Here is a 288358-nt window from a genome sequence, read left to right as displayed (position 1 = left end):
ACCTTATTAGTAATCATTGAAATAAGAGTCAATGTTAATAAACTGAATAGTTGTTATTTGAACTGAGAACGAGCTGGTTGTTTTCCTCTATTGATACGCTACATATTGGCGACGAGAATAAAACGGAAAAAAATATAACAGAAGTTGTGTGCAACAAAAACAAATATATTTGTACATATATGTAAATACATATAAAATAAACTAAAACAAAAAAGAAAACAGTAAAATAAAGAAAATCACAACATGCCTCCTAAAGAAGAAAAGTCAGCGAATGACAGCAAGATGGTGACACCAGTGACAATGCTTCAAACGACGAATGTTCCAGAATTTAACCCGAATGTGGAGTCGTGGAATGTTTGGAAGGAACGTTTGGAGATACATTTCTGTGAAGTGAATTGCACAGATGATAATGTAAGGAAGTCGATTTTATTAAAATCAATTGGTGCCGTTCCATACAAAGTTCTACACAGTTTGTGCAGTCCAGCTACTCCCGTGTCAAAATCATTTAAAGAGTTGTGTGAAATATTGGACACACAATACACTCCACCTACTATTGTGTTTAGTGAGCGGAAAATATTTCATATTTCAACGAAGCAAGAAAGTGAATCTGTGGCGGAATGGTATGCTCGTGTAAAGATGTTGGCACTTAATTGTAAATTTGGGGTCAATTTAGATGCATTTGTGTTAAACCAATTCGTAATGGGTTTGCCAAATTTCATCTTTGAAAGGCTGTGTGAAGAAGATGAGAATCTCACAATTCAAAGTGCATTAAGAAAGGCGATGATATTAGAGACGAAATGCATAATAAAGGGAGGAAAAGAAGAAACTGCAGTGAATTTTGTCAAGAAGCAAAAACATCAGAAGCAGAACAACAGTAGTAGTGACAACAGAGGTAATGGTGGCAACAGCAACAGAGGCAAATGGGGAAGCAGCAACAGAGGCAGTGGTGATGGTGGCAGCAACAGAGATGGTGGCAGAGATAACAGAGGCGATGGTGAGAGAAAATTTCCTTGTTCTCACTGTGGTTGGCGAAATCATGCATCTCAGTCATGCAAATACAAAGATAGCAAGTGTCATTCTTGTGGAATAGTTGGTCATTTGGCGTCTGTTTGTTGCAATAAAAAGAGAAGTGTTAATTATGTATCTAATGATAATGATGATGAACACGATAATAATGATTTGTTTAATTATTCAATTTTTAGTGTGGCTGAGCGAAATTCGTTTGACGTGTATTCTCTTCCAGTCGTTATTGATGGAGTTAAATTAAATGCTGTTTGTGACACAGGTGCACCATGCACTTTGTTGCCTTTGTCGTTTTACGAGAATAATATTATGGAAAAGACTCTCCGACCATGCAATATTCCATATGTTGACTACATTGGTGATAGATTGAAGCTGGTTGGCGAATATGATGCGTCGATTACTTTTAAAGGTAATACAAAAACTGTTGTTGTTGTTGTTGTGGATTCTGCAAACCCTCCATTGCTTGGTCGTACGTTTTTACGTTCTTTTAATTTCGAATTATTGCAAATAAACAATATTAATTTCGAAAATAAGTATGCTGCGATCGTCGAACAATTGAAGATTGAGTTCGTCGAGGTTTTTGAAGATAAGTTGGGTGAATTTAAAAATTCGGAAATTTGTTTAAAGGTTGTTGAAAATGCAACACCAGTATTTTGCAAACCCAGACCTTTGCAATTAGCATGGAAGGCTAAAGTTGAGAAACAGTTGCGAGATTTAATCAGTTCAGGTGTTCTCGAACCTGTTGACAACTCTGATTGGGGTACACCTTTAGTACCAGTTTTGAAACCCAACGGTGATTTGCGGATATGCGGTGATTATAAAATCACAATTAACAAGTTTTTAGAGGATTTTAAATATCCTTTACCCAGGATAGATGAGATTTTTGCATCTTTAGAGGGTGGTGAAATTTTCACAAAGCTTGATTTGTCCAATGCGTACAATCAGCTAATTCTTGACGATGAGTCACAATTATTGTGTGCATGGAGTACGCACATAGGTACATTAAAAGTAAAAAGATTACCTTTTGGTGTTAAGACTGCGGCAGCGATTTTTCAAAAGACAATGGAAAGTTTGTTAAGAAACATACCGTTTGTCGTGGTGTATCAGGATGACATTACAGTCACTGGAAAGACTATGCAGAGTCACATTAAAACGTTGAGGCTAGTACTTCAAAAACTACAAAATGCTGGATTGAAACTAAATATCAAAAAGTCAGTTTTTTTTCAATCAAAGATTTCTTATTTGGGCTTCAATATTGATAAAAACGGATTGAGTAAGAATAACGATCGAATTTCGAGCATTCGTTCTGCGCCAATTCCAGATAATATTTCGGAAGTTAGAGCCTTTGTCGGTATGGCAAATTATTACTCAAAATTTATTAATAACTTTGCGAATATGATGTCTCCACTTTATAAATTATTGAGCAAAGATGAGCCGTTTTTATGGTCAAAGAATTGTCAAAAGGCATATGACGCCATCAAGAATGCTGTGACGTCAGACCAAGTTTTGGCTCATTTCAACCCAGATTTACCGTTGGTATTAACAACGGATGCTTCTAATACGGCGGTGGGAGGAATTTTGTCACATAAATTCTCTAGTGGATTGAAACCAATTGCTTTTATCTCCAGAGCATTAAGCAAGAGCGAGAAAAATTATAGTACTCTTGAAAAAGAAGCCTTGTCTATTGTGTTTTGTATTACAAAACTTAAACAATACTTATTGGGAAACACATTTATTTTGAAAACTGATCACCGTCCACTATTAACTATTTTTGGTAACAATAAAGGATTGCCTATCATGGCTTCAGCCCGAATGCAGCGCTGGGCATTAATTTTATGCGGGTTCAATTACACCATAGAATATGTGAAAGGAGTAAATAATGAAGCTGACTCAATTTCGCGTATGCCTCAACAAATGTTTGAAAACAAAATTACGGAGTTTTCATATGTCAACTTTCTTGAATCTCAAAAATATTTCAATATGAGTTTTAAGGACATCGCTCGTGAGACGAGACGAGACCCAATTTTATCTAAAGTTGCAGAATGCATTTTGGATGGAAACTTATGTAACTTAAAGGATAATAATTTCACTCCGTATCGTGAAAAGTATACTGAACTCGGTGTGGAGTATGGGTGTGTATTGTGGGGTTACAGAACCATTATCCCCGAAAAATTGCGAACAAAAATTTTAAATGAATTACATTCCTCGCATTTAGGAATAGTAAAAACAAAAGCGCTTGCCAGATCATATATATGGTGGCCATGTCTTGATAAAGATATTGAAAAATTAATTAAAAACTGTTTACCATGTCAAAAACTGCAGCCTAGCCCCGAGAAGAGCAGTTTAATGCCGTGGACGCCAAGTTGTAATGTATGGAGTCGAATTCATATTGACTTTGCTGGCCCTATAAGAAATTTTTATTTTCTAATTGTTATCGATTCATTTTCGAAATTCGTTGAAGTGTTCAAAACGAAGGAAATAACTACAATGTTCACAATTACGAAGTTAAGAGAAATGTTTTCGCGGTATGGATTGGTCGATACACTTGTAACCGACAATGGCCGTCAGTTCACATCGTATGAATTTCAACAATTTTTGTCTGTGAATGGAATAAAACACATATTGACTGCGCCGGGACACCCATCTACAAATGGTCAAGCAGAAAACTTCGTTAAAACGTTTAAAAAGTCTGTATTAGCCAATTTAGATCAAAACAATGATGCAAATTTGGATCAAATTTTATGCAGATTTTTAATGGACTACCGAAATATGACTCACTGTTCTACAGGCGAATCTCCAGCAAAAATATTTTTTGGGAGAAAACTAAAAACTCGCTTCAGCAATCTCAAACCTCCTACAACAAAAGAAAAAATTATTGAGTCTCAACACAACAACATAAATAATCACAAAGGAAATCGTCATGAAACTTTTCAAAAAGGCCAAAATGTAATGGTACGTGATTACCGTAACCCAAATAAGCCTAGTTGGACACAGGCAGTTGCAGAACAACAACTTGGACCTCAATCATATTCATGTACTTTGGCTCACAACAAACATAGTATCAAACGTCATTTGGATCAAATCAGAAACCAGCAAATTCAACAACATGTCGAAACCAACATGCAAATGTTATCAGACAACAACACAGCTTTGACTGTAGCCAATGAGATACCAACGATGGAAGATTTGTCACGCACTCGAAGAGAACTCAGACCACGTGAAGGAGGTAGAGTAGTTAAAAATTTAAAAATTTAAATTGTATTTGAAATTTGCAAACGCAGTTGTTTTTAATTTTACAATTTTATATGACACTAAATTGTTATTGTTAGCAACAGCTTTAGGATGAGCATATAGAGTATTGATATTTACAGTTAGCCTAAATAACATTGTATAAATGCATATCAATGTAAATAACATAATTTATCTATAACAATCACTCTCACTCTCTTTATATACATACATACATATTCACCTTATTAGTAATCATTGAAATAAGAGTCAATGTTAATAAACTGAATAGTTGTTATTTGAACTGAGAACGAGCTGGTTGTTTTCCTCTATTGATACACTACACTTACTGAGATCTTTAAAGCGGTCTGCATAGACATATACCATAAATCGCGTGCTACAGTAGGTATCCGCCTAGACGAATATTCGCTCGTAACGACAATTCCAATAATAACCCTTTCGATTGTCCTGCAAAGTGCTCTCAAATATTCATTTTCTTAGTAACTGATCAAATTTAACAATTACAAAACATGATATGTACGTATGTATGTTCAAAAACAAAAATTACAATGAAAACGCAATGCTCAACATCTGAAACCTGCTCAGCAACTCCTGCCTAATGCCAACAACTTATCCACGGATTACGCTCCACGATAAAAATAATAGATTAATATGTATGATTGTGACAACGCAACGTAGCAATGAATTAAGTCGACAACAGCCGCCAAACATGAAATATTCAGCAAATGAATTGCGGTTTGCATTGCGCAGGCGCGCCGTAAAGCACGTGATATCAACGCATTTTTGGCATGCGATGTTAACGTACGAGCCGTGCAAATATGCCCCACACGCGCACGCACACACACACTCGTTTTCCTAGTTTTGCATGAATATATGTATGTATGTATGCGGGGGGCATGCACTCCCAATGCGAATGCATCGATCACAGCTTGTAAATTCTACTCCGCTACTTACAGTAGGCGCGTATATGTGGATATGTATGCGTATGTGTACATATATGTATGTATAGGGTTTTTCAGTAACTTTTGAACTTTTTTGAATAAAACACAAACGGTTTGACTTTTTTAACTAATTTTTTTTTTATTATCGAGTTTGAACATATACATTAAAGTATGAAATTCTATTTCTTTTGCATGACCACCGCGTGCACGTTTTACGAAGTCCAATCGTTGAACCCAATTTTCGACCACTCTTTTGCATAAATCGGCCGAAATTCCAGCAATTTCGCGTTCAATATTGGCTCTGAGCTCACAAATCGTCGCCGCCTTGTTACTGTAGACCAATGACTTCACATAACCCCAAAACGGGACGGCTTGTTAAATGGCCCGTAAAATGGCCGTAATGCTCTTAAAGTAGCAGCAACAGAACGATTATTTTCATAAAAAATGTGCACGATTTGCAATCGTTGCTCAACTGTGTAGCGTTCCATGATGAAATGTATACTAATGAAGTTTACAAATGACAAGCGAAAAATAAAAAATATTGCGTCGTTCGCCCTCCCTATCGGAAAAGAGTTGAAGCGCACCTATTGAACAACCCTATATAAGTATATACACATATATACACAAATGCACGCAGTGACTTTGCAATGAAATTCCGTAGCTCTTTTTGGTATTTGACGCACGCGAATGCAGGCGTGATTGTGCTCGTAAATGGCTTGTTGCAAGGTTGCAAGATACCTCTGCACATATTGTCTCAAATTTGCTAAGGATAATAACCTACCGCTGCAAAAGGTTCAATTCAGTAAACATCGAAACCCACCCTGGCTACTTAAAGAGGCATCCTTTATTAACAATTTAGCACTAAAACGTAAAGCGAATACATCTCGTGAAGAATATAAATCCATTTTTTCTGAAATCGCAGCGAATTACAGAGCCATGGGCTGGAAACTGATCTATACCGACGGGTCTAAGACAGAACAGACTTCATATGCTGTCGTAAAGAGCAAAACAAAATAATAACTTATGGGCTCTTATTCCCATTCTGCTCTATCTTTACAGCAGAAGCAGTTGCAATTTTAAACGCTTTTTTGTATGCAATTCAAAACAAGGGCAAATTCACAGTGTGCACTGATAGCTTATCGTGCTTTTCGGCCATCCAGAACTACAACAACTCTAACTACATAATTGATTTTATAAGAGAGACACTAACTACCAAACCACAAAAAATCAAAATTATGTGGATTCCTGGCCACGCAGATATTAATGGTAATACACATGCTGACCAAATTGCAAAACAAATGAGAATCACCCCTACCATTACAACCAATATCGTCTTTAAACATGACATCTACAGTCTCATAAAACACCAAAGGCAAAGTGACCTCCTACGCGAGTGGAGTATTATAACCATCCCTACTCCTTAGTTAATCCTAAGCGTGTAAAACCAGGTTTTAGTGAGTCAATCCCAACGAATATGGTCACACCATACATACGCCTTCGACTAGGCCACACAATAATTACACACGCCCATATATATACTTCAAGGCATTCCACCCAATCTATGCCCGTTTTGCAACTCCACCCTGAGTATAAATCACATTCTGTCTTCATGCCCTAACCTTGCATCGACTAAACATCATTACTTTCGCAACATTGACCCTCTTGAAATATTAAAAAATCCAACCGAAGCCAACATATCTATATTATATAACTATCTCAAAGATACTGATCTATTTCGTCGGATTTAATTGAGCCATAATCAACCTGCCAGCCGAAAGCCTCCGATGCTAGCGCTGCACTACTTTTAGTTTGTAATATATAATAATTTTATTGTTATGTAAACCTTTATAAAATAAAATAAAATAAAATAAAATAAAATAAAAAAAATTTCTTTCCTCCTTCCCAGGAACCTCCTTCGCCAAATAGATGATTTGGAAAAGGCTTATAACTACCAGAATGCAGAACGTCAACGCCTTAGCTACCACAACCAGGCATTGCAATAGCAGCTCAAGCAGTGCTCAGAACAGTTGTATTTCGTAGAAACCAACGAAAGTATTCCGTCTAGTATTCACTCACTGAAACGTTCTCAGTTGAGGCCGCCGAGTGCTCATTGAAGACGCCATCGGGGACACGTCAAGATTAGATTGGAGTGAGCAATTAGATATGCAACCTCTACCCACCATGAACCTGCAGTTGAAGCTTTGGCCAGCTCCCGAGAAAATAATCTATTTATATTTACCCAAACTAATATTTGCATGCATTATTGATTTTACATTTCATTTAAATGACACCTTTGACAGAGTCTGTCACTGAAGGGAGTAGTCAATAATGACATATCAATGCTCAGGATCTATGTAGGAAAATTTACGAATTTAAGTACCACTTTGAGAGTTTCCTCATTGACAAGGGCTTGGAGGAGAAGTGCCGATTTTTCTGAGGGAGTCATTGAAATGTTTTGTGAGGTCCAAATCTAGCGTAGATTTATATGTTGAATATCTGTTTGTTGAAATTATTTGTAATAATTGTAAAGTTCTTGTTGGTAATATGTACCGTCCAAATAAAAATGATGACTGTGCCCCACTAGCGAATACCGTTGATAGACTGCAATTTGTTGGTTGAACACTGCTTAAATGTTAACTGACAAAATGAGCACTTTTGTAACACCAATGCACTTCACCAATAGTAGTGCATCTCTCATTCACCACTTTTACACGAATAACTTAAAACGAATTTTATTATATGGGCAAAGACAACGTCATAAGAAAATATTGATGTAATGGTTGCAATTTGCAAAACAAAATTTTAATTTTATTTGTTTGATAGATATTTTGTATGGATATAGAGGAGGAATAAATGGAATTGCAATGGAATAGGTCAAGTTACATTTACACAAACGTGAAAAATGACGAAACATTTATAGAATTCATGAAAGATATCTTCAATTTCGATTGTGCATCAGACGTTAATAAGTCAACAACACTAAGAGGCATCATCATCGATTTGACTTTCTCAAGACACATTACACTTGAAACACTCCCTTTCATTTCCTATTTTTCCTATCATCGTTTATTCTCAACAGAGAATTGGTTCATTACCATGCACACAGGAAGAAGGCATATGCAAATACAAGAATGTGAATTTATATGCAAATGCGCATATACATACATATACATACATACATATACATATATGCTCACTCAAGTAGGACAGAGCCAGATGTCGAACGTTGCCGAACGCGGGGGCCGATTGTGCTCTTTGTCGTTCGTTCCGCGCTCTCGCTTGCAGTTCAAGCACATTAGCTTACATTTGCTTGCGTACGGAATAGATTCGTATATTTGATATGTCCATATGATTTGTATGCATCTTTACATATATATTTGTTCTTTTTGAAAATTGCGCGAAATTGTATATGTATATGCATGTTTATATACATATATTGTAGTATATTAGTATACAACATATCTTATAAGGTATGTGGTAAATATTATTGTACCATACATTTTTTCCTTCATATATAATAAAAAAATTAATAATAATAACATTAAAACAACAGGTATTATTAACAAACTTGGTTTTATTTTAAATTCCTCAAGTGAATCAAATTAATAATAATCAATACGAAGGCATATGCAAATACAAATACGTGAATTTATATATGGACATATGCGCATATATGTACATATATATATACGCTCACTTAAGTAGGAGAGAGCAAGATGTCGAACGTTGCCGTTCGTTTGCTTTGTTTGCTTTGTCGTTCGTTCCGCGCTTTCGCTTGCAGTTCATTCAAGGTAACGGCAATGAGCAAGGTAACACTAATGAGCAAAGGTAACGGCACATTTTTTCGTGCGTGCAGCCTGTTAAATCGAATTATAAGACGTTATCACGTCAAAAACTCAGTTAAATATTCATTGTGACTTGAAAGTAAAAAAATTATTTTTCAGGGCTGGAATGTTCTTTGCAATCAGAAAACTAAAAAAGAACTGATTGAAAATGCCCACAAAAACAAAGGACATACAAACGGTAGTGTCCTAGACCACGGTGTAGAAACGACATACATACCATAAATGCCATGATCGGGCAAGTGTACTTTAAAATTATTTATAGTTGTTTAATATTATATAATTTTATCATTTATTATTTACATTCCATACTTTTCTAATGCCTTACTTATTTATTTTTCAGGTAGCCACATAAAATGGCTTTTAGATGCTTCAAAAACATTTTATAGGCCCTTTCTATGGCCGTAAAATACTATTAAATAGTAAGTAGTAAATAATAAATTTTGTTGGTTTTTGGAGGGTGAGTTTTAAAAAAGGCGAAATAAATTACTCATTTAATTGCTGACTAGACTTTCTAGAATTTTACTAAGCTCCTCACGGATCTCCTAATACTTTTGCTTATTATATACGAATGACAAGCTCCCGAACCGTGTTAAAGAACAATGTGTAAGTATTGCCGTACCTTATCAAGTGTCAGCAAGCATCAGGGGATAAAAGTGCATTTACATTTAGTCTTCATGGGGAATTCTGAAACACACAATGTTATAAAGTCGCCAATATTGGATTTTTTCACTACTTCCCTTATCTGGAACTCCTTTCTATATAGTCTGTGGTTGAACTCAACACCGTTTGTCTAAAATCTTTTGAAATACTACATGGCTGGGTCACATACATAGACCAATTGGAAAGGCAATCTTGATTCAGCCAATCTAGGGGCCAGTAGTAAGACATTCACATTTTGCTCTTGCATATGTGCCTCTTACCATATGTGTAACTCAAATATAACTAAATTTATTTTAAAACACACAACTCTTCACAATTGGCTAACGACGCAGCAGCACTCGCGCACCATTTCGCAGCTTTTCACGTTCGTACGAGTATTCGACGCATTCGTCGGCATATCTGTCAAATTCGCTCAGAGCCGAATGACGGTCTGCTAGGTAGTACACCTGTAAAAATCTTTTCACCATACCTTACCATCTATGATACATACAATAATTAAAAAGTAAATACCCGAATAATCGAATTCCTGCATATACATAAATGCATTTGCGTATGTACACTTGATGCTCTAGCCATATTTTTCTATACGGCACAACCAATCCAAATTCATTCACAAGTTCGAGCTCGTATTTCTAGGAGCAAAGTACTTTCATTCATAAAACGACTCTTAGACGCAATAAATTATGATAACTTTTGAGAAGACGAATAGCCCGCCTTAAATTTGTAGTTGATTGCTCCTATCCAAACTTCTTTATACCTTTGACACTCCTGCATGTCCATACATACATACATACATACATAGGGGTGTTTGTTCAAATGACCTTCCAAGGCAATGCTGAGCACTTTCGGCAAAAATTGCAACACATTTGCAAGTATTTTATAAGTTTCTTTTACGTGCCCATTAGCAGAATGGCCTATACAACATTTTTTAATGTGGAAATCAAATATTTGATTTCATATTCCGCACACATACATACATACCCAAAGACACATCCTTAATTTGAAACAGAAAATTTCATATATAGTATTTATATTTGTATATTTATTTATTGGTTTTTCAGCATTTGCTTTCCCTTCAATGATCAAGCCACAAATCATTAGCTTATCAGACATTCCATTCAATTGAAACTGAGTTTCGATGGCAAATGAAATTTTTTTATAATAATAACTGCCAAAGCTGGATTCGGGTACGGTTTGCCCTTTTCCAAACTACTCAAATGTTAGATTACAATTTCTGCTATTTCATCCATTTTGGATTGTTTTTTTTATTATTTTTTTTTTCAATTTACGGCAAATATGCATTTTTCAACTCTTTTAACTGTGACAACTTCAATTAATTTAATGAATTTTTCATTTTCGCTTTTACATTTCTGTTGCGTATTATTTACGACAGTTTTCCACTTCATTTCGAAAACAGAGAAGTTAAGAAAGGGTGAACAACTATGCTATTTGCAATTGTTTCTCATTACTTTGGGGGGGCGGGGGGCAATAGTTGTCGTATTTGTGGTATGTAATAAATACTAACACACATAAGTTCTTATACATATTTTTCTTCATGCATTCAAGTAAGCCTACACACCTATACATACACATATAAAACAAATGAACAATCAATATTAGTTATATTTTTTTCTTTGTAATTATAATGCACTTTCTTGGATATTTAATTCATCAATACAACTCAGCCCAACGCGACACAACCGCCTGCCTGACTGGCTGATTGGCTGATTGGCTGACTGACCGGCTGACTCCAACTTAAGGTAGTAAAGAAAGGTAGCTAAATACTACACAATAATATTCATAAGCTTAATGTTTAGGTACACACTTTTACTATAATTAAATAAATACAATTAACATGAAATAAACTGAAAGTACAGTGAAAATTATAATCGCTAAAGCTAAAATATTCCTTTACATTCACTTTCTTAAGCCTTGGACACACGTTTTTTGCAAGAGTGAAGTGTTTTCACACAGTGAAACACATTAATTATAAGTAAATCCAGTTATTCCTCCTCCTCCGCCTACACGCAAATATTTATTAAGGTGATACTCCTCAGGTTCCGTATCATTAATGGACTGCTTTGCGGGCGCTAAAGTTCCTAGTTAAGTTTGCATTAGACGGGCCGATTCCATTTCATTGCACACATACATACATTTGTTTTCATACCCCTTACAATATTCTTCGTTTGTGTTTATATTTTTTTCAAATCGTTCAAAACTTTTGCTTTATTAAAAATTTCTGCGCAGCCTGGTGACGCCATTAGTTAGCTTGCCGCTGCCACAAATATCGCATGGAACAATGGAACAATCAAAATAAATTTAAAAGCCGATATTTACATTTTCTCTCTGGTCATACAATTTTCTGGTCTTCAAATTTTCCTATAAATGCAGACGTAATTGGCGCTCATATTCGTCTAATAAATTTTGCTTCGAAAATTTTGTTGCTGGCTAGATGTCGCATTTTTAAATAGAAAGCTTAGCTAATAGTTTCATATGCATGGGTATGTGTTTCACGACACCATTTCATACTCAGAATAAGGCATATATGGGGGTTCCAGTATTTGAGTTGTTAATTGCGCGCGAAACTATTTTCAGCAAAATCAGTCAGAGATAACTAAAAACTCAAATACGTCAGACAACACTCCCGAACTTCTGATGCAGAATCTGCACATGATTAGTAGTGCTCCAGGGTGATGAAGCCCCGAATATTAACCAGAATGTTTCCTTCTTATGCATATTTTTAGCAACCAGTAAGTCCATTTGTATGGAAATGCATTCGCAACTTGCGAGCAAAAGCGGAACAGTTGCCATCCAAATTAGTTTCCTTCAGCATAAATATTTCAGTATTAAGATTTCACATCTCTTCGCTGAGCATTCATAACAATGCGAAAGTATTTTTTTTTTATTATTTTTTCTCTCTGTTGTACATGAAACCATCAAAATTACAAGTAATTCATTAACGCTTTCTCATTTTCTCTTCCTTCAAATAAATAAAATTAAATAAAGTTAAGTAGTTCGAGGCTACCCAAATAGCGCCAAATCCCAGCAAACTATATAATTTTGGCCAGTGTGTTCTGTCATGTTTTGCGCGCTCTTCTACCCTCAAAGCAATCACATTTCCAACGCCTTGAGGTGCTGAATTTGCGAAATGTCTGTGCTTTGCCAGTGGAAGAGACACAGTTTATTTAACCTCTTATTGGCTTAAGTTTTTTTTGCTTTTCTTTTTTAAAAAATAAATTACGTTTTTCTGTTGAACGCTTGCTAAATAGTTATTGCAATTAGATTCAGAAGCTATCCTCTTCCTCATCTTCTTCTGCTAATTCTAACGCTTCGTCTTGTCATACCGTTGAGCCGTTAGCAAATATTTCTGTATCATCGGACCAGCTAACTTCTATTGGCGTACCGTTGAGGCTGTTGATTTTGTCGAACAAGATAACATCGTCTTCCAGTGAAATGTGCGAGTTCTTTAGCGACGAGGTTGAACCTGTTGTTGCAGACGAGGTCGATGCTGAGCAAGCATCATCAGATGACGCCGAGCAGCTTTCGTCCTCTGAATTTGTGCCCAACACCATAGCTTCACCCGCGGATTCCTGTATCTCGTGGAATTTCTTTTTAAGATCATGCACGGAGGCGTGTGTGGGTAACGACTGCATATCCAATCGCTCACCCGAATTCAACTTGGATGTGTCGCAGGTGATGAGCTTTCGGGCGGCTGCGCTGGAGTTTGGAGTGTGTGGAAAAAACGAGTCATCGCGTCTGCCTGCCAATACCAGCTCCTCGTCTATTTCTGAACACAGCGTAGATGTTCGTGGATGTATCGCATTTTGATGCGGTGAACTCGAACTAACCGGTTCCTTCCAGTTGATCAACTCCAATTGATGCTGCTTCCATGCACTTGAGCTGGAGCTTTGACGCAATAGCCGTTTGCCGCTTTTGGTGCCCACCGAGCCGGTGCTGAGCGCACCTGCACTAGCGTTCACTGGTTCGGTGCCTTTAACACTCACCGATTTGGAGCGTGTGCGCGAGTGCGGACGTTTGCTGAACTCGGTTCGCACATCGCTGGAATGTCGTATCACTGTGGTAGCAGACATTGACTGCGAAAGTGGATTGGGTCCCCCACTGCTATTACCATTGCCATATGATGCACCGCTGCCGACACTACTCAAAGATGTATTCATGGCGCTGGCGCCTCCGGACAACTGCCGACGTGTCGAAGGACTGCGCTCAACTGAACGAAAAGAACCAGCGCGTTTCACCATTTTCGATGCGGCTGCTTCGGGTGTATCGTCGTCCATCTCTAGCACCCACGACACGGAATCAGGCTTTTCAATTACACCCTTGACCACAGGCGATGTGGGTGGCGAAAAATCGTCCATTTGTATGCTGGCCATTGATGAACCGTTCATCAGCTGAGAACGATTCAGTGAGTGAATACTAGATTGAGTGCTTGCGTTGTGCGATTCCATTGCGGAGAGCTCATGCAATTTGGTTTCCACGATATGCAATTGCTCTGAGCGCTGCTTGAGCTGCCATTGCAAGGCCTCGTTATCGTAGCTGAGACGCTTTCGTTTTACCATTTCGTGGTTATAAGCCTTTTGCATGTCGTCTATTTGGCGAAGGAAGTCCCTGCAAGGAAAGAAATTGAAACATTAATATATGATTTAAAAAAAATGTAATGAAAATAAAAAATTTATTTTCCATATTCAAATATTTCCCTCATACTTACTTCTCCTTCTCCGACTTGATGTCAAGCTCTGATTTTAGCATCTCCATCATCGACTCAAGCTTGGATATTTTGCCTGTTAGTACGGCGCGCTCTTCGGCATCTCGCATCAATTTCTCGTTTTGTTTGATCAGCTTCGAAATCTCTTTCTGCTTCAACTCCAACACACAGTGTAAGCTGTCCACCTCGCTTTCCAAGCGCGCAAACTCCGAAGTGCTAGAGTTACGTGGTGAGCTAATGCCGCTACTACGGTCCAAGCTCTCATTGAAACTGCGCTGAGATGACCGCAAAACCGAAATTTCCTCCTGCGATAAATTCAATTCAGCGTTTCCACTTCCTTCGTAATCATTTTTATGTGCTCATGACACTGCTCCTGACGTTCTGTGGCAACTTTTAAATGCGTAGCGTAGGAATTTTCCGTACTCTTCAGCTTTTCACGTAACTCTTGCTCAGAAATCTCCAACGCACTGAAACGTTCCTTCAATTTCGTTTCACGTTCGTCGGCTGCGCAGAGCTCTTGTTTTTTCTGAGAGAGTTCCAGGCGAAACGATTCTATTATACGTTTATGCTCCAAATTTTTTGCCTCCAATTGTGATTCGAGTACATTGAACTTCTCTTGTGCAAAAGCTTGATAATCGGCTAGATTGGCTTGTTCTATGGAACAGAGGAGGAGAGTTTAGTTAAATTATTTTCAGGATATCTTATGCAGAATTTACCTTTGTCCAATTCGCAGCGGTGAAATGCTTGCAGATTTTGCTCGCGCTGTAAATAATAGCCTTCTTTTTCACATAGTTGATCCTGTAGCTGAGCACAGTTGGTTTTCGCTTCATCCAGCAGCTTCAGTGTTGTGCTTAAACGTTCCTCAATTTTGTGTTTCTCGGTTTTTACTCTCGGACATGCGAATGCATCCAGCTGTGAAGTGAGATAATTAAAATGTTACGAAGCCTTTCTAGCATAAAATTCGATAAATCGGAAATCCGTTAAATACGTTTTTTATTTATCGAATATTTTCGTGTAAATTATTTTCTTCTTTCGGTTTTTGATATATTTTTAACAGAAATTTTAATAATTCTTTTTCTTAGTATTTAGTTCAGTTTTTTCTTTGTATTACTGAACGAAATATTAACAACTGTGACGTTTACTTTATAGTGCAATGTTTCTTGTAGTTCTTAGTCGTGAAGTCCGATACGCCTTGAGTCCGATATATCGAGCGCTATGCCTAGCAGGCTCTGAGCTGTTTGGTTTTGTGCTTTTTACAAATTGCCAGTAGATGAAATTTTGTCTCTTCTGGAGCGTGGCGATGAAAGTGCAGATGTTTGGAGAGATTCTTAGCCACCAATTGAACATGAAGGACAAGACTCAGATGAGAGCAGCGACAAATCGGACGAAGAAAATGATGCGAATCTGAACAACTTAGGGCCTAAATTATTACAGACTAAGTGCGAACTTCGGCGTTTACACACAAATATGATAGTTCATCTAGATACATAACAGGTATTCAGCCATAAATTCCTCAAGGTCCTGCATCACACGAGTCCTCATGGAGTAATGAAATGGCAGGTTAGGTTAGGTTAGCATGGTTGCCCAGAAAGTGGGCCCACTTGGACGAACAAATCAAATTCATCCTTTATGATACCATTGCAAGGGAAATAAGATGAAGGAAACCGATAGTACGAAAGAAGAGGGTAGGGGGATTACGAACGGTGACTGATTTGCCGTTGTGTTAGCCGCTTAATGATGCTTACGAAGTTCAACCGATTTTTGATATCAAGTGAGAGAAGTGAGAACCGAGATGCCGAAAACTTAGTCCCGCGGGAGCAATGCAGCTAATTAGAAGAAGATGCCGTGGTGCTGAGATGATTCCATCTCATCTTCAGGACTCGAAATAATTCGAAGTCCCACCACATGCTTACCTCGCGGATAGTGATCTGTGAGGATACCCACGAAATTTGAGAGCTGAGATTTTGTTATCCTCGGAAGATCCCTCGAACACTTCCGATTCACACGTGTTCAGAAGGATTTCAAAAACTTACAAGTTTGTGTACTTGCCTAGCGCTCACTGAGTAATGGAATGACAGATTATGAACCACTTTCGGATTAAAAAAACAAAGGAAAATTTTACTGCCAGCTAAGAAAAGAAAGCAGATTCCAAACTTTACTTGTACTGCAATACTTCAGCCCACAAACATCATCAGAAAAAAGTTATAATTGAAATGGTTGTAGCATTTTCATTAGACTGCGCAGAGAAAAAAAAACGCTGATGATGAAGACGGTGACCAGCTTGCTAAGGCAGGCACCCGCTTGCCTAAGATGAGTACGTCGCACATATGTCCGCACAGATGTACTCTGTGTTTCGAAGACGGAACTAGACGAGGAACTAACTCTGGAAGCACAGCCTATATGGCAAGCCTCGACCTACCAATGGCAAAAATGTTGCTACAAACTTGCAACACGAAAACAACCAACTTTATTTTATCACTCCCAAGGAAGGAATGTAAAATATTGGTTGAAGTACTGATGGGAAACTGTCTCACTCCATATCACGCAGCTAAGAAGAAAGGGGTACGTTAGAATACCTCCTTTGCCACTGTCCTGCTCTTAAGAGAACTCGTTGTAACTGCCTGGGATCGGTACACTTTTCATTTCACTTTGAAGCAAACTGTTTATTAAAACTCGCCAAGACATGAATCACGAACTATGCTTAATAGGACTCCAACAACTCCAGACACTTGAAGTCTATGTAAGATCTATTCAGATCAGCCAAATATACCTAACCTGACCTTCCAATGAATCTGGCCGTATGAAGTCAATGGTGGCTGAATATTGCAATAAACCGATTGTTAAGTGAAACAAAAATTTTGGAGACAAGAATCCAGCCAGCATGGCTCGTAGCGTTCGCCATTCACAGATGATGTCCCCAAATTGTGGAAATAGCGCTGTTCTCCATAATCGATTAATGTTGACTTGTCAAACTTTACTGAACAGAAATGTCAAAACAGTTTGCCGTTCTTAGCCATCAAATCATATTATCGATATCGAAAGTTCTCATACAGCTAAAAAACACCCGATATACCGGTTCTTTTTTCAATATTTTGAAAAATTTTGCTAAAATTTTAACCGACTTATGGCGCAGCTATGGTATGGGGCCAATGTGCATAGTTCATTATGAAGACACTATAATTAATGCATATATAATATAATTTTCTTACTATTGCTATTAAAGACTTCACGAGGTTATTTTCCAGATCGGCTCTGACTATAGCATACGCGGATGATATAGTCATTATAAAAAATGCAAGATTGGTAGGACTGTAATAAACACAAGCAAAACCAAATAAAGATGTTATTTTGAATAGGATTGCGCTATCGAGAGATGATTAATGATTTTTTATAACCGGAATTGGATGGTATTGATCTGGACAACGTTTATTTTCAACAAGACAGCGCTACGTTCCGCACAAGCAACGAAACTATTGATCTTTCACGGAAAAAGTTTCCGGACCGTGTTATCTCTAGAAGAGGTGATCACAATTAGCCACCGAGATCTTGTGATTTAACACCTTGTGACTTTTTTCTTTGGGCCCACGTGAAAGAGAAGGTCTACGCCAACAGCCTAGGGTCGACCTCAAAGATGGAATTCGCTATCGAGGACATAGGGCAGTCACTTTGCAATTCGGTTAAGGAAGTCCTGTAGACGTGGTCGTGGTGGTCATTTGCCTGATGTTATTTTCCACTATTAACGGCATACCTTCCTCTTTATAATGAAATAAACATCCGATCATTTATATTAAATAAATAATAGCATTTTTCTTTGAATATCAAAATAACACCTCTGTTTGGAAAACCCTATACTTATATTGTATAATGTAATATTTTATGATTTTTATTAAACCTTATAAGGCATCTTCTTTTCATTGCCAAGCCACTCCAAAAAAACTTAAAAAAATTTCCAAATACCATCGATCCACCTTAATGTATATACATACAGGTGTATATGCACATAGCCAAAAACAGTTTTAGCATCGCACAAAGCACTTGTCCTTGAAGTCCGCTGAATTCGCGTATCTGGTTAAATACAAACAGACAAAGGCATTTATTTGTACCTGTGAAAAGTATTCAAGCGAAATGTGGAAAATATTTGCGATGTGCGAATAGTTTTCGGTTTCCCAATTTTGTGTAAATTTGTACATAAGTACAAAAACTGATGAGGAAAAATTCTGATTTTTTTTTGTCAATGACCCTTAGACGCAATAAATTAAATTACTTTTGAAAAACCCGTTCCAAATCAATAGTTAATTGCTTCACTTCAAAGAAAGGTTACAAACTTCTTCTAACTTTCACAAAAGACACTCCTGCATACCCATACATACATACATACCTATGTATGGTTGTTTGTACAAATGAGATGCATCAAAATGTATAGAAGTGTTTTTGTATCCTGTACTTACATTGAACACCGCATACTGCAGCAAAACGCCCAAAGCCTCGATGCCTTTGTTGCGGTGCTCTTCCTGTAATTCCGTCTGCTCCAGGTGCCGCTCGATTGCCTCATAGTCCAGTCGACCGTTACACGAATGTCGATTCAAATGTTTCAAACGCTGCAGCTCCGTCGCATCCAGTCGCTCAGCGACTCCGGTCGCTGGCACAGGCGCTTCCTCAGCCGAGCGTTGTTGTTGATGGGATTTCGGTAGCAAAGCTTTGCCACGCACCGAGAGCAATTTCGATTGAGATTTCTGCGCAATAGAAAAAGTTTTTGATAAATAGAAACTCATGCATGTAGAAAATCAATACCGGGGCTCGTTACTCACTTTTTCCAGCAACGTTCCACCGAGCACTGTGGCACTAGAGCCGGTAGTTGTGGACGTTGCTGACTTCTTGCCATGATGTCCTAGGATGGGCGATGGGGTTTGTGAATTTGTGCGTGTTGTTGTGGTTGTTGTTGTACCATTAGTTACAGTTGTTGTTGTGATGCTATTATTGTTATTGTGATTGATTTCATGCAACTCTGTTGGTGCATCTGTGTGTTTGGCATTTTTATTCACCGCACTGCCGATACCACGATTTTGATCTGCAAGAGAAGACGAGAAAAAAGTTCAGTAACGGCGCAGATGCAGTATGAGGTCGAAGAGAATTGCTCACACTTAGGTTATGATTAGTTATTTTATTGTAAAAAAATGGTTTTATAAAAACAAAAATATAAAAAAACAAAAAATAGAAAAAAATAAAAAAAAAATTTAAAAAAATAAAAAAAAATTAAAATATTTTATAGCATCGCAGGGTTGGAAGAATTATTTTAGTAAAGTGGAACCAAATAAAATTGGAACTATCTAAGCTTTAATTATTAAGCAGAATAAATGCACATAGAACATGTACAAGGTGGCGCAAAATTAATCATCTCTCCGCAGATTTATAATTCTTGCAAATAGCGTCGTACGCCCATCATATTTGACACTTGTGAAGTAGGCAGCTACAGTATACAAGCAGACAAAGGAGGGCGTAAAGGTCAAAATAAAAATTTCCATTACTCAAAATATTTTGTTTACCATATATTTAGTAAAGAAGTTATTCAACAACAAAATTGGTGGATTAATTTTGCGCCCCCTTGTATAGGAAATAGAGTAGAATATGCTCGACAGTAATCTGGACCAAGTCACATGGGGAAATAATTCATTTTTAAAACCCAATTAAGCAGTCAACCTTAGGACTAAACCCACAAATTTGTATTAAGGTCGGCTTGAAACTATCGTAAGAGATCACTCCTGTACTTGAACTGTTGCCATTTCTGTGAATCCGGCCACGTGTGTGCTCAGCAATCGCTTTGCTAGATAGTCAAGTGTTTAAATTCATTAAAATCAGAATAAAAGTACGAAAGCTTACAGATCTCATTCAAAGTTGTAGTAGGAGCAAAATTTTAACACTGAAAATGAGTACATTCTGGGGTGATTGCTTAGAAATAATATTTTTCAAAACTCTTTTATTTACAAAAAACTCAATTTTCGAAAGTACATCCCAGTTGGTGTTGCTCACATAAATCTTAATATTTTCCCAAATATTTTACTGAAAGTCTTAAAATACATGCAATTCCGATGGAAATACAGTACTGAGTTTATTTCTAAGCGGTTATTTTTTATTACATATTTTATTAATGTGTGGAATATTAAAAAAGGCTCAAATTCCTTTATATTTAAAAAAAAATGTATTAAGCAGCATACGTACTTATAAATCTTCACGATGTCTTATGAGGACATTTTAAATTAGATGGTTGAACTTTTCAAATCGCTTCAATCTTGTTTAAGCAGATAATCTAACATTTGAAGTTGTTTTTGTTTTTCTGTTTTAAAATTGGTTTTGATTTTTTGATTTGATCTTTTTTTCTTTTGTTTTGCATTCGAAACAATTTTCCTTTTAGCAACGAACACACAAATAAATTCATAAAGAATTAAGAATAAAATTTCTGGGACAACCAACATCGAAGTGAGACATTTTCTTTTAACCTTGAAGTATTGTAATATGCACAGTGAAACCTTTCTTCGACGAACAAAAGCTGACTGACGGTGAGGTGTCCAAAAAAGGTGCCGCCGAAAAAACTTTGGTACAGAAAAAAAGGGAGATGCCCGGTTAATATAGATGTACGTTACGAGGTGTTACACTATATTTGATTTTATTGTTTTGATTTTATGCATTTCGCTGAATTTTATCGACGAAGTATCATAGTAAGTGCAAGTACGGAAGTGTAAGTACGGAAAAAATATAATTCCTAACAAGATGAACTACTTTGATATGAATAAATGTAAGTCGTCCAGGATTTTCATTGTAAAAAGGCAAAATGCACTTCCAAAACATAAATATTTTCATCCACACACGCATCCCCATACTTATAGGTACATATGTAGATATAATAATACAGCAGCATAAGCAATGAAATTTCCAACACATTGCGTGCGAGTTCAGAAAACCAGTTGGTGCACTATTTTGAAAATGAAAAGCGCAAGCCAAGCCAAGGAAGTCACAAACCTTTAGGCAACGGAAGGAAACTTAAAACTCCACCAAATATCTTCAAGCCTCAAGGTTTCTTTGGCAATTAAGAAACGTACACACGCATGCACATACAAAAGTGGACAAAAATCTATGAATGTACCTATGTGTGTATATGGGTGTACACATGTACGTGTGATAAGCGATGAGGTTCGACTTTAATTGGTGATAGCCACATAAGGCATTCAATGCCCAAAAACCAAATCAAAATTACCATAAAACTATGGAGAATTCCACATATGGACAGCAACATTACAACATTAAGATAGCAAAAGACTAGTGAAACCACCCAAATGCGTGGGCAATAAATTAATAAATAATTTCTATGATAATGAAAAACTTGAAGAGCTATTTTAGAAATGCAATTTTATGCAATTAAAAGTGAAAAATAGATGCAGTCATGAGGAAGTTAACTTTTCTTCCTGCTTGGCGAAGCTACACCATTTATGTGAAAATAGCTTTTAGTTGAGACTTCAGCCAAGTTCATTACGACTATAGAATTCGTAAGAGGAAGAAAAAATTAGTTTTAAATTAATTTACCACCTATGGCTTTATGCAGAAGTTTACAGCTCACTTTTACGTAATTTGATCGCAGTTAGATATAAAAATGTGCATGTGCAGATGTGTGTATGCTATAAGTTAACTGCATTCACGAGGGCCGTTCAATAAATCCTTAAAATAAGAGTTCGTTTGCTGGGTTTTGTTAGCAATTTTGGTTTTCTAGTTTTCACAGAATTTTTCCGCTTTTTTGCAAGGTATACGAAATTTATTTCACTATATTCAATATTTACAGATCGCCAAAATAATTATCTGTGTAGGAGGAGCATTAACTCGGAGTTCTGTTCTGTATTTTTGAGTCTGAAACTGAGAAAATCCCTTACAGAAAAATTTCTATTCATCACGAGATTGAATTTCTTCCTTTAAAACGTGCACAAGAGTTCATTATTTCTCCTTTCACGTTTAATACATTTTTCGATTAAGATTTGTTCGGTATTATAGAAAGTTTATTATTTTTGTAACCAAGTTTAGATTCTTAAATTACTCGATGTGGAAGTTGACAATTTCTAAGGCCAAATTGTGAAATTTTATTTAAAATATTTTCGCCCTGAAAAACTAAAACTAAAAAAAATTGAGTTTATCTTAATAAAAAAAATCAAAAAATATTCGAGCCCGGCTGCTTTGGAGGAAATCATTTTTTTTAATGTCTTAAAATTGAAAATTACTATTAATTTTAGAATCATTTGCTTAATAGAACAGTCGCAAACATAAAAGCAAATGTGGTGATGTGGTGTAGGTGGTGTAGGTGGCGTAGCAGCTGAAGTTGCTCGCATGATGAAAATAGGTGTGGTATTTAGCAGACCGTTATTCGGCTCTGGGCGAATTTGACAGAATCAGATGATAGGTTAACGTAACTTGGGATGTGTTAACCAAATTTAGCTTGTGTTACTGATATACGAACAAAATCAACCAACGACACTTCGCTGCCGTCTGAAAAACGACTTATTGGATGAGTGTGGGAATAGATATGAAATAATCGTGCAAAGTTCGGCTGCCAAATCTTTTGTTACGTACCAGCTCAAGTTCCCCTCACAATTTACTTCTTCACCTTAGTTAATGACCAAACCCTGTAAATCTATCATTCATGATCATCCTTGCGCAATTTTGTTTTTCACCATAGCAGATTGGCCAAACCTCATGATGAAAAGATCGCAATTTAATCGATCATCCTTGGTAATCTAACTTCCGTGTAGCTAAGAGATTTAATTCTTAGTTCTCCTGCTTAGGAGTCAATGGTGAAGAAGTTGTTATGAAATGTTTCTCCTTTTTATTATTGACAATAACTGAGTATTGCGGCCGCCGTAGCCGAATGGGTTGGTGCGTGATTACCATTCGGAATTCACAGAGAGAACGTTGGTTCGAATCTCGGTGAAACCGAAATTAATAAAAACATTTTTCTAATAGCGGTCGCCCCTCGGCAGGCAATGACAAACCTCCGAGTGTATTTCTGCCATGAAAAAGCTCCTCATAAAAAATATCTGCCGTTCGGAGTCGGCTTGAAACTGTAGGTCCCTCCATTTGCGGAACAACATCAAGACGCACACCACAAATAGGAGGAGGAGCTCGGCCAAACACCCAAAAAGGGTGTACGCGCCAATTATATATATATAACTGAGTATTAATTGAATTAAGTAAATGGTAGACGCGCACAAATCCACTTAGTAGAAGCGGCCGCAGTGAGTTAAGGGGTAACACCACTGTACACGCGTAAAATAAACACGATTTTTAAAGAATTTTTTTGTATAGAAGGAAAGGGAAAACAATCACTCTGATTTGGGAAGTTATTACTTATATACTAAAATACAAAACTACAAAGTTTGATCGAAAAATTTTACAAAATGGCGGCATTGGAGACATTTTTTTTAATGTGGTTTCTCTTGAAGGAGCTCCGCGGCACGCAGCACAGAGGGTGCAAATTTTAATCTGGAGCAAAGAAACATGTTTTTTCTTAATCTAAATAAAAATAGCTAGAGAAACACGTAGGGGATTTAAAAAATATTTATTTTTGTGGAATTAGCAAGCATTTGAAGGAAAAAACTCTATTTTGGTCTAAAAAAACCGGACCTTAAATAATTATAACAATCGTTTAAATAAATCTAACGAAAATCCCCTACGCTCTTCTCTTAAGAAGGTTATTATACAGACGTAGTGAAAAACCTGATTAAAAATATTTAAAATTGTTTGAGTTATGCTGCGTGCCAATTTCAGAAAACGTGTTTTGAGAAAAACGCGTTTAAAGTTTGGAAATTTGGAGAAGTCGTTAGGTAGCAGTCACTAACGCTTGGTAAAAAGCTTAAAATATTTATGAAATAAACTTCGGTAACGTATAAAACTTTTTGTTCTGTATTTTAAAAGGTTCAAAGAATTTTTTAAGCTTATAAAAAAAAAATCAATTTTTTGAAATTTCTACAGTGGTGTTACCCCAGGTTAAGGTAATCAAAAAAAATCTTTCTTTTACACAAACCACATATTTTGTTTCATATCAGAACTTGTTGAACTACCCTCATATTGCAAAATTTTCGCGCGGTTTCACTGATTCAGAAACACCATCAGTTGCAAATACCACCGTTTAAAAAAAGAAACGAATGAAGCGAGTAGTGAGATCCCACAATTTTATTATTATTTTTTATCATCAGTTGATATTTCATATAATTTCATATTTACCGATTTCATTCAAGAGTAGGACTTAAAATTGCGAGTCAGCATCGGCAAGAGTTGAAGCAGCACTTAAAAGATACTAAGTTGAAATTTACTTATAGTTACAGTCACAAAGAGTCAAATAATGTCTAACTATGGCGGTTACGCTTCTATTAGACAGACCTTCGGACTACTTTAAACTTGAATTCTGTTACCAAAAGGGTTAATTTGTTTTACTTGCTTTTTATATGAAAAATGTAGTGTGAACCATATTTTATGATAATCTCTTTTCTATTCTTTTCAAAATTATAGTATGTAGTATAAGGGTCGTTCAAAAGTGCCGCATATATGTCAGTAGTGAATAATTCCTAGACCTTTTTTATGTAATCTTTGACATTTTTCAAGCACACAGGTGTACAATACGCGATAGAACAACGCGTTAAAATTATTGAAGTTTTTTATGAAAATAATCGATCTTTAAAAGCAACATCAAATAATCGTCCGAAATAAATTCCAAGAAACTGGTTAGTGTCGAGTGTGGAAAAAATACTAACAGGCCAAAAACTGGGCGTTGTATTGAGAATACTCGTACTGCTGCTGTAGCGCAAAGTGTTGCTGAAGAACCTTCAACATGGACGTCTCGACGTTCTCCGCAATTAGGCATTCATAAATCGATTGTTTGGTGGATTTTCCTGTGGGCGTGAACAATTAAATTATGTTTTTTCGTATTTTGAATAAAAATAGTGACACGTGAAAGGATCTAAATAGTTTCATGTTTCGTTTTAAAGCAACATCTAAACGCGTATTTTATAAGCGTCCTTATACGAGTATTTATACTGAAGGAAACTAGGAAACTGTTTCTCTTTTGTTCGAATGTTGAGAATGCATTTCCCTACAAATGTTGTTACTGCTTTCTAAAAATATAAATAAGAAGGGAAAATTATATTTCTGGTTAATATTCGGGGTTTCATCAACATGCGAAACTACTAATCATATGCCGATTCTGAATCAGAAGTTTGGGAGTGTTGTCTGGCGTATTAGATTTTTAGTTATCTCTAACAGGTTTTGATGAAAATGTTTTCTCCCAATTAACAACTGAAATAGTGGAACCCATATATATGCAAATCTGTGCATATTAAATTATTAGCTAAGCTTTCTATTTAAAAATACGGCATCTGGTATTTCGTGCACTTTTACCCATGCGCCGGTTTGAAATTTGCAGTTTATAGTCAGAAACCATAAAATTGAAAATTTGTACACGAAAACGTTAGTTCATAAAGTACATTTTGATTCGTTCTGTTGGGCAATACAAATATTTTTAAACAAATCTCTTTCTACTTTCTGATAGTCTACAAAGAGCGATTAAAAACATCACTCCACCCTAGTATGCCTACATAAGTACATATACGTTGCATGTTCTTGTTCTAGCTGAACAATTGCCTTTCCAAACTTTGATTCACATAAAAATATTACTACAAATATTCCAAATTAATGAGAAATATCTAAAGATATTAGGATCGAAATTGGTGTGAGTACACCGATAGTTATAAAAGTTCACGGACAACAATTTTCGCCCAACTAAACCATCCCTCAATAAAGAAAATCGAAAAGCTGAATAAAACTAAATTTAGTCTAGAAACTTCTTACTCTAGACAAAATATTCGCGGTTCAATTGTCTTTGCTGCCCCTTTCGACTTAACAATTGCGTTATGAAGTGAGTTGCTGAGCGGCAGGATGCGACGGAGCTGCAGCTTTTGAAACATTCGAATCGACATTCGTATAACGGTCGATGTTCTATGAAGCGATCGAGCGGCACCTGAAGCAGACGCAACTGCAGGAAGAGCACCGCAACGAAGGTATCGAGGCCTTGGCCGTTTTGCTGCAGTATGCGGTGTGCGATCTAAGTACAGGATACAACAACACTTCTATACATGTTGATGCATCTCATTTCTACAAACAACCATGCATATGTATGTATGTAAGGATGTCTTTTGTGAATTCAGAAATAAGTTTCAAGGCTGCCTTTGACACGGATCAATTAACTACGAATTTAGGGCGGGTTATTCGTCAAGTAATTTATTTTATTGCGTTTACGGATCCTTGCAAAAAAAACTCTTATATTTATGGTTTTTCCAAATCCGTTTTGGCGACAAAAGCACGTGTCAACAACTGTTTCTACACAAAACAGACAAATGTCATTGTTTGTATGTAGCGGATACTCGAATCCAAAACACCCCAAGGACAAGTGCTCGCGCGTCAAGTGCTAATTAAGTAATACCAACTAAAACACAATAGCTGTGATAGTGGCTGGGCAAAATATGCGCGGCTCAGTTGTCCTTGCTACTCCTTTCGGCTTAATAGCTTAACAATTGCATTGTTTTTATGTGGTGACTACCGAAAAAACCTTTTTATTGAGGCAAAGGTGCAACTATAAAGGGTATAATCAGTAGAACAACTGATCTTTTGTTTTTTTCTTGGGAAGTTCTATTTTAAATGTACAAGTGATCTGTTTCTTTGTTTTTGTTTTATGTGTTTCTTTACCTCCTGTTTGCAACGGACTACCGTTTTGATTGTACTATTGCCATAATCTTACGCGGATTCATGGGACGGTGAAAATAACTTTGCATTACCTGCAGAACTATAGAGTATATAAAGCCAAGCCATTGCAATGGCAGCTCAATCAGCGCTCAGAAGAGTTGCATTTAAGTCGTTCTAAGTTAGTGAGTTTTTCATCGAGGGCCAACAAAGAAATGGACGATTTATTTTCACCCAAGTCACCTGCGGTTGAGGATTCAACCGAAAAAGAAGATGCCGTTTTGTGGGTGGACGAAGGCACTGGTTCTTCTCGCACAGTTGAGCGCAGTCCTTCGACACATCATCCGTCGTCTGGAGACGCCAACACCATGAATAGACTAAGATGTGTTCCAATAGACCGACTGCGTTCACCAGGAGACGAGGAACCTGCAGTGACTCAAATCTTTAGCACAGCTCGCGAAGTGCACATTGAAGACGCGATCTGGGACACGTCACAATTAGATTGGAGTGAGTTATCCACAAACTCAGAGGACGAAAGCAGCTCTGCGCCATCTGATGTTGGTTGGTTGGAAGAAGAGGGCATTTGGTTCTACACAGCCTACAGCCATAAATGGTACGCCGATCCGATTTAGAATGGAATGGCGGACCAAAACTGAACGATCTGTTGCGAATATTGCTGCTGTAGCGCAGTGTTGCTGTAAACTTCCTCATTTTTTTTTTTAGATTTATTTAATGGGCTATAAAACTGCATGCTCGGAATAGTTGTAAAGAATTTGATTAAGATTTAGAAAGATTTAAAATAATTTGTTAAATTTCTGTAAGTTTTGCATAAAGTTTGAAGCTTTGAATTGTAGTATATAGGATATTTTTGTAAAAAAAAAAAAAAAATAAATAAATAGGCAAAACTTTGCAATAGCTATGAAATGTTAGATACTGCTTTTTAATACGTTTAAATAAAAGAAAAAATGTCGCGCTGCTATTGTTGTGAACACAGCTGTATGATTATCTTCCACAAATTTATCTTTTTTGAAATTTGTTTAGTTCTCTCCCCTATTAAAATCCGCAGATATTTAATCAAAGTGATAATAAAAAGGAAAAGCTACTAAAGGAGTTCTTTAAGCGCGCCGCGGTTTACGCTTTCTGCCTGTAATCCTCGACACTGTTATGAAAATATTTATAGATAACCGACGTACAAAAAATTACAAGCAGCCAGTTTTAATTAAAATATTTTTTTTTAATTTTGTACAAAGTTTAAAACTTTAAAGTGATATGGGTATTTGTAGTTTCAACTGTATTCTTAAAGAAATAACAAAATAATAACTCCTTTATCGACGACTTAGCTTATTTACGGAAAGATAATACTCCAAACGCCGCTTATTGGGCTAATTTCTGCGAATCTATCGCAGACTATAAATTTAGCGGGTGGAAGTGGGTTTTACTGACGGGTCAAAAGGATTCCACACTTCTTACGCAGTGGTAAAGGAAAATCAGGAAGTTATCACGTACGGCCTTCTATTTTCATTCTGTTCGATTCTCACCGCTGAAGCAATGCTGCGCCAAAAGTAAGCGTAAACATATAATTTGCTCCAACAGTTTGTCCTGCTCCAAGCCATCCAAAACCACAAAAAGTCAAGCAAAATCATCGAGTGTATGAAAGACATACTAATTTCCCATCGGAGCAGCATCAAAATTATGTGAATACCTGGGCATTCCGGCATTCAGATTAACACACTGGCAGATATAATTGCCAAGGACATTTCCCTTACACCAACAATCACATCCGAAGTCTTCCTACCCAGCGACATATATCGACTTATTCATGAATAGAGGCAAACAAAGTTACTTCGTGAATGATTGTATTATAAACACCATTATTCGAACATTAAGCCCAAACATACAAAACCTGCCTATCCATCTTCGGTACCCACCAACCACATCAACCCCATACACACGGCTCCGTATTGGGCACACCATAGTAACTAGCGCACACCTATTACAGGGTAGTACATCCAACACCTGCCTCTTCTGCCAAGCCAGGGTCAGTGGGCATCACCTACTGGTGTCTTGCACAGAACTTGCTTCTCAAAGGCATCACCACTTCAGCGACACAGATCCTCTCAACTTTTAAAAGATGCCACTGAAGATAACACTAAAAACAATTTACACATTTCTAAAGGACACCGACCTACTCCATCGTATCTGATCCAACACACTACTGCTGGCGCTGCGTTTGCTTGAGATTACTTATAATTTTATTATCATAAAAATAAAAATAAAAAAATAAAAAATGTAAAAACTCAAATAAAAAAACCTAAATAAAAAACTATTGTAAAAAAAATGTTCTCAGAACTTGACAATATGTCGTGCTACTATTATTTTGACCGCAGCAGCAAAACTTAGTTCATTATTTCTCCTTTCACGTTTAATACATTTTTCGATTAAGATTTGTTCGGTATTATAGAAAGTTTATTATTTTTGTAACCAAGTTTAGATTCTTAAATTACTCGATGTGGAAGTTGACAATTTCTAAGGCCAAATTGTGAATATAATTGTATGTTGCAATAATTACAAATTTTATTTAAAATATTTTCGCCCTGAAAAACTAAAACTAAAAAAAATTGAGTTTATCTTAATAAAAAAAATCAAAAAATATTCGAGCCCGGCTGCTTTGGAGGAAATCATTTTTTTTAATGTCTTAAAATTGAAAATTACTATTAATTTTAGAATCATTTGCTTAATAGAACAGTCGCAAACATAAAAGCAAATGTGGTGATGTGGTGTAGGTGGTGTAGGTGGCGTAGCAGCTGAAGTTGCTCGCATGATGAAAATAGGTGTGGTATTTAGCAGACCGTTATTCGGCTCTGGGCGAATTTGACAGAATCAGATGATAGGTTAACGTAACTTGGGATGTGTTAACCAAATTTAGCTTGTGTTACTGATATACGAACAAAATCAACCAACGATACTTCGCTGCCGTCTGAAAAACGACTTATTGGATGAGTGTGGGAATAGATATGAAATAATCGTGCAAAGTTCGGCTGCCAAATCTTTTGTTACGTACCAGCTCAAGTTCCCCTCACAATTTACTTCTTCACCTTAGTTAATGACCAAACCCTGTAAATCTATCATTCATGATCATCCTTGCGCAATTTTGTTTTTCACCATAGCAGATTGGCCAAACCTCATGATGAAAAGATCGCAATTTAATCGATCATCCTTGGTAATCTAACTTCCGTGTAGCTAAGAGATTTAATTCTTAGTTCTCCTGCTTAGGAGTCAATGGTGAAGAAGTTGTTATGAAATGTTTCTCCTTTTTATTATTGACAATAACTGAGTATTGCGGCCGCCGTAGCCGAATGGGTTGGTGCGTGATTACCATTCGGAATTCACAGAGAGAACGTTGGTTCGAATCTCGGTGAAACCGAAATTAATAAAAACATTTTTCTAATAGCGGTCGCCTCTCGGCAGGCAATGGCAAACCTCCGAGTGTATTTCTGCCATTAAAAAGCTCCTCATAAAAAATATCTGCCGTTCGGAGTCGGCTTGAAACTGTAGGTCCCTCCATTTGCGGAACAACATCAAGACGCACACCACAAATAGGAGGAGGAGCTCGGCCAAACACCCAAAAAGGGTGTACGCGCCAATTATATATATATAACTGAGTATTAATTGAATTAAGTAAATGGTAGACGCGCACAAATCCACTTAGTAGAAGCGGCCGCAGTGAGTTAAGGGGTAACACCACTGTACACGCGTAAAATAAACACGATTTTTAAAGAATTTTTTTGTATAGAAGGAAAGGGAAAACAATCACTCTGATTTGGGAAGTTATTACTTATATACTAAAATACAAAACTACAAAGTTTGATCGAAAAATTTTACAAAATGGCGGCATTGGAGACATTTTTTTTAATGTGGTTTCTCTTGAAGGAGCTCCGCGGCACGCAGCACAGAGGGTGCAAATTTTAATCTGGAACAAAGAAACATGTTTTTTCTTAATCTAAATAAAAATAGCTAGAGAAACACGTAGGGGATTTAAAAAATATTTATTTTTGTGGAATTAGCAAGCATTTGAAGGAAAAAACTCTATTTTGGTCTAAAAAAACGGCACTTAAATAATTATAACAATCGTTTAAATAAATCTAACGAAAATCCCCTACGCTCTTCTCTTAAGAAGGTTATTATACAGACGTAGTGAAAAACCTGATTAAAAATATTTAAAATTGTTTGAGTTATGCTGCGTGCCAATTTCAGAAAACGTGTTTTGAGAAAAACGCGTTTAAAGTTTGGAAATTTGGAGAAGTCGTTAGGTAGCAGTCACTAACGCTTGGTAAAAAGCTTAAAATATTTATGAAATAAACTTCGGTAACGTATAAAACTTTTTGTTCTGTATTTTAAAAGGTTCAAAGAATTTTTTAAGCTTATAAAAAAAAAATCAATTTTTTGAAATTTCTACAGTGGTGTTACCCCAGGTTAAGGTAATCAAAAAAAATCTTTCTTTTACACAAACCACATATTTTGTTTCATATCAGAACTTGTTGAACTACCCTCATATTGCAAAATTTTCGCGCGGTTTCACTGATTCAGAAACACCATCAGTTGCAAATACCACCGTTTAAAAAAAGAAACGAATGAAGCGAGTAGTGAGATCCCACAATTTTATTATTATTTTTTATCATCAGTTGATATTTCATATAATTTCATATTTACCGATTTCATTCAAGAGTAGGACTTAAAATTGCGAGTCAGCATCGGCAAGAGTTGAAGCAGCACTTAAAAGATACTAAGTTGAAATTTACTTATAGTTACAGTCACAAAGAGTCAAATAATGTCTAACTATGGCGGTTACGCTTCTATTAGACAGACCTTCGGACTACTTTAAACTTGAATTCTGTTACCAAAAGGGTTAATTTGTTTTACTTGCTTTTTATATGAAAAATGTAGTGTGAACCATATTTTATGATAATCTCTTTTCTATTCTTTTCAAAATTATAGTATGTAAAGGGTCGTTCAAAAGTGCCGCATATATGTCAGTAGTGAATAATTCCTAGACCTTTTTTATGTAATCTTTGACATTTTTCAAGCACACAGGTGTACAATACGCGATAGAACAACGCGTTAAAATTATTGAAGTTTTTTATGAAAATAATCGATCTTTAAAAGCAACATCAAATAATCGTCCGAAATAAATTCCAAGAAACTGGTTAGTGTCGAGTGTGGAAAAAATACTAACAGGCCAAAAACTGGGCGTTGTATTGAGAATACTCGTACTGCTGCTGTAGCGCAAAGTGTTGCTGAAGAACCTTCAACATGGACGTCTCGACGTTCTCCGCAATTAGGCATTCATAAATCGATTGTTTGGTGGATTTTCCTGTGGGCGTGAACAATTAAATTATGTTTTTTCGTATTTTGAATAAAAATAGTGACACGTGAAAGGATCTAAATAGTTTCATGTTTCGTTTTAAAGCAACATCTAAACGCGTATTTTGTAAGCGTCCTTATACGAGTATTTATACTGAAGGAAACTAGGAAACTGTTTCTCTTTTGTTCGAAAGTTGAGAATGCATTTCCCTACAAATGTTGTTACTGCTTTCTAAAAATATAAATAAGAAGGGAAAATTATATTTCTGGTTAATATTCGGGGTTTCATCAACATGCGAAACTACTAATCATATGCCGATTCTGAATCAGAAGTTTGGGAGTGTTGTCTGGCGTATTAGATTTTTAGTTATCTCTAACAGGTTTTGATGAAAATGTTTTCTCCCAATTAACAACTGAAATAGTGGACCCCATATATATGCAAATCTGTGCATATTAAATTATTAGCTAAGCTTTCTATTTAAAAATACGGCATCTGGTATTTCGTGCACTTTTGCCCATGCGCCGGTTTGAAATTTGCAGTTTATAGTCAGAAACCATAAAATTGAAAATTTGTACACGAAAACGTTAGTTCATAAAGTACATTATGATTCGTTCTTTTGGGCAATACAAATATTTTTAAACAAATCTCTTTCTACTTTCTGATAGTCTACAAAGAGCGATTAAAAACATCACTCCACCCTAGTATGCCTACATAAGTACATATACGTTGCATGTTCTTGTTCTAGCTGAACAATTGCCTTTCCAAACTTTGATTCACATAAAAATATTACTACAAATATTCCAAATTAATGAGAAATATCTAAAGATATTAGGATCGAAATTGGTGTGAGTACACCGATAGTTATAAAAGTTCACGGACAACAATTTTCGCCCAACTAAACCATCCCTCAATAAAGAAAATCGAAAAGCTGAATAAAACTAAATTTAGTCTAGAAACTTCTTACTCTAGACAAAATATTCGCGGTTCAATTGTCTTTGCTGCCCCTTTCGACTTAACAATTGCGTTATGAAGTGAGTTGCTGAGCGGCAGGATGCGACGGAGCTGCAGCTTTTGAAACATTCGAATCGACATTCGTATAACGGTCGATGTTCTATGAAGCGATCGAGCGGCACCTGAAGCAGACGCAACTGCAGGAAGAGCACCGCAACGAAGGTATCGAGGCCTTGGCCGTTTTGCTGCAGTATGCGGTGTGCGATGTAAGTACAGGATACAACAACACTTCTATACATGTTGATGCATCTCATTTCTACAAACAACCATGCATATGTATGTATGTAAGGATGTCTTTTGTGAATTCAGAAATAAGTTTGAAGGCTGCCTTTGACACGGATCAATTAACTACGAATTTAGGGCGGGTTATTCGTCAAGTAATAATAATAATAATAATTTATTTTATTGCGTTTACGGATCCTTGCAAAAAAAACTCTTATATTTATGGTTTTTCCAAATCCGTTTTGGCGACAAAAGCACGTGTCAACAACTGTTTCTACACAAAACAGACAAATGTCATTGTTTGTATGTAGCGGATACTCGAATCCAAAACACCCCAAGGACAAGTGCTCGCGCGTCAAGTGCTAATTAAGTAATACCCACTAAAACACAATAGCTGTGCTAGTGGCTGGGCAAAATATGCGCGGCTCAGTTGTCCTTGCTACTCCTTTCGGCTTAATAGCTTAACAATTGCGTTGTTTTTATGTGGTGACTACCGAAAAAACCTTTTTATTGAGGCAAAGGTGCAACTATAAAGGGTATAATCAGTAGAACAACTGATCTTTTGTTTTTTTCTTGGGAAGTTCTATTTTAAATGTACAAGTGATCTGTTTCTTTGTTTTTGTTTTATGTGTTTCTTTACCTCCTGTTTGCAACGGACTACCGTTTTGATTGTACTATTGCCATAATCTTACGCGGATTCATGGGACGGTGAAAATAACTTTGCATTACCTGCAGAACTATAGAGTATATAAAGCCAAGCCATTGCAATGGCAGCTCAGTCAGCGCTCAGAAGAGTTGCATTTAAGTCGTTCTAAGTTAGTGAGTTTTTCATCGAGGGCCAACAAAGAAATGGACGATTTATTTTCACCCAAGTCACCTGCGGTTGAGGATTCAACCGAAAAAGAAGATGCCGTTTTGTGGGTGGACGAAGGCACTGGTTCTTCTCGCACAGTTGAGCGCAGTCCTTCGACACATCATCCGTCGTCTGGAGACGCCAACACCATGAATAGACTAAGATGTGTTCCAATAGACCGACTGCGTTCACCAGGAGACGAGGAACCTGCAGTGACTCAAATCTTTAGCACAGCTCGCGAAGTGCACATTGAAGACGCGATCTGGGACACGTCACAATTAGATTGGAGTGAGTTATCCACAAACTCAGAGGACGAAAGCAGCTCTGCGCCATCTGATGTTGGTTGGTTGGAAGAAGAGGGCATTTGGTTCTACACAGCCTACAGCCATAAATGGTACGCCGATCCGATTTAGAATGGAATGGCGGACCAAAACTGAACGATCTGTTGCGAATATTGCTGCTGTAGCGCAGTGTTGCTGTAAACTTCCTCATTTTTTTTTTTAGATTTATTTAATGGGCTATAAAACTGCATGCTCGGAATAGTTGTAAAGAATTTGATTAAGATTTAGAAAGATTTAAAATAATTTGTTAAATTTCTGTAAGTTTTGCATAAAGTTTGAAGCTTTGAATTGTAGTATATAGGATATTTTTGTAAAAAAAAAAAAAAAATAAATAAATAGGCAAAACTTTGCAATAGCTATGAAATGTTAGATACTGCTTTTTAATACGTTTAAATAAAAGAAAAAATGTCGCGCTGCTATTGTTGTGAACACAGCTGTATGATTATCTTCCACAAATTTATCTTTTTTGAAATTTGTTTAGTTCTCTCCCCTATTAAAATCCGCAGATATTTAATCAAAGTGATAATAAAAAGGAAAAGCTACTAAAGGAGTTCTTTAAGCGCGCCGCGGTTTACGCTTTCTGCCTGTAATCCTCGACACTGTTATGAAAATATTTATAGATAACCGACGTACAAAAAATTACAAGCAGCCAGTTTTAATTAAAATATTTTTTTTTAATTTTGTACAAAGTTTAAAACTTTAAAGTGATATGGGTATTTGTAGTTTCAACTGTATTCTTAAAGAAATAACAAAATAATAACTCCTTTATCGACGACTTAGCTTATTTACGGAAAGATAATACTCCAAACGCCGCTTATTGGGCTAATTTCTGCGAATCTATCGCAGACTATAAATTTAGCGGGTGGAAGTGGGTTTTACTGACGGGTCAAAAGGATTCCACACTTCTTACGCAGTGGTAAAGGAAAATCAGGAAGTTATCACGTACGGCCTTCTATTTTCATTCTGTTCGATTCTCACCGCTGAAGCAATGCTGCGCCAAAAGTAAGCGTAAACATATAATTTGCTCCAACAGTTTGTCCTGCTCCAAGCCATCCAAAACCACAAAAAGTCAAGCAAAATCATCGAGTGTATGAAAGACATACTAATTTCCCATCGGAGCAGCATCAAAATTATGTGAATACCTGGGCATTCCGGCATTCAGATTAACACACTGGCAGATATAATTGCCAAGGACATTTCCCTTACACCAACAATCACATCCGAAGTCTTCCTACCCAGCGACATATATCGACTTATTCATGAATAGAGGCAAACAAAGTTACTTCGTGAATGATTGTATTATAAACACCATTATTCGAACATTAAGCCCAAACATACAAAACCTGCCTATCCATCTTCGGTACCCACCAACCACATCAACCCCATACACACGGCTCCGTATTGGGCACACCATAGTAACTAGCGCACACCTATTACAGGGTAGTACATCCAACACCTGCCTCTTCTGCCAAGCCAGGGTCAGTGGGCATCACCTACTGGTGTCTTGCACAGAACTTGCTTCTCAAAGGCATCACCACTTCAGCGACACAGATCCTCTCAACTTTTAAAAGATGCCACTGAAGATAACACTAAAAACAATTTACACATTTCTAAAGGACACCGACCTACTCCATCGTATCTGATCCAACACACTACTGCTGGCGCTGCGTTTGCTTGAGATTACTTATAATTTTATTATCATAAAAATAAAAATAAAAAAATAAAAAATGTAAAAACTCAAATAAAAAAACCTAAATAAAAAACTATTGTAAAAAAAATGTTCTCAGAACTTGACAATATGTCGTGCTACTATTATTTTGACCGCAGCAGCAAAACTTAGTTCATTATTTCTCCTTTCACGTTTAATACATTTTTCGATTAAGATTTGTTCGGTATTATAGAAAGTTTATTATTTTTGTAACCAAGTTTAGATTCTTAAATTACTCGATGTGGAAGTTGACAATTTCTAAGGCCAAATTGTGAATATAATTGTATGTTGCAATAATTACAAATTTTATTTAAAATATTTTCGCCCTGAAAAACTAAAACTAAAAAAAATTGAGTTTATCTTAATAAAAAAAATCAAAAAATATTCGAGCCCGGCTGCTTTGGAGGAAATCATTTTTTTTAATGTCTTAAAATTGAAAATTACTATTAATTTTAGAATCATTTGCTTAATAGAACAGTCGCAAACATAAAAGCAAATGTGGTGATGTGGTGTAGGTGGCGTAGCAGCTGAAGTTGCTCGCATGATGAAAATAGGTGTGGTATTTAGCAGACCGTTATTCGGCTCTGGGCGAATTTGACAGAATCAGATGATAGGTTAACGTAACTTGGGATGTGTTAACCAAATTTAGCTTGTGTTACTGATATACGAACAAAATCAACCAACGATACTTCGCTGCCGTCTGAAAAACGACTTATTGGATGAGTGTGGGAATAGATATGAAATAATCGTGCAAAGTTCGGCTGCCAAATCTTTTGTTACGTACCAGCTCAAGTTCCCCTCACAATTTACTTCTTCACCTTAGTTAATGACCAAACCCTGTAAATCTATCATTCATGATCATCCTTGCGCAATTTTGTTTTTCACCATAGCAGATTGGCCAAACCTCATGATGAAAAGATCGCAATTTAATCGATCATCCTTGGTAATCTAACTTCCGTGTAGCTAAGAGATTTAATTCTTAGTTCTCCTGCTTAGGAGTCAATGGTGAAGAAGTTGTTATGAAATGTTTCTCCTTTTTATTATTGACAATAACTGAGTATTGCGGCCGCCGTAGCCGAATGGGTTGGTGCGTGATTACCATTCGGAATTCACAGAGAGAACGTTGGTTCGAATCTCGGTGAAACCGAAATTAATAAAAACATTTTTCTAATAGCGGTCGCCTCTCGGCAGGCAATGGCAAACCTCCGAGTGTATTTCTGCCATTAAAAAGCTCCTCATAAAAAATATCTGCCGTTCGGAGTCGGCTTGAAACTGTAGGTCCCTCCATTTGCGGAACAACATCAAGACGCACACCACAAATAGGAGGAGGAGCTCGGCCAAACACCTAAAAAGGGTGTACGCGCCAATTATATATATATAACTGAGTATTAATTGAATTAAGTAAATGGTAGACGCGCACAAATCCACTTAGTAGAAGCGGCCGCAGTGAGTTAAGGGGTAACACCACTGTACACGCGTAAAATAAACACGATTTTTAAAGAATTTTTTTGTATAGAAGGAAAGGGAAAACAATCACTCTGATTTGGGAAGTTATTACTTATATACTAAAATACAAAACTACAAAGTTTGATCGAAAAATTTTACAAAATGGCGGCATTGGAGACATTTTTTTTAATGTGGTTTCTCTTGAAGGAGCTCCGCGGCACGCAGCACAGAGGGTGCAAATTTTAATCTGGAACAAAGAAACATGTTTTTTCTTAATCTAAATAAAAATAGCTAGAGAAACACGTAGGGGATTTAAAAAATATTTATTTTTGTGGAATTAGCAAGCATTTGAAGGAAAAAACTCTATTTTGGTCTAAAAAAACGGCACTTAAATAATTATAACAATCGTTTAAATAAATCTAACGAAAATCCCCTACGCTCTTCTCTTAAGAAGGTTATTATACAGACGTAGTGAAAAACCTGATTAAAAATATTTAAAATTGTTTGAGTTATGCTGCGTGCCAATTTCAGAAAACGTGTTTTGAGAAAAACGCGTTTAAAGTTTGGAAATTTGGAGAAGTCGTTAGGTAGCAGTCACTAACGCTTGGTAAAAAGCTTAAAATATTTATGAAATAAACTTCGGTAACGTATAAAACTTTTTGTTCTGTATTTTAAAAGGTTCAAAGAATTTTTTAAGCTTATAAAAAAAAAATCAATTTTTTGAAATTTCTACAGTGGTGTTACCCCAGGTTAAGGTAATCAAAAAAAATCTTTCTTTTACACAAACCACATATTTTGTTTCATATCAGAACTTGTTGAACTACCCTCATATTGCAAAATTTTCGCGCGGTTTCACTGATTCAGAAACACCATCAGTTGCAAATACCACCGTTTAAAAAAAGAAACGAATGAAGCGAGTAGTGAGATCCCACAATTTTATTATTATTTTTTATCATCAGTTGATATTTCATATAATTTCATATTTACCGATTTCATTCAAGAGTAGGACTTAAAATTGCGAGTCAGCATCGGCAAGAGTTGAAGCAGCACTTAAAAGATACTAAGTTGAAATTTACTTATAGTTACAGTCACAAAGAGTCAAATAATGTCTAACTATGGCGGTTACGCTTCTATTAGACAGACCTTCGGACTACTTTAAACTTGAATTCTGTTACCAAAAGGGTTAATTTGTTTTACTTGCTTTTTATATGAAAAATGTAGTGTGAACCATATTTTATGATAATCTCTTTTCTATTCTTTTCAAAATTATAGTATGTAAAGGGTCGTTCAAAAGTGCCGCATATATGTCAGTAGTGAATAATTCCTAGACCTTTTTTATGTAATCTTTGACATTTTTCAAGCACACAGGTGTACAATACGCGATAGAACAACGCGTTAAAATTATTGAAGTTTTTTATGAAAATAATCGATCTTTAAAAGCAACATCAAATAATCGTCCGAAATAAATTCCAAGAAACTGGTTAGTGTCGAGTGTGGAAAAAATACTAACAGGCCAAAAACTGGGCGTTGTATTGAGAATACTCGTACTGCTGCTGTAGCGCAAAGTGTTGCTGAAGAACCTTCAACATGGACGTCTCGACGTTCTCCGCAATTAGGCATTCATAAATCGATTGTTTGGTGGATTTTCCTGTGGGCGTGAACAATTAAATTATGTTTTTTCGTATTTTGAATAAAAATAGTGACACGTGAAAGGATCTAAATAGTTTCATGTTTCGTTTTAAAGCAACATCTAAACGCGTATTTTGTAAGCGTCCTTATACGAGTATTTATACTGAAGGAAACTAGGAAACTGTTTCTCTTTTGTTCGAAAGTTGAGAATGCATTTCCCTACAAATGTTGTTACTGCTTTCTAAAAATATAAATAAGAAGGGAAAATTATATTTCTGGTTAATATTCGGGGTTTCATCAACATGCGAAACTACTAATCATATGCCGATTCTGAATCAGAAGTTTGGGAGTGTTGTCTGGCGTATTAGATTTTTAGTTATCTCTAACAGGTTTTGATGAAAATGTTTTCTCCCAATTAACAACTGAAATAGTGGACCCCATATATATGCAAATCTGTGCATATTAAATTATTAGCTAAGCTTTCTATTTAAAAATACGGCATCTGGTATTTCGTGCACTTTTGCCCATGCGCCGGTTTGAAATTTGCAGTTTATAGTCAGAAACCATAAAATTGAAAATTTGTACACGAAAACGTTAGTTCATAAAGTACATTATGATTCGTTCTTTTGGGCAATACAAATATTTTTAAACAAATCTCTTTCTACTTTCTGATAGTCTACAAAGAGCGATTAAAAACATCACTCCACCCTAGTATGCCTACATAAGTACATATACGTTGCATGTTCTTGTTCTAGCTGAACAATTGCCTTTCCAAACTTTGATTCACATAAAAATATTACTACAAATATTCCAAATTAATGAGAAATATCTAAAGATATTAGGATCGAAATTGGTGTGAGTACACCGATAGTTATAAAAGTTCACGGACAACAATTTTCGCCCAACTAAACCATCCCTCAATAAAGAAAATCGAAAAGCTGAATAAAACTAAATTTAGTCTAGAAACTTCTTACTCTAGACAAAATATTCGCGGTTCAATTGTCTTTGCTGCCCCTTTCGACTTAACAATTGCGTTATGAAGTGAGTTGCTGAGCGGCAGGATGCGACGGAGCTGCAGCTTTTGAAACATTCGAATCGACATTCGTATAACGGTCGATGTTCTATGAAGCGATCGAGCGGCACCTGAAGCAGACGCAACTGCAGGAAGAGCACCGCAACGAAGGTATCGAGGCCTTGGCCGTTTTGCTGCAGTATGCGGTGTGCGATGTAAGTACAGGATACAACAACACTTCTATACATGTTGATGCATCTCATTTCTACAAACAACCATGCATATGTATGTATGTAAGGATGTCTTTTGTGAATTCAGAAATAAGTTTGAAGGCTGCCTTTGACACGGATCAATTAACTACGAATTTAGGGCGGGTTATTCGTCAAGTAATTTATTTTATTGCGTTTACGGATCCTTGCAAAAAAAACTCTTATATTTATGGTTTTTCCAAATCCGTTTTGGCGACAAAAGCACGTGTCAACAACTGTTTCTACACAAAACAGACAAATGTCATTGTTTGTATGTAGCGGATACTCGAATCCAAAACACCCCAAGGACAAGTGCTCGCGCGTCAAGTGCTAATTAAGTAATACCAACTAAAACACAATAGATGTGCTAGTGGCTGGGCAAAATATGCGCGGCTCAGTTGTCCTTGCTACTCCTTTCGGCTTAATAGCTTAACAATTGCGTTGTTTTTATGTGGTGACTACCGAAAAAACCTTTTTATTGAGGCAAAGGTGCAACTATAAAGGGTATAATCAGTAGAACAACTGATCTTTTGTTTTTTTCTTGGGAAGTTCTATTTTAAATGTACAAGTGATCTGTTTCTTTGTTTTTGTTTTATGTGTTTCTTTACCTCCTGTTTGCAACGGACTACCGTTTTGATTGTACTATTGCCATAATCTTACGCGGATTCATGGGACGGTGAAAATAACTTTGCATTACCTGCAGAACTATAGAGTATATAAAGCCAAGCCATTGCAATGGCAGCTCAATCAGCGCTCAGAAGAGTTGCATTTAAGTCGTTCTAAGTTAGTGAGTTTTTCATCGAGGGCCAACAAAGAAATGGACGATTTATTTTCACCCAAGTCACCTGCGATTGAGGATTCAACCGAAAAAGAAGATGCCGTTTTGTGGGTGGACGAAGGCACTGGTTCTTCTCGCACAGTTGAGCGCAGTCCTTCGACACATCATCCGTCGTCTGGAGACGCCAACACCATGAATAGACTAAGATGTGTTCCAATAGACCGACTGCGTTCACCAGGAGACGAGGAACCTGCAGTGACTCAAATCTTTAGCACAGCTCGCGAAGTGCACATTGAAGACGCGATCTGGGACACGTCACAATTAGATTGGAGTGAGTTATCCACAAACTCAGAGGACGAAAGCAGCTCTGCGCCATCTGATGTTGGTTGGTTGGAAGAAGAGGGCATTTGGTTCTACACACCCTACAGCCATAAATGGTACGCCGATCCGATTTAGAATGGAATGGCGGACCAAAACTGAACGATCTGTTGCGAATATTGCTGCTGTAGCGCAGTGTTGCTGTAAACTTCCTCTTTTTTTTTTAGATTTATTTAATGGGCTATAAAACTGCATGCTCGGAATAGTTGTAAAGAATTTGATTAAGATTTAGAAAGATTTAAAATAATTTGTTAAATTTCTGTAAGTTTTGCATAAAGTTTGAAGCTTTGAATTGTAGTATATAGGATATTTTTGTAAAAAAAAAAAAAAATAAATAAATAGGCAAAACTTTGCAATAGCTATGAAATGTTAGATACTGCTTTTTAATACGTTTAAATAAAAGAAAAAATGTCGCGCTGCTATTGTTGTGAACACAGCTGTATGATTATCTTCCACAAATTTATCTTTTTTGAAATTTGTTTAGTTCTCTCCCCTATTAAAATCCGCAGATATTTAATCAAAGTGATAATAAAAAGGAAAAGCTACTAAAGGAGTTCTTTAAGCGCGCCGCGGTTTACGCTTTCTGCCTGTAATCCTCGACACTGTTATGAAAATATTTATAGATAACCGACGTACAAAAAATTACAAGCAGCCAGTTTTAATTAAAATATTTTTTTTTAATTTTGTACAAAGTTTAAAACTTTAAAGTGATATGGGTATTTGTAGTTTCAACTGTATTCTTAAAGAAATAACAAAATAATAACTCCTTTATCGACGACTTAGCTTATTTACGGAAAGATAATACTCCAAACGCCGCTTATTGGGCTGATTTCTGCGAATCTATCGCAGACTATAAATTTAGCGGGTGGAAGTGGGTTTTACTGACGGGTCAAAAGGATTCCACACTTCTTACGCAGTGGTAAAGGAAAATCAGGAAGTTATCACGTACGGCCTTCTATTTTCATTCTGTTCGATTCTCACCGCTGAAGCAATGCTGCGCCAAAAGTAAGCGTAAACATATAATTTGCTCCAACAGTTTGTCCTGCTCCAAGCCATCCAAAACCACAAAAAGTCAAGCAAAATCATCGAGTGTATGAAAGACATACTAATTTCTCATCGGAGCAGCATCAAAATTATGTGAATACCTGGGCATTCCGGCATTCAGATTAACACACAGTCACCTACTAGTTCTCTTACTGAGCAGACGTGCTTTTTCTAGTGAGTTTAGAACGCAACTTTCGGTGTCTTCCATTTTCTCGCTTTTCTTAATTGTTGTTCCGAACGGCATATCTTTTCCTTTTCATAAAAACAAAAACAAATAAGTGCATTACTGATTTGTGTGATTGGTGCAGCATGGCCCCGGGGCCACCAAACCTGGGGGATAACAGGTTCGCTCTGCTAGCCTCAGATCCCCAACCAAAACGTAAGAAAATTAAAAAAAGTGTTGAAACTTTCCCCCTTCTTCCTCAAATTGAAACAAATCCCAAATACGTGGTTATTTCTGCAGTAAATGAAGATAAGCCTTTAAAATCATATAGCTGCTTTGCAGTTCACGCCGCCTTGAAGTTAATTAGCAAAGAAATCGTTAAAATTACTGAATTTCGTGACGGCAACCTTTGCCTTTTACTTAAAGACAAACCAACAGCGGAAAAATTCATACGTACAAAATCTCTACATGGTGTTTGTGAGGTGAAAGCAAAATATCATGATAAACTAAACCATACAAAAGGTACCATTTACGCCCCATGTCTAAATGACCTCAGTGAAGATGAAATTGTAAAAGGTTTAGCTGACCAAGGTGTTGTAGAGGTTTATAAATTTTCCAAACTTCTTGACGGAAAACAAAAACACTCCGGAGTATGTCTCCTAACTTTCGACAAATTCCACCTTCCGAATAGAGTCGATATCACATGGCATTCAGTAATGGTTAAACCTTATTTCCCAAGCCCAATGCGGTGTAAGAATTGCGGTAAACTCAATCATACGATGAAACGATGCAATAACCCACAAATGTGCCAACAATGCAATCTCCCCTCTCATGACCCCCAAAAATGTACCCGAACAATGTGCACAAATTGTTCCGGAAATCATCCAGCATATGATAAGCTTTGCCCAAAATACCAACAATCTAAAGAGATTTTAAAAATCCAAGTTGAAAATAAATGTACAATGAAAGAAGCAATTACACTGTACAAAAACCAAATTCCTTCAATTATTGGTGGCCCCTCTTTCGCTTCTGTCACACAAAATTTTAACACACTTAATCAACAACAACAAAATGACTCATCACAATCTCAAAACAATTCAAAAACAAATAATTTACCTCCAGCTGAACCGCAACAACTAAATTCAAATTTACCAAATAATACCTCTCAACAAAACATAGAACAAAACATAAATCATGATAATCCTCTCAGTAATATTCTCACCCAATTAATTTCCAACCAACAACATACAGGCAACACAACCACTTACTTCACCCACGAAAATATTTACCAACAATTCAATGCATTGACAGCAAACAACTCAATCAACAACGATAACCCTTTTTCTCCTGCTGATCCTCTACCAACTCTCCCAATTGAGCAACAAGATGTTAATATGGAATCAAAAACAAATACAGAATTACCTCCCTAATTTTCTTTATAACCAACTACACCATTTTTGTCGCGCATAAAAACACTAGTCTACCTTCACAATGATCTCGGTACTTCAATGGAACATTAATGGATATTTCAATAATTACCACGAATTGCTATTACTAATAAAAGAACTCCACCCATCCCTTTTATGCTTACAAGAAACTCATATCCCTCACAATAAGAAAGCATACCCTCCAAGCGGATATGAAGCCCATTTTTTCAATTCACCCCAAAACCTATATGGTAAACAAGGTGTTGCCATTTTAGTTAAAAGAGGAATACCTCACAAAATTCTGTTTACTGACGATGATCTTCTGAGTATTGCTGTAGAAATCTCGCATAACCCAAAGCTCACTATCATTAATACATACATACCACCAAATAAACTATTTTCACATACACATATATTTGGAATTTTAAATAAGGCAACTGGGCCCAGGCTATGGTTAGGCGACGTAAATGCCTGGAGTCCTCTGTGGGGCTCATCATCTGTTAATGACAGAGGCGCTATTATTGAAGACTCTTTGTTATCGACTGATATGGTTGTACTAAACGATGGAAACCCCACTCACTTTTCAACTCATCATACTTTCACGCACGTCGATATAACGACATGTACACCAAATTTGGTACCTCTCAGTACATGGAAAATAATCAATGACCTTCACGGAAGTGACCATTTTCCTATTGTTATTGAAATAGTATCCAATAAGGAGCACAACAAAAACAAATATAATCCTAAATTTTTAACAGGCAAAGCAGATTGGGCTAAATATCAAGAAATGTGCACAAATATATCCACGAAGTACCCGGTTTCAACTAATATTAATAAAGAAGCAGCCTCAATAAAAAAAGTTATTTGTACTGCAGCTCACTTTTCTATTCCGCAGACAAAAAACTTCAGCCTAACACGATATACGCCATGGTGGAATAATGATTTGCAAAAACTACGAACTCTAAAGCAAAAGAGTTGGTACAAATATAAATGTACACGAGATTTTCACGATCTTTTAGTATACAAACGTAACAATGCCATTTTCAAACACGAAGCAAAAAAAGCAAAACGCAATGCTTTCGAAAACTTCACTTCTAACATTAACCCGCAAAGCAGCACAAAAAAAATTTGGCAGGACTTAGGGCGCCTATCGGGCATTAGGAGGTCAAACACCATAACCTGTATAAATACTCCAAACGGTACATATACCGACCCTAGTAATATAGCGAACGAATTTGCAAAATATTGGAGCTCCTACTCTAAAAATTCCAACTTTCCGTATGAGTTCATAGAAAAAAAGAATAACATTACTAACCGACTTTATAAACCTGAAGGAAAACTAAGTATCTCTGCAAAATATCTGGAATCTGATATCACTACTGACGAGTTTGAGAGAGCCGTCGCCAACTCTAAGGGAAAAACACCAGGCCTTGATAGGATATCATACCCTTTGTTGAAAAACTGTCCTCCTTTTTTTAAAAAAAGGATAGTAAACTTGTACAACGAAATTTATACGCAAGGTATTTACCCACAGAATTGGAAGGTAGCAGACGCAATACCAATAGCTAAACCTCTCAAACCGCAGTTGGAAATTAGCAGCTACCGTCCCATATCCTTATTACCCTGCTTAGGAAAGATATTAGAAAAAATATTAGCCAAAAGGATTATGTGGTTTTCAGAAAAAACTAAGTCAATTAGCGCCAACCAAGTAGCATTCAAAAAAGGGCATGGTACTTTAGACGCTCTACTACATTTCGAACACTCCGCGGCAACTGCAATCGCCAATAAGGGGCATTTAACAGCTCTAAGTCTAGATTTCGAGAAGGCATACGATCGTATCGGTGCACATAACGTCCTTCAAGAACTAGCCAACTGCAAAGTAGGCCCAAAAATTTACAACTTTGTTAAAACGTTTTTGAGCAATAGAAAATTCCGAGTTAAACTCAATAATAACTACTCACACTGCGTTCCGTTAGAAAATGGTATACCTCAAGGCTCTCCAATATCAGTCACAATATTCATGATCGCTTTTAATAAAATTAGCCAAATTATATCCCAGTTCCCAGTAGAACACTGTATTTATGCAGATGACGTTCTAATTTTTTCAAGAAGTTTCGATTTGACGCAAGTCAAAGATACTTTTACAGAAATCTTAAACAAAATTTCTGAATGGTCTCTCACATCGGGAGCCAACATATCATTTCAAAAATGTAACACTTTACATATTTGCCACAAAAAAACATGTGATGGATTTAATTTAAGATACAATACTCAAATACCAAATGTAAATAAACTTAAGATTTTAGGTATCATTTTTGACCCCAAATTTAACTTTAAGGAGCATTGCTTAGTTTTAAGAAAAAAGTTATTTGATAAACTAAGTATTATTAAATTCCTCTCTTCGCAAAAATCAAATATTCATCCGAATATCCTAATCAACACAACTAAGGCTCTACTCCTATCAGCCATTGATTACGGCCTTCCAATATATGGGCACCACGCTGGAAACTCACTTAAAAAACTTTACGCGCCATACCATTCGGCTATCAGACGCAGCATCAGAGCTTTTCCCACGACGAATACAAAGAATATACTTGCAGAAACTGGCATGCCACATATCCAAGAAAGACTGGAATTGAGCACATTACGACTGATACCTAAACTTTTTTATACCCATAATCCTATATTATGCAAGAAAGTAAAACAAGCGGTTACGCGAAAGCGGCATATAAAAAAGCAATCAGTTATCCATCGGGTTGTTCAAAAGACAGCGCATCTTGATCCTAACATAAAACCAAGGTGCTTAAAAATCAGCAAACATCCCCCATGGGCTCTACATTCCTCTTTTTTGGTAGACGAATTAATGTGCTTTCCAAAGCAAAACACCTGTGCAGATACTTTCAGACAAGTTTTTACGAGTCGAAAACGTCAACTTCACTCCAACGGTTGGGGTTTCGTATACACCGACGGATCAAAAGATTATGCTAATACCGCGTATGCAGTCGTTTCTGACGATTCTTGTATTATAAGCAAAGGGTTGCTATTACCCTACTGCTCCATTTTCTCAGCTGAAGCCTATGCTGTGAAATCAGCAGCAAAATGGGCGGTAACGTCAAAAGGAAAGTATACCATATGCACCGATAGCCTCTCAACAATAATGGCGATTCAGAACCCAAATAACGTAAGCCCGCTAATTGCATGTATTCGAGATACCCTGATTGCATATAAGACTAAAATAAAATTAATGTGGGTACCGAGCCACTGCGGTATCCACGGCAACGAAGTAGCCGATAAGGAAGCTAAACAGGTACCACATATGCCCTGCTACTACGTAGAGACAAACGAGAAAAATGATATATTGCGCTATATTTACAAAATGAAAGAAAATCAACAAAAAGAGTTATGGAGCACTTACAATAACCGGTATCGCCTTTTTAATCCTAACAAAACTAAAACAACCTACCCTACAACATGTAGTATTCCAGCGCTCAAAGTTTTCTCAAGACTACGCCTCGGACATTGTGCACTTTCACACCAACATCTTCTCAATAGAAGCGCCGATCCAGGTTGCGTTTATTGTAACAGCACATCAACATCTACGCTACACATTCTGGATACATGCCCAGCACTCAGCAAGATCAGGGGAGAAATATTTTCATCGAACACGCCATCAGAGCTTTTAAAAGCTCCGACTGCAGAAAATATTTCAATAATATACAAATATATCAGCAAAGCTAAATTAAGTAACAAAATTTAATGAACTTAAACTATCAAATTTAATTTTGGTTATACAAATTATATTTATACTAATATTAATATAGTAGCATCTATTATATGTGTGTTTACACTAAGCAGCTGAAGGCATTGTTGCTAGTGCTGCCACAAATATGTAATATATTTATTTATAAGTATATTTCATTATATTAAATAAATAAATAAAGATTAACACACTGGCAGATATAATTGCCAAGGACATTTCCCTTACACCAACAATCACATCCGAAGTCTTCCTACCCAGCGACATATATCGACTTATTCATGAATAGAGGCAAACAAAGTTACTTCGTGAATGGTTGTATTATAAACACCATTATTCGAACATTAAGCCCAAACATACAAAACCTGCCTATCCATCTTCGGTACCCACCAACCACATCAACCCCATACACACGGCTCCGTATTGGGCACACCATAGTAACTAGCGCACACCTATTACAGGGTAGTACATCCAACACCTGCCTCTTCTGCCAAGCCAGGGTCAGTGGGCATCACCTACTGGTGTCTTGCACAGAACTTGCTTCTCAAAGGCATCACCACTTCAGCGACACAGATCCTCTCAACTTTTAAAAGATGCCACTGAAGATAACACTAAAAAAAATTTACACATTTCTAAAGGACACCGACCTACTCCATCGTATCTGATCCAACACACTACTGCTGGCGCTGCGTTTGCTTGAGATTACTTATAATTTTATTATCATAAAAATAAAAATAAAAAAATAAAAAATGTAAAAACTCAAATAAAAAAACCTAAATAAAAAACTATTGTAAAAAAAATGTTCTCAGAACTTGACAATATGTCGTGCTACTATTATTTTGACCGCAGCAGCAAAACTTAGTTCATTATTTCTCCTTTCACGTTTAATACATTTTTCGATTAAGATTTGTTCGGTATTATAGAAAGTTTATTATTTTTGTAACCAAGTTTAGATTCTTAAATTACTCGATGTGGAAGTTGACAATTTCTAAGGCCAAATTGTGAATATAATTGTATGTTGCAATAATTACAAATTTTATTTAAAATATTTTCGCCCTGAAAAACTAAAACTAAAAAAAATTGAGTTTATCTTAATAAAAAAAATCAAAAAATATTCGAGCCCGGCTGCTTTGGAGGAAATCATTTTTTTTAATGTCTTAAAATTGAAAATTACTATTAATTTTAGAATCATTTGCTTAATAGAACAGTCGCAAACATAAAAGCAAATGTGGTGATGTGGTGTAGGTGGTGTAGGTGGCGTAGCAGCTGAAGTTGCTCGCATGATGAAAATAGGTGTGGTATTTAGCAGACCGTTATTCGGCTCTGGGCGAATTTGACAGAATCAGATGATAGGTTAACGTAACTTGGGATGTGTTAACCAAATTTAGCTTGTGTTACTGATATACGAACAAAATCAACCAACGACACTTCGCTGCCGTCTGAAAAACGACTTATTGGATGAGTGTGGGAATAGATATGAAATAATCGTGCAAAGTTCGGCTGCCAAATCTTTTGTTACGTACCAGCTCAAGTTCCCCTCACAATTTACTTCTTCACCTTAGTTAATGACCAAACCCTGTAAATCTATCATTCATGATCATCCTTGCGCAATTTTGTTTTTCACCATAGCAGATTGGCCAAACCTCATGATGAAAAGATCGCAATTTAATCGATCATCCTTGGTAATCTAACTTCCGTGTAGCTAAGAGATTTAATTCTTAGTTCTCCTGCTTAGGAGTCAATGGTGAAGAAGTTGTTATGAAATGTTTCTCCTTTTTATTATTGACAATAACTGAGTATTGCGGCCGCCGTAGCCGAATGGGTTGGTGCGTGATTACCATTCGGAATTCACAGAGAGAACGTTGGTTCGAATCTCGGTGAAACCGAAATTAATAAAAACATTTTTCTAATAGCGGTCGCCCCTCGGCAGGCAATGGCAAACCTTCGAGTGTATTTCTGCCATGAAAAAGCTCCTCATAAAAAATATCTGCCGTTCGGAGTCGGCTTGAAACTGTAGGTCCCTCCATTTGCGGAACAACATCAAGACGCACACCACAAATAGGAGGAGGAGCTCGGCCAAACACCCAAAAAGGGTGTACGCGCCAATTATATATATATAACTGAGTATTAATTGAATTAAGTAAATGGTAGACGCGCACAAATCCACTTAGTAGAAGCGGCCGCAGTGAGTTAAGGGGTAACACCACTGTACACGCGTAAAATAAACACGATTTTTAAAGAATTTTTTTGTATAGAAGGAAAGGGAAAACAATCACTCTGATTTGGGAAGTTATTACTTATATACTAAAATACAAAACTACAAAGTTTGATCGAAAAATTTTACAAAATGGCGGCATTGGAGACATTTTTTTTAATGTGGTTTCTCTTGAAGGAGCTCCGCGGCACGCAGCACAGAGGGTGCAAATTTTAATCTGGAACAAAGAAACATGTTTTTTCTTAATCTAAATAAAAATAGCTAGAGAAACACGTAGGGGATTTAAAAAATATTTATTTTTGTGGAATTAGCAAGCATTTGAAGGAAAAAACTCTATTTTGGTCTAAAAAAACGGCACTTAAATAATTATAACAATCGTTTAAATAAATCTAACGAAAATCCCCTACGCTCTTCTCTTAAGAAGGTTATTATACAGACGTAGTGAAAAACCTGATTAAAAATATTTAAAATTGTTTGAGTTATGCTGCGTGCCAATTTCAGAAAACGTGTTTTGAGAAAAACGCGTTTAAAGTTTGGAAATTTGGAGAAGTCGTTAGGTAGCAGTCACTAACGCTTGGTAAAAAGCTTAAAATATTTATGAAATAAACTTCGGTAACGTATAAAACTTTTTGTTCTGTATTTTAAAAGGTTCAAAGAATTTTTTAAGCTTATAAAAAAAAAATCAATTTTTTGAAATTTCTACAGTGGTGTTACCCCAGGTTAAGGTAATCAAAAAAAATCTTTCTTTTACACAAACCACATATTTTGTTTCATATCAGAACTTGTTGAACTACCCTCATATTGCAAAATTTTCGCGCGGTTTCACTGATTCAGAAACACCATCAGTTGCAAATACCACCGTTTAAAAAAAGAAACGAATGAAGCGAGTAGTGAGATCCCACAATTTTATTATTATTTTTTATCATCAGTTGATATTTCATATAATTTCATATTTACCGATTTCATTCAAGAGTAGGACTTAAAATTGCGAGTCAGCATCGGCAAGAGTTGAAGCAGCACTTAAAAGATACTAAGTTGAAATTTACTTATAGTTACAGTCACAAAGAGTCAAATAATGTCTAACTATGGCGGTTACGCTTCTATTAGACAGACCTTCGGACTACTTTAAACTTGAATTCTGTTGCCAAAAGGGTTAATTTGTTTTACTTGCTTTTTATATGAAAAATGTAGTGTGAACCATATTTTATGATAATCTCTTTTCTATTCTTTTCAAAATTATAGTATGTAAAGGGTCGTTCAAAAGTGCCGCATATATGTCAGTAGTGAATAATTCCTAGACCTTTTTTATGTAATCTTTGACATTTTTCAAGCACACAGGTGTACAATACGCGATAGAACAACGCGTTAAAATTATTGAAGTTTTTTATGAAAATAATCGATCTTTAAAAGCAACATCAAATAATCGTCCGAAATAAATTCCAAGAAACTGGTTAGTGTCGAGTGTGGAAAAAATACTAACAGGCCAAAAACTGGGCGTTGTATTGAGAATACTCGTACTGCTGCTGTAGCGCAAAGTGTTGCTGAAGAACCTTCAACATGGACGTCTCGACGTTCTCCGCAATTAGGCATTCATAAATCGATTGTTTGGTGGATTTTCCTGTGGGCGTGAACAATTAAATTATGTTTTTTCGTATTTTGAATAAAAATAGTGACACGTGAAAGGATCTAAATAGTTTCATGTTTCGTTTTAAAGCAACATCTAAACGCGTATTTTATAAGCGTCCTTATACGAGTATTTATACTGAAGGAAACTAATATAGGAAACTGTTTCTCTTTTGTTCGAATGTTGAGAATGCATTTCCCTACAAATGTTGTTACTGCTTTCTAAAAATATAAATAAGAAGGGAAAATTAATATATATTTCTGGTTAATATTCGGGGTTTCATCAACATGCGAAACTACTAATCATATGCCGATTCTGAATCAGAAGTTTGGGAGTGTTGTCTGGCGTATTAGATTTTTAGTTATCTCTAACAGGTTTTGATGAAAATGTTTTCTCCCAATTAACAACTGAAATAGTGGAACCCATATATATGCAAATCTGTGCATATTAAATTATTAGCTAAGCTTTCTATTTAAAAATACGGCATCTGGTATTTCGTGCACTTTTGCCCATGCGCCGGTTTGAAATTTGCAGTTTATAGTCAGAAACCATAAAATTGAAAATTTGTACACGAAAACGTTAGTTCATAAAGTACATTATGATTCGTTCTTTTGGGCAATACAAATATTTTTAAACAAATCTCTTTCTACTTTCTGATAGTCTACAAAGAGCGATTAAAAACATCACTCCACCCTAGTATGCCTACATAAGTACATATACGTTGCATGTTCTTGTTCTAGCTGAACAATTGCCTTTCCAAACTTTGATTCACATAAAAATATTACTACAAATATTCCAAATTAATGAGAAATATCTAAAGATATTAGGATCGAAATTGGTGTGAGTACACCGATAGTTATAAAAGTTCACGGACAACAATTTTCGCCCAACTAAACCATCCCTCAATAAAGAAAATCGAAAAGCTGAATAAAACTAAATTTAGTCTAGAAACTTCTTACTCTAGACAAAATATTCGCGGTTCAATTGTCTTTGCTGCCCCTTTCGACTTAACAATTGCGTTATGAAGTGAGTTGCTGAGCGGCAGGATGCGACGGAGCTGCAGCTTTTGAAACATTCGAATCGACATTCGTATAACGGTCGATGTTCTATGAAGCTATCAAGCGGCACCTGAAGCAGACGCAACTGCAGGAAGAGCACCGCAACGAAGGTATCGAGGCCTTGGCCGTTTTGCTGCAGTATGCGGTGTGCGATGTAAGTACAGGATACAACAACACTTCTATACATGTTGATGCATCTCATTTCTACAAACAACCATGCATATGTATGTATGTAAGGATGTCTTTTGTGAATTCAGAAATAAGTTTGAAGGCTGCCTTTGACACGGATCAATTAATTACGAATTTAGGGCGGGTTATTCGTCAAGTAATTTATTTTATTGCGTTTACGGATCCTTGCAAAAAAAACTCTTATATTTATGGTTTTTCCAAATCCGTTTTGGCGACAAAAGCACGTGTCAACAACTGTTTCTACACAAAACAGACAAATGTCATTGTTTGTATGTAGCGGATACTCGAATCCAAAACACCCCAAGGACAAGTGCTCGCGCGTCAAGTGCTAATTAAGTAATACCCACTAAAACACAATAGCTGTGCTAGTGGCTGGGCAAAATATGCGCGGCTCAGTTGTCCTTGCTACTCCTTTCGGCTTAATAGCTTAACAATTGCGTTGTTTTTATGTGGTGACTACCGAAAAAACCTTTTTATTGAGGCAAAGGTGCAACTATAAAGGGTATAATCAGTAGAACAACTGATCTTTTGTTTTTTTCTTGGGAAGTTCTATTTTAAATGTACAAGTGATCTGTTTCTTTGTTTTTGTTTTATGTGTTTCTTTACCTCCTGTTTGCAACGGACTACCGTTTTGATTGTACTATTGCCATAATCTTACGCGGATTCATGGGACGATGAAAATAACTTTGCATTACCTGCAGAACTATAGAGTATATAAAGCCAAGCCATTGCAATGGCAGCTCAATCAGCGCTCAGAAGAGTTGCATTTAAGTCGTTCTAAGTTAGTGAGTTTTTCATCGAGGGCCAACAAAGAAATGGACGATTTATTTCCACCCAAGTCACCTGCGGTTGAGGATTCAACCGAAAAAGAAGATGCCGTTTTGTGGGTGGACGAAGGCACTGGTTCTTCTCGCACAGTTGAGCGCAGTCCTTCGGCACATCATCCGTCGTCTGGAGACGCCAACACCATGAATAGACTAAGATGTGTTCCAATAGACCGACTGCGTTCACCAGGAGACGAGGAACCTGCAGTGACTCAAATCTTTAGCACAGCTCGCAAAGTGCACATTGAAGACGCGATCTGGGACACGTCACAATTAGATTGGAGTGAGTTATCCACAAACTCAGAGGACGAAAGCAGCTCTGCGCCATCTGATGTTGGTTGGTTGGAAGAAGAGGGCATTTGGTTCTACACACCCTACAGCCATAAATGGTACGCCGATCCGATTTAGAATGGAATGGCGGACCAAAACTGAACGATCTGTTGCGAATATTGCTGCTGTAGCGCAGTGTTGCTGTAAACTTCCTCTTTTTTTTTTAGATTTATTTAATGGGCTATAAAACTGCATGCTCGGAATAGTTGTAAAGAATTTGATTAAGATTTAGAAAGATTTAAAATAATTTGTTAAATTTCTGTAAGTTTTGCATAAAGTTTGAAGCTTTGAATTGTAGTATATAGGATATTTTTGTAAAAAAAAAAACAAAAAAAATAAATAGGCAAAACTTTGCAATAGCTATGAAATGTTAGATACTGCTTTTTAATACGTTTAAATAAAAGAAAAAATGTCGCGCTGCTATTGTTGTGAACACAGCTGTATGATTATCTCCCACAAATTTATCTTTTTTGAAATTTGTTTAGTTCTCTCCCCTATTAAAATCCGCAGATATTTAATCAAAGTGATAATAAAAAGGAAAAGCTACTAAAGGAGTTCTTTAAGCGCGCCGCGGTTTACGCTTTCTGCCTGTAATCCTCGACACTGTTATGAAAATATTTATAGATAACCGACGTACAAAAAATTACAAGCAGCCAGTTTTAATTAAAATATTTTTTTTTAATTTTGTACAAAGTTTAAAACTTTAAAGTGATATGGGTATTTGTAGTTTTAACTGTATTCTTAAAGAAATAACAAAATAATAACTCCTTTATCGACGACTTAGCTTATTTACGGAAAGATAATACTCCAAACGCCGCTTATTGGGCTAATTTCTGCGAATCTATCGCAGACTATAAATTTAGCGGGTGGAAGTGGGTTCTACTGACGGGTCAAAAGGATTCCACACTTCTTACGCAGTGGTAAAGGAAAATCAGGAAGTTATCACGTACGGCCTTCTATTTTCATTCTGTTCGATTCTCACCGCTGAAGCAATGCTGCGCCAAAAGTAAGCGTAAACATATAATTTGCTCCAACAGTTTGTCCTGCTCCAAGCCATCCAAAACCACAAAAAGTCAAGCAAAATCATCGAGTGTATGAAAGACATACTAATTTCCCATCGTAGCAGCATCAAAATTATGTGAATACCTGGGCATTCCGGCATTCAGATTAACACACTGGCAGATATAATTGCCAAGGACATTTCCCTTACACCAACAATCACATCCGAAGTCTTCCTACCCAGCGACATATATCGACTTATTCATGAATAGAGGCAAACAAAGTTACTTCGTGAATGGTTGTATTATAAACACCATTATTCGAACATTAAGCCCAAACATACAAAACCTGCCTATCCATCTTCGGTACCCACCAACCACATCAACCCCATACACACGGCTCCGTATTGGGCACACCATAGTAACTAGCGCACACCTATTACAGGGTAGTACATCCAACACCTGCCTCTTCTGCCAAGCCAGGGTCAGTGGGCATCACCTACTGGTGTCTTGCACAGAACTTGCTTCTCAAAGGCATCACCACTTCAGCGACACAGATCCTCTCAACTTTTAAAAGATGCCACTGAAGATAACACTAAAAAAAATTTACACATTTCTAAAGGACACCGACCTACTCCATCGTATCTGATCCAACACACTGCTGGCGCTGCGTTTGCTTGAGATTACTTATAATTTTATTATCATAAAAATAAAAATAAAAAAATGTAAAAACTCAAATAAAAAAACCTAAATAAAAAACTATTGTAAAAAAAATGTTCTCAGAACTTGACAATATGTCGTGCTACTATTATTTTGACCGCAGCAGCAAAACTTACTATAGAGTATTGATATTTAGAGTTAGCATAAATAACATTGTATAAATGCATATCAATGTAAATAACATAATTTATCTATAACATTCACTCTCACTCTCTTTATATACATACATACATATTCACCTTATTAGTAATCATTGAAATAAGAGTCAATGTTAATAAACTGAATAGTTGTTATTTGAACTGAGAACGAGCTGGTTGTTTTCCTCTATTGATACGCTACATATTGGCGACGAGGATAAAACGGAAAAAAATATAACAGAAGTTGTGTGCAACAAAAACAAATATATTTGTACATATATGTAAATACATATAAAATAAACTAAAACAAAAAAGAAAACAGTAAAATAAAGAAAATCACAACATGCCTCCTAAAGAAGAAAAGTCAGCGAATGACAGCAAGATGGTGACACCAGTGACAATGCTTCAAACGACGAATGTTCCAGAATTTAACCCGAATGTGGAGTCGTGGATTGTTTGGAAGGAACGTTTGGAGATACATTTCTGTGAAGTGAATTGCACAGATGATAATGTAAGGAAGTCGATTTTATTAAAATCAATTGGTGCCGTTCCATACAAAGTTCTACACAGTTTGTGCAGTCCAGCTACTCCCGTGTCAAAATCATTTAAAGAGTTGTGTGAAATATTGGACACACAATACACTCCACCTACTATTGTGTTTAGTGAGCGGAAAATATTTCATATTTCAACGAAGCAAGAAAGTGAATCTGTGGCGGAATGGTATGCTCGTGTAAAGATGTTGGCACTTAATTGTAAATTTGGGGTCAATTTAGATGCATTTGTGTTAAACCAATTCGTAATGGGTTTGCCAAATTTCATCTTTGAAAGGCTGTGTGAAGAAGATGAGAATCTCACAATTCAAAGTGCATTAAGAAAGGCGATGATATTAGAGACGAAATGCATAATAAAGGGAGGAAAAGAAGAAACTGCAGTGAATTTTGTCAAGAAGCAAAAACATCAGAAGCAGAACAACAGTAGTAGTGACAACAGAGGTAATGGTGGCAACAGCAACAGAGGCAAATGGGGAAGCAGCAACAGAGGCAGTGGTGATGGTGGCAGCAACAGAGATGGTGGCAGAGATAACAGAGGCGATGGTGAGAGAAAATTTCCTTGTTCTCACTGTGGTTGGCGAAATCATGCATCTCAGTCATGCAAATACAAAGATAGCAAGTGTCATTCTTGTGGAAGAGTTGGTCATTTGGCGTCTGTTTGTTACAATAAAAAGAGAAGTGTTAATTATGTATCTAATGATAATGATGATGAACATGATAATAATGATTTGTTTAATTATTCAATTTTTAGTGTGGCTGAGCGAAATTCGTTTGACGTGTATTCTCTTCCAGTCGTTATTGATGGAGTTAAATTAAATGCTGTTTGTGACACAGGTGCACCATGCACTTTGTTGCCTTTGTCGTTTTACGAGAATAATATTATGGAAAAGACTCTCCGACCATGCAATATTCCATATGTTGACTACAGTGGTGATAGATTGAAGCTGGTTGGCGAATATGATGCGTCGATTACTTTTAAAGGTAATACAAAAACTGTTGTTGTTGTTGTTGTGGATTCTGCAAACCCTCCATTGCTTGGTCGTACGTTTTTACGTTCTTTTAATTTCGAATTATTGCAAATAAACAATATTAATTTCGAAAATAAGTATGCTGCGATCGTCGAACAATTGAAGATTGAGTTCGTCGAGGTTTTTGAAGATAAGTTGGGTGAATTTAAAAATTCGGAAATTTGTTTAAAGGTTGTTGAAAATGCAACACCAGTATTTTGCAAACCCAGACCTTTGCCATTAGCATGGAAGGCTAAAGTTGAGAAACAGTTGCGAGATTTAATCAGTTCAGGTGTTCTCGAACCTGTTGACAACTCTGATTGGGGTACACCTTTAGTACCAGTTTTGAAACCCAACGGTGATTTGCGGATATGCGGTGATTATAAAATCACAATTAACAAGTTTTTAGAGGATTTTAAATATCCTTTACCCATGGTGAAATTTTCACAAAGCTTGATTTGTCCAATGCGTACAATCAGCTAATTCTTGACGATGAGTCACAATTATTGTGTGCATGGAGTACGCACATAGGTACATTAAAAGTAAAAAGATTACCTTTTGGTGTTAAGACTGCGACAGCGATTTTTCAAAAGACAATGGAAAGTTTGTTAAGAAACATACCGTTTGTCGTGGTGTATCAGGATGACATTACAGTCACTGGAAAGACTATGCAGAGTCACATTAAAACGTTGAGGCTAGTACTTCAAAAACTACAAAATGCTGGATTGAAACTAAATATCAAAAAGTCAGTTTTTTTTCAATCAAAGATTTCTTATTTGGGCTTCAATATTGATAAAAACGGATTGAGTAAGAATAACGATCGAATTTCGAGCATTCTTTCTGCGCCAATTCCAGATAATGTTTCGGAAGTTAGAGCCTTTGTCGGTATGGCAAATTATTACTCAAAATTTATTAATAACTTTGCGAATATGATGTCTCCACTTTATAAATTATTGAGCAAAGATGAGCCGTTTTTATGGTCAAAGAATTGTCAAAAGGCATATGACGCTATCAAGAATGCTGTGACGTCAGACCAAGTTTTGGTTCATTTCAACCCAGATTTACCGTTGGTATTAACAACGGATGCTTCTAATACGGCGGTGGGAGGAATTTTGTCACATAAATTCTCTAGTGGATTGAAACCAATTGCTTTTATCTCCAGAGCATTAAGCAAGAGCGAGAAAAATTATAGTACTCTTGAAAAAGAAGCCTTGTCTATTGTGTTTTGTATTACAAAACTTAAACAATACTTATTGGGAAACACATTTATTTTGAAAACTGATCACCGTCCACTATTAACTATTTTTGGTAACAATAAAGGATTGCCTATCATGGCTTCAGCCCGAATGCAGCGCTGGGCATTAACTTTATCCGGGTTCAATTACACCATAGAATATGTGAAAGGAGTAAATAATGAAGCTGACTCAATTTCGCGTATGCCTCAACAAATGTTTGAAAACAAAATTACGGAGTTTTCATATGTCAACTTTATTGAATCTGAAAAATATTTCAATATGAGTTTTAAGGACATCGCTCGTGAGACGAGACGAGACCCAATTTTATCTAAAGTTGCAGAATGCATTTTGGATGGAACCTTATGTAACTTAAAGGATAATAATTTCACTCCGTATCGTGAAAAGTATACTGAACTCGGTGTGGAGTATGGGTGTGTATTGTGGGGTTACAGAACCATTATCCCCGAAAAATTGCGAACAAAAATTTTAAATGAATTACATTCCTCGCATTTAGGAATAGTAAAAACAAAAGCGCTTGCCAGATCATATATATGGTGGTCATGTCTTGATAAAGATATTGAAAAATTAATTAAAAACTGTTTACCATGTCAAAAACTGCAGCCTAGCCCCGAGAAGAGCAGTTTAATGCCGTGGACGCCAAGTTGTAATGTATGGAGTCGAATTCATATTGACTTTGCTGGCCCTATAAGAAATTTTTATTTTCTAATTGTTATCGATTCATTTTCGAAATTCGTTGAAGTGTTCAAAACGAAGGAAATAACTACAATGTTCACAATTACGAAGTTAAGAGAAATGTTTTCGCGGTATGGATTGGTCGATACACTTGTAACCGACAATGGCCGTCAGTTCACATCGTATGAATTTCAACAATTTTTGTCTGTGAATGGAATAAAACACATATTGACTGCGCCGGGACACCCATCTACAAATGGTCAAGCAGAAAACTTCGTTAAAACGTTTAAAAAGTCTGTATTAGCCAATTTAGATCAAAACAATGATGCGAATTTGGATCAAATTTTATGCAGATTTTTAATGGACTACCGAAATATGACTCACTGTTCTACAGGCGAATCTCCAGCAAAAATATTTTTTGGGAGAAAACTAAAAACTCGCTTCAGCAATCTCAAACCTCCTACAACAAAAGAAAAAATTATTGAGTCTCAACACAACAACATAAATAATCACAAAGGAAATCGTCATGAAACTTTTCAAAAAGGCCAAAATGTAATGGTACGTGATTACCGTAACCCAAATAAGCCTAGTTGGACACAGGCAGTTGTAGAACAACAACTTGGACCTCAATCATATTCATGTACTTTGGCTCACAACAAACATAGTATCAAACGTCATTTGGATCAAATCAGAAACCAGCAAATTCAACAACATGTCGAAACCAACATGCAAATGTTATCAGACAACAACACAGCTTTGACTGTAGTCAATGAGATACCAACGATGGAAGATTTTTCACGCACTCGAAGAGAACTCAGACCACGTGAAGGAGGTAGAGTAGTTAAAAATTTAAAAATTTAAATTGTATTTGAAATTTGCAAACGCAGTTGTTTTTAATTTTACAATTTTATATTACACTAAATTGTTATTGTTAGCAACAGCTTTAGGATGAGCATATAGAGTATTGATATTTACAGTTAGCCTAAATAACATTGTATAAATGCATATCAATGTAAATAACATAATTTATCTATAACAATTACTCTCACTCTCTTTATATACATACATACATATGCACCTTATTAGTAATCATTGAAATAAGAGTCAATGTTAATAAACTGAATAGTTGTTATTTGAACTGAGAACGAGCTGGTTGTTTTCCTCTATTGATACACTACACTTACTGAGATCTTTAAAGCGGTCTGCATAGACATATACCATAAATCGCGTGCTACAGTAGGTATCCGCCTAGACGAATATTCGCGCGTAACGACAATTCCAATAATAACCCTTTCGATTGTCCTGCAAAGTGCTCTCAAATATTCATTTTCTTAGTAACTGATCAAATTTAACAATTACAAAACATGATATGTACGTATGTATGTTCAAAAACAAAAATTACAATGAAAACGCAATGCTCAACATCTGAAACCTGCTCAGCAACTCCTGCCTAATGCCAACAACTTATCCACGGATTACGCTCCACGATAAAAATAATAGATTAATATGTATGATTGTGACAACGCAACGTAGCAATGAATTAAGTCGACAACAGCCGCCAAACATGAAATATTCAGCAAATGAATTGCGGTTTGCATTGCGCAGGCGCGCCGTAAAGCACGTGATATCAACGCATTTTTGGCATGCGATGTTAACGTACGAGCCGTGCAAATATGCCCCACACGCGCACGCACACACACACTCGTTTTCCTAGTTTTGCATGAATATATGTATGTATGTATGCGGGGGGCATGTACTCCCAATGCGAATGCATCGATCACAGCTTGTAAATTCTACTCCGCTACTTACAGTAGGCGCGTATATGTGGATATGTATGCGTATGTGTACATATATGTATGTATAGGGTTTTTCAGTAACTTTTGAACTTTTTTGAATAAAACACAAACGGTTTGACTTTTTTAACTAATTTTTTTTTTATTATCGAGTTTGAACATATACATTAAAGTATGAAATTCTATTTCTTTTGCATGACCACCGCGTGCACGTTTTACGAAGTCCAATCGTTGAACCCAATTTTCGACCACTCTTTTGCATAAATCGGCCGAAATTCCAGCAATTTCGCGTTCAATATTGGCTCTGAGCTCACAAATCGTCGCCGGCTTGTTACTGTAGACCAATGACTTCACATAACCCCAAAACGGGACGGCTTGTTAAATGGCCCGTAAAATGGCCGTAATGCTCTTAAAGTAGCAGCAACAGAACGATTATTTTCATAAAAAATGTGCACGATTTGCAATCGTTGCTCAACTGTGTAGCGTTCCATGATGAAATGTATACTAATGAAGTTTACAAATGACAAGCGAAAAATAAAAAATATTGCGTCGTTCGCCCTCCCTATCGAGTTGAAGCGCACCTATTGAACAACCCTATATAAGTATATACACATATATACTCAAATGCACGCAGTGACTTTGCAATGAATTTCCGTAGCTCTTTTTGGTATTTGACGCACGCGAATGCAGGCGTGATTGTGCTCGTAAATGGCTTGTTGCAAGGTTGCAAGATCCCTCTGCACATATTGTCTCAAATTTGCTAAGGATAATAACCTACCGCTGCAAAAGGTTCAATTCAGTAAACATCGAAACCCACCCTGGCTACTTAAAGAGGCATCCTTTATTAACAATTTAGCACTAAAACGTAAAGCGAATACATCTCGTGAAGAATATAAATCCATTTTTTCTGAAATCGCAGCGAATTACAGAGCCATGGGCTGGAAACTGATCTATACCGACGGGTCTAAGACAGAACAGACTTCATATGCTGTCGTAAAGAGCAAAACAAAATAATAACTTATGGGCTCTTATTCCCATTCTGCTCTATCTTTACAGCAGAAGCAGTTGCAATTTTAAACGCTTTTTTGTATGCAATTCAAAACAAGGGCAAATTCACAGTGTGCACTGATAGCTTATCGTGCTTTTCGGCCATCCAGAACTACAACAACTCTAACTACATAATTGATTTTATAAGAGAGACACTAACTACCAAACCACAAAAAATCAAAATTATGTGGATTCCTGGCCACGCAGATATTAATGGTAATACACATGCTGACCAAATTGCAAAACAAATGAGAATCACCCCTACCATTACAACCAATATCGTCTTTAAACATGACATCTACAGTCTCATAAAACACCAAAGGCAAAGTGACCTCCTACGCGAGTGGAGTATTATAACCATCCCTACTCCTTAGTTAATCCTAAGCGTGTAAAACCAGGTTTTAGTGAGTCAATCCCAACGAATATGGTCACACCATACATACGCCTTCGACTAGGCCACACAATAATTACACACGCCCATATATATACTTCAAGGCATTCCACCCAATCTATGCCCGTTTTGCAACTCCACCCTGAGTATAAATCACATTCTGTCTTCATGCCCTAACCTTGCATCGACTAAACATCATTACTTTCGCAACATTGACCCTCTTGAAATATTAAAAAATCCAACCGAAGCCAACATATCTATATTATATAACTATCTCAAAGATACTGATCTACTTCGTCGGATTTAATTGAGCCATAATCAACCTGCCAGCCGAAAGCCTCCGATGCTAGCGCTGCACTACTTTTAGTTTGTATAATAATTTTATTGTTATGTAAACCTTTATAAAATAAAATAAAATAAAATAAAAAAAATTTCTTTCCTCCTTCCCAGGAACCTCCTTCGCCAAATAGATGATTTGGAAAAGGCTTATAACTACCAGAATGCAGAACGTCAACGCCTTAGCTACCACAACCAGGCATTGCAATAGCAGCTCAAGCAGTGCTCAGAACAGTTGTATTTCGTAGAAACCAACGAAAGTATTCCGTCTAGTATTCACTCACTGAAACGTTCTCAGTTGAGGCCGCCGAGTGCTCATTGAAGACGCCATCGGGGACACGTCAAGATTAGATTGGAGTGAGCAATTAGATATGCAACCTCTACCCACCATGAACCTGCAGTTGAAGCTTTGGCCAGCTCCCGAGAAAATAATCTATTTATATTTACCCAAACTAATATTTGCATGCATTATTGATTTTACATTTCATTTAAATGACACCTTTGACAGAGTCTGTCACTGAAGGGAGTAGTCAATAATGACATATCAATGCTCAGGATCTATGTAGGAAAATTGACGAATTTAAGTACCACTTTGAGAATTTCCTCATTGACAAGGGCTTGGAGGAGAAGTGCCGATTTTTCTGAGGGAGTCATTGAAATGTTTTGTGAGGTCCAAATCTAGCGTAGATTTATATGTTGAATATCTGTTTGTTGAAATTATTTGTAATAATTGTAAAGTTCTTGTTGGTAATATGTACCGTCCAAATAAAAATGATGACTGTGCCCCACTAGCGAATACCGTTGATAGACTGCAATTTGTTGGTTGAACACTGCTTAAATGTTAACTGACAAAATGAGCACTTTTGTAACACCAATGCACTTCACCAATAGTAGTGCATCTCTCATTCACCACTTTTACACGAATAACTTAAAACGAATTTTATTATATGGGCAAAGACAACGTCATAAGAAAATATTGATGTAATGGTTGCAATTAGCAAAACAAAATTTTAATTTTATTTGTTTGATAGATATTTTGTATGGATATAGAGGAGGATTAATACATATACATATATGCTCACTCAAGTAGGACAGAGCCAGATGTCGAACGTTGCCGAACGCGGGGGCCGATTGTGCTCTTTGTCGTTCGTTCCGCGCTCTCGCTTGCAGTTCAAGCACATTAGCTTACATTTGCTTGCGTACGGAATAGATTCGTATATTTGATATGTCCATATGATTTGTATGCATCTTTACATATATATTTGTTCTTTTTGAAAATTGCGCGAAATTGTATATGTATATGCATGTTTATATACATATATTGTAGTATATTAGTATACAACATATCTTATAAGGTATGTGGTAAATATTATTGTACCATACATTTTTTCCTTCATATATAATAAAAAAATTAATAATAATAACATTAAAACAACAGGTATTATTAACAAACTTGGTTTTATTTTAAATTCCTCAAGTGAATCAAATTAATAATAATCAATACGAAGGCATATGCAAATACAAATACGTGAATTTATATATGGACATATGCGCATATATGTACATATATATATACGCTCACTTAAGTAGGAGAGAGCAAGATGTCGAACGTTGCCGTTCGTTTGCTTTGTTTGCTTTGTCGTTCGTTCCGCGCTTTCGCTTGCAGTTCATTCAAGGTAACGGCAATGAGCAAGGTAACACTAATGAGCAAAGGTAACGGCACATTTTTTCGTGCGTGCAGCCTGTTAAATCGAATTATAAGACGTTATCACGTCAAAAACTCAGTTAAATATTCATTGTGACTTGAAAGTAAAAAAATTATTTTTCAGGGCTGGAATGTTCTTTGCAATCAGAAAACTAAAAAAGAACTGATTGAAAATGCCCACAAAAACAAAGGACATACAAACGGTAGTGTCCTAGACCACGGTGTAGAAACGACATACATACCATAAATGCCATGATCGCGCAAGTGTACTTTAAAATTATTTATAGTTGCTTAATATTATATAATTTTATCATTTATTATTTACATTCCATACTTTTCTAATGCCTTACTTATTTATTTTTCAGGTAGCCACATAAAATGGCTTTTAGATGCTTCAAAAACATTTTATAGGCCCTTTCTATGGCCGTAAAATACTATTAAATAGTAAGTAGTAAATAATAAATTTTGTTGGTTTTTGGAGGGTGAGTTTTAAAAAAGGCGAAATAAATTACTCATTTAATTGCTGACTAGACTTTCTAGAATTTTACTAAGCTCCTCACGGATCTCCTAATACTTTTGCTTATTATATACGAATGACAAGCTCCCGAACCGTGTTAAAGTACAATGTGTAAGTATTGCCGTACCTTATCAAGTGTCAGCAAACATCAGGGGATAAAAGTGCATTTACATTTAGTCTTCATGGGGAATTCTGAAACACACAATGTTATAAAGTCGCCAATATTGGATTTTTTCACTACTTCCCTTATCTGGAACTCCTTTCTATATAGTCTGTGGTTGAACTCAACACCGTTTGTCTAAAATCTTTTGAAAAACTACATGGCTGGGTCACATACATAGACCAATTGGAAAGGCAATCTTGATTCAGCCAATCTAGGGGCCAGTAGTAAGACATTCACATTTTGCTCTTGCATATGTGCCTCTTACCATATGTGTAACTCAAATATAACTAAATTTATTTTAAAACACACAACTCTTCACAATTGGCTAACGACGCAGCAGCACTCGCGCACCATTTCGCAGCTTTTCACGTTCGTACGAGTATTCGACGCATTCGTCGGCATATCTGTCAAATTCGCTCAGAGCCGAATGACGGTCTGCTAGGTAGTACACCTGTAAAAATCTTTTCACCATACCTTACCATCTATGATACATACAATAATTAAAAAGTAAATACCCGAATAATCGAATTCCTGCATATACATAAATGCATTTGCGTATGTACACTTGATGCTCTAGCCATATTTTTCTATACGGCACAACCAATCCAAATTCATTCACAAGTTCGAGCTCGTATTTCTAGGAGCAAAGTACTTTCATTCATAAAACGACTCTTAGACGCAATAAATTATGATAACTTTTGAGAAGACGAATAGCCCGCCTTAAATTTGTAGTTGATTGCTCCTATCCAAACTTCTTTATACCTTTGACACTCCTGCATGTCCATACATACATACATACATACATACATAGGGGTGTTTGTTCAAATGACCTTCCAAGGCAATGCTGAGCACTTTCGGCAAAAATTGCAACACATTTGCAAGTATTTTATAAGTTTCTATTACGTGCCCATTAGCAGAATGGCCTATACAACATTTTTTAATGTGGAAATCAAATATTTGATTTCATATTCCGCACACATACATACATACCCAAAGACACATCCTTAATTTGAAACAGAAAATTTCATATATATATTAGTATTTATATTTGTATATTTATTTATTGGTTTTTCAGCATTTGCTTTCCCTTCAATGATCAAGCCACAAATCATTAGCTTATCAGACATTCCATTCAATTGAAACTGCGTTTCGATGGCAAATGAAATTTTTTTATAATAATAACTGCCAAAGCTGGATTCGGGTACGGTTTGCCCTTTTCCAAACTACTCAAATGTTAGATTACAATTTCTGCTATTTCATCCATTTTGGATTGTTTTTTTTTATTATTTTTTTTTTTTCAATTTACGGCAAATATGCATTTTTCAACTCTTTTAACTGTGACAACTTCAATTAATTTAATGAATTTTTCATTTTCGCTTTTACATTTCTGTTGCGTATTATTTACGACAGTTTTCCACTTCATTTCGAAAACAAAGAAGTTAAGAAAGGCCATTTGCAATTCTTTCTCATTACTTTGGGGAGGGGTGGTCAATAGTTGTCGTATTTGTGGTATGTAATAAATACTAATACACATAAGTTCTTATACATATTTTTCTTCATGCATTCAAGTAAGCCTACACACACATACACATATAAAACAAATGAACAATCAATATTAGTTATATTTTTTTCTTTGTAATTATAATGCACATTCTTGGATATTTAATTCATCAATACAACTCAGCCCAACGCGACACAACCGCCTGCCTGACTGGCTGATTGGCTGATTGGCTGACTGACCGGCTGACTCCAACTTAAGGTAGTAAAGAAAGGTAGCTAAATACTACACAATAATATTCATAAGCTTAATGTTTAGGTACACACTTTTACTATAATTAAATAAATACAATTAACATGAAATAAACTGAAAGTACAGTGAAAATTATAATCTTTAAAGCTAAAATATTCCTTTACATTCACTTTCTTAAGCCTTGGACACACGTTTTTTGCAAGAGTGAAGAGTTTTCACACAGTGAAACACATTAATTATAAGTAAATCCAGTTATTCCTCCTCCTCCGCCTACACGCAAATATTTATTAAGGTGCTACTCCTCAGGTTCCGTATCATTAATGGACTGCTTTGCGGGCGCTAAAGTTCCTAGTTAAGTTTGCATTAGACGGGCCGATTCCATTTCATTGCACACATACATACATTTGTTTTCATACCCCTTACAATATTCTTCGTTTGTGTTTATATTTTTTTCAAATCGTTCAAAACTTTTGCTTTATTAAAAATTTCTGCGCAGCCTGGTGACGCCATTAGTTAGCTTGCCGCTGCCACAAATATCGCATGGAACAATGGAACAATCAAAATAAATTTAAAAGCCGATATTTACATTTTCTCTCTGGTCATACAATTTTCTGGTCTTCAAATTTTCCTATAAATGCAGACGTAATTGGCGCTCATATTCGTCTAATAAATTTTGCTTCGAAAATTTTGTTGCTGGCTAGATGTCGCATTTTTAAATAGAAAGCTTAGCTAATAGTTTCATATGCATGGGTATGTGTTTCACGACACCATTTCATACTCAGAATAAGGCATATATGGGGGTTCCAGTATTTGAGTTGTTAATTGCGCGCGAAACTATTTTCAGCAAAATCAGTCAGAGATAACTAAAAACTCAAATACGTCAGACAACACTCCCGAACTTCTGATGCAGAATCTGCACATGATTAGTAGTGCTCCAGGGTGATGAAGCCCCGAATATTAACCAGAATGTTTCCTTCTTATGCATATTTTTAGCAACCAGTAAGTCCATTTGTATGGAAATGCATTCGCAACTTGCGAGCAAAAGCGGAACAGTTGCCATCCAAATTAGTTTCCTTCAGCATAAATATTTCAGTATTAAGATTTCACATCTCTTCGCTGAGCATTCATAACAATGCGAAAGTATTTTTTTTTTATTATTTTTTCTCTCTGTTGTACATGAAACCATCAAAATTACAAGTAATTCATTAACGCTTTCTCATTTTCTCTTCCTTCAAATAAATAAAATTAAATAAAGTTAAGTAGTTCGAGGCTACCCAAATAGCGCCAAATCCCAGCAAACTATATAATTTTGGCCAGTGTGTTCTGTCATGTTTTGTGCGCTCTTCTACCCTCAAAGCAATCACATTTCCAACGCCTTGAGGTGCTGAATTTGCGAAATGTCTGTGCTTTGCCAGTGGAAGAGACACAGTTTATTTAACCTCTTATTGGCTTAAGTTTTTTTTGCTTTTCTTTTTTAAAAAATAAATTACGTTTTTCTGTTGAACGCTTGCTAAATAGTTATTGCAATTAGATTCAGAAGCTATCCTCTTCCTCATCTTCTTCTGCTAATTCTAACGCTTCGTCTTGTCATACCGTTGAGCCGTTAGCAAATATTTCTGTATCATCGGACCAGCTAACTTCCATTGGCGTACCGTTGAGGCTGTTGATTTTGTCGAACAAGATAACATCGTCTTCCAGTGAAATGTGCGAGTTCTTTAGCGACGAGGTTGAACCTGTTGTTGCAGACGAGGTCGATGCTGAGCAAGCATCATCAGATGACGCCGAGCAGCTTTCGTCCTCTGAATTTGTGCCCGACACCATAGCTTCACCCGCGGATTCCTGTATCTCGTGGAATTTCTTTTTAAGATCATGCACGGAGGCGTGTGTGGGTAACGACTGCATATCCAATCGCTCACCCGAATTCAACTTGGATGTGTCGCAGGTGATGAGCTTTCGGGCGGCTGCGCTGGAGTTTGGAGTGTGTGGAAAAAACGAGTCATCGTGTCTGCCTGCCAATACCAGCTCCTCGTCTATTTCTGAACACAGCGTAGATGTTCGTGGATGTATCGCATTTTGATGCGGTGAACTCGAACTAACCGGTTCCTTCCAGTTGATCAACTCCAATTGATGCTGCTTCCATGCACTTGAGCTGGAGCTTTGACGCAATAGCCGTTTGCCGCTTTTGGTGCCCACCGAGCCGGTGCTGAGCGCACCTGCACTAGCGTTCACTGGTTCGGTGCCTTTAACACTCACCGATTTGGAGCGTGTGCGCGAGTGCGGACGTTTGCTGAACTCGGTTCGCACATCGCTGGAATGTCGTATCACTGTGGTAGCAGACATTGACTGCGAGAGTGGATTGGGTCCCCCACTGCTATTACCATTGCCATATGATGCACCGCTGCCGACACTACTCAAAGATGTATTCATGGCGCTGGCGCCTCCGGACAACTGCCGACGTGTCGAAGGACTGCGCTCAACTGAACGAAAAGAACCAGCGCGTTTCACCGTTTTCGATGCGGCTGCTTCGGGTGTATCGTCGTCCATCTCTAGCACCCACGACACGGAATCAGGCTTTTCAATTACACCCTTGACCACAGGCGATGTGGGTGGCGAAAAATCGTCCATTTGTATGCTGGCCATTGATGAACCGTTCATCAGCTGAGAACGATTCAGTGAGTGAATACTAGATTGAGTGCTTGCGTTGTGCGATTCCATTGCGGAGAGCTCATGCAATTTGGTTTCCACGATATGCAATTGCTCTGAGCGCTGCTTGAGCTGCCATTGCAAGGTCTCGTTATCGTAGCTGAGACGCTTTCGTTTTACCATTTCGTGGTTATAAGCCTTTTGCATGTCGTCTATTTGGCGAAGGAAGTCCCTGCAAGGAAAGAAATTGAAACATTAATATATGATTTTAAAAAAATGTAATGAAAATAAAAAATTTATTTTCCATATTCAAATATTTCCCTCATACTTACTTCTCCTTCTCCGACTTGATGTCAAGCTCTGATTTTAGCATCTCCATCATCGACTCAAGCTTGGATATTTTGCCTGTTAGTACGGCGCGCTCTTCGGCATCTCGCATCAATTTCTCGTTTTGTTTGATCAGCTTCGAAATCTCTTTCTGCTTCAACTCCAACACACAGTGTAAGCTGTCCACCTCGCTTTCCAAGCGCGCAAACTCCGAAGTGCTAGAGTTACGTGGTGAGCTAATGCCGCTACTACGGTCCAAGCTCTCATTGAAACTGCGCTGAGATGACCGCAAAACCGAAATTTCCTCCTGCGATAAATTCAATTTATCACGCAACTCACGTTCCCTATTTTCGTTGGAGGCTCGCAGCGTTTCCACTTCCTTCGTAATCATTTTTATGTGCTCATGACACTGCTCCTGACGTTCTGTGGCAACTTTTAAATGCGTAGCGTAGGAATTTTCCGTACTCTTCAGCTTTTCACGTAACTCTTGCTCAGAAACCTCCAACGCACTGAAACGTTCCTTCAATTTCGTTTCACGTTCGTCGGCTGCGCAGAGCTCTTGTTTTTTCTGAGAGAGTTCCAGGCGAAACGATTCTATTATACGTTTATGCTCCAAATTTTTTGCCTCCAATTGTGATTCGAGTACATTGAACTTCTCTTGTGCAAAAGCTTGATAATCGGCTAGATTGGCTTGTTCTATGGAACAAAAGAGGAGAGTTTGGTTAAATTATTTTCAGGATATCTTATGCAGAATTTACCTTTGTCCAATTCGCAGCGGTGAAATGCTTGCAGATTTTGCTCGCGCTGTAAATAATAGCCTTCTTTTTCACATAGTTGATCCTGTAGCTGAGCACAGTTGGTTTTCGCTTCATCCAGCAGCTTCAGTGTTGTGCTTAAACGTTCCTCAATTTTGTGTTTCTCGGTTTTTACTCTCGGACATGCGAATGCATCCAGCTGTGAAGTGAGATAATTAAAATGTTACGAAGCCTTTCTAGCATAAAATTCGATAAATCGGAAATCCGTTAAATACGTTTTTTATTTATCGAATATTTTCGTGTAAATTATTTTCTTCTTTCGGTTTTTGATACATTTTTAACAGAAATTTTAATAATTCTTTTTCTTAGTATTTAGTTCAGTTTTTTCTTTGTATTACTGAACGAAATATTAACAGCTGTGACGTTTACTTTATAGTGCAATGTTTCTTGTAGTTCTTAGTCGTGAAGTCCGATACGCCTTGAGTCCGATATATCGAGCGCTATGCCTAGCAGGCTCTGAGCTGTTTGGTTTTGTGCTTTTTACAAATTGGCAGTAGATGAAATTTTGTCTCTTCTGGAGCGTGGCGATGAAAGTGCAGATGTTTGGAGAGATTCTTAGCCACCAATTGAACATGAAGGACAAGACTCAGATGAGAGCAGCGACAAATCGGACGAAGAAAATGATGCGAATCTGAACAACTTAGGGCCTAAATTATTACAGACTAAGTGCGAAGTTCGGCGTTTACACACAAATATGATAGTTCATCTAGATACATAACAGGTATTCAGCCATAAATTCCTCAAGGACCTGCATCACACGAGTCCTCATGGAGTAATGAAATGGCAGGTTAGGTTAGGTTAGCATGGTTGCCCAGAAAGTGGGCCCACTTGGACGAACAAATCAAATTCATCCTTTATGATACCATTGCAAGGGAAATAAGATGAAGGAAACCGATAGTACGAAAGAAGAGGGTAGGGGGATTACGAACGGTGACTGATTTGCCGTTGTGTTAGCCGCTTAATGATGCTTACGAAGTTCAACCGATTTTTGATATCAAGTGAGAGAAGTGAGAACCGAGATGCCGAAATCTTAGTCCCGCGGGAGCAGTGCAGCTAATTAGAAGAAGGTGCCGTGGTGCTGAGATGATTCCATCTCATCTTCAGGACTCGAAATAATTCGAAGTCCCACCACATGCACACCTCGCGGATAGCGATCTGTGAGGATACCCACGAAATTTGAGAGCTGAGATTTTGTTATCCTCGGAAGATCCCTCGAACACTTCCGATTCACACGTGTTCAGAAGGATTTCAAAAACTTACAAGTTTGTGTACTTGCCTAGCGCTCACTGAGTAATGGAATGACAGATTATGAACCACTTTCGGATTAAAAAAACAAAGGAAAATTTTACTGCCAGCTAAGAAAAGAAAGCAGATTCCAAACTTTACTTGTACTGCAATACTTCAGCCCACAAACACCATCAGAAAAAAGTTATAATTGAAATGGTTGTAGCATTTTCATTAGACTGCGCAGAGAAAAAAAAAACGCTGATGGTTACTGAAGATGAAGACGGTGACCAGCTTGCTAAGGCAGGCATCCGCTTGCCTAAGATGAGTACGTCGCACATATGTCCGCACAGATGTACTCTGTGTTTCGAAGACGGAACTAGACGAGGAACTAACTCTGGAAGCACAGCCTATATGGCAAGCCTCGACCTACCAATGGCAAAAATGTTGCTACGAACTTGCAACACGAAAACAACCAACTTTATTTTATCACTCCCAAGGAAGGAATGTAAAATATTGGTTGAAGTACTGATGGGAAACTGTCTCACTCCATATCACGCAGCTAAGAAGAAAGGGGTACGTTAGAATACCTCCTTTGCCACTGTCCTGCTCTTAAGAGAACTCGTTGTAACTGCCTGGGATCGGTACACTTTTCATTTCACTTTGAAGCAAACTGTTTATTAAAACTCGCCAAGACATGAATCACGAACTATGCTTAATAGGACTCCAACAACTCCAGACACTTGAAGTCTATGTAAGATCTATTCAGATCAGCCAAATATACCTAACCTGACCTTCCAATGAATCTGGCCGTATGAAGTCAATGGTGGCTGAATATTGCAATAAACCGATTGTTAAGTGAAACAAAAATTTTGGAGACAAGAATCCAGCCAGCATGGCTCGTAGCGTTCGCCATTCACAGATGATGTCCCCAAATTGTGGAAATAGCGCTGTTCTCCATAATCGATTAATGTTGACTTGTCAATCTTTACTGAACAGAAATGTCAAAACAGTTTGCCGTTCTTAGCCATCAAATCATATTATCGATATCGAAAGTTCTCATACAGCTAAAAAACACCCGATATACCGGTTCTTTTTTCAATATTTTGAAAAATTTTGTTAAATTTTAACCGACTTATGGCGCAGCTATGGTATGGGGCCAATGTGCATAGTTCATTATGAAGACACTATAATTAATGCATATATAATATAATTTTCTTACTATTGCTATTAAAGACTTCACGAGGTTATTTTCCAGATCGGCTCTGACTATAGCATACGCGGATGATATAGTCATTATAAAAAATGCAAGATTGGTAGGACTGTAATAAACACAAGCAAAACCAAATAAAGATGTTATTTTGAATAGGATTGCGCTATCGAGAGATGATTAACGATTTTTTATAACCGGAATTGGATGGTATTGATCTGGACAACGTTTATTTTCAACAAGACGGCGCTACGTTCCACACAAGCAACGAAACTATTGATCTTTCACGGAAAAAGTTTCCGGACCGTGTTATCTCTAGAAGAGGTGATCACAATTAGCCACCGAGATCTTGTGATTTAACACCTTGTGACTTTTTTCTTTGGGCCCACGTGAAAGAGAAGGTCTACGCCAACAGCCTAGGGTCGACCTCAAAGATGGAATTCGCTATCGAGGACATAGGGCAGTCACTTTGCAATTCGGTTAAGGAAGTCCTGTAGACGTGGTCGTGGTGGTCATTTGCCTGATGTTATTTTCCACTATTAACGGCATACCTTCCTCTTTATAATGAAATAAACATCCGATCATTTATATTAAATAAATAATAGCATTTTTCTTTGAATATCAAAATAACACCTCTGTTTGGAAAACCCTATACTTATATTGTATAATGTAATATTTTATGATTTTTATTAAACCTTATAAGGCATCTTCTTTTCATTGCCAAGCCACTCCAAAAAAACTTAAAAAAATTTCCAAATACCATCGATCCACCTTAATGTATATACATACAGGTGTATATGCACATAGCCAAAAACAGTTTTAGCATCGCACAAAGCACTTGTCCTTGAAGTCCGCTGAATTCGCGTATCTGGTTAAATACAAACAGACAAAGGCATTTATTTGTACCTGTGAAAAGTATTCAAGCGAAATGTGGAAAATATTTGCGATGTGCGAATAGTTTTCGGTTTCCCAATTTTGTGTAAATTTGTACATAACATAAGTACCTGTTTTCGATCCAAAAACTGATGAGGAAAAATTCTGATTTTTTTTTGTCAATGACCCTTAGACGCAATAAATTAAATTACTTTTGAAAAGACGAAAAACCCGTTCCAAATCAATAGTTAATTGCTTCACTTCAAAAAAAGGTTACAAACTTCTTCTAACTTTCACAAAAGACACTCCTGCATACCCATACATACATACATACCTATGTATGGTTGTTTGTACAAATGAGATGCATCAAAATGTATAGAAGTGTTTTTGTATCCTGTACTTACATTGAACACCGCATACTGCAGCAAAACGCCCAAAGTCTCGATGCCTTTGTTGCGGTGCTCTTCCTGTAATTCCGTCTGCTCCAGGTGCCGCTCGATTGCCTCATAGTCCAGTCGACCGTTACACGAATGTCGATTCAAATGTTTCAAACGCTGCAGCTCCGTCGCATCCAGTCGCTCAGCGACTCCGGTCGCTGGCACAGGCGCTTCCTCAGCCGAGCGTTGTTGTTGATGGGATTTCGGTAGCAAAGCTTTGCCACGCACCGAGAGCAATTTCGATTGAGATTTCTGCGCAATAGAAAAAGTTTTTGATAAATAGAAACTCATGCATGTAGAAAATCAATACCGGGGCTCGTTACTCACTTTTTCCAGCAACGTTCCACCGAGCACTGTGGCACTAGAGCCGGTAGTTGTGGACGTTGCTGACTTCTTGCCATGATGTCCTAGGATGGGCGATGGGGTTTGTGAATTTGTGCGTGTTGTTGTGGTTGTTGTTGTACCATTAGTTACAGTTGTTGTTGTGATGCTATTATTGTTATTGTGATTGATTTCATGCAACTCTGTTGGTGCATCAGTGTGTTTGGCATTTTTATTCACCGCACTGCCGATACCACGATTTTGATCTGCAAGAGAAGACGAGAAAAAAGTTCAGTAACGGCGCAGATGCAGTATGAGGTCGAAGAGAATTGCTCACACTTAGGTTATGATTAGTTATTTTATTGTAAAAAAATGGTTTTATAAAAACAAAAATATAAAAAAACAAAAAATAGAAAAAAATAAAAAAAAAATTTAAAAAAAATAAAAAAAATTAAAATATTTTATAGCATCGCAGGGTTGGAAGAATTATTTTAGTAAAGTTATTTTTGTATTTGGTTTGGAACCAAATAAAATTGGAACTATCTAAGCTTTAATTATTAAGCAGAATAAATGCACATAGAACATGTACAAGGTGGCGCAAAATTAATTATCTCTCCGCAGATTTATAATTCTTGCAAATAGCGTCGTACGCCCATCATATTTGACACTTGTGAAGTAGGCAGCTACAGTATACAAGCAGACAAAGGAGGGCGTAAAGGTCAAAATAAAAATTTCCATTACTCAAAATATTTTGTTTACCATATATTTAGTAAAGAAGTTATTCAACAACAAAATTGGTGGATTAATTTTGCGCCCCCTTGTATAGGAAATAGAGTAGAATATGCTCGACAGTAATCTGGACCAAGTCACATGGGGAAATAATTCATTTTTAAAACCCAATTAAGCAGTCAACCTTAGGACTAAACCCACAAATTTGTATTAAGGTCGGCTTGAAACTATCGTAAGAGATCACTCCTGTACTTGAACTGTTGCCATTTCTGTGAATCCGGCCACGTGTGTGCTCAGCAATCGCTTTGCTAGATAGTCAAGTGTTTAAATTCATTAAAATCAGAATAAAAGTACGAAAGCTTACAGATCTCATTCAAAGTTGTAGTAGGAGCAAAATTTTAACACTGAAAATGAGTACATTCTGGGGTGATTGCTTAGAAATAATATTTTTCAAAACTCTTTTATTTACAAAAAACTCAATTTTCGAAAGTACATCCCAGTTGGTGTTGCTCACATAAATCTTAATATTTTCCCAAATATTTTACTGAAAGTCTTAAAATACATGCAATTCCGATGGAAATACAGTACTGAGTTTATTTCTAAGCGGTTATTTTTTATTACATATTTTATTAATGTGTGGAATATTAAAAAAGGCTCAAATTCCTTTATATTTAAAAAAAATGTATTAAGCAGCATACGTACTTATAAATCTTCACGATGTCTTATGAGGACATTTTAAATTAGATGGTTGAACTTTTCAAATCGCTTCAATCTTGTTTAAGCAGATAATCTAACATTTGAAGTTGTTTTTGTTTTTCTGTTTTAGAATTGGTTTTGATTTTTTGATTTGATCTTTTTTTCTTTTGTTTTGCATTCGAAACAATTTTCCTTTTAGCAACGAACACACAAATAAATTCATATAGAATTAAGAATAAAATTTCTGGGACAACCAACATCGAAGTGAGACATTTTCTTTTAACCTTGAAGTATTGTAATATGCACAGTGAAACCTTTCTTCGACGAACAAAAGCTGACTGACGGTGAGGTGTCCAAAAAAGGTGCCGCCGAAAAAACTTTGGTACAGAAAAAAAGGGAGATGCCCGGTTAATATAGATGTACGTTACGAGGTGTTACACTATATTTGATTTTATTGTTTTGATTTTATGCATTTCGCTGAATTTTATCGACGAAGTATCATAGTAAGTGCAAGTACGGAAGTGTAAGTACGGAAAAAATATAATTCCTAACAAGATGAACTACTTTGATATGAATAAATGTAAGTCGTCCAGGATTTTCATTGTAAAAAGGCAAAATGCACTTCCAAAACATAAATATTTTCATCCACACACACATCCCCATACTTATAGGTACATATGTAGATATAATAATACAGCAGCATAAGCAATGAAATTTCCAACACATTGCGTGCGAGTTCAGAAAACCAGTTGGTGCACTATTTTGAAAATGAAAAGCGCAAGCCAAGCCAAGGAAGTCACAAACCTTTAGGCAACGGAAGGAAACTTAAAACTCCACCAAATATCTTCAAGCCTCAAGGTTTCTTTGGCAATTAAGAAACGTACACACGCATGCACATACAAAAGTGGACAAAAATCTATGAATGTACCTATGTGTGTATATGGGTGTACACATGTACGTGTGATAAGCGATGAGGTTCGACTTTAATTGGTGATAGCCACATAAGGCATTCAATGCCACCCAAATGCGTGGACAATAAATTAATAAATAATTTCAATGCGAAATCAGCGTTTGTATTGGGCTGCAAGTTACTCGACTGTCCCACGCACTTTCTCGTTATTATTTAAAGGATAATGAAAAACTTGAAGAGCTATTTTAGAAATGCAATTTTATGCAATTAAAAGTGAAAAATAGATGCAGTCATGAGGAAGTTAACTTTTCTTCCTGCTTGGCGAAGCTACACCATTTATGTGAAAATAGCTTTTAGTTGAGACTTCAGCCAAGTTCATTACGACTATAGAATTCGTAAGAGGAAGAAAAAATTAGTTTTAAATTAATTTACCACCTATGACTTTATGCAGAAGTTTACAGCTCACTTTTACGTAATTTGATCGCAGTTAGATATAAAAATGTGCATGTGCAGATGTGTGTATGCTATAAGTTATCTGCATTCACGAGGGCCGTTCAATAAATCCTTAAAATAAGAGTTCGTTTGCTGGGTTTTGTTAGCAATTTTGGTTTTCTAGTTTTCACAGAATTTTTCCGCTTTTTTGCAAGGTATACGAAATTTATTTCACTATATTCAATATTTACAGATCGCCAAAATAATTATCTGTGTAGGAGGAGCATTAACTCGGAGTTCTGTTCTGTATTTTTGAGTCTGAAACTGAGAAAATCCCTTACAGAAAAATTTATATTCATCACGAGATTGAATTTCTTCCTTTAAAACGTGCACAAGAGTTCATTATTTCTCCTTTCACGTTTAATACATTTTTCGATTAAGATTTGTTCGGTATTATAGAAAGTTTATTATTTTTGTAACCAAGTTTAGATTCTTAAATTACTCGATGTGGAAGTTGACAATTTCTAAGGCCAAATTGTGAATATAATTGTATGTTGCAATAATTACAAATTTTATTTAAAATATTTTCGCCCTGAAAAACTAAAACTAAAAAAAATTGAGTTTATCTTAATAAAAAAAATCAAAAAATATTCGAGCCCGGCTGCTTTGGAGGAAATCATTTTTTTTAATGTCTTAAAATTGAAAATTACTATTAATTTTAGAATCATTTGCTTAATAGAACAGTCGCAAACATAAAAGCAAATGTGGTGATGTGGTGTAGGTGGTGTAGGTGGTGTAGGTGGCGTAGCAGCTGAAGTTGCTCGCATGATGAAAATAGGTGTGGTATTTAGCAGACCGTTATTCGGCTCTGGGCGAATTTGACAGAATCAGATGATAGGTTAACGTAACTTGGGATGTGTTAACCAAATTTAGCTTGTGTTACTGATATACGAACAAAATCAACCAACGACACTTCGCTGCCGTCTGAAAAACGACTTATTGAATGAGTGTGGGAATAGATATGAAATAATCGTGCAAAGTTCGGCTGCCAAATCTTTTGTTACGTACCAGCTCAAGTTCCCCTCACAATTTACTTCTTCACCTTAGTTAATGACCAAACCCTGTAAATCTATCATTCATGATCATCCTTGCGCAATTTTGTTTTTCACCATAGCAGATTGGCCAAACCTCATGATGAAAAGATCGCAATTTAATCGATCATCCTTGGTAATCTAACTTCCGTGTAGCTAAGAGATTTAATTCTTAGTTCTCCTGCTTAGGAGTCAATGGTGAAGAAGTTGTTATGAAATGTTTCTCCTTTTTATTATTGACAATAACTGAGTATTGCGGCCGCCGTAGCCGAATGGGTTGGTGCGTGATTACCATTCGGAATTCACAGAGAGAACGTTGGTTCGAATCTCGGTGAAACCGAAATTAATAAAAACATTTTTCTAATAGCGGTCGCCCCTTGGCAGGCAATGGCAAACCTCCGAGTGTATTTCTGCCATGAAAAAGCTCCTCATAAAAAATATCTGCCGTTCGGAGTCGGCTTGAAACTGTAGGTCCCTCCATTTGCGGAACAACATCAAGACGCACACCACAAATAGGAGGAGGAGCTCGGCCAAACACCCAAAAAGGGTGTACGCGCCAATTATATATATATAACTGAGTATTAATTGAATTAAGTAAATGGTAGACGCGCACAAATCCACTTAGTAGAAGCGGCCGCAGTGAGTTAAGGGGTAACACCACTGTACACGCGTAAAATAAACACGATTTTTAAAGAATTTTTTTGTATAGAAGGAAAGGGAAAACAATCACTCTGATTTGGGAAGTTATTACTTATATACTAAAATACAAAACTACAAAGTTTGATCGAAAAATTTTACAAAATGGCGGCATTGGAGATATTTTTTTTAATGTGGTTTCTCTTGAAGGAGCTCCGCGGCACGCAGCACAGAGGGTGCAAATTTTAATCTGGAGCAAAGAAACATGTTTTTTCTTAATCTAAATAAAAATAGCTAGAGAAACACGTAGGGGATTTAAAAAATATTTATTTTTGTGGAATTAGCAAGTATTTGAAGGAAAAAACTCTATTTTGGTCTAAAAAAACGGCACTTAAATAATTATAACAATCGTTTAAATAAATCTAACGAAAATCCCCTACGCTCTTCTCTTAAGAAGGTTATTATACAGACGTAGTGAAAAACCTGATTAAAAATATTTAAAATTGTTTGAGTTATGCTGCGTGCCAATTTCAGAAAACGTGTTTTGAGAAAAACGCGTTTAAAGTTTGGAAATTTGGAGAAGTCGTTAGGTAGCAGTCACTAACGCTTGGTAAAAAGCTTAAAATATTTATGAAATAAACTTCGGTAACGTATAAAACTTTTTGTTCTGTATTTTAAAAGGTTCAAAGAATTTTTTAAGCTTATAAAAAAAAAATCAATTTTTTGAAATTTCTACAGTGGTGTTACCCCAGGTTAAGGTAATCAAAAAAAATCTTTCTTTTACACAAACCACATATTTTGTTTCATATCAGAACTTGTTGAACTACCCTCATATTGCAAAATTTTCGCGCGGTTTCACTGATTCAGAAACACCATCAGTTGCAAATACCACCGTTTAAAAAAAGAAACGAATGAAGCGAGTAGTGAGGTCCCACAATTTTATTATTATTTTTTATCATCAGTTGATATTTCATATAATTTCATATTTACCGATTTCATTCAAGAGTAGGACTTAAAATTGCGAGTCAGCATCGGCAAGAGTTGAAGCAGCACTTAAAAGATACTAAGTTGAAATTTACTTATAGTTACAGTCACAAAGAGTCAAATAATGTCTAACTATGGCGGTTACGCTTCTATTAGACAGACCTTCGGACTACTTTAAACTTGAATTCTGTTACCAAAAGGGTTAATTTGTTTTACTTGCTTTTTATATGAAAAATGTAGTGTGAACCATATTTTATGATAATCTCTTTTCTATTCTTTTCAAAATTATAGTATGTAAAGGGTCGTTCAAAAGTGCCGCATATATGTCAGTAGTGAATAATTCCTAGACCTTTTTTATGTAATCTTTGACATTTTTCAAGCACACAGGTGTACAATACGCGATAGAACAACGCGTTAAAATTATTGAAGTTTTTTATGAAAATAATCGATCTTTAAAAGCAACATCAAATAATCGTCCGAAATAAATTCCAAGAAACTGGTTAGTGTCGAGTGTGGAAAAAATACTAACAGGCCAAAAACTGGGCGTTGTATTGAGAATACTCGTACTGCTGCTGTAGCGCAAAGTGTTGCTGAAGAACCTTCAACATGGACGTCTCGACGTTCTCCGCAATTAGGCATTCATAAATCGATTGTTTGGTGGATTTTCCTGTGGGCGTGAACAATTAAATTATGTTTTTTCGTATTTTGAATAAAAATAGTGACACGTGAAAGGATCTAAATAGTTTCATGTTTCGTTTTAAAGCAACATCTAAACGCGTATTTTATAAGCGTCATTATACGAGTATTTATACTGAAGGAAACTAGGAAACTGTTTCTCTTTTGTTCGAAAGTTGAGAATGCATTTCCCTACAAATGTTGTTACTGCTTTCTAAAAATATAAATAAGAAGGGAAAATTATATTTCTGGTTAATATTCGGGGTTTCATCAACATGCGAAACTACTAATCATATGCCGATTCTGAATCAGAAGTTTGGGAGTGTTGTCTGGCGTATTAGATTTTTAGTTATCTCTAACAGGTTTTGATGAAAATGTTTTCTCCCAATTAACAACTGAAATAGTGGAACCCATATATATGCAAATCTGTGCATATTAAATTATTAGCTAAGCTTTCTATTTAAAAATACGGCATCTGGTATTTCGTGCACTTTTACCCATGCGCCGGTTTGAAATTTGCAGTTTATAGTCAGAAACCATAAAATTGAAAATTTGTACACGAAAACGTTAGTTCATAAAGTACATTATGATTCGTTCTTTTGGGCAATACAAATATTTTTAAACAAATCTCTTTCTACTTTCTGATAGTCTACAAAGAGCGATTAAAAACATCACTCCACCCTAGTATGCCTACATAAGTACATATACGTTGCATGTTCTTGTTCTAGCTGAACAATTGCCTTTCCAAACTTTGATTCACATAAAAATATTACTACAAATATTCCAAATTAATGAGAAATATCTAAAGATATTAGGATCGAAATTGGTGTGAGTACACCGATAGTTATAAAAGTTCACGGACAACAATTTTCGCCCAACTAAACCATCCCTCAATAAAGAAAATCGAAAAGCTGAATAAAACTAAATTTAGTCTAGAAACTTCTTACTCTAGACAAAATATTCGCGGTTCAATTGTCTTTGCTGCCCCTTTCGACTTAACAATTGCGTTATGAAGTGAGTTGCTGAGCGGCAGGATGCGACGGAGCTGCAGCTTTTGAAACATTCGAATCGACATTCGTATAACGGTCGATGTTCTATGAAGCGATCGAGCGGCACCTGAAGCAGACGCAACTGCAGGAAGAGCACCGCAACGAAGGTATCGAGGCCTTGGCCGTTTTGCTGCAGTATGCGGTGTGCGCTGTAAGTACAGGATACAACAACACTTCTATACATGTTGATGCATCGCATTTCTACAAACAACCATGCATATGTATGTATGTAAGGATGTCTTTTGTGAATTCAGAAATAAGTTTGAAGGCTGCCTTTGACACGGATCAATTAACTACGAATTTAGGGCGGGTTATTCGTCAAGTAATTTATTTTATTGCGTTTACGGATCCTTGCAAAAAAAACTCTTATATTTATGGTTTTTCCAAATCCGTTTTGGCGACAAAAGCACGTGTCAACAACTGTTTCTACACAAAACAGACAAATGTCATTGTTTGTATGTAGCGGATACTCGAATCCAAAACACCCCAAGGTCAAGTGCTCGCGCGTCAAGTGCTAATTAAGTAATACACACTAAAACACAATAGCTGTGCTAGTGGCTGGGCAAAATATGCGCGGCTCAGTTGTCCTTGCTACTCCTTTCGGCTTAATAGCTTAACAATTGCGTTGTTTTTATGTGGTGACTACCGAAAAAACCTTTTTATTGAGGCAAAGGTGCAACTATAAAGGGTATAATCAGTAGAACAACTGATCTTTTGTTTTTTTCTTGGGAAGTTCTATTTTAAATGTACAAGTGATCTGTTTCTTTGTTTTTGTTTTATGTGTTTCTTTACCTCCTGTTTGCAACGGACTACCGTTTTGATTGTACTATTGCCATAATCTTACGCGGATTCATGGGACGGTGAAAATAACTTTGCATTACCTGCAGAACTATAGAGTATATAAAGCCAAGCCATTGCAATGGCAGCTCAATCAGCGCTCAGAAGAGTTGCATTTAAGTCGTTCTGCAGTGACTCAAATCTTTAGCACATCTCGCGAAGTGCACATTGAAGACGCGATCTGGGACACGTCACAATTAGATTGGAGTGAGTTATCCACAAACTCAGAGGACGAAAGCAGCTCTGCGCCATCTGATGTTGGTTGGTTGGAAGAAGAGGGCATTTGGTTCTACACACCCTACAGCCATAAATGGTACGCCGATCCGATTTAGAATGGAATGGCGGACCAAAACTGAACGATCTGTTGCGAATATTGCTGCTGTAGCGCAGTGTTGCTGTAAACTTCCTCTTTTTTTTTTTTAGATTTATTTAATGGGCTATAAAACTGCATGCTCGGAATAGTTGTAAAGAATTTGATTAAGATTTAAAATGATTTGTTAAATTTCTGTAAGTTTTGCATAAAGTTTGAAGCTTTGAATTGTAGTATATAGGATATTTTTGTAAAAAAAAAAAAAAAATAAATAAATAGGCAAAACTTTGCAATAGCTATGAAATGTTAGATACTGCTTTTTAATACGTTTAAATAAAAGAAAAAATGTCGCGCTGCTATTGTTGTGAACACAGCTGTATGATTATCTTCCACAAATTTATCTTTTTTGAAATTTGTTTAGTTCTCTCCCCTATTAAAATCCGCAGATATTTAATCAAAGTGATAATAAAAAGGAAAAGCTACTAAAGGAGTTCTTTAAGCGCGCCGCGGTTTACGCTTTCTGCCTGTAATCCTCGACACTGTTATGAAAATATTTATAGATAACCGACGTACAAAAAATTACAAGCAGCCAGTTTTAATTAAAATATTTTTTTTTAATTTTGTACAAAGTTTAAAACTTTAAAGTGATATGGGTATTTGTAGTTTCAACTGTATTCTTAAAGAAATAACAAAATAATAACTCCTTTATCGACGACTTAGCTTATTTACGGAAAGATAATACTCCAAACGCCGCTTATTGGGCTAATTTCTGCGAATCTATCGCAGACTATAAATTTAGCGGGTGGAAGTGGGTTTTACTGACGGGTCAAAAGGATTCCACACTTCTTACGCAGTGGTAAAGGAAAATCAGGAAGTTATCACGTACGGCCTTCTATTTTCATTCTGTTCGATTCTCACCGCTGAAGCAATGCTGCGCCAAAAGTAAGCGTAAACATATAATTTCCTCCAACAGTTTGTCCTGCTCCAAGCCATCCAAAACCACAAAAAGTCAAGCAAAATCATCGAGTGTATGAAAGACATACTAATTTCCCATCGGAGCAGCATCAAAATTATGTGAATACCTGGGCATTCCGGCATTCAGATTAACACACTGGCAGATATAATTGCCAAGGACATTTCCCTTACACCAACAATCACATCCGAAGTCTTCCTACCCAGCGACATATATCGACTTATTGATGAATAGAGGCAAACAAAGTTACTTCGTGAATGGTTGTATTATAAACACCATTATTCGAACATTAAGCCCAAACATACAAAACCTGCCTATCCATCTTCGGTACCCACCAACCACATCAACCCCATACACACGGCTCCGTATTGGGCACACCATAGTAACTAGCGCACACCTATTACAGGGTAGTACATCCAACACCTGCCTCTTCTGCCAAGCCAGGGTCAGTGGGCATCACCTACTGGTGTCTTGCACAGAACTTGCTTCTCAAAGGCATCACCACTTCAGCGACACAGATCCTCTCAACTTTTGAAAGATGCCACTGAAGATAACACTAAAAACAATTTACACATTTCTAAAGGACACCGACCTACTCCATCGTATCTGATCCAACACACTACTGCTGGCGCTGCGTTTGCTTGAGATTACTTATAATTTTATTATCATAAAAATAAAAATAAAAAAATAAAAAATGTAAAAACTCAAATAAAAAAACCTAAATAAAAAACTATTGTAATATAAAAAAAATGTTCTCAGAACTTGACAATATGTCGTGCTACTATTATTTTGACCGCAGCAGCAAAACTTAGTTCATTATTTCTCCTTTCACGTTTAATACATTTTTCGATTAAGATTTGTTCGGTATTATAGAAAGTTTATTATTTTTGTAACCAAGTTTAGATTCTTAAATTACTCGATGTGGAAGTTGACAATTTCTAAGGCCAAATTGTGAATATAATTGTATGTTGCAATAATTACAAATTTTATTTAAAATATTTTCGCCCTGAAAAACTAAAACTAAAAAAAATTGAGTTTATCTTAATAAAAAAAATCAAAAAATATTCGAGCCCGGCTGCTTTGGAGGAAATCATTTTTTTTAATGTCTTAAAATTGAAAATTACTATTAATTTTAGAATCATTTGCTTAATAGAACAGTCGCAAACATAAAAGCAAATGTGGTGATGTGGTGTAGGTGGTGTAGGTGGCGTAGCAGCTGAAGTTGCTCGCATGATGAAAATAGGTGTGGTATTTAGCAGACCGTTATTCGGCTCTGGGCGAATTTGACAGAATCAGATGATAGGTTAACGTAACTTGGGATGTGTTAACCAAATTTAGCTTGTGTTACTGATATACGAACAAAATCAACCAACGACACTTCGCTGCCGTCTGAAAAACGACTTATTGGATGAGTGTGGGAATAGATATGAAATAATCGTGCAAAGTTCGGCTGCCAAATCTTTTGTTACGTACCAGCTCAAGTTCCCCTCACAATTTACTTCTTCACCTTAGTTAATGGCCAAACCCTGTAAATCTATCATTCATGATCATCCTTGCGCAATTTTGTTTTTCACCATAGCAGATTGGCCAAACCTCATGATGAAAAGATCGCAATTTAATCGATCATCCTTGGTAGTCTAACTTCCGTGTAGCTAAGAGATTTAATTCTTAGTTCTCCTGCTTAGGAGTCAATGGTGAAGAAGTTGTTATGAAATGTTTCTCCTTTTTATTATTGAAAATAACTGAGTATTGCGGCCGCCGTAGCCGAATGGGTTGGTGCGTGATTACCATTCGGAATTCACAGAGAGAACGTTGGTTCGAATCTCGGTGAAACCGAAATTAATAAAAACATTTTTCTAATAGCGGTCGCCCCTCGGCAGGCAATGGCAAACCTCCGAGTGTATTTCTGCCATTAAAAAGCTCCTCATAAAAAATATCTGCCGTTCGGAGTCGGCTTGAAACTGTAGGTCCCTCCATTTGCGGAACAACATCAAGACGCACACCACAAATAGGAGGAGGAGCTCGGCCAAACACCCAAAAAGGGTGTACGCGCCAATTATATATATATAACTGAGTATTAATTGAATTAAGTAAATGGTAGACGCGCACAAATCCACTTAGTAGAAGCGGCCGCAGTGAGTTAAGGGGTAACACCACTGTACACGCGTAAAATAAACACGATTTTTAAAGAATTTTTTTGTATAGAAGGAAAGGGAAAACAATCACTCTGATTTGGGAAGTTATTACTTATATACTAAAATACAAAACTACAAAGTTTGATCGAAAAATTTTACAAAATGGCGGCATTGGAGACATTTTTTTTAATGTGGTTTCTCTTGAAGGAGCTCCGCGGCACGCAGCACAGAGGGTGCAAATTTTAATCTGGAACAAAGAAACATGTTTTTTCTTAATCTAAATTAAAATAGCTAGAGAAACACGTAGGGGATTTAAAAAATATTTATTTTTGTGGAATTAGCAAGCATTTGAAGGAAAAAACTCTATTTTGGTCTAAAAAAACGGCACTTAAATAATTATAACAATCGTTTAAATAAATCTAACGAAAATCCCCTACGCTCTTCTCTTAAGAAGGTTATTATACAGACGTAGTGAAAAACCTGATTAAAAATATTTAAAATTGTTTGAGTTATGCTGCGTGCCAATTTCAGAAAACGTGTTTTGAGAAAAACGCGTTTAAAGTTTGGAAATTTGGAGAAGTCGTTAGGTAGCAGTCACTAACGCTTGGTAAAAAGCTTAAAATATTTATGAAATAAACTTCGGTAACGTATAAAACTTTTTGTTCTGTATTTTAAAAGGTTCAAAGAATTTTTTAAGCTTATAAAAAAAAAATCAATTTTTTGAAATTTCTACAGTGGTGTTACCCCAGGTTAAGGTAATCAAAAAAATCTTTCTTTTACACAAACCACATATTTTGTTTCATATCAGAACTTGTTGAACTACCCTCATATTGCAAAATTTTCGCGCGGTTTCACTGATTCAGAAACACCATCAGTTGCAAATACCACCTCTTAAAAAAAGAAACGAATGAAGCGAGTAGTGAGATCCCACAATTTTATTATTATTTTTTATCATCAGTTGATATTTCATATAATTTCAAATTTACCGATTTCATTCAAGAGTAGGACTTAAAATTGCGAGTCAGCATCGGCAAGAGTTGAAGCAGCACTTAAAAGATACTAAGTTGAAATTTACTTATAGTTACAGTCACAAAGAGTCAAATAATGTCTAACTATGGCGGTTACGCTTCTATTAGACAGACCTTCGGACTACTTTAAACTTGAATTCTGTTACCAAAAGGGTTAATTTGTTTTACTTGCTTTTTATATGAAAAATGTAGTGTGAACCATATTTTATGATAATCTCTTTTCTATTCTTTTCAAAATTATAGTATGTAAAGGGTCGTTCAAAAGTGCCGCATATATGTCAGTAGTGAATAATTCCTAGACCTTTTTTATGTAATCTTTGACATTTTTCAAGCACACAGGTGTACAATACGCGATAGAACAACGCGTTAAAATTATTGAAGTTTTTTATGAAAATAATCGATCTTTAAAAGCAACATCAAATAATCGTCCGAAATAAATTCCAAGAAACTGGTTAGTGTCGAGTGTGGAAAAAATACTAACAGGCCAAAAACTGGGCGTTGTATTGAGAATACTCGTACTGCTGCTGTAGCGCAAAGTGTTGCTGAAGAACCTTCAACATGGACGTCTCGACGTTCTCCGCAATTAGGCATTCATAAATCGATTGTTTGGTGGATTTTCCTGTGGGCGTGAACAATTAAATTATGTTTTTTCGTATTTTGAATAAAAATAGTGACACGTGAAAGGATCTAAATAGTTTCATGTTTCGTTTTAAAGCAACATCTAAACGCGTATTTTATAAGCGTCCTTATACGAGTATTTATACTGAAGGAAACTAGGAAACTGTTTCTCTTTTGTTCGAAAGTTGAGAATGCATTTCCCTACAAATGTTGTTACTGCTTTCTAAAAATATAAATAAGAAGGGAAAATTATATTTCTGGTTAATATTCGGCGTTTCATCAACATGCGAAACTACTAATCATATGCCGATTCTGAATCAGAAGTTTGGGAGTGTTGTCTGGCGTATTAGATTTTTAGTTATCTCTAACAGGTTTTGATGAAAATGTTTTCTCCCAATTAACAACTGAAATAGTGGAACCCATATATATGCAAATCTGTGCATATTAAATTATTAGCTAAGCTTTCTATTTAAAAATACGGCATCTGGTATTTCGTGCACTTTTACCCATGCGCCGGTTTGAAATTTGCAGTTTATAGTCAGAAACCATAAAATTGAAAATTTGTACACGAAAACGTTAGTTCATAAAGTACATTATGATTCGTTCTTTTGGGCAATACAAATATTTTTAAACAAATCTCTTTCTACTTTCTGATAGTCTACAAAGAGCGATTAAAAACATCACTCCACCCTAGTATGCCTACATAAGTACATATACGTTGCATGTTCTGGTTCTAGCTGAACAATTGCCTTTCCAAACTTTGATTCACATAAAAATATTACTACAAATATTCCAAATTAATGAGAAATATCTAAAGATATTAGGATCGAAATTGGTGTGAGTACACCGATAGTTATAAAAGTTCACGGACAACAATTTTCGCCCAACTAAAACATCCCTCAATAAAGAAAATCGAAAAGCTGAATAAAACTAAATTTAGTCTAGAAACTTCTTACTCTAGACAAAATATTTGCGGTTCAATTGTCTTTGCTGCCCCTTTCGACTTAACAATTGCGTTATGAAGTGAGTTGCTGAGCGGCAGGATGCGACGGAGCTGCAGCTTTTGAAACATTCGAATCGACATTCGTATAACGGTCGATGTTCTATGAAGCGATCGAGCGGCACCTGAAGCAGACGCAACTGCAGGAAGAGCACCGCAACGAAGGTATCGAGGCCTTGGCCGTTTTGCTGCAGTATGCGGTGTGCGATCTAAGTACAGGATACAACAACACTTCTATACATGTTGATGCATCTCATTTCTACAAACAACCATGCATATGTATGTATGTAAGGATGTCTTTTGTGAATTCAGAAATAAGTTTGAAGGCTGCCTTTGACACGGATCAATTAACTACGAATTTAGGGCGGGTTATTCGTCAAGTAATTTATTTTATTGCGTTTACGGATCCTTGCAAAAAAAACTCTTATATTTATGGTTTTTCCAAATCCGTTTTGGCGACAAAAGCACGTGTCAACAACTGTTTCTACACAAAACAGACAAATGTCATTGTTTGTATGTAGCGGATACTCGAATCCAAAACACCCCAAGGACAAGTGCTCGCGCGTCAAGTGCTAATTGAGTAATACCCACTAAAACACAATAGCTGTGCTAGTGGCTGGGCAAAATATGCGCGGCTCAGTTGTCCTTGCTACTCCTTTCGGCTTAATAGCTTAACAATTGCGTTGTTTTTATGTGGTGACTACCGAAAAAACCTTTTTATTGAGGCAAAGGTGCAACTATATAGGGTATAATCAGTAGAACAACTGATCTTTTGTTTTTTTCTTGGGAAGTTCTATTTTAAATGTACAAGTGATATGTTTCTTTGTTTTTGTTTTATGTGTTTCTTTACCTCCTGTTTGCAACGGACTACCGTTTTGATTGTACTATTGCCATAATCTTACGCGGATTCATGGGACGGTGAAAATAACTTTGCATTACCTGCAGAACTATAGAGTATATAAAGCCAAGCCATTGCAATGGCAGCTCAATCAGCGCTCAGAAGAGTTGCATTTAAGTCGTTCTAAGTTAGTGAGTTTTTCATCGAGGGCCAACAAAGAAATGGACGATTTATTTTCACCCAAGTCACCTGCGGTTGAGGATTCAACCGAAAAAGAAGATGCCGTTTTGTGGGTGGACGAAGGCACTGGTTCTTCTCGCACAGTTGAGCGCAGTCCTTCGACACATCATCCGTCGTCTGGAGACGCCAACACCATGAATAGACTAAGATGTGTTCCAATAGACCGACTGCGTTCACCAGGAGACGAGGAACCTGCAGTGACTCAAATCTTTAGCACAGCTCGCGAAGTGCACATTGAAGACGCGATCTGGGACACGTCACAATTAGATTGGAGTGAGTTATCCACAAACTCAGAGGACGAAAGCAGCTCTGCGCCATCTGATGTTGGTTGGTTGGAAGAAGAGGGCATTTGGTTCTACACAGCCTACAGCCATAAATGGTACGCCGATCCGATTTAGAATGGAATGGCGGACCAAAACTGAACGATCTGTTGCGAATATTGCTGCTGAAGCGCAGTGTTGCTGTAAACTTCCTCATTTTTTTTTTAGATTTATTTAATGGGCTATAAAACTGCATGCTCGGAATAGTTGTAAAGAATTTGATTAAGATTTAAAATAATTTGTTAAATTTCTGTAAGTTTTGCATAAAGTTTGAAGCTTTGAATTGTAGTATATAGGATATTTTTGTAAAAAAAAAAAAAAAATAAATAAATAGGCAAAACTTTGCAATAGCTATGAAATGTTAGATACTGCTTTTTAATACGTTTAAATAAAAGAAAAAATGTCGCGCTGCTATTGTTGTGAACACAGCTGTATGATTATCTCCCACAAATTTATCTTTTTTGAAATTTGTTTAGTTCTCTCCCCTATTAAAATCCGCAGATATTTAATCAAAGTGATAATAAAAAGGAAAAGCTACTAAAGGAGTTCTTTAAGCGCGCCGCGGTTTACGCTTTCTGCCTGTAATCCTCGACACTGTTATGAAAATATTTATAAATAACCGACGTACAAAAAATTACAAGCAGCCAGTTTTAATTAAAATATTTTTTTTTAATTTTGTACAAAGTTTAAAACTTTAAAGTGATATGGGTATTTGTAGTTTCAACTGTATTCTTAAAGAAATAACAAAATAATAACTCCTTTATCGACGACTTAGCTTATTTATGGAAAGATAATACTCCAAACGCCGCTTATTGGGCTAATTTCTGCGAATCTATCGCAGACTATAAATTTAGCGGGTGGAAGTGGGTTTTACTGACGGGTCAAAAGGATTCCACACTTCTTACGCAGTGGTAAAGGAAAATCAGGAAGTTATCACGTACGGCCTTCTATTTTCATTCTGTTCGATTCTCACCGCTGAAGCAATGCTGCGCCAAAAGTAAGCGTAAACATATAATTTCCTCCAACAGTTTGTCCTGCTCCAAGCCATCCAAAACCACAAAAAGTCAAGCAAAATCATCGAGTGTATGAAAGACATACTAATTTCCCATCGGAGCAGCATCAAAATTATGTGAATACCTGGGCATTCCGGCATTCAGATTAACACACTGGCAGATATAATTGCCAAGGACATTTCCCTTACACCAACAATCACATCCGAAGTCTTCCTACCCAGCGACATATATCGACTTATTCATGAATAGAGGCAAACAAAGTTACTTCGTGAATGGTTGTATTATAAACACCATTATTCGAACATTAAGCCCAAACATACAAAACCTGCCTATCCATCTTCGGTACCCACCAACCACATCAACCCCATACACACGGCTCCGTATTGGGCACACCATAGTAACTAGCGCACACCTATTACAGGGTAGTACATCCAACACCTGCCTCTTCTGCCAAGCCAGGGTCAGTGGGCATCACCTACTGGTGTCTTGCACAGAACTTGCTTCTCAAAGGCATCACCACTTCAGCGACACAGATCCTCTCAACTTTTAAAAGATGCCACTGAAGATAACACTAAAAACAATTTACACATTTCTAAAGGACACCGACCTACTCCATCGTATCTGATCCAACACACTACTGCTGGCGCTGCGTTTGCTTGAGATTACTTATAATTTTATTATCATAAAAATAAAAATAAAAAAATAAAAAATGTAAAAACTCAAATAAAAAAACCTAAATAAAAAACTATTGTAAAAAAAATGTTCTCAGAACTTGACAATATGTCGTGCTACTATTATTTTGACCGCAGCAGCAAAACTTACTATAGAGTATTGATATTTACAGTTAGCCTAAATAACATTGTATAAATGCATATCAATGTAAATAACATAATTTATCTATAACAATCACTCTCACTCTCTTTATATACATACATACATATTCACCTTATTAGTAATCATTGAAATAAGAGTCAATGTTAATAAACTGAATAGTTGTTATTTGAACTGAGAACGAGCTGGTTGTTTTCCTCTATTGATACGCTACATATTGGCGACGAGAATAAAACGGAAAAAAATATAACAGAAGTTGTGTGCAACAAAAACAAATATATTTGTAGATATATGTAAATACATATAAAATAAACTAAAACAAAAAAGAAAACAGTAAAATAAAGAAAATCACAACATGCCTCCTAAAGAAGAAAAGTCAGCGAATGACAGCAAGATGGTGACACCAGTGACAATGCTTCAAACGACGAATGTTCCAGAATTTAACCCGAATGTGGAGTCGTGGAATGTTTGGAAGGAACGTTTGGAGATACATTTCTGTGAAGTGAATTGCACAGATGATAATGTAAGGAAGTCGATTTTATTAAAATCAATTGGTGCCGTTCCATACAAAGTTCTACACAGTTTGTGCAGTCCAGCTACTCCCGTGTCAAAATCATTTAAAGAGTTGTGTGAAATATTGGACACACAATACACTCCACCTACTATTGTGTTTAGTGAGCGGAAAATATTTCATATTTCAACGAAGCAAGAAAGTGAATCTGTGGCGGAATGGTATGCTCGTGTAAAGATGTTGGCACTTAATTGTAAATTTGGGGTCAATTTAGATGCATTTGTGTTAAACCAATTCGTAATGGGTTTGCCAAATTTCATCTTTGAAAGGCTGTGTGAAGAAGATGAGAATCTCACAATTCAAAGTGCATTAAGAAAGGCGATGATATTAGAGACGAAATGCATAATAAAGGGAGGAAAAGAAGAAACTGCAGTGAATTTTGTCAAGAAGCAAAAACATCAGAAGCAGAACAACAGTAGTAGTGACAACAGAGGTAATGGTGGCAACAGCAACAGAGGCAAATGGGGAAGCAGCAACAGAGGCAGTGGTGATGGTGGCAGCAACAGAGATGGTGGCAGAGATAACAGAGGCGATGGTGAGAGAAAATTTCCTTGTTCTCACTGTGGTTGGCGAAATCATGCATCTCAGTCATGCAAATACAAAGATGGCAAGTGTCATTCTTGTGGAAGAGTTGGTCATTTGGCGTCTGTTTGTTACAATAAAAAGAGAAGTGTTAATTATGTATCTAATGATAATGATGATGAACATGATAATAATGATTTGTTTAATTATTCAATTTTTAGTGTGGCTGAGCGAAATTCGTTTGACGTGTATTCTCTTCCAGTCGTTATTGATGGAGTTAAATTAAATGCTGTTTGTGACACAGGTGCACCATGCACTTTGTTGCCTTTGTCGTTTTACGAGAATAATATTATGGAAAAGACTCTCCGACCATGCAATATTCCATATGTTGACTACAGTGGTGATAGATTGAAGCTGGTTGGCGAATATGATGCGTCGATTACTTTTAAAGGTAATACAAAAACTGTTGTTGTTGTTGTTGTGGATTCTGCAAACCCTCCATTGCTTGGTCGTACGTTTTTACGTTCTTTTAATTTCGAATTATTGCAAATAAACAATATTAATTTCGAAAATAAGTATGCTGCGATCGTCGAACAATTGAAGATTGAGTTCGTCGAGGTTTTTGAAGATAAGTTGGGTGAATTTAAAAATTCGGAAATTTGTTTAAAGGTTGTTGAAAATGCAACACCAGTATTTTGCAAACCCAGACCTTTGCAATTAGCATGGAAGGCTAAAGTTGAGAAACAGTTGCGAGATTTAATCAGTTCAGGTGTTCTCGAACCTGTTGACAACTCTGATTGGGGTACACCTTTAGTACCAGTTTTGAAACCCAACGGTGATTTGCGGATATGCGGTGATTATAAAATCACAATTAACAAGTTTTTAGAGGATTTTAAATATCCTTTACCCAGGATAGATGAGATTTTTGCATCTTTAGAGGGTGGTGAAATTTTCACAAAGCTTGATTTGTCCAATGCGTACAATCAGCTAATTCTTGACGATGAGTCACAATTATTGTGTGCATGGAGTACGCACATAGGTACATTAAAAGTAAAAAGATTACCTTTTGGTGTTAAGACTGCGGCAGCGATTTTTCAAAAGACAATGGAAAGTTTGTTAAGAAACATACCGTTTGTCGTGGTGTATCAGGATGACATTACAGTCACTGGAAAGACTATGCAGAGTCACATTAAAACGTTGAGGCTAGTACTTCAAAAACTACAAAATGCTGGATTGAAACTAAATATCAAAAAGTCAGTTTTTTTTCAATCAAAGATTTCTTATTTGGGCTTCAATATTGATAAAAACGGATTGAGTAAGAATAACGATCGAATTTCGAGCATTCGTTCTGCGCCAATTCCAGATAATATTTCGGAAGTTAGAGCCTTTGTCGGTATGGCAAATTATTACTCAAAATTTATTAATAACTTTGCGAATATGATGTCTCCACTTTATAAATTATTGAGCAAAGATGAGCCGTTTTTATGGTCAAAGAATTGTCAAAAGGCATATGACGCCATCAAGAATGCTGTGACGTCAGACCAAGTTTTGGTTCATTTCAACCCAGATTTACCGTTGGTATTAACAACGGATGCTTCTAATACGGCGGTGGGAGGAATTTTGTCACATAAATTCTCTAGTGGATTGAAACCAATTGCTTTTATCTCCAGAGCATTAAGCAAGAGCGAGAAAAATTATAGTACTCTTGAAAAAGAAGCCTTGTCTATTGTGTTTTGTATTACAAAACTTAAACAATACTTATTGGGAAACACATTTATTTTGAAAACTGATCACCGTCCACTATTAACTATTTTTGGTAACAATAAAGGATTGCCTATCATGGCTTCAGCCCGAATGCAGCGCTGGGCATTAATTTTATCCGGGTTCAATTACACCATAGAATATGTGAAAGGAGTAAATAATGAAGCTGACTCAATTTCGCGTATGCCTCAACAAATGTTTGAAAACAAAATTACGGAGTTTTCATATGTCAACTTTATTGAATCTGAAAAATATTTCAATATGAGTTTTAAGGACATCGCTCGTGAGACGAGACGAGACCCAATTTTATCTAAAGTTGCAGAATGCATTTTGGATGGAACCTTATGTAACTTAAAGGATAATAATTTCACTCCGTATCGTGAAAAGTATACTGAACTCGGTGTGGAGTATGGGTGTGTATTGTGGGGTTACAGAACCATTATCCCCGAAAAATTGCGAACAAAAATTTTAAATGAATTACATTCCTCGCATAGTAAAAACAAAAGCGCTTGCCAGATCATATATATGGTGGCCATGTCTTGATAAAGATATTGAAAAATTAATTAAAAACTGTTTACCATGTCAAAAACTGCAGCCTAGCCCCGAGAAGAGCAGTTTAATGCCGTGGACGCCAAGTTCTAATGTATGGAGTCGAATTCATATTGACTTTGCTGGCCCTATAAGAAATTTTTATTTTCTAATTGTTATCGATTCATTTTCGAAATTCGTTGAAGTGTTCAAAACGAAGGAAATAACTACAATGTTCACAATTACGAAGTTAAGAGAAATGTTTTCGCGGTATGGATTGGTCGATACACTTGTAACCGACAATGGCCGTCAGTTCACATCGTATGAATTTCAACAATTTTTGTCTGTGAATGGAATAAAACACATATTGACTGCGCCGGGACACCCATCTACAAATGGTCAAGCAGAAAACTTCGTTAAAACGTTTAAAAAGTCTGTATTAGCCAATTTAGATCAAAACAATGATGCAAATTTGGATCAAATTTTATGCAGATTTTTAATGGACTACCGAAATATGACTCACTGTTCTACAGGCGATTCTCCAGCAAAAATATTTTTTGGGAGAAAACTAAAAACTCGCTTCAGCAATCTCAAACCTCCTACAACAAAAGAAAAAATTATTGAGTCTCAACACAACAACATAAATAATCACAAAGGAAATCGTCATGAAACTTTTCAAAAAGGCCAAAATGTAATGGTACGTGATTACCGTAACCCAAATAAGCCTAGTTGGACACAGGCAGTTGTAGAACAACAACTTGGACCTCAATCATATTCATGTACTTTGGCTCACAACAAACATAGTATCAAACGTCATTTGGATCAAATCAGAAACCAGCAAATTCAACAACATGTCGAAACCAACATGCAAATGTTATCAGACAACAACACAGCTTTGACTGTAGCCAATGAGATACCAACGATGGAAGATTTTTCACGCACTCGAAGAGAACTCAGACCACGTGAAGGAGGTAGAGTAGTTAAAAATTTAAAAATTTAAATTGTATTTGAAATTTGCAAACGCAGTTGTTTTTAATTTTACAATTTTATATTACACTAAATTGTTATTGTTAGCAACAGCTTTAGGATGAGCATATAGAGTATTGATATTTACAGTTAGCCTAAATAACATTGTATAAATGCATATCAATGTAAATAACATAATTTATCTATAACAATCACTCTCACTCTCTTTATATACATACATACATATTCACCTTATTAGTAATCATTGAAATAAGAGTCAATGTTAATAAACTGAATAGTTGTTATTTGAACTGAGAATGAGCTGGTTGTTTTCCTCTATTGATACACTACACTTACTGAGATCTTTAAAGCGGTCTGCATAGACATATACCATAAATCGCGTGCTACAGTAGGTATCCGCCTAGACGAATATTCGCTCGTAACGACAATTCCAATAATAACCCTTTCGATTGTCCTGCAAAGTGCTCTCAAATATTCATTTTCTTAGTAACTGATCAAATTTAACAATTACAAAACATGATATGTACGTATGTATGTTCAAAAACAAAAATTACAATGAAAACGCAATGCTCAACATCTGAAACCTGCTCAGCAACTCCTGCCTAATGCCAACAACTTATCCACGGATTACGCTCCACGATAAAAATAATAGATTAATATGTATGATTGTGACAACGCAACGTAGCAATGAATTAAGTCGACAACAGCCGCCAAACATGAAATATTCAGCAAATGAATTGCGGTTTGCATTGCGCAGGCGCGCCGTAAAGCACGTGATATCAACGCATTTTTGGCATGCGATGTTAACGTACGAGCCGTGCAAATATGCCCCACACGCGCACGCACACACACACTCGTTTTCCTAGTTTTGCATGAATATATGTATGTATGTATGCGGGGGGCATGCACTCCCAATGCGAATGCTTCGATCACAGCTTGTAAATTCTACTCCGCTACTTACAGTAGGCGCGTATATGTGGATATGTATGCGTATGTGTACATATATGTATGTATAGGGTTTTTCAGTAACTTTTGAACTTTTTTGAATAAAACACAAACGGTTTGACTTTTTTAACTAATTTTTTTTTTATTATCGAGTTTGAACATATACATTAAAGTATGAAATTCTATTTCTTTTGCATGACCACCGCGTGCACGTTTTACGAAGTCCAATCGTTGAACCCAATTTTCGACCACTCTTTTGCATAAATCGGCCGAAATTCCAGCAATTTCGCGTTCAATATTGGCTCTGAGCTCACAAATCGTCGCCGGCTTGTTACTGTAGACCAATGACTTCACATAACCCCAAAACGGGACGGCTTGTTAAATGGACCGTAAAATGGCCGTAATGCTCTTAAAGTAGCAGCAACAGAACGATTATTTTCATAAAAAATGTGCACGATTTGCAATCGTTGCTCAACTGTGTAGCGTTCCATGATGAAATGTATACTAATGAAGTTTACAAATGACAAGCGAAAAATAAAAAATATTGCGTCGTTCGCCCTCCCTATCGGAAAAGAGTTGAAGCGCACCTATTGAACAACCCTATATAAGTATATACACATATATACACAAATGCACGCAGTGACTTTGCAATGAAATTCCGTAGCTCTTTTTGGTATTTGACGCACGCGAATGCAGGCGTGATTGTGCTCGTAAATGGCTTGTTGCAAGGTTGCAAGATACCTCTGCACATATTGTCTCAAATTTGCTAAGGATAATAACCTACCGCTGCAAAAGGTTCAATTCAGTAAACATCGAAACCCACCCTGGCTACTTAAAGAGGCGTCCTTTATTAACAATTTAGCACTAAAACGTAAAGCGAATACATCTCGTGAAGAATATAAATCAATTTTTTCTGAAATCGCAGCGAATTACAGAGCCATGGGCTGGAAACTGATCTATACCGACGGGTCTAAGACAGAACAGACTTCATATGCTGTCGTAAAGAGCAAAACAAAATAACTTATGGGCTCTTATTCCCATTCTACTCTATCTTTACAGCAGAAGCAATTGCAATTTTTAACGCTTTTTTGTATGCAATTCAAAACAAGGGCAAATTCATAGTGTGCACTGATAGCTTATCGTGCTTTTCGGCCATCCAGAACTACAACAACTCTAACTACATAATTGATTTTATAAGAGAGACACTAACTACCAAACCACAAAAAATCAAAATTATGTGGATTCCTGGCCACGCAGATATTAATGGTAATACACATGCTGACCAAATTGCAAAACAAATGAGAATCACCCCTACCATTACAACCAATATCGTCTTTAAACATGACATCTACAGTCTCATAAAACACCAAAGGCAAAGTGACCTCCTACGCGAGTGGAGTATTATAACCATCCCTACTCCTTAGTTAATCCTAAGCGTGTAAAACCAGGTTTTAGTGAGTCAATCCCAACGAATATGGTCACACCATACATACGCCTTCGACTAGGCCACACAATAATTACACACGCCCATATATATACTTCAAGGCATTCCACCCAATCTATGCCCGTTTTGCAACTCCACCCTGAGTATAAATCACATTCTGTCTTCATGCCCTAACCTTGCATCGACTAAACATCATTACTTTCGCAACATTGACCCTCTTGAAATATTAAAAAATCCAACCGAAGCCAACATATCTATATTATATAACTATCTCAAAGATACTGATCTACTTCGTCGGATTTAATTGAGCCATAATCAACCTGCCAGCCGAAAGCCTCCGATGCTAGCGCTGCACTACTTTTAGTTTGTATAATAATTTTATTGTTATGTAAACCTTTATAAAATAAAATAAAATAAAATAAAAAAAATTTCTTTCCTCCTTCCCAGGAACCTCCTTCGCCAAATAGATGATTTGGAAAAGGCTTATAACTACCAGAATGCAGAACGTCAACGCCTTAGCTACCACAACCAGGCATTGCAATAGCAGCTCAAGCAGTGCTCAAAACAGTTGTATTTCGTAGAAACCAACGAAAGTATTCCGTCTAGTATTCACTCACTGAAACGTTCTCAGTTGAGGCCGCCGAGTGCTCATTGAAGACGCCATCGGGGACACGTCAAGATTAGATTGGAGTGAGCAATTAGATATGCAACCTCTACCCACCATGAACCTGCAGGTGAAGCTTTGGCCAGCTCCCGAGAAAATAATATATTTCTATTTACCCAAACTAATATTTGTATGCATTATTGATTTTACATTTCATTTAAATGACACCTTTGACAGAGTCTGTCACTGAAGGGAGTAGTCAATAATGACATATCAATGCTCAGGGTCTATGTAGGAAAATTGACGAATTTAAGTACCACTTTGAGAATTTCCTCATTGACAAGGGCTTGGAGGAGAAGTGCCGATTTTTCTGAGGGAGTCATTGAAATGTTTTGTGAGGTCCAAATCTAGCGTAGATTTATATGTTGAATATCTGTTTGTTGAAATTATTTGTAATAATTGTAAAGTTCTTGTTGGTAATATGTACCGTCCAAATAAAAATGATGACTGTGCCCCACTAGCGAATACCGTTGATAGACTGCAATTTGTTGGTTGAACACTGCTTAAATGTTAACTGACAAAATGAGCACTTTTGTAACACCAATGCACTTCACCAATAGTAGTGCATCTCTCATTCACCACTTTTACACGAATAACTTAAAACGAATTTTATTATATGGGCAAAGACAACGTCATAAGAAAATATTGATGTAATGGTTGCAATTTGCAAAACAAAATTTTAATTTTATTTGTTTGATAGATATTTTGTATGGATATAGAGGAGGAATAAATGGAATTGCAATGGAATAGGTCAAGTTACATTTACACAAACGTGACAAATGACGAAACATTTATAGAATTCATAAAAGATATCTTCAATTTCGATTGTGCATCAGACGTTAATAAGTCAACAACACTAAGAGGCATCATCATCGATTTGACTTTCTCAAGACACTTTACACTTGAAACACTCCCTTTCATTTCCTATTTTTCCTATCATCGTTTATTCTCAACAGAGAATTGGTTCATTACCATGCACACAGGAAGAAGGCATATGCAAATACAAGAATGTGAATTTATATACAAATGCGCATATACATACATATATATGCTCACTCAAGTAGGACAGAGCCAGATGTCGAACGTTGCCGAACGCGGGGGCGATTGTGCTCTTTGTCGTTCGTTCCGCGCTCTCGCTTGCAGTTCAAGCACATTAGCTTACATTTGCTTGCGTACGGAATAGATTCGTATATTTGATATGTCCATATGATTTGTATGCATCTTTACATATATATTTGTTCTTTTTGAAAATTGCGCGAAATTGTATATGTATATGCATGTTTATATACATATATTGTAGTATATTAGTATACAACATATCTTATAAGGTATGTGGTAAATATTATTGTACCATACATTTTTTCCTTCATATATAATAAAAAAATTAATAATAATAACATTAAAACAACAGGTATTATTAACAAACTTGGTTTTATTTTAAATTCCTCAAGTGAATCAAATTAATAATAATCAATACGAAGGCATATGCAAATACAAATACGTGAATTTATATATGGACATATGCGCATATATGTACATATATACATACGCTCACTTAAGTAGGAGAGAGCAAGATGTCGAACGTTGCCGTTCGTTTGCTTTGTTCGTTCCGCGCTTTCGCTTGCAGTTCATTCAAGGTAACGGCAATGAGCAAGGTAACGACAAATGAGCAAGGTAATGACAAATGAGCAAGGTAACACTAATGAGCAAAGGTAACGGCACATTTTTTCGTGCGTGCAGCCTGTTAAATCGAATTATTAGACGTTATCACGTCAAAAACTCAGTTAAGTATTCATTGTGACTTGAAAGTAAAAAAATTATTTTTCAGGGCTGGAATGTTCTTTACAATCAGAAAACTAAAAAAGAACTGATTGAAAATGCCCACAAAAACAAAGGACATACAAACGGTAGTGTCCTAGACCACGGTTTAGAAACGACATACATACCATAAATGCCACGAACGCGCAAGTGTACTTTAAAATTATTTATAGTTGCTTAATATTATATAATTTTATCATTTATTATTTACATTCCATACTTTTCTAATGCCTTACTTATTTATTTTTCAGGTAGCCACATAAAATGGCTTTTAGATGCTTCAAAAACATTTTATAGGCCCTTTCTATGGCCGTAAAATACTATTAAATAGTAAGTAGTAAATAATAAATTTTGTTGGTTTTTGGAGGGTGAGTTTTAAAAAAGGCGAAATAAATTACTCATTTAATTGCTGACTAGACTTTCTAGAATTTTACTAAACTCCTCACGGATCTCCTAATACTTTTGCTTATTATATACGAATGACAAGCTCCCGAACCGTGTTAAAGTACAATGTGTAAGTATTGCCGTACCTTATCAAGTGTCAGCAAGCATCAGGGGATAAAAGTGCATTTACATTTAGTCTTCATGGGGAATTCTGAAACACACAATGTTATAAAGTCGCCAATATTGGATTTTTTCACTACTTACCTTATCTGGAACTCCTTTCTATATAGTCTGTGGTTGAACTCAACACCGTTTGTCTAAAATCTTTTGAAATACTACATGGCTGGGTCACATACATAGACCAATTGGAAAGGCAATCTTGATTCAGCCAATCTAGGGGCCAGTAGTAAGACATTCACATTTTGCTCTTGCATATGTGCCTCTTACCATATGTGTAACTCAAATATAACTAAATTTATTTTAAAACACACAACTCTTCACAATTGGCTAACGACGCAGCAGCACTCGCGCACCATTTCGCAGCTTTTCACGTTCGTACGAGTATTCGACGCATTCGTCGGCATATCTGTCAAATTCGCTCAGAGCCGAATGACGGTCTGCTAGGTAGTACACCTGTAAAAATCTTTTCACCATACCTTACCATATCTATGATACATACAATAATTAAAAAATATATACCCGAATAATCGAATTCCTGCATATACATAAATGCATTTGCGTATGTACACTTGATGCTCTAGCCATATTTTTCTATACGGCACAACCAATCCAAATTCATTCACAAGTTCGAGCTCGTATTTCTAGGAGCAAAGTACAATACTTTCATTCATAAAACGACTCTTAGACGCAATAAATTATAACTTTTGAGAAGACGAATAACCCGCCTTAAATTTGTAGTTGATTGCTCCTATCCAAAGAGAGGTTACAAACTTGTTTATACCTTTGACACTCCTGCATGTCCATACATACATACATACATACATAGGGGTGTTTGTTCAAATGACCTTCCAAGGCAATGCTGAGCACTTTCGGCAAAAATTGCAACACATTTGCAAGTATTTTATAAGTTTCTATTACGTGCCCATTAGCAGAATGGCCTATACAACATTTTTTAATGTGGAAATCAAATATTTGATTTCATATTCCGCACACATACATACATACCCAAAGACACATCCTTAATTTGAAACAGAAAATTTCATATATAGTATTTATATTTGTATATTTATTTATTGGTTTTTCAGCATTTGCTTTCCCTTCAATGATCAAGCCACAAATCATTAGCTTATCAGACATTCCATTCAATTGAAACTGCGTTTCGATGGCAAATGAAATTTTTTTATAATAATAACTGCCAAAGCTGGATTCGGGTACGGTTTGCCCTTTTCCAAACTACTCAAATGTTAGATTACAATTTCTGCTATTTCATCCATTTTGGATTGTTTTTTTTATTATTTTTTTTTCAATTTACGGCAAATATGCATTTTTCAACTCTTTTAACTGTGACAACTTCAATTAATTTAATGAATTTTTCATTTTCGCTTTTACATTTCTGTTGCGTATTATTTACGACAGTTTTCCACTTCATTTCGAAAACAGAGAAGTTAAGAAAGGGTGAACAACTATGCCATTTGCAATTGTTTCTCATTACTTTGGGGGGGCGGGGGGCAATAGTTGTCGTATTTGTGGTATGTAATAAATACTAACACACATAAGTTCTTATACATATTTTTCTTCATGCATTCAAGTAAGCCTACACACCTATACATACACATATAAAACAAATGAACAATCAATATTAGTTATATTTTTTTCTTTGTAATTATAATGCACATTCTTGGATATTTAATTCATCAATACAACTCAGCCCAACGCGACACAACCGCCTGCCTGACTGGCTGATTGGCTGATTGGCTGACTGACCGGCTGACTCCAACTTAAGGTAGTAAAGAATGGTAGCTAAATACTACACAATAATATTCATAAGCTTAATGTTTAGGTACACACTTTTACTATAATTAAATAAATACAATTAACATGAAATAAACTGAAAGTACAGTGAAAATTATAATCGCTAAAGCTAAAATATTCCTTTACATTCACTTTCTTAAGCCTTGGACACACGTTTTTTGCAAGAGTGAAGTGTTTTCACACAGTGAAACACATTAATTATAAGTAAATCCAGTTATTCCTCCTCCTCCGCCTACACGCAAATATTTATTAAGGTGCTACTCCTCAGGTTCCGTATCATTAATGGACTGCTTTGCGGGCGCTAAAGTTCCTAGTTAAGTTTGCATTAGACGGGCCGATTCCATTTCATTGCACACATACATACATTTGTTTTCATACCCCTTACAATATTCTTCGTTTGTGTTTATATTTTTTTGAAATCGTTCAAAACTTTTGCTTTATTAAAAATTTCTGCGCAGCCTGGTGACGCCATTAGTTAGCTTGCCGCTGCCACAAATATCGCATGGAACAATGGAACAATCAAAATAAATTTAAAAGCCGATATTTACATTTTCTCTCTGGTCATACAATTTTCTGGTCTTCAAATTTTCCTATAAATGCAGACGTAATTGGCGCTCATATTCGTCTAATAAATTTTGCTTCGAAAATTTTGTTGCTGGCTAGATGTCGCATTTTTAAATAGAAAGCTTAGCTAATAGTTTCATATGCATGGGTATGTGTTTCACGACACCATTTCATACTCAGAATAAGGCATATATGGGGGTTCCAGTATTTGAGTTGTTAATTGCGCGCGAAACTATTTTCAGCAAAATCAGTCAGAGATAACTAAAAACTCAAATACGTCAGACAACACTCCCGAACTTCTGATGCAGAATCTGCACATGATTAGTAGTGCTCCAGGGTGATGAAGCCCCGAATATTAACCAGAATGTTTCCTTCTTATGCATATTTTTAGCAACCAGTAAGTCCATCTGTATGGAAATGCATTCGCAACTTGCGAGCAAAAGCGGAACAGTTGCCATCCAAATTAGTTTCCTTCAGCATAAATATTTCAGTATTAAGATTTCACATCTCTTCGCTGAGCATTCATAACAATGCGAAAGTATTTTTTTTTTTATTATTTTTTCTCTCTGTTGTACATGAAACCATCAAAATTACAAGTAATTCATTAACGCTTTCTCATTTTCTCTTCCTTCAAATAAATAAAATTAAATAAAGTTAAGTAGTTCGAGGCTACCCAAATAGCGCCAAATCCCAGCAAACTATATAATTTTGGCCAGTGTGTTCTGTCATGTTTTGTGCGCTCTTCTACCCTCAAAGCAATCACATTTCCAACGCCTTGAGGTGCTGAATTTGCGAAATGTCTGTGCTTTGCCAGTGGAAGAGACACAGTTTATTTAACCTCTTATTGGCTTAAGTTTGTTTTGCTTTTCTTTTTTAAAAAATAAATTACGTTTTTCTGTTGAACGCTTGCTAAATAGTTATTGCAATTAGATTCAGAAGCTATCCTCTTCCTCATCTTCTTCTGCTAATTCTAACGCTTCGTCTTGTCATACCGTTGAGCCGTTAGCAAATATTTCTGTATCATCGGACCAGCTAACTTCCATTGGCGTACCGTTGAGGCTGTTGATTTTGTCGAACAAGATAACATCGTCTTCCAGTGAAATGTGCGAGTTCTTTAGCGACGAGGTTGAACCTGTTGTTGCAGACGAGGTCGATGCTGAGCAAGCATCATCAGATGACGCCGAGCAGCTTTCGTCCTCTGAATTTGTGCCCGACACCATAGCTTCACCCGCGGATTCCTGTATCTCGTGGAATTTCTTTTTAAGATCATGCACGGAGGCGTGTGTGGGTAACGACTGCATATCCAATCGCTCACCCGAATTCAACTTGGATGTGTCGCAGGTGATGAGCTTTCGGGCGGCTGCGCTGGAGTTTGGAGTGTGTGGAAAAAACGAGTCATCGTGTCTGCCTGCCAATACCAGCTCCTCGTCTATTTCTGAACACAGCGTAGATGTTCGTGGATGTATCGCATTTTGATGCGGTGAACTCGAACTAACCGGTTCCTTCCAGTTGATCAACTCCAATTGATGCTGCTTCCATGCACTTGAGCTGGAGCTTTGACGCAATAGCCGTTTGCCGCTTTTGGTGCCCACCGAGCCGGTGCTGAGCGCACCTGCACTAGCGTTCACTGGTTCGGTGCCTTTAACACTCACCGATTTGGAGCGTGTGCGCGAGTGCGGACGTTTGCTGAACTCGGTTCGCACATCGCTGGAATGTCGTATCACTGTGGTAGCAGACATTGACTGCGAGAGTGGATTGGGTCCCCCACTGCTATTACCATTGCCATATGATGCACCGCTGCCGACACTACTCAAAGATGTATTCATGGCGCTGGCGCCTCCGGACAACTGCCGACGTGTCGAAGGACTGCGCTCAACTGAACGAAAAGAACCAGCGCGTTTCACCATTTTCGATGCGGCTGCTTCGGGTGTATCGTCGTCCATCTCTAGCACCCACGACACGGAATCAGGCTTTTCAATTACACCCTTGACCACAGGCGATGTGGGTGGCGAAAAATCGTCCATTTGTATGCTGGCCATTGATGAACCGTTCATCAGCTGAGAACGATTCAGTGAGTGAATACTAGATTGAGTGCTTGCGTTGTGCGATTCCATTGCGGAGAGCTCATGCAATTTGGTTTCCACGATATGCAATTGCTCTGAGCGCTGCTTGAGCTGCCATTGCAAGGCCTCGTTATCGTAGCTGAGACGCTTTCGTTTTACCATTTCGTGGTTATAAGCCTTTTGCATGTCGTCTATTTGGCGAAGGAAGTCCCTGCAAGGAAAGAAATTGAAACATTAATATATGATTTAAAAAAAATGTAATGAAAATAAAAATTTTATTTTCCATATTCAAATATTTCCCTCATACTTACTTCTCCTTCTCCGACTTGATGTCAAGCTCTGATTTTAGCATCTCCATCATCGACTCAAGCTTGGATATTTTGCCTGTTAGTACGGCGCGCTCTTCGGCATCTCGCATCAATTTCTCGTTTTGTTTGATCAGCTTCGAAATCTCTTTCTGCTTCAACTCCAACACACAGTGTAAGCTGTCCACCTCGCTTTCCAAGCGCGCAAACTCCGAAGTGCTAGAGTTACGTGGTGAGCTAATGCCGCTACTACGGTCCAAGCTCTCATTGAAACTGCGCTGAGATGACCGCAAAACCGAAATTTCCTCCTGCGATAAATTCAATTTATCACGCAACTCACGTTCCCTATTTTCGTTGGAGGCTCGCAGCGTTTCCACTTCCTTCGTAATGATTTTTATGTGCTCATGACACTGCTCCTGACGTTCTGTGGCAACTTTTAAATGCGTAGCGTAGGAATTTTCCGTACTCTTCAGCTTTTCACGTAACTCTTGCTCAGAAATCTCCAACGCACTGAAACGTTCCTTCAATTTCGTTTCACGTTCGTCGGCTGCGCAGAGCTCTTGTTTTTTCTGTGAGAGTTCCAGGCGAAACGATTCTATGATACGTTTATGCTCCAAATTTTTTGCCTCCAATTGTGATTCGAGTACATTGAACTTCTCTTGTGCAAAAGCTTGATAATCGGCTAGATTGGCTTGTTCTATGGAACAAAAGAGGAGAGTTTGGTTAAATTATTTTCAGGATATCTTATGCAGAATTTACCTTTGTCCAATTCGCAGCGGTGAAATGCTTGCAGATTTTGCTCGCGCTGTAAATAATAGCCTTCTTTTTCACATAGTTGATCCTGTAGCTGAGCACAGTTGGTTTTCGCTTCATCCAGCAGCTTCAGTGTTGTGCTTAAACGTTCCTCAATTTTGTGTTTCTCGGTTTTTACTCTCGGGCATGCGAATGCATCCAGCTGTGAAGTGAGATAATTAAAATGTTACGAAGCCTTTCTAGCATAAAATTCGATAAATCGGAAATCCGTTAAATACGTTTTTTATTTATCGAATATTTTCGTGTAAATTATTTTCTTCTTTCGGTTTTTGATATATTTTTAACAGAAATTTTAATATAATAATTCTTTTTCTTAGTATTTAGTTCAGTTTTTTCTTTGTATTACTGAACGAAACATTAACAACTGTGACGTTTACTTTATAGTGCAATGTTTCTTGTAGTTCTTAGTCGTGAAGTCCGATACGCCTTGAGTCCGATATATCGAGCGCTATGCTTAGCAGGCTCTGAGCTGTTTGGTTTTGTGCTTTTTACAAATTGGCAGTAGATGAAATTTTGTCTCTTCTGGAGCGTGGCGATGAAAGTGCAGATGTTTGGAGAGATTCTTAGCCATCAATTGAACATGAAGGACAAGACTCAGATGAGAGCAGCGACAAATCGGACGAAGAAAATGATGCGAATCTGAACAACTTAGGGCCTAAATTATTACAGACTAAGTGCGAACTTCGGCGTTTACACACAAATATGATAGTTCATCTAGATACATAACAGGTATTCAGCCATAAATTCCTCAAGGTCCTGCATCACACGAGTCCTCGTGGAGTAATGAAATGGCAGGTTAGGTTAGGTTAGCATGGTTGCCCAGAAAGTGGGCCCACTTGGACGAATAAATCAAATTCATCCTTTATGATACCATTGCAAGGGAAATAAGATGAAGGAAACCGATAGTACGAAAGAAGAGGGTAGGGGGATTACGAACGGTGACTGATTTGCCGTTGTGTTAGCCGCTTAATGATGCTTACGAAGTTCAACCGATTTTTGATATCAAGTGAGAGAAGTGAGAACCGAGATGCCGAAATCTTAGTCCCGCGGGAGCAGTGCAGCTAATTAGAAGGTGCCGTGGTGCTGAGATGATTCCATCTCATCTTCAGGACTCGAAATATTTCGAAGTCCCACCACATGCATACCTCGCGGATAGCGATCTGTGAGGATACCCACGAAATTTGAGAGCTGAGATTTTGTTATCCTCTGTGTTTCGAAGACGGAACTAGACGAGGAACTAACTCTGGAAGCACAGCCTATATGGCAAGCCTCGACCTACCAATGGCAAAAATGTTGCTACGAACTTGCAACACGAAAACAACCAACTTTATTTTATCACTCCCAAGGAAGGAATGTAAAATATTGGTTGAAGTACTGATGGGAAACTGTCTCACTCCATATCACGCAGCTAAGCAGAAAGGGGTACGTTAGAATACCTCCTTTGCCACTGTCCTGCTCTTAAGAGAACTCGTTGTAACTGCCTGGGATCGGTACACTTTTCATTTCACTTTGAAGCAAACTGTTTATTAAAACTCGCCAAGACATGAATCACGAACTATGCTTAATAGGACTCCAACAACTCCAGACACTTGAAGTCTATGTGAGATCTATTCAGATCAGCCAAATATACCTAACCTGACCTTCCAATGAATCTGGCCGTATGAAGTCAATGGTGGCTGAATATTGCAATAAACCGATTGTTAAGTGAAACAAAAATTTTGGAGACAAGAATCCAGCCAGCATGGCTCGTAGTGTTCGCCATTCACAGATGATGTCCCCAAATTGTGGAAATAGCGCTGTTCTCCATAATCGATTAATGTTGACTTGTCAAACTTTACTGAACAGAAATGTCAAAACAGTTTGCCGTTCTTAGCCATCAAATCATATTATCGATATCGAAAGTTCTCATACAGCTAAAAAACACCCGATATACCGGTTCTTTTTTCAATATTTTGAAAAATTTTGCTAAAATTTTAACCGACTTATGGCGCAGCTATGGTATGGGGCCAATGTGCATAGTTCATTATGAAGACACTATAATTAATGCATATATAGAGTAGAATGGGGTAAGATAGGCCATTTTTTTTTTGGAGAGCTCTTGCTACGGTGTTTTTGCATTGATTTTCAAAAATAAGCAAGATTTTGAAAGGTTATTTATCTGCTAACATCTTGGTTATACTGACTTATGTTTGGCTAAATATTTTAGAAGCTGCATTCAATAAGACAAAGGTACTTTTTTTCGATATTTTTAAAATCGGGGGGCACGATAGGTCACTATATGTGAGGGGAAAATAACAATGTACATGGCTTGGAAAGTAACGTTTTAACTTTTATTTATAGAGTATGAACACTGCACATGTTATAAAAGTTAGGATTTTTTCTTTAATTCATCACGCGAGCACGTAATGTTTCGAACGGAATTTTAAATTGTTTAGAGGCTGATCGAACACTAGCGCCATCTCGGACTTCCGCGCTTGCGTTTTTTACGTCCTCTTCACTTCATTTCGACGTTTTTCGCACATAATTACACACCATTTTGCTGCAAAAACATTTAAAATTTATTTTATTCAATTAAAAGTAGTGACCTATAATGCCCCCAGACGGCTGACCTATAGTGCCCCCAAGCACATGTTTTATGTTAGTGTCGATATTTTTTTTTAAAACAAAAATATCAAAAAACTAACACATTATTCGTGTTCAGCATTATTTTCTACGTAAAATAAAACTCACGTGACAAATATTTACATACATTAAATGCACTGCACCGTAGAATAAAAAAAATGCTATGTCGGAGAAAAGCTCACAAAAAACTAAACGACGCCAGAACTAGGATAACTAATCAATGGTGACGGCCGAAATGACAGTCGCGAACGTTGTTCCCCACCACGTATTCAATTCACATAAGACGAGTGACCTCTGCAAAAACAGTGCGACGAAAACCCCACCTACCTATTGTGCCCCCATACCTATCTTACCCCATTCTACTCTAATATAATTTTCTTACTATTGCTATTAAAGACTTCACGAGGTTATTTTCCAGGTCGGCTCTGACTATAGCATACGCGGATGATATAGTCATTATAAAAAATGCAAGATTGGTAGGACTGTATTAAACACAAGCAAAACCAAATAAAGATGTTATTTTGAATAGGATTGCGCTATCGAGAGATGATTAACGATTTTTTATAACCGGAATTGGATGGTATTGATCTGGACAACGTTTATTTTCAACAAGACGGCGCTACGTTCCACACAAGCAACGAAACTATTGATCTTTCACGGAAAAAGTTTCCGGACCGTGTTATCTCTAGAAGAGGTGATCACAATTAGCCACCGAGATCTTGTGATTTAACACCTTGTGACTTTTTTCTTTGGGCCCACGTGAAAGAGAAGGTCTACGCCAACAGCCTAGGGTCGACCTCAAAGATGGAATTCGCTATCGAGGACATAGGGCAGTCACTTTGCAATTCGGTTAAGGAAGTCCTGTAGACGTGGTCGTGGTGGTCATTTGCCTGATGTTATTTTCCACTATTAACGGCATACCTTCCTCTTTATAATGAAATAAACATCCGATCATTTATATTAAATAAATAATAGCATTTTTCTTTGAATATCAAAATAACACCTCTGTTTGGAAAACCCTATACTTATATTGTATAATGTAATATTTTATGATTTTTATTAAACCTTATAAGGCATCTTCTTTTCATTGCCAAGCCACTCCAAAAAAACTTAAAAAAATTTCCAAATACCATCGATCCACCTTAATGTAGTGCACATAGCCAAAAACAGTTTTAGCATCGCACAAAGCACTTGTCCTTGAAGTCCGCTGAATTCGCGTATCTGGTTAAATACAAACAGACAAAGGCATTTATTTGTACCTGTGAAAAGTATTCAAGCGAAATGTGGAAAATATTTGCGATGTGCGAATAGTTTTCGGTTTCCCAATTTTGTGTAAATTTGTACATAAGTACCTGTTTTCGATCCAAAAACTGATGAGGAAAAATTCTGATTTTTTTTTGTCAATGACCCTTAGACGCAATAAATTAAATTACTTTTGAAAAAACGAAAAACCCGTTCCAAATCAATAGTTAATTGCTTCACTTCAAAGAAAGGTTACAAACTTCTTCTAACTTTCACAAAAGACACTCCTGCATACCCATACATACATACATACCTATGTATGGTAGTTTGTACAAATGAGATGCATCAAAATGTATAGAAGTGTTTTTGTATCCTGTACTTACATTGAACACCGCATACTGCAGCAAAACGCCCAAAGCCTCGATGCCTTTGTTGCGGTGCTCTTCCTGTAATTCCGTCTGCTCCAGGTGCCGCTCGATTGCCTCATAGTCCAGTCGACCGTTACACGAATGTCGATTCAAATGTTTCAAACGCTGCAGCTCCGTCGCATCCAGTCGCTCAGCGACTCCGGTCGCTGGCACAGGCGCTTCCTCAGCCGAGCGTTGTTGTTGATGGGATTTCGGTAGCAAAGCTTTGCCACGCACCGAGAGCAATTTCGATTGAGATTTCTGCGCAATAGAAAAAGTTTTTGATAAATAGAAACTCATGCATGTAGAAAATCAATACCGGGGCTCGTTACTCACTTTTTCCAGCAACGTTCCACCGAGCACTGTGGCACTAGAGCCGGTAGTTGTGGACGTTGCTGACTTCTTGCCATGATGTCCTAGGATGGGCGATGGGGTTTGTGAATTTGTGCGTGTTGTTGTGGTTGTTGTTGTACCATTAGTTACAGTTGTTGTTGTGATGCTATTATTGTTATTGTGATTGATTTCATGCAACTCTGTTGGTGCATCTGTATGTTTGGCATTTTTATTCACCGCACTGCCGATACCACGATTTTGATCTGCAAGAGAAGACGAGAAAAAAGTTCAGTAACGGCGCAGATGCAGTATGAGGTCGAAGAGAATTGCTCACACTTAGGTTATGATTAGTTATTTTATTGTAAAAAAAATGGTTTTATAAAAACAAAAATATAAAAAAACAAAAAATAGAAAAAAATAAAAAAAAAAATTGAAAAAAAATAAAAAAAAATTAAAATATTTTATAGCATCGCAGGGTTGGAAGAATTATTTTAGTAAAGTTATTTTTGTATTTGGTTTGGAACCAAATAAAATTGGAACTATCTAAGCTTTAATTATTAAGCAGAATAAATGCACATAGAACATGTACAAGGTGGCGCAAAATTAATCATCTCTCCGCAGATTTATAATTCTTGCAAATAGCGTCGTACGCCCATCATATTTGACACTTGTGAAGTAGGCAGCTACAGTATACAAGCAGACAAAGGAGGGCGTAAAGGTCAAAATAAAAATTTCCATTACTCAAAATATTTTGTTTACCATTTATTTAGTAAAGAAGTTATTCAACAACAAATTGGTGGATTAATTTTGCGCCCCCTTGTATAGGAAATAGAGTAGAATATGCTCGACAGTAATCTGGACCAAGTCACATGGGGAAATAATTCATTTTTAAAACCCAATTAAGCAGTCAACCTTAGGACTAAACCCACAAATTTGTATTAAGGTCGGCTTGAAACTATCGTAAGAGATCACTCCTGTACTTGAACTGTTGCCATTTCTGTGAATCCGGCCACGTGTGTGCTCAGCAATCGCTTTGCTAGATAGCCAAGTGTTTAAATTCATTAAAATCAGAATAAAAGTACGAAAGCTTACAGATCTCATTCAAAGTTGTAGTAGGAGCAAAATTTTAACACTGAAAATGAGTACATTCTGGGGTGATTGCTTAGAAATAATATTTTTCAAAACTCTTTTATTTACAAAAAACTCAATTTTCGAAAGTACATCCCAGTTGGTGTTGCTCACATAAATCTTAATATTTTCCCAAATATTTTACTGAAAGTCTTAAAATACATGCAATTCCGATGGAAATACAGTACTGAGTTTATTTCTAAGCGGTTATTTTTTATTACATATTTTATTAATGTGTGGAATATTAAAAAAGGCTCAAATTCCTTTATATTTAAAAAAAATGTATTAAGCAGCATACGTACTTATAAATCTTCACGATGTCTTATGAGGACATTTTAAATTAGATGGTTGAACTTTTCAAATCGCTTCAATCTTGTTTAAGCAGATAATCTAACATTTGAAGTTGTTTTTGTTTTTCTGTTTTAGAATTGGTTTTGATTTTTTGATTTGATCTTTTTTTCTTTTGTTTTGCATTCGAAACAATTTTCCTTTTAGCAACGAACACACAAATAAATTCATAAAGAATTAAGAATAAAATTTCTGGGACAACCAACATCGAAGTGAGACATTTTCTTTTAACCTTGAAGTATTGTAATATGCACAGTGAAACCTTTCTTCGACGAACAAAAGCTGACTGACGGTGAGGTGTCCAAAAAAGGTGCCGCCGAAAAAACTTTGGTACAGAAAAAAAGGGAGATGCCCGGTTAATATAGATGTACGTTACGAGGTGTTACACTATATTTGATTTTATTGTTTTGATTTTATGCATTTCGCTGAATTTTATCGACGAAGTATCATAGTAAGTGCAAGTACGGAAGTGTAAGTACGGAAAAAATATAATTCCTAACAAGATGAACTACTTTGATATGAATAAATGTAAGTCGTCCAGGATTTTCATTGTAAAAAGGCAAAATGCACTTCCAAAACATAAATATTTTCATCCACACACACATCCCCATACTTATAGGTACATATGTAGATATAATAATACAGCAGCATAAGCAATGAAATTTCCAACACATTGCGTGCGAGTTCAGAAAACCAGTTGGTGCACTATTTTGAAAATGAAAAGCGCAAGCCAAGCCAAGGAAGTCACAAACCTTTAGGCAACGGAAGGAAACTTAAAACTCCACCAAATATCTTCAAGCCTCAAGGTTTCTTTGGCAATTAAGAAACGTACACACGCATGCACATACAAAAGTGGACAAAAATCTATGAATGTACCTATGTGTGTATATGGGTGTACACATGTACGTGTGATAAGCGATGAGGTTCGACTTTAATTGGTGATAGCCACATAAGGCATTCAATGCCCAAAAACCAAATCAAAATGACCATAAAACTATGGAGAATTCCACATATGGACAGCAACATTACAACATTAAGATAGCAAAAGACTAGTGAAACCACCCAAATGCGTGGACAATAAATTAATAAATAATTTCAATGCGAAATCAGCGTTTGTATTGGGCTGCAAGTTACTCGACTGTCCCACGCACTTTCTCGTTATTATTTAAAGGATAATGAAAAACTTGAAGAGCTATTTTAGAAATGCAATTTTATGCAATTAAAAGTGAAAAATAGATGCAGTCATGAGGAAGTTAACTTTTCTTCCTGCTTAGCGAAGCTACACCATTTATGTGAAAATAGCTTTTAGTTGAGACTTCAGCCAAGTTCATTACGACTATAGAATTCGTAAGAGGAAGAAAAAATTAGTTTAAATTAATTTACCACCTATGACTTTATGCAGAAGTTTACAGCTCACTTTTACGTAATTTGATCGCAGTTAGATATAAAAATGTGCATGTGCAGATGTGTGTATGCTATAAGTTATCTGCATTCACGAGGGCCGTTCAATAAATCCTTAAAATAAGAGTTCGTTTGCTGGGTTTTGTTAGCAGTTTTGGTTTTCTAGTTTTCACAGCATTTTTCCGCTTTTTTGCAAGGTATACGAAATTTATTTCACTATATTCAATATTTACAGATCGCCAAAATAATTATCTGTGTAGGAGGAGCATTAACTCGGAGTTCTGTTCTGTATTTTTGAGTCTGAAAGTGAGAAAATCCCTTACAGAAAAATTTATATTCATCACGAGATTGAATTTCTTCCTTTAAAACGTGCACAAGAGTTCATTATTTCTCCTTTCACGTTTAATACATTTTTCGATTAAGATTTGTTCGGTATTATAGAAAGTTTATTATTTTTGTAACCAAGTTTAGATTCTTAAATTACTCGATGTGGAAGTTGACAATTTCTAAGGCCAAATTGTGAATATAATTGTATGTTGCAATAATTACAAATTTTATTTAAAATATTTTCGCCCTGAAAAACTAAAACTAAAAAAAATTGAGTTTATCTTAATAAAAAAAATCAAAAAATATTCGAGCCCGGCTGCTTTGGAGGAAATCATTTTTTTTAATGTCTTAAAATTGAAAATTACTATTAATTTTAGAATCATTTGCTTAATAGAACAGTCGCAAACATAAAAGCAAATGTGGTGATGTGGTGTAGGTGGCGTAGCAGCTGAAGTTGCTCGCATGATGAAAATAGGTGTGGTATTTAGCAGACCGTTATTCGGCTCTGGGCGAATTTGACAGAATCAGATGATAGGTTAACGTAACTTGGGATGTGTTAACCAAATTTAGCTTGTGTTACTGATATACGAACAAAATCAACCAACGACACTTCGCTGCCGTCTGAAAAACGACTTATTGGATGAGTGTGGGAATAGATATGAAATTATCGTGCAAAATTCGGCTGCCAAATCTTTTGTTACGTACCAGCTCAAGTTCCCCTCACAATTTACTTCTTCACCTTAGTTAATGACCAAACACTGTAAATCTATCATTCATGATCATCCTTGCGCAATTTTGTCTTTCACCATAGCAGATTGGCCAAACATCATGATGAAAAAATCGCAATTTAATCGATCATCCTTGGTAATCTAACTTCCGTGTAGCTGAGAGATTTAATTCTTAGTTCTCCTGCTTGGGAGTCAATGGTGAAGAAGTTGTTATGAAATGTTTCTCCTTTTTATTATTGACAATAACTGAGTATTGCGGCCGCCGTAGCCGAATGGGTTGGTGCGTGATTACCATTCGGAATTCACAGAGAGAACGTTGGTTCGAATCTCGGTGAAACCAAAATTAATAAAAACATTTTTCTAATAGCGGTCGCCCCTCGGCAGGCAATGGCAAACCTCCGAGTGTATTTCTGCCATGAAAAAGCTCCTCATAAAAAATATCTGCCGTTCGGAGTCGGCTTGAAACTGTAGGTCCCTCCATTTGCGGAACAACATCAAGACGCACACCACAAATAGGAGGAGGAGCTCGGCCAAACACCCAAAAAGGGTGTACGCGCCAATTATATATACACTGAAGAGCAAAACTGTAACAAAATGTAATACTTTCTATTTCAACACATTTTTTTTTAGACATGTTTTAACAAATCAAATACTTTTTTTGCATAACTTTATTGGCATAACCGGTTTGGTGTCAATGCAACAACAACAACACTAGTAGGAAGCAATAATGCAAATAAAGACAAATGTTACAGTTTTGCACTCAACCCATTTTTTATTTTTTACAATAAATAAAATAAATATTAATAAGATGTCCAATATCCTTTGGATTTTTTCAGCTCGTGGATACGATTGGGCATACTTCGTGTATACCTCAAGACAAAGTCAGTCGGAATAGCATCCCATACATCGCGTGTTCGCTCCCACAGCTCATTAACTCCACTGGGCGGACTTGAATATTCGGCAAGCTTCGATTTTACATGACTCCATAAATTTTCGATTGGGTTCATGTCCGGTGATTGTGGAGGCCACTTCAAGTTACGAAATTTTTGGCGTTGCATCCAATTTCGTACAACATGTGCGGTGTGCTTAGGGTCATTGTCTTGCTGAAAAATTACTTTTTCAGCAGCAAGACCCATACTTTCCACTACATCCGGCAGATTTTGTTGCAATATGGCCAGGTATTCCTCTTTCCGCATTATATCGTCTATTCGTACTAAAGGACCCACACCATTTTTGGAAATGCAGCCCCACACCATAATGGAGCCACCACCATGTTTTACTGTCTGCTTGATGTGATGTGGCTGGACTGCATTTGGGTCTTTAACCCAATACCAGGCCCGACCATCTGACTGAAATCGATTGATTTTGGTTTCATCAGACCAAATAACCTGCAATCGTTTTGAAATTTTATGAAAAAAGGTCTTTTATAATCCATTTATAAAGACGTACCTTCCCAATCTTCAACTGTCCAGCTTTGGTGAGCCGCAACAAAATCCCGCCTCAACCGCGCATGTCTTTTTGTCAGCATTGGCTTGGTTTTCTTCTCCGCTGCCTTTAGACCCAGTTTTGACAGGCTGCGCCTGGCTGTCCACTGACTGGCATCAATATCCAGCATCTTTAGTGCTTCTTTGGGAGTGACCGCCTTGCTGCTTGTTACCAAATTTGCCAGATGGCGGGCATCGCGGTCGCTTATCTTCCTTGGCCGGCCTCCTTTGTTACTGGGAACAGCGTCTGGTACATTTTTCCGCAGCGTTTGCACAGCCATTTGGCTCACTTCGAATTTTTTAGCTATTTTTCTTATAGACTCGCCTTTCTTCAGCAAATCAATTATTTGGCGTTGTACTTCCCGATTTAACATTTTGTCTTATTCACGGTCACATTTATAATAATTAAAAATCCACCAAATATATAATTACGAGAAAAATAACGGAAAATTTGAAAATTAAGAGTGAGTGCAAAACTGTAACATTTGTCTTTATTTGCATTATTGCTTGCTACTAGTGTTGTTGTTGTTGCATTGACACCAAACCGGTTTGAGAGAGAGAGTACATACATGCCAATAAAGTTATGCAAAAAAAATATTTGATTTGTTAAAACATGTCTAAAAAAAAATGTGTTGAAATAGAAAGTATTACATTTTGTTACAGTTTTGCTCTTCAGTGTATATAACTGAGTATTAATTGAATTAAGTAAATGGTAGACGCGCACAAATCCACTTAGTAGAAGCGGCCGCAGTGAGTTAAGGTAATCAAAAAAAATCTTTCTTTTACACAAACCACATATTTTGTTTCATATCAGAACTTGTTGAACTACCCTCATATTGCACAATTTTCGCGCGGTTTCACTGATTCAGAAACACCATCAGTTGCAAATACCACCGTTTAAAAAAATAAACGAATGAAGCGAGTAGTGAGATCCCACAATTTTATTATTATTTTTTATCATCAGTTGATATTTCATATAATTTCATATTTACCGATTTCATTCAAGAGTAGGACTTAAAATTGCGAGTCAGCATCGGCAATAGTTGAAGCAGCACTTAAAAGATACTAAGTTGAAATTTACTTATAGTTACAGTCACAAAGAGTCAAATAATGTCTAACTATGGCGGTTACGCTTCTATTAGACAGACCTTCGGACTACTTTAAACTTGAATTCTGTTACCAAAAGGGTTAATTTGTTTTACTTGCTTTTTATATGAAAAATGTAGTGTGAACCATATTTTATGATTAGTTATGATTAGATGACTGGTTAGTGTCGAGTGTGGAAAAAATACTAACAGGCCAAAAACTGGGCGTTGTATTGAGAATACTCGTACTGCTGCTGTAGCGCAAAGTGTTGCTGAAGAACCTTCAACATGGACGTCTCGACGTTCTCCGCAATTAGGCATTCATAAATCGATTGTTTGGTGGATTTTCCTGTGGGCGTGAACAATTAAATTATGTTTTTTCGTATTTTGAATAAAAATAGTGACACGTGAAAGGATCTAAATAGTTTCATGTTTCGTTTTAAAGCAACATCTAAACGCGTATTTTATAAGCGTCCTTATACGAGTATTTATACTGAAGGAAACTAGGAAACTGTTTCTCTTTTGTTCGAAAGTTGAGAATGCATTTCCCTACAAATGTTGTTACTGCTTTCTAAAAATATAAATAAGAAGGGAAAATTATATTTCTGGTTAATATTCGGGGTTTCATCAACATGCGAAACTACTAATCATATGCCGATTCTGAATCAGAAGTTTGGGAGTGTTGTCTGGCGTATTAGATTTTTAGTTATCTCTAACGGGTTTTGATGAAAATGTTTTCTCCCAATTAACAACTGAAATAGTGGAACCCATATATATGCAAATCTGTGCATATTAAATTATTAGCTAAGCTTTCTATTTAAAAATACGGCATCTGGTATTTCGTGCACTTTTACCCATGCGCCGGTTTGAAATTTGCAGTTTATAGTCAGAAACCATAAAATTGAAAATTTGTACACGAAAACGTTAGTTCATAAAGTACATTATGATTCGTTCTTTTGGGCAATACAAATATTTTTAAACAAATCTCTTTCTACTTTCCGATAGTCTACAAAGAGCGATTAAAAACATCACTCCACCCTAGTATGCCTACATAAGTACATATACGTTGCATGTTCTTGTTCTAGCTGAACAATTGCCTTTCCAAACTTTGATTCACATAAAAATATTACTACAAATATTCCAAATTAATGAGAAATATCTAAAGATATTAGGATCGAAATTGGTGTGAGTACACCGATAGTTATAAAAGTTCACGGACAACAATTTTCGCCCAACTAAACCATCCCTCAATAAAGAAAATCGAAAAGCTGAATAAAACTAAATTTAGTCTAGAAACTTCTTACTCTAGACAAAATATTCGCGGTTCAATTGTCTTTGCTGCCCCTTTCGACTTAACAATTGCGTTATGAAGTGAGTTGCTGAGCGGCAGGATGCGACGGAGCTGCAGCTTTTGAAACATTCGAATCGACATTCGTATAACGGTCGATGTTCTATGAAGCGATCGAGCGGCACCTGAAGCAGACGCAACTGCAGGAAGAGCACCGCAACGAAGGTATCGAGGCCTTGGCCGTTTTGCTGCAGTATGCGGTGTGCGATCTAAGTACAGGATACAACAACACTTCTATACATGTTGATGCATCTCATTCCTACAAACAACCATGCATATGTATGTATGTAAGGATGTCTTTTGTGAATTCAGAAATAAGTTTGAAGGCTGCCTTTGACACGGATCAATTAACTACGAATTTAGGGCGGGTTATTCGTCAAGTAATTTATTTTATTGCGTTTACGGATCCTTGCAAAAAAAACTCTTATATTTATGGTTTTTCCCAAATCCGTTTTGGCGACAAAAGCACGTGTCAACAACTGTTTCTACACAAAACAGACAAATGTCATTGTTTGTATGTAGCGGATACTCGAATCCAAAACACCCCAAGGACAAGTGCTCGCGCGTCAAGTGCTAATTAAGTAATACCCACTAAAACACAATAGCTGTGCTAGTGGCTGGGCAAAATATGCGCGGCTCAGTTGTCCTTGCTACTCCTTTCGGCTTAATAGCTTAACAATTGCGTTGTTTTTATGTGGTGACTACCGAAAAAACCTTTTTATTGAGGCAAAGGTGCAACTATAAAGGGTATAATCAGTAGAACAACTGATCCTTTGTTTTTTTCTTGGGAAGTTCTATTTTAAATGTACAAGTGATCTGTTTCTTTGTTTTTGTTTTATGTGTTTCTTTACCTCCTGTTTGCAACGGACTACCGTTTTGATTGTACTATTGCCATAATCTTACGCGGATTCATGGGACGGTGAAAATAACTTTGCATTACCTGCAGAACTATAGAGTATATAAAGCCAAGCCATTGCAATGGCAGCTCAATCAGCGCTCAGAAGAGTTGCATTTAAGTCGTTCTAAGTTAGTGAGTTTTTCATCGAGGGCCAACAAAGAAATGGACGATTTATTTTCACCCAAGTCACCTGCGGTTGAGGATTCAACCGAAAAAGAAGATGCCGTTTTGTGGGTGGACGAAGGCACTGGTTCTTCTCGCACAGTTGAGCGCAGTCCTTCGACACATCATCCGTCGTCTGGAGACGCCAACACCATGAATAGACTAAGATGTGTTCCAATAGACCGACTGCGTTCACCAGGAGACGAGGAACCTGCAGTGACTCAAATCTTTAGCACAGCTCGCGAAGTGCACATTGAAGACGCGATCTGGGACACGTCACAATTAGATTGGAGTGAGTTATCCACAAACTCAGAGGACGAAAGCAGCTCTGCGCCATCTGATGTTGGTTGGTTGGAAGAAGAGGGCATTTGGTTCTACACAGCCTACAGCCATAAATGGTACGCCGATCCGATTTAGAATGGAATGGCGGACCAAAACTGAACGATCTGTTGCGAATATTGCTGCTGTAGCGCAGTGTTGCTGTAAACTTCCTCATTTTTTTTTTTAGATTTATTTAATGGGCTATAAAACTGCATGCTCGGAATAGTTGTAAAGAATTTGATTAAGATTTAGAAAGATTTAAAATAATTTGTTAAATTTCTGTAAGTTTTGCATAAAGTTTGAAGCTTTGAATTGTAGTATATAGGATATTTTTGTAAAAAAAAAAAAAAAAATAAATAAATAAATAGGCAAAACTTTGCAATAGCTATGAAATGTTAGATACTGCTTTTTAATACGTTTAAATAAAAGAAAAAATGTCGCGCTGCTATTGTTGTGAACACAGCTGTATGATTATCTTCCACAAATTTATCTTTTTTGAAATTTGTTTAGTTCTCTCCCCTATTAAAATCCGCAGATATTTAATCAAAGTGATAATAAAAAGGAAAAGCTACTAAAGGAGTTATTTAAGCGCGCCGCGGTTTACGCTTTCTGCCTGTAATCCTCGACACTGTTATGAAAATATTTATAGATAACCGACGTACAAAAAATTACAAGCAGCCAGTTTTAATTAAAATATTTTTTTTTAATTTTGTACAAAGTTTAAAACTTTAAAGTGATATGGGTATTTGTAGTTTCAACTGTATTCTTAAAGAAATAACAAAATAATAACTCCTTTATCGACGACTTAGCTTATTTACGGAAAGATAATACTCCAAACGCCGCTTATTGGGCTAATTTCTGCGAATCTATCGCAGACTATAAATTTAGCGGGTGGAAGTGGGTTTTACTGACGGGTCAAAAGGATTCCACACTTCTTACGCAGTGGTAAAGGAAAATCAGGAAGTTATCACGTACGGCCTTCTATTTTCATTCTGTTCGATTCTCACCGCTGAAGCAATGCTGCGCCAAAAGTAAGCGTAAACATATAATTTGCTCCAACAGTTTGTCCTGCTCCAAGCCATCCAAAACCACAAAAGGTCAAGCAAAATCATCGAGTGTATGAAAGACATACTAATTTCCCATCGGAGCAGCATCAAAATTATGTGAATACCTGGGCATTCCGGCATTCAGATTAACACACTGGCAGATATAATTGCCAAGGACATTTCCCTTACACCAACAATCACATCCGAAGTCTTCCTACCCAGCGACATATATCGACTTATTCATGAATAGAGGCAAACAAAGTTACTTCGTGAATGGTTGTATTATAAACACCATTATTCGAACATTAAGCCCAAACATACAAAACCTGCCTATCCATCTTCGGTACCCACCAACCACATCAACCCCATACACACGGCTCCGTATTGGGCACACCATAGTAACTAGCGCACACCTATTACAGGGTAGTACATCCAACACCTGCCTCTTCTGCCAAGCCAGGGTCAGTGGGCATCACCTACTGGTGTCTTGCACAGAACTTGCTTCTCAAAGGCATCACCACTTCAGCGACACAGATCCTCTCAACTTTTAAAAGATGCCACTGAAGATAACACTAAAAAAAATTTACACATTTCTAAAGGACACCGACCTACTCCATCGTATCTGATCCAACACACTGCTGCTGGCGCTGCGTTTGCTTGAGATTACTTATAATTTTATTATCATAAAAATAAAAATAAAAAAATACAAAATGTAAAAACTCAAATAAAAAAACCTAAATAAAAAACTATTGTAAAAAAAAATGTTCTCAGAACTTGGCAATATGTCGTGCTACTATTATTTTGACCGCCACTGTATATGTTAGTGCGTAAAGGAATCTCGGCTCAGCAGCAAAACTTACTGAGATCTTTAAAGCGGTCTGCATAGACATATACCATAAATCGCGTGCTACAGTAGGTATCCGCCTAGACGAATATTCGCTCGTAACGACAATTCCAATAATAACCCTTTCGATTGTCCTGCAAAGTGCTCTCAAATATTCATTTTCTTAGTAACTGATCAAATTTAACAATTACAAAACATGATATGTACGTATGTATGTTCAAAAACAAAAATTACAATGAAAACGCAATGCTCAACATCTGAAACCTGCTCAGCAACTCCTGCCTAATGCCAACAACTTATCCACGGATTACGCTCCACGATAAAAATAATAGATTAATATGTATGATTGTGACAACGCAACGTAGCAATGAATTAAGTCGACAACAGCCGCCAAACATGAAATATTCAGCAAATGAATTGCGGTTTGCATTGCGCAGGCGGGCCGTAAAGCACGTGATATCAACGCATTTTTGGCATGCGATGTTAACGTACGAGCCGTGCAAATATGCCCCACACGCGCACGCACACACACACTCGTTTTCCTAGTTTTGCATGAATATATGTATGTATGTATGCGGGGGGCATGCACTCCCAATGCGAATGCATCGATCACAGCTTGTAAATTCTACTCCGCTACTTACAGTAAGCGCGTATATGTGGATATGTATGCGTATGTGTACATATATGTATGTATAGGGTTTTTCAGTAACTTTTGAACTTTTTTGAATAAAACACAAACGGTTTGACTTTTTTAACTAATTTTTTTTTTATTATCGAGTTTGAACATATACATTAAAGTATGAAATTCTATTTCTTTTGCATGACCACCGCGTGCACGTTTTACGAAGTCCAATCGTTGAACCCAATTTTCGACCACTCTTTTGCATAAATCGGCCGAAATTCCAGCAATTTCGCGTTCAATATTGGCTCTGAGCTCACAAATCGTCGCCGGCTTGTTACTGTAGACCAATGACTTCACATAACCCCAAAACGGGACGGCTTGTTAAATGGACCGTAAAATGGCCGTAATGCTCTTAAAGTAGCAGAAACAGAACGATTATTTTCATAAAAAATGTGCACGATTTGCAATCGTTGCTCAACTGTGTAGCGTTCCATGATGAAATGTATACTAATGAAGTTTACAAATGACAAGCGAAAAATAAAAAATATTGCGTCGTTCGCCCTCCCTATCGAGTTGAAGCGCACCTATTGAACAACCCTATATAAGTATATACACATATATACACAAATGCACGCAGTGACTTTGCAATGAAATTCCGTAGCTCTTTTTGGTATTTGACGCACGCGAATGCAGGCGTGATTGTGCTCGTAAATGGCTTGTTGCAAGGTTGCAAGATACCTCTGCACATATTGATACGGATTGACATACGCGCTAGTACATACGCACGTACATATGTGCATGATGCATAGTTGTTGCTGTTATCTATTTAGTTAAGCCAATTTTGTCGTTGTGTTCAGGTGTTGTTGCAGGCAATTGAAGTGGCGTAAAAATGCCAACCTGCCATAATTCAGAAGCGAGCATATTAATATCACTCGACTGTCAAATAAATGTTTCCATATTTTAAGCTGAGCGCAAACAAGCTGTGGAATTATAGTAAAATAGCAAACAGTTTAATAGCCGAGTCAGTGAACTGATGAACCCAATCTGGTATTATTTGATGGCAAAGTAGTTAGTGAGAAACTATTTTTTTTAATTAATACATTTTTTGAAGATGGTTGAAGATGTTGATGATAGCTAATAAATACAATTAGCGCTCGATTTTGTTGATCGATTATTAAAAAACATCAACTGTCGAAAGTGTGTCTTTCTAAGGCTAGAACTGCACACTAACCGTTCTATGTCCAGCCGCTTTCATGGCCCCATTTAGCTGCAGCTAAAAGTGACAACAACGGGTGATTGGAGTTCTAGGTTTACATTGTTTCTAAATGCCAATAACCCAGTGGTGATGCTCTCAATTCACTTAAGAGGCCAAATTTTTTCAGTTTTAGAATATGTCGTCCCCCTGGTTGGTTAGAGTGGTGATTCATCCAAAATACAACTAGCGCTTCCACACCATTTTGTTGCCACATCCTCGTTACCTACTTGTTTAACAGTTATTTACAGCAAGACTATATACAGTCGAGCGGTTTAGGAACCTTATTAGGCTCTTGTCGTCTAAGCCAGACAGTTGCTCGAGACTCTCGAACGGCGGTTTGCCCATTCTGTAGTTCCATAGGGCAGGGCATTCACAGAGGAAATGGAAGATTGTTTCCTTTTTCTCCGGTTGTTTACAACTCTGACAGTATGTGTTGTGGGAGATGCCCAATTTGGCGGCTTGTTCTCCGATACACCAGAAGCCAGTTATGACTACCGTTAGTCTACAGGCGTCGCGTGGTTTCATGTTTATCAATGTCGACGGTTGACTGAGCCTGTAGGTGGGCCATAACGTCCTGCATTACATTTCATCTGGTCTCTCCATCTACAATCTGCGATTCGAAGGTATTTTAGGGTAATTGCATTCTTGACTGCACCTAATGGAGTGAATACCGGTACTGCAAGAACGTTATTCATGACAGAGCCCCCTCTTGCCAGTTCATTAGCTTTTTCATTAACTTCTATGTTCCGGTGTCCCGGGACCCAAACTAAGGTTACTTTATGGTTTTCACTCAAGGTGGTAAGACTATTCCGACTTTTAGCCGAGTCCAGTGCCTGGATTGCAGTTTGGCTATCCGAAAGAATAGCGATATTGTCCTTAAAAGAGAAATCCGTGATTAGTAGCCTACAAGCTTCCCCAATTGCCAGTACTTTTGCCTGGAAGACACTGCTGGTATTAGGTAGACGCACAGATTTTTCAATTCCAAGTCTATGAGAATATATACCAGCTCCAACAGCACAATCCATTTTACTGCCATCTTATAGACTGTAGTATCGAAGTTGTTTAGAGAGAATCCCTTATTCCATTCTTCTTTAGATGGAAAGGGAGTGTCAAAATTTCTACCGAATGTTACCGTCGGAACGATGTAGTCAGTCCTCGCGTCCTAGCGTGACCATAAGTTTTTTCTTTCTTCTTAATATGTAGGTCTATTGGAATAGGGTGCATTGAGAGCCTTCCCTGATCATCTCTGACATGATCTGGTTGCACCAACCGTTATTGCACAGGCTGATCTTTGTATTCTGCCGAGTAATTTGGTATTGTACTCTCCTCCTAGAACTTTCCACCAAACTACATCCTTAATGTATGCTTATACATCCATAATGCATACTTAGGTTGAAGACCCCATCTTCTTCCAAGCATACGTTTACAGGCATATAAGGCAAATCCTGTTCTCCTTACCCGTTCTTCGACGTTTAATTTCCAGCTAAGTTTGGAGTCCAGAATTACCCCCCAAGTACTTTGCACTGGGGGAAAGTGAAAGAGTTTGTCCGTTGTCCCCCTAATGTTAGAAATATGAACGTGTAAAAATGAAGAAATTTTGGGAAATCAAGTGTGAAATTTTGTTGCTCTCATTAAATTAAAGGGTTTAGTTTCTGATGCAAAAATTTATTTTTAGTTTCCTCGTACGCATAGTAATCTGGGTTTTGCTATAACGTAGAATACACAAAGGTTAATCAAGTCCTCCCATTATGGCTATTAAAGCAACTGTATTTGATCAAGAAATCCAAGGTTATCTGATAATTCATGTGAGTCAAAGTAAAGTCCGTTGCTCGAAAATAAACATGCATCAAAATATTATTCCATCTAACGGTATTTCGAAGCAGTAAAACGTCAGCAGTTATAATATTATGCTTGATTTATGGGTTCACTTGAATATAAGCGCTCAGTTAGCCTACATTATTTGCGCATTAAAGCTGTGAAGAGGGATAGTTTCTTTAAGCATCCATTGTATTTGGTTGAAAACTTCTTAATTCTAATAGAATGGGAGAGCAAAAATGTTTGACAGATCGCGAAAAAGGACAATCGCGAAAAGGACAAATCTCAGGGGGACTTTTAAATCGCCAATTACCAAAAAACTTGATCTAAGTCCAAATGGTGTGGATCATTACGTGAACCGAACTGCCTTCTATGGTAAGAACTACAAAGGCAGAACTGCTTTAACTACTTTAGGATTGCATTAAATTCCGCCCTATCGCAAAACTTAAAAAAATGACAAATATTGCAGCCAGCAAATTCACCGCTCGAAGGGATAATATCTGAAGCGCCACATCTGAAGCATAAAAAATTAAAAAACAGGAACATACCCTTGAATAAATGGCAAAGAACACCGTTTCGTTTTTATGAATCACATGTCTTGGAGTTCTATTACAAATAACGAGCTCGGTGAATAGAAAAAAGTAGTATTTGACGACGAAAGGCCAGATGGTCAATTAGGATGAGAAAAAAAACAATTAGCCAAATGAAGTTTTGGGGATAGTTTAATATATATTTGAACTAAAAAAAAAAATTTGTACAATCTCCAACAATATATTGTAAGCCGAGTTATCAATAGATTCCCAGAGCGCCTGTATCCAACTTCTGTACAAGATACAACTTGCAATTTTCATCTGAAAACAAAAAAAAAAAAAGATTATTAATTTTGATGTAATTATCTTCTATGTGAACTAAAAAACATCCAAAAACTTTTTTAAGCGACTTTTTTACCCAGTTGAAGAGATTTTTTTTTCTTTAAAAACCACTTTTTTTTCTACCTTCCCCAAAAATTCGAATTTTACGTGTTTCTTAGTTCACATCGAAGATAATTACATCAAAATTAATAATCTTTTTTTTTTGTTTTCAGATGAAAATTGCAAGTTGTATCTTGTACAGAAGTTGGATACAGGCGCTCTGGGAATCTATTGATAACTCGGCTTACAATATATTGTTGGAGATTGTACAAATTTTTTTTTTTTTAGTTCAAATATATATTAAACTATCCCCAAAACTTCATTTGGCTAATTGTTTTTTTTCTCATCCTACAACGCTTCGCGAAAACTACTGAATTTAGGACATCTAATTGGCCCGCCGGCCTTAAGATGGCCATTTGGCTTGGATTCTTGCACGAGCTGTATTTTATGAGCTCGTAAGCCAAGATATTTACATAAATCTTTCCACGTAGCCGAAAGAGAAAGGCCAACAAGTTGAGGACGAGGACAAAGCGACGTTTCGGTGTTATCTTCCACACTTCGCTCTATGAACTTTGCGACCGGTTTTTGTTTTTTTTAGTAAATTTCCACAATTCGGAAACGGTTCTGACGTTAAGCGATTCATGATGACTTGACTAACTTTACTGAACAGAAATGTCAGCACAGTTTGCCATTCTCAGCTGTCAAACTATAGTTATCGATATCGATAGTTCTCATGCAGCTAAAAAAGCATCCGATATATGTAAATACAAGTATATCCTTGTACTTCTTTATCGGCGCTTCATTCGTCTGCGCTGGGTTCGACTAAGTTCACGAAAGTGCGTTGCGAACGTCGCATAGATTCCTAGAAAGATTATGGCACGGAAATATATATTTTTTTCAGAAATCATTTAAACAACTGTGACCCTATTCTTTCATTTCCAACTTAGAACAGTGATTTTGATGCCGCTCGAAATGTGCCAATTCCGAGTTGAACATGCCACGCCGCAGTAAGTATGTGTGGCATTTTAAATGATCTCAAGTGGATTTAGAAATCGCAACAAATTAAGAATTTAACTCAAATTAGAATACTCAGAGATTTTCACTTGCGTGTACATACATGCATGTGCATGTATGTGTGGCGTGGCTTAATTTCAAAGTGTCGGCCAGCACTTGCGCACAGTGGCGCAATTCGTTAAATCGCAAGTGAAGTGGAAATATTTCGCGATTATTGTGACTGCCAGCTGGCATCTGTTTAAATTGTTGTTGCTAGCTTTCAGCCAATTGAACGGCTAATGGGCTGATGCTGGCGAGGCAGGGAAGTCTGGAGGTGGACGATGCTTTGGCTGCGCTGTGGCTTGCGCTATTGCAACAAACTGACACTGACTCGGGACAACAACGCTTTCCATTATGAAAAATGACCCGGCAATTAAAATTGAAAATAAATTGTACGCGTAATTGTGCAACTGAGAATGTAAACGATGAGCAACCAACACGCACACACAAATTTATGCGCATAGATACACGCACACATACAAATAAACACACATGCACACCCTCGTATGTGAGCATATGAAACAAGTGCAATAATTATAAGTTCAACATTTACAATGTTCTTTATGATGATGATGATGCAAGGCGTGCGGATATGCTGCGCATAGGCAAAAAAGAAAGAAAAAATAATAATTAAAAGGCGATTACATCACTCGCTAACAGAAAATATAAAATCGCTGCTTTAGTTTGTAGTTTTTTTGATGCAAGTGTATATTCTACATATATCAAATACTTATGTGTGTGTGTGAGAGTAGGTACTTCCAGTGTAACGGCGAAAAAGCTCATTCACTGGCTTTTACTTGAACTTGATTTCGCCTGCACATTTTGTCATTTTATTCAATTTCAATTAATGCATTCGATTTCTTCAAATTAAAATCACTAATCACCTGCTCGCACGCAACGTGTTTGGCATACGCGAATTCTGTTTAAAAGGTGTGCCCATTGCTGCACTTTACGCTGAAAATGGAATCGCCACTGATAAATGAACAAATCGAAAGTCGATTGTAAAAATTGCATTGGAAATTGCATTTTAAAGTCTTTTTGCAGTCTTTGGATCCCGAATGAGGTACTAGGGTTGTTTGAAAAGTGCGTGCAAAGGCAGAGAGACGGCACTACTGGCGCGTATCGAAGTTGTTTTAGTTAGTAGCACCTCTTGGAAGAACACAGGCAAAGTTTCAGTCATACCAGTCCATTTCTTTGTGTTTGGCATTCGTTTGAGTCGAGGAAATCGAATGCTTTTCCTTTTCCAACACGATAACGCATCAACATCAACGCAAACGCGAACAGCGGTGGACGAAGTGTATAAGTAGAAAAGGAGACTATAGCGAAAAATAAGTCCGAAGATGTGATTTATGTGAAATAAATTTACCTAGAAATTTATTTATTTTCAACGATTTTTGAGCTAATTCAAATTCGTTTTATCATACCAAAATTAAATTGGCTATAAAACTGCATACCCAGAACATTTCTAAATATTATTATTAAAAAGTTGAAAATTCTGATACATTTTTCCTAAAATGTGTTAAGTTTATGTGAATTTTGCGCAAAGTACTGAAGTTTGATGTATAAAGTATTTTTAAAAATGAACTACACTTTTATTAAAAATTAGCAAAACAATGTACCTTGAAAAATATAAAAAAATCAGGTGATTGGTTAACGTCACATGTGTCACGATAGTGGTTTGTTTACGCAAAAATTTAGATTGTGTTGGTGATATACGAAAAAAAAATCAATAATGTTTATGCTCGTTTTGCTTCGTTGCCGTGTATACAACCATGGTGAGAAGATTTTTAGAGGTGTACTACCTAGCAGATCGTTTTTCGGTTCTGAGTGAATTTTACAAAATCAGCTTATGAGCTGACTTCACTTGGGATGTGTTTACAAAAAACTGAGGTTATATGTGAAAAAATTCAACCAATGACACTTCGTTGCCATCTGAAAAACGACTGATTGGGCGGGTGATGAATACGTGTGTATACGGAATGAGTGGACAGAGTTCTACTGCCGCGTACCCGGTGGACATGGCAATTAAAGTTACCGGCTCAATTTCGTTTTCTTTTTCATAGGTGAAGGCCAAACCTGATATATTATCCTTTTACCGAGTCCAATGTGACGTGGCAGTCCAAGCTAATCTCATAATTTTGTTTTGCTCCAAAGCTGAAGGACAACCCTGGTAATTTATCATCCTCGTCTTACAGATAGTTTGGCGAAAGAAGAGTTATTAAGGAGCAGGTGATGAGATGATTCCAGCTTATGCTTTCGCAAAAAGGACTTCATCTAATGCTAACTCTCCTCGCATGGATGCCTAATGGACAATGCTCGATTGGGACACCCAGCACAAATGAGAGCTAAGGTTTTGTTAGCCTTATATTTTCCCCCTAGTGCCTCAGATCCACACGTGGGAGCAAGTATTTCATAATCTTAAAAGTTGGTGTTGTTGCGCAGCGCACGCTGAGTTGGCTTCCCATAGGAAGCGAAGGAATTCTCAATCTTCTCCGCTATCTCTGCTTGGTTCAGACAACTGCACCAGAACTGTAGTAAGCACGATGATACTTAGAACTTTTTGTGCTTTTGGAATTATTAAAAGCCTACTTATCTCTGATTTCCAGGAAATTTTATAAAAATCATTTAGCATATTTTTTTTCTAAATTAAAAAAAAAAAGTATATCCCATTATTCCAGGGTGTAGGTAGGTTGGTGTACTGTACAAATATCCCAAAATTACGGAATATAAGATCGCCGCTAATATTGGGTAGTCGAAAAAGTCTTTTCGTATATCTAATCAAACTTCAACTCATTTTTTTTTTATATTATATTTATAATGAACTTTATTAAACCAAATATGTACCATTTTGGTCGACCACCTTTTGCCATTTTTCTTCTAGAGACATTATTCCATCAGTGTAAAACTTTTGTGGTTTCTCGGCGAAAAACTGCGACAAGTAATTTTCACAGGCTTCTCTTGAAGCCAACTTTCCTCCATTAAGGGAGTTCTGCATTGACCGAAACAGATGGTAGTCCGATGGTGCAAGGTCAGGGCTATATGGTGGATGCATAAAAACTTCCCAGCCAAGCTCTCCCAGTTTTTGCCGAGTCATCAAAAATGTGTGTGGCCTAGCGTTGTCCTGATGGAAGACGACGCCCTTTGTGCTGATCAGTTCTGGCCGTTTTTTTCGATTGCTTGCTTCAATCTCATCAGTTGTTGACAATAAAGTGTAGAATCAATGGTTCGAGCAGGCTGGAGCAGCTCATAGTGGATGATTCCTTTCCAATCCCACCAAACACACAGCATCATAACCATTCGAGGCGTCAATCCTGGCTTTGCGACCATTTGTTGAGCTTCACCACCCTTGCACTATGATCTTTTTCGCACATTATTGTCGTATTTGATCCACTTTTCGTCTCTTGGTCCCATTCGCTTCAGAAATGGTTCGATTTCATTTCGTTTCAGCAAAGAATCGCATATGTTAATTCGGCCCATTCAATTTTTCATAGACAATTCATGTGGTACCCAAACATCGAGCTTCTTTTTGTAACCAGCCGTTTTTAAATGGTTCAAAACCGTTTGATGATGAATGTTTGGCGATGTCATGGCAGCTTATGTGACGGTCCGGGTCAATTTTTTCCATAATTTCATCGACTTTTTCAACGATAGGTCGACCGGAGCGAGGTGCATCTTTCACATCGAAATTTCCAGAACGGAAGCGAGCGAACCATTGTTGTGCTACATGAACTGATACTGATAAACTTCACAAATTTCATTGGTGGCTTGCATGGCATTCTTCCCTTTTTTATACAAAAATTTCAAAATATAGCGAATTTCTTCATTATTTTCACTCATTTTTGAACAGCTATAACTTTTTTTTCAACTTCTCCGAATTAAATTTTTTTTGGTTAAATGAAGCTTAAAATGTCACCTTTCTAGCACCATATGATATGACACAATGTGATTGGTAGCACTGGAGATAGATGACTCCAACGACATCTATTGACAAAATACGAAAAGACTTTTTCGACTACCCAATATAATAGTACCGTCGTACCTTAATCAAATTAGTTTATGCAATTGAATTAAAACTGTTTTATAGCTCCTGGACACAGAAATATTTTATCGACATTTTCTTCAACATCAAAATGGCTAAACGGAACAAAATTACATGCAATCAGCTGTAAAAACTGTAAAAGGTACCGAAGTTTCTTTTTGTTGACTTCCATTGTCAACACCCTGTAACTCACAATTGATTGGATCAAGCAAAAACAGCAAACGAATTATTGTGTGAAATGTCACCTTGACAACGACTTTACAACAACTTTAAATTTTTTGATCGATACTTTATCGAGATACCGATCACTGCAACCATCTACCGAGAAAATAAACAACACAAAAAACAATACAAAAATAAATTTGGATGCCTAATTTTGCGCCACCTTGTATTACGATATGCGCATATGTATTTAGAAATAGCGGAAATTTTCATACATTAATGATCCGAAATCGAATTTATATCGAAAAATTTTAATTTACAAATTACAAACAAATGAACTGAATTTTGGAGCATACGTACACATACATACAAACATACATATATACATACCTTTGAGGCCTTTGTCTCGATATGCGTCTGAATCCATTCAAAATCAGATTTATTTACATTAACAGTGACGTCATAATCTCATAAAAAAATAATAAATTCACCACAAAGTTGCTTCTCACCAACCGAAAAATATATTAATGAAAACACCAACAAAAAATTCCGCACACTTTTGTTTTTTTGTATATAATTAATGATTTTTTTTCTTCTTAAATTAATTTCTTTTTTTGCCCACACAACCCTTTTCTGTGAGCCCAATAAAAGTGTACAAGTCCAAAGATACAAACAACAATTATATAAACAATTTCTATAAATTTTACATTTTACATGAATCCCACTTCGGTGGAAGAAAAACGCACGCACATGTCCGTCATCGACCGGATGCGGATAGCACCTCGATTTGGTAAAAGTAGCGGCCGTTCGCTGATTGCTGGGGCCAGTGTTTTGGTTCCGCAATAGTAGCGCGCAGTTCAACGCCTCGCGTCTCATGCCTAATAGGCAATGGACGCAGACCTGAAGTGCCAGAAAGGCCGCACAAATCCGGTCGCCGATTAGCGGCCATGTATGAGCGATGATCTGTGACAACCGATTGACGTTTGTGGTTAGCGGTTGTGGCTCAATATAAAATTAGCGAGGCCCAGCGGCACACTTCAATCGTCAGCCATTTCAAATACTCTCAAGTGCACCCATTGCCAGTGAATGACTCCAAGTACATATGGAACTCACGCATAAAATGTAAATTATAAGTAGATATAGAAAATCGATCTCATCAGTTGGAAGAAAACAATATGATTTGCCGTTGAAGGGAAAGTGTGAAAATCTGAAATCGAAAAGCTATGTTGCAATAGCGGAAAAAGTCGATTTATGCTTAATCCCTTCAAAAGTTTATACTTGGCACGCATTAGTTTATGCAAATACTACGTTTAATATACACATGCACTTACATATGTGCACACTAATTTGCCTGTATGTGAGACAGTTTGAAAGAAATTCAAGGCCGCTATTAATGCAACAGGCAGCTGCTAAAGAAATTTGACGAAAAATTGGCGTGTCGCGTTTAAATTTGTATGGGTATGCGTTCGAAAGTGCTTATACAGACACACATATATATATATACACACAATTATATATATATGTGTATATACATATTTAGGTACTGTGGATAAACAAAGAAAGCTCGAAATGTGCACTTGACATTTCACGAATAAAAATAACAAAAAAGTCTTATCGTAAATTTCTTGGCAAACGTCCGTTGGCCACCACTCAAATTGTTTTATTTTTGCGATTGCGAAAAAAATTCTATAGTTTTGCAAACGAGTGGCGCATATGGCATATGAATCTGAATGGACGGTTATTAAGGATTTTTGTGTTTTAATAAAAAATTAAATGTTTATTTGAAATTCAATTGTAAGGAGAAAATGGCTTTGAAATTTAGAACAGATGATTCATTACGGCAGATAAAAATGCATAGTTAATAGGAGGGTCAAATACAGTTTCGAGACGAACGAATATCATCATTATAAATAATTATTTTTTTAAAATCGGTTAGTCATAAATTATAGCAAAATATTTTGAAAAAGGCAGCTAACCAACCTTAACTGGTATTTTCCTAGATTCAGGAGGAGAGAATAATACCAAAAAGTCTACAAGTTTCAATGGTTTTATAATAAAAAAATAAGTATTCGCACAAATTGCGCCTTGTATTGCATAATATACGTATGTATATATGTATGTATGTATGTATATAAAGATATGTATGTTTTCAATTGTGTGTCTAATAACGTGCACTTTATGTGATCCTGGGTATGCCAAGTATGTATAAATTTCCCTTGAATATTATGCAGATATGCTGCCATAGGCACAAAGCAACCATCACTTGAAGTGTCACAATAGAAACATTAACTCATAGGGTTTGAAGGCAAATGCATCAAGAAGACTGCAATGATGTTCAAAAATAAGTTTTAAGAAGGCAATAATGTCCACGCAGAAAGTTTAGAATGAGAATGGCGGTAATGACAGGGTGCTACAGAAAAATAAAATTAGATTTGAGATTCGTGTGAGACGCGGTAGAGCCACCTGTTAACAATAGCTGTTGTTGTTGTTGAAGTGGTTAAAATAATCTTGATTAGTGACTAGCGCCGTTTTATTACCACTGTTCACGTGTGATGTCTTGTTTTTTTTATGTTTTGTTTAAGTCAGATCCATTTCGTGAGGTCCAGATATAACATAAAATTTTTTATCTCTATGTCTGAGATTTCATTAATTTGCTGAAGAAAAAAATTACCGAAAGAGCGAAGTTTGCTTTTGGCTAAACCTGGGCATTCGCATAAATACTTGAAAATACTTCCTTTCACCCTCCTTTCCGCCTGACAGCTTCTGCAGATCGGATTGAAAGGAAGGTTGAGTCTGGCTGCATGATCCCCTACCTTCCAGTGAGTGTAAGGGTTGCAGTAGTACGTGAAATATTTGAGCGAGAGCATCCTAACAGGTAATTCGTCCTCTGGATGTTAATTATGTCACAGGGGCCACGATTAATAAAAAGCTGTGTAAAGTTTCACAACTGATATTGAATGCTACTTCACCCATTGATGTTATTTGGAAGTAAGGGGAAAAGAAGCTAAGTTTATCCCCTATAGAAAAAATATAAAAAGGTCGATGTAAGCCATAGAATAATTTTATGTTATTTTAATTATTTATATTTTTTACCTAACCATTCCCGCGGCTTGGCATGTGCCTAACTATGCGCCTATTTTTCGAGTTCTTTATAATATTCGTTTGGGGAAAAAGATATCCATTGCTTTCTAGGTAGATGGCTGTGGTGGTCGATGCCTCGTAAAGTATCGATCAAAGAATTATGATTAAGATAAAGTTTATGCTCTTTGTCAAGGTAACATTTCACATAAAAAAAGGTCGATAAAATCATAGAAATAATCGAAGTTAACCTAAGTTGACGAAGTTGTTAGTAGTCGTAGATCTAAAGATCGGCCATAAAACGGTTTTAAGCCATTTGCGAAAAGTTGAATTTAAAAAGAAGAATAATGGATTTCTTTTTCCCCAAACTAATATTAAAAAGAACACGTTATTGCTCTAAAATTTAAGGGGCTATAAAACTGAGGAGTAGTTGGCAAAACACTCAAATCGGGCGTAAGGGTGGTTTATTTTTGGGTGGTTAAATTTCAAGGGCCGATGTTGAATGTGAACCCCACCTAAACATCAACAACACCGCTGGACTTCTTTCTTTGGGGTTATTTGAAAGAAAAGGTGTACGTCGATAAGTCAGCAACAGTTTAAGAGCTAAATGATGAGATAATTCGGCACATTAACGGCATAGAACCTCAATTATGCCTCAGCGTCATCGAAAATTTGGACCATCGGATGGAGGTGTGGCTATTTGGCCGATATTTTGTTCCACACGTAATTGAGCCATACCAATATTATCTTAACAAAGAGAAATGACAATAATTTCCTAAAAAAAATTTATTTTATTAAAAATCAACACCGGCCCCTAAAACTTAACCATCCTTTACATAAAACCCCAGTTTTTTTCAAGTTCTGATAAAAAAAATGATTTGATCAAAATAATATTCTATAACTCTTGCACAAAGTTTGCAATTTTGATATTTATTGTAGAACGAAAAGTATTAAAATCCAAGAAAAGTAGTCAAAACTTGTCAAAATTTCTGGTACCCATTATTTTGATCATGACTGTATACTACACGAATATCTTTAAAACACATTAACTACTTTAAGTTTCTCAAAAAAAAAACACAATTATTAAAAACAAATAAAAATATAAAAAAATTAATAAAAACAACCTAAAACCTACACGAATATCGTAAAAACAAATTAACCAATTTAATTAAATTTCTCAAAAAAAAACCAAACACGATTATTAAAAAAAAAAGATTAATAAAAGCAACCTAAAAGCCCCTCTGTCTGTTGTGTGATTGTAGCACAACATGAATTGCTATCATTTTACACATTCATAAGAATGCAGTTAACCACAGTTGGTCGTGCGTTTGTTAACTGATACGAATATTAATCAAAACAAGCACAGATAAAGGCAAACGATAAACACCAGCTAGCAAATACTATCAAAAAATAGCAAAAAATGATAAAACTCCAAGCAAAAGCACTCAAATTTAAAAGCAATAAATTAGTGATAGGTCACAAACCAACGCAACAATCGGCACCAGTAGACTGCGCAGCAATGCAATAAAAAAAACACCTTTTTCTCATTATCACACATTTGAACTGTTAAAATGGTCATAGCCACCACTGCGGAACTTTCACGTAATTTGATGCCGTAATTTAAAGCCGACGGTCTGTTGCTTCGGGCGCAACACAGATTTCTTAAGTATGTAATAACAAGAGATCAGACGATATTGACCAGGGAAGCAAAAGTCGTAAAAAAGCGCACAGGTACAACAATCAAATTAAATTACTTGCAAGCACTTTCGAATCTACTTAAAATCACAGCTACCTACACACATACATATCTATTCATTTGCATATAGTATACGTGTGTGTGTATACATAAACATATTTGCACATTTGTATTATTTGCTCCATGCCCCTTTGTCTATACAACACAAATACATACACACACACACACACCAACCAACTTACCGCCACCACATTCTGTGGTCAATTGCACACTTGCACAACCCCTCGCGATCCACTCATTGGAAATGTCCACAATCTGATTTACTTTCTTTGGCGAATCAACACCTATGCCATCGCCCACCAACAAATCGCCACTCACTTCCGCCGCAATCAACAAAGTCGAACTAACATCGCTGCCGATTTGATTTGTTTCGCGCACACCAGAATTAGCATCCGCAAGAGAGTGAGTTACTGTGGATTGAATGTCCGTAACAGTTTCGACTTCAGCAACAGCATCTGAAGTTATAGCCAAAGCATTGTCAGTAACCGAAGTACGAGCGTCCGCGTCAGTGGCGGTAAATGTATTCATGACCACCTCATTGTCGGCAGCGAAGTCTATCAAGTCAACACCAGCGACAACACCAGCAACGGCAGCAACATCAGTAACTGTTGGTTTATGACTTTCCGTAACACCACCATTAATAAAATCGCATTCGCAGTAATCAGCTGCTTCAGTGTTGGACGACATTACCCTTTCACCAACATTGACTCGCGTCGACATCTCGACGGCCACGGCTTTGGCGTCCTTAGCGCTGTCGATGACTTCATTATCCACATGCACTAGCGTCTTATTGACAACATCTGCATCGGCATCTTCATCACTGCCTTTCGCCACTTCTTCAACACCATCACTGGTGTATTCTTCATCACAATTCAATTGCGTTTCGCTGGTGGAGAGCAGCGAGTTGTGTCGTGACCGCTGTTGACATGTCGTCAACCAAACGCCGCTTCGCCGTCGCATATAGCGCGGATCTGCATGTTTACGTTGGTGCTGCCGCTGACGCTGCGCTGTGGTACTGCAGCGCCGAAATTTGCGTTTCCATGAAAACGCGCAACATCTGCGATCCGAGCTATGGAACTGGACGTGCACCTGACGGAAGTCACCGTAATTGATGCGGCATTTCAACTCGTAATACTCCAAGTTTTTGGGTGGCAGCTGGAAAAATTGCTGCTGCTGCCACTGCTCCTGCTGTGCTGCGGACGGATGTGCCTCTGTTGCTGTGGCATCGCCGCTGCCATCACAACTGCTATTAGTGCCAGATGTATCCTGTGCCTTTGAAGTTGCTCTTATATTGCCATTATTGTCATGTTTGTTGTTGTTGTTGTTCTTAATAGTATTGCAAATTTGCGTGCGAAATCGTATGTTGCGTATCGACGGGTCGGCGGCATCCGTCCTCGGCACCGCCGCCGCTGTCGCCTCACAACCAGCTTTATTAGCTGCTAATTTGTTGTTGATGCTGGCGCTAAGGCGACTTTGGCTGAAAACATTTTGTGCGGATGCATGCAGAAAGCGTCTACGTTGTGGTTGTTTTTGTAGCTGCTGTTGTTTATTCGAATTTCGGCTTTGCTGCATTTTCAGTCACTCATTCAATTCCATTGATGCTTTCTCGCAGTTTTCTTCCTGACACATATTTGTTCACTTTTTTTTTTTGTTTTAATTTGAAAAATTTTCAATTTTTTACTTTTCGATTTTTTGTTTGATTTTCACAAGCTTTCCGCTTAAATTAGATTGCACGTTTCAATTATTGTATATGAACTTTTTCTGCTTCCTACTTAAGTTTTATGGCTAGTTTTTAAGTTGTTGAGTGGAAAAATTGAAAATTCGCAAATTAAAATTTAAAATTTTTTATTTGTCTTTTGAATGAAAGCCCTTCAGCAAATGATTGAAAGCTGTTTGATAAGTATTAAAGCAAACAAAATAACGAAACATTTTTTTTTTGTATGAACGAAGCAAAAGTAGCAAAAGCAGGTTTTCAAAACATTTTATTTTATTTTCTGTTTTTGCTTCTATTTGTGTGGCAACACAACAGTGAAAATTATTTCTTATAAAAGCATGCAATGAAGTCACCTCTGGATTCCTCGTCGTCGGACATTTTCGCAAATTTTAATTATCTGCCCGATGTGCACAACAGCTTTGAAATAATTTTTTTCAGACATTAATTATTTGCTTAGGCGCAATTAATTTGGATCTTCACTTCAAATATTGGGAAATTTTTCATTTTCAAAACAAAACATGAGGTTGAAATACATTTTGTCATTTACAGCAATTTTTCAAAAATTTTTGGCTCCACTTTTGAGATTTAATATAATATAATCACAATAAGATTTTTATTTAAACTTTTTACAACAATTACACATTTTTATAGCATCGAATTTTTTCATTTTCAAAACACAACCTTTTTCTAATAAAACTTTCACAATACGACTTTTATTTAAACTTTTTCATAAAATTTCCAAATTTTTATAACATCAATTTTCATTTTCAACACAGAACTATTTTCTAATATAACCTTTTATTCACTTTCAGCCCCTGTTTTGAATTACGTGCATCAATTCTTGACTTATCCCATTTCATCATTAGCCTTTCGAAACTCTACCCTTCTACGTCTTTTTCACTATTTTGAACTCTCATCCCCAAGATACGTTTCATACATTCCCGATTCATTAACGCGCCCTTTCGCTTTTCGATCGCCACCACAACTGAATTATTCTCCACACAAATTTAACGGCGCTTCTTCTTCATGTGGTCACCACAAAGGCAATAAGCACTCCTCCCTCTGCCAATGAAAGCTGCGTCAAGTGGCGATCGTTGTTGTTGTTGGAGCGCCGTTGAACAGTTGCCAAAAAGAACGTTCACATCTTGTTTCACCCCCACCACGAAACAGAGAAAACTTTTCCAACAAAAACAAAAACGAAATATGTATGTAGACTTAGGTTTGTAAATATCTATGTATGTATGCATGTATAGGCATGTAAATAAGAATGAAAAAAACATAAACATTAATTGTGTATGCTTTTAATTACACGCTAATGTTGGCACAAACGCACATGTGCACATAAATGTGTATATATGTATGAAAATCCACACATGTAAAGGCAAAATCAAAAAGAAACTGACCTTTACTACAGACATAAAAATATGTGGTGAATTAGCAATGCCAGTGCTAGCGCGTAATTAGCGTCATCGAAAGCAAACACGAGTCAAATAAAGCGAAGACCCTACAAATCGTACGTACATACATACACACATATGTATGTAGATGTATGCACGCATATTGTCATCTAAATATTATTCAATATTATTTATTTCGCTTGAACTGTTTACGTTTGTTATTGTATTACTTAGTATTCACCACACTTGATGCGCGTACTGTGGTGACGTCATGCGCATGTATGCGTGCTTTTGCAGGCGGCATTAACGCTGTACACAACAAAACCCCACAACTCACAGCAATAAAATCAACACATCAACACCAGTGGCGAAGCATAACAACAAAAGCCTATCGGTCAACGACGATTTGCATTTCGTTGATGAATAAATGAATGGCTGCATGTTGTTGTACGAGTACAATACAAAAAAAAAATACAAAAAACAAAAAAAACAAAAAAAAAAAACACAATTGTGATGATCAATGCGATCGCATGGTGGGTGTTGCTCATAAACACAGATGTCTACGCGGGTGACTGCCGATGATGAAGTGAGGTCGGCGGCATACAAGCACGCAAGTGTATGTGCGTATGTATGTTTGCATGTTTGTGCGTTTGCTAGCAGAGCCGCGCGGGTCATAAAAATCGCAGACAGTGGGTTAAAGTTCTTCTGGGAAAAGCGGACTCAATTAAATTGATTTTAACACCAGATATCAAAGTGAAGATTTCAATGTAATGATCGCAATGCTGAAGTATTAGAAAATGCGCTAAGTGCGCTTTCTTGTAAAGTCGACGAAAATTATGTGCTGAGAAAGAAATCTTTTTAGTGCATGTTTTGCCAAATCTTTTTTAAGAAGCTGATGCCACTGTTGATAAATATAATCGTACTTTTTTTAGCATTTAATGAATCATTCATTATGTTCTTTAGCGCGCATTTATTGAGTTTAGAATAAAAATAAATTTGGTATTTGCTTACCGGGAGTCGGCCTTGATTGTTGTTTGCGTAGCCCAATAATATAAGACATATGGACTTTTGGGTTTTCGATTAGTTTTTCTTTTGAGTGCTATGATTAATTAATGTAAGTTTTAAAAACTAAGTGTTTGCATGAATATAAAAATAAGAATGCAATTGCCGTCAAGCGGAGTTCGTCTCAAAACTATTACTGCGACGAATTTCCACTGTTCAACATAGCAAAGTCTCGAGCGTTAGCATAACTCACAAATCATAAAATATATTTTGCTACCTACGTAGCGCATAAAATGCTTTTTATCAGTAATTCCAAACATTTCAGCTGCTGATAATAACTTATCTAAGGGCATTCGGTGTGGATAGATTGCCAAATGATGAAATTAATTATGTTTGTGTAATTCCTTAAATAAACTAAAAAATATAAATCAAATAAAATAAACTATTAACTATTTGAGTCTGAAGCACCGCGATCGCAGTGTTGAGATTTTATGTTGAGAAACCCCACTGGCGGTAGGTTACCGTTTGTTGATGTCGCGCGCTCAGATTTTCTGAGGCAAATACATCTCACAGAGCTCACCACGCACCAATATTTTTGTTATAAAAATATATTACAGTTATAATATAAAAATATAAAAATAGTTCATACTATAACAAAAACTCATGCAACGCAAATTTTGAAACTTTGTATAAAATTTTATTTGGTCTGCTGTCTGAAGAGGTTCAACCCAACAATGGCAAGAAACAAGTTTTTAAATAATGTTGAGTAGGACAAGATCAAAATTTTCAAGGAAAATATTATGTCAAATAGAGAAATTAGCCGATTGGAGAGAATTGTGCGACATTTTTTTTTTTAATTATGGAGAAATATGGCATTCGTACTAGTAGTAGTAGTAGTATTTATTGCAAATAAAGGTAAAATATACAAAATTTGAAATTTACTTATTGTAATATTAAGAAAAAAAAATATTTACAATAATTTTACGACATTAGCATGAGCCGTCTGTCGATTTTTTTTCGTGCAAAACAATTATTCGGTTTACGATCTTTAAAACCAGTTAAACTCTTTTATTAAGTAATCTCTGTATCTAGAGGCATATTTGATGAAACGCAAAAGTTTATCCCAATGATCATTTTCCCCGTTGAGAATCTCAATCAGTTGTGAATCATATAAGGTAAATTTTCCGAAAAAAACTTTTCTATATTCTCCTAATATTGGGCAGCGTGCCAAGAAATAAGCTATTATGTTTTCAAGCTCACCTAAATTACACATTGAGCAAGTTTTATTTTCTGTTTCAAATCTGTTGTTATTTAAAATTACCATGTCACTTCCAGCCCTCATTATCTACATGCTTGATTCTATATCATATTTTTTTTAATAAACCAGACCTTTTGACCAATCTAATTCCGTTTCCACGATAGTCGGTTCTACGTTACCGAAACGACCCGGATTTATATCTGCCCAGATGTCGGATTAGAGTCGTGCGGGGTGCCTTCACATGCCGGACATATGTTTGGTATGTCGGGGTCGATTCTGGATAAGTAGGAGTTTAAGAATGTAATTGTGCCACTGTTATGCGGGTCTCACGGGGAAGCTGGAGCTCTTTATCTGCTATAGGTGGTGGTTGGACTCCGATTTCGGCATTCACAAGACGGGAGCTTAAGAAGGTGGTGACGGTCTCCCGGTGAATGTCGTTTACTGTCTAAACACTGTCTGGTCCAGTAAATTTCTGTCAATGCATTCCCATGGCAGCCGGTTCTACGTTACCGGAATGACTCGGTAAACTAGCCCTGTCTAGTGAACAGCATTTTCTTCCTGATCGCTGCTCTTTCTTCACTGGCCAGCTACGGAAGTATGGAACTAAATCCTGTTGAAAACGCTTGATACATAATTGAAAGGACTGGGCATTTAAGTGGTCGCCTGCATTCAACGGTGCAAGACCTAAAGGCGTCCATTTTGAAGGTTTGGAAGAATTTGAATATAGAAACCTGAGGAAATCAATGAACTCACTCCCAAATATCATTTTCGAGACAATAATTTTTTGTTTGTTTTTTAAATCCATACATATTAAGCAATTTTTTTACTTAAACCTATTTAATTCATTTAAGAGAAAAAACATTTATGGAATACACCCAGAATATTAGGTCTTTTGTAGACTTTCTATTGAGTCTGGTGAAGGTTATGGGATTTGCAATTATTTTTATGACAAGAGCGTTTGAGTGCGATTGGAGTCGTGTGTTGTGTGGTGTGGCATATTTCCTTGCTTCTTCAATTATGTGGGTACTTTAAGATCATGATGAATTTATGCATTTGTGATATAATATAGGGCGCTCGAGATCATGATGGTTTTCCACTACAATCTTTGAAGTATTTCGATGTTGGACTTAGCTGCAGTGCCCCATAGTTGAATGCCCTATGCCCATATCGGTTTCAAGATAGCTGAGCCAAGTGAGAGCTTACTTTCGAGAAAAACGTGAGAATTTCGATGTAGTGGGCTTCTGATTTTTATTCATACCTTCATATAGGATTTCTATGTAAGTTTGTTATCAAAACGCATGCCGAGATATTTGGTGATGTTAGTGTAAAAGTGACTTGGGGAGATTTTGTCTCATTTATCTAAAGCGTTTTTGGGAGGCCACATGGGGTTGGGAGTCAATTGTGAGCACGGCAGTGCCATCCACGAACGTTCCAAGTACTGTTTCTCAGAAGCTGGTAGATCGCATGTCTGTAGCTAGTATAGGATGGTGTACCCCTTGGGGTACACCAACTGAACTTTCACTTAGTTCAGACTGTTTGACAAAGACAATAAATAAGAATGGAGGTTCAACATCATCTTAAATGCCCTAAATACAGAAACATTTTTTTTTGCTGAACCTGTTTAAATGACACGGATAAGAAAATTTTGTGCAAAATATGAAATATTTTCATATATTTTTCTTTTACAAGCTGGAAATGTTAATAGACTTAGTTTAAAATAACTTAAAAAAAATACTAAAAATATATTGAAAATTGGAAAAAACAATTAACAAAATTTTCAACTTTTGAACCAGAATTTTTAAAATTTTTCTGGTTATGCAGTTTTATAGCCCAGTGTGAAGCGGGTTAAACTATGCTTCATCTCTCTGTCTCAGAGAAAGATTCTGCATTCCTTCCTCAATATCAGTGAATGCAAATTTTGGAAAAACTTTTCTCGCATACTCCAAGCTCCGCCTAATATTTCTTATTAATATTTGTAGTGAATATCGAACTCAAACTCGTATGTGCCAAATCGTTCATTAGTTGTTGTTATTGTAGTGTCATAAAACATTTGCATGCATGTTTTTTTTCGGAATACGACTGGAGTATCTTGGGCTGGATAGAAACATTAGACGCGTGGTTAACGTCTATCTTCTTTAAAACCACGAAGGAAATGGCTCATTAGAGTATGGCTGCGCCATTTTCCGATTACAAGAGGTAGTTGATTAATTAACTATTGGGTTATGAGTCAATAGTAGTTTCCTATTGAAAATTCTAGAATTCTGTACTTCTATTAAAAAAACGTGCTAATGGCGGGGAAAAAACATTCAGTTCAATTGAAAAAACTACAATAATTATAAACGACTACAAGCATGGTTTATCGCAAAAGGATATTTGTCAAAAGTTCGCAATGAAAAAAACAGTTACTTTCATTATAAAAAAATTCCGAGAAACTGGAAGTGTTGAAACTCTTCACAGTGGAGGACGACCCAAAGGTACTATACAGCACCAAGACTCGAAAATATTGATAGAATTGAAGAAAGATCCAGTGAAGTCGGAAGCAAGTATAGTTAAAGAGCTGAACTTAAAGATTAGCAGCCGCACTGTACAACGCAGAGCATGTGCAGGTGGACTGAACAGTTATAGAGCAGCAAAACAGCCATTTATTTCCACAAAAAATCGACTAAAGCGGCTTAAATTCGCTCGGGAGCACATTAACAGGTCAGTGAAACGCTGGAGAACTATACTTTTTTCTGATGAATCAAAATTCAACTCGAAATACTCAGACGGAATGAGAAGAGTTCGCGAGCAAAAAAATAAACGTTTAGATCCTCGATACTGCAAAGGTACGGTTGAGCATTGCGGTGGTGGTATTAGGTGTGGGGTTGTTTTTCTGGGTTTGGTGTTGGACCTCTCCATTTAATAGATGGAATTATGGATAGGTTTGTATACCAAAATATACTAGAGAACGTGATCCTTCCTCATGCTGAGTGGAATATGCCACTTTCGCGGTCGTTCCAACGACCAAAGATAACGACCCAAAGCACACCTCGAAGTTGGTAGCAAATTGGATCGCATCGGAAAAAGTCAATGTGCTCGAGTGGCCAGCACAATCTCCGGACCTCAATCCAATTGAGAAGCTTTGGGAGATACTCAATAGGAGGATAGACAGGCAAGCAGTAAATGGGGACAAAAAGAAGCTATTTGAAGCTGCCAAACAAGCCTGGTTGGATATTAGTGAAGTTATAAAAAATTATGGTTATGCTATAAAATTTTAGTTAATTATTGTTATTCCAATAAGTTTTGTCGCTCTGAATATCGCATATGTTTTGTTTTTTACGCGTATCATTTTATGAAGTAAACTATTTGCTTAGTTTTTTTATGCATTCAAAAAATATGATAAATAGTCCGTCTTAATTTCTGGATATTTAATTTATATTTGAAATGGCATTTCACGTTAGGAAAATATAATTATGTACATCGAAGTATGAATGAGTTCAATATGTTTTGTCCGACACTATAAATCTCTGAACATTTATTTTTTTATTTATGTACATACATAATTTATTTGCTTTTCCGGTTCTAACAAATACGAATTATGAAACCACACGCACACTTTCTTCAAATTCATACAAAAGTGATATCAATTACAACTTGATCACTAGTAAAATTACACGCAGCCATAAATCAAAACTTTCGAGGCATCACTAACGCATGTTTTATCATTAATTAAAAGCCAGTTAAGAACTAAAATGAGTAAATATCCATTAACACAAAAAACTCGCACATTCAATGCATTACTTACGTTCTTAGTCGAGCGTTCAAGCAAAATGTCAACAAGTGAATGAGCGAGAGACTGGTTTTTTTCTGTCCTCCAAAGGCGTTCTAAACAAGACTACTTAAGCAATTAATGCTGGCACAGTTTTACAATACCAAAAACAGAGTATCAAGTAACAAGAAACTAGACATTATTTTACACATACACATACATACATATGTGTGTGCGTGTGCATCGAAGCGGTGCAGATTGTTGTTGATTTTAATTATTGACGAAGAAAGATCGGTGCTTAAATGCTTTAATCAAGAAAGAAGAGGCAAAGTAGCGAAAGCTCCTACAAACTATTTAATTAAATTAGAAGTCGAACATGCGCAATAACGCTTGGAGCAGAACGACAATTAGGCAACTTGTGAAGCAGCAGCCTGCCTAAAGCATTTGTTGCACTCCAAAAAATCTTGAAATAAAACTACGCGTGTAACAAATTACATATATGTATGTAAATATGTATGTATGCAGGTGTATTTAAACTTATCAATATATACACTCATATGATATTTCATATTAGCATTACACGGAACAATAAACAAACTAACGGATAGTCTAAATAAAGTAAATATGTAGGCATAGAATGGATGCAGCAGCAGCAGCCGACAGCAGAGGAGGCAACAACAATAATAGCAGTCATAGCGGATTATTTCAGGGGTATCAGCAACCGCAGTTGAAGTTCATTGCTGTTGGGCATTTAATATATCAGCAACAAGTGCATGCGGTTGTGTGTGTGTGTGCATGGTGCCGTGGTTATAACGCGCAAGTGTTACTCATACGCCCCTCGGCACGTCGGTGTTAGCGCACAAATTGGATCATGATCAATAGCAACAGCTACAAACACACTTCCATACACACAAATATACACAGAGCATGCGCCAGAAGCTACACGCTACACTTGCAATATCCAGTTATGTAGCATTCCCACTCCACGCCGCCTCAATCACTTAAACGTTATTTGCGTTACTGCACGCTGATCATGCCGGTAATCGCCAGCGAGATGCTGCTACTGCTAGAGCTGCACAAGCAACCACAGCCAAGACAAATGTCTACAACAACATCAGCGCTCATGGGCAAACGTACGCTTAATAGGACTATGAATAAGTTCGTGCGGTTTTTTTTCGAAATTTGAAACTTTATTGACGTAAAATGGTTACAAATTTAATATTCAAAATATTGTCCATCGCTTACTACTACTTTTTCCCATCTTTCTGGCAATTCACGGATTCCCTTTGTGAAAAATTCGGTCGGTTTTGCCGCAATCCACGAATCGATCCATTTTTTGACTTCATCGTAATTACGGAAGTGCTGGTCAGCCAGGCCATGTTGCATCGATCGGAAGAGATAGTAATCGGATGGCGCAAGGTCTGGACTATACAGCGGGTGGGGTAGGACATCCCATTTGAGCGTTTCTAAGTATGTTTTGACCACTTGTGCAACATGTGGCCGAGCATTGTCATGTTGCAAAATAACTTTGTCGTGTCTATCGGCGTATTGCGGCCGTTTTTCTCGCAGTGCTCGGCTCAAACGCATCAATTGTCGTCGGTAGACATCCCCCGTAATCGTTTCATTCGGTTTCAGTAGCTCATAATACACAACACCCAGCTGGTCCCACCAGATACACAGCATAACCTTCAGGCCATGAATATTCTGCGCCGACGTCGATGTTGAAGCATGGCCAGGGTATCCATACGTTGCCCGACGTTTTGGATTGTCGTAATGGACCCACTTTTCATCGCCAGTCACAATTCGATGCAAAAAACCCTTTCTTTTGTGCCGTTGAAGCAGTTGTTCGCATGCCATAAAACGGCGTTCAACGTCTCTTGGCTTCAATTCATACGGCACCCAATGGACTACCTTTCGGATCATTCCCATGGCTTTTAAACGTTTGGAAATGGTTGATTGATCAACTCCCAAAGTTTTTGCAACCTCTTCTTGCGTTTGAGCCGGATCTTGATCGAGCAATTCCTCCAATTCGGTATCCATGAACTTTGGCGGCGCACCCTCGCGTTCTTCGTCTTCCAAGCCAAAATCACCACTTTTAAAGCGTGCAAACCACTTCTGGCACGTTCGCTCAGATAGAGCATGCTCACCATAAACTTCCACCAAGATACGATGACTTTCGGCTGCTTTTTTCTTCATATTAAAATAATGAAGAAGAATTCCCCGCAAAAACACATTATTTGGCACGAAATTCGACATTTTCAAGTGTGGTAAAAATATTGTTGTTTACGCTTCAAATAAAAAACTTATACTGACGTTTGTGCCTTACGACAGTAGCTCTCCAATGAATGTTTGGAAATGTGGATCGATGGAATAATAATCAAGTTACGCCATCTGTTGTAAAACCGCACGAACTTATAAATAGACCTATTAGAACATGCCAACGAGCAAACGAACATGCGGACGTGGACGTGGACGTGTTGCACATTTGCCGATGGCCATAGCATGTTGCAGCAGCAGCAGCAGTGGCAACAAGTGCAGTGGCTACAACTCGCCTAGCTTAGTAGGCGATCGCACAGCCAGCTCATAATGCTTAATTCAACCGTTGTTGGCGATCATTAATTTGCTCCTCGCGGCGCAGCGTAAAGGCTGTGCACAACTGTTGGCTGTGTTGGCAGCCGCAGCAGCAGCGGCATTATTTGTTGTTCGCTGGAGTGGCGAGTGATTAATGCAGCTGATTGGGTGCGCGCGCACTAAGCGCAATTTGCGGCATAGATTCAGCAGCGGTAGCAGCAAAAACCGTTGCCTCCAAATCTGTGGCAGGGATCTGCTAACCAGCGGCTCTTATGCACATCTGCAATACACGCACACAGGCATACGAATGTATGTGTATTTACACAACACTCATAGGCGCATTTGTGATCATATTTCCCATTATGCATCTATGGGATTTTTGCTTGTTTTGTGGGCATTATTTGTTTATTTATTGTTTCTGCTATTTTTTGGTTTTATTAGTTGTTCACAGTTGTTGTTGTGCGCACTTGCTAGTTGTAGCTCTTGCCATTGCATGATCGTTTAAGATAAAATTGCGGTCACACTCCACTGATCACATAAATACCGTTGATTAATGCGGTATTTACACTTTTCGTGTTATTAATTAGGATTAATTCAATTTAGTTAATATATTTCACATTAATTGAATTAAACAGTTATTGTTTTTGAAACGAAAATGAGTGAACGGTGGAGCAATACATAAATGCGTAGCTATACATATGTATGTATGTAGTTGTAAGATGAGCTATCTGTGTTGGTAATGGTTGTACGGATTAGGCTGAGACCTTTACGCAGTGCGACCAGTTTGAGCTATTGTGAGCCCCTAAGTGATTAACTCTAATTATTTAGTGATGCGAGGAATCGAACCAGCTCCTTAGGAGGAATCATTTGTAAGTATTCATCCTCTAGTAGGCTCGAGTCTCAGTTCTGGGACACCTGTGATCTAACGCTTCAGATCTGGTATCTGCGTTCATTTAGTACAAAAACCTAAGTCGTCTTATCACTTTTTTCTCTCAGACACTAAATAGCTCGCCTTTCTCGAAAAAAATTGATCGATTAATAATTCATAGCCGCAGCTTATGTAACCAATTTAGTAAAAGTTCAGTGAAATATAAACTCTTTCTATAGGGTTTTCCAAACAAAGGTGTTATTTTGATATTCAAAGAAAAATACTACTTTTTAATATAAATGATCGGATGTTTATTTCATTATAACGAGGAAGCTATGCCGTTAATAGTGGAAAATAACATCAGGCAAATAACCACCACGACCATGCTACAGGACAATATGCTTTTCATGAAATTTTCCATAACCGAATTGCAAAGTGACTGCCGTATGTCCTCGATAGCGAATTTTATCTTTGAGGTCTTGAATCGAATGCCAATTGTTATCACCTCTTCGAGAGATAACACGGTCCGGAAACTTTTCCCGTAAAAGCTCAATGGTTTCGTTGCTTGTGTGGCACGTAGCGCCGTCTTGTTGAAAATAAACGTTGTCTAGATCAATACCATCCAATTCCGGTTATAATCTCTCCTGTTTAACACTTAACACCTGTTGTTGAAAAGCCCACCCTGAACCTTTTAAAGTCAAAAGTTCACAGTTACATACCTTCACTTGTCCACAAAATAATAGGAGTGCAGTTTGTAACCCATGTAAGTGGCGCCGCACCATTGCGGTACACCTAACGGGATGCTAGTGATAAAATATATAGCAAAATTTTATTGCTGTGGTAGTTATCTTAGAGCAGCACTACTCGTTTTCCGAAACATTTCTTATTGCTTTGCCCAAAAAATAGAAGTGCTAAAGTTTTTTAATACACAAAATTCGAAAGGTAAGTAAGCTTCCACAAATTTTAATAAACTATTCTTAATTTATGTATTGGGTTTTTCATCCTAGTGGGTAGAGTAAGTGCTGTTAGAGGAAAAGTTACCAATGATCAAAAGTCTAAGAAAATAGGCAAAGAAATATAAAAAAATTCAAGATTTCAATGGATATCTGCTCAGGTGGTAGCAAATGCCTTAAATTATAAAACTAAACATGAAATTTTAGGGTGAAAGCACAAAGTATCCGCTAAAGACGATCGTAGCATAATACGAGGTTGGAAAAGTAATCCACTTGCATCGCCCAGGATCTTCAGCGACGACCTTAGTTTGTCACTTAGTTCCAAATAGTGCGTAAACGTTTGATGGAACACAAATTACTCCCAAGAAGTTCACGAAGAATGCAGCTACTGACAAAGAATCACCTAAAAGCCCGTTTAGAGTTTGCAGACGAGCATGTGTCCTGGGCCGTGAGAAAATGGAGAAAAATATATTTTGGTCAACAAATGAGAGCAAAATCGAATTCTTTAGTAGTACAGGTTCCAGAAAGTGAGTACGGCGCCGATCCAACACGGAAAATAATACCCGATTCACCAAAACAAACGACGAAAAATACGGCAGCGCTAAAGTCATGGTATGGGTTAGCTTTTCATAAAGTGGAATAGGCCCAATTTATTTGATTCAAGATGTTATGGAACAAAAGGAAAATGTGAATATATTAGACGAGGCAATATCATCATATGCCACATGGAATATGTTCCTGAAATGGGTATATCAGCAGGACAATGATCACAAATATATCAGCAAGACCGCAAACGAATGGTTAAGGGCCAACTTGGTTGAGGTTATGCGTTAGCCTGCTCAGACTCCTGACGGCAACCCCATAACAAATTTGTGCACTGACTTCAAAAAAAAATATTTCTGAATGGAAACCAACAAATTTAAAAATTTTAGAGATTTATGGAACGTAGTAAAAGTGGCATGGAAAGGAGTTGCATTAAAACTTTGTCAGGATCTCATAGTCTCGATGTCACGAAGGTGGAGCGATGCAGTGCTAAACAACTGAGGCAATTCAACGAAGTATTAGTGTTTTTTTTTTCGTTTTATAAAGCTGTGAAGACATGTTATGCTAAAAGATTAAAATAATATTTCATTAATTATATAATATAATTTACTCCTTTTTTATGTGGAATTAATTTTTAATTTTTTTTTTACTTGAATTGAAATTTTATTTTTTGTTTACTTTGGATTGAAATATGTAAACTGCGGAAAGGTAAATAGAGCTCATGTGATTTATTTTATGACAAACAAATTTTTTAAATAATTTTTTTAAATAAACTTTTTTTGTTGAAAATTTACCCTTGAATGATTTTCATGTCGACACTCCTATCATTTTGTGGAGAACTATTTTTTAGTTATTTTTGCGTAAAATTTTTGGGCAAATGACTTAAAACTCTTTATTGGTCGATCTTCAGCTCCTGGGCGACACTACGACTACTAGCATTGCTCAACTTCGATTATTTCTGTGATTTATCAACATTTTTGAGATTATCGACATTTCCTTTAACATAAAAAATGCCTGAACAGAATTGACGAAACCAAAATTGCACGTAATTAGCTGTTCAGTATCGGCACCATAAACACGTTTTTACGTTTACTACTGTAAACTGTACCGAAGTTTCTCTCTGTTGAATTCCATTTCAACACCCTGTAACCCACAACTGAATGGAACAAACAAAAAACAGCAGAAGAACTTTTTAGAGCGAAACGCCACCTTGACCACGAGCATAAACTTTAAACTGTTTGGTCGATACTTTATCGAGATATCGTTCACTGCAGCCATCTACCGAGAAAATAGGAGGAACGCGTTAAAAAATAATAATACAAATACCTATTACCTTTTCTTGTTTTTTTTTTTTGTTTGACTTAGGTAAGTCTAAGTGAAGCTTACTTACCCATAGCGGGAAAGAGATCGGATTCGCAATGTAAAAAAAGGAAGTTTAGCTGGTCCTTTGCCAAAGATAGCTTATTTTTAATATATATTTGAAGTCTAGCCAGGTGATTTTGCCTTTGCTTGTTTCCTCTTTAAAAAACATTTTTTTTAGGAAATAAAATATGTAATAATACAATATAAAAAACCACATCAAAAAAAAAACCCAAAAAAAAAATAGAAAAATTAATAAAAATAAAAAAAGTCTTCTATTCAGAAGCAGTCCACATAATCTTTTTACGTTTTGTCTTATATAAACCTCAGCAATTTCTTTTAAGCCTATTACATTTGAAAGGCTTGAAAAATATTAAGAAAACAAAAAAAAAGTGTTTCGATTAAAAATCGATTCGCCAATTTTGCTTGGTGATTTTTCAACTTTCAATCAAATTTCCGCCAGTAGAGCGGCAGCAAACGCGCTGAGGGCAAGTTAAAGCTTATTTTACTTATACTTTCTTAAAAGTAGGAAATAACCAAAAAAAAAAATATTTAACGCTTCAACTAACAATATAATAAACTACAATTTTCTTAATGAGCATTTCCGATTATAGCAGCGCAAGCGAGAGAAAAGCAAAAGCACAAGCACAGCTATTTTAGTGCTGGCAGACGATCCTCAAAAATAGTTTACGCTTTCAAAGCCATGGTTAGATTTTCTAACGCCGGCCAGCGGCTTGCCCGTTTCGAAGGCCAAAATGGGTTTACTGAACCTTAAAGGCGAGCTTTATTTTTAGTCTACGAGTATGTCTCGAAGCGACTAATAATAACTAATAAATATATACAATGAAAGAAAAACAATCAAAAACAAGCTAGCGAAATTTCAAACCACAATTGTTATGAGCGGCAATCACAAGAAAAGCAGAAAACAAAATCCGCAAACAAAGCAAGAAAAGTGAAAACTTACAGCCGAAAGCACTTTTTGTTGAGAGAAACACAAAAAAAACTTAATAAGTAACTTACTTTTATTCATAAGACAAAAGTTTTTGATGGAAAGAAAGTTTGATGGTAGCGATACAAAAATCTGGGTGTATGTGTACTGATATATATAGGTACATATATTTGCATGTGTAGGTAAGCGGAAGTTTGCTGCGCCACACATACATACATACATGCATCCATTTACAACACAGCAAATAAACAAAGTTGTTGGCAAATTTAGTAACTGAATTAAGGCGTGAAACCTTTGATTTTACCGATTTACCACAAAATTAAAAACATAGCATAGCCAGCGCACAATAAAGGTTCATTTGCCATTATGGCGAGACAAACTGCAAGGGTTCAGTAACTCTTTGCTTGCCCTTAATTTGGCTGGGAAATAGTTCTGCTTTCTGCCCCATTAACAAATCCCATTTAAATTACACAAAAACTTGATTGTTGCTAGAAAGCGTAAAATCAATTAGGCAAGTCAAACAACGAACGGATTACCATAAAAAAATATTAAATAGAAAACTTAAAATGGCATAATTCGTTGCTTGGCGCTACGCTTTCAATTTTTCTTTATTTTCACTTGTACTTACTTCTACATACATATACCGCAGCGAGTGTAACAGTCAACAGACAGTAAAAAAACAAAACAGAGTAAACAAATACAAATTTGCATACTAAGAAATCTACTTGAGTTGGCTGAGTGTTTGTTTTAATTGACAATGTAAAAACAAATGTAAAAATGTAAAACAAAAGAAAAAAAAAGAAAATAAAAAGAAAATAAAAAATAAAAAAACAAGCAAATTGATGCCACAACTCAAGTGCTTAAACTCTGCACGTTCAAATATTCTGTTTGCATAACAAATTGTTTTTTGGAACAAGCAAATCGCAGGCTGGAACAAATAAAATCACGGTGTCCAACGGAGAGATTGGCAAGTAAAGAATAATGTATGGCGTATAATTTGACACAAAAGCCGATGTAAGTTGGCAAATGCGTATAGTGACCATCTTCGTAAAGCTACGGCAGTCATATTTGAAGGGAATATTTATGGGTATTTAGCCTTGGAAGTTAACCTTGGAACGTTAGATATTTAAAATTGTTAAAATTTGTTACAAAATCAGTGCTCGGCTCGACAATACTATTCTTTGCTATTAACCGAGTCCCACTTAATTTTTTAACCGCCTGTAAGTATGCAACAACCACTTTTGTTTCTCATTTCATTTAGGACTTACTTACTCTTTGCCTCCTAGAAGCGCTTACGGACGTAGCGCGGGCACACCCTGAGCAATGCAGCGGACGATGAACGACATTGTATTCTGAAAAGAGAGGTGCATGGTCCTTGCGATCATGTGCAGACCTTTTTTGAGCTTCTTTAACATATTTGAAGTAGAGGTGAAAATAGGTACCAAGGGCTAAACCCAAGACCTTTGGTTATAAGGAAATGGCGGCAAATGAGCCCCTGGTTGGTCAACGGTGGCGTTTCAAGACCCAGAAGAGAGTTACTGATAAAACGAGGCTGTCTGGAGTCTATAAGGATAAGTTACGCCACCAAAATATTAATAGGTGAATAGGCTGGCGTCCTCTTTTCCTCAAAATCTTTGCGCTAACGAAATATCAATTAAGCCGCGGATAAGATCCGCTTCATCGACGACATTTGGCTATCAAAAAGTAGAACTTGGAACGTAATGACACTCCTTGATGTTAGGACTTAAGGACTCTCTCAAAACCCGGTTCCCCACTCTCACTAAGCGAAGCATGTGATGAAACCGAGCTTAATGAAAGTGCTGCCTTAACTTCTCAGTAAGCACCAGGGCTGTGAATATACAGTTTTTTTAGCTAGAAATAAAATACAAGCGTATGGGCGTTTCTAATTCACTTGAAGGATAAAATAACAAAAAGACTTGCATTTATGGCTTCTATTTAAGGTTCTAATAAAATTGATAACTGAAATTTCAGTCCGCCCCTGGCCCGCGCAATGGCCCAATTTCGAGCAGAAGCTCTACAAACACTCAAAAGGGATGTAGGTACATATGCACCACATATCATATTATAAATTATTATCTATCCCAAAATATAGCAAAAGGTTTTTCTAATTAATTACAAAATCACTACATATTATAAAACAAAGTCGCTTTTTCTGTCCCTATGTCCCCTTATACGCTTAAATCTTTAAAACTACGCAACGGATTTTGATGCGGTTTTTTTTTAAAGATAGAGTGATTGAAGAGGAAGGTTTATATCTATATAATGTGAAGAAATATATAAAGGGGGCGTGGCAATCGGTCAAACTGTGGCAAAAAAACATAATTTTTTTTGTTTTCACGGTCATAAATCATAAACGAATCAACCAATTAAAATGAAACTTTCTTGAAGTTTAACTTTGAAATATTTACTTTCGTTCTGCATCAAAAAAAATAATTGATTTATTTGTTATTTAACCAAAATTGTTTAAACAAAAGCAGCTCTTTCTCCAAAAAAAGCTGTTTGTGTGTGTGTTCGCTGTCAACCGAATGAAGCAACAGGCGTTAAGCGATAATCTCACCACACCTCATTAATGTTGAATTACATCGTATGGTGACGTATGTATGTATGTATTTACGAATCGCTCGCATTATTTCATTTCGGACATATGTACATATGTATCTATGTATGTACTGAATTCCATGTAATTATATGTACATACAATTTTACAGCGAAATAAAACGCTATTTTCAGGTTCTATATTAGTAAATCGCACATAATTAAAATACAGTTTTTGAATAGTTTTTATTGATTCGGAGCGCGTTTAGTTTGCTATCAACCATACAATAACATTTTTTGTCATTTACTTTTTACGACAACTAATAGCTTATTTTTGAAGCGATTTCAACAAATGGGTACAACATTAATCCTTATCCAATTAAATACCTTAAATACCTTAAATACATTGTTGTTTTCATATAGATCTATGTATATGGCTCTTTACAGCATATAATTAAAAACAATATTTTTCAAGATATTACAACAGTAATTAGTAATTGAGATCTACCGGAAAAATTGCGTTAGCTGTTGCGTCATCCGGCATTGCCGCTACTCTTTTGGAAAGAGTCTTTTGGAAAGAGGCCGAACCACACACTCTACAATGAAGCACCCGCTGAAAATCGCCACCGATGATGATAACAGCGTATGTAGTGTTTCTAGACAGAGCAATACAGGAAAATTGATGCGTGACTGCTCATTAATAGTCTGGGACGAAGCTACCATGTCAAACAAGACGTCTGTGGAAGCACTGGATAGGACAATGCGCGATTTGCGCAACAAAAATGCACCTATGGGATGTACAATTCTGTTCTCAGGAGATTTCCGTCAAATCCTACCAGTTGTGACTCGAGGAACACGTGCTGACGAAATAAATGCTTCGCTAAAAAGATCCCACCTTTAGTCGTATGTCAATAAATTAGAGCTTAAAACTAATATGAGGATTTCGTCATCTTCACGTGAGAACAGGCTATTTCCAGAGATGCTGCTAAAAGTTGGCAATGGAGAATTAACACAAAGTGAGGGAAGGATTAACCTAGAAAACCTTTGTGTTTTGATAGACAACATCCAAGAGTTAGTCAACAATGTCTATCCAGACATTGATAACATAAGTTATAAGACAATATCTTGGTTTAAAGAAAGAGCTATTCTGTCACCAACTAACGGACAAGTAGATAAAGTAAATAACTTGATTATTTCAAAGATTGATGCGCCGACGAAAATATACTACTCGGTCGATACTGTTCTCGATTTGGAAGAAGCTGTTCAATTTCCTACAGAATTTCGAAACTCTTTGAAACCGTCTGGACTCCCTCCTCACAAAATGGAGCTGAAAATAGGTTGTCCTGTTATTTTATTAAGAAACCTAAGTCCACCTAAACTTTGCAATGGCACGCGTTTGCTGGTAAAATCACTGAAAACTTTCATAAGAGAGTGTACAATACTCACAGGATGTGGTACCGGAGAAGATGTTTTGATTCCCCGAATCCCTCTGATACCATCGGATCTACCATTCCAATTTAAACGCTTACAATTTCCGGTAAAGACATCTTTTGCAATGACAATTAATAAATCTCAGGGTCAAACCTTCAACGTTGCAGGCTTAGATTTGAGTGTTGACTGTTTTTCACATGGTCAACTGTATGTCGCTCTTTCAAGAGTAACCTCTAGAGAAAACATGTTTGTATTGTCTAATGACAAGAAGGCTATGAACGTTGTATATAAAGACATTCTGTAATATAGTAATTGTTGTAAAAATAAAATAAATACATATGTAAAAATGCAAAAAGTTAATATGCAAAAATGTAGGGTATGAATTTAGATATCCCAAAGATAGCAGGAAATCTTCATGCTATAAAGAAAGGAGAATTGTTTTACTCCAAATTTAACGCGTGCGGGCCACGGGCAATAATGAATAAGCCAAAACTACTGGATCGATTTTAATCATTTTTTCAGTGAGTGACATAGGGTATATATTTTATACCCGTGCGAAGCTGGGCGGGTTGCTAGTTTTATAATAAAACACAAAACTTTTAAAGCTGCCAAACAACACAAAACAGTTTGATAAGCACTGCAATTAGAACAGTTAACTGCGCACATTTCTTCATTGCTCTCAATGAGTGTCAGTGTGTCACCAAGCTGCTCTCGCATTTTGCTTTTTGTTGGTTACTCGGTATTGTAAGCGCAACACAATAATGTATAAGTGTTTTTATTATTATGCTCTAAGATTGTGCATCTACATGCTCGTATAAATATATGTATGTGTGTGTATTTAGGTACTTTGGTACTAACCACCAAACAAGATGTTTGTGTGTAAGTACACGGGGTTGGTATGTACACATCGTATACGCAATACTCAGCATAATATTACAGGGTGGTAATAATGATATAAAAATATAGTATGTACATATATATGTAAATAATGCACACTTCCCAGCAGGTGGTGGGGGCAATTGATGAGTCATACTTGGTAGAAAGCCGGAAACCCCCACAGATAAGCTGATATGGCAGTTATAAGCGTGTACACAAGTGCATACTCGTATACATGTAAATACAAAGATATGACATATATGTATGTATGTACGTATGTAGCTGCATTGAAGTAAGGCAGGGCGGTCGTGCTGATAAATGAAACGGAAAGTTTCAAGGATTTCCTATAAAAACCGAATAAAGCTTGTGCAACTTTCTTCATAAAATATGCAGCTTAACATAAGTAGAATGAAACTTTATTCTTATTAATAATCCAATGTTTGTGCACAATAACAAATTTGCAGTAAAGCCGAGTAGTGTTTGCTTTTATGCACAGTTTCGTGATCTTTCGTGGAAAAAGTTAATATTTTAGTATTGTACATTTTTTTTACTTTATTTATTTATTTGGAACTCTAGGAATTGATGCTTCTCAAGCTACTGTTACTGAATATTTAATAGATGAAATATGCATTAAAATCCAGCAGTTTGATTCTCATAGGCAGAAAATGCTAAGTGAATTTAAGTGGTTTTCCAAAAATTCATTTTAGTTTTATTTTTTTTGCGCGCTATGCAACAAATATATTGGACATCACTTCGCTCATGTTTTCAAAATATTTCCAGCCGTGGCTTCTACTTCAAACGGGTCATTAAACACCTACTCCACCTGTTTTCAAAATATTTCTAGCATTCGCTTCCAATTCGAAGCGGACATAAAATAACTTTTTTCTTCATTTATATTTACTTTACTACTTTAACCTTTCGTGGGACACCTTTTTTAAAACCTTCTGTTGGACATCCGGTTCTGGCCTTCTTTCGTCTTGTTCGAGGATCCTTTTTAAAAGGTTATATCCATAAATCGATAGAATATTAAATTTTCGGAATCTACCGGGAAGTTCAAGTCGTTACCTATAATAGAAATATGTTAAATTCACACGTCTAAAGTATAAAAAGTCTGGCCAGAAAATTTTGGTCAGCCCAGGGTAACCAACGGAGGGTTAAAGAGGATATTAGATATTACAGCTTAACAATTCGGTGCCCTGCAATCATTCTACTGGCTACAGCTAAGCATCTCGACACAAAATTTGATTATATATTACGCGACAAATCGCTCAGCATTTTGACCCGTTTTAACTATTTTTATTTTTAATTTTGTGGTTTATTATTTTTCTTAAAAAGTATAGGTCATTGTCTAACAAAGACCACTTGAATCCACTTTTAAGTAAAAACTAGAAAAATTTCCACGATTTTTTCGTGACAATTCCACAGTTTTTAATTAGAGTTTCTAAAATTCTGCGTACGCAGTTTTATATGTTAATAAATTTTAATACACTAAAGTGCAAGTTTGAAGTTGCTACAAAGTCGAGTTGATTTTTTTATCATTCACTCCATATAACAAATGCACGAAATTTGCAAAAAAATTGTCAAAAATCAACGCGATTTTTGAAGCACTTATAAACTAATGAACATTGAAAAAAAAAAACGAAGCCGAAAACTAGTCCAAAGTAGTCAAAATATTTATGTGGTATTGTTTGTCGCGAACTGCAGGTCTTCAAATACAAATAAGTAAAATCATATTTTCCTTAAGCTTTTATGCAAAGAACCGAGTAGAAAAATCACAAACTGTTTGCTAATAGAGAAAAGGCTATTATATCAATATTTATCTTTGCATAATCGTTAAGTATGTTGTTGGTACTCATATTGTTTGCCGACTGGCCGGCGCAATTAGTTACACATACATACACACAAAAATACTTTAAATGCACCAACACATCTGCACATTGTTATGCTCGATACCTCTTGCATGCTTCGTGTCACATGGGACGTGAGAAAGGCTATTTATAACAGGATATACAAAGTATAGTTAGAACATACAGGCCAACTTACACATACATACAAACAAATATTGAAAAGAAGAGCGCATGCGCTCTACATAATTGCAACACAAAAAGTTCGTCTAACAATACAGAAATTCATTGAGGGAAGAGATTCGTTTTGTATACAGCATAGATATGTATAAGTAACTACCTACATTTAAGTGTGCCACAAATGTCGATAATGCGAGCTACAATCAATTTGTGCGAAAAATTTGGTAAGAACTTTAATTGAAAAAAAAACAATACCAGTGGAATACCCGCATACTGAAATTCGAAAGTTATACAATCGAAAAAAAATATGTACAATTTGTTAGATGATTGCATAGAGTTTAGTAAGAGCGAGGGGTAATCATTTTTGCGGCCACTCAATTCGCCAATTGTGAAAAATTTTGGCTCGCGGTTAGGAAATTATGTGTTTCTGAAAAGGTCTATTCACTGCCGATGAACCACATAGAAGCGCGCCAAAGTAGAAAAAGTAACAAAGGAGAAGAAGAAAAAAAAGTATGCTGCAGGCGAGGTGAACAAACACTTAGTTTGCTGGTAAGGGAAGAACGAATTTTATATAATTTTATATACATCGTCAGTTGCATAAGACTTAGTTTTACCGTCATTTTATTAATATTAAATTGCCATACATATGTAATATAACACACAAGCAACACATCCCACCTCCAGCAGCATCGATTTTGGTTTAATGGTCGCACGGCAGACGGTTGTACGCTACCGGAACGGCCTGGATTTAATATACGGCCAAGGACTCTCACTTTAGCAGCATTCCTCGTACATGTATGGAGAATGTTTATGAACAATATCAATATCTACAACAACAACATATACTATTACAACAACAATAAACTCCAATAACAATTACAACAACGACAACGGCAACAACAACAACAAGTTAGTGGGCATTTCCACTATTTAGGACTGGTAGCGGCAGGCTAATCACCTACCCTGCCAGAAAGCAAAATAGATTACCAACGCAAGACTGAGTCTTGTCGAGGCCCTATGCTCCCGAGTGGAGTGACCAAGGGGGGAGAAAAAGTTAAATGCTTATCGAAATTTGTTGAAGTTAATGGTGATATGCTAACCAACTAACCTATCTAATTACGTGCCCAATAGATTAACATTTCAAATGAAAATTTGGGCCAAAATGATACTACAAAATTTTATTTGAGAATTTTTTAGAATTCTATTTTTAAACACATTAATTAAGGAATCCAAAATTGTATACGAAAATGAGAAAATGGATAAAATAACACTTATAATATTTAATTGACGTTTTTTTTATAAAAAAAATATAACAACAGCAGCTTACGTTTTATATTTTATTAATAAAAAAGTATTAAGTTAAAAAATACCAAGTACTGGTAAAAGTTTTTGATGTAAAAGATTATTATTTAAATTATGCACCTATTACCGGGTCTCTTAATGATTTTATATTAAAAATGAAATTAAATTAAAATTAATTAAATGCAATGAAAATGAAATTAAATTATTATACGGTACTGGTATAAATATGCGAACGCGAAAACTCCTAACATTTTTTTATACTTCAAAGTGGCAAAGCCATTGATAATAATCGCCATTTATGAAACAAACAACAAGAATAAATTTTATTATGCGTCGAAATTTTTTCACTAAAATTACTGCTTTTTGGTATTATGAGTACGCAAATTGTGGCTACGTTCATTGTGACACACTGTAGCAATGGCACATTGCTCGTAAACTCGTAAAAAAACATACACACAAAATTGGTATATTTTCAAATTTTGGGTTATGTATACCTACATACATACAATTGTTAAGTGGTGAAACTAAAATTAAAGGAGGTTCAGTGACTTTTTGCTAAATATGAAATCCCTTCTAACCTGACATAATTTGGATTAATGCCACTTGCCGAATTGAGCAACTAACGAAAGCGTAATTGTGTTTATGTGTGCTCGTATACATATATACATACATACATACATACATACATATTCATATACACACACATATTACACTTATGAATGTAATGCCTATTTAATCTCAAAGCTAAAAGCAGCAAAAACAAAAAAATACAATTATGTCATTTGAAAATTTCTCACTTAACCAAAAATGCCATAAATTAACTAATTCACACGGCCTGAGGTACTGAATTTTCCCCTCCAATTGGCGTAACAGTTTTATGCTGCGAACGGTAGCTATTGTCGTAGGTTTTCCAACACCAGCCAAGGTGTGTTCGCTGCAGGTGAAACTTTTCCACTATTTGTTTGTTATTTGACCGCATTTATGAAGTCGAATGTATGACCTTCGGATTAACAAAGGAATTTTCAAGGATTGGGTAATATACTTTAAGAGTACACCAAAATGCCAAAAAGAAATATTAATTCAACGTACAAACGTGCTTAACTAGAGCGGCAGCCGAAACATTTTTTTAAATTTACAAAATAATTTTTGAAATCTTTGTATTTTGCTGATTAGTTAATTTATACCACATTGCCCTTAAATATGCATAAAATTTAGAAACAAATTAAAATTTAGGAAGAACTAAAATCAACATCAGAACTTATACTCCTATACAGGTAAATACCAAATTAGGACTATTTGCCCGCCCTCTATTACTTGAAAATTACTAAACCGATTTTCATACAGTCTATAGAGGTCCATTGCTTGAGATTCAAAATTCTTCCAATAGATGCCGCTGTTGAGATATTTCTAAAAATTTCTATTTCAGTTTGATTGAATTAATTATCATAAAAGGTGTTTATTAGGCGAAAACGAATGTTTCAGCCAAAGATTAGCTCAGAAGGTGATGTTGGAGTAGAAATATTTTACTTACTCACCGGCACTTGATTTGCAGTAAAAAAAGATCAAATTATCAAGTATACGGATTAGAAAATGTGATACAGATCTGCCATTAGATTTCAAAGGATTGATTTTAGCAAATTTCGATTTTTCGCATACACTCCAGATGTTTAAAGAAAAACACTTTCTATCCGGGCACTGATTCATAAGTTTCGGCTATATAGTAAACAGATACATGTAATTTTTCATAGAGTCAATAAAAGTCAAAATATTCCAGTTTATCCTTTTACAATGTTCGTAATATTTTCCGTTGCAAAATTTTATATAAAAATATAAGCTAGTGCTTTTCTTCAAACAATGTAAAATAGTAATCGAAAAAATTTAAAAATTCCCTAAACGTATCATAAAAATTCTCAGCTTTTTAATCAGAGCCTTAAAAAAAACCTCTGAGTATGCAGTTTTATAATTCATTCCATTTTAGTCTAATATAAAAAATAAGTGAAGTGCTAATTTGAAGTACCTCAAAAATCGCGTTGATTTTTGATAATTACTTTTTCTTCTTTTTGCATATGACTTAAGAATTTTCTTCCTTATAAAGCGAAAGTTCGGAAGTTTTATATAGAGTACTAAAAGGCATATCCACTAAGCTACCATTAGCTTACAGAAAAAGGAAGACTTAGTATAGGAAATCAGTAGAGTGTCAGGATTATTTCGGCTTATAGCTTATGGGATTTGTCAGAGCGCTCTACTGTTGTACGGCTACTAACTTTTTTTAAATGTATTAAGTTTTGAGACTCGATGAGGAAACGCTTTGCGCTTTCAGTTTATTTCAGATCGTAAACCTTTGCGATATGCCGACAAGTGCCAAGCAAGGATGATGGAGTTACCAGATTTGGCCGATCTGCTATGGTGAAAAATAAAATTGTGAGAACAATTTCGGCTGTCACGTCACCGGGTATTCGGCAGCAGAATTCTATCCGTTCATTTTACACGGACTCACACCCGCGTTGCTCAGACGGCAAAGAAGCAATATAAGCGGAGAATGCGTTAATTTTATTTCGTATATCACCAACACAGCCTCAGTTTTCTCGTAAACAAACCGCTGTCATAACCTCGGTGAAGTCAGCCACTCAGCAGATTGTTTCAAATTCACTGGAGCCTGCTAGCGGTTTGATCTTGGCTACATATACGGAATTCATTTCTTTATTTATTTATTTATTTATTTGCTGCATATTTATAGGCGTGGAAGGAGAAAATCGATAAATAAGCCTGCAAAAGATTTAGCCAAGACGTTTCATGGGCTTTTAAAGCCACCAAAAAATACTTTAATTTACAAAAAACAAAATTATAATAAATAAATTTAGAAATGTTTCAGACTAAATTGTAAAAATAAGCTCAGCTTTGGCATATCTAGAACCAAAGAAATGTTTTATTTTTGATATTTCAGAACTTTTATTTATTGTAATATACATACATATACCAGGTGTATACCTATGAAATGAGACTTTTTTCAATATCAAACATTTATTAACAAAAAATGGTTACAAATTTTATCTTCAAAATAATAGCCATCGCTAGTGACACATTTTTCCCATCTCTCAGCCAATTTGTGGATGCCGCGCCAAAAAAAATTGACCGTCTTTGGCCGCAAACCAATCATCGAGCTCGGAAAGTGCGTGGCCCATCGATGCAAAAAAATGATAATCGGAAGGCGTCAAGTCTGGTGAGTAAGATACATGCACCAGCGGTTCCCAATCGTACGTCTGCACCAATTCACGGGTCGCTCTTGTTCGATGTGACGGTGCATTGTCATCAAGCGTGCACCGTCAACTGTTTCACCTGGTTTTAATAGCTCGTACCAAAACATACCACGCTGATCGCAGAATCGACATTTTTAAGAGCGACAAAAATGCATTGTTGTATGAAACAAACAATGAACTGAATATTGTTAACAGATGACAGACCAATATACCAAATAAATAATAAACTAAAAAAAAAAACAAAAAAAAAAAACAGATGACAGACGAAAAAAAACATTTGGGAAGATTTAAAAACACTCCTAGCGACATCTATGGACTAATAGCTGAAAGTCTCACTTCATAGGTATATACTTTACTTGTACATACATATGTACAAGGCGGCGCAAAATTATACACCCTTTCGGTAGATTTATAATTTATTTTATCTCCTTCAAAATATGATATGGCTGAAGCAACACACATTCTTCGTTTAACCCAGTCCTTCATGCACCCCTGGTAGGCCGACGAAGGGATGAGCTTTAGCTCCTTCGTCGCATTCTCTTTGATCTCCTCTATCGACTTAAATCTCCTTCCACGAAGTGGTAACTTCAAGTTGGGAAACAAAAAGAAGTCGCACGGGGCCATATCAGGTGAATGCGATGCTTGCACGATGGTATTTACTTGGTGTTTGGTCAAATAATCCAGCACAATTTGGGCTCGGTGCGATGGCGTGTTATCATCATGAAATCCAGGAACTGTTTTCCATGTGCGCGATTCGTTTAAATTAAACATTCGCGGTACTTTCTGATCACAGGGTATATCAATAATTTCTGACACTTTTGAACCAGATAGCTCCAGTATACAAAGAGACAAATAATAGAGAGCGTAAAGGTAAAAAACCAAAAACAGGAAGAGGTTTGTTCATCACTCAAAATATTTTTGCTTTCTTTGTTTTAAAGTTACCTAAAAGCAGTATTCATTTTGCGCTACCTGTGTTATCTCTGAGGTTTTCATGGATATTGCAAAGGAGTGACTATTAGCTGAAGAATACATATATCGAACTCTCCTTTTACCTTTATTTTCGAGCACTGCAACATACAACTGGCTTTGCCAAACACAAAACAATCAACAAACTTGTTTTGAATCGTAATATCAACTTTATATCGCTCTACAGTAAGGTCTAATGCGATGTACATATATGTCGACAGATATGGCTTTCTAAGTACTTCTAGCGAAACACACTTAAATTTTTTTTACGTCAACCAATATTTTTCATATTTGCTTCGTAAGCCTGTGCTTACCACGTTTCTAAAAATGGCACAAAATCATATTGAGCATTAAAGGCTATTTGACTATTCAATACATACACTTTACCTGTATGGCATTGCTTGCATAACTGCTATCGCACTAAAAGCGGCATCCATCAAGATCAGTTGCTACAAGTGGCTTAAAATGCTAAAGCTAAGTAGATTATTTTTAATTACTTTGCAAAATTAATCGAATACAATTTTTTTTTTTTTTTTTTTTTTTTTTCAATTTTTAAAGTCATATATGCCCTGTTCTGCAGTGGATTATTTAAGTAGAACACCAAGCAATCATATTTGTGAGAAAAGTACATGCGTGTATGTATTAGTATTTCGTCAAATATGTTCATTATGAGTAGCATTAGATGTAGAAATATTACCATTCTTAAGCCATTTACACTTTTATGAGCGATTAATTGCTTCAAAAAAGGCAGATAAGCTAATTATAATAAATATTCATAAATCAAGGTTTGCCTAACTCAGTTTAATTTTAGTTTCAGAGCGCACATAAACAAATCGCTGGCTCAAGAATGGCGCAAATAAACTTTAAATCGCTTAAATTAGCCAGCATTCGGAACTGCATAAATTTGTAAAAGTGTAAACGTCGGTGCGGACGGGAAGTGCCATATAAAACACAACAAAGAAATACTTGAATTTATCCGCCGCACTCCTACAGTGGCGTTTGGTGTAATAAAATATCAGGCCAGTCCATAAGTTTGTGCGTATTTTACCCATAATTTCACTTTTGTACGACTTTTGCATACAAAAAATTATTCGCGGAATATAACGGAACTATTCATATTTTCTTTGATATATTGTGCATTCAACAAGTGATTTTAATCGCGGATAGAATCACGTCTATTAAACAATAAAATGGAAACTTCGAACGCGTTTAAGAGGCATATTTTGTATTTTTTTTATAAAAGTGGTAAAAATGCAACAACTGCTGTTGCAGAAATAAACGGAGAGGATACCGTGAGTGTAAGGACTGCACAAAAGTGGTTTTCAAAATTCCGAAGTGGTAACTGCGACGTGGAGGATGCCCCGCGCGCTGGTCGTCCTGAAGTCTTTAACTCCGACGCCTTGCTCGAACTCGTGGAAGCTGAGCCAAATTTCACAGTCTACATGATAGCTCAGAGGTTAAATTCATCGCATGGAACAATTCACAGGCACCTGGTTCAGTTGGGAAAGGTTTCAAAGCTGGGAAAATAGGTTCCGCATAGACTGTCCCTCGCCAACCTTCAGCAGAGAGTGAACGTGTGTTCTCAGCTGTTGCAACGGCTTGAAAATGAAAGTGTTTTGAAGCGCATCGTTACTGGTGATGAAAAATGGGTCCTTTATGGTACACCAAATTTGTTCGCAAACGCGAATGGTTAGATAAAGATGTAACACCAGACCCTAGATGTAACACCACCGACCCCTAGAGTTGGCCTTCACCTGTCTATTTGGTGGAATATGGCCGGTATTGTTTACTATGAACTTCTGGAACAAAACCACACGATAACTGCTGATTATTATTCCTATCAGCTATCAAACCTGAATGAGGCACTTAAAACAAAATCGACCGTCTTTAGTGAATAGACGGAAGTTTTGTTTCACCACGACAACGCAAGACCTCATACCGCAAGGCAAACATTAGGCAAGCTGAACGAGCACGGATGGAAGCTAATGCCGCACCCACCATACGCTCCGGATATTGCACCTTGTGATTATCACCTTTTCCGTGGACTTCAATCCCATATGACTATATTATTGATTAATAAATACTTTAAACATATTTTTTATTAATTTTAAAACCACCTTTAAAAACCGGACGAACTTATGGACTGACCTGATATAATCAAAATAAAAGCAATAAATTTTCATGCATTTTCAATGGGGAAATAACCGTCATACTAGTGTTCACACATACACATACATATGCATGCAATGGAACGCTTGTATTAAATGCTTTAAAGCAAATTTTTTACTTTTTAATTACAAACTTCGCGTTTTTCGGTGGTACTTTCGTTTTTGCAATGGCTAATTGAGCTCACACACTTCAACAGTGCCAATGCGCACCAGTCACACCCCAGTTTGACATTTTCTGTAAAATATTTACTATAAGTGGCTGGAAAACATGGAAAACTAACATTAAAATTTGCCAACATAACACCGACAAATGTTTGCTAAAAATATTAAACTCCAAATGGATGTTTGCACGCTTGCTAAAATCTAGCTAAATTTTAGTTTTTTGATTATGAAGAACGCAAAGAAAATATGTAAAAAAATAAATACAAGAAAGCAAACAAAAGTCAAACAAAGTCAAACAGTCAACAGTCAAAGGAAATCGACGATTAACAAAAATGAAGTGTTTATGTAAATATTGCGAAAAACTCAGTCGCACTTTTGCAAAAGTAAGATGCAAATTAGTGCAACGTTCGCCGCATTTAAAACCAAAAAAACTACTCCCCAAGGAATGGCAATGAACTTTCGTCGGTTTCAAACGCTGATTGACCAAAATTCCGGTGTCAAATAGGAAACAAAAACAAAAACTATGTATGCGTAAAGAGTTGAAACTGTTTCTGGGTCAAGTTGTGTGAGCCCACCTTTGCACTACTACGCTCGGCTTGTGCGCGCTGGCCACCTTCATTAGGCGAGTTACAACACTTTGAAAGCAAATTAAGGTGACCAGTAGCGAGTTGAGTTTTTGGTGCTTGAGTGGTTTTCATTACGCGTACAATATACAGGGCCATATAGCGTTTGCTTTTTGAACCACCTATTTTTTTGAGAATGGTAACACAAATGAGATGTCAAATGTGTTCATAATTTACTTAAAGGTTTGACATTTACGAAATGGGACGCTATACGCTTGAACAAAATTGGGAAATGTTGAAAACCTATTTCCAAAGTGGCGAGTCTTCTTCTTCTTTTCTGATTTTCAAATCGGTTGCTACGTCAATAAGCCAAATTGTCGGATTTGGGGCTCAGAAAATCCACACGTTACTGTAGAGAAGCAAATGCATCCTCAACGAGTCACTGTTTCTTGCGGTTTTTGGTCCGATGATGCCGGGCCATTTTTTTTTTCGAAAATTAGCGAGGAGCCGCGGTTACAGTAAATGGCGAGCGTTACCGTGACATGCTCAACGAGTTTTTGTTTCCAAAAATTGAAGAGGATGACATGGATGACATTTGGTTTCAACAGGACGGTGCAACTTGTCACCCTGCCAAAGTTACACTCGAACTTTCGGCTACCGTTTTTGAAAACCGAATAATCAGCCGAAATTCCGATATCAATTGATCGCCTCGGAGCTGTGATTTAAGCCCGTTGGACTATTTTTTGTGGGGAGCCGTTAAGGACAAATGCTATGCGAACCATCCAGAGACAATTGATGCTTTAAAACACGAAATCGAAGTTGCCATTCATGAAATTGGAGACCAAATAATCGAAAATGTGCTTAAAAATTGGGTTGATCGAATGGCCTACTGTAAAGCCAGTTGTGGCAGTCATTTGAACAATATTATTTTTCATTCATAAATGACAATGTTCAATCTTCAAAATAAAAAACAAATTTTAAAAAATATTGATTAGTGTTTTTTTATAGCCGCGTCAAAACGCAAATTTTACATGGCCCACCCTATATTTAGTTTTTAAGAACAAACACACATCGAGTGGTGAAATAAACAGCAGAGCTTAAATTTTTAAGCAAAGCTTCTTTAATGAATTTTCTGATAAAATATGGTAGATGAACTAAGACCTGTTAGAAATGAAAAGAGGTTGTTGAGATTTGCTGAAGTTAAATTGTTGAAAAATGGGCAATACAAAATAAGCTCTGCATAACACCGGTCGACACGCTTTTTGGGCCTGGCATCTGATTCACATTCAGAGTATCAGACATTAGAATATATTTTACGTTGCTAATAGAGGGAAAAGTAATTGTTTTGATAAAAGTTTGCTTTTGTAGACAACAGAGAAAGTTTCGGACACTTTTTACGAAAAATTACTAAGCAATTTACCAACAATTTATACATTACAATGCCGCTAGAAAAGAAAACAGACAAAAATAAAGGGACGATCTGTGTTGAACAGCCGACATAAAGTTGCAATTTGAAGCATTCGACATAAATGGCAACCAGAAAAATGTTTGCACAACGTTGGAGTCTATTTAATTGAAGAATAATTAATTAATAAAAAATAAAAGCATGAAAATGTAAAATATTCATAAATCAAATTCTAAAGTGAATATTCTTAGAGATTATCTTATGTATGCACGCACTTTTTGCTATTAAACCGCCTTTCGACGTAAAACAAAAAATAAAATTTTAAAAGCTAAAAATTTGGTACTTTTTGTTGCCTAGCGCCAGAGTTTATGCATTAAAACAGAAACCCAGAAACAAACACGTTTTTTTGTCGACCTGTTTAATAGACCGACGTTTATCTCCGCTCCTGAATAGGAGTTTAAGCCCAGCCTTTCCTCCAATTTATGGTGTACGTCTTGATTTTGGCCTGAAAATGGAGTAACCTACTATTTTCTACCGCTTACGAATGTCAGATATTCACTACTTGTACGAGAGCTTTTTTCATTGCATTTATGCCCCGCGTGATTTGTCATTATCTGTAGGAAGGAAAGGAAATGAAAAAATGGTATACCCTAGTAGTGGAGATCAAACTAAGGACAGTACCTACCGCTGGTATGTTACATTCAAACACACTAGACCACGGCCACCACGACCCCACACATGAGCGTACTTTAATAAACTCAATACACATATAAAAGCTAGGTTTAAGCGTATTGACGGTTTATATAAAGGCAAAGACTACGTTTGCTCCATAACAACTAATTGATCATCGAATACGAGTCCCTTTCATCCAAGTGCTTCTTGCCTAAGACAGGAGTTATACCTATAATTTTGAATCAAACTCTGTATCGAACTCTCTTCCGCAAAATTTCTTAGTCTCAGCAACCTTAACAATTAGTACTTTTAATATTCTAAATGAGGTTCACTTATGATAAAAAAGAGAGCCTATTGTGATAATTCTACACAGAATAAGAAGTAGTAAGCATCTTCCCCTTGCATGGCTCACGGAAAGGCACATACGCTCAGCACAGCACAGCACCATCCTAAGTTCACTGAAAGAACTGGGTCTGGATAAGCTAATGTCAAAAGTAGTGAAAGGCACAATACATCTTAAAGGCGGAGAGTAAAACTCTATCGATAGATAGATAGATTTGTTTTGAGGTTTGCACGTTGACCTCATGGTCTTTTGGGCCCTCTACTCATCACAGTACCTCATCCAAACCCATTCTTATTAAAATTAAGATAGAGCTTGGGCTGATAGAGATAGAGGTTGGGCTGAGCGTATATGCATTTCTCTTGGCTGCAATTGATCGACATATCTGAACTTTCTCCGCGCTTTAGCTCTGCATTCAAGCAGAAGGCGTATTGGAGTCCTGGGATTGGTCGCAGAAACAACAAGAGTCAGTGAACCATATTCCACACCTGTGCAGATAATTGCGCAATCTGTAACGGCCTGTGAGAATGCCCGTGAGCATTCTGAGTTTATCCTCAGGGAAGGTTATGAGTTTCCTAAACCTCTTTTGATTGTATCCCTCCCAGTCGCCTCATAACTAATGCCAGCTAATCTCATTTAGTCTTAGCTCTTTAGTCTTTAAGCTTCTCTTTCATGGAGTGTCGACCCATAGTTAGAAAGACTCAGGTGCTGTTAGTAACGAGGCCGCAGCCTCTCTTACCAATGCGTGCGTTATTTTGTCATTAGTTATAGCTCTGAATCCTAGGACCGAAATTAGCCGGTGGTGATTGTACGCTCCTAACAAATTCAGTTTATCGATACACTCAGGGACCAATGGAGACTTTAACTCCTGACTGTCGCTCAGAATGGCAATTCCCTTATAATGCAGATTTCTGTCTAAATTGATCTCTGCACAACCCCTATCCATATATCTATCTGATGCTGACTCTAACTTTTATCAAATCTGTTCTACTCTGTTTGAATTCGAATGGTTTTTATACACATTTCAGCCACTTTGCAAGGACCTGGGTACGACACAAGCAACAAACAATGTTCTTAAATGTTTAAAAATTGTAAATTTCTTAGAGTTGAACTCTAGCAGTTCTCTCATAAATAAGGAAAGTACACAAACACGAATTCCGATTTAGAAGCTCAGCGTTGACGTCGTAATTGGCTAGTGGAGGTAGGCAGAATGCCGAGTATAGGTCACCACGATTACGAAAAATCGACAAAAATATTTACGAGCGCAAGCGATACCTAAATGAAAAAGTAAAATTTTGCGCAACAAAAGAAAGAGTTATGGATGTAGTAGAAATTTTATTTTGCCATTGTTAAGCTAAGTATTGTTAGCTCCAACTGAAAATGTCTAACGGCTTAACTAAGCTGCGGGACAATAAACCTCAAATTTTAACCTATAAAACGCAAAATCTAAAGCGCAAGATGGAATGGAATATTAGAAGAGAAACGAGGAAGTTGTGCGCATTTAAGTTTCGTATTCTTCGCAAAGCTGAGAGTGTGGACACAAGTTTTCTATGAAGCACTGCCACAGTGGCAGTGACAGAGCAGCAATAGCAACAGCAAAAGCAACAGCCGTAGCGGAAACAGCATCCGTAAGCAGCAGAGCTTCATTGATTTTTCGCACATCTCGGTGGATACATACCACAGCAAGCTGGCTCGTTGCCTGCCTGCCTGACTACTTGACTGTTTGAGTGTGTGACTATTTTACCGCTACACTGATTGACCACTGCGTCACGTGACTCACCTTTCTTGCTGCGGGGCATACGAAATGAGTTCCATATGAATGATGATTTTTTACGCAAACCCGATGCTCGATACAAATCCAATTCACTGGTGTAAGCCGCGGCTGGGCCCATCACATTGGCCATAGGAGCTGCTGTCATGGACACAGCTGTCGTCGCTGAAGAAATCGCCGATTTGCCACCACCAGTGCCAACTGCATTTTCATTATAAACACCAGCACTAACCCCACTTCCACCACCACCACTTTTATTTGACGCCGTCAGCGTAGCCAACAGCTGTGGCGGTGATTTGTAACTCTTCGCGTACTTCACATCACTTGGACAATCATTTAAATTAATTTTTGGCGTTTTTGCGTTTTTACGATTTTTCAACATTTGCACCGAATGCGGCAAGATACCAACGCCGAGACCGAGACCGAGACCCGAAACACCATTCGTCTGATGGTCACCACCAGCTAATGCGACAGGAGTAGCCGCTGTTGCCGTTACAGTCTGTAGGTTCTGTGCCGAACCGTAAAAGAATGCGACAAAATCATTCAAGCCCATTGTGAGAGCTGCTGAAAACTCTTGTAAGTATGTGTGTGAGTGTGTGCGCACAACTATAAGTCCCTGTCTATGGGTATGTATAACGGCTGTCCTTAGGGGGTGGCTAACAGACTAATAGCCAGCATGCAATCATTATATCCGTGTGAACGGGCGCTTCTGCAGTTGGGGGTGCCCATCAGTGTACAGCGAGAGAACGCGAAGACATGCGAGAGCAGGTGCCCGTGGCGAGCGCAAGATGAGCGTGTGCAATGTTGAGGCAGGCCATTGCTGTGTCAGTACAGTTACGTGGTGTGTATCCTTTGCGAATGTTTACAATGTCGCGCAAACTGTTAGCTCTTAACTGTTATACAACCGATTTGAAAGCACTGCACGTTAGGTATTTTTTTTTTTACAGAAATCACTTGCAATCAATGCTGCGATTTGCAGTCTAAAATAGATACATTTTTTTTAAGTTACTTTATTCATTTATTCCGCTTTAAGAAAATTTCCTATAGCATGAAAACTTCACGACGCGCTGTCCGCACTGCGGTTAACGTTTAACTTCACAATAACGCCGTTAAAAACCGACTGACTGAATGACGACTGCCTCCACTGCTGTGTTGCCACTGCCAGTGACGCTTTCTGGCTCTGCTTCGTTCAGCTCTTCTCGACTTGTAAATGGAGTTCGCATTCGCGTTCACATTCGCTCTGCTCTACAAAGTGGCGTTGTAAGTGAAGCGAGGTGAGCCGCTCCGTTGTACGGCGATGCGTTCAAAACTGTTGTAAACCCATGTATGTATATATGTATGTATGTGTGCGTGTGTACGTAACACCAGTTCACTTTTGTTGTTGCATTGTAAGCTCTCAGCACTTTGCAGTTGTATTGAAAATGGTAATACTCGTAGTAATGACTAGCAACGGCGGCAGTTAGCCTTAAATTGTTGAGACTGAATTGCAAAATCAACCACAATTCAGTTAGTCGGGAAGTCGGTAAGTCAGCCAGCTCGTCAACCAGCCGACAACTAACCTGCTAGTCAAATGGTCGCCGCCATCACTAGCGACTTCGACTGACAAGGCAAAATAACTGAAAACTGAAAAATTAAAAGCGCAATGCAAGTACAACAATGCGAACACCAGTAGGCAAAGTGAAAATGGTAGTAGAAAATCTAGAGTCGCCATACATACATGTATTACTCACACACATATGCACATATGTAAGTATGTAGAGGCAAGAAAAAACTTAAGATGCGTTGCGAATATGTGAATAGTTGTGGAAAGAAAAATACTATATTAAAGTAAAAGAAAAAGTGGTAAAAATCATAGCAAAACTATTCGGTGAATTGTCTGCGCATAATATTTTTATATAAAAAAATGAGTAGCTTAAAAAAGTTATTAAAAGGCAGAGGCGTATGGTTAGAAATATAAATGGGTTATTTTTGTTTCTCTTTGAACAAACTTAGAAGCGGGTCAGGCGGAAATTCAGTTGTTGGTCATTATTCAGCATACGAAGTAGTTACTGCTGGCAGAGATTTAGACCTCAGTATATTTTCAATGCTCGAATTATCGCAGCGGAGCAAACACTATAATTTTGAATTACAAGACGCCAGATATTGGTCCAAATGCGGTATGATGCTAAAGTCCTTGATAATGAAATGCGGCAGCGTTGAGTTTTCTGCGGCTCGGTACTGATCCCATGTTGACAATGGACTCAAAGCTTGGTGAATATTCATTGACGGCACAAAGCTCAACTCTGTAGGCGGTGTTTAACTTCTATGTTGAAGAAAATGGCAATAGGCCGTTGCCTGGAGTCAGCTTGAAATTGTATGCCCCTCCATTTATGGAACAACATCAAGACGCACATCACAAATAGAAGGAGGAGCTCGGCCAAACACCCAAAAAAGGGTGTACGCGCCAATTATATATACATATATATATATATATATGCCCAACCCTGAGCCATATAGGACATTGCGGAATAAGTTTCGAGTCTGCCAGGCTGTCCTTAATAATGAATCCTGTTATCTAACCACTTCAAAACAAGTGCGCTAATGCAAGTAACAACTTAACGATGTTGCTAAGTGAACTTATTTTACTTTGGGTGCCAGTCGACCTTCGAAAATTTGAGAATTTAACATCTAGCAATTTTACCACAAAAGACTTTGCTCAGGTTTTTATTTGGTCCAACCACTGGGCATCGGACTTACTACTTCTCCGTTGTTATCTAAACTTGTCAAATTTTTACTCAGCGATGACTGAGTAGTCTTAAGAGGCTGCCAAAGCGACTCTCAATCTAAAAAGGTTTATTTAAGTTCTAATCTCACTGAGCGATTGGTCTGCAGACAGCATGCACCTGAGTTCGGAATATTGCTAGCGCTACGAACTACTAAATTTTAACAATTTTTTTTAATTTTCATGTTTTTTATTTAATTGCCTTTAAGTTTTTATAGAAGTCCGCAATTTACAAAAATTTAAAATAATTCAAAAAAAAATATATACCTACTAAAACTGTATGCGCTATGAAACAACTGTAGTTTTCTAAAGATTGTGATTAAAAATTAGAAAATTTTGATGACTGTTTTTTTTTTTTTGAAATTTGTTAAATTTTTGTGAGTTAAACAAAGTTTTGAGCTTTGAGTTATCAAGTTTTGTTGAAAAAATTACACTACGTTTATTAAATCATAAAAAAAAAAAATGCAAAAAAAGGTGAAAACTTGGTAATTCGCACCGTTAAGACACAGGTTTATGTGCTAATTTTCTAAAAACAAACAATCCTGGATTTGCTAGTAGAGAACAATAAATTAAAAACAACACAAGCCAGCCGTCTAAGCGATATTTTCGGCATGCGAGACTGCGTCTTGGAAAACTTGGTTAACGAGGAAAATCAGCTTTTCAAGAAAAAGGCGTTTAAGATTTCTCATGAAAGTTTAAGGGAAAACGCCAATAGCCAAATATTTTCATAAAAAGATGAATTCGATTATTTCATAAAATTTGTGACAGAAAGCCTGAGACAAATTATTCCCTTTTTTATGGTAGAGAGTGAAATGTGACGCAAATGTTTAAGATTTTCACTCATATTCAAAAACAAAGGAGGATTCTGAGAGAAGGAAAATTAATCCACATCACAGACAGAATGAGTCCTCACCAATAAAGAATATTCCTAACCATTTTCGTTGGTTGACTTGCGATATAATAAAACGACGATAATTTAGCGAAAAAAGTTACCCAGCAGCCAATTTTATAACAGAGGCTCGTTCTCCTTTCTCAAAGAATACTCCACTCTTTGAGAAAGGAGAACGATTAAAACTAAGTAAGTCTAAATATTCTAGATGTTGGCTCTTTTTGCTGCTCACAATGTTTTAAGTTTGAAAGTGGCTCACTATGCTGCTAAGCGCACACATCACAAGAACTTTTTTTGTGTTGGTCAGGTGTAGTACGGAAACAAAAAAAAAGGTAAGAGGCCATTGACCACCACCTACACGACAATTATTTTGATCATAATAGTTTTGTAAAAGCTTTTCTCCATTTCTTTTACGACACATCCAAGAAATTAGTTATCATCACCAAATGATAATGGCGTTGTTAATAAGTGTGTGGGCCGGGGCAAAAGAGCCATCAATAGGCAAACTAAACTGACTTTCATGCTCACTCAAATGGTGCTGTGGGCATTAAATGTTCATATGTAAGTGTGACTTTTTTAACGAAACTTCGAGAAAGCGATTGTTGAAGTGTCGCTATGAGGAAAAACCAAAAATATAACAAAAAAAAGGAGCATGAAAATGGCACAGTCTAGCGAAGAGGTTTTCAATAAAAAGAATTGGAAGTTTTTAACACAATGTAGGTGTCGCCAGTTACATGGGAGTATTCAATTTGCAAGGCTATAAAGTACGGCGGAGTACTTAGCTTACAATTGCCGGATAAAGCATGCCGATGGCATCGCTCTCATGGTCACGGACAAGAAGCTAAACCATCTGCGGGAGAAGTGTAGTGATGCAGCAGCTAGAGTCCAACTATGGCTTTCAATATAACATGTGTGCTTCACATATGTGTGCTTCACATGATTGTTGGAACACAGTTAAAAGTTTAGCAAAGAGGATAATGCTGTAACTGCAATGCGCGGAGTGGCAGCGCAAAACGCAGAGAAAAACAAATCAGCCCTCGATAAGAGTTGGACTGTTTACGAACTGACGACAAATAACAGACGGTCGAGACATGTGCTCACGACGGCATAAGACGGTATAATATTACCGCAACATCTTCTTTGCTGGAAATGCAAAAGAAACCTCGATAGCGTATAACATCGATAAGCCCATGTGAGAGGAACCTGAGAGGCATTTTAAACACTCCTCACCTACCACAAAAAAACAAAAAAACAAAAAAAAAAAATAAAGACAGTAGCGTGGAAGCCGTTGAAAATTTTAATATTTCCCATTCTACATAATTTTACTACGAATATCTGGTTTATGGTGCAAAGTACGTTTAAAGGGATTGACATAATTCAAAAATATAAAAAAATAAAAGATGAACACAGATGAACAGATGAAAATATGTTATTAGGTGCGCAGCTAAGTTATCGCTGTTTGTCAATAGATGCCGCCAGAAGTGTGTGCTAGTCGATTCTAACATAACCTAAACGTCATAAACCAGGATTAGACATATGGTAAACAAACTGCTTCGACACATTAGTGGTTTTGTTTTGGTATCACACACTTTTGGTTTTGTCTGATTTTGTGCCGAATAATCGTCATTTGCGGGAAGTGTTGATTTTCCTCTTTCATGCGAAAAAAACGGCGGCTGAAGCGTGTCGAGAGCTACAAAAAGTTTATGGAGATGCTGCTTTAAGTGAAACAACGTGCTGAGGTTGGTTCCGTCACTTCAAAGACGGTGATTTTAATGTTGACGACCGTCTGCGTGAAGACAGGCCAAAAACCTTCGAAGACGCTGAATTGCAGTCATTGCTCAATGAGGATCCGTGTCAAACGCAAGAAGCTTCCTTCAGTATTAGGAGTTACCCGCCAATCCATTTCCAAGCGATTGAATGCTTCGGGAATGATTCAGAAACAGGGGACTTGGGTTCCTTATGATTTAAAACCAAGGGATATTGAACGTGTTCTAAAGAAAATAAAGTCATGGTAGGTATTTGGTGGGACCAAGTTGGTGTTATTTATTATGAACTGTTAAAACCAATCGAAACCATCACTGGGGAACGGAATTGACTTCAATTGATGCGATTGAGTCGAGCACTGCGCGAGAAGCGGTCGCAATTCGCGGAGAGGCATGAAAAAGTAATTCTACAGCATTACAACACTCGGTCTAACGTTGCGAAACCCGTTAAAACCTACATGGAAAAACTGAAATGGCCTGCCCCACCCGCCATATTCTCCAGATATTGCGCCGTCCGATTATCACCTGTTCCGATCGATGGCACAAGGTCTAGCTGACCAGCAGTTCCATTCATATGAAGACATCAAAAAATGGCTTGATCCGTGGATTGCCTCAAAAGATGAAAAGTTTTACCGCGACGGTATACGAGATCTACCAGAAAGATGGGAAAAAGTAGTAGCCAGCAATGGGCAATACTTTCAATGATTCGCTTGTAACCATTTTTTCAGTATAAAGTTGTATTTTCATAAAAAAAACAGCGATAATAGTACAATATTAATTTTTTGTTTTCAAAATATTGCTTGAAGAATTTGTTCAATTATTCTTATAAATATTTTATGTACTCTAATTATTAGTAATTTCAAACTATATATACATAGCCTATATATTTCCTTAAAATAAAAAAATGAAAAACACATACATATAAACACATCGGGCCTATGCAATACCCAGCCTTATCATCACTTATCCAAAAGCACTAAATCGAATCTGAAGTCGACCAGAAATTCTATTAATTCTTCTATCCTCCTTAACAGAAACTATCAAGTGCAGAGTTCAATGTTCAGTTGATACTTTTAACAGCATTTGGATAGAACTTTTCTTCCAAACTACGTTCATTATTGCTACTTATGCTTCAATTCGTCAACTTGTCAGTTGTTGTTAAGTACATAAACGCTTCGTTTATCAATTATTTTTATTACATTTTGACAGCAACGAATCGATTTGACATAAAAAGTTAACAAAGTTTAGGCGCAAGAAAAATTGCCGACACGTCTGCGCATTACAGCGCATTTTTGGATTACAGCGATAAATTTATGGGCAAGCAGACAAATACAAATCAAAATAAAAATCAAAAGGAAGGCCCACACATAAATGAAATGCAACAGTTTGTAGGCGCATACGAAGCACTAGGCAGGTTATAGTTATGTAGATAGCCATCAGTTGTGTCCAATAAATAAAAGCGAGTAAATAAATATACATGTGTGCATGTGTGTGCCTGTGTGTTTAATCGAATTAATACTGTCTATATTTTGTTTACAGCGAGTTATTTGGTTCATTGGGAAGAAAGTTGGAATAGAATGCGCATTTCTTAACAAAGGAAAATACTTAAGCCACCTGTGTGCACGTACACCTACATACATACATCTAAACTTAGCTATGCATATACATACGTACAAGGTGGCACAAAATTAATCATCCGTTTTATTTTTTTATTTTATTTTATTTATTTATTTATTTTTTATTTATTTTTTTTTTAATTTTTTTTCTATTTTTTTATTTTTTTTAATTTTATTTTTTTTATTTATTTCTTTTATTTATATTTTTTTAATTTATTTTTTAGTAAATAAAAGAAATAATTTTGAGTCATGGAAATCTTAATTTTGACCTTTCGCGCTCCTCGTCTATTTGTATACAGCTGTCTAGTTCACAAGTGCCAAATATGATTGATGTACAATGCCATTTGCTTAAATTATAAATTTTCCGATAGGGTGATTAATTTTGTGCCACCGTGTACATTTATATATTATATGTATGTAGCCATCTTTACCCACATGTTTTTGCAATGGCTTGCATAAAATTATTGCAGTTCCAATAACGAATTCACCCAGAGGCAGCAATGTTGTACAATAAATTTACGCTCAAATGATTTTTCACAATTAGTAGATACGATTTTTTTCCTTTTACTTTGTGCACATCGCACACGATATGCAGTATGCACCCACTGTATAGGAAATAAATTTTAATTATATCAGCTTGAAAGCAATTTGGTAGCGCTTTGAACTGGAATTTTTGTTGTATAAATAGCATCCGCAGAAAACATTGAAAAAACAACAATAATCACGGTTGCCATTTTGGTCCATTTTGGACCAAAACTGGTCCTTTTTTTTTGTTTGGTCCACTGGTCCACTTCCTTTAAGATTTGGTCCTTTTTGAGAAGTCTTAAAAATATGTCGTAAGTACAAACGTAAGTGTGTGGTCGGCTTGAATTTTCAAAAGGAAAAAATCAACTAGACAACACTGAGACTTTAGTTAAAAGACCATCACTAACATCAATAACACAGGTCAACAACGTTTTGTTCTAGGAAAGTGTGGGGTCATTTTCGAAGTAATTTTTTGCGTACAATCCGAATCCGGGGTTTAAATTGCTCTATCACGTCAGGATTTTGAGATATCCTAACCTAAAAGTGCAAAAACGCTGTTTTTGCCCATTTTTGAGGTTATATAGATACGCAGATTTTGCTCTTCATAAAAAAGTAAACATTTTTTTTTAAGTATAAGTCTTCCTCTTTGAAATGCCGTTGAGTTTGCTTAAATATTCTTTATTTTTCACTGAGATATCGCATTTTGAAGTTTCCATGTTTGTGAATTTTTCGATATTCGAAAATCCATTGAGATAACATGAGACGTGATACGGTCGATTACATAGTCGCACACATGGAAACTTCAAAATGCGATATCTTAGTGAAAAATAAAGATATTTAAGCAAACTCAACGGCATTTAAAAGAGGAAGACTTATACTTAAAAAAAAATGTTTACTTTTTTATGAAGAGCAAAATCTGCGTACCTACATAACCTCAAAAATGGGCAAAAACAGCGTTTTTTGCACTTTTAGGTTAGGATATCTCAAAGTCCTGACGTGATAGAGCAATTTAAGCCCCGAATTCCGATTCTACGCAAAAAATTACTTCGGAAATGACACTACACTTTTATAGAACATTCCGAACCCATTATTTGCAGACCTGTGTAATCGAGTCAAATCTCATCTAATCTTACGTTGGAGAGAGGGGGGGTCTCGGCAAATATCACGCAATTTTTTTCTGATTGAAACAAAAAAATTGTACATGCTTAAGATTTAATCTCAAGCGTAATCGTAGTATGATTAAGATCATTCACTAATTCGTTCAAAAGAAAATAATTTCATTCATACTTCGCCGTTATACATTACTACTGTCAAACCACCATATTTGTTTTATACCAAATAGCTCAATTTAATCTGAATTTGCGGTACAGTGTAGCCCGTCGGTTGTTTTCGCGCCACTATGAGCCGAACGCGCTATCACTCAGGTTGACGTTTGACAATTCCGGACTTTAAAGAACATGACGGAAAATCATTTGCTCCATTTCTAATACGCGTACCGATTGAACCGCTGAATGCCTTCATCAGCACGCCTATTGATCTCTATTGCCCAAGTATACGTGATGATTTAGAGAAAATATGCTGCAGTACATGCGGTATTTACTTCGCATCTATCACAAGAGCTGCAGAGCACAGGCGAGCAGCTTACATTGCACCAGCTAAGCAAGCGTGTATGTTCAATGTGCAAAGTGCGACCCTCACGGATTGTCACAAGACGAGCTAATGAGTTACTGTGCGCAAGCGTCAACGGCTTAGAGTGGCTAGATTAGAACGAAGTTGAAGGAGCACATGATTTTACTGAAAATCATATGGACATGTTGGTCCCAATAGTCTCTCTTGAAACCGCGCATGATTCTCCATGGACTGAATTAGAGTAGATATTCTTTTTTTAATCGCAGTAGTTACGATTTAAGTCTTCTATTGTTAAATTTTTATTACACTTATAACTCTCAGCAATATTGATTACTAGTCTTAACTAGTCGTAAATAAAAGCACGAAGCAACTTTTTTTTCTTTTTACAATAACAATCCAACGCGTTTACATAAGAAACCCACATTTTGAAAAATCTCACGTGAGATTGGGGGATGGGGTTGAATAAAATCTCACGACATCTCACCAGGGGGGGAGGGAGGTTCAGAAAATTGAAAAAAAACACCTCACGTAATTTATGGACGCCCCCTTTGGTATACAATATTCTTCGTTTTTCCATGCGTTGTTGAATAAATGAACAATACCGATGCCTTACCAACTCTTGAGCATGAAACATAAAGTTGGCCATGAGAAAAACATGGGTATTCTAAATCAAATTGATAAAGTTTGGCCTTGTGACTTATTAATAGTAATCGCGAATGCAAGGCGAACAGGAAATTGAAGACGTTTGAATTCAAACGGCATATCCGATGGTATCATTGGTATTCGCGGTATTAAAACGTCTTCACCAGAGTATTTTCCATTCAAAATTGTTGCTTCAATGACGTTATTCATCAATCTCTTAACTATTAATCGAGTGCCATTACATAGTCGTGGTTGATTTATGTTTCGCAACATAATAATCGGTGCTCCTATTTTCAAGCTTAGCATGTGCATAGATGCGCTCCCCTTTACACATAAACAACAACATCAATCGTATGATACATACACTTCGTCGTGTACGAAAAAGCGGAGAAGGAGAAGAGAACTGTTCTATTCCCCTCCGCTTTAGCCCAGCTATGTGTTCAGGTGCAAATGACTTTTTTGCGTGAAGTCTGATATAAAATAAGTTCTATTTACTCTTCTTAAATTTATATAAATTTTTCCAGGCGAAGTTGCTTCAACCGTATATTTGTGAGTACACAGGTAATACGTAAATATATGAATGATATAGGTAATATCTCACATATTAGCAGAACCTTTCTGCAAAAAATTAAGGAAACGATCACCAATCACCCCGACAATGATACAATGAATTTTTCACTATAACTGACTTCAGATTAACGTTTATGTAATAAGCGTATATGTAACATTTTAAAATTTTTTTAGAATTTTTTTTTTTTAATTTTTAATAATAAGTGGTCTTCCTCTTTCTCTTCCTCTTTATCTTCCTCTTCCTCTTGAGGTAGCTATTCCTTTTCCTCTTCCATCTCCAGCTCCATCTCCTTTCTTTATCCCGGAAACGGGCAGTAAAAATTACTTCACTTAAAAGCTTTCATCAACAGCTTCCATCTGATACCCATATTGTACAAACACATCCAAGGGTACCTTGGTCCACCTTTTCGGCTATATCTCGAGACCCTGGTCACTCAGAGATCTAAAAAAATACTCTGTATTAAAGCACTCATCAGTAGCTTTGATTTGATACCCACAATGTAAAAACACATCCTAGGGTTACCCGAGTCCTCGTTTTGGCCTTCGGCAGCGCCACCTGGTGGCGAGTGGAATAAATAAGCATATTATACTAACCTTCACCGTGGAAAAATATATATATACATATTCTAAATTTCATAATAATCGGCAAAGACACACACGACCAAAATGTATTCAATTCTAATGAATGCTATGTGCGCTACAAAAAATACATGCGGCAAATAGCAAAAACACACTCACTTAACCGACGAACTGCACACACACGCGTTATCGGATTTCAACCAAACTTCACAGAAACCTTTGCCAAAGCAACACCAACAATGTGTGAAACTTTCATTGTTTTCCTTACACACGTTGCTGATATTACCCCGGACAAATGCACACTTTTTTTCGGCTTAATTTTTATATATATAGATATATGTATATATTTCTTTATTTACACAAATGTTTTCCTTGTAATTGATGTAATTAGTTAACACGTAATATTTTTGATGAACATACGTATAATTGGAAAAAACTTCAATCAATTATATTTAAGCATAAGTAATTGAAAACAAAGTAAATACTGGTAATCATAATTACCAATTGTGCTTACAGAGTTGCAACAATAATTTAAATTTTTTACATTTTACAATTATTTGCAAAGTGTGAACAATTTGAAAACTTGTGCAAACGCATAACACTGAAAAACCCAATTTTTTATTGACTGACTTTTTTTTAACTTTTGTTGTTTTTATTAATATTTGTATGTGTATGGAAAATTTATGTTTTATGTTTGTTTTTATTAAATGAACTGTTATTGTTATATGAAAAAACATTTTGTTGCTTTTAAAATGGTATTTGTTGGTAAGTATTTTGAATTCATCGCAGCTTGGTCCATTACTACTATGTCCCCAAAAAAATAATTTGGTCCACTTTTTACCATTTTGGTCCCAAAAATTTTTTTTGTGTGGCAAGCGTGACAATAATATATTATTAAAAAAAAAAACAATTTAAGCAAATAAAAAACGAAAATTCACACATTACAAATTTTCACTTCAAAGTTAGAAAATACAGGCGTTGATATAAAATGTATGAAAAGAAAAAGCCAGGCGACTTATGGTAAATTTGGGAGGATATTCTACAACTTTAAAAAAATCGTGTAAGATAAAAGAACACTGAATATTTCCACAAAAAACCATGCAGAAGAAGTAATACTGAAATCCATATTAAAATGAAAACAATTCATTTCTATTGCAAAAAAATTGAAATTAGTGTACAGTGAAAATTCAATCCATAAGTACGAAAAATTAAAAAAAAAGAGAAATTGAAATTAGAAAAAAATAAATTTTGCTACTATTCATCGCTAATTGATTACAAGCGAGCACGTTTATTTTTGACTGAATGCAAAAAGCATTAGTAGTTACCATTTGTCAGATACTATGTCAGATATGTCCAGCCTTTCTGTTGCGTTTTATTCAAATTATTAACGGCTTCTGTTGGCTTTTTGTTGTAACACAGTCTGTTATTAGCGACTGTCTTTTGCTTACACGAATTGCGCAAAATTAATCACCTCATGGGAAAATGTATGAACTTGACAGCTGCAGTATACAAATAGGCCATCAGAGGAGCATTTAAAGGTCAAATACAAATTTCCATTGCTCAAAAGAATTATTTTTTTATCTAAGAAAAAAAAAGATTCAAACACAAAATTGAATGAATAATTTTGCACCCCTTGTGCAATGCTTATTATCCAGCTACACGGACCTAAAGATTACGATGAAATTTTAATACATAGTTGGACTTGGTTAGTTCTTACTTGTCTTTTTTACTCGATAAGACATCTTTTTAGGAAATATGTTTTGTTTGGAAAAACATTTTTTGTATTGAGATTCGAGCATGAACGAAAATTTTGTGTTGCTCTATGTCTATGTCATCGTAAAGCTCATACAGCTCATCGTTCCATCGTCTGCGATATTCGCCGTTGCCAACGTGCAAAAATCTTACGCAGAATCTTTCTCTCAAACACTCCAAGCGTCGCTTCGTCGGATGTTGTCATCGGCCAAGCTTCTGCGCCAACCGTTAGGACGGGCATGATGAGAGTCTTGTAGAGTGTTAGTTTTGCTCGTCGAGAGAGGACTTTACTACTCAGTTGCCTACTTAGTCCAAAGTAGCACTTGTTGGCAAGAGAGATTCCCCATTGGATTTCAAAGCTGACATAGTTAAAGGTGTTAATGCTGGTTCCTAAATAGACGAAGTCTTTTACAACCTCGAAATCATAACTGTCAACAGTGACGTGGGTGTCGAAACGCGAGTGCGCCGACTGTTTGTTAGATGACAGGAGGTACTTCGTTTGCGAGAAGGCAAAACTAACAGCGTGGTTGTTAAGGCCGATGACGTCAATATCATCGACATTGACATTCACATTGACAATCATGCTTTTTAGTAAATTTTATTCTTCAAAAATGCATTCAAATTGGCGTCAAACACAAATAAACGGCCAAACCCTTCTTCGGAACATCAACCCCAAAAATTAAACTTAACTGGGTGCTTAAGTGGATTGTTGATGTTGTCAATTATCAACAGTACACCAGAACCGAGGTATGCTGCAACTATTCGCACAAAAGGCCCTATGCCCCTATGTGCGCTTCCCCTGCCCAACAGTAGTAGTAGTACAGTGTGAGTGAGAGCAGCGGCTTTTTCAGTGTGTTTCGGCATTTGAGGCCTTACGTAAACGTACTGTAGTAGTGTATTTGGTTACATTTACACAAATTTTTCTTTAAACTGCTTCAGTTTCACGCAACGGTAAGTTCAGCTTTGTCACAAACAAATCAATGATTTGCTGATCCTGCTAACAGGGTATTGTCATTGACATTGGGTTAACCTAAAGTTACTCTGTAAAAGCAGCCAAGGCAATGAAGCTAGGCATAAATGAAATTGTGCATCTGAAGTATTGTGAGTTTATAATATTTCTAACAAAGCAAGAATATTTCACCGTTAAAATATGTGTGTTTTCATTTATTTTTTTTTTATTTTAATATTTTATTTTTTTTCATTTTATTTATTTATTTCTTTTCATTTCATTTATTTTTTATTTTTTTTTTCATTTTATTATCATTTTTTTATTGTATTTTATTTTTACAAATATACTTCAGTTAGGACAAGCCAATATACATATAATCGTTTTTAGATCCAGCAATTCTCCATATTTTATATATTTTAGCCCAATGGGGTAAAATATAAATGTCAAGCGTGGCTGCTCAAGACGTGACCTTTGCAATTACTTCGCACCCACGCTTATTAGACCCCGCCGAGATCCAACCTTCAAAACACTGAAATTGAAAGGTTTTCCTCATTCCTCATACATGCAAATTGTTGGCACTCCTTTTTGAAGAAAAAAGCGAAAATCACATTTTTTATTGCATATTTACACTCTACACCACTTAATTGTGTAATTTTTATTGCTACATCTGTATTAATGCGCTGCGAATCAACACAAAGGCGTAAATTAGCATAGACGAATCGATGCCACCGGGTTGACGACCACCGGCTGAAAAACTTTATGTGGAAGAACTGATGAATGGACGTTTAATTAATTGTTTACTGGCTGCCCTCTCACAATTTTAAGCATTCGTGAGTTTTGGTTGGATGGATTTATGACCCAAGTTGTGGCAATTGTGCACAGTTTTATGGATGTGAATAGAGGTTCAGTGTAAAATGTAAGTGTGAAAAGAGAAAAAAAAAATTGTTTTCAACAAAAAACATCAAATCTGTTTTCAAGTTAATACATGGCAAATTTTTCCATAATAAATATATTTTTCAATCACGTAAATAAACTTTTGCTAATATGTGAATATTTTTTACTGCACTTTTCGGTGCAAAGAAAATTTGCGAAAACTAAATCTGTAAGCAGTTGCAAAATTAAGTGCTGATGTGCATAAATATTTGTTCGCCACCACCCATTCAGTTACGCATTATAATCAACGCGTAAGCAAAACAAAACAATAAAAATAAAAAAAACTAGTGAAATTTGCAAAGCGAAACAAATTATTAAGCAGGTACTTGCAATACATCTGGTTGGAAAAAATTGAAAATTGATGTTTGTTGCAAAAGTAAAAGTGTTTAAGGTGCGTAAAGCCGTAACGGTCGCGGAGATTGCGGCGCTCAAGGCGCTCGCAGCTACTTTAAAGCGGCACCACATCAATTGTTGGCGAAGTCATTAACTCTACAGGCCCATAAAAATATAATTTGCAACTTGATACAGCCTTTACGAGGCAGCAACTACCTACTACTTTTGTGTTTTTATTTTTTTTATTTTTATTTTTTTTTTGTTTTTTTATTATTTTGTTTACTAGTTTTCTTTTTATAACAACTTGTACTTTGGCGTTGATTTGTTGTATTTTCCAAACGTTAATCGTTACAATTTTATTGCGGTCTGTTGTAAACCAATATCAGATCTTTATCGGCAACAAATTTTCGAAATTTCTTCGAAATACTTTGCAAATAAAAAACAAACAAAAAAAGTTGCTTGAGCATAAACCAACACTAACAACATCGTGCATTTTTTTTGGTAATGAGATGTTGAGTTAATGAGGTGTAAAAGTAGTTTTTGGACTTGAAATCAAGCAGAGCAGGTTGGAGTAGTACCGCTGCTTGTTAGGGGAAAAATGAGGATAGTGAAAAGATAACATTTTTGCAACTGATGGACATAATAACTGCATACGAATGCATATATCTAAGGATGGAATGTATAGAAAAAGGGTCACTAGAAACAAATGTATTTCAGCTAAATGACTTGCTTGTGTGTTAATAATCAGGGAAACCCAAAATATGCCCCACAAGATTTTTTGTCACGTTTGCTATCCACAAGCTGATGAAAAGTGCGCGCGTTTTATAAAAAAAAAAGAAAATGGAGCTATATTTCCTGTGATAGCAACACTGTGTAACACTGGCATAAAGTTTATTCTGCGCGAGAAGGGGAATATATCGGGTGCTTTTTGACAGCTGAGAATGGCAAACTGTGTTGACATTTCTTTGCAGTCATCATTAATCGTTTAACGCCAGAACAACGCTTCCAAATTGTGGAAATTTATTTTGGAATAAATAAGACAAATATGTTCGGGAAGTTCATAGAGCATTGGTGGCATCGTCGGTCCTGCTTCCAAAATTTAATCAGCTAAACATCGCCGACATTTGGTTCCATACAGCGTGCTTAAGAATCAATTTTTTATAAAACAAATTTGGTTCCAACTTTCTCCCCAGAAGTGGTCCTTTTGATTGGCCCCCTCGTTTGTCCAATCTAACGCATCTGGATTACTTTTTATGGTGATATGTTAAGTCATATGTTACGTTAAGTGCTATGTTGCCGTCTCGGCAGTCTAGTGTAAGTGCGCTAGCCTGCCATCCCAGAGGTTGTGTGTTCGACTCCCACGTAAAGCACGGTCCTCGCACTTTTATAGTAATAGCGCAGACATACCAAATTTAGTGAAGTCCTCAACCATCTATGTGATCCTTCTAGCTGAAAAATGTGAAACACAGATGGCGCTCTAAACAGTTAAAAGGCGTTGTTCACAAACAACGACAAGTGAGCATTCCCACACATTAGCGGAGGCTAATCACCTACCCTGCCAGAAAGCAAAATAGATTAACGAAACCAACTGAGTCTTGTCAAGGCCTTATGCTCCCGAGTGGAGTGAACAAGACCAAAAACAAAAAAACAAAAACAAAAAAAAATGTTAAGTCAATGATTTATGATAATAAACCAGCAAAGAATTTCCGAGCGCACATTTTCGGCGAAACCAATTATGAACAAAAAACTTAACGGTGCACAAAGTAATATAACAGTAAATGTATTGAGCGCCATGTCAGAAAATTGGCAACTAAAATTGAGAAATTTCATTCTTGACCAACTAATAATTGCTTTTTTTTTTATTTATTTAGAAATAAACATAAAAAATAATATTCTGTAGCATTGCCTCGCAATATTCATAGCGACCTTACAGGTTCATAATGAACTACTCCCCCAATGTATTCTATGGGCTTCAAATTACTCAACGGCGGGAGAATCCTTTAGTTTTATTGCGCCTCCTTGCAACAAGTGATTTTTATGAGAATTCGTTTTTTTATGATTCAAAGGTTCATTACTGCCTGACCAGGGGATGTTTTATGATCATTGAGAGGCAGAAAATCACGTCTGCCGAAATGTAGACACATTCAACTCTAATGGCCGTCAAAAAAATACTTACGTATGAATTTTGTGTACATTAGAGATCAAGAAAAATCGAGACTATTTTTCATGGGAATAATAAAATTTATTAAAGAATTTTGAACAAATTTGGAAAAAAAAAATTTTATATTAGCAAGAAAAACTAAACAGGACAAAAATAAATATAAGTAAATCTCATTATTTTCATTCCGTCGATAAAATTTTTTAACATTTTTATGCAGACTTTTTAAGCCTGAACTTATATCATCTGATGTGATTATAATATTATCAAGCAAGACCTTGATGTCATAACTTTTTTTTTAATTAGCTTGCAAGATTTAGGTTTTAAATCAATTCAATAAATGAAAAAAAACTATCAATAAATAAATTTACAATATTAAAATTTTAATAATAAGATTTCCATTATTTTTCATATTTTTTAAAATGCTTGGATCATTTTTTGGTTTTTAACTGGTTAGGAGTAGTCAGAATTTTCAAAAAAATTTCATCTTTGTTTTGCATTTTCTTAAAGCATAATATCTTAAAAATATTTTGTGAAAATTTGATGTGAATCCGACAAATACTTTTCGAGTTATTCAACATTTAACAAAGGGCGCTCGGGCACTCCGGATATCGACAGCAAAACTTGTAATGCGTTTTTCTCAAAACTATGTTTTTTGAACTGGTGATCAATGTAACTTAAAAACCGCTTGGTAGATTTCAATAAAATTTATACTGCTTCTGAAAAACATAAAAAACTCGTGCCTGATCGAGGGATTCTTTTTCAAAAATTTAAATTTTTTCGGTTAGTCGGTTTCAAGATCAGGTACAAGATTATCTAATTTCTCTTGTCCGATTGATTTTAGATGAATCTCCAAGAACTTGTGATGATCACCGCAAGGGGCTTCTAGAGAAACCGGCTCCGCACAAACAACGATAACTTTTACAATAATTTTTTTTTTCGAATTTGGCTAAAGTCAAGTCGAAACATGATGCATTAATGCTATGTTTTTATTTTTTTTAAATAAAGCAACTGACTAGCAAAACAAAATTATTGAAAATCAGCATTTTTTCGGGCCTCTGGCTACCCCTAACCCCTTAATATTTCTACGAAAAATAATTTTCTTATTATCGAGTCATTTATATGTCTTTATTACAATAAATAAAGTAATGTTATTTTAACGCGTTTTTTGATAAAAAAAAACTCAATGAAAGCAACAAAATTAGTTAAGCACAACAATCGATCAATTTTTAAAGTGTAAGGTGGCGTTAAAGCCGCATAACTAAACCGTCAAGTTTGCACAACACCAAATATCAAAAAAGCCAATCAAAGCGCCTCCAAGCTGAACAAACGACATTTCACATCCTGCAAATCTATTATCTGGCGCTACGCTAATTAACGGTAATCGAAAATTGCCAGCTCAAAAAAAAATTGATTATCTATGGTCGGGCGTGTCTGTGTGCAAGCACCTAACCAAAGTTGATTTCAGCGCAAATAAATAATAAAAAAATTATGCAATGAGATATTCATTAAATTTGTGTAATCACTTCAATCGAAGAGGAAGAGCAATCCACTTAACTTATTAATTATGTTTAATGAATTAATTAAAAAATAATTCGGTATTCGCATGAACCAAATAGCACTTCTTTTATGATGAGCAAATCAATGAGTTCTGCTTTAAATTTCGAAATATGTTCATTAGCATTTTTACCTTTAAATGTTGCCGCTATTGGCATTTGCTAAATCAAATCAATTTAAAACGAATGAATGGCATTTCAAAGCTTGGAAAATGCCACACAGCTGAACCTGATGAATTAACAAATAAAATTTATGCGAAAATGTGCAGCTGTAACCAGACGCGCTTAGCAACAATGCGCAATTTTGTGTATGTAATGAAAAATTCCCACAGCACTGCCCTACATTCGGGCTCTCTTATATAAGCACGCATTTGTTTCACCACGCTTTGCCACATAGATTTTTGTTTTTCATAAAAATATTTGTATCCACATTTTTAATTTTTATTTTTGCCTCCTAAATTTTTTAATACAATTGTAACTTTTGGTAGCCACAAAAATGAGTGAATGAGTGTGGGAAATAAAGTGCTTTTTTCTCAGCAAAGTCCACCCAAACGCGTTCCATAAATTGAATTTACCGAAATGCAAATAGCTTCTTTGGCCCCAAGGCGCGAGTGTTGCTGCTTCTATGTATAAGTAAAGGGACCGCAAATTTTTTGCTGTCACTGTCAACTTGTGGTTTATGGGCGCGTACACAAACACACAGCCAAGCGCAAAGTATGACAATTTCCGCTTAAAAAAACTGTGGCATCTTTTTATATGGAATCCATGTGCAGATGTACGAATGTATGTGTGTGTGAGTGTATGTACGCACGTATGCAAGTATTTGTATATTTTATTATTTTCGCTTCGTTGCTGCTTCTACTTTTCTATGGTAGTTTTGACTTAGACGATGGATGAGTTAATCAACAAATGTGAGACACACGAAATTATTACACAGGTTTTGATTGATTGGTGGAAATCGCTGAAGAAAATTCAAATAATACGCGTGGATATAAGTAGAAAATAAAAAAAGTATACAGTGATGGACAAAACTGAAGTCTACCTTATTAAACATGCGATATATTTTTTCTTGATATAATTTTTTATTAATTGGAATTTATTGAATTATAACTGTATGCTTTTTAATACTTAGTCATAAAAGTACGCTGGAATTAAAATTTAAATTTGTTTTCATTTACAAAAGCAATCTTGGTAATATGATTTATACAGACTTGTTGTTGTTGTAGCAGCATAAACATTCTCCATACATATACGTGGAATGCTGCTGGAGTCACAGTTCTTGTCCAGCTAAAAATCCGGGTGGTTCCAGTAACGTAGAACTGACTGCCGTGGGAACGACCCAGATTTTTGAAAGCTAGCAATTTTATGGCATAAACTCGAATGTATCGGTGTCCACTCTATTTTTTTTGAGTTGGGTAAAATCTTAACTTTCGAACAACTTTTTATTTGTTGAAATAGAAAATTGCAAGACTTTCTCTTTTATATCGTCTTCAGGTGTTCCAATAAATACATATTATATCATTATTTTATTCGGCCGCCGTAGCCGAATGGGGTCGTACGTGTTCGTGTAGGTTCGAATCTCGGTGAAACACCAAAATTAAGAAAACCATTTTTCTAATAGCGGTCGCTCCTCGGCAGGCAATGGCAAACCTCCGATTGTATTTCTGCCATGAAAAAGCTCCTCATAAAAATATCTGCCGTTCGGAGTCGGCTTGAAACTGTAGGTCCCTCCATTTGTGGATTAACATCAAGACGCACGCCAGCTCGGAGGAGCTCAGTCAAACACTCAAAGGGTGTACGCGCCAATTATATATACATATAAAGGGTGATTTTTTAGCTATTATCTTTTTAAACAGTTGATTTAAACAGCTTACGCACGTTTGGTGTTTTGTTTCACTGTATAACATCTTCAGTTTGGTCTATAATTTAACTATAAATCGTCTTACAAACGAACAACGCTTACAAATCATTGAATTTTATTATAAAAATGCGCGTTCTGTTAAGAAAGTTTATCGCGCGCTTCTTCCATTTTATGGTCAGTTTAATCGAACCAATGAAGCGGCTATTCGAGCTATTGTGACAAAAATTAAAACGAAATTTACATTATAGGACACCAAACCACCAGAGTGTGCGTAGAGTGCGAACCGAAGAAAATATCGCAGCTGTAGCGGCCAGTGTTAATGATGACCATCAATTATCGATTCGTCGCCGTTCGCAGCAATTGGGCCTCTGTTACTCAACAACGTGGAAAATTTTGCGAAAGGATTTAGGTGTAAAGCCTTTCAAAATACAGCTGGTTCAAGAATTGAAGCCGAACGACCTACCGCAACGCAGAATTTTTGGTGAATGGGCTCTTGGAAAGTTGGCCGAAAATTCACTTTTTTATCGAGAAATTGTGTTCAGCGACGAAGCTCATTTTTGGATCAATGGGTACGTAAATAAGCAGATTTGTCGATTTTGGAGTGAAGATCAGCCAGAAGAATTGCAGGAGCTACCAATGTATCCAGAAAAGGTCACAGTTTGGTGCGGTTTATGGGCTGGAGGTATCATTGGACCGTACTTCTTCAAAGATGCTGCGAATCTTAACGTAACTGTGAATGGTGAGCGCTACCGTGAAATGATCCTACTTTTTTTTGCCCAAAATGCAAGAGCTTGAGTTGCATGACATGTGGTTTCAGCAAGACGGTACCACATGCCACCCAGCTCGCGTAACAATGGACTTGTTGAGAGGCGAGTTCAGTGAACATTTTATTTCACGTTCGGGACCTGTCGATTGGCCACCCAGATCGTGCGATATAACGCTGTTAGATTATATTTTGTGGGGCTATGTTAAAGCTCGTGTCTATTCAGACAAGCCTGCTTCAATTAACACATTGGAAGACAACATTAAAGCATTTATATGTGAGATACCGGCCGAAACATTGGAAAGAGTATGCCAAAATTGGACTAAGCGGATGGACCATTTGAAGCGCAGTCGCGGTCGACATTTGCATGAAATAATCTTCAAACATTAAATTATATGGACTGTACCATCGATTTAAATAAAAATTTCATGCATTTTTCTAAATTTTACGTGTGTTTTTTTGAAAAACTTTCCTATAGCTCTTAAAAAGTCACCCTTTATATATATATATATATATAGTTCATACTACAACAAAAATCGTTTGATAATTTCAAAGTACAACTTTCAAGTGACTACACAATGTGTCAATCAAATGGCGAAACAACTGAAAATATCTGATCATAGCATCCGCCGCATACTGAAAAATGATCTCAAAGTCAATCCTTACAAGATCCAAAAGGCGCATGAGCTCACACCAAAGCAGCAACAAGTCAGACTTGAGAGAGCGAAGGAGTTGCTTGCTTCGCTTGGCCGAAAGCGGTCAATTTCCGAACATTGTGTTTTCTCACGAGAATAATTAATTACTGTCAATATAGATGCAAATCCTACCTAAAAAGATATCGTACATAGTTTCTCTCTAAAAAATCTAAATATAATAACTTACTTTAAAAATTAAATATTCTCACATACAAATACAAAATGTTTACTTATAAAAAATAATTGTCTCTCTTTTCTACCACTCATTCAAAAACAGAGCAAAGCGTGGTCGTTTCATATGAACCCATCAGTTAACCTGTCAATTCATTGAACCCACATTGTTGGTCAACGAACGACATAATCTCCATCTTCCGCCTTCACGGCTGAAAAATACTAAACATTTTCTTTTTAATTTTTCTTTTCTTTGTCATTTCCTGCACGCAGTAAAAGAAGTGGTAAATTCAAACATTTTTTATGAAATATCTCTTAGCTGTGCTTTCAACTTGTTATCAATAACTTTCGTACATAGAAACATATGTAAATGTGTGCATCACCACAGTTAGAAAGGCACACAAACGACACTCTTTCAATCCAATTTTAAGTCATCGCTACGTCGGTGTTCCATGACCAGGTGGGTACAAATTGGCTTTTGTTGTCTCATTTTCGTTTTAATTGCCTCGTTGAGCATCTACGGCCGCACTCGTGTTGCGCAGCGTTCAGTTAGTTCCGTTCTGCTTTTCGTGTATTTGATTTCCACGCACTTTTACTCAATCAATCGACATGTGTCAAAACATTTGTACTATTAACACTGTCTTTTTTTTAATTAATGTATGTCCGTAAATTTTCACAGAATTGGATTGCATGACAAATGGCAATTCGGCTCAATTTTGGTTACCTGAATCTTCATTTCTATTGGCTAGTTTTATTTCTGCTTTGAGTAACTAAACGCTGCGTAAAATATAATTAGCCCTAGGACTTTTTGACAATTTTGACAATTTATTTCATTCTCATTTAAGCTGGTACAAAACAGAAGAGGAGGAAACTATTAGCCACCTTCTTTACGACTGTGAAAGATTAGCCAGAAGAAGGCTTTACTCGCTTGATAGTGCCTTCTTAACAGATGTAGCGGATATAGCGCATCTTAAACTAATGAAGTTAAGCTCATTTATAAAAGCCACAGGATGGTTTAAAAGGGATCCCATAGTGTAAGAAAAAAGTTCCAGTGGCATCACAATGGACCCACGACAGGTCTAAGTGTGTCATATTGACAACAATTCTTTTATGATTTTAAGATTCTTCTAAAAAACCCATATAAATCAAATTTTCAAACTTTGTGCGAATTTACAAACAAAAAAAAAAAAACAATTTTACATGAAAATTTTACACTTTTAGTCAGAATATTTAGAAAAGTTTCGAGTACGCAGTTTTCTGGCCCAATGAATTTTGGTATAACAAAGTGCAGTTTTCAAGTGGCTCAAAATCGCCTTAATTTTTTGCTGACCATGTTCGCCGTTTTCTTCCATATAAAAAAAGCCATCTGCAGTCTTTTAAAGCGCGTTTTCAGGTATTTTAATCGAATTTTAATACTGAAATCCGATACATACGCACCTTCACGTAAATCAATAGAGCAGCTTGCCAAGCCTGAGCTTCAATTGTAGTTTTCCTTGTGTGTGATATGCGTTAAGAAATTATATGTTATCTTATGTCGGGTGAAGTGAGGCATTGCTTGCCATTTAAAAATGTTAAACCGTCTTGGGTAAATCTACCTTTCTACGTGTTTTCGATTTTTTGCAGTTTTAAAGGTGGATTTGGATTACAGCGAGTTTGTATTAAATTTTCCGTCAAAAAAGCGATGTAGATTCAGTGGCGCGAAAATCTTAGAAATATTGGGAAAGTGTTTCGGTAATGATACTGTATACAAAACAGTCAAAAGGCGTTTACGAATGACATGAGCGCTTCAGAAGAGGTCGTGACCTACGGCCTGCGTAGTAGCGGGCCGTCAACATTGAAAACTGATGAAAGCATCAATAAAGTGAAAGAAAAATTAATCAATAACTGCAACATAATCATCAGAGAGTTGACAGATGACTTGAACATTCCTTATGGAACCATCCAGGACATGGTATTAATATTGATTAGTTTTATTTGCGCCGTGTTGCTGCAAAGTTGGTCCGAAAGGTCTCAAAGAACCTGAATTTCATGCAAGAAAGCAACCGCGTTGATAACGCCAAAGACATGATTTCCAAGACTGAACATTCATCAGACCACCCAACATTCTTCAAACGCATCATTACTGGAGAAGAGACGTGAATTTATGAGTACGACACGAAATCCAGACAACAGGTAAGTGAGTGGAGAACTCCAAATGAACCAAGACTAAAAAAACCATGTCGATTTCAGTCAAAAAGAAAAGCGATGCTCACAGTTTTTATGGATTAAAACGGTACTGGACGGACACTACGAATTGAGCAACGATAAAACTCTAAAAAAAGGTCTTCGAAAGAAATCCACAAGGCGACAGATGAAGAGGTCGGCCCAGAAAACGATAGAGAGATGACATCGAAGGCGACTTTGGATTTATGGGCTTATCTGATATCAAACGAAAAGCGGATGACCGAGTGACGTGGAGGTGAATTGTAATGGAAGCAATGGTTCAGCCCGAACTTTGATGATATGATGATGATGATGCCACTACGAGTTTCTGCCAGAAGGTCAGTTAGTTAATAAGAACTATTATTTGGCCGTTAAGAGACGTTTACGTGAAACACTTTGGTAAAAAAGAAACGATTTGTGGGTAAAGAACTCGTCATTATCCGTGAATTTTTGAACGTGTAAACGAAACGAGTGCCATCCAACAGCCATCAAATTCATCTGATATGGCTCCCTGCGATTTTTTTCTGTTTGTTGGAGTCAAAAAACCACTACGCGTTTCAGCAGCGGAGAGGAAGTAAGGGGAAAGTTGAAAACGGTTCAGAAGGCTATCCCGAAAATAGAGTTTCTGAAATGTTTCGGGAGCTGGATCAGGTGCTGGCAAAAATGCGTTGCAGTTGATGGGGCGATAATATCACTTTTCAGGATTGGTATTTTGATTCTTGTGAATTTATTTCGGGAACTTTTTGATCAAGGTGTTATATATTTTAGTTTAGTATCGATTTAAGATAGAGAAACAATATGATTCGATCACTACAGCCCTCTACAGAGAAGATAACGAATTTATTTTTACCCAAACTAATATTTCATGACATCAGCGGGCTGTCAAAAGCGCGAAAAATTAAATAGCTGTTTCCGGAAGGCGCCACCTTTAGTTTATGTACACCGTGCGTATATTCGTGACATTCTTGAGTGCTATATGGTATAATTCGAGTATACTGGACAATACTTAAAAAAAAATTGGCATTCGCACAAGGATTGTAGGGAGCACTAGCCTGAATATGTCCTGTGAAGATATTGTAATATATTTGCTATAAATTAAGATGCATTCAAAGCTAACATCTCAAAGACTTCGATTGTATAGTCGGAACTACCACTGTCTTCAAGGATGCAGTAGGTTAGGTTAGGTTGACCTGGCTGCCTGAAAGCCATCACATAGACCTATTGGTCCTTAGTGCAACCAGATGGAGCGAGACCTTTACGTATCTTTGTAGCACTCATCTTGTAATAGGTCTTCGTCTTTTGTGAATCTAAGTAAACCCCGGTGGTCTAACCCCGATGCATACTTACTTCTCATATTGTGAAGCTCCTAAGCATTTCATTCATGTTCTAGCTAATGCAGGGCAAGACCTTAGAAGGTGTTCCAAAGTTACCCTCACTTCCAGTTCATTGCAAAATCTGCAGTTATCATTGCTTGTAATTCCTAGCAAATTATGGCTTGTCAGTATGCCTTCCCTAGTTCTGCTTTCTTTTCTAGACCGAGCTGTCCTCTTCTTGTTCAAATGGCATGCAAACTGCGCTCTTGGTAACCTTATCTAGAATTTTGTTTCCCTCAAAACCCGTATGGCCTCGTACCCAATACCCAATAGCCGTCTCTCCGCGCCTAATTTCTCTATGGCTTCCCTGCTTTTTAGAATATTTTCGGATGAAATTTCATATGAATTTATTGCTTTTATCGCCGCTTGGCTGGCAGCGTAGAGGAGGTGCTTGATGTCTTTGCGAAAGCTATTTCCGCAGCCTTTCCTTCAGCAAAGACTTCTGCTTGAAAGATACTGCAGTGTTTGGGGAGCTTAAAACGGCTTGGGCTATGTTTCATTCCTCTTTTCCAGCCATTTTCTTCTATTATTTTTCGGAACTTCTTCACCCAATTGCAGCTTGGGTTCATATAATCTGTTTTGACCCTGCAACTCAAGCCTCTTGAGCTATTTTCTAATGTTTTAAGGATGCAGTCAGTGTTTGGGACGTTGCTGCCCAACAAACGAATTGAGCGCAAGTTTCTTGTATAATATTTGAAATTTTTTAAAAATTCTAAAACAAAAACTAAAATACTCTAAAAAACAAATAATAATAATTCTAAAAGAAAATTCAAATTAAAACAAAAATTCTAAAAAAACAATAAAAAAAAAACAAAAACAAAATTCTAAGCGGCATTTAGGGCATTTTTTACAACCAAATAAAAAATATTTCTAATTTTTTTTTGAAAGGGTAAAACTTGCCCTTAAACGTGAAACCTAATTTTATTCAAATGACTTCCAAGTCTGATTTTGCAGTACCCTATGCTGTAGGCCCAAGTTTTTAGTTGCTTCACTTACTTCACTTTCACTACCAATGGCAACATCAATTGCATGTTTCTACTCTTGAGTGTGACACATCCCGCATATTTTTTCAACTATCCAACTTAGAAAAATCAAAGTTAAAATTCCAAGCGCTCATTCGCCTACACCAAATAAAAAATCACAAATCTTGGTTTTAATAATTTTATATCTCCCAAAATTTGTGTTCACCTTTAAAACAACCAGATTTACCTACATCCTTTTTATGTGCAAATACCAAATCAAAAAATTCCATTTACTCACCTTTAACAATTTTCTTGACGGTTGGTGGGCTTTTCAATTTTAAAATACTGCCTCCAGTGCCCGTCGGTGTGCTAACTGCTGTAGATGTGGTGGAGGGTGTACCAGAAACACTTTGTGAAGGATAACGTTTTTCTAAAAATAGAAAAAAATTAAAATTAAATTAGCACAGCACAACATAGAAAGCATAGTTAAGCAATAAACAAAAAAAACACTTAAAATACAAGGTGGCGCAAAATTAATCATACAATCTGGTTTTTTAATTACTTTTTTGATAAATAAATAAATAAAAATCTAAATAAATCTTAAAAAGTAATCATTGTTTTAATATTATTATAATTTTTTTCATATCTAATAAATCAATAATTGTAAAAAAAAAATATTTTGAGTGTTGGAAATATCTATTTTAACCTTTACATGCTCCACTGCTTGTATGTTTGTTTACTGCAGCTGTATAGTTTACAAGTGTCAAATATGATTAAACTGATTAATTTTGCGCCACCTTGTATTAAAAAAGATCGAATGAGGTGGTTTAGAAAAACTTTTTTTTTAATATTATATTTCAGAAGTAACGAAAGTGCAAAATTGTCAGCAAATTGCAATTAGCGCGCTCATCTACCACAAACATTGCATACATTTAGGCAGCAACCAATAAGTGTCAGCATGTTGCGCAAGTTCAGCAACAAATAACAGCTAGACACATGTTTATAGTGCGGCGCAATAATTGTTTTGCTTGGATGCACACATACACACACACAAATACGTGCTTGGGATTCATTCACATACTTCATGTTCAACACTTTATGCACGAAAACACGTGCCGCTACTAATCATGCATACATATGTACATATGTGTATGTTAGTACATATTTACGTTTCACTCTCCATCGCAGCCAATGCAGCAGCTTTAAGCGGTTTGTTGTGGTCCTCTCGCTCGCTGCAAATATTATTTTACCAAACTTCGCAATCAGCTCAGTCTTGGTGGAAGTCTTTTCCAGCTTTGTTTTCACCATTTCATAATTTTCATTTGATTGTCTATAAATTTGATAACAAAAAATTTGCCACAAATTATCTGCACTAAAAATTTACGATTTGATTCGTGATATCGAAAGAGTTAACAAAGAATTTGAACAGTTTATTGCGCTTTACACAGAAATGGAGATGAAATATTGAAGTATTTTAATTTTTTTATTTTTGTAATATTTTTTCCTTTTTCCTTTTTTTATTTTTTGAGTTACTTTTCTACTTTTTTTCTATTTGGCTGCCTTTATTTTTTTGCTTTTTTTTTTAATTTTTGTTTTTGATTGAAGTGAAAGATTATAATTTTTCTCAGATGACATCATGAAAAGGCGCGTCAAAAACAGAATTTTTTTGTTTAATTTCTAAGCGACAGCTGACAAGAAAAATTGACGAAGAAACTAAAATTATTAAGAACAAAAAACAAAACAGTTTGAGCAAAATTTCTTGTTGAGTAGAGGAAAAAATGAAAGTTCTCCAACACAGCTTCATATGTTTGTATGAATGTATTTATATTTTACACACCTATAAAAATCCTAAAAATTGCTCGACTTTACTTTCTGTAACATTTAATTGCTAATTATGAATTTTTGGTTTGAATCTGGCAAAGTGGCTTAGCCGTCTGGATAATTATCGTGAAATAAAAACGCTGGGTCAAGTGGTCAATTAACTCCCAAGATGCTCATAAAACCGCCAAGTTGCAAATGTAAATCTAAACTGCGACTTTTTACTACTCCTCCTGCTTCCCGATTTTACAGTACCATAAACAGTATTTTGTAAGGTAGGGGCAGCAGGCTTATCTATATGAATGGAAGGCATTTGCGATTTCCAACATACATAAGCATGGATTTACACATTTATATACATACATACATATGTATTTGTTGTTGTGCATGCGTTTGCCACAAATGGATTGAACTAGAGCCGTATATGCACACACCGCCTCAATTGGTTGCTTCATTACAGAACCAGTTACTGTTCTAACTCTTCATATGGGCATCGAATGAGGAAGGTTATTTCCTTTACAAAAACAATTTGAAAAATTCGAACTATGTGCAACACAAAGTGCAACAGTTTAGATAGGAAAAAAGGTGGCAGCAGCAATGTATCAAATATCAACAGCAACAAATTAGCACCTGATTGGAGGCGAAAACAAACATGTGAAGACATGTAAAGCATTAAGACAGCAAAGAAATAGGCAAACAAAACATAAATAAATGAATGAACGAAATAGAGTAAATACGAATGTGAAGAAAACAGTGGAACTACCTGTGGTGAAGAGCAAAAATGCATAGGATTTGGAATCAGTAGAAACAACGAGAGGGCAGCTAGAGTAGAGGAAGTACAAAAAGGCAAAGAGAGCAGATAAAAGTAAAGGTATGTATGTAAGCATATGTAGGAGAAAAAGTGGTTGGCAAGGAGAATGGGGCGAAAATGCCAGGAAGTTTTCTGAATGCCCGAAACAGAATTGCAGCGGACAGCGGGTAACGACGATCAGACGGGTGGTGAACAGCTGATCTTCTCACGTCAGAAAATTTGGTCGGTTAAACACAATTGCGACGGAGACGATTTACAGCTGACAGCATTTCCTTTCCGAGTTGTTGCCAACAAAATTAGAAATAGATTTAAATCGGCGACAACAACCATTTTGCAGTTTTGCAGCCTGGAGTCGTGCTATTGTCACAGTAGTTGCGTTCATAACAAAGAGTGCATTTTAGTAATTAACAGATGCTGCCTGTCGTCGGCCGTAGTCAATGTGTTTAAGCTATAATTCCGACTACACCGTCAGTGAGCCTAGAGACTTAACTATCGACTGGCTATTAGAGAACTATTGTACCAGACAGCAGACAATAAATTTTTTTTCTTTGATAGTGGCAGCCTTTGTCTGAAAAACACGTAATTTTATATTTATTTTCAAGTCAAATGCAATAAGTTCAAAAATGTGTTGCTCATCATCGCACAACAAATTTCATATAAAAAAATGAAACTACCCATTTGGCAGTGATTATATTTTCTTATTTATCCGAAAAACTGTTCAAGTGGAATTATCGCCTTTTGTCATGAAACTGCTCATTCATGTTTTAAGAGCATACAAATGCTTTAGCAAACAAGAGAAAAATAATAAGAGTTTTTTAGTTTTTTATGTTTTCTCGCACAAGTGCGCTCGCCGATGATTATTGATCGACAAATCAGGTTTCTGTTCAGCTACTCTGCACACAGAGATGCAGTTAATTAGCATACACAAATATTCCACACATCTTGGCAATGGGATTCTTTACGAAGTTGGTTGATTTCTTAGGAAGAGTTAAACTTATAAAGCAATGCGAATACAAATACAAATGCAAATAAAAACAGCGGATTTGCTTGCAAACTCACATACAAGTAAATGCTCCAAAGTTACCCCTCAAAAGATTTGTAATGCATTTACATTAAAAAAGATGCTTTTACATTTACATGAGCCACTAACTGAGGTCACCTTCGCTAATAAACGTAGATAATTGCGCGAGAATCTACTGGGAGATGTGTAAGTATTTATTTTGTCTTCGTTTTTTAAATTTAATAACCGTAAAGTAAAAAAAAAGTATTTGTGTTGTCGTTATTTACGGCAATGACTTAAAGCCGAGAAGGTAAATATGAGGAATGAACTCAGTCAAGCGGAATGAAGGTATCAAATGAGCTCATCACAGCAAAATTAAGAAGCTTGCAAATTAATGCAAATGAGTAACAGTAGATGCGAAAGTGAAGAAAAAAGTCGAATTATCCATCTGAAAAGTTATTTATCAATGGCGTTACATTGATTCCACAAATCCGGTGCCAAAAGCTAAAATTCATTTAATGCCATCCAAACGTTTAAAGAAATAATTTATTAATACAAAGCGATTCTATTGTAGAATAACAAAGACGTTTTATTTAGCTGCTATTCTGCAATTCTTGAATAGAAAAATATTTTCCCAAATTTTGTTGAAAAAATATCCTTAGTGAATTTAACAAAAAAAAGCATGGTATTTGTTAGTTTTTTTTTATTATTATCATCATTTAAAGACATTAATACTTTTTCCGATAGCCTAGCTGCGATCAAGCCACTGTCGTCGCCGTATTGTAGCTCTCTTCTGGTAAACTCCTGTAAGGAGGAACTCAAACATCTCGATCGAGCAGGAAACATCTCCCTTATCTGGGCTCCTGGGTACAGGAATATAGAGGGAAATGAAATTGCCGACGAGCTTGCCAGGAAGGGGTCGACAGAACCGGTTTCAGCTGTGCCCCTCGCAGACATCGGTGTCCCTTTGTCCGTTGTTAAAGGGAAACTACACCATTTCTTTCTAAGAAAAGCGCCAGACAGATGGAGGTCTGTCTCATCGTGGGCTATTTCGAAAACACTATGGCCCCAATACGATAGAAATAGAACGCTTAAGGTGATGGGAATCCCCCGCCATTCAATTTCCAAACTCATTGCGGTGTTCACTGGTCACTGGGTGATCGGTACTCATGCGGAGAAGCTTGGAATTCCGTACAACCCCTATTGCAGAAGCTGTGGGGATCCTGCAGAGAAAGAGACTCTTGAACATTTTCTCTGCAAATGTCCGGTTCTGGCAGCTAGGCGCTTGAGATTCCTTAGCGTGCCCTTTGGGGATGACTTGAAGAAATTCTCCAGCCTAGATCCCTTTTCTCTCCTCCACTACATCAACAGCACTGGATGGCTGTAGAAGGTTTTCTCTTCCAATAATTTTTCCTAGCACAGGTAATGGTCCACATTATGGTATCAAAACGGCACGTAAGAGCTACTTGAAGTGTGCCTGTGGCGCTCTTGCCATTTTACCTACCTATGTACATATCATCATTTAAAACAAATTTTTCTTGTTCAAATTATTAATTAATAATTAAAAAAAAATACAAAAAAGAAAAATACAAAAAAAAACAAAAAAAATGTAAAAAATATATTAATTTTCTTTTAAATTTCTTATTAATTTATTTTTTGCCATCAAATGCAGTATACAAGACATTGAACTCAAAAGCACTTTTCAACCTTTCAAAACTCAGTTTGACTTTGGACTTTTAGAGTTAAGTAAACCCTAACGGCTGCTACAATACCAAAGGCCTTTTATTTAGCTGCTATTCTTTAATAGAAATATATCCATTAATTTTATGTTAAATTTCAATCAGTTAAGTGTTTTTTTTGCAATGGTGTCCAATTTTTTTTTTGAAAAAATACTTCATGTGTAATTATTAAAAAAAATCACAACTTTTTATTATTATTTAAAAAATTATCAAAAAGAAATGTTTAGGCGCCAAATCATCGCTATAAGGCGGATGATCCATTAATTCGATTTTTTAAGTGCTCAAGAACTCTTTTGTGTGAGTCGATAGGTGAGAGCTCGCATTGTCTTGGTGAAGGATGATTCGGCGGCTGGCTTTTTTTACTCAAAATGGACTGTTTTAAGTTTCTCTACTGATACAGTCGAGACATAACCATGTTTTCGAAAAAAGCAAGCGCCTATTTGCTTTGAGATGCTTCGTCCGCAAACAACTTTTGTTGGATTAAGTTCGTCGTGGAACACCGACATTGTCGGTTGCTGTTTTCTTCCCTCGATACACGATTCCACATTACCAGAACGACCCGGATTTATGTCCGGCCAAGGATATGTACATGTTTTGGGAATGTTTATGCTGCAACAACAGCAATGACACTGCTATTTTGTGTCCGGTTCATATACATAGATCCAAGATTCGCCAACAGTTACCTGCTTTTAATCACCGCGGTTGAGTTTCTTCAACATGTCTTTACACCAATTGGCACGAGTTCGTGCACGTTTTTGGCCAACTGTCATATTATGCGAGAACAAATCTTCGTGACGCCCAAATGTGCATGCACAATTTAACTACACTACATCCTAAGGTTGCCTCTATCCCTCGATATGTCATACGATGATCTAGATCCGAAGTTCTCTTTACTATTTTGCACATTAGCTGAATCGGACAATAAAAAGTATTTCTAGTTAGTCAACAGCACCCCAAGAGAGTCTTAGATAATCCCAGAGAATTTGTCTAGCAATCAGTGGAAGTCCCGTCAAATTCAGTTCCTCCGTTCCAGAGATTAAATAGAGGAAGTTCCTTTAACAAATACAGGAAGCCCTTGAGAATGACTTCATTATATTCTGTTACGATTTCCATACCATCCATATCCATTTTTTATAAAGTTACTGCGGTCCAACAATTATATTACAAAATTGATGGCTAAATGATTATATTTCCAGCGAAAATCGGAGATAATCAAGAAAAATGTAAGGAAAACTTAACGTAAGCCACTAACTAAAACAATTGCAATATGAACATGAATTAATAAAGGGTTTTCCAATAACAGGTGTTATTTTGGAATGGGTTGCGCTATCGAGAGATGATTAACGATTTTTTATGGCCGGAATCTGGACAACGTTTACTTTCAACAAGACGGCGCTAAGTGCCACACAAGCAACAAAACCATTGATCTTTTACAGGAAAAGTTTCCGGACCGTGTCATCTCTCGATAAGGTGTTCAGAATTCGCCACCGAGATCTTGTGATTTAACACCTTGTGACTTTTTTCTTTGTGGCCACGTGAAAGAGAAGGTCTACGCCAACAGCCCAGGGTCGATTCAAGACCTCAGGGATGGAATTCGTGAGACTGTCGAGGACATAGGGCAGCCCCTTTGCAATTCGGTTATGGAAAATATCATGAAAAGGATATTGTCCTGTAAGCGTGATTGTGGTGGTCATTTGCCTGATGTTATTTTCCACTATTAACGGCATACCTTCCTCTTTATAATGAAATAAACATCCGATCATTTATATTAAAAAATTGCATTTTTCTTTGAATATCAAAATAACACCTCTTATTGGAAAACCCTTTATAAAGAAAACATTTTTTATTAACACTTTTTTAATACTCTTCTCAGGCTCAATTAATTTCATTGCTATTGTACAGTATAAAATTTTTGTGCATACAAAAACACAAATAAAAAATAATAAAAATAATAAAAAATCAACAATGCACATACGTCATTTGTAATAGCAAATTTTGCTCGACCTTTGCTGGATAATATTTTTCATACTTCCTTTTCAAACTGTCGGTTAAATAACATTCCTCAGCCAGTAATTTGCGTTATCCCACACAATTTGTTTATTTAGAAGCAACTCTTAAAAGGTGATAATAACTAGCGATTGCTACCTTGCGAACTTGTTATGATGTATGATTTCCCTTATTTGTGCTCGCATAAGGTTTTTCGCAAGACAGCGAAAATTTATTACTCCCGCTTGTTTGACCAACTAATGGCACACCTTTCAAGCCAAAGTAGCGGCAATCGCCAGCGAAGCGCCGGAGCGGGGCTGAGACTATGAAAATCAGATATAAATAGTAACTCAAAAAGCGAATAAAAAAGAGTATAACCGTTACTAAAGCCAAATTGTTAGTTGTTAAGCATATCAATTGGGTGAGCTGGTGAATTTCTCTGCAGCTTTCCTCAGCTTCTAAGAGTACCAGCTGCTAGTTAATGTATAATTAAGCCAAATAATATATTTTGTACAGAATACGTATGTGTGTATGTATGAGAAATTTTGGCGTATGGCATAAATTTTTTGTAGTAGCACACCAGCCTCTACGTAACGGCTGCTCGCATTAGTCGTGAAACTACTTTTCGTAACGAATCTACATAAATCCACGAATTAGCGCTGTAAGTCAGCTAGAATTGAAGGCTTAGTGCGACGATATTATTTAAAAACCGAAATATCATAAATCCAAATAAACCATCAGGAGAATATTTCTTTTACACAAGTGCCACTTTGGACTTTGGCGAATTGAGGAGTAGAGTCCAAAATCTCGTGGAATAAATAGAATAAAATCCACACTTTATATGTATAATATAATTCCCTCATCATCACAGTTATGTTGCATGGCGCAGAAGCTTGGACGACGATGATATCCAATGAGTGGCTGATTCTGCACGCCAAGCTTGTTTTCTGCAGAAGAAGAGCAGAAGGAATGGGTTTTTACCGTAACTCAGCTTTGGTGTTGTTGTTATTGTAGCAGCATAAAAATTCCCCATACATGTACGGGGAATGCTGGTGAAGCGCCAGTCCTTGGTCAGATATAAATCCGGGTCGTTCTGCTAACGTAGAATCGACTGCTTTGTAATTGGCATCGATTATCGGGCGCTTTCATCAGGAAATTTTTTATGTTCCTAGAATATTTTTATATTAGTAATTCTGATCCAATTTTCATAGCGCTATGATAATTTTTACAATTCTAGTTCCGTCGTACAGGTCACAAGCATGCGGCATATAAAAATAATTAAAAAAATCCAAAAGAAACAACAAAACAGATAAATCTGTCGCTCAGGAATAAATATATATGACTTCTGCGCCCTCTTTCTTTCAAATCCGCTTGGCACTCAATGTGTTAAAGAAAAAGGAGAAAAAAAATATACCATAGAATTTGCAAGCTAATAAAGTCGAAATATGAGCAGTATTTTCCCTCAAATATTTGAATAAAAGTTCCACACTCCAGTACTCGCAAAAAACTGTTTAATTGATTTTGATTGATTGAATAACTCGCAATGCAGCCATTATGCGGGCAAATATATATATATACATATGTATGTGCATGCATGTGTACTCCGCTGTCTCAAAAGAAATATTTATTGCGCTTGCACAAGCGTTACCATAATTTGATTACCATTACAAAGGCTTAAACCGCTTGCCAACAACCACTGAGCCGGATTAAAAGCGTGGCCGCGCCATGCCAACGCGCACCATGCCACGATACACGGAAAATATTCTTCAGGAAAAATATAATTGCGACGAGATTCGGAAAGTAAAATATCATATAAAAAAAAAACTAGGGTCTGTCAGACTCACGCACGGTAGAAGTGAAACTTCTAAGTTGGTTGTTCCATGCATGGGAGCCCCGGTTTAGATCTCTACGTGTTAAATTCCCCTCTCTCGTGTTAAATTCAGGTTTTCATTTTTTTTTTCTATATCACTCCACATAAATTTGTACTATTTATTTTTGTCCTTATTAGCTTCAAATTTGACACTTGGGTGCAGTGTTGCACTTGACGCTGACATTTCTTTGCACTTCCAATGGTATTTTTTGCCTACTTTTGGCGCGTTAATCAATTTGCTTTGATCACCGAAACGGTTGAAATGCCATTTTACAACCTTCTACTTCAACTATCGTCACTCGTTTGGCAAACGCACTCATTGTATCGCTTCGTCTCCTCCATACCTACCATCTATTTACTTCACAGCAGTTTCTTATTGCTTTCCCGCTTACACACATTCAATCGGCGCTTTATCTGATACTCACACACAGCACTCATTTGCACGGCTATCTACGGCTATCTATAATACCCGTTGTCGGTTGACTGCATGTCGCCAGTCTACTTCAATGCTTACTTGTGTGCTATATACATTTCAGTTCATATTATTTCGAAATTATTCGCTACAGGGTGTGCTAGAGACGTTTGCATTTTTGCACTGGTTTATCTCCTAGAAGAAGAAGGCCAGACGAAGTATTTCGCTGTGTAACTAAGTATTCCTCAATAGAAATTTGTTCAAATACCAGTGTCAAACTAATTTTTAAAGCGAAAATCCTCTATTATAGTCTCCACACGCTATTTACTTGTATATAAAAGAGATAATTGCGGAACATAACATGCATATACAAATTAATGAGAGAGAGAGCGAATAGGCGAGAGTGGGAAGGAGCAGCTGCTCCTTGGCCCCGCCCATTTGACGGATTTCGGTAACGCTCCGAACTTACCGTTTCACTCGCCTATTTTCAATCTGCCTTGGGGCCCCCGACGCGCCTAAAGAAGTTTCACTTCAAAAATGAAGCGTAAGCAATTTATCAATTTTCAAAGGGAGGAGGACGGATGAAATCAATTTCATAGAATTTCTAGAGTGATGGCTAATGGTGAAGTTTTTATAACGCATGCAATTTTCATGAAATCGTTGAAAAATATTTGTCGGCTCTTTATATCAAAAAACAATACAGTTTTTTATTTTTAGAATTTATTTGTTAAATATCAACTTTAGCGACGAATGCCATTTTTAAGACAAGACCGAGCTTCGTAACCTATACTAAGCTAGGCTCATATAAAAGAGAAATCGCGAATGGCGTAGGGGTACGCTCTGCCCCTACGCCCTAACCGGAGTTAAAGGAAGTTATACCTATATATTACCCCTATTTCAATTTATTTCACAAACACCAACCTTAAGTGCTAATTTGGAGCTGCATTTCCAGTGAGTAGCTGGGCTTGTACATTTCATTGAGAGAAAGATGCACCCGGACTAGTATCATTCACACCAACACATTGAAATTGTAGTAAGCCATGCGATGCAGATAGTGTTAATTAATTCAGAAAATTTGAATATAATACGAGGGTCATTTGAAAAGAGCGACATAGTATCCTTTTAGGCTTATACACTTCGTATAACGCTGTTATAGTTTGTTGATCCCTTTCGAATAATACGATTTGTCCAAGTCCGGAAAATAGCCACTCGTTTCAGCAATTACCTCCTAATCATGAACCATACAATCTTTTCCCCGCCAGCCATTCCTTCAAATTGGTGATCAGAGAGATCTGAGAGAGCCAAGTCTGGAGAATAGGGAGAATGTGAAACGAGTTGGCACCCTATCACGGAGAAAAGAATTTTAGAACGAACGAATTTGGCATATATTCCGACTTCATCACTGAGCTGAAGCTAAATTTTGTGAAACACAAAACGAATGACGTAGAATCCAAAGTTCCCCTCAACATTTTTTTTTCACCATACCTAACGAGCAAACCTGGTATCTATCATCCTTGGCACCCTATTACCATTAATTTTGCCACCACAACTGCTGAGGCGTGAGCCGTGATGAAAAATTACTTTTTGAAAATCCTTCGGCTTCCTCGATTCAAACGAATGCCAAACACAAAGAAAGGTACCGATCAGATTGAAAGTGGTAGTGGTAAGAGTAGTGCCAACTCTTTTACTTTGTACGGACTTTTCAAACGACCCTCGAATACAGCATTTCAACCATATTTTCAACGGTATTTTTAAAGAAGATTTAAAAGATGAATTTTTTTTCGATTTTAAAATTTTTCGTAGCACTTGGAAGCCAGAAACTCGATTTTTGCGAGAAAATATTTATTTTATTTTTCTTTTACTTATATTAATTCCTTAAGGCACACATATTAACACTAAGTTCATGCTAAATCCGCTATGGTTTCTGCCTCAATAATACTTCCTTCAGGTACGAAAAGTGATTTTGCTACAAATTTTCTTGTTTTTCACCCAAAGTAAACTATTTTTATATTTCTCATATAACTTTATTTTTTTTTAATACATAATAAAATATGTATTAGTATAAGCATTTTCCCATGAAGAATTAAACAAACACATTTTTATTTCAAGGCGCCCGCCATAGTCGAATGGTTTAATGCGTGACTACCATTCCGGAGTGCGTTGGTTCAAATTTCCGTCCATGAAACACCAAAGTAATACAATAGAAAAATAATTTTCTAATAACGATCGCCCCTCACCAGGCAATAACAAACCTCTGAGTGTCTTTCTGCCATAAAAAAGCTCCTCATAAAAACATCATCAAGACATCACGACCCACACCACAAATAGGAGAAGAAGCTCGGCCAAACACCTAACAGAAGTCTACGCCTCAATTATTTTTTTATGTTTTATTTATTCCTCTCCGCATACTCGTATAAGTAATGCAGAGGCATATCTTCCGATTATTTCATTTTTGAAATGGAAACGAATAGTTTTTATTTTAACGCAAATCCGAAAACTTTTAACATGCTGGGGAGGGTATGGGTTAAAACGGCAGCGCTTTTCAACGCCTATTCTGTTGCACTTCATTTCTTGCAAATAAGCTGTTGAGGCGTTCACTTATTGTTATTGTTATTTCCACTGCAGTTTTTTACAGTGAAGAAGTGCGAAAATCGATGACAAAACAACACAGCATCAAACCCACTGATTTTATCAACTAAACTGCAATCACAACAAATAACAAACTCAAATGGTAAACAAAAACTGTTGTGTGGGCCGACATTAAAGTCACGTTTTGTTAATGAAGTGTCCGTCACAGCAACACAGCAGAGCAAATCGGCTGAAGCGACGATTGCGTGGTGTGGTTTTCAATGAATGCAAATCAAAGTTAAGTGGTAAGCACAATTATAGAATTAAGATATAGAAAACTGAAAACGAGGCAGAAACACAAGAGGTGGCGCTAAGATGTTTGTGATACATATTTACTGTAGATATTAAGACGAGCGAATTTCACAGCTTAAGCAGCTCAGCGCGTGGGTTTCAAAATGTTGCGCTGGTGCTATAGAAAGCTTTTGTAACTGTTAATGCATTTTCAGCATTTAGCCTGATTTTTATGCGCTTCACAGATTTTATTAAAAAATTAATTTAGCTAAAATTGCTGCAGGCAAACATTCGTGTAGTGAACAAGCAAAAAAGCAAAGACAAAGCAAAGAAAAAATAAATAATAATAAAAAAAGAAAAATTACCGTTGATGTTGGGACCACATGCAATGCCAGTAAGCGGTGTATGCGTGTGTGTGAAAGCATTAAGCGCTGCCAGAAAATCTACTGGATTTAAACTGATGTCCTATTGGTGAATTTGGAAGCATGCGTAGTAGCATAAACATTCCTCAAGCACATACGGGGAATGCTGCTGGAGTGACAGTCCTTGGCCGGATATAAATCCCGGCCGTTCTGGCAACGTAGAACCAACGGGATCCCTACAAAATGCTGTATATCAAAATTCTTTTCGTACGAAATACTGTAAATTAACGTAACAAAATTCTGCAGTGACAAAATTCTGTATTTACAGAATTCTGTATTTACAAAATTCTGTAAAAACAAAATTCTGTACCGTCTTAAAAAAATTCTGTATTGACAAAATTGTGTATTGACGAAATTCTGTACTGACGAAATTCTGTACTAACGAAATTCTGTATTAACAAAATTCTGTATGGAAAAAATTTTGTGTTGACAAAAGTCAACGAAAAAAGGAGTTCTACGCAAAAATACAATGGATTGCGTAGCCGGAGTTGGACTGATGAGGGTTATATTTTTGAAGCGCGGCCGAAGGCCGCCCCATGCGAAAAGGAGTTCTACGCAAAAATACGGTGGATTGCGTAGCCGGAGTAGGACTGATGAGGGTTATATTTTTGAAGCGCGGCCGAAGGCCGCCCATGCGAAAAGGAGTTCTACGCAAAAATACGGTGGATTGCGTAGCCGGAGTTGGGCTGATGAGGCACTTTTTATTCTATAAAATTTGTTAAATTTCTTATCATTTACTTACAGCATTTCGTCAATACAGAATTTTGTCAATACAAAATTTCGTCAATATAGCATTTCGGCAATACAGAATATTTTTTACAGAGTTTTGAAATACAGAATTTCGTATACAGAATTCTATAATACAGAGTTCTGAAATACAGAATTTTGTATACAGCATTTTGTAAACAGAATATTGTATCATACAGCATTACGTACCCAACCCGAACCAACTACCGTGGGACGTAGCAGTGCGCATTGCTGCTCCTTTTCATAGAAGAAAATTTAGGGATTTAAAAAAAGGGATTTTAATTTAACAAACTTCTCCACTCAAGCATGGTTTTAGAACTGTTACAAGGAGGGAGTTCACTGCGTGGGGAAAATTATCTCAGGGGTAGCCACGTGTTTTTTTAAATTTGAGAACTTCAATACTTTGATACAAAAACAATCATTAATTGGCTTTTAATTTGTTTGTCATATTTAACAGCCCTTTGTGCTCTGACTTCAACTGGCGACAGTTAACCACAAATCAGACTAGTTCACCTTGAACACAAATGTACTAATTCTCAGTTAGATGTTTAGATTTTCTCTCTGCAAGGAATTCGCAAGTTTGGTTTGCCCACGAGCGATGCAGCGCGAAATTGTATATTTAATTAAGCATGCGAAACGAACGTCAACACTACAAACAACAACAAAAAAACAAAATTTCCAAAAGAAATAAGAAATATGAAATAAGAATAAAAGAGCAGCAAATGGATGCGCGCAACCATTTATTTACTTATCGAGTATGTGTGTACGTGTGTGAGTATATATGTGTGTATGTATGCATGTGCAAAAGCATGACCAGGAGATTGCTGTCTGCTGAATGAATGTCTGTAGGTAGGTACAGTGGTGAGCATTATTGAGTGCAAGATGATTTTTTTTCTTTTATATATATATTTTTTTAATGTTGTGCAGTCTTCAACTAAAGTCATATAAATCAAACTTTCAAACTTTATGTAAAATTTTTGAAATTTGAAAAATGCACTTAATTTTCAATTTTTAGCATTTAATCAGAATTTTAGAAAATCTTAAGGCACCCAGTAATTTGGTTCCGGAAGTTTTAGTGAAATTATTGCGAAATCGCTTGAATTTTTAGTAAGCTTCTGCCGGCTTTTTGCACTTTATTTCCTTAAAAAATTTATTGGGTATGCAAGAATGTGCGCAAAAACGTTAGAAAAAAAATTAGAAAAAATCAACTCGAGTTTTTTAAAATTGATCTTCTTATATGAAAAAACAAAACTGTAAAAGCCTTCACCAAAATTTTTTTTTAATCAACGCGTAATTATCCCAAATTCGATGGGTCATAAAACTGCGCACTCGAAAATTTTCTGAAAATTCAGATTAAAAAACTCAACATTTAATTGTTAAATTCTATAGAATTTTTTTAAATTATTGTTTGGCTACAGACAGTTTTACAACATTTAGTTTGTAGATATAAAAAAAAATCGTCATATACTCACTTCTGCTCGCCACTGCAGGTGTATGTATGTATCCATAGTGTATATGTATGTATGCACTTTAGTATTGCAACGGCAAGTATCTTCGAATCGGCGCGCTTTGTGTGTTGCGTTGCATTTGAATGAATTTTTTATGTAACATAATCGGCGCTCCATGTACATACATACACATTTATGTAGGTGTGTATTCTTCTTACATAGTTGCAAAAATCTACGTACATATACATATACGCATGTAAGTGTACACACACACCTTCGTCGATTACAAACATACATACGTATGTCACTTGACTGAATGCGGATAAAGAAGCGCCTAGTCGAACATATTCGAGTATCAAAACCACAACGTAAAAAGGGGCAAAAATCGCTGGACTCGCAAAGCGAAATTGTAATTTCTACAAGCGTCTCCGCTACGAACAAATTAAAGCTAAAAAATTGCTCCAAGCAAACATTGGCTAAATTAAAAAGAAGTCACATCCCACATAAAGTAGCAGTGAGCAATGAAGAACTGCCCTTCACCCCACACCACTTGTCTTTGCTTTTGGCAAAGAGAGCACACAAGAACTCGGGCACTTGACACATTGCAAAGTTTAAACGGCAATGAGAAGCTAAAGCTGGTGGGGGTGAGGAGTGGAGTAGACACGCTGGAGTAGAAGGCATCATATATGTACATACATACATACATATTAAAAAATATATTCCTTCTCCTTTATGTGGTCAAGAAAAATCGACAACAATGGGTTGGGATTTTTTTTTTCTTAATTATCCCAACAATGCGTGAAGCTTTTGTAAAGCTTTCATAAAGCAGTCTTTTGAGAAGCGGTATTAAATTAAGAAGAGATTGTAAAAGAGGCATAGGAGTGAAGAGAAGATCAACATTATAGGTCACAAAAGAATTAAAAATAGATGCAAATATTGTAACAGCTCAGTTCACATTTTTTCAATTATTTCTATAATCCTGAAATATCTTGCATGCCTCGATAAGTATCAGGTCAGTCCATAAGTTCGTTTGTATTTTACCCATAATTTCACTTTTGTACGATTTTTGCATAAAAAAATTATTCGCGGAATAGAACGGAACTATTTATATTTTCTTTGACGTATTGTGCATTCAACAACTGATTTTAACCGCGGATAGAAGCACGTGTTGTCTACACTAATATTATAAAGAGGAAAACTTTGTTTGTTTGGTTGTAATGAATAGGCTCAAAAACTACTGGACCGATTTTAAAAATTCTTTCACCATTCGAAAGCTACGTCATCCACGAGTAACATGGATTATATTTTATTTTGGAAATAGGGCTCGAGATATAGGTCAACGTGGACCCGGGTAACCTTCGGATGTGTATGTACAATATGGGTATCAAATTGACAGTGTGAGTTACAATGTGTCAATATTTCTTTCTGATTTGGATGCCATAAGGAAAAAACGTAAGTGCAACATGTAAAAATTGTTTGTGAATTTTTTTGGAGTGGATTTTGGAACAGTGAATAATTTCTTACGAAATTTGAGAATTTAATGTGAAATCCGAATGAAATTATATGTTCGTGGAAAAAACAATTTTTTTCGTTTTTTTTTTTTTGGAAAATATAAATGGATAATGGTTAATAAAGCTCCAATGCTTAATAAAACATATAAATTGAAACGAAAAATTCATGGATGATCAGGAAAAAAGACGATTGTTTATTCATATGCGTTGATTTGAAATTTAAAAACAATCTTCTTTTTTCCTGATTTTCAATTTATATTTTATATTTACTCAAAAACAAATAGAAAAACAAAAAATATTGTTTATGCCAAAGCGCTTGAATAAAGAATAAAGAAATAAATAATATGAAAATCATATATTTTCTGTTCTAAACCATATCTATTCTATTTTAGTGTGCCCAGCGAAGGGGGCCGGGTTTGCTAGTTAAAAAATAAAATGGAATCTTCGAACGCGTTTAAGAGGCATATTTTGTATTTTTTTATAAAAAATGCAACAGCTGCTGTTGTAGAAATAAACGGAGAGGATATCGTGAGTGTAAGGACTGCGCAAAAGTGGTTTTCAAAATTCCGAAGTGGTAACTGCGACGTGGAGGATGCACCGCGCGCTGGTCGTCCTGAAGTCTTTGACTCCGACGCCTTGCTCGAACTCGTGGAAGCTGAGCCAAATTTGACAGTCGATATGATAGCTCAGAGGTTAAATTCATCGCGTTCAGTTGGGAAAGGTTTCAAAGCTGGGAAAATGGGTTCCACATAGACTTTCCGTGGCCCACCTTCTGCAGAGAGTGAACGTGTGTTCTCAGCTGCTACAACGGCTTGAAAATAAAAGTTTTTTGAACCGTATCGTTACTGGTGATGAAAAATGGGTCCTTTACAATAATCCTGTTCGCAAACGCCAATGTTTAGATAAAGATGAAACACCAAAACCGACCCCTAGAGATGGCCTTCACCCCAAGAAGATTCTCCTGCCTATTTGGTGGGATATGGCCGGTATTGTTTATTATGAACTTCTGGAACAAAACCAGACGATAACTGCTGATTATTATTCCCATCAGCTATCAAACCTGAATGAGGCACTTAAAAAAAATCGACCGTCTTTAGTAAATAGACGCAAATTTTTGTTTCACCACGACAACGCAAAACCTCATACCGCAAGGCAAACATTAGGCAAGCTGAACGAGCTCGAATGGGAGCTAATGCCGCACCCACCATACGCTCCGGATATTGCACCTTGTGATTATCACCTTTTCCGCGGACTTCAATCTCATATGAGTAACACCAACTACTTCTCAAAAGAAGCTATAAAAAGGGATATCGAAGCGTATTTTGGCTCCAAGGACAACAAATTTTTTGAGCAGGGAATTAAAAATTTGCCTAAACGTTGGGAAGACAATGTAAATAATAAAGGAAAAAATATTATTGAATAATAAATACTTTAAGCATCTTTTTATTAATTTTGCCTACCTTTAAAAATCGCACGAACTTATGGACTGACCTGATACATGCATAAATATGTGCGCAAGAAGTGAACAATTTAAACACATATGTATATACATACATTCATACATACATACATGCATACATACATACATACACATCTACATACAAGCATAATCGTACTTGACCTCTTTTCTTAATTTATACTCGTACATTTCCGCTGATTCTTTGGGCCAAATTTTGCAAACGGCGTCATCCATTTTAATTCGAAGTCACTTTCAAAAATGTTTGCGTTTCCTGCCTGGTTTTTGTTATGAATTCAGTGCGCATTTTGCATGACAATGGGATTTCTATTTTTTCATTCATTATTTCCTAATATTTCATTAAGAAGTATTTGCAAATTTTGTATGTCAATACTTCGAACGCATTAAGTCGAATTATGTTTTATGGGCAGTGAGCTAGGGTCTGTTCTCGTTACGCATGAAACCGGAATTTACGCGTAAAAAGTGTAATTTCTTAGGTATAATTCCAGATGCGATATGCGAACTATATTACTTTTTGTTATTTTGTAATCTGATATCAACTTGTAATGTTAGGTTAAACAGTTACAAGTCACCCTTACCGACAATAATTTATTGATTTCAGCCATGCTTAGCTGAAGAAGCAACGCAAAGCGATACTTGTTTTTGTTTGATGATAATATTATATTATTTTTTATAATCTTGTATCTGTAGTCTGCCCAATGGTCGACACTTTGACCAAAAAGATTCTCTATGTCTTCTATTGCATGACTTAAAACTGCTTAATACTTAGTCCACTGACTCTCACTACTCGTACTACCATTAAATTTGTAACCACACTTTCTACTTAACCTACATAGATGTTCCCTGCCTCAGACTGAGAATTGGTTGAAAGCCAAATACTTTCAGTAAATTTTCCGCCTTGAAGACAAATTTTAGGATATCTGCAAAAGGGGGCCATTCTCAAATGCACTCGGATCCATTTGATCTCGCTGAAAAATGTGCAGTCTTGCCTTTCCAAAGCAATACAGTTGCACAAAATTATGCTCTGTGGTTTCATCATCCTCCGGATAAAGTCTACACTCTGTCTCATTGCAATGTGAATTTTTGAGAGACGGTAATTTAAGTAATAGTGGCCTGCTACAAGGGCTTTCAACATGCCCGTTCTATCCTATGGCGCAAACGCTAGGACGGTAACAACTCCTGATAGGACGGCTCTTGTAGTGTTAGAGAGAAATATTCCGCGGTGGATTTGTGCACCTTTGTGCGTTAGCAACGGCTAATATCGAAGGCGATGGAACGATGAGCTGTATGAGTTTTACGACGACACTGACATTATAAAAATTGATTGCGAGTGATGGAAATTTTTATTTTGACTTTTACGCGCTCTATTGATTATCAGGGTGAAAAGATGTTTAGTAGTGTGGCCACTATCAGACCGTTAGCCGGCTCTCAGCGAATTCGACTGAATCAGCTGAAGGCAAGGCGAATTTATTACAGGTGATAACATCCGTATAAAAGTAAACACATAGGTGTATTTTGTTTCTGCTGTTTGAATTACATCAAAATCAGTATCTTTTCCGCGCTTGCCATTTTGGTTCCTCTCCAGAAACGCCGAAAAAAGAGTCTTCCACCCCGCTTAACTTTTTTCAATCCCAATACACTTTAATGTTTTTGTTTTGTAATATTTCACTTTATATTTGATTTGAATCAACAATTACACATTCTCGATGTACATAAATGGCAAAGTAAACACCCAGATGTAAACAAAACAAATAACTTTGACGTTATTCATATGTACGGCGAAAAAATCAGCTGGGCAGATGCCATCACCTGTAATAAATCCGCTTTGGCTAATATAGCAGGGGTAATTAATCGGTTTGTTTACGAAAAAACTAGGAATGAGTTAGTGATATACGAAAAAACTGACCACAGTGTCACATCGTTGTCGTCTGAACAACGACTTATTGGACGAGTGCGTGAATAAATGTGAAATGATCGTGCAGAGTTCGGCTGGCGAATCATCAACGTGACGTGGCAGCCGAAGTTCCCAGCACAATTTTGTTTTCCACCATAGTTATTGGTCCAACTTGGTAAATCTATCATCATTGATTGATTTTTATTGTTGTTGTAGCAACGCAAATATTCGCCACACATGAACGGGGACTGCTGCTAGAGTGATAGTCCTCGGCCGGATATGAATACGAGTCGTTCCTGTAACATAGAACCGACTCTCGCTCTATTGCTTATCTGTTTGAATACTGTTATTTCAAAAACTATAGGGTGACTTATTAAGGCCTATTGTTAGCGTGATACAAATTATTTTGGCCTGCTTTCCGCTTATTCTGTTTTAATTGTACGAAATCTTCCGAAAGGTGATAAATTTTCCGCTTTTAGATCGTCCGCTTTTGTGCTGGATAATTCTGCCTGGTAAAAGTATTTCCAGCGCAAAAAGGCTTGGACCACTTAACATGAAATTGCTGTGGTTCCAAGCAATATTCTGACTAATCCTCAATTTCTGGGCCATAAAATAAGTGGCCACACGCAGATCCGACTCGATAATTTCCATAATTTTATAAACATTATCATATCAATCGCCGAAGACCTACCAGTAAGGAATGAGTGGGATCACCGCTCTGCTCTTACAACCTTTTCTGATTTCCTCTATTCTTCAAATGAATTCTTAATTCTGGATTGTAAATCAGTCCGTGCTTCAGATCCATGGTGGCACGCCCATCTTCAGATATGTGTAGACAGGGCTAATTTTTATATATTAAATAAATAAATTTATTTCTGCACATATTTTGAATAAGGTTTATCAGACTGTCGTGAGTGATTTCTCTATTTGGAACCTATTTCTTCGCTTTGTATTTTGTTGCCCTGAATTAACTTTATTTTTATTGACTTAAGTCGCGGGGGAAAACGCTGTTCAATTGCTACGACATAACAAACTCCTGCTAATTAATGGCAAATAATTTACGCCGTCAAATGATTGTTTTTATCACATTTCAGCCAAATTGCAAAACAAAGCAAACTGCAACACAACTTAGAATACACGAACACGCACACACACATAACACTACTAATATTCATGCACATACTTGAATAGGTGTGTGAAGAACGCAACTGTGTCAATTTACTAAGGTGTGGTTCCCCTCACAAAAGATAAATGAAAATATGTCTAGAAATTATTATCACTTATCAGTTTGCTTTCTTAATTACCTATGGCAAATCATAGTATATTTCTAAAGTCAGCAGTGAACGCAACTTTATTCGCTAAAAATGCGCTGTATACTCGCACTTCTGTCAGCTGCATTTTTAATATTTTGCTTTGGCTCACATTTCAGCCGTGCCGATGATGGTTATCGCAGTTTCGGTCCTGAATTTAAAGCTACTACAGGTAAAAAATATCGTTTTTATCGTTTTGATTTTATTAGTGATACAGTAAAAACTTTTACTATTCCTACAGGCGAAGTTTGGCCAAAACCGTACCACCAAGCGGAAAGCAGTACTTTTTACGCGATTAATGCCACGAATTTGCAGTTCGTCGTAAGTGCCGCTAAAAGACTAGAACAACTGGAAAGAATTAAATTTTCGCAAGTACTTAATTTATTTTTATTTCCTTTTTGTCACAGGCTGTGAACAAGAATTGTGCGCTGCTGGAAGATGCCTTTTCGCGGTACATCAACATCATACGCGCTGCAACGCAAGGTTATAATTGCGCCCCTGCCACCGCCACCGTTGGCTTCGTCCAAACATTCCTTGTCAATCTTACACAACCCTGTGAAAACTTGCCACATCACGACATGGATGAGTCATGTAAGTGTGTAAAAAAAAAATTTAAATGACAGCACCACGTCCTTCAACCACAGGCGCCGCAAAACAGTGCAATTAAGTGAACGAACGTTGCATTAATCGCAGCTCACCCATCTTTTGCACTCGTTGTGTTGTTCTATCTTTTTAATTTATCTCATGCTGCTTAATGCCACTTTATAAAAATTATCATTTTTTATTTTTCCACCACATTTTCATTTATTTTCACACGCACCAGATTATTTACGCGGCGATGGAGTGGTAAGAGCCAACTCCATTTGGGGTGTATTGCGTGGTTTGGAGACCCTCTCCCAACTATTAGTGCCAATGCCAAATGGACTGGTAAGTAAACAAGTGACAAATATAACCCATTAGTGCCACACAGCTGTGCAATAAATTAAATTGTGCTCCATCCACTTATTGCTTTCACCCTCTCGCTCTCCCCACTACGGACAGCTACTTACGCGCAGTACAGAAATTTACGATCAACCCCGTTTCAAATATCGCGGGCTGATGTTGGACTCCGCAAGACATTTTGTGAGTAAGAAGAAAATGTTGCAACTGATCGCTGGTATGGCCTACAATAAGCTGAATGTTTTCCACTGGCATATGACGGATGACTCAGCATTTACCTACAATTCAAGCGTTTTCCCCGAGTTGGCAGCGAAGGGCGCCTATCGACCTGAACTGACCTATTCCAAGGCCGATGTAAAGGAAGTGGTGGAATATGCGCGTGTACGGGGTATTCGTGTTGTGGCAGAATTTGATACGCCAGGTAAGTAAAGAGGTTATAGAATAAGAACTAAGCAAAGGGCAGGTAATAAAAGAAAAAATGTTCCAATACGCGGAACGTATTAAGAAGTTCATAGCAACCACCAGCAGCTAAAGGAAGAATTTGCTGCAGCTAAGAAGAAAGATAAAAGTAAAGTGGACCAGAATCAAATAATAGGTAAAGAGAGGCTGAAGACATCTGCCTCCTCTCTCAAAAACTGACTGACATGCAAACGAAGACGGGCAGACTAGTCACGCTGGCACGCACTGTCGGAGGTCAAGATCGCCAATACCAATTGGAACATCACAATTCATATCACCGTGCATGAGACTCCAAATAATAGAAAGTGTTTTTTCTTAATAGCGGTCGCCCCTGGACAGGCAGTGGCAAGTCTTCGAGTGTATTTCTGCCATGAAAAAGCTTCTCACAAAATACGAGTTGTCGTTCGGAGTCGTCACAAAAACCCTTAATTTCTGGGAGAACAACAAGACGCACACCACTACTAGGGGGAGGAGCTCGGCCAAAAACCCAATATAGGGTTTTTTCGTTAACAAATTTTCAAATTTCCATTTTCCCGGTGTTAACTAATTTTAAAATTTTGTAGAAAAACAAAAATATATAACTTAACCCACATATTTCCTCTCCTAGTCGCCTTTACTCGCGCATCTGTTTTAGTACAACGTCACTCGCAAGTTGTCATAAGCATCCTGAGGTAAAGTGTAAATTTTCTTCTCTCTAAGGGGGCGACCTCAAACGATCTAATGGTTAACCCAGCCGAGTCCCAACTAGTTCTGTTCACTAGAAGATATGAGATACCGAGTGTCAGTTACCGTCTATAGATGGAGTAACACCAACCCTATCAAACGAGCGTACAATACGATAATCAGATCCATTTTGACTCATGGAGCTTTCGTGTGGTGGAAGGCGGTGCAAATACAATCCTACCTCATAAAAGTCTAGCGATTAGCTTGAAGCGGAACTAGCGGAAGAGTGTGCAAGGAAACGCTCTGAGCTTGACCTTCAACGAGTGGTAGTTTACATAAGCATTCCCCTAAACGAATTGTACAGTGCGATTGATTTGAGCATAATCGCAGCAATAGGAAATAGTCCCTGACTCTAACTGCAGGGCCGCCAAAGCGCTCTGGCTAAAACTGAATCTTAAAAAGACAAAGTGTCTGCTTGGATTCAACAGATCAACTACCAGCGTCCTAACAGGTGTTATAACGAGTCACTGCACTATTGGCACCCTAGCCAGTAGAATGGATGTACCTCACAATGACCTCTGAAGGAGTTGTGGTGGTGAAGAAGAAATTGAGTCGGTACAAAACCTTCTCTGTGAATGTCGTACACTTCAAAAAGCCATGCCAAATATTTTGGCGATTATTTCTTTGAAGCTCTGAGAAATTTGAATGTGTGTCTCAATGGAGGAGTTTCTTAAAAAGATTTTAAGTTTAAGCAACAAGTTAGGGGATGGAAATCAAATACCTCAACGGCAAAAGTGAATATATTGTTATCACCCCTCGACAGACATTAGCAAACCTCAGTGTATTTCTGTCATAAAAAGGTTTTTGCTAAATTGTCAGCGTTCTGGGACAGCACAAATCTGTGGAACCCTCCATTTGTGGTCCAGCATCAAGATGCACAGCAAGAATGGGGCAGGAGCTTGATCTTAACACCTTCTAAAGATGTTTGCGAGAATCTTTTATATTATTTTTAAAATAATCAGAATAAATGCAAAACAATTTTTAAATTAAGTCTGAATAGCAAAAAGTAAATCTCTCATAAACAGCTCATACAGCCTCTTGGGGTGCTTCACATCCGGAGATACTGACAAAATGCGCTGGGAAATATATCGGCCAACTTGGTCCCTTAAATCCCACAAAAGAAACAACTTTTAACTTCCTCTACAAACTTTTCAGGTAAATTATGGAGACTATCTATTTTGTTCTCAGCCTATCCGCTCAATTCTTTTACTCATAGTGAAATTAAAACCCTTTTCCCCGACAAATATCTGCACTTGGGCGTGGACGAAGTCGATTCTGCCTGCTGGGAATCAAATGCCGATATTCAAGCCTATCTAAAGGCGCATGAACTGGACAATGGTGACTTATCATATCTGTATTTAGAGCGTTTTTCGGCAAATATCTCAGCCTTGGGCTGGAAGCAGATGGTGTGGCAGGAGGTGAGTTGATTACAACACCGCTTACAAAGACACAAAAATTAAATTCAACTCTTTCTCCAACCAGTCCCATGACCGAAAACGCTTACATGGAATGGCCCCCCGGCACAATTGCACAAGTGTGGTTTGATTATAAGAAAATTATGGCCGCACTCACGAAGAAAGGTCACGATGTCATCATGAGCGATGGTTGGTACTTGTATGTGTTGGACACTGGCGCCGATTGGGAAAAGTTCTACGATATTGAACCGACAAATTTCAGCGGCAGTGCAGCACAGAAAGCGCATGTAATTGGTGGTGAAGCTTGTCTGTGGAGTGAGTGGATTAATGAGAATAATATGCTGCCAACAACATTTCCGCGTGTGAGTGCAGTAGCCGAGCGTTTGTGGTCTCCGCAGGAGTTACGTGATGCAGAAGCGGCGCGATTACGTTTGGAGGAACATAACTGTCGCATGATAGGGCGAGGAATCGAAGCTCGACCGGCCAATGGTTTTGGAATGTGTTGATTGCAAAAGCAGCAGACTATTAAGAATAATTGAGAAATACAAAATTACTCAGTGCTCATAAACTTATTCACAGACAGCGTATGAGCAAAGATTTTATAATCAACTCGAATTATGGAGGTCATTATTATAAAGATAATACAAATTAATGAAAATGTCAATAAAAATTAAACCTTGGATGTTAGACAGATACTAAGCGCTTGTTTATAGTGTAAAGCTTTCAGCGGTCACGGCGTGACTGTCATTAGAAGTTTTATTTTCTAATATTCAAATTCAAGAAATTCAAATGGAGTTATATTGAATGACTTAAAAAAGTTAAAGATTTTACACAGCACCTCTTTTTTTATTATTTATTTTATTAGCTTATAGAACTTACGTGTCAAAGAGATAGCCGCAGGCTTGAGCCGCGTCGATGTGCCTTTAGCAGTCTGCTGTGACTTCGGTGGCGGTCCCAAATCTGTCGGCGATATGCTCAAGTTTCGCACATCGCGCTTTTTGGCAGCTCCTACAATAGAAATAAATAAAATATAAGTGAACTATTCATTAAACAAATTAATTTGAATATTTCAACAATTTTGATTGAATATTTCATAAAATCAATTAAAAAGAATAACAAATGGGTTAATTACAATAATTAAAAATGCCCGCCGCCTACAGCAGAGCTACAGTAATCAAAATATGTGTTTTGGAAATAGAAATTTGAAAAGGTCGAGCCAAGGAGTATCAAGAGATTTAAAAAAAAAAATAAATAATTGGCGCGTACACTTCTGTTAAGTGTTTGGCCGAGCTCCTCCTCCTATTTGTGGTGTGCGTCTTGATGTTGTTCCACAAATGGAGGGACCTACAGTTTCAAGCCGATTCCGAACGGCAGATATTTTTATGAGGAGCTTTTTCATGGCAGAAATACACTCGGAGGTTTGCCATTGCCTGCCAAGGGGCTAAAAGGCTAAAAAGCCCATTGTATTTAGAGCTCTGGAAAGAGGGTAGATAGTCAAAGAGGGAAGGAAAATTCTTTGGCAAATCTGTAAATATCCTCCCGTTTTAGAGAACGAATATTACTCATTCTCACGACATCGGAACCCAAAACTCGTAGCCGTGTTCTAGTAAAGGCAGGACACTCACAGAGAAAGTGCTCAGTGCTATCCGCCTCCTCAAAGCACGACAGGTACATCGGGTCCTCAATGATTCCAATGGTGGTCATATACTGACCCCATGGGTTGTGTCCTGTAATAATACCGACCATCAACCGAACGTCTGTCCTTCCAAGTTTTAGTAGAAAGTTTGACAGTTTTCTGTTCGGACTTGTCACAAAACACTTTGCAGCTCTGCAGCGTTCTAGACCGGACCATAGCTCTTTATATAAATTGCATTTATAATCGTTGATCCAATTCATGATTCTTGCGGAACTGATTCCGATTATTGGCTCTGGCCCCTGTGGGGGAATCGCTGATCCACGGTAAGCCAATTCATCGGCAATCTCCTTGAACACCGGAGTGTCGTGGAACCCATATAAGTACAAGCCTGTTCTGTCTTGCGACAGAATTAAGTTACTTCTTACATTCTTGAACAATCTTTGAGGTTTGCTTCGCGTTCTCCAGGGCCTTCAGTGCAGCCTGACTGTCATTGAAAACTCCAATCTGTTTTCCGCTCCATCTTCTCTTGATTATCCATTCGGCTACTTTCAGGATGGCAAAAGCTTCCGTTTGGAAAACAGTTGTCATTTCCCCCATAGCATAGTGACACTAAAATATGTGTAAACCAATTCGGTAATTCCTTAGCAGTCCGCATAAAATTTACCAAAACTCATACATATGGATTGAAACATTTTTGCCAAAAACTAATCAAAATTGAATCCGAAATATACATCGAAATACATAGAAGTTTTAGAGCATTATGACTACTTCAAAACTTTAATTCATCACTGATTTTGAAAATGTGTAAATTAAAAAATTTTCTTTCAGTTGTACATCTTTGCTCAGGGCTGCTGATTTGGCAGATATCATTCATATCTAAAGTCATAAAAACGTGTTTTCCCTATGCTAATAAAATGTAAATGCAAAATTACTAAACTTAAAGAAAATTTTGAAAAATGAATCACCTTAAAATCGATTCTGCGTTCCAAACTTTGGCTTAATCAGGTGAAATAAATGACTCACCATAAACTCATTTATTTTTATTTTTTATTAGTATAAAATCTTTTAAACTTAGCCACTACAGCACAGCTTCATAATAATTTATCAAATCTACAGTTATTTATGGAACATTCGAAATTCATGAGCAACGAACATTTTGTTCTAGTTTTTCCACGGTATAAACTTTCAAGAAATGGTGGGGCATTTGAATTGCGACCCGTTCAAGTATTCTTAAGTGTGCCTGTAAAGCAGCTGAGATAAGAGTTAAGTGACGGATGCAGCTCCATTTCTACGGGCATAACTAAATACCTACAACGTGTTGTTGCTTGTGCTCCGCCGCTTTATGAGTGGAACGTGACCATTCGGCTTGACGGCGATTAAAACGTGAAGGTGCATATGTATTTATGTAGGTATATCAGTGTAAAATATATGCACATTACATCTGCAATCCACTGAATAACGCGCTTCCCTTATGGAATACTTACATATGTTTGTGTGTAAAGAACTTCAAAAGAAAGCATCGGTAAAAAGTACACCCACTCGCATGCTTGAATCACTCGGCCCATTAACCCTTTCCGGGCATGTAATCAATAGATTGATAAAAAAAAGGCTCAGGCTTTATTTTTTATTTTTATTATTATATAATATTTTCCAAAATTGAAATTTCATTTGGTTTGGAGAATGAAATCTGTACTAATATCGAAGTAAAGAAACGGTCAATATCGTTGAGCAGGAAGGCATCATAGGTTGTTGTATCCCGCGTAATAGTTATAAAGCAAATATTATTCTGGCAAGTTTTTATGAATTCTGAAAAATAGTTTTTAACTTTCCAATTAATACCATTTGGTTATTCATGAGAATGTAAGAGCTGACGTAGTTGCATTCAAAATTAAAAGCAAGAACGGACTTTAAAGATTTATTAGACCTCTTCTATAAGGTGAAGTCCAAAATAAACAAGACTAAGCTAAAATGGAAACGGTAGGAGCTTTGGTCTAATAACTTCAAGTTTCTTTATTGATAATAGTCTCCTCTGGCCTCGATACACTATTTTTAGCGATTCAAAAGCTATTCGAAAGAGTGTTTCAGGTCATTGACCGGAATGTCCTTCAGGATGTCGGTGCAAACCTTTTGGATGGCTTCTACGTACGCAAAACGTTTTCCTTTCATGGCCAAATGCAAGTTTCCGAATAGGTAGAAGTCACAAGGAGCTATATGAGGCGAATACGGTGAGTGATTTATGGTTAAAATGCGATTTCTAGTAAAAAAATCAGTCGCAAGAGTAGATCGGAGAGATGGTGCATTATCATGTAATAAGCGCCAGCTTCCTTCTTCGCGATATTCAGGGCGAATTCAACGAATGTGATACAACAAACGCTTCAAAACGCCAAAATAGGAAATTAAATTGACGATTTGGTCCATTGGCACGAACTCCTTGTCGACAATTCCCTTAGAATCGCAAAAACAAATAAGCCTCGACTTGATTTTTGACTTCCCAAACGCGATTTTTTGGGTGGTGGATCGTCTGGGACCTTGCATTCGGCACTTTGACGTTTAGTATCAGGTTAATGTTGGAAACACCACCGATCATCACCAGTTACAATGTTGTAAAGGAAGTTCGCGTCTTTTCTCGCCTCTTTAATGTGGTCTTTCGAATGTTGAGTTCTGAGCAATTTTTGGTCCTCTGTTAACTTCTTCCGAATGAAACGTGCACAGACCTTTCGTAAGCCCAAATGATCAGTTGAAATACAATAAATCGATGTTTTGGAGATATTCAACTCCGATTCCATGAATTTCAACGATGATTTCGGTTCATTTATGATAAATTTACGAACAATTTCGATGGAGTTTTCGGTAACTACTGATTTCGAGCGACCCGTATGTTCATTGTCACTTATGTCCGTGAACTTTTTTTTATCAATTCAAATGTTTCGGTAAACGTTTTACCGATTTTAAAACACAATTTGATATTAGCTCTTTGTTCGAAACTAATTTTTTTACCGATGACACAAACATACTGACACTTTAGACACAATAACTTCGCTTCACCTGAACCGAATGTCACCAAGCTTTCACTGTAAGTCAGCTAGGGATGTAACTTCCAACGCATTTACTCATTCAAAAAATGGCGCCATCAAACTGAAAAACATTTTTATGACGCCAGTCTTGTTTATTTTGGACTTCTCCTTGTACTTGCCACTTCTCGGCTCGCTATCTCTCTGCTCGGTTAACTTCATGAAAAATTTTCAGATTCACTGAAAAAAAAAACTGGAATTACTCACTATTTTCACAAACAAATGTAATTTTAGGCAGTTCCAGCGCTGCCAATATATGCTTATTTATACCAGTTGTTTCATCTATTCGCCACTTGCTAACGCTTAGCGAAAAGAAGAGTCCTATTATGACTTTATCTTTAATCAGTATTGGTGCAGGATACATAAAGCTAAATTTTAGTATCTCTAAGTTCGTAGACTCCTGTAGTACAACATCTGCAGGCCGAGGATATTATGTCTTTTTTCGTATTAAATACAACGTAAATTTGTTTATCGCTGAAGAAAGAAACGTTTTCAAATATTTCGCAACTGATTTTAAAACTAAAAACTGGCGATCTAATTTAGAAATTTAAACTGAATTGGGTCATGAGGTAATTACTAAATTTGTATATAATTGGATTCCAATATAAAGAAAATTGGAAAGAGTTTTTGCTGAATTATTAATTTCTAATTACCGCGCACATTTATTCCGGTAAGCATAAACTGGTGATGGATTGCTTCAGTCAGCTTAGCGCACTATGCATAACCAAGTGAAATCGAAGTTTCGAAAAGGGTTAAACGATATTTTCAGACACCAGTTTATGTATGGTATTAATTTGAAAAATTTCCATGCGCTTGCTGTGTACCCCATTTTTATGCGTGGAGTACCAAATATGTGCTTGAAAAAAATTTAATAGTTCTGGCAATCAATAAGAGGAAAAAAATAAGTCTGTTTGCACAACTTGCACGAATATAATTTCTCTGTTACTGGTATTATTGTTTTGCTTTTGTTTTTGGCCATTTTCAATATTCTTGCGCGGACGCTGCTTTTGGCATATGCAAATAAACTTTATTGCATGGCTGTATGTTGCACGTGGCACACTGCGTTGCAGCTGGTCGAGTGGTTCTGGTGAATGGAATAATGTGGTAGTGATTTCACAAAGTTTTTTCCGTTTTTTTTTTCTTTTCTAGAGTAAGCAAATATTTCTTTTTAAAAGTCCATTTGATGCAGAAGCAAAATTATTTATTTTCTTGATTGGCAATTGTGCAACTGTGCGGCAGGCAAGAAAATATGGTCTGAGTTGAAGAACTTTTAAGAACTGATTTAATGGAAATGCACTAAAAACAGGGGGAATATACATAAGTTAGATATGTATACATTAACATCTGCGTATAGAAATGATTAGGAACTCAGTTATTTAAGATACAAATATTTTGGCTGAATACATCTAAATTACTTGATGTTTTTGGTTTAATTTTTCTCTTAAACTTTTTTTTATTTTTATTTTTTAATTTTTTTCTTTATATTTTTAAATATTTTTCTTTATTTTATTTAATTTTTTTTTAATTCCTTTCGTTATTTTTTTTTTAATTTTTTTTCTTAATTTTATATTTTTTTTTTAATTTTTTTTCTTTACATTTTTAAATTTTGTTTTTTCTTTATCTTAAAAAAATTGTTTTTGTTACTCTCTATTTCGAATTAGAAATAGAAAAGCGTAGTACAGTAGATTCTGTTTTTATGCGGTAGATACGTTCCGCAAGAAACAGCATAAAAAAAAACAGCATAAAAAAAGCTACCAGTTCTATAGTAAAACGATAGATACGTTTCAAAAGTGCTAAGAACCGCATAAATCTGAAATAATGTAATAAAATCGCATAAAAAATGGGCACTAGTCCCATATTATAACTATAGATACGTTCCATAGACCGCACGAATCTGAAATAATTAAATAAAATCGCATAAACAAAATATTGTATTTTTGAAAATTATATCTTTATTTAAGAAACGTCAGAATCGAAAAATAAATTTAAGTCAGAAATAGAATCAGACAATACCCACATGTTGCGCATTCGTTTAGGATTTGGCGTAAAATCACTTTCGTCACTTGGGGAATAGTACACGTCTGATCTAGATACTTATGCAGGCGGTTCCATACTTGTAGGGTTAGCATTTCTGATGTAATCTGTGATGAGTTTTTGCTTGTTTATATTTTTGTTTATATGTACAATTCCCGATAGGTCGACATGCATTTTGTAATTTAAAAAAAAAACCGCACTATTTCAAAACCGCACAAAAACAGAACCTACTGTACTAAAATAGAATATCAAAAAATTGTACACAGTTGGTATTTCAAATAGGATTTTAACTTAAAAAACAAAGGAATGCTTTCTAATCCCAAATTTGTACTCTGTGATATTACTATTCAAAAATACTTGATATTCAGATTTCTTGGCATTTGCATTTAAATAGTTTTCTTTGTTGCTGGCCGACTGTGAAAGAAAAATAGAATAATATACTGAATGTATGTATGTATGAACATTGCATTCTCATGAAAATCCGCATTCTCTGCACAAAAATTTCTTTCGTTGACGTAGCAATCAGGTTCATTTCTAGCTTAACTAACTATATTTGGTGGAAGAGTAATCCTTATGAAATTCCGGGTACCTCATTAAATCCCAAAATATAACCACTTAGTTTGGTTTGCCTGCCGAATTCCTCACTACTCCGCACTTTTTCAGAACTGATCAATGATAGGCGCAACAGGCAAATGATGCGAAACTTTTTGGTTTCCACGGCAATATCAATAATCTATGAGTAACTTCTAAATAGTCCCACCAAGATATTACAACATGTCTTATGCCCAAATACATGACATTTGCCTAGGACGAACATTTAAGCCAATTTTTATTATTTTCTTAGGACGAACATATGATTTAGCCTATTGTTTTAATGGTAGGTCAAATGATTCGAATGAGTCGTCTATGTTCAGCGAGTTAGTAGCAAATTAAGGCCGTTTACATATAACGTACATTAAAATTTTGATCTTCGAAACCACATAGCCGGAAAAGCTAAGCTCCAAAAAAGTTGCAAATAAAGCCAGTTTATTGCTTTAGTTTTAGTTAAAGAAATTCTCAACGCTACGAATGATCGTCGAACCAAACTATTCTGTAAGGACTGTATGGATTTGTTGAAATCTTGGAAAAATTACACAAAGAGGTGGAAATTAATTAGACTATCGGACTGCGGCCGCCGTAGCCGAATGGGTTGGTGCGTGATTACCATTCGGAATTCACAGAGAGTACGTTGGTTCGAATCTCGTTGAAATACCAAACTTAAGAAAACCATTTTTCTAATAATGGTCGCCCCTCGGCAGGCAATGTTTCTGCCATGGAAAAGCTCCTCATAAAAAAAATCTGCCGTTCGGAGTCGGCTTGAAACTGTAGGTCCCTCCATTTGTGGAACAACATCAAGACGCACACCACAAATACGAGGAGGAGCCCGGACAAACACCCAAAACGGGTGTACACGCCAATTATATACATATTATATATCGGAAAACTTATAACTTTTGCAAATTTTCAATCAAATTTGGCACTTGAGTACTAGACAGCTGCAGTATACCAGCAGTCAAGGAATGGAGCGCATGAAGGTCAAAGCAGAGATTTCCATCATTCAAAATTATTTGTTTGTTTATTTATTAAACAAAACTTTATTCAAAGCAAAATTGGATGATTAATTTTGCGCCACCTTGCATATACTAGGTTGATCGAGAGAGGCTATTAGTAAATAACTGTAATTGTTGTATTGCTTGGAAGGCTCGCAAAGGCTTATAAACCGTCGACAAAAAAGTCCACGCACTTTGTGATTATAAAATATTTTTCTCAATTTTTTCAATATAATTTTAATTCATTTTTGAAACTATATATTGTATTCTTCTTCTTCCTTGCTTATCGAGATTCTTCGATCCTGGCTCGTCTGGGTGCTTAAATTCGCAGGTTTCATGGCGTTTTCGATTTGCTGCGTCCATGGACATATGCTGGGATCGCCCTGGCTTCCTCGGTGGCGTAGCGATGTTTAACCCGTTTTTTTCACATCTCACTCAGGCTTCCTCTGGACATACCAGCGAAGACAATTTCTTGTATTTTTTGCTCAATCGGTGCTATTTTAAGCCATTTCAACATTTTCATTTCTGTCGTTTGAAGATTTTTTAAGTGACTTTTTTATAGGTCAGCATTCGGCTCTAAAATATATTTCATTCTTTAACAAGAAGTATATAAACCAAATATCTAGATTTTGTGCGAGGTTTAGTAAATTAATAAAATTTTCTTTAACATTTCCCCACTTTTCACAGTGTAGGCACGTGCAAAGTTGCGAGATGCTTCTAGCTACGGGTATATCGAGAGCGTTCAAGGGAACTTTTGAGGCTAGCAAAGCTGCAGCTCTCGAATTTAGTAGGCAGTTAAACTTTGACTTTATTTTTCTAAAATTAAATGGACTATAAAACTGTATATGCAAAGGTTTTCTTAAAATTCGTATTAGGGCGCAAGCCTTGATGAAATCTTTTAAATTTCATACAAATATTGGAATTTCAATTCATATGGCTTTTGTTAAAAAATTTGTTATTTTATATTGAAATTCTTATTTATTCTTTATATTGAAAATCTTAATCTTCAGGTCCTTAATCCCTCGTGGGACATAGGGCATCAACCCCGCCTGCGCGCCATCTTGTGCGATTTTTGACAATGCACTTCAATCGGTGCCAGCTCTTCCCGATGCTTCTCGCTTCCTTTTCAACTGTTCGCTTCGGGTGTCCCTTGGTCTACCAGGCTTGTGATCAACCCCAAAAAAAGCGCTGGAAATTCTAATCAATTTACCTGCCCTAAATCTGGTAGGGGAACATCAGGCCGCCGCCTCGGCTCTCAGACTCAAAAGTATGGCGCTATGGAAAGACCTGTGGCCACGCTTCTATTTTGCACTCTCTGAATAGTCACAAACAAGAAATAGACTACTCTGCTCCTAGACTCACCTTCGAAAGGCTCTTCAAGACGAGTATACCGTGAAGAAAGGAGTGGCAGACACCAAGGCCATGGAGAAGGGGGGAATTAAATTTTTATACAAAGGGTTCCAAGCTAGACGATAGGGTTGGTTATGGAGTTTTCTCGAAGGAATTAGGACTGGAACTATCCGTTCGACTACCAGACTACTGCAGCGTCTGTCAGGCAAAGGTTTTAGCTATAAAAGAAGTGGCTACATATCTAAATACGCATGCCATAACAAAAACGACTATAAATATATTATCGGATAGCCAAGCGGCCATCAAATCAACGAATGCGGTTGCACAGATCGCAGTTTGCACAGGAATGCCGGCCAGCCCTAAATGCTATTAGTGTCGTATTCAAGGTCAGCCTCACTTGGGTTCTGGGGCACAGAGATATTCAGGAAAACTGTACAGCTGATGAGCTAGCCAGAAGAGCAGTACCTTCTCTTCAACAGCTCAGCGATAAAAATACCATACCTTCAGCACCGAGTAAACTAATAATAAAAAACAACATTATCCAAGAGGCCAATAGGTAAGGGAGAGATGAAGATACATGAGTAACAGCTAGGCTACTATGGCCGCAAATAAACAAGAAAAGGACAAAGAATTGCTTAGTTTCTCAAGAGACAATATCTCGAAGGTCGTGGCTTGTTTAACCGGTCATTGGCTATTTGGCAGGCATTCTTAAGACTAGGAGTTTTCTCCCCTGAATATTGCAGAAGTTCTAGAGATGAGGAAGAGGAAGAAACAGTTGAGCACTTCCTTTGCAATTGTCCAGCCCTAGCTAAAATCAGGGCAGGTTGTCTAGGTAAATACTTTTTTAATTATCTTACAGAGCTGTCTGTAGTGAGGTTGGGATCAACTCTACGTTCCATAAGAGCCACAAATTGGTTCCACGAAGGAAGGTAAATGGGGTTCCAGTGCAGCATAGTGGCATCACAACCGACCTGTAAGGTCTAAGTGAGTTGGTCGTGCAGACCGACTACCGCCATAACCTAACCTAACCTACGTGGGAGGGTTCCACTCCAATGCCTTTCGTGCAAAGCATAATCCCAAGGATTGCGGGTTTTTTGTCGATAGGTCAGCCGTTGGAGAAGTATAAAATAACTTGACCTAGTGGGGTCAGAAGAAAGACACATACGCCCAGCCGAATCAAGCTCTAACCTTAACTCTATCATTCTATCTATTAGATGATGAGGTATTATGAAGATTAGAGGCCACAAAAAGTGTTATGGTCGAGCTACAACCCTCCATTATATCCTAGTTTCTCCTATACTAAAATTTTTGTCTCAGAATTTTTTTTCATATTTTTTATCAAAGTCGATTCTTAATGCATCTGCATGTAATTCAACACTATTTATTTATCATATTTATAAAATAATAATAGTTCAACCAAAATCTTAAGTCAATATGAGCCAAAATACGCCTGTCATCGCGCACTTATAATATAATAATTTCACCTCACTACCCCAAACTCTTTACTCACCTTTCGTACGCTTCCCAAAACTGCCAAATCGTTCGCGTTCAATTACTTGTGTATGAATATACCGCTCGGAATATGAGCGCGACAATTTTTCCTTCGAGCTATGCGCACCCATTACGCCGCCACAGCTCACAAACAATCACTTGTCGAAAACAGCACAAAACGGAACTCAAATCCACAGCCAATAACGCGAAAATTCACAATTCACTTTCTTTCAATTACCGGCACAACTGAAGCCGAACGCTTTTCATTTGCCATTTATTCGACTTCGAACAGTTTTGAAAAGCCGTCGACATTCGCAATGTGTAACTGTGCAACAAAGCTTCTTTTGAACTGTTTGTTTATATTTGTTCGCAGCTGTTCGCAGAATGGACGGATGTTGCCAACTGTCAGCTATCGCTTGTCGACAATCGTTTGTTGATTGTCGTTTGTTGGTTGTTTGGTTTGACGGCTGACTTTGATGACTTGCGCCCGCGCACTAATCAACGAACTCCGCTCAACGCGGCAATCAGGCGTGCAATTTTGAATTCATTTTGCAAAATAACCGATCATTTGGCGGCAAATGCACAAACAAACGTCTGTCTCACAAGTGAACATTTACGGCATGCGGCCACGCATGCGCTATACCCATAACAACACCAACACCAACACACATTGACAGTCGCCTCGGCATCGACATTGATTGCACTTTGTCGTTATGTAGATTTGTTTACATTTTCTTAGACTACTACTGCATGGATTTTGTTGCTGCTCATTTTTTTTACAACTCTGACATTGACAAGTTCAATGCGCCACCACCGCCAACGTCTCGAGCAACGAGCTATAAATTTTTACTTCACTTTTTTTTTAAATATTTTTCAATGCAGTTGCAACGATTTCATGACCACTTTTCTATTATTTTACATGTAGGCATATATTTGTATTTGTCAAAACATTTATTGCTGGAAGTAAAGAAAGCTATTTACTACTCTAAAAAATGCAACAACAACGATCACTTCCAATTGCCGCTAACCGCGAAAACGATTATTTTTAACCTGTATCAAGCAACTTTTAAAGGATAAGCACCGCGTAATGTCGCATTTTTTTGACAGTTGGTGTCACGTGACAAGCATCATTTGTCTATCAGCTGACAACTGGATCAGTTTGAGTGCACCGAATACCCAACAAATTTAAAAATATGTTTTTTAGCAGCCGCATACTAATAAGTAACCTAACTGTGAGGTTTGACTGTAGCTTCAAAGCTTTCGCTAAAGGATGCATTTTTCGGCTCGGTTCGGGAAATAAATATTACCGTTAAGATAAAAAAAGTTTTACTTCGGATGTCAAACTTTAGGGATTGAGGTATTGATTCTTTCCATGAGAGTTAGTAGAAGTAAAATTTTCAATTGCTATAGTCTAATCGCTGAGTTCTATGCATGCCAGTTAACCGCTGCTTCAAGTCCGAAAATATTTCTCAAATAACTACATTTCTATGTGTCGCCCTTCCTTCCTTTTCCCACACAATTTTTCACAACCCAATTACTTTGTGTTTTATTGGTAATATTTCTTCTGAGATTAATTACTTTCCAAGCCAAACAACAAACCACGCCATAATAAATACTACACATTTTCACTTTACCGCCTTCTGGGAAAATTGTAAAATTTCCATGTGAACTTTTAACATTACCACAGGCAACATTGAATGGCTAAAAGCATAAAACTTAAAAACACATTTTGTCGCCCAATTGGTCCTACTCAAACAGCTTCAAAGCAGCTTATTTAAATAAAAAATATTCCCTCTATGAAAAAGAACAGCCGACGAAATGGAAAAATAAACAAAATAAAGCTGTAAAAACAAAAACGAGAAAAATCAACAAAAAACCTGCACGATGCATACGCAACACACTCAGAAGTGCTACACACAGCAGCGCTGACAAATTGCAGGAGCCGCAACAACAAATACGTACACACGCACACATATAAAATTATAAAGCTAAAGTGACGAACGACATTAGAGCAGTTTTAGCACACAAAGTGGAGCAGCAACTTGTCAATGCGACGCACGGCAACATTTTCAGAACAGCAGCAGCGGACCAACAGCAGCACCAAACAACCAGGCTGACCCAATTTTGCTGTGAAAAATGTTGGGCGCAAATTATGGAGGGCCAAGCGCCACAACGCCAGTCTACGCATAAATATGTGTGGATGTGAGCGTTTACGTGCGTGCGTTTGAATTCATGTGGCAGGTGTTGTGTAGAATAGTAACAAAAACAACGAACAGCCAGTGAGTGTCATGCGAAATCGGGTCTGACAGCCTGGGTGTTGCAGCAAGCAAAATGTTTAAGTGTCTGTTTAATAACTCAAAGCGGCAGGAAGCCAGGAAGGTTACCCTACAAATTATTACTTTGGCATAACAAATCTCAACAAATAAGCAATGCGAGGAGAAATAGAATAAAAGAAGCAAAGTGGTGAACATTGAAACTGAAATCCAAAAAACACTTAGAACTATTTGTCTTTGAAAGTAGCCATTGCGAAAAAAATATTTTAGTCAAGAACTGAAAATTCTCGATGATTTCGGAACTCTTCCAGAAATATGCCTTTGAAAATAATCATTACAAAAAATATTTTATTGAAGAACTGAAAATTCTCAATAATTTCGGAATTGCTTCAGAAAGATGCAAAGATGTTTAAATTTTTTTGCTGTAAAAAGCTAAATATGCTTGCCCCCATCATTATCATCACAGCATTTTCAGCGTGGGATGCGCCAATGGTTTCTCTGTTATTGCGCTTCACACGTTTCGGTTCATTGCATGACTTCTTCAAGCGTTCATACTACGCAGGCCATCTTACACATCATCTGTCCACCTTCTAGGTGGCCATCAGCGCTTTCTGCTGCCCAAACTCCGAGGACTAAACGTCTTGATTGCAATTCTGTTGCCAATATCCAAGCCATTGACGACGTTGCGCCTTCATAAATCGCAATATGTTTTGACCATTTATTAGTACTTTGATCTCATTGTTATATTTTATTCAATAAAACCCATCAGGAGCTCGTATAGGACCAAAATTGGTCGCAGTACACGCTTTTACCAGTAATCCTCAAAACTCTTATGAAATCATTTATTGACAGCCTAAGTGCCAGAAAAATACAATACAAGCAGCCTCTTGCCTTAGAGTACCAATAAATGCTCATCCCAATAAATAAATGACAAATGATGAATTATCGCCTCAGCCTCGCTTAAGTTTCATTAAATTTCTCATTATCTACAATTCTCAGCATATTAATGAAACGAGACATGAAATGTAGTCATCCCTAAGTTCTGCGAAATGCCTTGCAAGCATGCAAATGTGGTAATCTGAGTCTCACTAAGTGGTTGACGAGCTGATAGTCGCTAGCAAAAGACCTCTTTAAATACATTTTAATAAGCAAATTGGGGCTGTTGGGTACTCTACTAATGAATAAACTCAAGCGTACTCAAAAGCAATAACCATAATAACTTAATAACTAGTTTAATGTGGACCAACTCATTTAAACTTTTTTTTTTATTTGTATGTTGAACATCTTATTATGAAGGATGAAAGATTACCAAGTTTTCCCCTCGGCTATGGTGAAAAAGGAACTTGAGCGAGTAACTTCGCCTACCATTCGCCCAATCAGCCGACGAAGCATCATAAACGAAGGCTGTGTTGATTTGTTGCGTATGTCACAAACACAATCTTAGTTGTTTCATAAACAAACCGCCGTCATAATCCCGATTACGTCAGCTAATCAGCTGATTCTTTCATATGCGCTGAGAGCCAGTTATTATCTGATATTAGCCACACCTTCTGAATATTTCTTCACTATGTTTTATTATGGCTCGAAAGTACTGTCTATAGAAAATTTTCTAAAATTATCCGGGCCTAACACATGGATGGAACTACTTTTGGATTGTTGAGTATATGAAACTAAGGAATTCCGGTACGAGTATTGGAACTTGGAGAACATTTATGACACTGCGAGCTTCGAGCTAGATTTGAAAAAATAATTTATGATAAAATTTAGAGATGTTGTAAGAAATAAAAAAAATGAATTCACTTGCATCTTTATCAAAAGGAAAATATATTTTAAAAAAATATTTTTGTACATTTTTTTTTTGTAAAAATCAAAATATCTACATATGTAAATAAGCTATTCTCAATTGAAGGTAATTTAAACCGAAAATAGATTAAAATGAGTAAGTAGCTGTATGCATTGGCGATAGAATTTTTCAAAAGAACGCTTATATATCAAACTGATTTTTCATGTATAGCCGCTAAATAAAAAAATATATATTTTCTATCTCTAAATTTAACAAATTGTGGAGCTATTAAAAACAGTGCGGATATAGCTCTCGTACCAAGTATTTGTAAGTGGATCATACATGTATTCTTACGCACACACATACACATGCATATATACGTACACATGTGCCCCAAAAACTTCCTGCCTACTACAAGCAACCGCCCTGAGATTTAGAGCTTTTTAAAAATAGCCGCACATTTTCTCTCATTTAAATACTCAAGGTGACATCCGCCCATACTTTAATTCTGGGTGGAAATAAATTTAGCTATTGCCACGGTAATGAAGCCACAACAAACCTGGTGAAAGACGCTAATGACATTTTCATATGTAGCAACTGCAGCAAGGCAGGCAGGCAACCTAACGCCCAACGAGGTGTTCGTAACGAAATTAGCTAATTTGTTGCATGAAGCGTGCACATAGATCTTCTTTCTTGTTGGTGCAACGAGAGAAGCATTCTCGTATTCTCAGAAATGGGGAAATGCAATTAAAGTTAAACGAGAAAAAATGCACTATAAAAGGTGTTAGTTTAAGTGTCATCGGATTTTGTGACATTAATAGCCACTTGGTAGAGCGACATGCATTTGATATGCCGGAATGCAACTGCAACATGAACATAGATATGTATGTAAGAGGAAAGAAAAATAAAAACAAAAAAGTAATAAACGCAAAGCAAATTTATGTGTGAATTGCCTGCATAAATCATTTGAGGTGAGAAAAACGGAAGCTGTCTGGGTAGTATTGGGCAAAAAGGAAGTTGGGTAACTCTGCATATTAAGAGGACACATCACGCACACACATAAATACATAAATATGTACTTGTGTACGTAACTTGGTTATTTAATTTGTGTGAATTTTGCGCAGCTCACAGCAGCAACAGCGCAGAAGAGCTTATTTCGTAAAAGACGTACAACTTTTCTTGCATTAAAAATTCGCATAATTGAATTACGAAGTTCAGAAAATGAATATTTCATTAGTTGAAGTCTCCGAGGAGCTTTTTGTATGTATATATGTAAGGGTGTGTGTATGTGCTTGCATAAATCTGTCGTGTGTGGCTTTAGTATTACGTGTGTATTGCTGAAAGCAGAACGGAGCATTTAAAATTAAAAATTAATCAGCTCTAAGGTACGAAGTGATCATTAATTTCCAAAGGTAAGATAAAATCTTTAGGATTCATAGAAGCCGGATGAGATGGTTAATAAATTTAAAATTTGAGCGCAGATTAAGCCCTTAACTAATAGAAGAGACATTATAATGAACTAACATTTACAAGCTTATAATCCGTGAGAAAATCGTGTTTTAAATTGCACGAATCGATGATATTTTTGGTAGTGCATAAATGTGTCTATGTATGTATGTATGTGTGTGTAGGTATGTATGTGTATGTGTGTATATATGTATGGGTGCTATTACAGCAGTTCACGCTCACATCGTTAATTTTATAATAACTTTATTACGTTACAAAAAATTCACATCAAGTCTACAATTTTTACATGCGTCTCCCTTTCTGATTAGCAACAGACATACATACATATATACGGGCATACATACATATATATAGACATGCTCGCGAATACAAGAACGAAAATAAATGTAACTCCAACGCGGGTCTGGAGAGGCAAGCGGCAGTTTAACTGCCAATAAATTTACTGTTCATTAGGCGCGCAACATGCCACAAACAGGCCGATGGACTCTGCCGCTAAGAAGCGGGCAGGCAATGGGACATTAAGATTACTAAAAAGGAAAAATAGAAAAAAAAACATTTAAAAAAAGTTGTAAAAATATAAGAAAATACAAAAAAAAAACAACTTAAAAACAATATACAAAAAAAAAATTCTGGAAAAAATATTCACAACAAAAATTTTTTTAAATTAAGAAAACAATAAAAAAATTAAAAAAAAACATCACTACAAAAATAGTGATAACCCACAATGAAGCAGCCAGCGACAGAAACGAGAGCTCGGCCGGAAGCTAACAATAAAGACAAAGGCTAAAATGCATTTATGTCAGCAACAACCACCACACATTAAATTGAAAATGAAGCGTTATGGAGTGTACACACATCCACTCGTACACATGTATACATGTGTGTACTTATGTCACTTGGAACAATAAAAGACAACATTGAAAATTCGAAAATTGCACTCAACTCGGATGAGTGTGAGAAATTTGCTATAAATAAAAGTATTCACTTACAAGATACGCTGCAGAGGTTGAGGTTGGAAAACATTGACAACTGCGACTGCAAACACTTGCGCAGCAAAGCACTCACCAACACATATTGGCATGCATATAAAAAGAACGAAAGCATAAAAGTGTTGACAATAAGAAATAATCTGCTCTTAAATATGACCAGCATGTCGGATTGTCGTGACGGCTATGCATGTGCGAGTGTGCATGTATGTGTGTATGAATGTAGCTGCTATGCTTTAGTAGGGACAACTACAGCGGCAGTTATGGATTTATCCGCGTGGCTGGTGCAATGAGTCACGAGTTTCGGGATTTAGGTAATCATTTATATGTAGTTTACATGTATGCTTATAACACAACTATCGCAGCTACATGTTTTTTTTTAATTTCACTCGAGGAAAACTTATGCGCATACTAAGCGCATAAAGAAGCAGCTACAAGGTGGCGCAAAATTAGCCATCCTATCGAAGATTCAAAATTTTTGTAAATGGAGGAATAATTTTCGCTGGAGGAAAACTTATGCGCATAAAGAAGTAGCTACAAGGTGGCACAAAATTAATCACCCTATCGGAAGATTCAAAATTTTTGTAAATGGAGGAATAATTTTCGCTGAAGGAAAACATTTGCGCATACTAAGCGCGTAAAGAAGCAGCTACAATGTGGCACAAAATTAATCACCCTATCGGAAGATTCAAAATTCGTGTAAATGGAGGCATAATTCATAAGGAAACCTTTTCGGAAGATTCATATTTTTTGTACCAGGTATATACCTATGAAGTGAGACTTTCCGCCATTAGTCCATAGATGTCGCTAGGAGTATTTTTAAACCTTCCCTTGTCTTGTTTTTTTCGTCTGTCATCTGTCAACAATATTCAGTTCATTGTTTGTTTCACACAACAATGCATTTTGGTCGCTCTTAAAAATGTCGAATTTCGTGCCTTCAAACTAATATACGATTTGCCGACATCGTGAAACCACTTGCGAAATGCTGCTCGCCCGGTTCAAAGGGAGGGCCTTTTTGCATCGAATCGTTCCGGGTGATGAAAAATGGATGTATTTCCCCAATCCCAAGCGTAAATTATCGTATGGTCCAAATCGCTTCGGCCGCAAGGCAATGCTGTGTGTTTTCTGGGATCAGCGTGGTATGATTTGGTACGAGCTATTAAAACCAAGTCAAATAGTTGACGATGCACGCTACCAACGACAATTGGCCTATTTGAAGCCCTATGCACCGAAAACGCCCAGAATATGCCGATCGGCGTCACAAAGTAATTTTTCTTGATGAAAATGAACCGCCACATCGAACAAGAGCGACCCGGGAATTGGTGGAGACGTACGATTGGGAACCGCTGGTGCATGCGGCTTACTTACCAGACTTGGTGCCTTCCGATTATCATTTGTTTGCATCGATGGGCCACGCACTTTCCGAGCAGCGCTTCAATTCTCTCGAAGAAGCCAAAAAATGGCTCGATGATTGTTTTGCGGCCACAGACGGACAATTTTTTTGGCGCGGCAACCACAAACTGCCTGAGAGATGGGAAAAATGTGTCGCTAGCGATGGCTATTATTTTGAAGATTAAATTTGTAACCATTTTTTGTTAATAAACGTTTGAAATTAAAAAAAAGTATCATTTCATAGGTATACACCTGGTAAATGTACGTCAATCACATTTGACCCTTGGAAATTAGACAGCTGTTGTATATGACCAAACAAGCAGTGGAGCGCGTAAAATTGAAGAACAAATTTAACTCTCGACAAAAAAAATATTTCAACACTCAAAACCAAAAACAAGATTTCAACACTCAAAAACAAGAAAGAAAGATTTTCATTATTCAAAATCATTTTTTTTTTTTTCTTTTTCATTATTCAAAATCATTTTTTGTTTGTATTTAGTTAAAAAATTATTTTTAATGAATTATTAATTTTGCGCCACCTTGTGTAAAATAAATTCATAAGTGTGTTAGTAAAGAGAACGCGTAGTGGCAACTTAGTGACGTGTGTCACTGTAAATAGTGACATGAAAATATTTAGTAAAAGGGGCAACGCCAGCCAGCGTCAGCAATTAAAGTAGGCAATAAAAATTTTGTTATAAATATTTGTCTTTAAGATTAATTGGGCGCATACATACAAACGTACATACATATTTGAATATGTATATATGTAAATTTATAGGTACATATCTGTGCCTAAAACAAACTTGGTTGAATGTTATTTAAAAGCGAATTTTATTAGCAGGTATTCTCAGTCTTATCAGCAAGGCGTTTCTTAGCTAGACAAAAAACTTTATTATTTTCGAGCTGGAATTATTATAAAAACAGAAAAATTTAAGTGCTGCAATCAATTTGACCACCTTTATATGCCTGCGGGTAAGGAACGAGAAGCAGAGACAGACCACTGATGACTTGGAAAAGACTATTCGCATTGAAACTCGAAAAGCGTTTAATGAACTGAGGGTATGGTTAAAACTAGAAATGTTTGGAAAACTTTAGTGGAATCCTTTATCTCCTAAAGAAGAAAATAATAGAAAATACAGCTTCATTGTGCAACTATAAATCTATGAAAGATGAGGAAGTAGAGCTCGCAGTTCTTGGTATTTCCATGGAATAAAATAATCGCATTTTTGAATGAGTGTCCAGTGTATCTCATAACTACAGCACTTTATTATGTTTTAATTAATTTTAATACAATAGTTTTCCGTGAAAATAAATGCAATATATTCTACTACAAAAGCCATATGAATCCAAATTTTAAACTAGGGACAAGTTTAAAAAAATCAGCATATTTTCATAAAAATTTTAAATTTAAAAAAATATTAGGAAATTTTCATAAAAATTTATAAATAAAATTAGCAAATTTTCATAAAAATTTGAAATTAAAAAAAAATGTATTCCAAAAAATCTAATATCGGGCTAAAGTCTTAAGCACATCAGGTTTTTGAGAAAAGTACCCAAAAGTAGTTCTTATGGATTTCTACAACAATTTTTTTCAAAACTCAGGCGAGATGGGCATCTTTGGACCCCAGAACCGTGGTGAGCGCATAAATATACATCAGAAACAGGCGTATATTTCAACCGACGCGTCCATCACAAAAACAATGCATCAAACAAATTTCCACACCGACCTGAACTTCACAATCAAATAAAAAATAGTTTTATCTAGCACCTTAAGCCCCCCTCGTCGCTTGCACACACATACATAAGACTTCTTAGAATTGATGTTTAGACTTCTGACAGCAAATTAGCCAAAAAAGATTTTAGGAATCCCTGCTCCGCCTCCATGAAAAAATAACTTTCACGCATTTGCAGAAAAAACTATATTAATTTTGCACAAAAATTTTGCATATAAAAACGTTGCGTCGCAAAAAGTCAGATGCTCACAAATTGCTAAATGACATCAATCTCCATGCATACACACATATGCACATATGTACATACATGCGCACCTCAACGACTCTCAAGACCAAGAATATTTGCCACTCTTCGCACTAAAGTCAAATATGTCACTGCCATAATTCGCCAAAATTATCGACAAAACTGAAATTAGTTCAGAAATGAAGTGAGAGATGCAGACAGTTGTATAAAATTTTGTGACACACTTCTTAAGTGCCTGCATACGCAAGTACAGGGTATTTAAAGTGCGAGTGTCCTTTTCAGCTGTGTTTTGTTTTGGCAGCTAGAACAGTTCATTGACGTGTAAAAGAATTAGAAAATAAAAAATCTATAATGTACTAAAATGATTTATATTTCGCATGATAACCGTATAAAAATAATTAAAATTAAGTGCAAAAATGGAGGATCTGTAAAAAGTCGCAACTTCGATAAACTATGAATAGTTTTAGAACAGAGCCAGACGTAAAGAAGTTAATCGCAAAATTTTAGTTGTTATTGTTGTGCCATTAAACATTCCCTATACATGTACGAGGGAGTTACAGTCCTTAGATTCATATAAATCCGGGACGTTCTGTTAACGTAGAGCCGACTGTTGAGGGAACGGGAATTGTAATTGACTGACTCAGTAAAAGACCTAAAATTACCAGTGCGTTCCGGCCGTTCTATTGAAAATATCGCTGTTGCACTGTAGGCCACAAGCCCCTATATTTGGCCAAAAGTCAACATACTCAAAAATTTGCAATAAACAGAATTTTGTATGCTTCTATGTTTATATATAAACATTTTCAGATTTCAAAATTAGCTGTCAAAATTACACCAGTTAAAATGACAGATCCGCATTGGATGTAAAGTTTAAAAACTTTTTGTCTTTAAATTTCATACGTAGGGATATTTTGGCTCACTACTTTCAAATATAATGGTCGGACCGCCAACAAGATCTCTCTTTAGCGGCGTTCCTGTTTTCGTACCTGCTCATATTTTTATTGTCTACCAACTCATCTCTCACCAACTTATTTCCCATTAAGCGTTGCCTTCGCCGCTAGTAATGTCACTATTGAAACAAAAACAAAGGCTTTTACGCATTCCATTCTATGCTCACACTAGCAAAGCTGTCCCTAGCACCAACACCACCCACTTCGTTTTAGTCATCGTCCCTGCTTGCATAACTGCAATGGGAGCAGCTTAAGAAAAACACAGGCAGTTCGTCAGAGACATCTGTACATAGTATACTCTTTACCTCGTAAATTTTCATTTGTTTTACGTTCCACGCGCTTAGTTGCATTAAATAAAGTTAATATAAAATATAGATTCCAAAGTTTTATTTTTATAATTAGTGTCAGAAAAAACTCACTCAAACATATTTAGAAAAAATTATTAGACCTTGTCCGAAATTCAGATTTAAGCTTATTTTTGGTCAACGATTTTAATAAAAAAAATTTTAAATAAAAAACTAAGAAATGGCGCAAATTTAGTTTATGCAAAGAAACTTATTTACTCTCAAGAAAACGATACTACTTTCTCTCAATTGATGATTGACGATAGTATATCTCCAGCTGATGCTTTTTTTTCTATAGCTGAATATTTTCAGTTCTCGACTCTTAACAAATTCCTGCTTTTCACGGCCCAGCGCTGAAGCAGAAATGTTCCAGTTTTGGAAAGATAAAATTCGGCGTAGAATTGGTGCGCTAAAGCCAGAGTTATGCACAAATGTCAGCGAAAATTATATAAAATCATAATTAAAACTAGATACTAAAAAAAATAGTAATAATAAAAGACAATAAAATAATAATAATAAAAAATAACAAAACAAAATAATAAAAAAAAAAAACATTAAAAAAAATAATAATATTGCGCAGCTAAGTTCCCGCTGTTCGTCAATAGATGCCGCCAGCCGAATATTCACGCTGCGAAGGTTATGCTATGTATTTGGTGGGGCCAAGTTGGTGTTATTTATTATGAACTGTTAAAACCAAGCGAAACCATCACTGGGGACCGGTATCGACTTCAATTGATGCGATTGAGTCGAGCACTGCGCGAGAAGCGGTCGCAATTCGCGGAGAGGCATGAAAAAGTGATTCCACAGCATGACAACGCTCGACCTCACCTTGCCAAATCCGTTAAAACCTACCTGAAAACACTGAAATGGGAAATCCTACCCCACCCGCCATATTCTCCAGATATTGCACCGTCCGATTTTCACCTGTTCCGGTCGATGGCACCTGGTCTAGCTGACCAGCAGTTCCATTCATATGAAGACATCAAAAAATGGCTTGATCCGTGGATAGCCTCAAAAGATATACAGTTTTACCGCGACGGTATAGGATATCTACCAGAAAGATGGGAAAAAGTAGTACCCAGCGATGGGCAATACTTTCAATGATGCATTTGTAACCATTTTTTCAGTATAAAGTTGTATTTTCATCAAAAAAAACAGCGAGAACTTAATAACAAAACAAAATAATAATAATAAAAAAGTGATAAATAAATAAAAAAAAAATTTTTGATAAAGCAACTGATACTTGATATACCCTGTCCATGCAAAACATATGGGCAATGCAATATTTTTTATTTGTTCGTGCAACTGCGATGCGAATTTATTTTTGGCTATGGAAAATTAGCGCATCCAAACACAAAACCCGCCGCATAGAGGTTGTTGTTTTAGGCTTTAGGCTTTATTACTCCTTGTTTTGTTGCTCTTGATGTATTGACGTCAAAAGCGGGACAACAACAACAACAAGGATCGCGTAAGGAATAACGCATAAAGCCACAAAGCAAATGCGTTCGAATTTAATGAGCAAAATACACTCAGCTGTATGTAAATTCATATATGTAAATATGTAACTAAATTATGCGCAAATGTAAACACAAGGAAATGCACACACGAACACAACACACACACATACGCACGCACATGCTTACGCTATTTCGCATGAATGCAATTTTTAATGTTTCTGTCTGCTGTAAACGTCTGCCTCAAATTTATGTCGGCTGTTCAACATCTTGCTGCATCCATCTGCAGTTTTACAACCGCACAAAATTTAAGCTTCCCCACAAAATAGCAAAACAAAATAAAAATAAACAATGAGCACTAAATAGGCGCAAAGTCTTTTATAATTTTTTCAGTTGTCTAATTTTTTATGAGTTTCCAGCGAAATACAATTCACTTATTAGCTTTTTGTTAGCTCATTTAATGATTTTCAATTCGTTGTAATAACAACTCTTTTTTTTTTTAGTTTTCTTCTTTTTTTTTTTTGCTGCACTCGAATTATAATTTTCTCAATTTTCGCGTTGGCGCATTTTAAGTGGTGCATATTAAGTGGCCGCATTCGAAAGAGGCACGAACACATGTGGGAATGCAACAAATGTGCAGCGGCAACTAAGTGTGTATGTGTATTAATAACAACAAATGAATCCATTGAGCGAAAATAACAAATTTCGTTTCGTTTTTTCATGCTCGCAAATTTTGTGTTAAAATTGAGGTTGACAGCATTTGTTGTGGCGGTGAATGTGATTTTTAAGTGCTGCATGCACTGGCATATATAGGACATACATACATACACCCATACATACATACACCCATACATACGTACATATGCACGCTTCATACTCACCTATCGGCTGTTCGCTTCACTAAACCAATCGGTAATTACTGTGGATTATCTAGTCATAAAAAATGTTCCAAGCTATTGAAAAATATCAAATTTTGATTGGCGAAGTGCTTTTAAGTGCCATATAAATAATTCTGATGTGTTTTCAGCAAATTTATGGCAATGACAATAACCATACAAAGATTTCAATTGGCTTAAGCTGTACTCTTTAAAAATCAAGTCGAAAGTTGTTAAAAATTTATTAAATTTCTAGATTGGATATCCGATAATTTTGAATATATTTTCGAATAAGTAAAAACTATCGTCATGGCAGACTAGTCTTATCAGACTATACAATTTATGAATACGACGAGCTTTATATTGATTGAGATCGAGGAAATCTTCATACATGCATTCAGGTAAGTAGGTGAAATGGTTGAAGTACTACTCTGGCACTTTCGAGGTAGCACTAAAGCTCTGTTTTGGTACCATTGAGAGACCTCTAAGGGGCAAATATCGACAACCAGCCAGAGCTGTTGATGTAATAGAGAAGGTTGATGGCTAGAGAAGAAAGACTGTCGATTGTCCAATGGTAAACACAGCTACGAGTTTGGTAATTGAATGGGGTGGAGCCGCCCAGATAGAAAATTGACATGGAAGTCAAACATTTTAGAAAGAGTTAGAAAAGTGAACCCCGTTTTTTATTCCTGTAAGAGAGGTTTAGGTAAGACCTGTGGAATTAAACCTAAGGTTGCTCATTGGCTTTATACTGCTGTCGTCAGACGCATTCTTCTATATGGAAACGTGGAATACTCAGCGGCCTGTTCCGCTTTAAGGCTCAAAGCGAGCTCACAATGGAAGACTGTCACATATGGGCATACAACCATCTTAGACTCCTATACGGAAAGGAATTCCTAATGAAAATCCGTTCTAGACTGGAATGGCTTGAAGAAGATCCAACACCCAACACACCCGTTAAGATCTACACGGACGGATCTAAAATGGACACTGGTGTAGGATCTGGGTTATAGTGCGAAAAGCTTTTTATCAGAGAACCCCTTAAACTACCGGATCACTGTAGTGAACGGAAATAAACGCTATTCATGAAGCCTTAAAATGGCTAGAGAGAAGCAGAATATCATCAACAGATATCTGCATTCTATCAGACAGCCAAGCTGCCCCACGGGCCCTGGATGCATTCCAAACAGCATCAGGGAGTATCTTACGTTGTCACCAGATGCCCAAACAATATCGTATCATCTTATTATGGGTTCCAGACCACAAAGATTTACCAGGGAATTGTAAGGCTGACCAACTTGCAAGAGAAGGTACCTGAATGCCAAACATAACTAATTTTATGGGGGTACCTCTCGCAACTTGTAAACTCCTTATTAGAGACGTACTAATCAGTTCTGTAAATCAAAGATGGATTAGCGTCAATACCTGTGCAACTGCTAGGCAAATATGCCCAGTAGAGGGCATAGTGAGTAGACTTCAAATCAGGACCTTAGTAGGGGCCCTCACAGGACATTGTCTCATAGGAAACCATGCAAAGAGATTAGGCGAAGAAGTGTGTCAAAAAATCTTCGAAAAAAGATAAAACATATAGAAATAAAGGAAATACTAGGATGTTCTGACCAAATGATAACGAACAGTCTGTCGTACAAGCACACACCAGAAAAACTCGCTCGCAAACGTAAAACAGCCAGAGAAGACGATCGACATATACTCGGAAACTATAGAAAAGAACCGACCGACATTCAAACATGGTGGTGTGAAAGTGACGGTATGGCGCTGAACCAATCCACTTGATAAAATAAACAATGGATCAGGCAGGTGTATGTGGGAATTTTAGATGAAAGAAATGTAATGCTGGCACATTCTGCATGGAATATACCATTGAAGTGGTTTTTTCAGCAAGTTATCGACCCAAAACAGGAAATTTGCAAAGTAGTGGTTCCGATTCAAAGGAGTTGAGGTTATTTCGTGACCTGCTCAGTTACCTAACCTTAACCCTCTAAAAAGTCTATGGACGGATATAAAAAAGAATGTTGCCGATCGTAGACCTTCAAACTCCACAGATCTATATAATACAGTCCAGGAGTCATGGAAGCAAATCCCACTGAAAAGGTGTCGCGATCTCATCGATTCCAAGCCAAGCAGATGCGCAGCAGTAATACAAAATTGAGGTTAATAATAATTATAGTAGCTAAATATTGTTTTATTATTTGATTTATTAAGCCTTGTGAACACTCCTATTATTTTGAACAGTGAGTTATTCGAGTTTTGTATTTAAATATTTGTTTTTCTTTTTTTTCTTAAAAATATAAATAACTAATTGACGCGTACGCTTCTTTTAAGTGTTTAGCCGAGCTTCTTCTCCTTTTTGTGGGCTGCTTCTTTCTTAATTTTAATAAAAAAGTTTAACCGTATGGATGGGCTGTATGAAATGAACAATTTTTGGTAAAAAAAATTACTGAATAATTTTTTTTTTCCAATAAATACCACAATTTATTGTTGTTTAATGTTGAAAGTCACTACTATTATTTTGAACAGAACTGTGTTAGTAGTGAAAAATAAATATGTAAAATCTACATTCCTTCACTCTGCCAGACATATGGTCACAATGATGGTCGTCAGTACAATCTGGTTTGTGTTTATTTTCACGCGCCCTTTAACACCAGGGAATTAGAAATTTTTTCATATAAAGGATCATTCAAAAGTTATGCTCAGTGTCAGTAGTAAATAATTCCTAGACGGTACCTTTTGTATGTAATCTTGGATATTTGCCAAGTAGACAGAGTACAATTTCACACGACAAAGCATTGCCCTAAAATTATTGAAACTTATTATTAAAATTGTCCAGCTCTAAAAACAAAAAATCGCAAAATTCGTAAATTCTTTAGTAGAAATAATCATCGGAATGAGTCACCAATTAAGGTTGGTGAAAAAATTTGAAGAAACCGTTTCTGACAAATATATAAAAAGGGCTAGTAGACCAAAAACTAGACGCTTTGTTGAAAATATTACTGCTGTAGCGCAAAGTGTTGCTGAAAAACATTCAACTTCGACATATCGCCGTTCTCAGCCATTAGGCATCCACAAATCGACCGTTTGGCGGATTTTACCTGCAGGCGGACTCATGGTGGACATTTAAATTATGTAGTCTCTCATTTTTGACATGTAATTGTTAAGAGCAATATTTTGAAAACAAAATAGTAAAACCTGATTGAATCTAAATTTTTATATATTTTATTTAGAAACAACATCTAGGCGTGTCTTTTGAAAGACCTTTTATAATCAGCAAATAAAATTGATTCACAACCTAGCGGCTTTCAGTAGCCACGCAAACAAACGAGTCCACACTAGAAATCAACTCCATTAGTAATTACTCACTCAAACGACGCCCATAAAGCAATGCATTTCTCAACAAGCCTTGAACCTCTCGACACACCTCCTACACGAAGTCTAATATCCTAACGTCTGCTTCGAATATACTAATCTTTCACCCTTAAGGCGATTACTCTGTAAACTTAAACCGCAACAATGCTCATCTACCTCCTCTACTCACCACTACTCAGCCGCAACTGCACACAATGATAAGAGGATAGCCTGAAATCCTTCAATACACACACGCACACACCTATAATAAGTACTGTACATAATATTATGACCTCCTAACCAACAACCAAACCAACTATAAAGCAATGCTGCCTTGTAATCCTTAATGAATTACTGATTAGTAATTCAATTATATGCAAGCGCATAATCCCAGTTGAGCCCAATGCACTTCAGGTCCAAGTATCCGCGTATGTAAGTGCAACCAGAGACATAAATTGCAACAGACATATTTTATAATTAAATGGAGATATTTCATGAATTCACCACCACTGCCGTTGCATACGACGTAATTTGTGCGAATACTTTTTAATGAGCAAATATTTTACTTAATAACTTGCGTTTTTGTTGAAATGAATTCATTACGGAAATTTTACACATTATTGAGTTCGCCCACTGTTCCTTACCCGTAAGAGTAAATATATTTTTGATGGTGGTTTGCGGCTTTGATACCACAATTGCCTTAATCGATTTTTCTCGCTGCGCACAAACACTTGCATATACATAGATACATACATACATGTACATCTACATTTTCATCCGGGCATGCCGGGGCGTATGAGTGTTCGATATGCTGGCCAAGTCTGTCATGGCGTGTAAGCGTTTAAAATAGTGCGAACGCGTCGAATAACTGTTGTTAACACGAAATGTGTTAACAAGTCGCAATAGGGGTTGGGCGAGTGCACGTGTGTGTGTGCATGCATGTGTATGTATACACACAAGTTGCAATGACATTAACAGCAAGGCAAAGGGGAAAAGTCGGATTGTCTGCGTTTTTAAACAATTTACCATTTTTCACCAACTGCTTTATTTACATGAATTTCATTTAACATTGGAAATTAAATTAGCGCACACGGAAATGCCTTTCAGTGGTTGTCGAGTCGGCGGCACTGGCAGTTTCCGGTGTATTATTGCAGCACGTTAAGGAATGGTGCTGTGGCATGAAAAGAAAATCGTGCATACGTTCAAATATGCTTTAATTCACATTTATTGTGCTTTTGTTTTATTTATTTTTATTTTTTTTATAATTTTTTTTTGTCCACACGTCGTCTTGCGCATTTGAGATTTTCACATTGCATTCATTCTCACAATTAGTGGTGTTGATTTACAATAAGTAGTTGCATTCGCAAACAATGCAGCTGCAACGGCGGCAACAACAGCACTTGCCTCCACCAACAACGGCTTTCCAACCGCTTTTATTTATTCGTATGCGGCACATTCATGCCCGTCACCGTTTTCCATTTTCTAGAAACAATCAGAGTGCGCGAATTTTCTTAGTTTTCACATGACACATGCACAAATACACTCACACTCACACCAACACGCTAGACCTTCGTAATAGATGTGTGTGAAAATTTTTATTTGAAATTTACTTTTTATCCAAGGCTGTACATTTTTTGCGTACACAGTTTTTTCTATTGCGATATTTATTTCTTCTTCCACTTTATTTTTACAAAATTATATGTGACGAACGCGACTGTTCGTATGTAATTCTATTGTTTTAAATTGCCGCATGGCGTAACGTGTTAACAAGCAACTGTGAGCTGCCACTATTGTACTGCCACCGCGCAGAGGATCACGCCGGCTTACAACCGGGCAAATAGGCAGGCAGTTCTGCATACGGCCTACACTGGAAAAAGCAAATGTGCGAATGTATTACAATTTTGCTTATACAAAAATAACAAATCGCAAAGTCACCTTCTTCGATTTCTTCATTGAGAGTCAAGCAACCATTCAGACAGTAGCGGCTGTTATGGCCAATTTGCTTTGTGTATCCCAGTGCAGAGCAGAGATAAACAAATTATTCGCTAATACATATATGAACTAAAAGCCACATCACGATTGAGATTTGAAGCTTGCACCAGCATAGCTACTTTTTTGACATGAGTTCGGCGGGCAAAATTAGATTATTGCCCATCAGACAAGTTAATCTAGCCTAAGCTAACTTACAACTCCCATTAAAAAATAAAAAAAAAAGTTAACAAACCGAAATAATCAGTGGATATTTTGTGATAAATATTATTTATTAATCCATGTTTTCGGAATTTGCTTCGATACACAATTGTGCACGTTTTTCCAAGTTATCAAACAATCTAAGTCTTTTTCAAGAATTTCGACTAAGATGGAGGTATCATGGGATTGAATAGTTTTCCTTTCATTACGAAATGCAGTTTCGGGTATGGATAATAGTCGAAGGTCAAATGAATTGAACACGGCGACAGGGTTCAACGAAATAATTTGCGCTTTTGTCAAAAAGTCGGTCATAACTCTTGGCCGATGAGGTCGATTTTGAAGCTGTTGGGATACATTGGGCATGTGGCATAAATTTTAAATTGAGTTTACCGCAGTCAAAATACTGATACTCAGTTATCTTAGGGTTCTCTAATTACATTTAGACAGGGGAAAATCTACTCTGTGCGAGTCAAGAATCGTTTTTTTACATAAAATTTACATTCTTTTTCTTGTCAAACCAGTACCCACTTTCGTCGTAGTGGCTTTTAATATGCTGGAATTTATTTTTCGTATTTTTATTTTATGGGCCCCAACGAAATATCTTGCCTTGATATAACGGTGAAGTCGAACGATGTTGGCCACTTTTGTTAGCTTGAGTTTATGAAGAAATAGGTTTCTGAGGAATTCTCAGTTCCCCTCTAACGATTTGCACAGACCATTTCATACTATTTGAAAAATATTCTTTGCGGAAGGTCTGGTGCTTCGTTGCTACTAAGCGACTATTGCAATCGATTGTGATAGTCGTCAATTTTCGTTCGGGTGAAACAAATATCATCGTATGCCTTTAGAAGCATTTGGTGTATTTCGGTAGAATACTTACCAAGTCCACTATAACGCAAAAGTCAATCACTGTTCTTTGTTTAAAACTCATTTTTCGACTATAATACAAAAGGCGCCTTCGATTCGCCACTTTTCTGTTCGCTATCTCTGGGCTCTGCTCAATTGATGAAAAATTTTCATGTGAAAGCAACAACAAGGTGTGAATACCCATAGGTATAGACTAACTAAATAGATAAAGCTAAAATTGAAGAAAAAAATTAAGTACATCTTTAATCAGCGGCCGCCATAGCCGAGTGGGTTGGAACGTGGCTACCATCCGGAAACTCCCGGGTTCGTATTTTCGACCATGAAACACCAAAAAGAATGATGGGAAAGGTTGTTTCTAAGAGATGTTGCCCCATGGCACGCAATGCCAAAACTTCCAGTGTATTTTGCCTTGACAAAAATGTCCTCATAAAAAACCATCCGCAGTTCGGAGTCGATATACCTTAACACTCAATACCGCCGACAGAAAAAAGTGTCTAGAATCAACGCGATTTTTTTACCACTTCAAACTTGTACTTTGTTATAAAGGGTGGTTAAGTTTCAAGGGCCGGTGTTGATTTTGAATAAAATAATAGGACTATGAATAAGTTCGTGCGGTTTTACAACAGATGGCGTAACTTGATTATTATTCCATCGATCTACATTTCCAAACATTCATTGGAGAGCTACTGTCGTAAGGCACAAACGTCAGTATAAGTTTTTTATTTGAAGCGTAAACAACAATATTTTTACCACACTTGAAAATGTCGAATTTCGTGCCAAATAATGTGTTTTTGCGGGGAATTCTTCTTCATTATTTTAATATGAAGAAAAAAGCAGCCGAAAGTCATCGTATCTTGGTGGAAGTTTATGGTGAGCATGCTCTATCTGAGCGAACGTGCCAGAAGTGGTTTGCACGCTTTAAAAGTGGTGATTTTGGCTTGGAAGACGAAGAACGCGAGGGTGCGCCGCCAAAGTTCATGGATACCGAATTGGAGGAATTGCTCGATCAAGATCCGGCTCAAACGCAAGAAGAGGTTGCAAAAACTTTGGGAGTTGATCAATCAACCATTTCCAAACGTTTAAAAGCCATGGGAATGATCCGAAAGGTAGGCCATTGGGTGCCGTATGAATTGAAGCCAAGAGACGTTGAACGCCGTTTTATGGCATGCGAACAACTGCTTCAACGGCACAAAAGAAAGGGTTTTTTGCATCGAATTGTGACTGGCGATGAAAAGTGGGTCCATTACGACAATCCAAAACGTCGGGCAACGTATGGATACCCTGGCCATGCTTCAACATCGACGTCGGCGCAGAATATTCATGGCCTGAAGGTTATGCTGTGTATCTGGTGGGACCAGCTGGGTGTTGTGTATTATGAGCTACTGAAACCGAATGAAACGATTACGGGGGATGTCTACCGACGACAATTGATGCGTTTGAGCCGAGCACTGCGAGAAAAACGGCCGCAATACGCCGATAGACACGACAAAGTTATTTTGCAACATGACAATGCTCGGCCACATGTTGCACAAGTGGTCAAAACATACTTAGAAACGCTCAAATGGGATGTCCTACCCCACCCGCCGTATAGTCCAGACCTTGCGCCATCCGATTACTATCTCTTCCGATCGATGCAACATGGCCTGGCTGACCAGCACTTCCGTAATTACGATGAAGTCAAAAAATGGATCGATTCGTGGATTGCGGCAAAACCGACCGAATTTTTCACAAAGGGAATCCGTGAATTGCCAGAAAGATGGGAAAAAGTAGTAGTAAGCGATGGACAATATTTTGAATATTAAATTTGTAACCATTTTACGTCAATAAAGTTTCAAATTTCGAAAAAAACCGCACGAACTTATTCATAGTCCTATTACAATTTTTTTAGCAAATTATTGTCATTTCTCTTTATTATGATAATATTGGTATGGCTCAATTACGTATGGAACAAAATATCGCCAAAGCCAAATGGCTACCGCGGCCTCGGCGGCACACCTCCATCCGATGGTCCAAATTTTCGATGACGCTGAGGTATAATTAAGGTTCTATACCGTTAATGTGTCGAAATATCTGATCCTTTAGCTCTTGAATTGTTGCTGACTTATCGACGTACACTTTTTCTTTCAAATAAGCCCAAAGAAAGAAGACCAATGGTGTCGTTGACGTTTAGGTGTGGTTCACATTCAACATCGGCCATTGAAATTTAACCACTCTTTACTAAATAAAGTTCATTGATGTATAAAACCGCATACTAGAAAATTATTTAGAATTTTTCTAACTCTAAGTAAAAAGCTCGAATATTTCATGAAAATTTGCCGAATTTTTTAAAATTTTATCGAATTTTTACAAAATTCGAAATTTTGCTTTATATGGTTCTTTTTGTAGTATAAACTATATATTTATAAAAAAAATATTTTTATATTTTATAAAACCATTACTTTTATAAAAAAATAATTTTTATAAAAAATCATTATTTTTATACAAAAACATTATTTTTATACAAAAACATTATTTTCAAAAAAAACCATTATTTTAATAAACAAATTATTTAAAAAAAAATTATTTTAATAAAAAAAAATATTTTTATAAAAAAAATATTATTTTATTTTTATAAAAAAAATATTTTTATAAGAAATAATTGAAATTACAAAATAAATAAATAGCCAAAACTTATCAATATGTGCTGTACATTTTATTTTGATTTAGACAAAGATATTTACATATTTGTGTATCTTTGAACGCTTCCCTACATTTTCTGCTTACCACAAATTCCGTTCGTTAGCTTAATTTCTGTATTTCTTTTTACCTTCAGTGATGAATTTGCTATAATAGGTTATACCAGTAGCAGAGAATGAAAAAATGAGGCAACAAGAAAAAGCAATAAAGCTTAAATATATCTACTATATACAGTTCGAGTTAAAAAAAGTATACACGGCACGAATTCTCAGCGAAGAAAATAAAATTTTTTCAAAAATTCACGCGAATATTGAATTAAAAAAATTTCAAAAATCAACGCAAATTTTGAGCTAGTTAAAGCTTTCACTTTGTTATAATACTAAAATTAAACCGCATATAAAACTGCATACCCAGAATATTTCCAAATATTCTGACTACAAAATTTGAAAAAAATTTAGATTAAGAAACTTTCATGTTAAAATCATTCTTGTTGTAAATGGTTTTTCAATTGGCGCGGGTCGATTTTGGCGCCCTGTGGCAGCCATTTTGTTTTGGTGACATCTGTCAAATCTTTTGTTTATTATTCAGTTGTTTATGCCAAATCATCATGGCAAGTTACACGATTGAACAGCACGTTCAAATGATAAAACTTTATTATCAAAATGAGTGTTCATTAACGCAAACGTTGCGCGCATTGCGCCCATTTTTCGGTAGACGTGGTGACCCTTCCAATTTCTTATGGCCCATATTGAACCATATGGACCTAGACGACATGTGGTTCCAGCAGGACGGCGCTACGTGCCACACAGCAAACGCCATTTTATTCCATTTCAACATCTACCCGCCGTTATTGAAAAACCCCTTATATACTAATGTTGAAGCACAAAAAAAAAAAGTTAATGAAAATTCGATGGAAAATTTGCCGCATTTTCATAAATAAAAAATACGAATTTTGCAACTTTTCATTACATGGCCTTTGTTGAGCACAAGGCACGATATTTTGTTTATGGCAGAAAATGCGCAACACCTCAGCAAAAAACAAAATTGTCGAAACTCCTCGCGAATATTGAATAAATAAATTTCAAAAATCAGCGCAAAATTTAAGCCCCTTAAAGTTTTCACTTATAATTCTAAAATTGAATGGGCTATAAAGCTGCATACCTAGAATATTTCCAAAAAAGTTTGGAATTTTCATTCAAATTTGCCGAATTTTTATAATAAAATATAAAAAGTTTCAAACTTTGCCTTATATGGCCTTTGTTGTAATATGAACTATACTTTGTATAGTTTATACGTATAAAAAAACATATTAAAAAAAATAAAAACAAAAAGCAAAAATAAAAAAAAAAAAACAAAAAAAAAATTGTGAATATTTGTCAAAATCTCGAGTACACTTTCTTTTGACGCTGACAGTACGTACTCGCATACACAAAATGATTTACACGCGGTATTGTCATAGAAAGATGGCGTAGCGAAACGCAAAAGCAGCGTTGAACTCAGCCATAACCAAATAAATCTAACACAAGTACAACTGCTCTAAGAGTTTGTTTTTTTCCTTTCCAGTTTTCTCCACTCAGTCAAATTGAAAATTCACAACTCATTTCAACTAATTTATAAAAAGAACAACAAACTACTCAGTGCCTCTAATTCAAAGGTGTTTTGCGAAACATCATAATTTCAAGCTTTTCCACAAATTTATTATAATGAATGTGATCATTATAGTCATCTCACTGCGATGCTCGTGCAATCATCAATTTTCGTTGGTCAGTTACCTTTTGACGTTCTTAATTCTTCTTCACAAACCGTTCATGTGAAGTCACAACAATGCGATGGGTTACCGCAAGCCACTTATTTACTTACACAATTTCCGGGCATAGGTGTAGAGAATTGATTAGCAGTCGGTGCTTCGCTATGTGTCGTCCAATGGTGTGCTGAAAAGTAGTAAAGATGCCATCGTCTCAAAATACAGTGCACTCAAATACACAACCATACGCTGCCCATGTCGTGACTCTCTTCAAAACAAAACAAAATGCAAAGCAAAACGGATGCAGAGTGGGTTTCAACTCAGCAGCGCCACAATCATCTAAGCGTTGCTCGTATAAACAACATTTTAATTAAGTCTACATAAGGTTTACTTTGAGCAGACAATTTAATGAATTTCTAGAGGATTAGGTGCGTACTAGAAACGCTCCGAAATGGGCTAGTTCTGGGCTAATCTCGAGACAATCCAATTTACTGCACCACAAATAAAATATAATAAAGTAGTAGTAGCTCAATTTCGTGTACTTCGCCCCATTTGACGCTTCAATTTTTGCCTTGTCACTTTGTAAGAATTTAGCAAATGGCATTCGTAGCGGTCAAGCAGTATTTGTGAAAGAGGTGAGAGCTTTAAACTAATATATGCACATACATACATACACATGATCCATCCTATGTGCCTGTGTGCTGCTTATGTTCTTGTCCATATGTACATATGTCTCTATTACGTGTGCAGCATAATGACTGGTCATGAAAAATTTGCGGTTTATGGAATGAAAGTAGGAAATGGTGAAATAGTGAAATAGCGAAATAGTGAAACAATGTTGGCGATGATTTGCTTAATTCAATTACTATTTAAATTAGTAGCTATTGTTCGTTTCACGGTCTGTTTAGAAATTTCTTTTGAAACTACACAGAAAGTTGCACAGATGGGTTCTGAAAATCATTAATCAAGACAATTTTAATTTAATCGAAAATCATTATGGCTTGCTAAAGGTTCAACCACCTTCGCATTTGACGCACTCGCAGTGTTAGAGAAATTTAAGTGTCATTAGTGTTTCAAAGTAGCCGCGTATCAATTTCGCAATGTTATGTTCGTCTCAAATTAACGAAGTGTTTCAAACTGTTAGCTAAAAACACTGCCTGCGTTGAGGTATGAGTTTTATGAGCGAATCAATATTGAACCTTGAGTGCCCGACTTTATTGTGCACCGCGTATAAGGAAAGAAAATAACCACTGCGGGAGCCTTTAAAATGTTCCCTCCTGGCTCATCCTAAGTGCTGATATTACTTGCAGATACCAGGTTTGAAGTGGGCGTCAAATTACTTCGAGAGAATTTCTCGTTGCCACGACACCTCAGTATATCACTGCATTTTTGATAAAAGCATTTAAGACGACTGTGCACTTTTTTCTGCCTGTCACTAAATTACTTGCTTTTATTCAAATATTTCAACAATTACTGATTAGTGGCCGTAGCTTCAGTGTAAGTGCATCTTAAAAGTTGAATAAAATACTATATTTTCCTATAATAAATCAGAATCTATAGACCTTAAAGCGAAACCTGTTAAAGTCACATAAGTTGTTATGCCTAAAGTTTACAGATATATTTATATTTATTTTTAAATATTGTATATACGAGGGTCGTTTTAAAAGTCCGTGCAAGGCTGAGAGAAGGCACTACTAGCACGTATCGAGGTTATGTTTAGTTAGCAACATCTCTTGGAAGAACACACAACAAGTTTCAGTCAGATTGGTATATTTCTTTGTCTTCGGCATTTATTTAAATCAAGGAAGTCGGGGTTATGTTAGGTCAGGATAAATAACTACCCTTACGAGGGTCCACTTGGACAAATATTAAATATTTGTCCGTTTTGATACCATACAGTGGAAGAGGGAAAGGAAAAGAACCAGATAGGTGGAAAAAGGACGAAGGAGATTTGAATGAGAGGATGATGACCAACAGTGGTTAATTACGTATTTGTATTAACCGCTTCAAGCTACTAATGAGTTTCACCAGATGTGCAGGACAGCAGGACAGCTTAGAAGAAGGTGCTGCGATAATTCCAGCCTCGTCCTCCAGGCAGCTTCTGCAGGAAGGGCTTAAGGCAATCCCCCAGTTTCACCGTATGGACACCCAACGGACAAAATCTGGTAAGAATACTTACCAAATTCGAGTGCTACGGCTTTGTTAACCTTAGAAGTGCCCTCGAGCGCCCCCGATCTACGCGTAGCCAGAAAAATCTCTCGATTTTGCAAGTTTGCGCACTAGCCCAGCGCAGGGTGAGCTAACGCGAGGCTCATCTTTCTAGGAGCAGACCACAAATTCTCAAGAGAACCCCAATCTTCTCATTGTGCGATGAAATCGTCTCCAAGATCCCCTGTCTGATCAGCTCATCATCCCAGCAGTTTCTCTCTATGCAGCTATGTGCGCGAAGCAGAATGAAGTATTCGGATGCAATGGAGAGAGAATTTAGGCATTCCGTGACTAATTTCGGACGTACAAACAGCGAGCCCAAGGCCCTAATTGCAGATTGGCTATCGGAGTAGATATTTACTTCCTTAACGGTAATTACCGAAGTGAGCAACTAGTCGACTGCTTCCTTAATTGCGGCTACCTCCGCTTGGAAAACACTACAGTAGTCCGGAAATGTAAATTTGAGCTTGATGAGGAGCTACTCGCAGAATACTCCCACGCCAATTTTTCCGTCCAACTTAGAGCTATCCGGGAACATGTTTGCCATGCCCTGCCTCCAAATGTTGCACACCGCCCACTCCTGCCTTGAGAGAATATTAATTGAAAAAATTCCGCTCGGACATAGCGAGGGTGTACAATGATCCAGCACCATGGGGATGAACTCAAAATTTTACGAATACCAGAGAGTTTTTCCTGCAATATCCCCGGGTCCCACATTCAACTAAGTGTTCAGTGCTGGATTAGGAGAGGTCCGAAGCGCCCTACTGATTCCAATGAGGGCAGACCGTTCGATCCTCTCCAGCTTCTTAATTGATGCCATACTTTCCAGCGAGGCTCATGCTTGGTTTTGCACTACCTTTGCTTTTTCTTCCTCTCATTTATTTTCCGAACTGAAATCACGTTCTGTTAAGAAAATTGGTGTAATATTGCTCTTATTTTTTTAGAAAACCCTATTTTCACCTTCATTTCTAATTCGTACACTTATTATAATATTCAAGCTCAATCTTCGAAATTCTTTGAATCTTCTTAGTAAATTGCAAACAGAAGTCGTTTATTGGATTTTCAATCTTTTGAGTTATGATGCTTTTCCAGCAAACGAGCGACTAGTACTAAAATATTTGCCACATTGCTCTCTTTCCATTTGCTTACATATGAGCAGCATTGCGTCATTACACCTGCGTCGCAAATATATGTAGTGGATATTACATGACCAGTCAGCAATAATTGGCCATTTAGTTCATTGAAATGCAGCAAACAAAGCTAAATTAACCATTTAATTGCGGCGCGTACGCGACACAGCAGGCATTTTTTCCAGCATTTAATGTCCAACACATGTCCACAATACCAGTATAACAGTTAATAAAAATGAATATTTTTAAGCAATTTTTTTTGTGCTATTTTTATTTTGATATGCATTTTTCTATGTATTTAATGATGCACGTGCCACAAACAGGTACAAGCGCAAAGTAAATATGTATAATATTTGAATAAAGCGCAGCTCCATCAGGTGAATAAAGACAACAACAACTACATATGTCATAGTGATGTTGACAACATTGCCACTGTTGGATACTGCCGCCGAGCAGTGATTGAGTTTATGTGGCGAAGTATTGCTTTTACTCTGTGGCTGCAATGCGGGTGAGCGTAGAGAGCCACCGCATATTTAACATGGCCAAGCTGCTTAAGTAATTGTGATAATTGCATTTCGCTATACTCGTCACACACGCACACATAAATACGCATGTTATCATTATAAGCACAAAGACACAAATAGTACCCGGTGACCGGTGGTACAGGAAGTGTAAGCTATGTTAAGCTAAACCACGGCCATGACCATACCTGTCCAATGGAAGCGGAAAAAACTACTAATGGGACTAAAAAAATGTATAATTGATATAATTCAATTATACCAGGTGTTTACCTGTGAAACCGGAATTCACACACCATTTGACAACATCACCAATTTCTTACAGCAACACCTATTTTTGTACAGCAAATACGACGATATGCATCCAGTGCTTTGAGCTTCTAAAATCAAAGGTAACCTCAACAAATAATCGAATTGTGCTATGTCTCGGCCCAAAAATATCGCAAAGATGAAAAGAGTACACACAAAGTCATTTTCATTGATGAGTGAGAGCGTAACAGTACCCCAAGTATAGTGTTCCATATAGGAACGGCAGGGATGATTAGTTGATCAGCGTTATCCTGCTCTAAGCGAATTTGACTGAATCTGCTGATGCGCCTACTAACTGGGGTGTGAAAAAAAACTGTGATTGTGTTAATGATATACGAAGAAAATCAACTCAGCCTTCATTTATGATGCTTTCTTGCTGCCTGAACCACGAATAATTGTACGAGTGAGTGAATAAATGTGAAATGATCGTGCAGAATTCAGCGTGCCGAAGCACGCCCGTGAGGTTACAGCTGAAGTTCCCCTCACACACAGCTATTGGCCAATCCTGGTAAATCTATCATCCTTGGACCAAACCTTAAAAATCTTTTCACCATGGGTATAGTGTGCCATACAAAGGGTAGGAAAGCTTAGCTGATAATGTTTCCCCTATGCCGCTTCTTCACCAAACTTGGCTCCTGCTAAGTACTACTTGCTTTAGACGCATTTGCCAGATGAGTGGTGCGATTGAAAATATGAACATTTTGTGTTTTGCGAGGCATGAAAATAATTCGTAACTAAAAAGTTTTTTCTTTAAATAAACTTTGTTCTAGCATTTCGAATAACAAACAAAATTTCCAGTTTCATACGTATTCTTAGAGAAAAATTTTTTAGGAAACTGAAATTAATTGGAAACTCGTTTTTCTTACAAAACAAAAATATTAAAAACGCAAGCGTAGTCGCCACACTGAAATTTATTAAAATCCAGTACTAGCAAAACAAGTTTTTTTTGTCAATGGCGCAATTAAAACACAAAATGAAAGAAGTTGCTCTAAAATGAACTCGTCAAAGCGTCAAATGTTATAAAAAATTCAATTGTTCTCTTTCTAGTTAAACACCTTACACCAAGCTTGAGTGATTTCATTTTAATGCTAGAATTATATTACTGGTACCTTCAATTGACTGAACTCATACAAGAGAGGCGCTTAGAAGACGGTTTAATGGGGTCTCTGGCTCAAAAGGAAATTGTCGTCGTACTTAATACTGGTCATAAAATTTATGAAAACAGAAAGTTGATGAGCATAAACAAAAAACAAAGCAGCAATGAGAACAGATGGTTGCGGGTCGGGACGATAGGTCGAGGCAGCTCGTGGCTGACAATAAACAAATTTTTATTTAAATTTATGACCACTTGAGTTCTATTTGAAAGTGTGCATACACTCAGTGCACTTTGCCGCCTCTCTGCCATGCTCTGCTCCACAACGATTCAACAAAAGCCCCGACAACGGAAAGTGCAAGCCAGCCGTGAGTCAAACTAATCAAGCAAACAGTGGCACTCAGCGACATTTTAATGCTAATTTGGGCAAATGAATAGAAATTACATGCATATGTATGTATGTATATACAGATAGTAGCTTCAGTTGGGGAAGAGCTGCTACTATACAGAAAACAACAACACAAATATATATTCAAACAAGTGCCTTTAAGTGCATTCGGGTTTCACGATGCTGCATGGAGAAGTAGTGCAGCCACGCATAAGCTGTCTCCTATTCGTAAAGTGCATAAGTAAATGTAGGGGTAGAGATATGGAGATATGCATATTGTTGAAATATGATGTAAAAAGGTGACTGTTTGGAATTGCTTTGGCAGCAGCTACTAGAATTATGTTACACATACAGACAAATAAATCTGCAATATGAACTGAAATTAGTAGTGAGTGTGCATGAAAGGATTAGTGAGTATGCAGTACTACTTCATACACACCATGAGGCTGGCATACATGCATTTGTGCACATCGCTTTAGTGAACAGCTGATGCCATCGCCAATAGCACCACTGCGGCTGCAGAAATACAGTTAGCACAAAAAGAGACAAAAACTACAATAACAATCCAAGAAAGAAAAATTTTAAGACAATAACACAGCTACTTGCATACACAAACAAACGCATTGGCGGGAAAACACCTCTACAAATAATGGCAATAACAAAAACAAAAAGAAATTGTTGATCGCGGCAATCAAACGTCGGAAGCCTTCAAATCGGTAAAAGTAATTTGTATTTGATGGTAGTAGAAATATTCATTACAATTTAATTGTGAAAACAAATACATAAGAAATGGAAGCAGCGCACAGAGATGAAAGCAAATGAAAAATCGTATGCAAATGATTGCTAACACATCACACATAGGTAGATCGGGTTTTTCAAGTGAAAGTTCATATTGTTGACACAGTTTTAAAAAAACTCAGTCGTTGATTCGGAACGACTTAAGAAGTTATTTGCATAAAGTAAACTAACCAAATAACTGAAAAACAATTTTGTTTCTTGTCATCGTAAAGTTGGTGATTTAAATTTCTTTGTTCATAAAATGTTTAGTAGCTTTAATTTCTTTTGTGCTTTTTAAATAGAATCTTTTTCATTTTCAAATGAAAGTTTCAAGGCGAATTCATGGAAGGCGACTACGCTAGAGCAAAAAAACACATTTAAATGTACTTTTAGTTTTTGGCAATTTGGTGGTTTTAATGTCAAAATTTCAATGAGAATGTAAACAAAAAAAAAAAATAGGGTAACAACAAACAAGCTGGGCACTTTCACGGCGAATTCAATACTGAAGGGGCCGTCTTCCCAAAACAGATACTTTAGTTTTTGCCATTTTGACTAGTCTGACATCAGATGGCTTCTCAATACAAAACAAACAAACGGAGTAAGAAGAAATTTCAAGTTTGTGAAAATTCAGTGAATGGCTTGGTAATGTTGTGATTTGTGACATTTAAACTATGGAAGCACAAATGAATATAAAGCCTCCAAATACAGTTTTTTGCGTTTTTATGCAATTTGCCGTCATGAAAAAGCTCCTCATAAAAAAAATATCTCCCATTCGGAGTTGGCTTGAAACTGTAGGTCCCTCCATCAAAACACACAGCAGAAATAGGGGAAGAGGTGTATGCGGCAATTATTTATTTTATGCGGATGACGCCATGGCAAGAAAGTGTGTGTATATAATTTCTTGGGTTTGCTTTCGCCTACCCCTTTCTTTTGTTTGTTCGGCATCGGGTTCTGGCGACAGAGCGAATTCGGAAGGTGCAACCTTATATTATATCATCCTTGAGACACTGACACTCCAAAATTAAACATGACGTGGATTCGTCCTGGAAAGCAACAGTGAACCGTTTAGATGTGCGTTCTTAACTTTTCAGTTTCAGTAGATATTTTGAAGCAGTTGCCTTCAATGCCTTAAAACTCGATTTTATAGGGCTATTGGAAAAGCCGTGCTAGATACTTAAGAATATTTTTAATGAAGAAAATTCTGATTAATTTGTGTAGAGCTTAAGCGTTTTCGAGATTATTTTAAAAAGCATTTTTTTTTTTCTTTTTTAAATGTTAGCGCGAGGGTGCGATTTTTTATTTCTGTTATTTTTGGATTTCTGTTTTAAGTCACAGGTGACCCACCCTAATACAAATCATCGATAAAATTTGAACCAAGCCACGAGAGTTAGAAATGGAATAATAGGAATACTTCACCTCCATAAAACAAAGAAATTTGGTATTGCAACTATTTTGCGATTTATTTTACAAACCAGTATGAATTTTGAACTGTCCAAAAAGGTATAACATTCTAATGTAGGATATACACGCTCCAACCGTTGTATCCACACGTTGTACAAAGAGTTGGACGGCTGTTTAGTATGCACGTTCCGCCATGATGGAACGCGTTGTCCACCTTTATTATTCTCATACTCGTGGTGTTGAACCTTTCGGGCAAGCGAAATTTGTTCAATAATAATAATTGAGGGAATGTTATTTTATTTATTATTTGTTATTTTATTTTTTTTTAATTAGTTTTTTTTTTTAATTTATTATTCTTTATTTAATTTTTTTCCTTTGCTTTTAATTTTTTTTTTTCAAATTAAAATTTTTTTTTATTTATTGATTTATTTTTTTAATTTGTTTTATTTCATATTTTTCATATTTTTTATATTTTTAAATTTTTTATTTTTTATGTTTTTAATTTTTTTTAATTTATTATTCCTTATCTAAATTTTTTCCTTTGTGTTTTTTTAATTTTTTTTCACATTTTAATTTTTTTCTCTCAATTTTAAATTTTTTTTATTTATCTATTTATTTGTTTATTATTTTTTTTCGGTTTTATATATTCATCTTTTTTTATGGTTTTTTTTAACTTTTTTAAATTTTTTTTTTAATTTATTCATATTTGTATATATTTTTAAGTCTTTTTATTTATACATATTTTTTATATTTTATTTCATATTTGTTATTTTTTTATATATTTCCATTTTTATATGTTTTAAAATTTTTTTATTTATTTATATTTTTTTTTTTTTTTTAATTATTTAAACATTTTATTACTTATTTTTTCACACTTTTTATTTTTTTTATTTTTGATTTATTAAATTAAATAACTAATTTTCTTTCCAATTTTTGTAAATTCCTTTTGGTTGGTTGGTTTAAGGGTGACCCCGCATCGGAGTGCCACATAGACCGCAAGTTCGGTCCGTTGTGTTGCCCTAGAGCTCATTATGTTACATGATTTCCCCACCTAACCGAGATTTTTATTGTGGATTTTGGTCAAAGATATTAATTCGTTTCGAGAATTTGATGAGAGATTCGATTTTCAGGTTCGAGAGTACTGAAAGATTGTCAATTGTTGGAGAGCCAAGAAGAGCGAGGCGACTTCTGGCTAGACCGGGACAACTGCACAGCAAATGTCTACTCGATACTTCCTCATCTTCGTCCTCGCAGTATCTGCACAGGTCGTTTTGAGGAACCCCAAGCCGACGTGCGTGAGTGCCCAACAGGCAGTGGCCGGTGATAAGAAATATTATATGCCTTAGTTCGTGTTTCGAAAGACTTATAAGGGTTTTTGTCTGTTTCAGATTGTAGGATGGCCAGATTTGTCTGGTCGTAACGCAAGTAGTTTCCACTCGCCACCTCCGATCAGCAATGCTGTAAAATTCTCGATCAATTCCTTTTACATTTATATTTTTTATATTTAAATTTTTTTATTATTATTTAATTTTTTTTAATTTGTTTTGTTTTATATTTTTTTTATATTTTTTACTTTTGAAAATTTTTATATATTTTTTATTTTTAATTTATTATACCTTATTTAATTTTTTTCCTCTGTTTTTTTTTTTTGTATTTTTGGTTGTTATTTATTTATTTATTTTTTAATTTTTTTAAATTTATTTGGTTGGTTGGTTGGTTGGTTTAAGGGTGACCCCGCATCGGAGTGCCACATAGACCGCAAGTTGGGTCCGTTGTGTTGCCCTAGAGCTCATTATGTTACATGATTTCCCCACCTAACCGAGATTTTTATTGTGGATTTTGGTCAAAGATATTAATTCGTTTCGAGAATTTGATGAGAGATTCGATTTTCAGGCTCGAGAGTACTGAAAGATTGTCAATTGTTGGAGAGCCAAGAAGAGCGAGGCGACTTCTGGCTAGACCGGGACAACTGCACAGCAAATGTCTACTCGATACTTCTTCATCTTCGTCCTCGCAGTATCTGCACAGGTCGTTCTGAGGAACCCCGAGCCGACGTGCGTGAGTGCCCAACAGGCAGTGGCCGGTGATAAGAGATATTATATGCCTTAGTTCGTGTTTCGAAAGACTTATAAGGGTTTTCGTCTGTTTCAGATTGTAGGATGGCCAGATTTGTCTGGTCGTAACGCAAGTAGTTTCCACTCTCCACCTCCGATCAGCAATGATGTGAAATTCTCGATCAATGAGCAATTTACATGTTGAGAGCGGAATGTGGATTGTGGGTAAGTTACTAACATTTGATTGCGCAGCTCCGGCTCTTGCGAGCTCATCAGCTTTGCAGTTACCTTCGAATCCACTGTGACCCGGTATCCAGATAACTTGGACAGAATTCTGAACACTTATCTCGTTAAGAGATAAGAGACAGGATCGAACCACATCTGAGTGGGTATAAGAGGAGCTGAGTGCTCGAACGGCCGCTTGACTGTCGGTGAAAAAGCGGATATCCTCTAGTGATATTCTATTTTCTAAGAGAGTTTTCGCAGCATACCAGATAGCGCATACTTCCGCTTGGAATACGCTACAGTAGTCGGGTAATCTAAATGATAGATTGATGTGAGGGGAATTGGAAAAGATTCCAAATCCCACTTTGCCGTCTTGTTTTGAACCATCTGTATATATAGTCAGAGGGCCATTGATTTCGGTTAGATTTGTCTTCCATTCTTCCCTAGTTGGGAGTGAACAGGAGAATAGCAAGGGTGGTGATGGAAGACTTACATGATAGTCTGTGTCAGAAGAGATAACAGTGTTCCTGTTCAGTATGGCCGAATGGCCAAGATACTTATTCCATTTCGATATAGCATTCATGCGTGTCGCTGCTTTCGCTGCAATCGCTTTGCCAGCCAGATCGATAGGGAACAAGTGAAGCAACGTATTTAGAGCCTTAGTAGGTGTTGTACTTAAGCATCCTGTTATCAGGAGGCAGGCTGTTCTTTGAACTCGATCAATTGTGGCTACTCTACACCGTTTTTCGAGTGCTGTCCACCATACAACCACACCGTAGAAGAGTATCGGTTTGATGATCGAGGTATATATCCAATAAATGATCCGAGGTGAAAAACCCCAGGTTTTGCCTATAGCTTTCTTGCAAGTATAAAGAGCTATGAAAGCTTTTTTGCATCTGTTTTCGATGTTCAATTTCCAACTCAACTTCCTATCTAGAATAACTCCTAGATATTTAGCTGAATCAGATAGGAGTAATGATTCCCCTTTTAAGGTTATTGTTTGCAGTGGAGGAGATTGTTGTTTCCTATTGAAGAGAACAAGATCTGTCTTTGCTGGATTCGCATTTAGTCCGCACTCGGTGCACCATTTTGACAGAATATTGATTGAGCGTTGCATGAGCTCATGAGATTTCGAAGCAAATTGTTTACAGCGAGATTCCAGAGAAGGGGTGAAAGTACTCCGCCTTGAGGAGTGCCTTTGACGGCGTACATTCTCATGCGGCTTAACCCAAGCTCTAAAGTGATTATTTTATTTTGGAGCATTTGTTCGATCATCTTTCGGATGGAGTAATTAATACCCAATTTGGCAATTTCAGACAAAATAGCGTTGGGTTCAATATTATTAAAAGCACCTTCTATGTCCATAAATGCGACAAGAGAGTACTCCTTATTGTGAAGGGAAGTTTCCACTGTTTGCACCAGTGAATGAAGTGCCGTTTCAGTCGATTTCCCTTTAGTGTAGGCATGTTGTGCCTCTGAGATCAACTTAGTATCAAGTTGGGTTTTGATTTGCTCATCTAAGACTTTTTCAAAAGCCTTTAAGCAAAAAGAGGTTAGGCTAATGGGCCTGAAGTCGTTTGGTTTACAGTGTGAAGGCTTCCCCGTTTTCGGAATGAATACTACCTTCGATTTCTTCCAAATTGTCGGAAGATAAGACAGATTTAAACACTTGTTAAAGATCCTGGTTAACCAAGGCAGTAGAATTTCTAGTCCTTCTTGAAGTTCTGCTGGAATGATGTTGTCAGGACCTGGTGATTTAAATTTTTTAAAGCTTAGTATTGCTGTAGAGATGCTATTAGAGCTGATTAGATCTGATCTATTCCCATAATTACTCTGAAAAGTGCTGGGAAGTGCAGGTAAATTTATTTTATTTCATATTTTTTTATTTTTTAATTTTTTTATATTTTTTATTTTTATTTTTTAATTTATTTTTCTTCATTTATTTTTTTATATTTTTTATTTTTTTTTTAATTTATTATTCTTCATTTAATTTTTTTTTATTTTTTTCAATTTTTAATTTTTCTTATTTCTAGTGTTTTTTTGTTTTTATATAATCATCTATTTTTTTATCTTGTTTTTATTATTTAAACTTTTTTTAATTTTTTTTTAATTTATTCATATTTGTATAAATTTTTAAGTTCTTTTATTTATTCATATTTTTTATATTTCATTTCATATTTGTTACTTTTTTTATATATATATTTTCTTTAATTTGGATTTTTTTTTATTTATTTATTTATTTGTTTTTGTTTTATTATTTAAACATTTTATTTTTTTAGTTTTTGTAATTTTTTTATATTTTTAAATTTTTTTATTTATATTTATTAAATTCAATAACCAATTTTCTTTTAAATTTTTTAAAATTCTTTTTACATATGTACATTCATATTTAAATTTTTTTTGTTTATTATTTGTTATTGAATATTTTTTATTTTTATTTGTATTTCTTCTGTATAGGCTTAATTTAATTTTTTTAATTAATTTATTTTTTTTATTTTATTTTATTTTTTTTTATGTTTTTTTAATTTTTTTTATATTTCTTTTATTTTTGGTCAATTGTGGCCGACTCCCAATGCGAAACGCACGGAATCTCTGCTTAGCCAACATTTGAACGCCCATCTTTGGCAAACGCATGACTTCTGCAGAAGTTGTCTGGAAGAGGAGATGAACTCGCACCTCCTGAGCCATTGTCCTGCTCTAGCCAGACGGAGATTTACCATTTAGGTCTGTCCACCTTTAGTGAACTGGAAGATCTCAGTACTCTGGAAATCAGCGATTTTCTAAAATTACCTAACCTAGCGCACAGCTAAGCCTTAGCACCAAGTAAACTAATACTTTTCGAGCTTTCGAAGCTCCTTCCACCTTTTGGTTAACTTGCAGAACCTCAGAGAAATTGTTTGACTTAAAAAAGTAGAACAAAAATACTTTAAAAAGTTTCATTGGCTCATTTTTCTTTACATTTTCGTCTACTATAAACTAAAACAAGAAACAGTAGATGCCACTAAATATTTTATAATACTTCCCACAACTGTAAAAAATACGCGCTAAAATATGTTCACACGACCACGCCAATTATGGAAGCTACAAAGTTCAAAATAACCATTTCAAATTGCCCTTTACACGGCATTTCGTAAATATTTTGGGCCAATTCTGTTTATTGTCTTTCACCACGCACAACTTTTTGTCATAAAAGGTATTACGTTCTGCTGTTGAAAACAAACATTTAAGCCAATTAAAGAAAATACTGCCACCTGCTGTTGGCCTTGTTTTGATCGCGCAGCTAATTTCAGTAAATTTTTGACAAATCACAAAGAAGTCAGCCAAGACAGCTCAAAATTAATTTCCTCTCAATTTAAGCAATCAATTTATGTTTAGCTTATGACGTAACTCAGAATGTAATTGGTGCTGATATTGCGAATTATAGGTGTCGAGGAAAAGTGAAAAAAAGAAAAATACGTTTCCAAAGTCCAAAGTTATCAGCACTAAACGCTGGCTTATTCTAGCATTCAAAGTAATATAGTTAACTGAATTTGTCAAAAAAAAATACAAAGCCAACTACAACAATATGTAGGTACGCTTGCATGGCAGTTAGCAACAGCAAAGCAAGCAACTTTGTGAATATGGAATTGGAATTTTAAGAATTTGCAAATTCGATTCAGAAAACGCAGGAGAAACGTGTCAGAAAATTGAGTTAAAAGCCAAACTCTAAACCGCTAAGTTCGCATGCGATTTTGTCGTATATTCATAAATAAGTGTAAATATAAGTGTATGTGCGTATGTAAAAAAAGGTATATGAATGTATGCAAGCACAAGCATTGGTCGTCTGTAAGTGCACACAAATACATACACACATATCTGCATATGGGAAACGACTTAAATGCCAACCGACTTAAAATGCCAAAAGCGTTTTGTTGCCGGTATGTTTTACACACCGCGCCTGTTCGACTATCGGGGCAGTATCCTAATCTGCGGGCTTGTGGCAGTCGGTTGTTTCAGTTTTTGGCCGGTGGATGAAATTTAATGAGCACGAAATGGTAAGCTGCCGTTTTGCGCCGAACAAAACTAAAGCAGCGTAAATAAGACTGAAGCTTGAGCAAATCCTAAATAAGTAGTAAAACAAACGAGAATGGGAATAGAGAGCAAAGCAAAAGTGGCGAAAATAGGGAACGCAAATGAATGCAAAGCGAAGAATTTGAAAGGTGCGCGCGAAATTTATGCAGTAAAGGTAAAGAATGAAAGGAGTGTAAAAAAAAAGTTCGTCACTTGAACTCTTAAATCACGGGAATTTAAAATTTGTGTGCGCAACAACGCAAAATATGCATTTAAAACACGATTTTCATTCAGCTTCATCTTCAGCAGTTCTGCGTTGCCGTTTTTGCTCACCCCTTCAGGTCGATCGGTTGGCTGCCGTTGCTGGAGGGCATTTTTCCAGCTGTGTGCATGATTTCGTAGACCTGTTTTATTTTCATGTTTACTTCTAAAATCGTGATTCGATATAAATCCGCTTTTGTTCGTGAAAAAAATTGATAAAAATTAAAACATGATTTGCGCTGAAAAGCAAAAAGGAAATTTTTACTACGTCAAGAAAAAAAAGGCAATTTAAATTTAGAAACCGGATGCGAGACGTGACATCATAGGCATTGAATGTAATAAAATAAAATTAGAAAAATTATAATAAAATTGCAATGAACACAAATATTATACCCTTGAAAGTTTTGCTTCACTGCACAGATTTTAATTATTTCCCCTTTGGTTTATCTCTCAGCTTTTCATGCAACAAATAAGATTTCAAACAATGCACAATTTTCACAAAGTTGGAAAGCTATTAAAAACGTAATAATCATTTCCGGCAAAATATTTCCATTTAATTAAAATGCGCCGTAGGCCGTTGTTGTTGTTGTTGCATATGTAGTAGTAACTCAATATATCGGAGGCTGTTATTTATTTTTCTTGTTTTCTCATATTTTGTATTTTACCATTTTTTATTCTATGAAATGCTATTTTGTTGAAATATTTTTATTTACTACAATTTTTTTTATTAAAATACTTTTCACTGTATGAAATCTCTAACGTTATATTTTTTTTTTTTCTTCTTCTTCTTTTTTTTGTTTAGCAACACCAAAAAGTACTCGAAATTCGTTGAAAAATTACGAAAAGAGCAACACGATCTCTTTCAGCTACGCGTTACATTTTTGCATTTTCAATTTTAAACAAAAACAATTTTTTCAACTCGATCGTTTCAATTCGATTTTGATCGATATGCATTTGCGCTGAAGCGGCAACAAAAGTGGCAGCAACAACTTTTCGTTTCGTTGAATACTCGCGACAGACTGACGAAAAATCGAGTGCAGTGCCAACAGCAACTTGAAAACTCAGCTAAGCACCGGCCAACAACAATGCCACAAAAGCGGCTGGTGGCGAGAGAGAAGGCGAAGAAGAAGAGCCATTTAACAATGCACAGTGTATGAGGGCCGGCCGAAGATGGATATTGAGATATGAAATTTACAAAAATTTAATAACAATTGATAAAGAATGCTTGTAGTAAAGGCGGTGAGAGTATGGAGGATTGGCCATTTGTATAATGAAATAAAAAAACGTATCCAAATTAATATTAATTTATTAATAAATATTTTGCCAAGTCCACTATCAGCGTTGTATTCATACGGGATGACTAGCAAAAGTTCGCTAAACTCAATTGAAAAAATATACATTTTTTTTTAATTTTTTTAAATTTAAGTTTTTTTTTATTTTTGAAGTGAAACTTCTTAGGCGTCGATGGACGAGCGAGAATGGACAGTAAAATTTCAAGGCCATGCAACGTTTTGGGCATTTTCGTTCCGCGAGAGAGAAAAAAGATATAACGTAGAGGAAAGAGCTATAGAGAGACCTATACCTTATATATATCTTAGACACACTTTAGGCTCCTTTTCCTAAGTTTTTCCTTGTGGTTGCTAATTTCTAGTCAGAAATAAAACTGCCTACTTTTTAGCGCTTGTTTGTTGGTGCAAACTTGTGGGAAATATATTTTTGGTGCCTACTTTTTGGCGTTATATTTCCTTGGTGCCTACTGTTTAGGGCGTTTTTTGGTCCCAATTTTTTTGGCGTTGCTTTTTAGTGCCTACTTTTTGGCGCTTATTTCCGTTTTCTGGCTAGTGCTTGTGCGTACTATAAGTGCTATCCATTCCGGCATCGGATTTATTGGTATTGCCTTGCGGTAATTTGTGCCGTTGCTACGGTCCTGGAATCGTTGCGGTTATGCGGGTGATAAACGCTCGGAGTAGTGCGCGTTTTTGCCACGGTTTGTGTTCGGCGTTTACCCACACCGGTCGACCCTTCTTCGTTTTATGTAAATTTCGTCTATTTGTACTCTCTGCAAATGTTGTGAATTTATTTAGATATATATTCTTTATCTCTCTCTCATTCTCTCTCTGGTCTCTCCCTCTTTCTTTGTCTGCCTTGAAAGTTTCCCTTTTGTTATGTGTACTGCTCTACACGCACTTTTTTAATATGGTTTTTTAAGCGTTATTTTGTTTTTTTTTCAATCTTTATTATTTTTTATTTTCAATCTCCTTTATTTTTTATCTTCTCTACATTATCACCATTAATTTGAATAAATGTTTTTAATCTGTAAATCCACCGTGGAAAGCAGTCCACAAAATCTCGATTTTTCAGGATCTTAAGTTCAGCATTAACTGCATTTATTATTTCTTTATTGCTACCAAAGACTTTTCCTCTCAAATTTAAGAAGTAGCTACGCACGCAGTTCCTCGGATTTCCTATTTTCAAGTAAATTTTTGAGCACTTCTTCCGAGCAAGGAAACCGAGATCATCACTTTTTTGCTGCCTAGCTTTCACAGGTGGATTTGCTCGTTTTGGGCTCCAAACCGTGGGCTGCTGTTTGGTTTCCGGGTCATACTTACAAAAACCAAACTTCGCCGCCTGTTACGATCATATTCAAGATGCTAAACTCTCCGTTTTCGAACTTTCTTAAAAAATATTCAGCCAAATTTACTCTTGTTTCTTGATGCGGCCGCCGTAGCCGAATGGGTTGGTGCGTGATTACCATTCGGAATTCACAGAGAGGTCGTTGGTTCGAATCTCTGTGAAAGCAAAATTAATAAAAACACTTTTCTAATAGCGGTCGCCCATCGGCAGGCAATGGCAAACCTCCGAGTGTATTTCTGCCATGAAAAAGCTCCTCATAAAAATATCTGCCGTTCGGAGTCGGCTTGAAACTGTAGGTCCCTCCATTTGTGGAACAACATCAAAACGCACAACACAAATAGGAGGAGGTGCTCGGCCAAACACCTAACAGAGGTGTGAGCGCCAATTATTTATTTATTTATTTTTTTTTTTTTCTTGTTTGACTCTCATTAAAAAATGTTTAAACCCATCGAGCAAATTTCTTTGTGTATTGCAAATCATTATGCAATATTTGCGATACGACCCCAGCAATATGACGCCCTGTGTCAATCGTGGGTCTTCGTCCATTTATCGCTTCACTACGCATTTATCTCATCGGTCAACGATTTTGGCCGTCTTTCTCGATGATCGTCTTCCACAGAAAAATTTCCAGTTTGGCATCTTTGATACTACTTATAAATAGTCTTAAGAGTGTCTGTTTTTTGTGCAGTTTGGAACTCATTTCCTGACGCTTGAATTGACGTCGAAAGCCGCAAAGTATTGAGTAACAAATTTCCTGCTGCATCGCTGTCGGAATTTCTACCAACATTGCAAAAATTATTTTACATTTTTTCGTCTCAATTCTAACCGAGTTTTCTCAAATTTTATATAAAACTAATAGTACTTTAAAATTTAGAAAAAAAATTAAAAAATACCAACGACTAACCGAACTTTGGTTAGTCGCTCTTTATAAAAATGTATATATATATGTATGTATTCAAGATGTTAGCCGCACGTTTCTGTAACTGTTCTGGATTCAAATTTTCAACGTACGAATACTCCATTGACCAAAAATTTTAGTCTAAGAAACCTTTATGTAAAATTTCATTGCCTGCTTCTAGTTTTGACCACTCGCTATGTGAAGTTCGCACACTGTGCAGCGTGTCAACGTCAGAGTGTATCTTGGAGATATCAACACAAACAACCATTAGCTGCTCAACTACAAAAACAATTCAGGCAAAACATGGTAATAAACAAAACACAACAAACGAGCGAAAGAAGTCACTTGCAAACGCAGCCAAGTGAAACCAAATGAACTAACATCCATACACACATAGATGTGTATGTATATGTACTACTGGCTACATATTCTGGTAGCTGATCTCAACCTTTTCCATTGTTTTTGGTGCTATTGTTTTTATTGCTATTATTTTTGCTGTGTCTTTCATATCGTACAGTTCTATGCTCTGATCGTAAAAGCCGGTTGTTGGGCTGCCTGGTTGGGCCGTTGGTTGGTTGTTCTGCTTTCTTGACAAATGCTTACATCACGTTTTGTTGTCTCACCCCGCTTCTGTTGTTGTAAACTTCTCATTGCTGTTATTAATTTCTTACCCATTGCTGCCGCGCATAAATTGTTATACAAAAAACTATCGACGTTGTTGTTTTCCACTTGAGGAAAGGCAGAGTACGCAGTTGGCACCTGCTGGAGAGCGGATCGTTATTTTATTACAAAGAGAATTCAAATTAACGAAAGCCAAACCATGTTGAGGAGAGCCAGCAAGACTGGAGAAAAATGTTGCTACGCTGAGAAAATGTTGCAGGCGTTTTTAAGCAACATTGTGACGCTGTATTGTGTATAATTTTATTTCACTTCGTTGAAAATATCTCTAGATTGGACTTAAAACTTATGCGTTTATGGCAAATGCGTGTGTATATGGCGCTGTGCGCAGTACAAATTTTTTACTTCTTATCTGTAGCAAGCCTAGAAGTAGGCAATGAAATTTAAACTACGGCACACAAATTGATTTCAAAGAAATTCAATGGAAATTCCTTCACGAAGGCATCCTAAAAGCACGCTATGTTTTCCTTCAATTCCGGAAAACGGAAATAGTAAAAAACAGCAAGCATTCAAATGCAAAAACTATGAAATTTTCCATCTATGTATAACATTTATATGCAAGCTCTTGACAAATTAATGTATCTGGCCTTAATAGGAATACGAATTTCCCCGTAATCTTTCATAAACAATACAAGGGCAAACCAAATTTTTTATAAAAATTAGGAGGTTATAGAAATTACTTTTCATGGAAATACATGAAAAACAAGAGAAAACAAATGTAAGAAAATGAAATTAAACCAAAACAAAACACAAAAAAAAACAAATATTTATAATAACAAAAATTATTTTTCATAGAAATACAACCACCAGAGAAACCCAGTTTTCGTATAAAAATTAATAAAAATACTAGGTAAGTCCTCTTTTTTTTAATAAAAATACAAGACAAAAAAAAGCTATTCTTTATAAAAAAAAATATTTAAGAAAATAATAAAAAAAATATTAAAGAAAACGACTTTTTTTTATAAAAATAAAAGACCAAAGAAAAGACAAATTTTTATGAAAATGAAAATTCAATCCAAAAAAATGTGTTTTTTTTTTTTTTTGTATATAAAGAGTTCAAGAGAAACAACGTTTTCCCTGAAATTAAAATAGCAAAACAAAAACTATATTTTATAAAAACACTAAAATTTATAAAAATACTAGTATAACTAAAGAAACCCCTCATTTATGAAAATACCAAGGTGTACAAAAAAAACCAATTTTTATGAAAACAAAAATACGAAAAACGAAATTTACAACAAAAATTCAAGAAAAGAATTATTTTGAATGGAAAAATTAAAAATATGTCCAAAAATCTATTGGTAATAAAAATACAAGGGAAATTCTTTTTATGTAAATAAAAATACTAAGGAAATCCTATTGGCGGCCGTCGTAACCGAATGGGTTGGTGCGTTACTGCCATTCGGAATTCACAGAGAGAACGTAGGTTCGAATCTCGGTGAAACACCAAAATTAAGAAAAACATTTTTCTAATAGCGGTCGCCCTTCGACAGGCAATGGCAAACCTCCGAGAGTATTTCTGCCATGGAAAAGCTCCTCATAAAAAAATATCTGCCGTTCGGAGTCGGCTTGAAACTGTAGATCCCTCCATTTGTGGAACAACATCGAGACGCACACCACAAATAGGAGGAGGAGCTCGGCCAAACACCCAAAAATGGTGTATGGGCCAATTATATATATTTATATATATAAAGAAATCCTATTAAACACAAAAAATCCAAATACAAATACACGACCAAACAGAACTAGAAAAACAAATTAAAAAGTACAAAAAATAAAAAATTTCTGAAAATAGAATTTCAATGGAAAACTACATTTTTATGAGAATACAAAAACAAAGTAAAAAAAAACATTTTTTTAAGAAAAGCAAATTCCAAAACAAAACACCCACATTTTGTTTGCTTTTTGAAAATAAAAATACGAAGAAAAAAATGTTTCATGAAAATAAAATTACAAATTAAAAACACTTTTTTATGAAAATAAAAATATAAAAGAAAAACTTCTTTTATGGAAATGACAAAATGTATAAGCTATTTTTGTATGAAAATATAAATACAAAGAAAAAACCATTTTTTAAGAAAATAAAAATTCAGGAAAAAGAAACTCTTTTCTGTGAATATTAAAGAACTAAAAAATTTACCTTTTATGAAACAAAAATACAAGCCCCAAAAATTATTTTTTTGCGAAAATAGATATTAAAAGAAAGAATTATTTTTTATGGAAAAAATTATATAATATGTAAGAAAATTTTTTTTTTTATGAAAGTGAAAATTCAAGTTAGAAAGGCATTTTTTATGAAAATAAATATATGCACAAGAACAAAAAACTATTATTTTTATATAAGTAAAAATACTATGAAAATATTACGTTTTTATGAAAATAAAAATTAAAAATAAATATTTTTTATGAGAATAAAAATACAAAACAAGAAAATATATATTTCTCTCAAAACAAAAATACAGGCCAAAAAATTATTTTTTTAAGACAATAAAACTGAAAGGGAAGAATTAAATTTTTTTGTGGAAAAAAATATGTACATAGGTTAGGTTAGATTATGCTGGTAGTCGGTCTGCACGACTAACTCACTTAGACCTTACAGGTCCGTTGTGATGCCACTGTGCTGCACTGGAACCCCATTTACCTTCCTTCGTGGAACCATTTTGTGGCTGTTATGAAACGTAGAATTCATTCCAACCACACGCCAGATGCTCTGTAAGAAAATTAAAAAAGTATTTACCTAGACAACCTGCCCTGATTTTAGCTAGGGCTGGACAATTGCAAAGGAAGTGCTCAACTGTTTCTTCCTCTTCCTCATCTCTAGAACTTCTGCAATATTCACGGGAGAAAACTCCTAGTCTTAAGAATGCCTGCCAAATAGCCAATGACCGGTTAAACAAGCCACGACCTTCGAGATATTGTCTCTTGAGAGACTAAGCAATTCTTTTGTCCTTTTCTTGTTTATTTGCGGCCATAGTAGCCTAGCTGTTGCGCATGTACCTTCATCTCTCCATTACCTATTTGCCTCTTGGATAATGTTGTGTTTTATTATTAGCCTATGGATCTACACGGCTATGATAAGTCCTATTATCTCCTATGCATCAGTGGTCTGTATGAGCAGACTCTGTCTCATCTGTTGTCATCGGTTGCAATGGAGCTTTTTCGACTACTTCAGGCTCGGCAATAGATGCTCTGGTTCGTAACCACAACTTGATGCCTTCGTCCAAGGAGAGACCTTAAAGGCCATCTGCAGGCGGAAACACAATGGGAACTAGTATGGCCCCTGTCCGACATTGGAAAACAGAGAAGGTACTGATTTCGATCCAACGATCCTCGCCATGGCATTGCCTGCATGGCATCCAGAGTCGTGCTTGACAAAAGATACAGTGTGGTGCTGCCAGAGGCTCAATTTTGGTCAAACACTCGAAAATGAGCCCAGCAAACACTGTTTTCGCATTTTCACGGATGGCCCAAGGACCGAGCATGGCGCCGGCTCTGTGGTTTACGTGGAATCCAGCAGAACAGAACTGTACTTTGCTCTTGGAATGCATGCATCTGTGTTTCAAACGGAGGTATATGCTATTCCAGAAGCGATGAATATTGTTGTGGAAAACAGATAGATCTGTTTGTGTTTGCAGCGACAGCCAAGTTGCGCTTTTCTATATGGAAAGCAGCTAAGACCATTAAGACGCCAGTAGAAGTACAAAGCCCCCTAAGAAAACCTGACGGTACATGGGCTCGTAGCGCTGAAGATAAAGCGTCGATATTCGCCGATCATCTGAGTAATGTTTTCCAACCAAATTCTTCTGCAAATGAACAAATACTAGAAGAAAGTAGTGGCAACGCATCGTTAAACTCAGAACCAATCAACATAGCTCCTGAAGATATTCAGGCAGTTATTAACAAGAATCTTAAGGTGAAAAAGGCGCCAGGTTATGACGCAATAACACCATTAATGATAAAAAATATACCACAAGTCGCTATAATTGTGCTGTCTGTAATATTTAATGCAATCATCGAGGTAGGCATTTTTCCAAAGAGCTGGAAAACGTCTTTAATAATAATGATTCCTAAGCCGGGCAAAGACTTAAATGTGCCATCGTCCTATCGATCAATCAGTTTGTTGCCGTGTTTGTCAAAATTATTTGAAAAAGTTTTGAGAAACAAAATGATGCCGATTTTAAACGAACGTAATATAATCCCTCCACATCAGTTTGGTTTTCGAGAACAACATGGGACAATCGAGCAAGTAAATCGGTTAACTGCGGAAATAAGAAAATGTTTTGAACTTAAAAAATACTGTTCAGCAATTTTTATAGATGTGGCACAGGCATTTGACAAAGTTTGGCATGAGGGTCTCATACATAAAATAAAACGCTGTTTGCCACCTATTACACACAAAGTTCTGGAATCGTACTTAACAAACAGACAATTCAGAGTAAAATGCAACGATTATGTGTCTCATGAATATGAAATTGAAGCTGGTGTCCCTCAAGGCAGTGTACTAGGCCCAATTTTGTATTTAATTTATACTTCTGATCTGCCCGAGTGCGATAGTTTGACTATATCTACATTCGCTGACGACACCGCTGTGCTTAGTTCTCAAAATGATCCGTCTCTGGCATCTGGAGAGCTAAATAAATATCTCAGACTTTTAGAAAAGTGGCTGAAAAAATGGAGAATAAAAGTGAACGAAATAAAAAGTAAACATGTCACATTTTCGCTTAGAAGAGGAGACTGTCCCTCGGTTACCCTTAACAACGTATGCATACCACAGTCTGATCACGTCACATATCTTGGCGTTCACCTAGATAGGCGTTTAACATGGAGACGCCACATCGAGGCAAAGCGGCTTAATATGAGAATCAAAGCTTCAAACCTTCACTGGCTAATTAATGAGCAATCAAGATTGAGCCTTGACTGTAAAGTCCTCTTGTACAAGGCAATTTTGAAACCAATTTGGACTTATGGAATCCAATTGTGGGGAACGGCCAGCAGTTCCAGTATCGATCTTATACAGAGAGCACAGTCGAAAATTTTAAGAACCATAACTGGAGCGCCGTGGTATATAAGAAACGACAACATCCATAGGGACCTAGATGTACCGATGGTGAAGGAAGTATTCAAAAAAGTTCGTGAAAACTATCAGTTGAAATTGCAAGATCACCCGAACCCGTTCGCACGTCAACTCCTGAGTACGCAACATACGACCAGGCTTCGAAGAAATGACCTACCACCCCGATGAGTAGAGGGCCATTTGATAATTATTTATTGTAGAAAATGAGATAAAATAAAATTTTTCTTTTTAGTTCTAAGATTTGAATACTTATTGTGAGGCCTTTGAAAAGGCAGATTCAATAAACAAATAAAAAGTTAAAAAAAAAAACAAAAAAAAAAAAGTTGCGCTCATGGCCTTAGACAGCCCGCCAACCGCATCAGGGGTAATACAGTCCTGCAAATCAAAGCTGAACTATGACGGTAGACATAATAGCCTGATGCTAACATGGGTCCCGGGACGGATCCCTGCAGCAATCAAAGCCACGGTTAACAAACGGGTTACTCTAACCCACAAGCGAGCTTGGCATGCTGAGAGAAGCTGCAGATGGACAAAACTGATGTTACCTGTCATGCCCGATCGACTGCCATAGGATCCTCCTGTCATTAAGCAGAAGTAGCTGGTTGAAGTGATGACGGGCCACTTTCTATGGGCGAAGCTCATGGAAAGGTTGACATCTCAGACAGTGCACTTTGTCCAGCATGTGGAGAGGAGGATGAGACGGCGGAGCACTTTTTGTGCGTCTACCGAGCCTTCAGGCTTCAGGTCTTTGGCACTGAGACAATGTGTTAAGAAGTGACCACCATGGCTCCTCGGCACCACAAGTTCTACTCAGATTTCTTGGGAGATCGGGTAGAAAGAAAATTAAAAGGGAATCCAAGTGTAGTACAATGGACTTAATTAATGTCTGAGTGCTGCACTTGTAGTTGTCCCAACAAAAAATAAACAAAAATCGGTCTCTAAGTGTGCAGATAAGCATATAGAACAGGCAGAGGGTAATGAAACTTAAAAATCAAGACAGGACAAAGCATTACGTGACCGGTTACGTATATTGGCGAATACGTAGACATACATACTTATCTACACTTGTAATACTCACTCAGTGGAGTTTTAGCCAAAAGCTTCGGTGAACCGCCACCAGCACTTGCCATGCTGAGATCGCTTTGGGAGCTCTTCTGACTGTCTTTGCTGTACGATCGACCACTGTAACGAAAATATAAAAAATTTCTTAGTAAAGTTGATGCAAGTGCTTTAAATCTAAAATCAGTTTTTTCGCATTCATAACAAGTGACAAAATCATGTGCATGTGTGTGTGTGTGAGTAATGCGCATATTTTCGTGTAAGCGATCAGATCATTGGAACGGGCATTAGCTCATTGGGTTACATCAACGCCGTATACGCACATACACACATACAAATGTAGACACATACATGTGTATTAAAAGCATCTGAGCTCAGCGCGCAGGTGTAGCCATTCGTGACTAGTTTTGTTTTGCCGGTTGCTGATTTTGCATTAAAAATAGACAAATAACACGTTTTTGCCTTAATGAGCCATAGCAGATGAACGCAAGCAAGAAGGCATTCGTAATGAGCAAAACATTTAATTCAAAGCATTTCGTTGAAATATTTAACTAAAACACTGAATTCAATTTCCGCAAAAAGTATCAAATTTTTCGCCAACTTTACTTTGGTGATCAGGGAATTTCATGCCGGCTACGGGTTGTGGAAAATGAGTAGACAGATTGATTCCTGGCTGTTTGTGAGCAAACCAGAACAACGCATTCGTAAATTTGTCTTTCTTCATAAATTTATTCTCAGTCAAAAATATCACTTCTTGTATCGGGTTCCCGCCATTTGCAAGAATTTTTTATTTTCTGTATCAACTCGAAAAGCGGCTCAAATACATCGAATGCTCTTAAGTACTTAGGGGGGGTCTGTATTTGGGAAAATAATGTTTCGCGAGCGGCATGAATGCTTTAAGAGCGGTGGTCTTGTTATCGAAAACTGGCATAGGGTGAAAAAGATAAAGTTTTCGTCTAAGATTCAGAATTAGCGACAAAATTTGATGAATTATCAAAACCATCAAAATTAAGTGAAACCATCACTGGACCGAACAGTATGTGGACCAGCATCAAAGGGCATTCATCGGGAGACTCTCATCTTCTCTTCGACTTAATTGTCGCGATAACCGCTTACACGATTTTGGCCGAGTTTATCAAAGCGCGCCAGTCGTCTCTCATCGCTTTCCTTAAGTCCCGACCCCCGAATGCCGTTATCGGAGTCCAATCACCATCCAACAGACAAAGAGCTTCAGCTACCTCGTGAGATCCCTGTAACTTTGGCTCAATTATGGTCTGGATATTGTACAAGCTTAAACTCCCACCTATCCAGAAACGACCCCTCAAAACTCAATCGACATACTCAATATATGTCGGGCATGTGAAGGTACCCCGCGCTATACTAATCATCTTTTCAAATGCTCTCTTAAGCATACTCAACTAACAAACTTTGCCTAAAGACCCAACCTGCCGAAACGGCATGTTTCCTGGGCCTACCCTTGCATGAGTTAGACGACCAATATCCAACTGAATTAGCCGTTTTAGCTGAATACTGAAAAAAATGAGCACAGTGTCACTAGAGACAAAAGTCGAGCCAAAGTTGTCGACCGCTAGTCGCAAAAGGGTGTAAGGACATACTTAGAAATACTGGGATGGCAGGTATTTTGTTAGTCGCGGCACTCTCCAGATGTTACTCCATCCGAGAATCAACATATCTGTGACCGGGTCTATGGAAAGATGAGATTCGGTGTCAAAACAACATTTTACTCCTTTTGACGTATTCGGATAGAGTTTCAGACGATCTTTCATATAGTGAAAACTATTGGGTCGGCAACTAAGTAATTGCGGATTTTTTTTAGAAAATCAAAGATTTGTATTGCCCATTTTGCTCA

General features: G+C 36.6%; 7 protein-coding genes across 9 annotated transcripts; 4 read left to right on the top strand and 3 right to left on the bottom strand.

Annotated features, from left to right (window-relative positions):
* The first annotated feature begins 243 nt into the window (after window positions 1-243).
* On the top strand, window positions 244-4369 carry LOC128864880 (uncharacterized). Its single transcript, XM_054104639.1, has 3 exons — window positions 244-2234; window positions 3864-4249; window positions 4353-4369. Exons 1-3 carry the CDS (start codon window positions 244-246, stop codon window positions 4367-4369), a joined length of 2394 nt encoding a protein of 797 aa, XP_053960614.1.
* A 6362-nt stretch (window positions 4370-10731) lies between these two features.
* Window positions 10732-27335, bottom strand: LOC128864879 (protein Daple-like). Its single transcript, XM_054104638.1, has 9 exons — window positions 27302-27335; window positions 25226-25363; window positions 19414-19509; window positions 19250-19329; window positions 18890-19174; window positions 15158-15353; window positions 14820-15095; window positions 14445-14778; window positions 10732-14344 (listed from the first exon to the last, which is right to left on the bottom strand). Exons 1-9 carry the CDS (start codon window positions 27333-27335, stop codon window positions 13057-13059), a joined length of 2727 nt encoding a protein of 908 aa, XP_053960613.1. The 3' UTR covers window positions 10732-13056.
* A 16923-nt stretch (window positions 27336-44258) lies between these two features.
* On the top strand, window positions 44259-44831 carry LOC128864878 (GATA zinc finger domain-containing protein 13-like). The gene has a single exon (XM_054104636.1). It carries the CDS (start codon window positions 44259-44261, stop codon window positions 44829-44831), a length of 573 nt encoding a protein of 190 aa, XP_053960611.1.
* A 12195-nt stretch (window positions 44832-57026) lies between these two features.
* LOC128864877 (uncharacterized) lies at window positions 57027-58724 on the top strand. The gene has a single exon (XM_054104635.1). It carries the CDS (start codon window positions 57027-57029, stop codon window positions 58722-58724), a length of 1698 nt encoding a protein of 565 aa, XP_053960610.1.
* An 8626-nt stretch (window positions 58725-67350) lies between these two features.
* LOC128863182 (uncharacterized) lies at window positions 67351-76006 on the bottom strand. Its single transcript, XM_054102182.1, has 5 exons — window positions 75728-76006; window positions 75368-75652; window positions 71600-71795; window positions 70847-71537; window positions 67351-70746 (listed from the first exon to the last, which is right to left on the bottom strand). The coding sequence occupies exons 4-5, from the start codon at window positions 71230-71232 to the stop codon at window positions 69459-69461; spliced, it is 1674 nt and encodes a 557-aa protein (XP_053958157.1). The 5' UTR covers window positions 71233-71537; window positions 71600-71795; window positions 75368-75652; window positions 75728-76006; the 3' UTR covers window positions 67351-69458.
* A 27901-nt stretch (window positions 76007-103907) lies between these two features.
* On the bottom strand, window positions 103908-276971 carry LOC128864305 (uncharacterized). Of its 3 annotated transcripts, none has more exons than XM_054103906.1 (9): window positions 276539-276971; window positions 237410-238347; window positions 227099-227227; window positions 201678-201809; window positions 113035-113294; window positions 112675-112959; window positions 108374-108569; window positions 107621-108311; window positions 103908-107520 (listed from the first exon to the last, which is right to left on the bottom strand). In XM_054103906.1, exons 2-9 carry the CDS (start codon window positions 237519-237521, stop codon window positions 106233-106235), a joined length of 3093 nt encoding a protein of 1030 aa, XP_053959881.1. In that variant the 5' UTR covers window positions 237522-238347; window positions 276539-276971; the 3' UTR covers window positions 103908-106232. The 3 variants fall into 3 exon arrangements, with proteins under 3 accessions (XP_053959881.1, XP_053959882.1, XP_053959880.1); XM_054103907.1 differs by having other exon boundaries at window positions 276811-276971; XM_054103905.1 differs by lacking the exons at window positions 201678-201809; window positions 227099-227227; window positions 237410-238347; window positions 276539-276971 and adding an exon at window positions 139025-140633.
* Window positions 222688-226914, top strand: LOC128864306 (beta-hexosaminidase subunit beta-like). Its single transcript, XM_054103908.1, has 8 exons — window positions 222688-222855; window positions 222925-223004; window positions 223091-223274; window positions 223507-223610; window positions 223725-224043; window positions 225830-225959; window positions 226021-226223; window positions 226289-226914. Exons 1-8 carry the CDS (start codon window positions 222738-222740, stop codon window positions 226723-226725), a joined length of 1575 nt encoding a protein of 524 aa, XP_053959883.1. The 5' UTR covers window positions 222688-222737; the 3' UTR covers window positions 226726-226914.
* Window positions 276972-288358: the final 11387 nt, after the last annotated feature.

This window comes from Anastrepha ludens, chromosome 5 (genome assembly GCF_028408465.1).
Source record: "Anastrepha ludens isolate Willacy chromosome 5, idAnaLude1.1, whole genome shotgun sequence".
Lineage (NCBI taxonomy): Eukaryota > Metazoa > Arthropoda > Insecta > Diptera > Tephritidae > Anastrepha > Anastrepha ludens.
This window is presented reverse-complemented; position numbering and strand designations above follow the sequence as displayed.

Coding starts and splice junctions, on each gene's coding strand:
- LOC128863182 (XM_054102182.1), bottom strand. CDS start 71,232: ATGATTACGAAGGAAGTGGAAACGCTGCGAGCCTCCAACGAAAATAGG. Junction 70,747..70,846: donor ATCAAGTCGGAGAAGGAGAA/GTAAGTATGAGG, acceptor CTTTCCTTGCAG/GGACTTCCTTCGCCAAATAG.
- LOC128864306 (XM_054103908.1), top strand. CDS start 222,738: ATGCGCTGTATACTCGCACTTCTGTCAGCTGCATTTTTAATATTTTGC. Junction 222,856..222,924: donor TGAATTTAAAGCTACTACAG/GTAAAAAATATC, acceptor CTATTCCTACAG/GCGAAGTTTGGCCAAAACCG. Junction 224,044..225,829: donor GGCAGAATTTGATACGCCAG/GTAAGTAAAGAG, acceptor TCTCATAAACAG/CTCATACAGCCTCTTGGGGT.
- LOC128864879 (XM_054104638.1), bottom strand. CDS start 27,335: ATGGCTTGGCTTTATATACTCTATAGTTCTGCAG. Junction 19,175..19,249: donor GTGGAACGTTGCTGGAAAAA/GTGAGTAACGAG, acceptor TCTATTGCGCAG/AAATCTCAATCGAAATTGCT. Junction 14,345..14,444: donor ATCAAGTCGGAGAAGGAGAA/GTAAGTATGAGG, acceptor CTTTCCTTGCAG/GGACTTCCTTCGCCAAATAG.
- LOC128864877 (XM_054104635.1), top strand. CDS start 57,027: ATGCCTCCTAAAGAAGAAAAGTCAGCGAATGACAGCAAGATGGTGACA.
- LOC128864305 (XM_054103905.1), bottom strand. CDS start 140,414: ATGCAGCAAAGCCGAAATTCGAATAAACAACAGCAGCTACAAAAACAA. Junction 112,960..113,034: donor GTGGAACGTTGCTGGAAAAA/GTGAGTAACGAG, acceptor TCTATTGCGCAG/AAATCTCAATCGAAATTGCT. Junction 108,312..108,373: donor CCGCTGCGAATTGGACAAAG/GTAAATTCTGCA, acceptor TTTGTTCCATAG/AACAAGCCAATCTAGCCGAT.
- LOC128864878 (XM_054104636.1), top strand. CDS start 44,259: ATGTGCACAAATTGTTCCGGAAATCATCCAGCATATGATAAGCTTTGC.
- LOC128864880 (XM_054104639.1), top strand. CDS start 244: ATGCCTCCTAAAGAAGAAAAGTCAGCGAATGACAGCAAGATGGTGACA. Junction 2,235..3,863: donor TTGAAACTAAATATCAAAAA/GTCAGTTTTTTT, acceptor AACTCGCTTCAG/CAATCTCAAACCTCCTACAA.